Raw genomic sequence first — 288,358 nt, forward strand, 5'->3', positions numbered from 1 at the left:
ATAACTCCTAACATGGACAGATTTCTTTTTTTTTTTTTTTTTTTAATACATAACTTAAGAGACTGGAGAGTTTTAACTCAAGTCCAGTCTCTAAACAAGGAATACTCTTGTTTACTTTAAAAATGGAAACAACATATAGTTCCATTATAATTGTTAAAAAGTTAGCTTTACAAACATGGGAATTTTAATTTAAAAAAAATTCTTAACAAAACTATACAGTGTACAAATTACTGTCTACAAGGTAGGCGGTTAAGAAGACCTTTCGCTCTTCTTGCAAATTGCAGCTTCACAGATTCATTCACATATTTTTTTTAATGGAGCTGCCCACCCGAACATTACCCCATAACTATATTGCTATAATTAAGATTTTTGCCATGTCTTTATGTACAGTCTCCTTCACTGCCTTTTATTTATCTGTGTTCCTTAGACAAGCCTCCGCGCGTCACTCCCGAGGAAACACTCAGCGACACTGCGAGTGGTGGGCTGCAAAGCAACTCAGCAGGGAGCAGTGCCACAGCCGGGCTGCAGACACCCCGCGGACGCCCCTGGCGGCCCCCACCGTCCTGAAGCTCTGCAGTGTGGGTAAGAGCGGGGTGTGCAAGACCTGCAAAAGTGGGGCCGTTAGAATAGACTTCCTGGTAAAAGAGGAGGAGACCGAAAAGTGGATTTGAAAAATGGATTGGAGTAGTCTTTTTTTAATAGTTTTCTCTCAACAGGAAAGGAGAAAAAATGGATTAAAAAAATAGCAACACTTGAACTAGTCCTTTGTATTCAAGAGGCAGGCAGGAATACCCACAGTGTGTAACTGCTTTAGCTAGAACTGCTCATTCACTGGCAAAAGAGAGCGAGTCTGCTCTGAAAAAATACTGCATGTCCTGTGAGGAGGGTGTGTTCACCCAATAGGCCAAAGACACATGACGAGCTTGGCCGAGATGATACTGAGCAAGTATCACGGAAATGACTGGACTTACTTTAGGTGCTGGCTGCTTGGACCCTGCTATGCTAGTCAGCGTCTGGGCTGTCAAATACAAGTCTCGGGCCTGGAGCATTGTTCCAAAGTATTCATTATTACATGATATACTATGAGAACAATGGACAGTTTATGTTATTAGACCACGGCCTGGAGGAAGGGGGTCAGGGGCTCCTCAAGACAGCCCACCATGTGTCACTAATTCTGAAAGATTTTCTTTCTAATAATGAATTCCCTCAGTGGGACTGAGCAAGGGGGAAAATAAAAATAAAACCAGTCTCTATACACCTTCTGTGCTTCTGGGGAAACTAAATCAAATACATGTGTGAGGTACCATCCCTTAAAAAAAAAATCCATCAGCATCTAATGGGCTTAATGCATCCACAGGAATATTAATTTCTTGAAATTTTCTATTTCCCTTCTGCTCTGGTTCTCAATTTAAAAGGGCAGGTAAAATGAAAACTTAACAAGATTTATCTTTTTGTTCCTTAAAAAAATGAACTTTGATTTCAATCTGTAAGTCCAAATACATTTAATAATAGCAACCTTTGTTTACTCGTTTGGATGTACACAAAAGGAAACCCCAGTGCCCCGCCATCCATTTGAAGTGGTGAGTCACAGGTAACTCATATACTACTATTAGGGAAACAAAGAAGTGGGGAGACGTGGTGGGGAAAGTAGGGGAGCACTCTCTCCAGCTGGGATGACATGTTTTGTAGGATAATGTATACTCCTGTAGTAAACCCCCAAAGTGTGAAACCTCCACCATGTGGATATTTCAACAAATATCTATGCCATATATGAGACAGGCTCACTCTCCACTGTGGATCTGAAACTCTCAAGATAAACTACTACCACCGAAAAGAAAAAGGAAAAAGAAGAAGAAAAAAAGTAAGACAGTTTGTTTTAAGCCAAGTCTGCCTCCAGGAGAATTTTTTGTTTTCGCTTGCTCTTACTGTTTTTGTTGTTATGAAAACCAGAAATGAGTTTCAGCTTGCACCCCAGGTGGGAAGTTAGAGAGGGGGGACCTGTGTAAGTTGAAGTTTGTCACAGTAGGCAGAACAGTCGCTTTGCAGCCCAGGCCCAGTCAGGGTGCACTGCTTCACAGCTACACTGTAAAGTGTTAAAAATCCTCCCACCCACCCCAGAATATATATATATATGTATATTAAAAAAAATCCCCTGTCCATCTCTCAGTACACAAAAGGACCTCATCACACTGCAAAAATAGCAGTACCCACTTTGGTCAATTAAAACAAACAAACAAAAAAAAGCATACATTATTTTTTTTTAAATCTGTGTACTTACCTATAATAAACCAATACAGCTAAAAGCACTACCTACATAGGCAAAACTTGGTATTGCATAATTCGTATAAATTTGAAACCCCTCCCCCCAAATATTAATTGGAAGATGAAAAACATGAAAGGTTAATAGAAAAAACACCAAAATACTGAAAATATTGCTGGTCGATTACAATTTTTAAGCGGCAACTATACACAGCCATGATATGCTTTATAAATGTGAGATAAAGGTATAACTGTCTAAAAAATCCATGATGTCACACATTTTTCTTCGTCTGGAGTACAAAATATTTTGTCATAAAAATGGTAGAGATTTAAAATGATAATAAATGCAGCAAAACAAGTGTAGTGATGTCACTTTTTTGTGGTTTTTTTTTTGTGGTTTTTCTTCTTTTTTGTATTTTAGATTTCAAGGCAAGGCACGTAATGTGGACATTATATCTTCGTGCAAATTAGGATTACTGGAAAGAGTATTTTTAATTAAAATTTTAAGAGACATAGAGGCAAAATGTGTCTGCCCATGCACACTACAGATCTGTCGATACAAGAAATGTGTTGAACAAGGCTAATGTCTGAAAGCACCATGCAAGTTTTCAGCACCCTGATTACATTTGTTTTCTCAAGAGTGCATTTCGATATCCTACACCCTGGCGTTCCCAGTTTGTAAACTGTAAGCTTTACCCTCGTGACATGGATCTGCCTGCCTCTGTCTCTAGAATGCAGATTTTATAGAACCTTTTGTACACCCTATGGGTTCTTGATGCAACCAGTAATTTTAAATAAATAAATTCTACCTCCAAGGAGGCTGCAGCTAAACCAACATAAGTGCTGTGTTTCCATTAAATTTTTTTCCCTCAAGCACATGATTTGTCTTGATTTAATGCTTTTTTTTCATGCCCTCAAAAACTGAGGGGAAAATAAATTTGTTCAAAATTATTTTAAATTCTTTTTAATCCCCTCAATTTAGAGTCCAAGGGCTGAAGGACTTATAATCATGATTCCCCTTTAGATATAAATTTATAAATTGCACTTGCCTCTGTTAAGTATTTCTTTTGTGGGGAAAATATTATATTAATTTTTACTGTTGCATGCAGAGATAACACTTCACCTACATAGAGGCATTTCTTCCATAGAGCCTTTGTGTTCAAACTTGTTTTTTTTTTTTTTTCCCTTTTGTCTTTTTTTCCTTTTTTTTAAAAATTTTTTTATTTTTTATTTTTTAAGATTTCAAACTGGGTTAAACACTGGAAAAGGCTGGGTTAAGGGCCAAAATTTAATAAATCTGTACTGATAACTAAAGGCTACAGAGATTTTATATATTTGTTTTAACTTTTAGAAATCAGAGTGCTTATAAAATGGCTGGCTCCTGGCTGTCACCAGCACCTCTGATGCCGTATCCTAGCCTTCGTTGGTGAAATAACCAGGAACAGTGATTCCATGCGTAAACAACAAGAATACTAAACCAATAAACCTAGCTTATCATGCAAATATTAAGGCATCTAGAAAGTCAGTTAAAATATATTGTCATAGAGACAGACATCTATTTCCCAGCGGACTTCATGTAACAAAGGCTACGTTGCAGGGGCTGCCCTCTACCATCAGTGAAATATCATCGACCCTTTTCATGTCGTTACAGTTCAACCTTAAGGGAATTAGTGATTGTAAGTGCTGCAATTGCTGGTCTAGGTTCTTCTTTCTTCAGTTTCTTTCCTTTCTCCCTTTTTGTTTGTTTTGTTTTATATTGTCCAGTCTTCCTCGTTTCCATTTCTAAAAAATTTCTTAATCTGTTGTTGTATTTCACTTTCTCTCAGTTGCTCGTTTCTGCTTGAAGAAAAGGTTCTCCGATTATGTTCAAACCGTAATTTTGGACATTTGCCGGTAGGATGGGTGTCCTGTTTGATACTTGGAAAGGAACCAAGCTAGCCCAGGTACCAGGACTGTGGACAGGAGAGGGGCGGGAGGGAGGGAAGAGAAAAAGAAAAAATACACTGTTAACATCTACAACAATATTAGAAATACAAATTCCACAGGCATCAAATTACTACAACTTTTTAAAAATTACAGTTTCATGTGAGATAAATGTGCTAAAATTATAAATGTTATACCTACATACACCCCATGGCCTACTGTTTTCACAGAAGGTAGACTAACTGTGAAGCAGAAAATCCTCAAGTCAGGCTCAGACATGATTGCTGAACTCTGATTGAGGATATTCTTCCTAAAATATCTGATCTAATTTGACGTAAATACAGTAAGATTTTCTTATCCAAAGGAGAGAGAGAGAGAGAGAGAGAGAGAGAGAGAGAGAGAGAGAGAGAGAGAGGAGAGAGAGAGAGAAGGAAATCTACAATGGTAGAATACAGTTTGTCAGGTATATTCTGATCTTGTTTTACTTTTAACTCACAAGCAATTCAGTGATAAGATGGGTTTCCATTTTTTATCTGCCTATTGGTGGAAAGAAAATGAAAGTTGTGAGGAAAGTTATTTCTTTTCTCTTCCTATAGGAAAATCTTTTCTCAGAAAGGCCAGTGCGTAACGTCACTGGGAACGCCGGCCCTAGGAGCAGGGGCATTCGCTGTCCCTCCCCATCAGCAATTTAACATCCGAGCTGCGCTGAGTTCGAAGAATTTGGAGGGGTGAGTGGGAAGAATGCTGGAGGGAGCAAGCAGATGAGATTCTAGACCCTCTCCAACCAACTTGAATTTCACCTATGTTGTGTTTGAGGCTGTTCCAAGAAAAAAGTTTGAAAAACAGTTCTCTAATCGCTGCTGGTATAATCTCTTATTAAACAAGTATCGCACAGAAGAAAATAATGCCAGGCATACATATCACAAAACCACCCCACACCATAAATTTGGGGGTATACCTAAGCAGATGTATTTGTTTGTTTCAATACTCAACTCAGAACGACTGTCAGCTAAGTAAAAGTTGCATAAATAATCGCGAACCAAGAAAACATTAAACTGACAATTCCATACCCAGTTTTGTCCGGGTCTGGCATGGAGACATATTTTCAATGTTTTAAATTTCATTTAGTATCCTCTTCTTTTCTTTTGCAATCCTGAGGTGAGATGGGTACTATTATCATAGCTATTGACCTAGACACCCTCATTTCTCTCTCTTTTTTTTTTTTTGTATCCTCACCTGAGGACATTTTTTGCATTTATCTTCAGATAGAGTGGGAAGGAGAGAGGGAGGAAGAGAGAGAGAGAAATATCGATGTGAGAGAGATACACAGAGTGGTTGCCACCTACACGACCCCACAGGGGCCGGGGACAAACTGCAACCGAAGTATGTGCCCTCAGCAGAAACCGAACCCGGGACTCGCTGGTCTGCAGGCCAGTGCTTTAACTGCTGAGCCAAACCGGCCAGAGTGACACTTTCATTTCTTTATATTTGAATTCCAAAGGTATAAAATCCTTTATGAAATATAAACTTCAAGAAACAATTTTGTAAGAAATAGGAAAAAAAAAAGCTTGGATTTAATAAAGGAACTTAATATATAACTTTTCTTACTCTGATGCTATTCTATACAAAATGTGGCTTATTACTACCTGTCTAGGTACATATTTCTGAGTTAATATTTCAACAGAAAAAAATTCACAACCACCTTTTATGCTCAATGGATTTTATGACTAGGCAATGAGCTCCAAGATAGCAAAGTCTCTCTTTTGCTCTTCATTAATATAGTACTTAGCACATGGTAAATGTTCAGTAAATTTTTGGGTAAACCAATAAATCAATTAAATGTTCCAAATCACACCTATATATTTTTGAAGAGTGATGCTCATAATCATGTCTTTTCAAGAATATGTTGTGATTTGGCCTCTAAAAAGAAATCAGGCATTTCTAAAATTAGAGATGTTTAGCATTAACAAAAATTAATTATGCAGAAAAAATTAAATAGTAATTCAAACAAGGAATTATTCAAACTAAAAAGATATGTCCCCCATTATCTGATAAAAAAATCACAATTCTAAAGAATAAGAATAATTGTTACTAAAATCTTTTCTAAGAGACTTAATTGCTTTCACATATTCCTTCTTCCCACACACATCTTCAACAATCATTTCTGTGTTCTGCACAATTGATTGGGAAGAATGTTGATGATGAACCATGAAACTTATTTACTCCTCGACTGTACTTCTGCCACACTGTGTTAATGCAGTATTATCACATCATATATTACTTCATATCGTAATAATCTGTGTTTGTGATCATCTTACTGATTGAAAGGTAAACTCTGTAAAGAAAATGACTTTGTCTTACCAATCCTAACAGAGTCTAGTCATAGCTGATGTTAATCATTCTTTACAAATAAATTACAAAAATGGATATCCATTATTTTAAACCTGAAATAGGCAGTATGTATGAAAAATAAAATAGACTAGCTCAAATTGATAATCCTTGACAGTAGAAGACAATGTTAACAACAGGCCCATCAATAAAAGTCTCAAATTAAATGGGCTCTATGTAGAGATTGCATACTTTAAAAAAATACAATATAATTTAATGATTGAAATAGATGTAACTCCTTAAATGGAGACATCTACCTACTAATGGCAGAAAAGACAAGAAATCAGAGTTTACTTTGCAAAAGTTTTCTTACTCAGTTCTCTAGAGGAGACATATTATTATTCTTTAAAAAATCTCAATAAAAATATACTGATGCTAGTGACTAACCTGTTGCAAAATATCTAACAAATTCAATTTAGATGTTTATTTAAACCTTTCAAACCTCCCATCCTACATGATGACCATGTCAAAATTAAAGTGTGCAATATATTTGTCAATACTGTTTATGAACCTTTGGGGGAAAATAAATTTCAAACATTAACACTATGCAGAACCCATATATGAGTTTTACAAGTCTCTTATTGCCAATTTGTAGGTTAAGTTCAGAACTATAAGGCACAGACATTTTTAGAGCTTTTTGGTAGTCCCATTGAAAAAAATCTGGTAAAATAAATTTAATTACAATAATAATGTAAAGAAAAATGTTCAAACAAAATAACCTAGATTATTTAATTTAAAAAAGACAGTGCCTCAAATTGCATAGTTTTTCAGGTAAAAAAAAAAGAGTGATTTTTACATATCAAACTCTCTCTATATATAAATTAATGCCAGTAAGCACCAGTATGGATAAAATAAACACACATAATATTCATATTTATCTATATATACAAGCTAGTAAATATGTAAAATTCCCAATAATTTTAATTCATAATGGAATGAGAATTCTATGGATAATCTTATATTCAATCCCATAACCTGTATCTCTGTCTACTAAGAGACATGAGAATATAATTGAAAGATTTCGAAATATTCAAGGTCACACTGAGCTTCTTCAGCAATATATCTTCAGGCATGCATTTACTGTGTTTTCATTACATTTTCCATTGCCAGATCACCCTATTTTTTTTGGCAAACAGAAGATGAGCATGACTGAAATCTGAAAGTACATCTTTGAAAAATAGATAAAAGCCATACCATTTTAAATTTAAAAAAAGAAGAAGAATATAAGGACTTTGAGAAAAATCAGTCACAAAAAAAAAATTTCACAGTACTTTAACACAAAGCAGAACTCACCCTAATGACTTCAAATCTATGTATGTAAAACAGCAATAATAATAATAATAAGTCTGATATGATGGATAATATTTTCCCATTATTCTGACCAAGTGTGTAACTAGGCTGTTCCAGAGGGTAGAAGCAAACAAACAAATGATTTTGACCTTAAGATGATCCTGTTTCATTTTATACTGAGCGGACTACCTCTGAAACACTGTGTTTCTTCTAAGCATCACTCTTCAAGAGAAACAAAGTCTGCGGAATCACTTCTGTGAAGAAACTCACCAAATAATGCCATTTGAGGAACAGCTAAAGGGAGACAGGGAAGACAGGACAGCTGAGTTGGAAAGAAATGCAGACTTCTGTCTGGTTCGGGTGGACAGAATTAATCACCACAAAGGGAGAAACTTCCAGAAAATAACCACGCTGAGGGCCTATTATGAGCAAGGTGCCATCTTCGGTATTTTGCATATGCTATGTTATTAACTCTCTCAATGAACTCTTGAATTTACCATCATCATTCCCATTTCACAGATGAGAAAACTGAGACTTAAAGAACTTAAATAACTTGCCCAAATGTACCCACCTAGACCTCAGATATGAATCAGTTCTGGCTGGTTCCCATGGCCATTTAACTACATTATACTGCTTCCTGGGGAAGTCAGAAATTGACCCAACATTAGAAAGAACATTTTTCTGAAGGCAAAGTGAATTTACTTCAGAAGAAAGTGCATTTCCCATGCTCCACACAGCTGGATCACAGCCCCGCGAACGCTGTAGCAGACTGGTGCACGGAGTGTATGGTCCGTCTGTGTGATCAAGCAGCACTGACATTTCAAACCTCTGTCTCCTCTGAAAACAAATCCAGTTCAAGTTCTATTAGAGTGACACTATGGTGAGGATTAACAGCGAAGAAGATACCCACTTCTTCCTTTTGAAAATGATACACTATTTATATATTTCTTATCCTGGATAAATTAGATACAATAATTGGTCTTCACATCTACAAGGAGTAAACCGACTCTATACCTTTCAATGAAAAAAAAGAGAGAAAATTGCTCTGAGCAAGTCAACATTTGATGGCTGTGTTTTTAAAAATTATGCATTGTGTGACTGTGCCTTTCGGCCAAAAATGATTGGGCCCTTAATGTTTAACTCAGTGACCACCCAAGAACCATGAGGTGCCAAATAAAATTACATGGAGTGGTAGGTTGATCAAGAAACCTGACAAAGTCAAAGGCTTCATTTCAACTATTAGCCTTAGATGATTAGAACAATAAGGTATTTCAGGAATGGCAAACTTTCATTTGCTAGTCTGTGTTTATCTGATAATGGGTGGACAAGCCATTTGTCAAACATTTTATAAAATGTCAAAGTATCTTATATACTAATACTTTTCAGTAATAACATTGCTCATTCAGGTTTTACACACTGATTTAATCATAAGATTACCATATTTACTGCAAAGATAGTATTTTTCAAGAAGCTTATAAAAATATTACAGGAACGAAGCACAAAGAATTGTATATATGCAACGTACTTCAACTGTATCAGTAGCCACATTACTTACAGATAGTAATAAAAATAAGCAATGGCTCAGAAAGCATGGACTATAAATAAAATAAATGCTGTAATTTAAAAGGAGTTGCCTTTAATTCCTTTGCACTTGTTTCAAATATTCCCAAGAAGGAAAATGTTTTACTTCCTTGGCTAAATACTACTAATTTTATTACTATAATATTAACACAGAGATATTAGTATCTCTTCCAAAATGCACAATAAACAATTTTCCCTATTAGTAGCTAATATCTGCCTGGAAAAAAAATTAAGGCAGATTAATTAAGTATTAATTAATTTAGACACCATGTTGTCCTGGGTTGTATATGTGAACCTTCGGACTGGCTGCTTATTTCAATATAACACAAAGGCTACAAACAGCATCTTGTGAAAAAATGCTCACTCAGACCAGTGGCAGAAATATATGGGCAGTATTTAAGTACCCATATATTTAAGAATTATGTCATATATACTTCTGTAGATTAAGAATGTATTTAGGAATTCATTAATGTATAAAGAACAAAGAAAATGGTACTTAATATACTATTTGCAAGAGCATTTATATAGTATGTGTTAAATAGCAGTACCAGGCACTGTTCTATATGCTTGACCTACTTTAAAACATTCAATCTTCAAAACAAACCTATGAGAAAAGTACTGTTATTTTTCTGATTTTACAGATGAAGACACTGAAGCTAGGAAGTTAAGTGTCTTGCCTAACTCATAGTGCTGTTAAGTAGCAAAAAACCAGGATTTGAACTCTAGCAGTCTGGTTCTGGGATCTATATGCTTACCCACTATGCTTTACCTCTTTTGTGAAGCACACTTTACTTTTACCACTGGTTAAGAATTTATATTATCCCTAAGTTATATGATATTCTATAAATTAAGGTGCATATCACTTTGATACACTGAAATTCCTGTGAAAGTATAACTCTTGAGTTCAAACTTCAACACAAATAACTGTATTTTATCCAATTCCAGATTCTTTTCAGCTGAGTGCAGCATTTGCCATTGTTTACGTGTACAGATGTGGATGCATGTCCCCAGTTTGCTTGCTGAGCTCCACCTAGATGAGACAAGTCTCCAAGTTAAGATACACAAAGCTTTTACACAGGTCTTGGATTTCTTCGATTTATTTCCCCTATTTTTAAAGCTCATTATTGCCATCTGAATGATCCTGTTTGCATGCAAGATGATTTCTAATGATTATTACTATTTGTAATAATCTGTATGGGAAAGCTCCCTGGCCAGCTCTTACCTGAACTGCAAAGTACTCTTGTGGGCTCTCTGGGAAACACCAAAGAGCATAAACTGCAGGTGGCTCATGGAATTATTCTAACTGCAAGCAATAGCACTTCATAGTAATGAAAGAGAAACGTATTTGTTTCTTAACTAAGTAGGTAAATGGCCTTCTTTATTGCTACTCCTTGGGGACCGATGCTTTTGAAATAACATATCAAAACTGTAGGTTGTCAAAGCTCATTAATTTATATTCAATTGTTTCAGATGTGCTTTGTTATTGGGGAACACTGGATCTGAATGTTAACTTTACCGTGTGTGAGTACTAGCATTTTCTAAGTAAAATAATGGCATGAGCCAGTGGAATATTTTATCTAATGAAGAGCATCGGGCAAGAAGTCTTACGTGTGGGACCACTATAACTAAGTATTACATGTGCTCATTACAATTACTGCCCTCTTTTAGTAAAAGGCTCTTACAAAATCCTGGAAGACCCTTCAAGAGGCAGTCTATATACTTAAAAGTAATAAAAACGTATTTCCTGAACATGTTTACTTTAGATACAAGAAAAATACCTTTCCCCTAACTAGGTCTAATTAAGTAGATTTGTAAAAAATTATGTTTGATATTTTTCATGTTTTAGAATTGAAAAATGGAAGAAAATCATTATGAAGATGACTAACTACAAATAAATTACAGTACACACACACACATACATGTGTAGCTGTAGGGAGGGGGAGGGTTAGATGACTAAAAATGTAGAATTATCAGGCTCACAGTAGTTATCTGACCTCCTCCCACAGACCTCAGTGGAGCACCCTGCATGTGGATTCCACCCTCCTCTCCTCCGGCCTCGTCTGTCGGTCCCTTTTCAGTGCATTGTCACTAGTGCTTCTGCCCCCTCATTAGCATATGTGAGTCTTCAACAGCAGACAAAATTCTCTACAAAAACAGAGCTTCCAAATAGTGACTTTCACTAGAGAAAATCACCCAAGGCATACTAAGTTTTATACAGAAGCAAAAAGCAATTCTTTCCCAAGTGATTTTCACTTAAAAGTTAAAATCATTGTTATTTGCACAAGTCTACCTCTTAATGAAAAAACATATTTGTATCAGAACTGTGATGCATAAAGTCACAAATGATTGAGGGACTGAACTTGCCTTTGTATTTCCCCTGCTACTGCTCGCATGTGCAAAAAAAAAAATCGGCTTTCACATAAAACAAAAATATACAAAGGAGAGAATAATAGTAATTTTCTACAATTTCTGAATATCCAAAATGTGTATTTTTCAATTTTTTAAACTTAAATAGGCTTTTGCCTTTACTTTTTTCTTTTGTGATTTATTATGTTTATATCCTACTCATATGCTTTGATACTGAAGTAAATATGGCTAAAAATTCACTCTATACCTACTAACAGTCTAGCAAACATGAGAATCAGAAAAGGTAAGTGTGCTGAGGAAGCTGATTTCTGAGAGACCGAATACATATGTAAATACGGCACTTTACATCAAACATCGTCAAATAAAGTAAGTGTTGAGTATACTTCTTTCACTGCAAAGGGTTAATCAGCAAGGTTTACATTGGGGAGTTTTCTGAATCTTGTTCCTCCCTATCCCGCAGCGCTGCCAAAAATCATCTGACAGGAAACGTAAGATTAAGTTTGTCCTACCTAAGCGAACAAAGAGTGCTCTGAACAGGCCACCGGTTTACTGCGGAGCGGGAACTTTTCTAATCCTGCTGCAATCTGCAGTGCTGCTCAGAAATATCATGGCAGAAGTTGTTTTCTCGCCTCTAACATCTTGTCTCTGGATCATCTCACTGGTCACACTGAAGATCCTGCTGCTTCTCCCATAAAGGTTAACTTAAAGCTCCAAACATAATCATGTGGAAAATGGACATTATTGATTCCTACGGTCCATTGTTCCCCTATCCTAAGTCCCTGAAGTTCAAGTTCAATCTGGAATTACATCATGTCTGGTTTCTCCTGGTTACCAGACGGCTTGAGACGTGACCACAGCTACAGAAAAAACAAACAGCCTTCTTCACGCTTCGGCTCCCCTATCGATTCAAACGTAAACTTTTTTTCTTTCTCTCAAGTATGCTTCAAGTATGGAGCATGGTTAATTTAGAGATTAGGTTCCAAATTAGATTATCTAATGGCATCTTAATGGATTGCTGACCCATTTCCTGTGGGATGGCAGCATGCAAGTCTGGCTGGAATACAATTAATTTCTTAGGAAGTGTTCTGAAGAGTTTCCTAGATAAAAAGGAAACGTTGTGTTGTGCAAATCTTTCTTTATAAATGGAGAAAGTTAGGCAAAACTGCAACAAATCCCAATGTGTTTTTGCACAGCCAGATCACAGATACTGCTTGGGGGTGAACACCACATAAGATCATTTTAAAGGACGCTAACATTTTTATTTTTGATTTCGTAACAGGTACAAATAATTTTGATGAGAATGGAGTCCTTCTTTTAAGTAGATTATTGTAATATAAAGAGTGACACTGGTTAGCAGAGCAGCCTGGTTACCACTCGATGGTCATGTGCAGTTTTGGCTTTTGCAGTTTTCTCCTTGAACCAAAGATGCTTCAGTTCATCTACCTTATCAGCATTTCTATCATAGTCCCAGAGTGGTGCTAGGGGCCCAGAATGGTGTGTAAGAAGCTGAACGTTTTGAATACACTTTAGGGCTGACAGCTGAAAAGGAAATTCAGCACTCTGAGAATGAAGCCCCCCCCCAGGAACTCCAGGAACAACCCAGCTGTTGTATTGTAGTTATGTGTCAAGATAACAAACTGAAAGCAGGAAATGCTAGCTAGTGAAATCCTAGGGATGGTCTAACTATAACGTTGAAACAAAAGTTAACTCTTGATACTACCTATGGATAGATCAAATACTGCCCTTACCAGCCAGGCACCATACATATATTATATGTGTATGCACACACACACACACACACACACACGCATATGGACATGTATACTGACACACATGTACACACATAACACACACATGCACATGTACACATATATTTATATACAAACATAGGGTTTGCAAACCTATAATGGAGATTATTTTGTTTAAATACTCATTAAGTCATTAAGAACATATATTTTACAAAGACAATTTCAGGGACAAAGCAAGGAAAATGGAAGGTTCAGGACAGTGTTGTGCAAAAAGGGTTATATGTATGAAATGAATGCTATTACTCCTTCCTTTCTGCCCTCCCTCTCCTGACCAGCCAGATCCAAATAATCTTTACTGGCTGCTAAATTTCTCTTGGGAAATCAAGCAACTCTCTAGAATTGCAGTAATAAACGACAATTTCTTACAAAAACATGTGTAAAGTAACTACAGAATGAAGTATTCAACTCATAGAAAGGAACTGCTAACACATGTAACATGTAAAATAGCTGATAAAAGTCTCTTTGGTGCCATTCAATTATGGCATCAGCAGAAACACAAAAACCCTTCCAATTATTTCAGTAAAATCTTCATTTATTCATTATTTCAGAGGCTGAGCAAATGGTTTGTGTAAACATATCCTTCAGTAACACGCGCATGTTTATTTTAGCCATCTGAAGGCCTCTTCTATGTTTATACAAGCAATCACACACATACAGCCACTCACTTGTGGCTTTGCCTTTTCCTGAAAGGGGTGAAGGGGGAGCAGAGGGAATGAAACAATAAATCCAGTTTCTCTTTTGCATAAAGCACTCCCTCCAATGTTTTAAAATAACTGATGTTTATATTATTCTTGGATTGTCCTTCAGCTCTCTTTTTCATTCAATTATATTGCTCTTTTACATTCGATAGTACAAGCTATGTTCTGGCTATAGTTTCAAGAAAGAAAGCCAGTGAGGGAGGCAACTGCTGTATTTGTTTATGCCCACATAACTCACATATGCAACAATATAATCTATCCACATCAGAGGACACAGCACAGACACAACAGTACCCTTATGAACGACACACGCAACCCATCACCTATTCCCCTCCTGAGAGCTGAGCCCCTCCTGACTCAAGCAGAAGTGAGCCCTTCCCCAACAGACTGCACTCTGGGTTAACTGTGATACCAGACCTTTGAGTTAGACAGAAAAATTCACACAGGTGCAAGCAATACACACACACACACACACACACACACACACACACACACGACTCACAAAATTCTAAGGTCAAAACAACAAAACACCTTCAGGTTTGCAACTTAATAAGTCTGTGAAACTTTCCAAAAAAGTATGCTTTGGTTCCTAAGGGAATGTTTATACATTGGGGTGGGGGTGGGGGTGGGGGCGGCAGTGGGAGAGCGCAGGGAGGAGGAGGGAGGAAATCTTCTAGCTTTGGGTAGAGTTGCATAGCTCCCTGGGCACTGCCATTTTCAGTCTGAATTTGACATGGAAACATCTCTGCAGGGGGACTGGTATAAAGCAGTACAGGGGCCACCATGGCTAGTGATTGCACAAGGAAATTAATGGCAACAAGCAATCAAAACAAAACAAAATGAAGCCAAAACACAAAAAAACACCAAAACACCTTTGGCTTTTCTACTACAAAGTCTATAGGGATTGCCTTTTGTTAAAAACTAAAAGCAACAACCACAACAAAAATAACCTGATACTTTCTTCATGACAAAGGCAAATTGTTTAATTCTCTGGTTGAATAGATCTATATTTCCCATATATTCTGAATTTATTCAGATAATTTTAGAGTTGTAGAAGTGCCCTGAAGGTTTTAGGTATCTGTCATCTGCACTAAAAGTTCATAGTGTTACAGACACTTATGATTTTCTTTTCCAGTATCCTTTCTAGAAAAAAATAAAACAAAAGAAAACCACCATTAAGTTTCATAAATAACCACAGAGCACTAACTATAAACCATAAACAAATTATGAGTGTGTTGGCCACAAACATGGCCGATTTGCATTATCAAATATGGGCTCTATTTGTGACTGTTTTGGAAAACTTGAACAAAGCAAAGCAAATTGCTGTCTCATATATTTTTATTCAGAACTGTGAGCATCTACATCATGCACAGTGTTTTGGGTGAGCCCACCACAGGGAGTCAATAAATACCTGTTAAATGTATGACAGTGATACCTGTCGTTACCAATTTTGTGCCTTCTGTGTCATGATGAAAAGGGAAGAAGCAAACCAAAAGCTACCTTTTTAAAGCCCTTTGAAGCATTAAGGCCATCTATACAGCATTATCTACTAATTAAAAATTTACTGTTTTGAGAGGGGGGTGGCAAAAGACATCTTAACTAAATGGATTCTGAATTTTTTTCTGATTTATTATCACCAGAAACTGATTACCACACCAATTTTTCACCAAGAAGGGGATTTGTAACATAAACAATGTTCTCCTAAGAACTGAGTCTAGTCGTTTTATTAATTTATTCCAATACATGTGTTCTGTGGTGATCCAATGTCCAGTCACCTTTTCCTTTTTTGGGATATCAATTTTTTTTCTTTGAAAAATTACTAGAAACTAAGTGCAGTTATATTTTAAATCACCAATAATTTATATCCTTATTTGGCTTTAACGTAATTTAAAGCTGCTATCCCATTTCAGACAAGTAAAGGTCAATTGGTAATCCACAGATTTGAAAGTTTACACAGCTATAGTCACATTTAAAAACACAAATATACTTCATCTCATTTGCCATTCTTTGTAAACTGTAAGATTTGTATGCAGACAAGGCATTTTGCATCCAGACAGAGCATGGGATATAAGGAAGTTATTTAATAAAAACTAAATCCAAATATAGTGTTATCATATCCAATTAAGTTAATCTTAAAATACTTACTAAGATGATTTAAATAAGACATTTTCATTGAATTTAATTGAGTATTAACTATTAAGACTTTAAATAAGATGCTTTTACTAAGCTTATCTTCTTCCTTATAAGTATATGTTGTACTTTTTCAAATGAAGGAATTATATGTTTCTTGGGGAAAAAACCAAAATATGTAAAAATGTGCATACTTTAAAGTGAATGTTATTCCAAACTTTTAAAAAGAGGAAAAGTCATACTCTATTCATTTTAGGTTAGTGTGTTCATAAAAACTTGAGTTTTTAAAGACACAATCCAACTAATTTTCTGTTTTCACTTGTGTAAAAGTGGACATTTTATTAATTCCATTCTTCTGAACTCTACTCTTCAGCAGTTTGTATCAAGCGATATGGAGACCGTGGTCAGTGCAGCTGCTGCGTCCGCACCTTCACCAGAGACGCCAGTGAACAGAGGGTTAGTCACTGCAGGGCTGAGAACTATGCCGGCTCTACTCTTGGTGAACTCCTTGTGGGATTACCTCACTATCTTCCGTACATTGTTATCTCTTGTTACATACGATTATGCCATGAATTTTGATTATTTAATTTGTCAAGTTGACAAAACTTGTTCTTTATTAAAATAATACGTAAGCAGCTGACATGACACTACTTATTTTCTAAAACCAATACATGAGACAGGATGAAAACTAGTTTCAAAAATGAAGTTTTAGAATTACTTATTCAGTCAATCAAAGAAAGTAAATTCCCAATGACTCACATCAGTGTACAAACAGAAGTTAAAACTTTATTTAAACTAAATTCCTTCTTTAGTATTAATTCCAACAATCTTCCCACTCCTAAATTTACGAGTGCTGCTAATAACAGTAAATCGACTAATTTAAAATTTTTCTTCCGGCTTTCTCCTCCAACAGGGGAGTAACTGAATAGTGAAGTGGCTTAAAGTTAGCAATCCAGGAGAGAGCTGAAACAGAAAGAATCTATAATGCGAAGACCCAGTAGCTAAAAAATCTTCCCTGAAATCGGTTTCATATTTCAGGTCCTAGAATCTAAGTGTGAAATGCCCCCTTCAAGAGAAATATTCATAAATTGTTTAAAACATTTCATAGTGCTTAGAAATTCCAATAATTAATTAGCATATGCTATAACCCCAAATTCACTTAAATTTGCATTTACATAAGAAATAAAGGGGAAGGGGAGGGAAACAGGGATAGCCAAAACAACTAAATTTTTAACATATATTTTCTAGAAAGCTAGTTAAAAACAAACACTATAGCTCATGTAATTTTTAAGTGTTAAGTGTAGGGTTGGAAATAATTAAAATGTTACCTTTGCCAAGTAATTCCCAATGTATCCTCACTGGTACTGGGGTATAAATGCCTGCCGTTTTGATTCATGGTCCAGTCACAAATCCTCAGCTGTCAATTGAAACCTAGCAGTCAGATATGGATCGAGCAGTACTACAGTTTTTAGTATTTAAATGAACACATGCAAACTAGTACTGTACATGGCATTAACCTTACTTTCCCAAGAGGCAACTTAAAGAAAAAAAAAAAGCAAAAGAGAAAACCTTACTCAGCAAAGCAAAATTCCTAGACTGTTTTTTTAAAAAAGCGATTGCGATATGCTTCTCTATTAATTAAAGCATACAAGAGAAACAAGTGCTTAGAACATAACAATTAGCCATTATTAGAGTACAAATTAAGCTGCAATAAAAGCAAACGTTAATGTTCAATAAAGAGATATATTTTAGAAAGAAAATGAAAAAGCTTTAAAAAAAAATGCAACATACCAAATAATCTGCACTGAGTCAAAGAAGAACTTGAAGCATGCAATTTGCAAAACATAGAAGACATGCAGTTCAGAGGAGAAAAGGCCCCACCTTTTAAACATTGTCCCTGATATTTAGAAGCATCAAGGTATTCAGTTTTAGATGTTTACTAATTTTGTTTTATTCAAAGTGGCATTGTTTAGAAAGAGTTGATAAGAATTTCTACTTTTATTTTAAACTCAGTAATGGCATTTAAACACTTTACCACATCTGAATGGAGTGAGGAATGCACTGAATACAAGCTAAAACAAATTCTTCCCAGATCTCCGAATCATCAGCTCTGCCCTTCAGAGATTGTTCAAGTAACCCTATCCAGTTCTGTTTGGTTAACAGCTGCCCTACAGTGCTAGCAGATTTATTGAAAAGATATATTGCTTATTTTTATGCTTAAGAAAGTAAACTTATCTGAGTTTGGATAAAAAAAAAAAAAAAAAAAAACACCACTAGAAAATCATGGTTTTTAATCTTTAGATAGCTATGCTGTAAATTAACTGCATCTTGCATTGGAAAGATGACTCATTCACATGTACCTGCTGAACCCTGCTTGCTGTTTCTCAGTGAGAATTCCAAAAAGATGATGATTGGAGCCAAAGTGACTTTGAACTTATGAGGAGTTATTTTAATCCTTTCTAATAGTGTTATGACTAAAATAATTTTTTCTTGTTATACTTTCGAGTTTCTACACACACTAAGTAAAAGTGATTTGGGATTTTTAGAATAATAATTAATAATTTTTACTCACTTTTCTACAGATCTGCGAGGCTCCAAAATACCACCTAAAATTTCTAAAATGTTTTAACTGTACCTTTTTCAGGTAAAAGTAGTCTGGAAATTTAAAGAACTGAAAAACATCCCTTAATGTAGATATAAACAGATAACTAGGTAGACAGATGAAGAGATTGATAGTTATGTAGATTCTGCTCGGGATGTATGTCATAAAGAAGCTGTAAGTCAGTAAAGAAGGAAAACCAAATAAAAATATTCTTTAAATTGATCATCATCCTTGCATGAAGGAGAGCATGCATACTTGATTAGTTTTAAATCAAACAGAAGGCAAACTCTAATATGGCAAGATTTTTAAAAAGTTCTCAAATTGGATCGTCATGTAATTATGAAGGAAATGGGATGGGGCAATTTAAAATTGCTTTTCTGCAGTAACAGTAAACAGTTGTCTATTTCAAAATACATATTTTTAAAAAGCAGTACTATGAAAATAATCTAAAAACTGTTCAAGAAACGTGACTTTGTAGAAAGATTACCAAAGGGACCATTTATTGATTCTGCTCTAGTCAATGAAAACCCTAATTTGGAGTCAATGAAACATTCTTAGTAAGGGAGAGGTGTATTTAGGTATAGCCCATGACAATTCTGCCAACTGTTAACTCCAGGTTAGTGTCTGTGGGCTCTGAGGTTAGACTTAAGTAGTTTTCAGAAGATACTTTTGAAAAGGAAGAGAACCTAAATACCACGCACTGATTGGCTTGTTGTCCCACCCATAGTAGGCATGATGTCTCCTTGGGAAGATGCATATGTAAACTGTTAGTATTTTGTTGCTCATGTTGCTAATTTTTTCTTTGTTTGTTTACCATCCCCCAAAATATCAAGTGAACTACATGTGAAATACTTAAAATCAAGGTATTTTTGGACTTTTCTTTCCAAAGAGTAGTTTCAAAAGGGTTAAACCCAACTAACACAATTTATCTCCACCCATTTTTCAGAAACAGGCAATAGGAGTATTTTCTCCCAAATAAAAAATATACTTATATATATAAAAAATGATCACAATATATTTAACAATAATTTAAATGCCCCCCAAGTTGGCAGGGTATTAATTAGTACTGAATTAATTTCCTTTCAGTTACTAAAAATATAAAATATAATTTAAATTTATTTAGCTATTTAGATTGTGGGCTAGCATTGTCAATATTTTCAAAATTTTCCGAGGAGGCATGTTTATACATGCTTATGTGTTAAAATCAGGTTGCTTCAGCAGAAGCTTATGTGTTTTGTTTTGTTTTTAATGTATTAATTATTAATTAATTTTGCATAAAGCACCTTTGAATTAGTAAACATTTAAAGGTGACTGTGTGGGTAGGGGAAACAGATGATTAAAATAGAAACCACCTCTTCACTGAAGATTTCCATGGTACTAATTCCAAAAAAAACAATTCCTAAGAATCTTGTTTGACCAAGGTAGTCCTGCGTCTGCAAATTTTGAACGAATTCTAGGTGATAAAAGGTTAATACTGTGTTAATAGGTATGTTAAAGTATCTTTTTGTGCCATGTTAAACAATCTTGGTAGTAGTATAATTCAGTATTCCTAACAAAAAAGAATTTTATGTTAGGTTTTAAATAAGTTTAAAATAATAGCTGATAATCTTATTTGAGATTGGTATGGTGATTCCTCAGTTTCTATCTTGTGAGAGTCAGTTATATAATTTAGCTATCAATTCATTTTATTTTATTTTATTTTATTTTTTTTTATCCTCACCTGAGGACATTTTTCCATTTTCTGTTCAGGTAGAGTGGGAGGGGGAGAGAGGAAGAGAGAGAGAGAAACATCGATGTGAAAGGGACACATCGAGTGGCTGCCACTCGCACGACCAACCAGGGCCGGGGACAAACTGCAACCGAGGTACATGCCCTTAGCGGGAACCGAACCCGGGTCTCTCGGGACCGCAGGCCGACGCTCTAACCGCTGAGCCAAACAGGCCAGGGCTATCAATTCATTTTAAATAAAATTTTTAAACTTTAATTTTGAGTGGTATATAAGGTTTAATAACACTCAATTTTTTCAAGTATTTTTCCCTCAAAAAACTAAGAAATTACTTTCCCCCCCAATAGTGATCAAACTTAAAATACCACGTGCAGATGAATTAAAACATTTACTCTGTTAAAGTTCTGTGTTTGCATGTGTAGGATGCACTAATTCTTATTTTTGTAACAATACAGACCCTTTGACAGACCTCATCGTATGTATATCCTTGCAGAAATGCACACTCTACATAAATATTTTAATTCTTTGATTCATACACACCTACTAATATGAAATTATATTGTCTAAAAAATTAAGGTAAATTTTCCTTTAAAATAATTTATACCCAGAATTCCAAAAGCAAACCAAAGGTGAAATAAGAAAGTAAGATTCTCCTCCAAAAGACCTATGAGTAAAGGGGTAAGGTTGAAATAGTCCAAATAACTGAGAGAAGTGAAGGTAAAGATATCACTGCATATGTTCTCAGGATGAAGCTCCATAGTCTCTGGAGTGAGAACCTTGGTCCTCTCCCAACTCCAATGGGATGGTGAGATGGTTTCAGAAAAACAAGGATGGGGACTATGTAGTTTCCCTTAAACAACTGTGTAAGTAGAAGAAACAAGATTTGGATCATTATCTTTTCCTACACTACAAAAAATATGCACATAGTTTATAGCCATAAAGAATCAATATTGCTTGTGATTTCAGAATAAGAATTGGTTTATTCAAATGAGGACCTCCATTATTATGAACTGGGGCTCTCCTTAAATGCTTAGCAATTAGCTTTGGGAACTAAAGAATGAAGGTAAGCAAAACCTCCTTTGCTAGACTCAGCAAACAGTTTGATGTACAAACAGTTCCTCTTGATGAAAACAGCTCTCAGTTGAACTAATAAACCATTAAACAGCATAATCAACACAGGCAAATTAACCCTTTCCCTTAAAAATGAAGTTTATAGTGACTTCAAGGGAATATCTTGAAGGGTGTGTTTTATTTTCCCTTAGGTTTCTTCATTTCTCCAGAGAGCCTCAAGGGAACAGATTTTTTCAGGATGAGGGGAGGTGCTTTGGAGGGATGCTTAAAAAGATTAATACTCCAATATTTATATTTTCCTCTCAACTCTTAGATTATAATTTTATTTTATTACTATTAATTTCCTGCCACAGAGCAAAAAAAAAAAAGGGCCTTTGAATGAATAGGATGTAGCATTACTAACCAAGCAAAACTGTCAGAATAAAATTGTTATATGTGGGACATATAACACATATTTAAAAAAAATAAGATATTCAAGGTCACTCTGGTGATTTAAAGTTACTTCTTTTTCATGGAATTTATTGGGTGACATTGATTAATAAAATTATTAAAGTTACTTCTATTGTCAATTTCTGAAATCCGTGTTTCTTGATGCTTAATTTAATTAGCATGGCAGAATTAAGTTAAATGGGTCTGTATAGTCCATGAACCAAATAAACATTACTGACCATAAATCTTAAGTATTAGAAAACGAAAGGTTACTTTAACTTGTAAAGTTTAAGATTTCAAGGTAACTTAAAGATTGGGTCGTTCCAGAGACGTGGAAGTAGGGTACAGACTGACAACCCTCAGAAGAGGGGGTGGTGGGGGGAGGGAAGAGATAAACCACAGAACTTATATGCATGTACGCATAACCAATGGACATGGACAACAAAGCTGGGGTCAGGGTGGGGCGTGGGGGATGGGGAGGAGGGTGTCAATGGGGTAAAAAAGGAGAAACATCTGTAACCAAAAAAAAGCACAAAAAAAAAAAGAAATAAAGAAAAAAAAAAGATCGGGTTGTTCAACTTCTCCACTTTCCTTTTCATAATAAGGATACAGGACAGCAAGGTTTAAGGACCTGTCTGAGGTTGGACATTCCTTATTTGTGTCAACACTAAAACCAACCTCCTGACTCCTAATTCCTGGTTCCCACCCAGGATTATTCTTTTCCTACCATATTCTTCATGTGCAGCCCAAGAATATTTAAAGCTACACTGTCTATAATTATAACCTTCAGAACTTCCTCTGCTTCCCTGATTCAACTTAGATCTTTTAAAGTTAATATTTTCAGCAAAGATCACTTTTCCCTTGTAATTTTGTTGACTGAAATTTAAGATTTCAGTAAATATAATTTTATTTTTACATTAGAATAGTTTACCTGGATATCAGCCTTCGATAACCAGTAAATTACTGAATAAATGAATAAATGATAAAAGACCAATAAAAGATTATTTTTTTAATTTAAGAACTAGCCAAAAAGCTAAGCATTTGCATAGCCATTATTTTGACTGAAACTTCCTTTAAATGTGTTTCCTTTCCAACCAGCATATGTGAAAATTGACCTCTTATCCATTTACATACCTACCCAGAAGTCATATGATAGGGTTTTGCGTCAAGCTGTCAATTATGATAACAGACACAATAAGAACAGCCCAAGTGTTGATAGCCTGCTTCCTGACTTTATTGAAAAGTTTGTTGATAGTCCACTTGTGTCCTCAATTGCTTGCCTCTAATAATAATAAATTTTTTTAAAAACCAACAACAACAATAAAACTACCTTTCAGTGGTTTTACTGTACCTAACTTTGGCTTTGTCATTTCATTTGCCAGGACAAATGTTACATAGAGGTTTCAATTAATATATTAATTTAAAAAAAATTCTACAGAGGCAATTTATTTAAAGGACCATTTGGTGTAACAGAAATTTTCAGTGTAATTAAAAGTACTTTCAAACTCTAGCTTCAAAATTATATCAAGAAAGGTGTTCAAAATATTTTAATATAGGGTAGCCCAGTAATTGAAATAGAAATAATGGCATTATATAGTCATGCAAGAAATGTGACATGCTGAAGCTCAAGCACCATTAAAATCCATGCAATTGTGATCAGGAATGCAAGGACCTGAGTCAATCAGGCCCTTCATTCATTTACTCTAATAATAAGTAGTGTCTATAGTCAGGAGCTTATAATTTTGAGATTATGACAATAATCCTTGTATTTAATAAACCAGAGTTTACTTGACTTTTGTTTCTCACTGAGGGAAGGCAAAAGTGACCTTCCATCAGTGCCATCTAAAAATCTCAACTCTGTATCAAAGGTTAATATGCACTTTCATAGTTGGTTCAAATAGTAATCTTTACTTCCAAACAAGAAGCTCCTTAGCCACAAACTTTTATATCCAACTTGCAATCAAGTTTTTTATGTGTCATTTTAATATATAATAACGAAGATATATGTATATATATGTATATATTTTAATATATATTTTCTTTATTGATTTTTAGAGAGAGAAAAGGAGGGAGAGAGATAGAAACATTGATGTCTCAGAGAGAACATGAGACATCGATTGGCCACCTCCCACAGGCCCCTCACTAGGGATCCGGCCCACAACCTGAGCATGTGCCCTGACCGGGTATCGATCAGGCAACTTCTTGGTGCATGGATCCATGCTCAACCACTGAGCCACACCAGCCGGGCAAAGATTTATATTTTTATTGTGGCCTTGCACTCAAATACAATGTTGATAATCAAGTTAACTAGACCCTTTTATATCACTAAAATTTCTATGATAGCCAAGATAGAAGGCCTGCAATTTAGCAAATTCATTATGAGGTTGACCCGATAAGGAACTGGTGCTGATTCAAGTAAGTTGCCTCATACTCATTCATGCTAAAATTGTTAGACTGGATTATAAAATATTTTCTGTATTTTTTAAGCAACACCCAACACTGTGCCATATAGATAGTTCCCCTTTCCTCAGAGACAAAACTTGGGAAATGGAGTTCCTTCATTGCCTATCACAATGAATGTGCACAGTGTGTGCATGAAATGTAGGAGGCAAGGAAATACTGCATTTTACTAAACTTCTATGAAGTTATGTCAGAGAGGAGGCCTTGGCACTCCTGAAAAAATTCCAAATCATAGAAAGACATTTCTTAGCAGAGACCAAAGAGTTCAGTTTGCCAAAGCAGGACCCATGAGTTCTTCAAGCCACCACACCATCATCCAACAGAAAAGTTAAAGAAGAATAAAGCTCCAACTGAAGTCCTGACTTTGATTTCCAGCATGCCAACAGTGAATGCAGGAACTACGCCCATCACTCCAAAGGCGGACTAATTCCAGGCCTTCAATAACACTGAAAATTGTGTTTAAAGAAAAATTTTAAAGTCCTGATCAACTGGCACGAACTGATTATTAGAATTATTAGAATGACTAATTGAAATTGTTTTTAATGTCAAATTATAACTTATTTCCATGAATCTTTTTTGAAATATTCTTTATGATTATGGGATTTTATTTTTTAGATTCAAATGAGATATCATATTTACTATGATAGGTGAAATTCCTGTCAGAAAACAACTAGTATTTCAAGGCAGTTAGCAACCAGTATTAAACAGTAATAACAATTACCAAAAGGAACCCAGAGATGCATAATTGCTAATATCAACAGTATGTATGCCAAGTTAATGGGTATAAAAGCATACATCTTTATTATTCAGATTTGCAAATATGAATGTATTACTCTTACAAGTGGAATACAGGGTTAATCTTATTAGTATTTCCCATCTTAATTGAAGAATACTAATGACTATATTGAAAGTTCTGCTCTAGTGTCATTTTGTGGAAAGATTTTTTTATGATAGTCAAAATGATTCAGCAATTTAATATTTATTGTTAGCTCTAATTTATGTAGGGCATATTAAAGTTCTTTTCTAAGGAAAAATAGCACTCAACAATGCACATCAATACTTTTCATAACCTAAAGGATAAATCTTTATAAAGTAGCCGCCAATGAACTGAAGAATGTACCTGGTGACAATATTTATTCTTAAGAGGTCATGTATATTAAAGGCTATGGGGAATGTTTAAAAGAGCCCTCTCAGACTAAAACCATTGCCTTTCTAATTCTGAATTTCTTCTAGCTAATATAAAATGATTGATTACCTTTATTTCATGTACCCCTTGATTTTCCTTTTCATTCATCATTGAGTACTTTAAACCAAATGCATTTAGAACCTGCTGCAAGAAGAGTGGTCTCTTTTAAATCTTTGCAAAGTAATGAAAGGACACAGTAAATCAATCTCGTTTCTGCTGTAGAAAAGAATAACCTTTACTCTACTGAAGTCATTGAGACTCTTTCTATCCCTCTTGTTCCTGGATGGTAAACATAAAACTTCATCTCTATGATTCTTTTAAAATTTTGAAAGGATAAAAGTCATAAGCTTTTTGACTTGAGCTTTAATTTAATAATATACATGTATAGTATGATATGCATATACATTCATTTTCTTCATGCCTCAAAATTATAGCTCATTATAAATTTGGCACATTGGGCTTCTTTAATTCAAAAGTAGCACTAATGTCTTCATAAATAGAGGACAAAATATCTGTCTGCATGGTATTTAAAACTGAGTACTTTTGAGCTATGAAGCTTATATACTTTTTCCTTCCAAGGATCAATATATTCTATACTCTATAAATATCAATAACATTTGATCAAACAAATCAGATTTATATTGTAAGGGGTCTTACTTGACACTGTCCACTTAAATAACAAGTTGGTGGTCTTTATGAAAAAGTTCTGGAACTCATATATATAAAATTACAATGTGCTCAGAACCCTATCTACATTAAGACTCCTGCTTTCATGATGCTTGCTAAGTATTCTTGATACTATGTGTCCTATGTGTGAAAGGAGATATAGCTTTTATATAATGAACTTTTGACTATAACTACATGAAGCCTTAATGTTAGTCATAAGTGGTAAAAGAATTAAAGCTTCCATAGGTTAGGGCAGGGGGAGGTGAAGATTGTTTCTAAATACATGGAATTGGTTACAATATTCTAAATGTGTTTGGGGCAAAAGGTTTAAATAATGGAGGCACATTTCTATTAATTAAAAATTAACTGGAAATTAGAGATGTGTCATAAAGAATAATGCAAATCCCATGACAAAAATATTTCTGAAAATATGTGGATGGATTTTTAAAAGAACAAGTTTCTAAACCTATAAATCCTGCATGTTTTTTAAAAAACACAATGAACATATACATTTGTCAAATAGACCCATATTATAGTAATTATAACACATTTCATATTACAGCAATTTCAGAGGTGGAAAAAGCAGCATTCCAGAGAATTATGTTGAAAAGCCAATGGCTGGCAAAACCACTAATTATTACTTGGTATTTTCATAACTGTGTACAGATGTTTTCAGTTAGTCCTCACTCTTTTGTTTTGTTTTGTTTTGTTTTGCTTTTTTTAAACCTGGCAAAACGTCAAGTATCTTAAATAAGCTATCATCTTTATGATTTTCTCTGAACTCTGCAGGGGGTGACCTTTAATATATGCAGTCTGGCACCTTAGTCTGCAACTGGGCAGGATTCGGGAATTCCACAGAAGCACAGTTAAGATAGGCCCAACAAGCATAAGCTAGGTGGACAGGTCTAAAACAAAAGAAGCCAGAATGAGTACCTGTGCACTCTTACTACATATGTAAAAACTCACACGTATGCACATACAACTTACGTTACACATGAAGAGCAGATTAGTTAATATCAGCTCTTTCTTATTCATTATAGCCTATTTTCCCCTATGTAATATTTTGCGCACTGTTAATTTCAAATTGCTCTGCTATCAAAACTTGAGCATAGCAAACATATGCATCATAAAATATATTTAAATTCTGAAGTGGTTAGAATTATTTCTGTTATCCTGTAACTGGAATCATGGGATTTCTTGTATGGGTCCATGCTTTTGACTGTGGCTAATTTGTTTATAAGCCGCCATTAATCCTGGCTGTATATTTTCAGTCTGGGTAAACACTTCATTTGCATTAAATTTACAGCATTAATGAGATGTGAAATTTAAAATGCTACTTGGAACATAAATGATGTAAGAAAGCAGAACCAAAAAAAAGTGTTTTTATCACATCTGAAATCAGTAAACCAATTTAAGCCTATTAAAATAGGAATGATGTGTTGCCTGAGATTTTAGCTTCATAACTCATCTTCTTGGACTCAAATACCAAAATGGGGAGTAAAACATCTGGAAAATATGAAAGAGCTCAAAAACACAAATTGTGTACTGCTTCTACTCTAATTGGCTTTTAAAATCAGTTTTCAAATTTTGTCTTTGGAAACTATAGGCTAGTACTGTCTCAAAAGCCAGTAAGACTGACAAAATTACTCTTTGGCTGAAATACTGTTATTCATGAATGCTGTCGATATATGCTACAAAGATGAAAAAGGTCTTGAGCCAATTTGAGAAACCCTGTTCAGAGAGGCAAGAAACAGAGGATAAATGAGAAAATAATTTGGAAAATAAAATGATCAGTTTCCTTCTCAGAAGCCCCGTGAGCCCGGTTCTGTCTGAGTCCAGATCTGAGAGAGCATGGAGGAAAGCACCAATGCGGAAGCGTGGCTACACCATCACACCTGGGTGAAACTTGCCCACCTGTTGCTGATGTAGGAAGGATGGGTCTCTTGGGCTTAGTCCCACATATCGATTGGCTTGAGATGTGCCTGAGGCTGTGTAGGCTGATTAAGGAAGAACAAAAACAAAGATAAAAATTGTGAACTATCAGAATGAACACCCTGTCCATGTAAAAGAAACCCAGAGAAGTGGGACTTGCAACCAAAAAAAGTGTCTCTATTTCTCTTCTCTTTTGTCTGAGTGATACAAAAGAAATGGTAGTTGACCTTAAAGAACCTACTTTATCCCCCTCCCCAAAAATCTATCCAGTAAATCCCATCCCATCATTTGATGAGGGCACCTCACACCTAGTGCTCCGGTTACTTTTGCAGGAATACCAAGGACTGGCTAAACAGAAGGGCTCTTTTCCTAGATGGACCTTTGCAACAGATATTAATTGTCGAATAATGGAATAATCAATGATGATCTCTGATTCTAAATGTAAGAGCAGACTGAAAGTCTGTCAGGAATTCATGAGAGCTTTTAATGACTGGATGTAGGCAGATGTGCTGGATGATACAAAATAAAAAAATGTCTTGCCTGGAAGTCTCACTAAAAAGAAAATCTAATATTTTAGGAGAAGCCTATTTTTATAATATCATATAGAATGAATTAGCTCAGTATATTATTTAATATGAAAATGACCTTAAGTTTGATAGAAATATTTCTTTAAAAATTCTTTCTTTTCCATAAGGACAAAGAGTCTATTTCTTGTGACTGGAGTTGATGGCATCTTAGAAATACATGGCCACCAGGAGTATTTAGGTACTCCTTAAATCATATGGCCTCACCTTGCAAGTACTCTTTGTACAGGTGCTTTTTGGTATAGAGTGAATTTTCAAAAAAAAAAAAATCTCACTATTCCTAAATATTTTTGTTTCTTTTTCACAAGAAAAAATCTAATGTATCTTCAGCAATCTCACTGCTCCATGTCAGAGTAAACAACAACTACATCCTCACCATCTATGTTACATGGATAGACCTGAAAAAACTAAACTTTTTGGTTTAAAGCCATCAGATTAATGAGGAATCCAGACATAATTTTAAAAAGGCTTTTTAAAAACCAAAATATTTTATTCTTCCATGTTCATTAGAAGGACTGCAGAATTTGATCTATTGAGGCATTTTTAGATCAACTTTTTAAAATAGTGAAGATGCTCATAATTCACCTTTTACTTATTTCTGGATGAAGGGCCCATGTGAGGGCAGCCACATGACGCCAGCGGCTCCTGGTCAGCACCCAGGCCTCTGGATCAATGTACCGCGTGGAGAGCTGTGCCTCCCATTTCACCGGCACCAGGTCTGTGCCGTGAGAAGAAAGTTCCCATGGCCTCTGTGTTACCTTCAGTTGCACTGACTTTTCAGTTCAGTGACCAATTTCTCATTATCAGTGGCTCCTGGGAAGCTGGAGCCACAAAGTTGTTTCCAGGAAAGAAAGATAACACACTACATTTCTTTAACACAAGAGTGGAAAATGGACTGATGCAGCCATCTTTGAGTATTCTGTAATTTTATTAGTCAAATCTGATCTCTTTTTGATCAATCTGTATGTGAGTATAAGAACAATGACTTAACAAAGAGGCTGACTGTACTCCCATATGTGAGCTGTAATCATTTGGGTTTGATCTTCCCTTGAATCTCATCTATTAATATCAATCATATCAATACTTACTTCTGGTAGAAATAGGTACCAGAAGTTCCTGAAACTTGGTTTTGATCATTTATTCTATGTCAGTCTATCGACTACTTTTACAAAAATATTTGTTTTCCATTTTTGTTTATTTAAATTGCTGACTTGTTTGTTCAAAGATGCCAAGACATCTGGATATCTTTTAAAATCTGGATGTATTTATTGTTTTAGTGATTGTAATGTACATAGCTAACCTTCAGAACAAAAGGATTTTTAGTCTTCCTTGACTAGGTCTCACCCATCTGTACATTCAGGAAAGTGTTCACTAGTGTAGGACTCTCTACCAACAAACCAGTTACTAAGTACTGAATGATTATTGATGGGAATCACAAAACTATATGAATTTATTAGTTTCTGGGGCCTCATGAATTTTGAGAAAGCAACGTTAAATTCACTGTATACTCAAAGTATTTTCCAATTTTCTTGGTTTCTTCCTAAGGTTCAAAAACCATCAAAAAAAAAAAAAAGGATAACTTTTTCCAGTAGCAGAGGAGGAAAGAGCCAGTGGTACCTCTAGTTGGCTCTGTAATTTCACATAGGAATTTCCAGAGCATGGGGATATTCTTGCTCTAGGTAAGATAACAGAAGTTCTGAATTTAAGATATAGCACGTATGATTGACAAGGAGCTTGCTAATTCCTCCCGACTGGAACTTTATCCATTCTACTCTACCAATCTGTGCACACCAACTCCAGTTCTAGGAAGCTGGTAGTTTGGATAAAGCCAATTGAAAAACTGTGCAATAATTCCTTGTGTACTTTGAGTATTCTATGTGAAGAAGCAAAGGAATCATATGAGATACTGGTATATGCTATGTAAGTTCACTGGCTAACTCTCTGATATTTAAAATGTTAAGGCCAGGCTAAAAAGCATAGTACCTGATGTACTGTGATACATAAAAAATTAAAAAATTTTTTTAAGTTGAAGACAAAGAAAGTGCATTTAGCTTACATGTACCTAATACTAAACTTTGAGATGCTTTCTGCACCCAACACTGTGTGAATGTTTTTCACAATGACATAACCTACAGTAATGTAAACATGCAATTATTGTATAGATGCATTGATTCAGTCTGCCTTGTGAAGGGGCTTGATTCCTACAGGAATGCCCCAATAAGTAACAGTTATCTAATCTCTCTTTGGGTGATAAAAAACTTTGTACACTGAGTTATGCTATCCAGTGCATTTTCGATGTAGACCTTGAACAAGCAGGCATGACTTATTATTTTTGTTATAGCTATTTACTCAAACAATTAAGCTTCTCCCTTTTCAAATCTGATGCTCTGACCTGAATTTGATAAGAGAGAGCATGTGATTACTAGGCCACGTACATGCCTGCTGGTTCCACGTAAATGAGAAATCTCCATCTGGTTGGGTAGCTGGAAAAGTTGCTGTTTTCCACCTTGGATCAGATATCCAATGGTGCCTTTGATGGACATTTCTCATTTTCTACAGAAATACTTACTGGTTGCTGTAGGTGAAGCTGCCTCACCTTCAGTGGATGTAGTGATGGGTTTAGTATCTGTCATGGTCAGGGTCACAGGTCGCACTGCACTGGGATGGGGAGAGGGTGCCAAGACAGGAGTGAAATGGCCAGGCACTTTCCCTACTACTTGACCACTGCTGTTAGGCTACAAAACAAAAACAGAATGCCAGGTGAAACAATCCAAAAAGCAGTCATGTTGCCCAACAGCTCCACTCAGCACACTCGGCTGAGCAGACCCTGCACACTGAGCAACCACCACGCTCGCCCTCTCAAGTCTGCATCCGAGAGGTGTGTCAACGGTGAGCAGTAACACGAAGCAGCGGCATTTAAAAGAAATCCTTCATCTTCAAAGTGCTTTGTATAGGTTAACCGTCTCGATCACACCCCCAAGAACCAAGTACAGTACGTAGAACTGATCCTTTCATTTAGTAGTCCAGAACGCTCAAGTAGAGACTTAAAGGCTTAGCCTGAGGCTAAAACAGAAGTCCTTACTGAGCTGGTGCGAATTAGAACCAGTGCTGCTTCTCTGCCCCTCAACCTCTACACTGGGTCAGTTTGGGCTTTCAGAACGCCATCCACCTAAATGATAATATCACTGATACAACGAAGACAAGAATATCTATGCTATCCAACTGAGTCATTCCATCATTCACAGTCAAGTCCCATTCCTGTGCAAACAAAACCTCTAGTTCTTGCTCACACACTCAGACAGACACCAGGCGATTTAGATTCTAGGATCTCCACTCAACTTCTGATGATTTACTAATACAAGCAGATTAAATGATATTTAGAGCATTTAAAATTTCAGATGGACAATAATATAAAATACTAAACTAGGTCTGACCTTACACCTACAAATAGAAGATTTCCATAGTAAATTAAAATGGGCTCAAGTCAAGCAGAGGGCAATCGGATATATTCTGATTTGAGTTACTCTTCCATTGCTGGGCATGGAGCTTACACAAAACATTTATTGTTGACATCTGTGGGCATTAACTGAGAAAATCCCCTGGGCAATGATAGAAAAGATATTATTATCTGAGCTTTAGCCCCAGGTACAAAAATAGTATCCTTGGTAGAAGACAAAATCCTAAAGGTACACTGTTTGAAGAAATACTTGAATGTAGTTTTCTAGACAGAGAATTCTATTTTTAGTTGACACTCATGTTGGAATTCTCCTCTGCATGCATGGTGTACATAACAACTTGCTATGAGGGCATTCTCTACAAATATTAGTCTTAATAATCTGTACTGCTAAAAGCAAAGAAAGCAATGAAGTAGAATATTTATCTAAATAACCTGCACATAAGTTACAAGTAGACGTTTTAGAGAAAAAGAGGAATAGCTAACAACATTTAAATACTGTACTCAGAGACATGAACTCGGGCTTCGATTGGGTTCCTCAGATACCGTGTTATTTATTCTATAAAGAACATAGACTTCTTGAATATCCTGATTATTCATCATGAGTAATTTTAAGTATTTAACTTTACGTCAGGAAAATCGACCAGAGTTTCTCCCTACAAAAGCCTATGAGTTATAGATTTAAACTAGTATTATTTAAAATAGTCCATTAAATAACATGACTGTCTTACTCTAACTGGTGCAGCAGCAATGTAATTAATCTCCAAATTGCTATGGGGAGCAAAAGGCATCTGAGTTGCTTGACTTAACAATCAAAATCAGTGCTGTGCTGGACGATACTGGGAAGGAAAACTTGATTGTGGGTAAACAAGTATTCATTTTTTTCTCCCACTTTTAGGGCTAAAAAAGTTCATATCAAGAGTCCATTTTGAAATGCAAATTAACTGGTTTTGAGGTGGACTTAAACATCAAAGCAGATATGGTGTTCCTTCAAAAAAAAATCTGCAGTTTACTACAAAGACCCATTTTTCCTTTCAAGGGGAAAAAGTTCGTTTATAAAGCAAGACCATCAACTTCTGGTAATCTGAACATTGCGAAAGACTGCTTTATACATCTCACTCAAGAAAGCCGAGTCTCAGTTGATCACTGCTGGTACAGTCAGGTGAAAAAGCATGTCTGTACACTGTGTTCGCGAGAACAGTCTGGCGGCACCTACCTGAGAGCAAGGAGCAGAAGAATGACAAGACTGCCAAGACAGTGCTGTGAAAGAACGTATCAACTTGCCCATTCTGCAAGTGCTGTCTCCTGAGGTTAAACCACCATGAACCAACCGATGTTTCATTTAAAAATAATAATAAAAGTGACAGACAAAGAATTCCCAAGCCAACACAGTCAACTTTTCGGAAACTTTTCAGAAGAATGAGAGGGTTATTTCTTCTCAGTTTTTTTACTAGTTCAAACAGATGAAGCTAGATTATAAAGCTTCTCTTTCAATGCCACCAGTAGATGAACTTTCATACTGTAGATATGACAAGAAATCTCATCTGAAGATGAACTTGAACAGCATTAAGAGCGAATTATCCTACTTAGTACATTGCTCCTATTATACAAAATCCTGAGAGGGGATTTTTTTGTTAATTGAGATGAGAGTAAGATGCTTCTCTTAGAAGCTGGATCTTTACCTTAAAAATAAGAAGAAAAACAGAATAATATAGGCAGATTATCACTTAATATGCCCTCTTAACTTATAAAAAAAATTGAAATACACGTAAAACAAGCACTGAATAATTAAAGAAATGCGGAACACTGAGGGCCTGATTTTAATTTGCATAATTTTTCCCCTAACAGAGCCTAATTAAGACATCAGTTAAAAAAAAAAAAAATCCAATGGAACTCTAAGATTTTCCACACTGAATTAACATTAAGGACTTTTAATGGATATCTTAATTAGACTTTGTTATTCATGGAAATTCTACACAAATTAAAATCAGACCTTGTGTGCACTGTTCCCAGCTGAGTCTAGCAGAATGTGCCATGGCACGGAGACTTCTGAATCCATGCTCTAACAGAACATTTTATTTCTAAACTGATATACTAAGATCCCACTTACTTAGTAAGTAAGTAAGTAGTATTATAGTCATTAAAAGTGCCACACCAGCCTTGGCTGGTTTGGCTCAGGGGTTAGAATGTTGGCCCTCAGACCAATGAGTCACAGGTTCGATTCCGGTCAAGGGCACGTACTTCAGTTACAGTTCGTCCCGGGCCCTGGTCAGGGTTATGTGGGAGGCAACCAGTCAATGTGTCTCTATCACATCGATGTTTCTTTCTGTCTCTCTCCTTCCCTCCCACTCTATCTAATGATAAATAGAAAAATATCCTTGGATGAGAAATAAAATAAATAAGTAAGTAAGTAAATAAATAAACAAATAAAAGTGCCACACCAGCCCTGGCCAGTTTGGCTCTGTGGTTAGAGCATCGGCCTGTGGACCGAAGAGTTGTAGTTCGATTCCAGTCAAGGGCACGTACCTTGGTTGCGATTCGGTCCCTGGCCCTGATCAGGGTCATGCGGGAGGTAACCAGTTGATGTGTCTCTCTCACATCAGTGTCTGTCTGTCTCCCCCCCCCCCTCTATCTGAAAATAAATGGAAAAATAGCCTCAGGTGAGGATTAAAAAAAAAGTGCCACACGATAGTTTCTTCTAAAATACAAATTGTCTAACTTCAAATTCAAAATTTGAGAATGGTATACTTGGCTTAGTATTATTAGTTAATGGAGATAAAAGAAGAGGTACATTTTTAAGTAACCCAAATAGTGCTGGACAAGTTGCTATTCAAAATAAAACATTCAGAAAGGACCATTTTGCTTCATTTTAACCATTAAATGAAGTCTAAAGGTGTTTTTTTTCTTCTTTTTTTAGATCTTTCTTTGTTAGATCTAAATTAATATGCACATGTTACTTACTGGCATTTTAAGAACTGAACAGCATTAATAACAGGATGTTTACAAAAATCCCTCAGAGCATTAAAAGGTATAATAAGGAGTATTCAGGATAAAGCAACAAAGCCAAATACCCTACCGTACAATCAGAATCACATTACAGATTTGGGATATCACGATTACTGATAGACCCAGCTTTGGCACAAAGACTGTCTTCTTGACTGTGGAAAATCTTCTTATACCAAATCTCTATGAAGCAAGCTCTCCATGGCAGAAACCACATGTTTAGGGAGTGAGGAAGGCATGAGTCACTACCCTCAAACAATGAATCCCTAAAACCACTGCACAATGTTTACAAAAAAAAAAAAAAAGACACTTCTGGTAATGTCACTCATTATTAAATGTAGTCATGTCTGTGCAAAGAATATTCAAGTAGTCATCAAACACTGAGAATGTTTACATTACCAAAGCTTATTTTAATACCTAATAGTTAGTCTATAAATACAACTGTAAGTTCTTTTGTGTGTGTTTATTTTAGCGCATACCTTGCTCCTGCCTGAAATAAGCACTTTGTCTCTATGTCAAGCCAGGTATTTCAGAGGTGTGAACTCCAGCTCAGAGATTTTTTTTGTCAATGTACTTTCTGCATAAACTTTCTCTTCAGTCAATAAAAATCCCAAAACATCAAACCAAAAACATCTTTACAAATGTGCCCCTCTGGGGCAACACACTTCCTACCTGTCATTCAGCCACCTTTAAATAAAAACTTATTGAGTCACCAAGACACTTCCTGGAGAAGGATTTCAAAACCGTGTTGTTCTGCCAGACCTACTGTCTCAGTCCCATGCCTCAGAGTTAGACCTGTTCCATCTCCCTTAGGCTCTAATCTTATTTCCTCTCTCATTTTTACCTGGCTGGTTTGCGGACTGGATGGGTCATAAGAAGGTACGTAGTTCTTCAGAGTATCCTGAGGGTTCAGGTGGGGAGGATATCTGATTGTTGGATGAGAAAAGTAGCTCGATGGGGCTGGAGGAAGAATAGCTTGTGTCGGAAATGGCAATGGTGAGGGTGGAGGTGGAGTTCGAGTTGAGATGACTGCAGAAGACAGAAAAGGAAAGACAGACTCGTTAGCTGTTTTCATTAATGCTCCACGCTGATCCTAAAGAATGCTGTGAAACTATAACAACAATAGCTATTCATTTTCCCCATGATTTAACCAAACTCTCCTAAAATAGCAGTTAGTCTTTTATTCTCAATGCCAGTACTGCTAAGCACACACACACACTATCCTCACTGCAGGGAATTAACAATCTTGCTTTCTGGATCTATGAATGACTAAAAAAGAAGTTTCTCTTTTATAGTTAAGCCAATGCTTCATGGAACATTTTTTTAAGCAAAGTTATTCCCCATCAGAACACATTCTTTGATTAGGAAGAGGGCTCGTATAAGTCCAGACCAAGTCACGGCATTAATTAGAAGGCAGGGGATCCACAATTTCCTACCAAAATTCAAAACAAAAGTATAAACCAATTGTAAATAAAAATCTCCTCTATATATCCTAGCTGCTAGTTGGCTAAAACAGAAGCCAATAACTAATAAATGATAACGTCCTGAATAATGACCTGATCATTGTAAAAATGCTTATAAATATTTGAACACAGAGCCTGGGAACTCTTTCTCCTAATAAAAATGTTTCTTTCAAAACCAATAAAAAGCTCTATTCTTTAAATATTTTTCTTCCCACTCTAACTTTTACTACATGTAGCTTAAAAGATATTAAGATAAGACCAAGAATAAAACCCACAGAAATGTGAATTTATACTTTCATATAGGCATTAACTTACCCATAAATCACATGTTTTATAAAGGGGAATAATATATAAAACATATGCAATGTGGGCGATGTTTAATTGTACTGTAACTTTACAACATTTGCATGACCACAATGTATTGCTTAGTTTCTGAAATATTAGTCCTAAGTTTGAAAAATGGGGACAGAATATAATGGCATGATCATTATCTTTGTAATGTTGAGGGAAACAATCATGTTAAACACAAATTAAGAGTCCAACCAGTGAACTGTATGTAGAAGTGACGATTAGATATCTGTTTCTATTTAATATTTCAATCCAAACCATAGGAAATCACATACGAAAAATGTTTAGTGTTTTACAAGACAATGTAGCAAACAATATGAAAAAATAAATTCTTTCCATGACCTGTAAATGAAAATCATCTGGAATCCTTTACCTCTGACTTTGCAATTATGTGCAAAAAATAAAACACTTTTTAAGGGACATTGCTCATCTTCCGAACTATTGTTACAGTGGAGACTTCTGGGCCTACCCCAGGACCCTGCAGATGAGGACTTTAGGGGCGAGGCACCTGAAAGAGCATCTGAAACAAGTGTCTCGTGTGATCTCACCACACACCAAAGTCTGAGCGTCCTCCATCAAAGGGATGCATGGCAGAGAACAACTATATAGTTCTTAAAACTCCTTACTGACATGCCACTTTTTTTAAGAAGTATGCACTTCTGAAAGTATAATTTAAAGAAATACGAACATCTACATTAGACTGCGCATCTTTTCCCTTCCTGTCGAAGTGCTCTTAATCTCAGCTCAGCTTAACCATAGTCTGCGCTCATATTTATACACAAACTCTAGGAGGTTATTGCTTATTTTTATATTGACTATTATTTATGCCTCGTGTAATTTTGGAAAGAGGATTTAATATAAATTGTTCCTTAAAACACAGATATGAAATATCAGATTCTTTGTCCTATTTAAATTAAGATATTAGATATAACATCAAGTGCATTAGCCCACAGAAAGAATTTGTGCATATAAAACTGTCAAAGAAAAGTATTTTATTTTTCTGACTAATTTCATTCCCAAATAGTTAAATATTGTTTTTCATATAGAAAATAATACATACAAAAATAGCGTTTGTATATCTAATGCCTCTGGAAATACTCTACACTCAGCAACATACTTAAATTATATATTCTTCTTGGTAAAATACATGGAATTAAGACCAACCCTGAAACTATAGTTTAGATAACCATGTACCCCATATTTTCTGATTTCTTGTGATTATAATCTTTCCCATAAAGGCAATTTAAAGATACACAGATCAATGTTATTTAATTGTATGGCTTTGAAAATCTTCCTCACATATTGATAAGAAAAAGATATTTGATCAGGTTGTGACCCTCCCTCTTTTGGTTGAGAAAACGTGGCCATCACAGCTGTAAGAAAAACTCCCGCTCCATCCCTGAGGGTTTGGGCTCTGCAAAAAAGAAGGAGGATTCTCCTCTATGCTTCAAACTCCTCACCACTGTGTGCAACTCCAGGTATTCCGGGATGGTGGTGCTGGGGGAAAGTGCTCAACCTTGGGGAAGAGTCCTGTGGAGATGTAGAGCTGAACAATGGCTTTTCAGGCTTCTTCATAGCAGTCGGAGAAGACATGTCTGTAAAGGAAGAGGGAAAACCCAAGCTTTACGACTTTCTTAAGCTGTACGGTTCATGTTAACATAATAAGAGATCTAATTTCCAACATCTTATCATTTTTGTAATTTTGGCTCTTTTACAAAATAGATTTTGCGGGTCAAAGATCCAGTTACGTTGGAGCTTTGAAATCTGTGTCAGAAACAATTTCCATTGCCTTGTTAGAATTACCATCGGAATGACTCCTACTTATAAGTAAATCTTAGACTTCTGGAAAACCAAGCATCATGTTTCCATTGGCTTCTTTGTTTACCTCAAGGTCCCTTTTACCTCAGCATTTTATTCTTAGAATTATACGATTCAGGGGTTTGTCTTTGACTTGCTGACTACACTGTGGAAAAAATAGAGGGAAATCCTGGTGCAAATGTGAGAAACAACCTTTGGGTACACTGGTAAATATATCATCGCTTTAACATCTTTAGTGGAAAACTCATTACTTGATTTGCAAAAAAAACCCAAACCCCACATTCCTTAATTTGCTCATTCTGCAAATATTTACTAGGTTCCTCTCTTTGCCAAGTAAAGTAAGGATATCAATAGAAAACAAAACAAGAAATTGCTGCTGTAGGGATGGTGTCAGTGAAGAGAAAATAATAAGAAACTGGTGCTAACAGTCACGAGGGAGGAAGTGTGTCGAGAGCAGGTGGTGCTTGGTCTGCTTCTCCAGCCTCTCTGCACAGGGGCACTGGTCACCTCAGCCTCCCCAGGTAGAAAAGGTGCTCCGGTGGCACCATGTTTAAAGTGTAGATGGGGATGACATACTCAGAGAGAGGAAATGCTCTAAGGAAGGGGGCTGTAAAACATGCAAGAAGTACAAAGAGTCTGTGGAATGAAATACAGAGGTAAAGGAAGGAGGCAAGAAGGTGGCAAGACCCACATGACAAGGGGCCATGGGTTTTGTGTATAAATGTCTGAACGCTGACCATGATGGGGGAAGGCTACTGGTGGGTGAATGGTGATCACATTTACAGTTCGGAGCCATCCCTCCAGAACTACATGTAGGATAAATTCGCCAAAATGGAAACAGCAGTCATGGAGACCATGTAAGAAGATAGATTAATTAACATTTATTGAAGGCCTAATTCATCCCAGACACTGTGCTAGTTGTTGGAACATAAGAGTACACTAGATTCAGTTTCAGCCTCTATAAAGCTTAAAACCTAGTGAGGGGATAGGCACAAGTGAAAAGACATTACTAAGACGTGGAAACAGTGCCCTGGTAGGAGAAGTATTTAAGAATGCATTCATTCCATCATTCACTCATTCCACAAACATTTAATACTGCCCGAAGATAAGCCATGAAAACTTGAAATCAGAGTGGAGACAGAGCTAACGCCACAGATTAGCAATTTTCAACTCGTGTGCCATAAGAAGTTTTAAAACACGCAATACCTGACTATTTAGTCTAGAGCACTGAGCTCTTTTCTCTTAGACTGTCAAACAAAAAATGACAACAGTTTACACAATAGCCATCTAATGTGAATGAACTAAAACTATACCTATTCTTTGTTGTCAGATTGACAAAAAATATGTTATATGCAGAATTTTAGTAATTATTTTGTGTGTGCCATGAGATGAAAAAGGTTGAAAATGGCTGTCATAAACAGAATTAAGCCGATTCAATTAACAACTGATGTAGAAGGTCATCATCTTAAATGAATAAGATTGTACCATGCAGTGAGTTGAAATAGGGAACTCAGGAGAAAACTCCTATTGGTAAGAGAGATGGGCCCTGTTTTCAAAACCTTGAATAGTGTTGATTTTTATCAACATTATAAATTTATAGTAAAATATTCTAGGAATCATGTTATATTTTTATTACCAAAATTTTAAATACATACACAAGTAGACCAGTAATGGACACTCATCACCCAGCTTCAATGATCAACTCACAGCCAATCTTATTTTGCCTTTACCCCGTTATACTTCCTTCCCCATTGTCACTTTAAAACAATTCCTAGGGATCACACAATTTCACCTATAAATATTTCAGTTTGTATTTCTTAAAAAAAATTTTTTTTTATTAAAGGAAAAACTCCAAAATTTCATCACACATTTCATATATATATAAAATGTGCATTTTTCATAAATAAATTTTTGACATGAAAAAAAAGACTGTATGGTGCTATTAGTATAAGAAACTAATTATCATTATGTTTTATCATTTGAAAAACTACCTAAACCCTGGTAAAGACATCTAATAAAGTTAAATATGTGTTTTCAGCACCCTTTAAAGCATGCATATGCCGTGTCACAGTAGATGACACAGTCTACAAAAAATGATGTGTTTGTGTGTGCAGCCAAGGCTACAATTTGTGACTGACTGGCTGCCACTAACCTATCAGAACGTTGATGAGTCAGTGAACCATTTTCTTATATCTTTCTCAAAAAGAAAAAAACAACAAAAAGAGAGACATTATTAATGAAACTGTGGCAATTAAATACTGTTACAAAAAAAGAGAAAAAAATTAAAAACCATTTAAAAATAAACAAAGGAATTTCATTTCAGCTAATTTATCTTCAGAATGCCAAAAACAGCTGTATGATTTTAAAAGGTAATACTACAAAAAAATAGGCTTTGACCTGATAGAAGTTAATTATCAACAAATCCATTGTTAGAAGTTGAAAAAAACCTCTATTTCATCCCTCACTTTATAGATGATATAATGTTTCCCTCCCAAACTTTTAATTTAAAATTAACCCTTGGGAAAAGAAACTGGTAACTTTCCATTGACACTCTTATGCTTTACCTGTGCTTAAATAAAATTTTCAAACAAAATAAATCTGTGTAACTCAGTTTCTAAACACTTCCTAGTATAAATAATAAAGCATTTACTATACATTTAAAAACAATTAAATATGACCAGAGCTTGGGAAGTAGAATAAGTTCCACTGTAGTTGTATCATTTCTGGAGAGGATCAATCAAAGCTAATGAAACTACTGCAACTGTTTCAGAATTTTCACAAAACCCAGCCAAATTCGCTTAAGTATCTTTCTGTAAAAGGCACATATACAAGGGTGTTTGTACAGAAATTTAAGAATATAGGCAATTATGTAACTTTTGAGAAATAAAACCTTCCCATTTTCTTAGTCAAAATGATCACTGAATTTTATTAAGTAATTATTGTAGGCCCATTTATTTTTCTGGTTCTTTTTTAGGTAGGCACTTTCATGTTCAGAACACACAGAGAAGTACAGAAGCCAGTGTAGCAGCAACAGAATAAAATTCACTTTTCGTTGTAAAGGGACCAAGAATTGTGATCTTCTTCCCCCCCAAATTAACTTACAATAGTAAAAATAAGAAAAGGAAGGGCCACCGGCCATACTAAAATGATTTTCTTTAAGAATAAAGAATGGTAGTATTAGAAAGTAAGCTTGACTGCCTTTGTTTTCCCATTAAAATGAAATTAATCTGGAGTCCATTAGTCAATAAAGATGCTGGTACACAGAATGTGCAAGGCACTATGCTAAGTACTTAGGAGGACACAAAGTAAACCCTCCTGTCAAAAAGAAAAAAAAAAAACTTTCTGGGCGGAAGACAGAATAAAAATAAAAGGTCAATTATCTGAGAGAAGTAAGGGTAGAGTTTCTAGCTATTACATTTTAATCATAAATCAAACTGGTATTGTTTTGATTTTAATTTTATTTTGAATGTCTGCAGTCTCATAGACCTCACGCCAAACTGAAAATTGATATTGTTTCTATTTTTAATGCACTCATATGCTACAGAAAAAAGAAAAAAAAAAAGTTTGAGGAATGAATATATAAGAGAGATGGTTTTAAGTGACCTTTCTGTGAAGAAAAACAAATGGCATGCTTTTCACTGTTTTCTGCCTCCCCGAGCAGGAAGAATAATACATAAAATGATTAAGTTGAAAATAAGTTGAAAAAATAACAAATACATAGTAAGTTAAATAACAACAAATTAATTGTAATGCATAAGTTGAATAATACATAAAATAAGGAAGCTGAAGGGAGAAGCAAGATGATAAGAGAAAGACTGGCTGGTGTGTCTGTTGGTGGGAAGGAGGCATGAGTTACTGTTGCTGATGAGAGAGAAGCAAAGGCCAGTGAGGGTTGGAAGTTAAACAGAGAAATTTAATATGATATATAAAGTAACAGTTTATAAAGAAATTCATTTTAGAAGAAAAACTCATTCCAAAAGCTCTATTTGTTTCTGTTCTTGTAGCTTCCACTAGGCCATGTGTATCTGGTTGAGTCAAACATTTTCTGTCAAGTCTCCTTCCCAGGCCTTCCTCAGCGTGATTCCTTGTAAAATCAGTCACTGAAACCATCTCCTTCAAATGATCTTCCTCACTTTAAGATCTACCATGGCACCACATTTTCATATAAAATTTTCCTTATCATTCCATCTTATTTAAACTTTAGCTAAGTGAATTTGTTTACAGCCTCCTGGGGGAGGAAGGGACCAGGAGGAAAGATACTTCTAACTCTGTCCCTTTCCTTGCATGTGACATTCCCTTTGGCTAAACAATTATACATCTCTTTACCCTTTTATTCCATCTATAGAACGATATTTTATCCACTGAAACAACCTGGTTTATTTTCTCCATAAGTAATCCTTCCTAGGAACTTTGGAGGTCTAGATCTCCTGGGTGATCTTGTATTTGTGTCTTACATTACTTGATGGCTTTTTCATTATTATTTTATACTTGTTTAATCCATAGCATACATACACACACACATACATGTATGTATATGTATATATATTTTTAAGTGGACTAATGGCTTATCCTGCAGAAGATCATTTTATCAAAGACACAAACAGATGTGGAGGCTGAAAGAACATGCTAAAAACATAAAAATTTTTTTTAGAAATCTAGGATTGAAAAAAGGTAGAATAGGTAGCAAACACTGTGTCTAGGCAGTTTATTTTAGAATCTCTTGCAGGTTAAAGAGGCTGCATGGTGAAATGATAACTAGCAGTGTAGGATGAGCAAAATAACCATACTCAATAAATGTTAAAATGCATATTCATGAGTAGATACCACCAGAAAACAAAGTAATTGAATGGAAAGCAAAGAGACAAAACAAAATCAGTCACTAAGTTTCTAATAAGTGTGAGAAACTATGGTGAGGCATAAAGTTTAAGATGTCAAATAAGACCACCCGTTCCCTGTCTGGTGATGCTTAGAGTTCAGCAGAGAGGACAGGTGTTAAAAATATAAAAATTCAATCAAAAATTGCAATTGTGATAATATTAGACTACAGAAAGGATTCTTCTTAATGCCAGATTAGGAAGCCTAATCTGAAAAAAGAAATATTTACACTGATAGTGTTAGTCTTCAGTGTCTACACCTATATTTAGATTTATAATTAGAAAATTAGTTAAGGCTTTAGAAACCAACTTTATAATTAAATGCATAATAAAAAGAGTGAGAAAAAGTTCAAGTAGGCTACTCATATAAGCTGAGTTGGTTCATTTAAACAAGAATACCCTTAAATAAGTATTTCACAAAATCAAATAATCTCATAATTTTTACTAGCTATACTCTAATTTTTTTTGGCACTGTGAGTTATACATCCTAAGCCCTGATGGGTCATTCATTTCACAGCATCACTTCAAGAGGTAAAGGCTTAAGCAAATAAAGAGTTAGATCAACTCATCTCCCAACAAGGTAATTTCATCTACAGAGGAAGAGTGTTGCTGTGAAACAGCGTATGTATTCGACTCATCGGCAGCTTGCACAAATGGTGCTCCAGATGTATATCTGTTCAAGTCAGCCCAAGGCAACAATTTTGATCAATTCTAATGTGATAAAATGCTGCAGGGAAAGTGTGCAGAAACGTGTTTACGTCAGCCCTTAATTAAACTGTTGTTCACTTCCAAAGAACCTTAGGAAACACTAATGAGACATGAGTTTTGGCAATTCCTTCATCAAAGCAAAGACCCCTTCCTCAGTCTGTAGCAGCCTGTCATCCAAGTCGCTCCCGGGATAAATGTCACATGGCACTCTAATCAGTTAGACACCTGTTAGTAGAACTTCACTGAAGTCAACGAGTGATCTAGGGCAAGCTCAAACAGCCACCTTAACACCTGCCTGTCTGGGACACCTGCTCCTTTCTAACATATAGTAAAGCAATATGTTAGCTTTTCCAACATGCTTGAATAAATTAAGGTTACAAATCGCACTTCTATAGCCTATATAGAAAACACATCATTTTCTTTAAAAAAAAATTATAGTCTTCTTCCCTATAATGATACTTACGGACACAACTGTTTCAAATCGATTACGTAGGAGCACACAAGAATTCTTAAATTTTTGGCAGCCACTGTTTTCAGCATAGCCTAACACTAAATTAAAATATATAAACTATGCCACTCCTATGACTTAGAAAAACGTATTTTTATCTGTTTAACAAAGAAGCAAATTGCCTCAAAATATTATAAAGTCCAGTCCTTTTACATATTCCTTACTTGTCTTATTTATTTATAGGCCATACATATAAGCAAGTCTAAATGAACCCTTATAAGTACATGGCACCATTTGCTGGCTTCTCTTATTTTTTCTAGTATTTAAAGTTAAGGTATCTTTTATTAAGAGCTTAAGAAGCTATAATCACAATTAAAAATATCTTCTTCATTTTTTTATATTATCAAACTGCTGTATAGATGTTATTGGATTTGTTTGGCAGAAGAAAACTCAAGGTGCAATGAGAACATTGGGGACTTGTCAACCCTGCCATCTTGCTACAAGCATGATACAGACCAGGAGTGCGTGTGTGGGAACATTTAGCTTGGCGACAGTCAGTCCAATGACTGGGATTAGACAAGAATATATTATATTGATTAGTCTTACTAAGTAAATACCCCTCCTAGTTTTCTTTATTTTTCAGAGGTTTTAGACTACTATAGCTTTAGAAACTTTTATAGATTTACAAAAACTCTGGACACAGAAAAGTTCTTGAGACAGAGACCAAACTCATTGTTGGATGATGGCAAATGGGGTCGACATCTCTGTGACTTCACTGAGATTCTGTCAAGCAAAACAAAACACTGAGAGTGAAAACCAAACTTCAGCTAAACTGGGGAATTTCTGCTGTCCATTAAAATGTTGGGGTGGAAGCTTGTAGATAACATAAAAATTGACTGAATATCTGCATAAATTAATAGTACTATTTATAACAAATGAGAAACCACCAAATCTAATGTGTAGGATGAGTTCAAGAGCCAGAAATCTGAAACTTTTACTTCAGGTCATAAATCCTCAGTCGGTCCCGAGACAAGGGAACAGCTTGGCCCTGTGCCCAGAGGACAGGAGAAGGCAGGGACGATGCTCCGCCAGCGGAATGCTCAGAGACCATGGCGTCTCTTGCTCTGTTGTCGCCTTGTGGTAAATCATATTGCGGAGAGGAAAGTTTGAAGGTTATTAGTAACTGTATAAACATTATGTAAAATACTACAATTATCGAGCCTAGAAGAAGATCCCAGTCCAAGCCTTGAGGTATTTATTTCTATCAGGTCCCTGGGGAGAACCTATAGATAAGGACTGGCGGTAGGGAAGTCTCTGAGGGAGTGTGTCCCGGAGGAGGAGGAAAGCTGGCTATACCTTTACTAGAAAGCTCTGCACCATCCCTGAGGTGGTACCATCTCCATTTCCCCATTTCCTTCACAATAAAATGGAGCTGCCCTGTTCATGGGGAGAAAAAAATGTGTTGTGATGCCCAGTGGTTTAAATGAAATATAAATGATAAAAAAAAAAAAAAGAGGTGCATGAGCAGAATCACAAGGCCACAGAGACACTGTTATTTAAATCTATTTCAGAGGACATGTTTCAAAATTGCTTGTAGAGCCATGTGCTACATTTAAATAGTGTAGGTTTTACAGTTGTGTTAAATAAACTACTCAGGCATTGCTAGTGGGAATGTAAACTGGTGAGACCTTTGTGGGTTTTGTGCCAATATGTAGCAAAAGACTTAGAAATGGACATAACTTTTAACTCAGGAATTCTACAGTAGGAATGTATTTATCCCTTTAACAAAATGTCATTGAGCATCTATTTGATGACTTCATGCCAGGCAGGAATAGAACTAGATAGTAATAAAATAATCAGATTTATGCACAAAGATTTGCATGCAATGATGTTCACTGTATCTTTATTTATCATTTAAAAAACTTGGAAACTACTTAAACATCCATGAACAAGCAGACTTTTAAAAATCTATAGTATAGCCAAACAATGGCACAGTATGCAGTCATTATAAAGTGGAAAGTGAATGACATGGCAAAATGCCATTATATTATAAATGAAAGACAAAAAAAAAAAAAAAAGATTTAAAAAAGAGTATATTTAATATAAACCTAATTTAGTGCAAAACTATGCTTAAAAAATTTCATAAAAAACACACAGAAAATAGACTGGCATATAATACAGTCAAATATTAACAGAAGTTATCTCTGTGATAGGAGTATGGGTAATTTTTACTTTCTTATTTACATTTGACAGTTTGCTTTGCCAACCCCCCCAATAAGTTTCACTTTACAATAAAAAATGGTAAAATACATATTTTGAAGGAAGAAAATACTACGTGTAGCTCTATAGAATTTTATAAATAGTTCCCAATAATGGACAGACAATATTAGATCTCATTACTGTGCCCAACGTTACACTTTAAGAAAAAAATACCTCTCATTTGTCTTAGGCATTGGATGATGCAAAAATATAAAATGAAATACTTAAATGTAATATCTGCAATTTAGTTGCCCAATAGCACGAACAAAATGTATTTTTGAGAATACAAGTGAAGAAAAGAAAGTATCTGAATATCTGTTTCTAAGGACTCTTCTAGATGTAACATTTTATGATTGTGTGGCAAATGTGACCAAGTCCTTCCCACACATTCCCAGATACCAAAAAGCTCTGAATGCTATGACAGGAAATATGGACTTAATTGCACTACAATAGTTTGATGAGAATGCCAGATGATTCAAAGAACAATTAGCTGCCATGTTAAGAAAGTATCTTTCAGTCTCTCTCTCTCTGTGTACATATATATATCTTTATATACATATATGCATATATATTTACATTTGTCATACTCTAAAATAATTGGGAAAATCTCCTCCTACGTTAGGAGGAGATAAAATATCTTCAATTAGCTTTCTCAACTTTTTTTTTTTTTTTTTTTAATGATATCACTTCTTTTTTAAAGGAGAAAATGTGGTAGTCTTCATGTTAAAAGTAAAAATTCTTACTTTATCATTGAATTATTTAATCTCAACTATACTTAAGCATATTAATGTATTCTTCAACAACTTAAAGCAGTTTGTCATAGTTTTAAGTGTCTCTTCATAGTGTATTTCAACCCAGGCACAGTAAGTAGCATGTTACTACAAGTCTCTATTTATCACATCTCTATAAAAAAAAAAGTCTCCAGGCTACACCTACACCCAATACAAAGTTAAAGCTCAAACTCCTTTGAAGCTCACAAACATCTTCCTTGAGACATTAAAAAATTTAAAAAAACAAAAACAAAAAACCTTGAATAACTAAGAAGTGTTAAAAAAAAAAAGTGAATAATGAATAAATGAAAACTGCTTTTTTAAAACACTTCAAAATGCTTTTGCCCGTTAAGCAATTTAATTTTAACAAATGATGATAAAGTATCGAGTAAATTCAGAAAACCCAATTTGAAAGGGGGAAAACACTAAATAATTATGCAGGATTTGGAGTGTATTTTAGTCACTTATTAAATATTGGCATAGGTAAATAGCTGCTATTCACTATGCCTCTGGGGAAAACCTCTTGGCTATAGAGGCTTATTAGTGTTAAGCATCTGAGAGCCATGGACTATAAAATAAAATCAATACTGTAACCTTAACTGTAAAAGTCAGAAAGATACTGGAAGAGTTCTAATTTAACAAGATTACAGATGAGTTTTTAGAGGAGAACATTTGGGGAAAAGCCATGCATTTAGAAACATTTATGCTTAAGACATCTCAAGGTTTCTGTTGTTACTAATGCTGTTTTTATCTACGCTGGTAACGGCTAGGGTTGATTTAACTGATGTGTTACTTTAGTGGATTTACAGTAAAGTCCTAGAAATGATCTGGAACTTATTTCAAATAAAATTATTAAACTGAGGTGGTAAACTAATTGCTTAGGAGCAATTATGATTTGATGTGGTTTAGTGTGGTAGAGGGGAAAAAATCATGAAAATTTTAAGGTCATCATGTTCAGCAGCTCAATGCAAATATGATTACTCTGTACAATATTCCATTTCTCTTAATGGAAAAGTAGTCAAAACCAGTATAAATTGTAGTGTTTAAGTTCAACCTAAATCTATATTTTTCCTCTAACAAATGTAAATGAAGAAAAAAGAACATTCTGTCAATGAAATTACTATGATGGCATATTTATTATCCTAATGGTTTTGAAAATCATGAAATTGATCAGTAACAAAACCTCTACTTAGTAATGGACCAATTACATTTGTGAGATAATGTCAATGAAACAGAATATTGTCACAGGATAATGGTCTCCTATTGCTACATCCCTAGTCATTTAGAGAAAATAAATTTTGCCGTCTGGCTGAGTCATTTATTTTCAAAGTAGGAGACACTGATCCCATAACAAGGTTCTGTTATAATAACTCAATTTCTATCAATCATTTGTTGTACCAGAGTGGCGCAAGACAGGACATGTATTTGTAAGAACTGTGCATTCCTCAGGTATAAGGCAAAACATACGCTACCTCAAAGCACATAAACAGCCCAATTATTGTGTTATTCAAAGATGGTATTTAGAAAAAAAACTTACAAATAATTTAGAATATAAAAACTTTCTAAATTTAAAAAAAAAAAAAAAAAAAATCCCTGTTAATGAAAGCTTAAGGACTCAAGTCCTAATGCCCTACAAAGCTTTCGTCATTTTAAATCTTGAATGTTGGAACATGAAGAAAGCTTAGTAGCTAACTTTGGTATTTTAGAGATGAGAAAACTCAGAGGTTCTGAAATTAAGTGATCTGTCTAAGGCCACACCAGTATTTACAGTTTCCTGCTCACTGTTATAGTACTTTAGGTATAAGGCAAAAAATCAGAACAGAACTATATGAAAAAATATATATTACAATAAATATAAAATTAACATTTATATTTTGACATACACAAAGCTCATTTTAAACTGGATGTATGTCACACACCTCTAGTAAAGACATTCTAGACTTTATGGTTATTGATTAACATCTTATCATTAAATGGAAAAGAAATTTTTAAGCTGAATCCCTGAAGTCCATGAACTCCTCAGATATTATGTGCATTTATCTGTACTGAAGTATCATGTACTGGAAGAAACTGTAGTAGAGATTCTGTAAGTAGTTTGCAAAACCATAAACATAACATCACAAGGACCTGCTTGGTAGGCAGTGCAGGTAGTGATAACGAACATGGGTTTTGCAGCTGAGCACACAAGGGCTCCCTGTCTACCTCTCCTACTTCTTGTCTGTGATCTATGTCAAATTCTTAATCACTGCAGCCATCAGTTTAATGAGCTGCAACATGGTTTGTTTTTTTAATAGAGTTGAAAAGCAAAAATATATGTAAAGTCTTAACTGAGTCCTGAGAGGTAGTAAGTGCTCAATAAATGGGAGCCACAAATGGCAGAAGGGTCTAGTTTTCCTCATTTATCTATATCTGTTGAAAATTTTAATTTCTGTGGTTTCTTCAATAATAGCTCAGCTGGTGTGGCTCAGTGGTTGAGCATTGACCCACGCACCAAGAGACTGACAGTTTGATTCCCAGTCAGGGCACATGCCCAGGTTGTGGGCCCGATCCCCAGTGGGGGGCATGCAGGAGGCGGCCAATTGATGTTCTCTCTCATGGATGTTTCTATCTCTCTCCCCTCTCCCTTCCTCTCTCCCTAAAAATCAATTAAGAAAAAAATTTAAAAATTAAAATTAAAAAATGATTAATGGAGAAAAAAAGTTAATATATCTCTTATAGGTTAAAAAGAAACAAATACGATGTATGAATCATTTTGCATCCTCATTTTAACAAAACAACCTATAAGATATTCTGGGGAATCTGAAAATGAATTATATAGAAGACAGTATTAAGGAATTGTTTTTATATTTGTTAAATTGATTATGGTATTGGGGTTGTTTATTTTATTTATTTATTTTTTAACCCTCACTCTAGGACATTTTTCCATTTTTTTGTTCAGATAGAACGGGAGGGAGGGAGAGGGAGGGAGAGGTAGGGAGGGAGGGAGGGAGGGAGAGAGAAACATCGATGTGAAAGGGACACGTCGAGTGGCTGCCTCCCGCACGACCTAACAAGGACTGGGGACAAACCGCAACCGAGGTACGCGCCCTTAGTGGGCTGCCTCCCGCACGACCTAAGAAGGACTGGGGACAAACCGCAACCGAGGTACGCGCCCTTAGTGGGCTGCCTCCCGCACGACCTAAGAAGGACTGGGGACAAACCGCAACCGAGGTACGCACCCTTAGTGGGAACCGAACCCAGGTCTCTCCAGACCTCAGGCCGATGCTCTAACTGCTGAGCCAAACCGGCCAGGCGGGTTGTGTTTTTTTAAAGTCACTGCCTGTTAGAAACACTTAGAAGTATTTACAAGTAAAATGACACGATCTCTGGGATTTACTTTAAAATTCTTTTAAAAACTGAAAGATACTAAAGCAATAAGATTGGCAAAATATTGATTAACAGGTCAAGCTGGGTAATGGGATACGGAGGTTCACTTTATGCTTCTCCCTACTTCTGACATTTTCCACAACAAAAAGTTTTTTAAAACTTTTACAAACCATGCATAAACATTCAATTCAAAACAGCCTTTCTCCACATTTATCCATTAAAGTCACTCATATCGCCAACTATTTTTTAGATGAAAAACTCTTAATCATGGCACTAATATTAAGAGCTTTTGTTTGTTTTTTTTTTTTTTTTAAAGAAGATACAGATTTTACCATCTCAAAATTTTGACAGTTCTTCCATAGCTCTGAAAACTCATGAATTCGCTCCTATTCTCCCATTCTAGTTCTACAAGGTATAAAACAAAATTTATGAAGCTCCTTAGGAAAACTGTCCATCTGCCAAGACTTATTCAGCAGTGTTCAAATTCTCCTGATCCATTTATCCCTACATAGGTAAGTTTACAGGTTGATTCTCTAGGCAGACTGTAGGATAATAGAGAGAAACATCAGCTTTTAAAAGAGAAGATCTAGGCTTTGCTATTAATTACCTGAACACTTTGGTTGAGACAGCCTCTCTGAACCTTCCACAACTTAGCTACAAAACAAATAGTTTAAGCTATACCTCACCAAAGAGTCTAATAATCTGTGTTCTATCCCCCAAAACTCAATTACTTATTGTATATGATATTGGTAGTATGAAAGTAGCTTTCCAAACTACCTCAAAGTAAACTTAAACATGAACTCAATGTGTAAAAGGATGCAAAATAAAACCCTTCACCACTCCCAGAAACCCTCACGGCACCCTAGGACTGTGCACTGCTCCCCCACTTTCCTATTTTAGGCTGTGCTCCATCAATCTAGAGACCTAGTATTAAATAGCAAGTTGTTATTTTTTTTCAAACTAATTATCCCCTGTAGTTTTTCTGCAAATGTCATATCTTCAAGTCACTGAGGTTCCAGAGTGCAAATGTATAACTTTCCCCTATTAAGTAGTACTGGCCCTTCTAAAATGTAAACAGGTTTGCCCCGCCCAAAAGGCTCTTCTTGATTAGAATAATTGAAAGGAGCACGAACAACTGTGAATTAGTAGGCAAACTGAGGAATTCTGATGGCAGCCCTCCCCAAGAGTTTATCATTTCCTTTCTGTTTGACAGATGCTCATGTTGGGATTTTTCACCTATCGGGTGCAGATGAAGAGAATGAGATGCCCTAGGGCAAAGGTCCCTGGAGTTTGTCCTCTGATGGCATCACGGAGCACGGAGGTTCACTGCAAGTTCTGTCAGAAGTCTGAGTTCTTGACTTTCAATAGTAAAAAGCTAAACAAACCCCAAATCTTGAAGATTGTGCTTAAGCATTAAATTCCAACCATCTCCGTACATGTATCCATCAAAAAACCCTTGTATGTCTCATATTGCCTGGTTCAAAATTTGGTATTAAATCCTTGTGATGCAAACTCCAGGAATGTGAAGAATTGTTGGTGTTCTAGCTGGTCCCCAAGGGAGCTTAAAAACTCTTCCAGGAAGATTACTAAGCTGTTTGCCTTGTCATTTTCTAGAAATTCATTTAATATTAATGATTCCCAGATAGTAGTTATTCAACTATTTGTGAAAGCTGCCCATTCACTGAGCGCCCACAACTCTAACTCTTGGTATCATTTTTCAAACTGCGGTGTGGGCTAGAGCACTGTTTTCCAAAGTTTGAACCTATAGAGTATTGGATGGAAAAAAAAAAAAGTTCTGAAGTCACAAACTTAATAAATACACTCAGTCAATGTACACTCATGGACATTCACATCCACAGCACACAGTAGTCTATTAAAGACTCTACAAATTCATTCATTTTAGAAAGAAGTTTAAATTATTGTTAAAGTAGAATTCTCCAAACTGAGTTGAATGCTAATGAAACCTAGCATATCTATTAATACTCCTTAAACTGCTGGTCTCTGATTCTGAGTCTATTAACATGCTACCACACTTCTGCTTACTATTATTTGTTTCCTATACCTGACGGATATCATGATACAAGATGGCATTAATACTCTCTAGCCCCACAGTGTTCCCTTGAGGTCTTGGACTTAATTCATTGGATATTTAATACCATATTCTTACAAAACTCTTATAAAGTGCAAACTGAAATTTAGCACAAGATTTCAGACTATATTACAAATGAGAACATTCACAAAATGTTCAAAATAAATTTCAAGGGCTCGAAAATGTATTAAAACTTCACAAAAACGAGCTGATGAGACTATATGACAGAACTGTAATTTAAAAAAATACATAGTTTCTTCTAGTATCTACAGCAAACAAAATTTTCTTGTTCAACAGGTCAAAAGCTGGAAATTTAATTTATTCATATGTTTGTGCCCAATGCCTAGAAAAATTCCTGGCAAATAATTGGCATTTGATAAATGTTAATTGAGTCCGATTATCTCAAATCCTGTGTGTAGGAATTAATAAAATACTACTGCAAAAAAAATCATTCTGAATTTAGATTTTATCTAAGATTACAAGTTGCTTAAATACTGATCAGACGAAGAACCTGATAAAATTTCCATTTAAAAACCCCAGCTTTATATTACAAATATGTCTATTGAACAGTGTTTTAGGAGTTTTATATTCAGACACAAATGAATCAGTGACCATTAGAATGGCAGTGGCAAAGTGACAGTGATAAAGAATTGCTTTAAATTTTCAAGCACAATTATTGACATCATCAGTCTGTTAAATTCCTGAGCATTTAGTCCCTTGAAAGTAACTTGAATTAGCGGGAAAACCAAGAGTTGTCTCTTATTATTCCTCTTTTATCAGAAATTGCAAAAGATGACTAATGATTTCAACACAAGTATATCAAATAGGAATCCAGTCTCTGAACTTGTTCTGGTAGGAAAAATTAAGGTAGACAAAACCTCAGGTAAACTTTTTCTGGTGTAAGAATTGATATAAAAAATTTTCAACATGCATATTAAAAAGTTAACTTGGTTCTATCAATTTAACCATTGAACTACAGTATCCAAAAAAGAAAGTTTTCAATAGAGGCAAAAGCAGCCAGAATTTTAAGATTGGGAAATTCAAAAAGGACTAAGCAAAACCAAAAACAACCCTCCTCTTCCCCTCCCCAATATATATATTCTAGAATCTGGGAAAGGAATATAATTGTCTATATAACCCTTATTAGTGGCCCAGTTTTCATTTTTCTCTTTTATCCCCTTCTTTATGTATAATAGAACGTAAAATAAAAATATAAATATTACATAATGTAGATGCTGACACATTTAATTTCCATCTCTATTCATCAGAAATAAATTTTGAAAATTATATAGATTCCTACCAAACATTTAACACTATTAAATAGTGGTTAGTTTTAAAATGTTTGTGTCTTGCCCAGCCAGTGTGGCTCAGTGGCTGAGCATCTACCCATGCACCAAGAGGTAGCTGGTTCCACTCCCGGTCAGGGCACATGCCCAGATTGTGGGCCAAATCTCCAGCAGGAGGTGGCCAATCCATGTTTCTATCTCTCTCACCCTCTCTCTCCCTTCCGCTCTTTCTAAAATCATTAAAGAAAAAAAAATTAAAACAACAAATGTTTGTGCCTATATTTTGAAAAATTAAAAACTGTAGTTCTTTTATAATCAGAAATCTTAACTTTTCTGTGTTTTAAAAATAAAAACAAAGATTTAATTATGTTTGTAATATGCAAAAATAAAAATACATTTTTCATTAAATTATTTTAAAACATAAACACTTGCCATTTCATAAATCTAGATTTCATATTAAAATTTTACCTAAATTCTTTTACAGATGGCCATATCATATCCTTTATTTCTGCCTACTTGGAATAAATCTCAATGATTTAGGATGGGATTTCAGATTATAAGTAGAATGCCACAAATTGTCAATAATTTTATTTTTAATTCTCGTATTTCAAAAATCAGTTTTGCTAAGGGCTATGGCAAGAGTAGATTTTAATGCAAAGTTAACACAGCAGAATAAGGCATACCCAGGAAATAATTAATAGCAAAATTTAAATATTTCTGCCAATTACAAACACAACCACATTCTACTCAACTAATAACTAGTTACTGAGTGCCAATTAGTGCAGGGCTTTGTGGGAGAAACAAGTATAAGACATGCAGTAAATCCATTACAAATATTGAGTGGTACTCAATATGCCCCTTAGAAAATTCCCTTCATGGCAGATAAGTGTTTCTAAAGAACATTTGAAGACGGACAAGAACAACCATGGGGCATTTTACTTTGAAAATTTTAAAAAGCAATTTTCTAAGAACAAAAGAACTGCATTTGGCTTAGCAAATTTATAAAGATAGTACTGTGCTGCCCTCATCTTTTCATTGTAGTTGAAGTCTTCTTCCCACAATGGCTTATTGTGCATATTACAAAATCTTCAGGGTCTTCAGAATTAAAGTGACAGAGTTTTTTTTTAAGCCCACTTGAGAACGGATCATTCTTCCTTACCCTTAATATAATATGCCTTTACAGACTTCTCCAATAATTCTAGTCATCTTGACAAAAGAAAATCACCAAGACAATACAGTGACTTTACAAAGAGAAAGAATGACAGTTTCCCTTCTACTTTTCAAAAATGTTTTATAATATAATTTGAGATTGGCTTTATTCAAAAGGCAGAAAGGGGAATCAATTCTTACTAAGTGACACTGTCTGTAATAAAGAACACCACACTTCTGAACAACACATCCACTCCCACACATCCACAATGTTATTACCATTAGAATCATTTCCAGAATAATTTTCTGATGGGGAAAATATGGCTTTGTTTAGAATAAAGTGACAATGTTAGTAAAACAGGCAATAAAATATAAAGGGGCGAGGATTTTGTTTACACCGTTCATTTCTGCAAGTCTGATGCAAGTCCCAGCTTTTTTTCTTGCCTTCACTAATCAGACTGGTGCTCTGCCCATCAATGGTTCATTTGTCCATCAGTTACTGTGCCCCTACTCGGCACCGAGTGCTGTCCATGGTCACTAGGTGCTGCTACAACAGTAGCCAAAGTCAAGTCCCCAACCTCATCGCGTAGGCAGAAACAATTAATTTCATAAATAAATATGTAATAACATATTATGAGTACAAGGAACCGTATTGAATGTCAAGAGAGAAAACCAGTAAGACCTGATTGAAATCCCTCTGTGTAGGCTGGACCCAAATGGTGACAAAAATAAAAATTTTCCATGAAGGGTTAGAAGAGGAGCTTCCAGAGGACATGGCTTCTAGGAGGGTCTGGGGCTTTGTATTCCCAAATCTAAACAAAGCAGTGGGCTCAAGTGTAAGAAGCTGATGGCACCTGCTGAGGCTGGAGTGTTGGTCAGAGTACAGACAGACAACAAAAAGGGCCTTTTGGTCATATGAGGGAATTCTGATTTTCTTCTAAGAGGAATGGAAAGTTACTAAAGGAGCTGAAACAGACGTGATATGATGTCATTATGGTTTTCTTAAATTTATTGATTGATTTTGAGAAAGGGAGGGAGGGAGGGAAGGAGGGAGGGGGGAGAGAGAGAGAGAGAGAGAGATTGATTTGTTGTTCCACTGATGTATACACTCATTGGTTGATTCTTGTATGTGCCCTGACTGGGGATTGACACTCTAACCAACTGAACTACCCAGCCAGGGCTCACATCATTATGTTTTATACAGATGATTTTGTCCACAGCCTAAAGAACAGATTGGGAAAAGTGTCCTTAGAGCCAAAGTGTCCAGCTGGTTTTCAAGAATGTCCTTAGAATGACCTCTGTTATCTGCCCAGCCACACGTTGCCATTCTGAAGCTGCCTTCCGCACAGCACTCGCCTAGCCACACCAGCCCTGTCTTCACGAGTTATAAACTTTGGCCTTTTAAAGAACCACCAGACTCAAAGTCCAATTCCTCCATGAAAAATGTTCACAGTGCTTTAAACGGTAAGGCACTAGGTATAAAACAGTCCTGGCTCTGGCCAGTGTGGCTCCATGGGCCACACACACCGAAGGGTTGCGGATTTGATTCCCTGTCAAGGGCAGTACCTGAGCTACAGGTTCAATCCCTGGCCCCTGTAGGGGCAAGTGCAGGAGGCAACCAATAGACGTTTCTCTCTCCCTCCCTCCCTCCCTTCTTTCCACTGTCTCTGAAAAGTAATGGAAAAAATATCCTCAGGTGAGAATTAAAAAAAAAAAATGTAGCCCTGAATCAGGAACTGACTTTGGCTTTTACTGTTATGTTGTTGTCTCCTGAGATTGCGGGACATACTACTTCCCAACCCTCAGACACACACACCCAACTCTGGACTAGAAACTACTGATAACAAGCACTTTAACACGTTTAATAAAACGTAGAACTTGATTTGAAAGACAGTTCCCAAATACATTTTTTTTTATGCTGATATAAGTCATACTTGTATCCATGCAAACATACCAACAAAAATTGCAGTTAGCTATTCTTTCTATTTCCAGGCTTAATTATCTCCCTCTAATTACAGCAAAAAGGCATGGGTATGTCTGATGAAATACATTTAATTCAAGAGACCAGTGATTTTCAACCTTTTCATCTCATGGAACATATAACCTACTGAAATTCTGTGACACACACACACAATATACATACTTTGCCAATCTGACAAAAATATGTGTAATTTGATTCATTCACACAAGACTACTATTGTTTGACAATCTAAAAGAAAAGCGGTCAGTGTCCCTGATCAAATAGTCAGGTATTGCATGCTTTAAAAATTCTTGTGGCACACTGGTTGAAAATCGCTGCAATAGACTTTAAGAATAAAATGGAGCAAAGTCTGAATTCAGAGAGCCAAATCATACCTATTTCTTAAAGTTATTTTTCCCCAAAGCTGCCTTAGAATTGAGTCATAGTTTTGTCTACAAAGTATAGCTATATAACTAGGTTTCCTCAGATACTCGTTTACTTATTGTTAATGCTGTAACTACTTCCAAAGGAATTATGGCCTCCTTTCAATGGGAACTTTCAGTAACTGGCGTCTGCAAATGGCTTAAAGGTTGGCTCCTCCCTGAAGTACCCCTTAAAGAGAAGCAAACTGATCAAAACTGATCAAACTGAATCAAAACTTGTGTTTCTGCTGCAACTCAACCATCTAAGGTAGACAGACCATAGTCAATTCCATACATATTTGGGGGCTCTAGAAGATCACTCTCTATGCCAAAATTAAACCTAATAAACACATAAAGTGGGATTTTTCACAAAGTTAATTTTGACAACATTTGAATTCAAAAATAATTTTACTGCAGTCATTTCATGAAAAGAAATCCATATTGGTTCAATTATGATACTCTGACTAAATGAAACATGAAATGAACTGCCATATTACTCTAATGTCCCTAGAGGCATCTCCTTATTACTCACCTTGATCTCTTTCATGCCATGTTCGACTTCCAGCAGCTGGTGAATTTGGAGAGGGATAAAAGTCTCCTGTAGGACTTGGTTCCATATTTTCATCTATAGATATGGTTTTGGGTCTTTTGCTGTTAAAATATGACAGTAGTTATGTTAAGGGGCTTTCTAGGAAGATGTGTAGCATTTAATTTGAGACGATTCTTACTGTGGAAATTTCCATAAACACAATAGTATCTCAGAATTATTTTGAAACAATGGTGAGTATTCAAGATATAAACAGGGGTAACGCCATTTCCAATTGTATATATAATTTATCATACTATGTTATACCTGTACCTGCTTAACAAATATGATGTTTATTACAACTTACCTTTGAAATGTATTTCCAAAAAAATTTTAGTAGTAAAAAGTGAATTCTTAATGAAATAGGTATGTGTACTAGTTTTTAAATTGTTATTAAGATTGTACCTGACTCTTAAAATTATTATCAATAGTAATAATGTTCACTTGCATAGCACTTGATATTAACAATGTAACCCTTTCATATTTATTCAAAAATAAGGTAATGGAGTAGAGCAGAAGATGAGTTTTGGAGTGGGACTGGCCTCGTATCGAATCTAGGCCACTTACTACTTCTTAATAGTAAGCTTGTTAACCTTTCTAGACTTAGTTTAATCATCTATAAAATGGAAATAATAAAACCTAGTTCAAAGGGGAGTGGTTGAGAGGATTAAATGAGTTATTGAATGTAAAGCTCTTAGTTGAGTGGATGGCATTTAGAAGATATTTATTAAATAGTAATTATTATTAGTAACCCTATAATTAATAACATTTAAAAATTTTATTGTACTTTACCAATTATAAACTATTTCATATATTCTTCTTTATCTTTTCTAAACAAAATTAGGTTATTGATCCTTTATTCATAAGATCAACCATGAAAAGCAGGCCATTGCCAAATTGAAACCACATGGTATACTTTAAAAATGATATATTTTAATAAAGAAAACATGGCTCATCTAAATTATTAAGAAAATTTAGAGTATTTAGAGCAGAGGTTATAAAGCTATTTTATGGCACATGCCATATAGCTTGATATATTGCTTTCATATATTCCACCAATACCCTATTAAACAGTTAATTGACTATAAAAATGGATATTTTCCTCTAAATTAAAAAGTCCCTATTCATATCTATGCATGCAAAAACTAAAAAAGATATCTTCTGAATTAACTTAATGAAGTGACAAACATAATGTCATAGGATTTCAGAGCTGGACTTGGCCTGGGAGTCGTACACATAAACCAACCTCCCTTTTCCTGCACGCAGGGAGACAAATTTGGAGAAATGTGTGAGTTGCACAGGGCATGTTAATGGAAGCAGTCCAACACAAAGTAAGCTGTGCTCTTTCTACTGTACTGTTTCCCAAACCGGGAAGCATGTGTATGTCTGGGCATATTCACAGATATGCCTGTGATGAATATTTGACTCACAACTCACAGTATTAACATGACATAGAAGGTGGCAATTTCTATCCAAATTAAACCACAGTGAGAGTGAGTAATAATTCTTTACTTTCTTTTTATGTTATCCAAATTTAGAAGACATATATTTTTAAAACCCTCCTTTAATGTAATTCTTCCATCTCTGAATTAGCAGTAAAAATGGAAAACTTGAAATGAGGGAGAAAAGATTTTCACAAGGAAATAATAGGAAATTTTTAACCATTTTTATTCAGAATAACATTATGTCTGATACTGAAGGACTGCTCTATGTTGACAACATACTGATCCATCAAAGTAGGAAACTACTATTCACATTTTAAATTTAGAAAAACTAAAGCATTTTTAAGATCTCACCATGTTACAGACTATTTTAATGATAATAAACCCACTTACCTTGCTATGTAATCTAACCATATAAAAATAGTTTGACCAACCATAAATGATATAAAATTAAGACAATAAACATACAAGTGTACATAGCCCCCAAATTAATTGAAATGCAATTAACTTTCATTATAAAAATAGCATAGGAAAATAATTAGCCAGACTTCTTTTATTTTTAAAAAGTTAATATTATAAAATATATGTTTTTGTTCTGGAATCCATGTTATACCATTATATTTGATCATAGGTATATTTAATTCTCTGGAAATGAAATAGGTCTTCATATATTGAAGATTTAATTAAAAACAAAACAAAACAATGAAGCTCTACTATTTATTCACCTTTCCTCTCATTCATTCAATCTTCTCCTATCATTTTATAAGAGTGGAACATATTTTCATAAAATCTTATGTACAGTCCAATGATTTTCCAAGCTATTTATTCCTCACCTCAATAGAAAACCTCTTTTTAAACTCCTGTAGACTGAAAGTTACAATAAGAAGGTCAAGAGAGAAAAATGAGAGTGTCATCCGAGAACTAAAAAGCAAAGGAATCTCTCACTATGGCGCCTCTACAAAGAAGGTTGGTTAAACCAATCTCAGAGCAGGTAATATCTTCACTGGTAACTGAAAGTTCACTAACTTATTCAAAGACTATTGAGTAATTAAAGAATTTGGCAAACTTTGGCCTAGAATAAGGCCTTTTACTTTTAAGTTTAAGTAAAATGACACATTTCATTTTTCATGTTTCATTGTATCCGGCTTGGATGTGGTATTAGTGTAAAAGTTACCAGGATGAATCAATCATAAACCAGGGTTCTTTGCCAAGGCAATATCATTTTTAAAGTTCCCAAAAGAATTAGTTAACTTATAGAATTATAGTATTTCACAGAACAGGATAAAAATCACAATATTAATACATTTTCATAATTCCCTGGTCACCAACACCCCCCTCCAAAATTTTACATTTAATTTTTAGATGTCAAAACAAATTTCACCAGGAAAGATGAAAAATCTGTGTGAAATCAGTGAAAACGCTCTAACTCTTTGCTTTGTTTCCCCTATTCTGTACCTACCTAGGTACCTATATACCTCCCTCCCTCCCTCCTTCCCTCTCTCCCTCCCTCCCTCCCTCCCTCCCTCCCTCCCTCCCTCCCTCCCTCCTTGCATCCAGACTGAGAACAAGAACAGCTTCCCCTTCAGTTACCTGCTTGGTGGAGAAGACAGCGACCTCTGAAGATTGACCCCCGAGTTCATGTCATGATAGTATGGTTGGCTTGGGATTTCTCCAATTGGAAAGTTGACTCCAGTTCCCTGGGTAATGGGTGCTGAGGAATAAAACAAATGAAATGTTGGAAATGACATTTACATTTGTCATCTTTATTCAAATGTAATAATCTAATATTTTCCATGCCTCTGGGCAAGAATGAGGAGAACTCTCTGCTTTTTAAGACTCTAATATCAACCATATGCTGGGGCAGGCCTTGAAAACTTCCTCCTGATACCCAAGTTCAAGTCTGCAAACTCAGAAACTCGGACTGTAACTACTGATCACCACTGCCCCCACTCCCACTCTCCAACCTTCCTCCCTCACTCATTTGTGTCAGCTGCAACCCTACTGTCACCCCACTGGTCTACATAAGCCTCGGGGAAGACTAAATATGCTCTGCACCAAGCAAGATGCTTTGTATCAAGTTGACTCTCAAAAACCAAATCATCCTTAAATAAATATAGAACAGTTTCATAAGTAAATACCAAATATTATTCTATAATAAATATTAACATTAATATAAGAATGGATTAGAAATCATGATATTTATGATTATTTGATATAAATAATTCTTACATTATGGCAGGCATATAAGTAAAATTAAAAAATATGAAAGAAAGCCAAGATTTTTTTCCCCCCAAAATTCAGGTTTCATATAAATGGTAAGTGTAGCTTTTTTCAATAATTATGAGTTGTTTTAAAAAAGCTTTTATGCTACAACTTTATAAATTATTTAAAATATACATATGTAGTTTCATGCTTTAAGGTTTGTAAGTCAAGAAATCTTCTTGAATTTGCTGATATATTATGAACTGAGATTTTTGTATATTTGTATTGGTTTTTGTACATCTGTTTACTTTTTTAAGATGTGTTTCTAAGTCTGTGAGGTTGTTGTGTTAGAATGAGTATAGTCTTGGGAGATGGAGAGCCTTTTAATTTGAACTTATCTACCACTTATAAGTTATGTGCCTCAGTTTCCTAAACTGTACAATAAGAATAACAATAACCTACCACCTATGATTATTTTGAGGATGAAATGAAGTCAACAGTGATAAAAGCCCAGCATTGTGCCTGGTGCATAACAGATGTTCAACAAAGATGAGTTTCCTTCCTTCTTTGCTTTGTCCCCCAAGTTTCTTCCCTTGCAGGCTGAAGTGGTCAGCAAAGATAAAACAGTTCAAAAACATGCTAAAAGCAGATGAAAAGGTATAAATGAACCTACTTGCTGAAAATTTGTTCATTCAACAAGTTATTGATTGTGTCCATTACTGGCAGGTGCTGCAAGGGATACAAAATAGTCTAAGATAGCCCTGGTCCTTAAAACATATTGGACAACAGGTGGGCAGACAGAACACTCATGAAAACATACATACCAGCAAAATGTAGATTATAATGAAGCTGCCCCAATAAATGACATGATCAGGAAATCCTGTAGGATTTCAAGGAAAGAAGAATCTAATACAAGCTTGAATGGCCCAAGAAATCAGTGGAAAAGCCCTATCTGGCACTGAACTTTGGAGAATGTATAAGGTATTGAAAGGAGGTCGTTTGTAAAGTGGAGAACAGACAGGTTAGTGTCAAAGGACCGTATTTAAGAATAGCTTCTATTTCTTCACCTGCTTTTACTAGGTCTTCAAAGGCCCTAATGAGAAAAAGTGTGCCCTGTGCTATTGCAACAAAATTCTAGAGCCCCTGAGACTCACTCTAAGGACACATGGTCTCCTTCACCCTCCTGCTCTCCTAAATGTCTCAAGTTGAATATAAAATTCCAAAGGGCCCACAGATTTTTCAAGAAATTTTTCTTACCCAGAATGTCTTGTAAACAATTGATATATGTTCACCATCAGTTGAACTATATTTCAGTATTGGGTACGCCAAGACTAACTTAAAAATGTTTTTAAGAAAGTGTGATCAGGGGGCACATGCTTTGGTGCAGAGATGTATCAAGGAATATACAATGAACATCTTTCTTTTCCTACTAAAAATTAAATAAATCACTATATACAAGATTAGTCTCAGCTCCAAAATTCTCAAGTTTCTGCTTTCTGTTAGATTATTCCTGTTATATATAATTCACACTAGCCTCATTTGACACAGAACACTTTTGTATTCAATGTGTAGCTGCGCCTAAATGGTTTAAATCCTTTGGAAAGCTAAAATGCAGCTGCTTGTTGTGGCTTGAGGTGCACCGGAGGTTTAAAAAAATGCAAGGTAAGAAATCCCACAGTAACCACATGCTCTGAAGTTTATTATTAGAACCTGTTCTATGTGACATTGGAAAGCAGGCCATGTGATAGAGGGAGGCACTGGTGGAGCCCAGTGAAAGCAAGCAATCTGTCTGGTTCCTATAACAGTAATGGATACAATTCAAATAACTGAGCTGCTAGAGGAAACTTACTGGTTATATCTTACACAAACTATGTGCAATTTATTAAGCTCATGCAAGATTTAGTTAAAGATCTGTATGTTCTGTGTAATACATATGGCTTGACGGTCAGCACAGACTGCCTGACCATAAACATACGAGGTGTCGTTTATAATGAAATGATAATTTAAAAATTTTCAGAATTTTTTTTCTAAATTTTGTCAGAAGGATAATTCCAAAGTATCAAATCAGCAATACAAATAGTCTGTCTACAAATTTATACATGAGCACTGTAAAAATTTAGTGTGCATTCTACCACTAAATGGGAGACAACAGAAAGAAAAGTAGATGAATAATAAACACGGCCAAATTTTAAAACAGCACACCCACAAAATTTACTTAATGACAAAGTGAATGAGAACATGGAGTCCCAGAAAGATATTCCTGCCTAAAAGCTTCTGAGAGAACTCCCATCAGACGCACGATCAGGCTAGCACGCCTCCCAGGGAGGGGCTAGAAGCCTGAAAGCTGCAAATCAGTCCAAGGGGCTGCCAACATCCTCTCAGAAACCAAGCTCCAAAGAATCCTAGATTCTGAGGGTTAGAGGTCAACCCTTAATCTCTCTTATTGTTCTCTTCACTCCAAAAGGCGTGCTAGCGCTGAACCTAAATCAACTTTTAAGATGGAGATAATATCATTCAACAGAAAGATCACTATCCTAAAACTGAATGGCTTCATTAGCTAAAGTCAACATACACATTAGTGGGTCATAGTATAGTAAAACCCTGGAGGACAGAAACCATTAACATACTGTAAACCCTCAGAAAGTCAGAATTTGTGATATATGGTGTAAGGGTTGTGCTGGACTTTGTTTACTTAGTAAACCGTTATTTCATAAACAATAAAATTCAAATGTGTAAATAAGATTATAATGCGGATATTAAAACACTTAGGAAAATAATTTCTCAAGCATTTCAGAGACACCTATTTACATACAGAGAAGAAAACAAATGTTTGCTGAATAAATTACTTAATGAATGAATATAGGTAAGTAATGTACTAATTACAAATCAGTAATGTTTGTTGTAACAGATAACATAAAAACCTCTAAAGGATGACAGTATGAATTAAGAAAGAATGAATGAAGTATGTTAAATTTACCTCGTTTCTGAACTGTTATAGAAAAGTAATTTTAATCTACTTTTTATGTTTCAAATTCAAATTTCTCAAAGCATCACTCTGGGCTTTGGACAGATCTCATATGGCTTTCCTTCTATGCTATCTAGCATAGTGGTACCTATGATGAGGAACTAGTAATATTTCCCTACAGATATTTCTACTGCATGTCTCATAGGAAAGATGAAAATATATCCTGGAACTTAAAAAGGACAAATTTAAACAAATAATGTCATAATGCCTTGCAACTGTATCAGCATAGCCTTCCTGCTAAAGAACAGCATGGAGAAAACACACCCACATAAACACACACATCTAAATACTCCCTTCCTTATATGATGCGCAAAAGTGAAATAAGTATGGAATGTTCCTTTCCAAATTAAAACATCATCACAAAAACTTTCAAATGGCGAAAGCCTTCACACCACATACTGATCAGAAAAAACACACAAGGCTCATCGCCTTGGTCAGTGGAGTAAATCAGAATCCTCCTCCCCAGCAAGTAAGAACTCTGGAGCTACAGGATATTAGGTTTTGGTCTACACTGCCCCGAAGTACACAGACCTATGACAAAAGTCTTTGGGGCATACATTTATCCACTGGAGAATCATGTCAGAAAGGATAAGTTAAAGGCCTAAAGGTTCATGTATATAACTCTCTGAGATACATGCCATTTGCACTGGCCACTTTAGACATTGGAGCTCTTTGAGAAACTATGTCTCAAAAGGCATAGTAATCTACTAGCTTGGAGATTCCCTCACTGGACACAACTCTAAAGCATTACCTATTCTTAACCTCAGTAACTCACTCCTGGTTTGTTCTTTCAGGTCATCATAAATCTTATTCATGACCCCTGAATTTGACCCAAATGAAAAACACAATTTCAACAAGAACCAGGGTGCTACTACATTATCTGAATAACATCATTCCAAACTGCAAGGCTCTCTAGCAAAACATCAAGTGAAAACACACCCTTTGAAGTTACATAAATAAGCTAAATCAGAGAAGAGAGTAAGAAGAAATGAGTCACCTTTAATGTAATCGGTACATTAACAGCTGCATCTTAGATATACATATTTGCAACACTAGTAATAAGTAAAAGAGTTGATCAAGGAAACTTTCTTCTTGCTTTGTTAGCTGGCAGGTGAAGCTACCTAAGAAACTTCTTAGCCTACCAAGACGATGTCTCAGGTGAGGTGGTCAGTTAAAACAATTGAATATTGTGTTGGATAACAATGCTTTCTATCTATAACCAACTGCAATCTGCAAAGCTAATTTCTGCATTGCTCTACACTCTGCATGTTCGTGTGTATATCCTGTACATCTCCAAGCTCCCACTAAAATGTCAGTAAAATAAAAAAGCACTTATCTACAGGAAACTTATGTGGGTTATTATAACAACACGTAGTACATTTAATTAATCGCACTTCCTTTGATATAAATGACCATCTACGGTCACAGAGAGAACAGTGAATTAAATGAATACAAAATAACATGGCAATCAGAACAACTGTACAATTATTTTTGTATAACAAAACATTTTAATGATATAAGTGTAAAAATTTTAGAAAATCAGACAAAATATGATTTCATTGAAGTCAGAGAATTTAAAGCTCTATTTATACTAATAGATGGTTATTCTTCATACTGTACTTAAGGTTCAAATGTAAAATGTTTTAAATGTTACCTTAAAATTAAATAATAAGAAAACAATTTACTTACTTCTGGATACCCTCACGAGCTCTGATACATTGAAGACTCCAGATTTTACAAAACTATCTTCAAGGTATCCTAAAAGTAAACATCAAGGGGGAAAAGATCAACATATGCAGGAAGCAAATAAATGATTAAACACTAGAATTTGTTCAAGTGTTTTTAAACCAAAGGTTAGAACCAAAAAAAAAAAACAAAGTGAGCTTACACCAAAAACAAGTAAAAGTAAAACTCCTGTGAATGCAAACTGGGTCCGTTTAAACAAAAGCAAAAATTTAGATGCTAAATAATCGCCTGAGACATTTTTTTTAAAACTGTTTACGTATACAGGGCAATTGGTGTGGTTATTTTTGCCATGGCCCACCCATAGAGAAGGAAGGTTCAGGGGTTCTAGCTAATAAATGCATTCAGCTTGGTAGCATCTGGTAGACTAAAGTCCATCCATTAACAGAGAGAAAGAGAGAGAGAGAGAGAGAGAGAGAGAGAGAGAGAGAGAGAGAGAGAGAGAGAGAGAGATAGAGAGGAAAACCACAACCACAATTAGCACCTTGTTGGAATTACTTCAGAGATCTCTTGAAACCACCCTTTTTTCAGAAATTTTCCCTGATTAAAGAAAAGTGAGCTGCCGTCACCAGCACCCCTACCCTTGCTCCCTCCCGGGTCATGAACCACACAAAAGCATAACTTGTACATACAGCAAACACTTTGCATCAACCTATTTCTGTGCACCTTTAATAATCTCGCATGATTTCCTTGCTTTCGAACCCTTGCTCCTGCTCCCCTGGACTCCCCTCGTTTAGAGAACTGGACACTTTTCCTAGCAAATGGGTGATTCAGGACTCTGATGCTTGCCACATGACCCTTCCATGACTTCCAGGTGCAGGGTGCACTGTGGCTGTGGCCAACAGTTTTGGTGCCTGAGTAAATCAGACCTGCATGGTAGCTAGTCTAGCTCTACCCAGGACTGAAACTGAGGGCTCCCACAAACACGTCGAGTCCCCAGTTTCTCCTCTATGTGAAGGAGGCATAATGAGGGTGAGAAGGAAGAGAACACCGTAGGAAGAAGGAATATGGTTACTCTCTGCTGTCCCACACAGAGATTAAAACGAGTCTGAAAAGCCCTGGTCAGTTTGGCTCAACGGTTAGAGCATGGGCTGCAGTTCAGAGAGTACCGGGTTTGGTTCCCGCTAGGGGCACATACTTCGGTTGCAGTTTGTCCCTGGGGGTCGTGTGGGTGGCAGCTGGTCGATGTGTCTCTCTCTCATTGATGTCTCTCTTTCTCTCTCTCTCTTCCTCCCTCTCTCCTTCTCACTCTACCTGAACATGAATGCAAAAGGTGTCCTCAGGTGAGGATAAAAAAAAAAAAGAGTCTGAAAAGTCTCAGAATTAAAATACTTCCAGGAAAGAACTCGAGATTCATAAAATTGGCAATTTTGCCCTGGCCGGTTTGGCTCAGCGGTTGGAGCGTCAGCCTGTGGTCCAGAGAGACCCGGGTTCAGTTCCCGCTAAGGGCACGTACCTCGGGTGCAGTTTGTCCCCGGCCCTGGTTGAGTCGTGTGGGTGGCAACCACTTGATGTGTCCCTTTCACGTCGATGTTTCTCTCTCTCTCTCTCTCTCCCCGTCCCACTCTATCTGAACAAAACATCGAAAAATGTCCTCGGTGAGGATAAAAAAATAAATAAAAACTGGCAATTTTATTGGATTTTACTTAACGTTTAGGGCTGAGCAAGGGATGAGAGTCAGCGCAGGGAGGCGAAGCACTGGTGGTTAACATGGAGCACTCACAGCAAAGCTGTGCTCTGACTCCAGCCACCGGGCACCGCCGTGGAATCCTGAACGTGGGCTGAGCCCCGTAGGGCCTCACATCCCTCATTTATACAGTAGAGGCAATAAAATTACCTACAGCATAGAATTATTAAGAGTAATACGTGAGATAAAAATAGAAAACCCATAGTAGGAACTGATGACATGTGACCAATGAGTTCCGACTGGCCACTGGGGCCAATGATCACCCATATACCCTGAACTGCACGCAGTGGATTCTAGACAGTCTCAAATTATTTGTAAATTTGCATTTAAAAATTTTACCAGAACAAAAGTTACCACACTCCTTTTAACCATACAGAGCATGAAAAGACAGAAAAATCATTTAATTATAATCTATGCTTTACTGTTGTGAACTGAGAAGTCATGTACATCTGAACACTATTTTATACCCACCCATCTACCTTCTTTAGAAAAAGAATGAGAGAACAAGGGAGAAGAAATTATGAGATCTCAGCTAGTGATAAAACTTAGGTTTCATATTAAGTCATTACTGTGAAAAATATATATAATTTTAAGAGGATAATTACAAAATGTCCCCATTTGATATACTTCTATTTTAAGAAACTCCTACATGTTGAGCAATTAGTTGCTCACCAGAATGAATTCGTTTCAGTGATTATTGAGCAAATTCTAGGTTAGCCAACACCATACAAGGTATTAAAAGACGGGCAGGCAAAAAAGATACCGACTCCCTTTGTGTGGTTGGGGATAAAGATATTTCTAATTTTCACTGTATACAAACATTTCCACTGCTTTTGTTGTTATTTTAAAGTATAATAAGTTATACTGTTATATATGATAAACAAAATTTTATATATGGTAGATCTATCAATGTGGACTTATGTATATATTATATTAGACCTCATTTATCATGACTACAGCTCATGTAGTGAACCAATCAGACAAGAGTACCTGTCCTCACCTAGCTGTACTTACTCTAAATGCCGGACCTCAAATCTGTCTCAGGCAGCCCCCTTCTGACCAGAGGCCCTCTTTCAGCACACTCTCCTCTCCATCTTCAGTGTCCAGCTCCACCACCATCTACTCTACAACCTGTTCCTCTACCCTCTGCTCCCAACCTCGGGGCCAGCTACAACCAATGCTGCTTCTGCGTTCACAAAGCACCTAGTTTGTACTTATTCTATATCACTTTGGATATTCAAGTTTTCCAATATAATGTTTTGAAGCCTTGTGTTTCTTCCTGGATCGTCAGCTCCTTTATTTGAAGAAATGGCTGGGTTTTTGTTCATCTTTGTTCTCTCCCGAACAACTGGCTCAGCACCTCTCTATACAGTAATACTAAATAAATACTTACAGAACAAAATTTTAAAATTCAATTTACTGAAACAGGATCACAAAAGAACATAGTAGTGACTTTACAGTGCAGATGTAAGGTGGCTCAAGACTGAAGGGTCACTCTATCGAGCCTGTAGTTCCCCACCACTCATGTGCTGAAGGGTTCATTTTGGCTTTTGGGTAGAATGGGAAAGAGTAATGAATAAAGCCAGGTTGTATCTTTGACTTTGTTGTGTGCTGATGTGTAACTTAAGGCATTTAGTACAAAATAAATACCAAGGAAACAGAAGTGTTCCAACAGTAAGAGTTCAAAAATAGTTGTCAAAAATGTTGATGAATGAGTGACTAAATGGTGAATTTAAATATATTTGTATAAATTACATCATGTTACTACATAATAACATTTCTCTATGTAGATATCATCTGAAGTTCATCTCCTTATTACTCCATTGAGTAGTCAGGGTTCCATCTGCTTCTTGGTCATGCCCATGAAGATGGAGTGGGGTATGGGCCTGTTAGGAGCCTCATCAGGGAGGGCGGTGCTACTCAGGCTAATCCGACCAGTGGGAAGAGTAAGGCCATCACACACACACAAATACAATGACTTTTACAGAAAAGGGAAGGCAATTCACAATGTAGCAGAGTATTTCTCCACTCCCCACCCCCAACTCCCCATGTTCTAAGGACTTTGAATCTACAAAACAACTAAAAATGTTATTTTACTAAAACTGTAAAAGGCATTGAAAATAGGTCACAGCTGCTTTGGCACCTACGAGATAGAAATGCAACACCATAGGCCCCCACTGGGCTCTACTCCTGCATGGAGAATAATGTGACTCCCGAGGATGGGCAGCAATGTCTACTGACGATGGCCTTACTAGGGTGGGTGGGAAGGAATAAGGCAGGTGGGTAGCCTGGGAGAGCACCTGAAGCCGAGGGCTTCTCTGCATGTTTGTACGTGGCACCGCCTTCACAATGGACAGGCATTACCCAAGATGAGGCAGAGAAAATAAAACGAAACAGTGGATGACACAATACTTGGATAGCTAAATAGAAGAAATAATACTTAAGGACTCTGGTAAAATAAGTGGGGAGGATTGTGCAGGGGGTCAGGAACCCTGCAATCATATAGAGGGTGAGACTCGGCAAGGTGCAGGTTACTGCTGGAACCTGAACTGTGGGGGCTGTCCAGAAACCTGGTTTTCACGTGTTACATAGACCACTATGAATCTAAATAGTTGATTCGAGGGCCAAAGAACTTAAAGCAATTTGGAGACATTCAAAAGAAATCTGAGCATCTCTGAGGCAGAGCAGCTGTTTAATGGCTACAGAGCAATATTACACAACAGCTTAAGCCAGGAAGCAAAGAGCAGCTCAGCATTTATGTGATGCTGTATTTACACTACGTGTATGCTTTTTAAAAAATAAAATTGAGTAGGAAATGAAGACCTCTGCAAACTGAAAACTCTCAAAGGCAATATCAAATTATATTATGTTACTTCTTTTTCATTTTTGCTAACAAAAGCAACAATAAATCAGTACTCAGAAGTTAATATAGTGTTTAACCTCCCTTTCAAACAATAACAGAGGGACACAATGGCATATCTAACTGTTAATATCTCAAATTATAATCAGCACCATTTGAATGTTAAACAACATTTACATAGAAAATCCAAAGGAAGACTGATAACACTCATTTTTATAGTCTACTGTGTTCTATTCTTGAAATTAAAAATAAATAAGCCACAGAAAGCAGTTATTAAATTCATGAAAGCTGTCTTCAAGTATTTGAAGGACTGGGAGTGTAGATGGTGGATTAGACTTATTCTGCATAGTTCCAGGAACTGTTTTTTGGCCCAAATAAAGCAGATTTGTCATCCAATAGGAAATGTTCCAGAAAGGAATGTGAAACCTTGAAAAGGTGATAATAACCAACACATGCCACACAACCATGTTAAGATCTTTTAAAGCATTAATTCATGTAATGCTCACAATTATCTTACAAGTTGTCATGTTGTTACCATTTTATAGATGAGAAAACTTGTGTCTACAGCGGTAGGAGTCTTCTGGCTATAAAGACACCCGTTAGGATGAAAAATTGTAACTGGGTAGGAAATTGGATAAAAGCACTTCCAAAGTCCACTGCCACACCCTCAGATTCCACCTTTTTATGTGCTATTTCCTGTTAGTTCTCTTACAGTGCTTTGGAACAGGACACTAGGTATCTCACATGTTCTAGTCCTATGATTACAACTGTTCACTTCCTTCAAGAGAGTATAAAATATGCCTATGCCTCTGCTTTATGGATGCAAAGGGGGAGAAGATAAGAGCATTTCACACTGGCTCTTTATTTCACACTAGCCAATCTTTATATAATTTCAGCTACCACAACACCTAACCTTTGGTGATTTTCTGATAGTTGTGTTATAAGGCATAGCTCTATCTTTAGTTTTTTAACTTATCTGAACTGTTCATGATTATGGATGAGATTGTGACTGTGCAACAGACATGCTAATGATTGCAAAGATAATGGTTATCGGCAGAGACATCAGCCTATAGCCAAGGTTAACATTCTAGTATTGATTTAGAATCAGGTATCTTTCAATATGAAATGTAAATCCCTGGTGGTGATGTAAATGATCTGGTAGAGTCAGAAACTGTCTGACTTTAACACACACTGACAGTACTATATTAATGTTATTTGTGTGTTTTAGTATTTTCTACCAATCCGTTTATTCATATATATTTATATGTGTTTTTATAAAGTGGAGATCAAATTTAAATAAATCTGTATCCTGCTTTTTACTAATTAACATTCTCTTTCCCTTTAGATTAAATAGTTTATCAAAAGCATGATTTTGCCCTGGCTGGGTGGCTCAGTTGGTTGGAGCATTGTCTGGTACACCAAAGGGTTGTAGGTTCAATTCCCAGTCAGGGCATATACCCAGGTTTCAGGTTCAATTCCCCAGTTGGGAAGTGTACAGGAGGCAACTGATTGAGGTTTCCCTCTCTCTCCCTTTCTCTCTCTCTCAAATCAATTGTTTTTAAAAACATGATTAAAAAAAAAGTTTTTCCTTTATTGATTTTTTTAGAGAGAGGAAATGAGAGGGAGAGATAGAAACATCGATGAGAGAGAACATCGACTGGCTGCCTCCTGCATGCCCCCCACTGGGGATTGGGCCCACAACCTGGGCATGTGTCCAGACCGACGCAGAATTGAACCGGCAACTTCTTGGTGCAGGGTCAATGCTCAACCGCTGAGCCACACCAGCCGGACTAAAATGCATGATTTTAATGCCTACATAATATTACATTGCATGGATGTATCATATTTTATTTGAGCATTCTCCTATTGTTTGGCATTTTAGGTTATTTCCCATTTTTTAAAATATTATAAACAGCACTGCCATTAACATCCTCGTACATAAATTATTGTCAGCAATTCTCATGATTTCCTTAGGCTGGAGTTCCCAGAAGTAGAATTATGAGGTCAAAGGACATATACTCTTTTAAAGCTCTTGTTAAAAAACTGTGAAGCTGCTTTCCATAAAGCTTTTTGCCAATTCATACTCCCTCTGAGCCTGTCCATGTCATCCCCCCTCTGAGCCTGTCCATGTCATCCCCCTATTGCCAGAATTACATATCATTTACATTGATAGTGATTTGTTTGTAATTGTGGCAAGTTGATAGAGAAAAAATATCATTAATGTTATAATTTTCATTTAACTATAACAAAGTTGAATATTTCTCAAACACATGTATATTATTTATTTGAACATAACATTCAACAATAGGTAAAACAGCTCTGGCCGGTTTGGCTCAGTGGTTAGAGCGTCAGCCCTGGGACCAAAGAGTCAAAGGTTCGATTCCAGTCAAGGGCGTGTGCCTCAGTTGTGGTTCTTCCCCAGTCCTGGTTGGGGTCATGTGAAAGGCAACCAGTCAATGTGTCTCTCCTCACATCGATGTTTCTCTCTCTCTCTCCCCCTCCTTCCAACTCTATCTGAAGGTAAATAGAAAAATATCCCCGGGTGAGGATTTAAAAAAACAGGTAAAATAGAAACTGTGCTAGCAGGAATATTTTATTCCTAATATTGATGAGAGAATTCCTAGAGTTTCACAGTCAATGATAACATTGACTATTAATGATTGCTTTTTTTCCTCATCATTTGATATATTCCCTTAGTCCTACTTTTCTCAAGTTTTAAAAATGTTTTCTTATCAGAATGATTATATGAATATTATTAAATGCTTTTCTGACATTAGTAGAGATTATCTTTTTTTTTTTCCTTACAGTATTTATTGTTGTTATATATCACTGAATTCTTGGGTTAAATTATCTTTGCTTGTCCATGGAAGAGAACTCTTTTAATTTACTGTTGAATTGGTTTGCTAACAGTTTCTTCCAACTTCTCTATATGTAGTGAAGATACCTTTATAGAAATTTTTGTATTTTATTTGTCAAGTTTTTATACCAGGATTATATGTATGTTTCATAAATCTTGTAAGTCTATATTAAAACTGTGTATTATTTTCAAATAATAATAAAGAGAGACATTTCAAGAGAGGGAAAAGGAAGGTAGAACTCCAAATTAACAGAGATAACAAAACACAATAAATAGGAACTTAAGACAGCAAAGATAAGAGCATAAGATGTAAAAATAAATAATATAAAGGAAAACGAAAGAGTAAAATCACATACATCAAGCATTACAATAAATGTAAGTGAACTGAGTCATCCCTTAAAGACAACATTAGATCAACTCAAGGAAACAAAATCTAGCTCTTGTCAAGGAACATAAGACAAAAAGATAATAAGACTAAAATGTTGAACACAAACTGGTGGCAAAGAGAAATCAGGCAAATTCAAACAAACAAACAAACAAAAAAACAGTGTCAATCAGAAAAGGTGAAGATGGAATTTAAGATGAATAACAAAACACAGGAGAAAATCCATTGTGAGTGGATAAAAGGCACAATTAATGTAGACAAGAAATCACCAACCATATGTGCACCAAACCATATTGTGGAAAAATGCATAAAATAAAACCTATTAAATACAAGAAAGTTTAAAAAATACAAATACACAGAGAGGATTTTGAGTATATCTCTTTGGCAATTTAACATGGCAATTGGACAAAGACCAACTTGATATCATTCAAATACAAACTATATTTTATTGTTATGTCAATGAAAACTTTACAAAAACTGACCATGTCCTTGATCAAAGAACAAACTTAAACAAATACATCAAAGTTTAGACTTTTTCAGGTTATACAGTTTCATCTTGGAAAAGTTAAACTAAAGGAAAATAATAAAGTGACCAAATCTTCTGAACTACTTGAAAATTAAGAAAATAAGCCATGAATCCAAAAAAAAAAAAGTAAAATTTTAAGCTATCTAGAGAGCAATAAAAAGAAAAGGGCTAAAGAAAAAATAATATGACAAAAGAACAGCAAACCAACTGCAAAAAAGCTCAAAAGGGAATTAAATATAAGAGCTAAAATTTGTAAAATCAAAAGCAGTATTTAAAATAACAAATAACAGTGTTGTCAAAGTTGATAAGCACAGCTTCTAACCAATTCCCAGTGCCAGCTGGTCCTTCATTTAGTGAGCCTCGATAAAAGGGTGGGCTCCTTTGGCCCCAGCACCTGGCTATGTAAGATCCTACCAGGCAGTACGTGAAAACCCTCGCTTCCTAGATGTGAGGCTCTGGAAGGGCAGGTGAAACCAGCTTCTCAAAGGGCCTTGTCTATGTGCTAAGGAGTCAGGCACTAGCCCAGAGGGGAGAATTTTGGATTTATGTTAGAAAATGGAATCAGATTGTGAGACATCTTCCCATACTCTTCCTCTTCACGCCCTCTCTCCCCTCCATGTCCTAACCCTGGGTTTACAGCCTTTTAAATTGATATTTAATAAATCTCTGAACCTAGAGGATATTAGTGGGGTAGAATAAAATTTAAATGTCTACAATTTCCCAGGAAACCAGCACTGCTATTTTTTTCATGAGATAAAAGATAGGAAAACCACCACTTTTAAAATTCAATCTCGACTGGTCATATAGTTATGGGATAAACCTACAAGATTCTACCAAGTGTTTATTCTTCAGTTTGAAGTTTCTAAGCTTCAGTGTGCTTAGAAAAGGTATGTCAAGTGTTACATATCCTCGTGGAAATTTTAGTTAAGGGCTGGGAGAATGTAAATCAGAAGGTAAGCCAGAAATGTGGACTTCATGTTAGACAGCTAATGAAAATTATTTTACTATATGCCAAAAAGACCTACCTTTAAACCTAACTACTCTCAATCAAAATGTTACCATTTATTTTTTGTGATAGAATTTGATAACCAGTTCCTATTTCTATGAAAATACAAAGAATCTAAAAATAATTTTTAAAATTTTATTATAAAATTACAGAAATAAAAAAGACAGATATATAGATCAATTGGACGGACCACAAAAAGACATATAAATATATGGTTATTGATATTTGGTAAGAGTAAGTAGGCAACTCAATGAAAAAAAAAGTATTTTATACAAATCATGCTAAATTAACTGGATATTCATAATAAAAATAAAATAGGACATCTAGCCCTACCTCACACCATGTATGGTATGGTCATATCTTGGAATACTACTGTGTAATAAAAAACAAAAACAAAAACAAAAACTATTGATACATGCAACCACATGGACAATCTAAAAGTCACAATGCTGAATTAAAGAAGCCAGAACAACAACAACAACAAAATGCATGCTGTATGATACCATTTATATAGAATTCTAGAAATGTAAACTAAATCTATACTGACAGAAAGCAGATCAGAGGTCCTCGGGATGGAGGCAGAGAAAGGGGCGGATTCATTCCAAAGCAGTCAGAGGAAACTTTTGAGATTTATGGAAATGCTTACCATCAAATACCCTTTTTTAAAGTGTACAGTTCAGAAGTTTTGAGTATATTCAGAATGCTGTACAACCATCACCAATATCTAATTCCCAAACATTTTCATCACCTTCAAAAGAAACCTGTAAACCTGTGCCCACTTCTCCCGCCTCCCAGCCCCTGCTAACCACTAATCTACTTTCTGTGTTTATGGTTTTGCCTGTTCCAGACATTGCATATAAATGGAACCATATAATACATGAAAACAATACATCACGTCACTGTGTGTTTCATGTCATTAACAGGTGCACTAGATGATTTTAATGATGATAAACTCAAATCTGAAAGTCAAGTGGTTTTCCTATTTTCTTCTCCCAGAATGCCATGGGGACATGGATACGTTCAATGTATGGGAAGGGGGTGAGGGTGGGGGATCTTTATTGGGATCAAGAATTAGAAATATTTCACTGAAAACAGGAGTCTGCCCCTAGTTGTATTATATAAAATGAAATGAATGAGCACAAGGTCCCTGAAGAGCAGAATACAAGTCAAAAGACCCAAAAGGATGTGCAACAACTTTAAAAACCAAAATCTGATTTTTTTCTTAAATTCTTCTTCCATCAATGACATTATTATACAAAAGCCAACAAGAGTCAAATTACCCCACAGAGGTACTTGCTTTAAATTACTTGATATCTTGATACTCTTATGATTACAGAAAAAGAAAAAAAAGGGGGGATTTTAGATTTGCCTAATACCTTTACATCACATTCAATAATCCTATGAGACAGAAACATTTAAACTGAGGTAGTTAGATATCTAGATAGATAGATATTTTTAGTATTTTATTCCACTTGCAAAAATATTACTATCAAATTGACCCTTCTTTCCTAGCATGATGCTCTAACATGCAACTGAGGGTCCTGAGGGTACCCTTTTACAGGACAACACAGCCACAAGCTTAGCTTCTGCAAAGTTCAGTGGTTTCAACTAGCTTGGAGCAAGTCCACTCTTATCGGCAATACAGAACAATCCCAGCTTTCCAGCTGTGAGGAGGAAAATGCTTTGCATTATTAAATTGTAGCCATATGCTGCAAAAGCAGACCTTGTAAATATGGAGGGAAAAGAATTTAAATTGAGAGGAAACTTCAGATGCAGGCGGTCAGTGTAAAAAGAACCCAAGATGCTTGAGAGAACGAGCAATGACAGGAATTCTGCGGAGCAGTGGACAGTGTAACTGAGGGGGCTTATGCCTGAGACCTCTTTTCACCCAGGGCCTCTAACCTTCCGTGTGAGGAATGTGGACATTCCACAAAGAAAGGAAAATACGTTAGAGAAGCGTCTTTGAAAATGTAACAAATTGCAACCTATTTAAGTGCAGGGCCTCTTGAAAGTTTTCTGGAACTAGGTGCAGTATAAATTAAGTGCCTACATCTATGTATTAACATTTCACCTGAACTCTGTGTTACCTTATGACATCATTTCAGATACCACAAGATCCTGCAACACAGTTATAAAAGTAGGAAAAACAAAAGCTTGAATAACTAACTGTAGCCCAAGAACTAATCCTTTCTTTCACAGCTTTGTGAAAAGAGAGTGCTTACTGTGTTTAAATTACACTTATGACTAAGGGACGAGTGGGTTCCTGACCTACATAAATGCGAGGCACAGGCACCTGGAGAAAGGTTGGAGTAGAAAACAAGACAGGAACACTGAGCTCTACCAAGTGCAATAACGTGGTGTAGAGGAAGCCCACTCCTCCATCAGGGACCTGATTCCACAGCCTCGAAACCTCTCAGCTGACATCCCTCCCCAAGCTCATCCCCCCTGAGGCAAGGGTTCCTCAAGATTCGTCTCCCTCATCTCCTCACCTTCTACCCACTGCCCCTTGTCCCAAAAGCTACAGCTGTCACAAATGCTCCCAGCAACTCACTGTGGCACCCTCTGTGAGTGATAGTAGACCCAGGCTCGGTTGTGCTAAAAATCTCAGCAGAAAGATTTCTCTCATTTCTTTCTCTTTCACGGCAGTGCATACTCATAAACAGGCTGTGCACAGACAAGGCCAAACTTCTCATGTCACCACAAGGCAATGCACCACAAGAAACTATTCTTTACGGGGGGGGGGGGGGGGTGTAATAATAATGTAGCGAGATTAACACTGACTTAAGGTTTGACGCATGCAAAAAATGAGTTTTAACCTGCATTCGCCAATAACTAATTGAGATCTTGGGCAAATCACTTAGCCTCTTTGCCCTGTTTTCATAAGTAAAGTGAAGAAGGTGGGCTAGCAATATCAAAGTACTGACATCCTGTTTTCTTGAGTAATGTTTCTGAAAGAGTGTCAAGCAAAAAAAAAAAAAGATATTGGATTATAGTAGTAAATTTACTCATTTTTTAAAACTTAACTGTCTACCTAGGGGGAGAGATGTGTAAACAAAGGTTTAAAATACACAACACCAATCATAACAGAGACAAAGTTGTCCAACCCTGCCCAGGGTAATATGATGAGATGCATGGAAAAGTTTTGACAGAAAGGATGGACAAAGTTTGCAGGGTGAATTTGGCAGTCCTAGCCAAGGAGAGAGCTTATCACTCAGAAGAAAGGAAAAGGAAGGAAACTTAGTATACTTCATATCTGAATAGCATTTCAAGCCATGGCATAAAACATGAGTATATAAGGAGGGAGCACCTAGAGCCTTTAAGAAAGCCAGATTTGTGTTTTATGAAGTGTAATCATTTATAGTATCTGAAAGAGTGTGGAAAGAAGAGAGGCAATTTTAAGGTATTTGCATAGTTTTAGGCAAGAAATACAGTGTCTAGAACCCAAATAAGGGTAATTAGAACTGAGAAGTGGGAGTGGATTTAAGAGACCTTTAAAGGAGAAGATGAAATAATATGTGGAGGATAAGAAAGGGGGTTCTTTAGAAAGAAACTCATGAGCTACTCTAGCCAGGTATATCTGGATAGATTCTGGTAGCCCCAAGATATCTTACACAAATTTGGGAGAAAAGAAAATAAACTGAATTTTAGAAATTTTAATGAACAACCACGTGAGTTTTCATGGACATACAGGGAAACATGCCCCCAAAGTCGTTGAGCACATGGGTCTAGAACACTAGAAGAGAGATCTGTTCCAAAGGCACACATCTAACAATAACAAAAGTGATTGTAATTTATTGTTTCAGATCTTATATTTAGGTCTTGGACCCATTTTTTTTTTTTATTCTCACCTGAGGACATTTTTCCATTTTTTGTTCAGATAGAGTGGGAGGGAGAGAAAGGAAGACAGAGAGAAAGAGAAACATCGACGAGAAAGGGACACATCGAGTAGCTGCCACCTGCACAACCCAACCAGGGCCGGGGACAAACTACAACTCAGGTACAGGCCCTTAGTGGGAACCAAACCCAGGTCCGCTGGACTCTAACCGCTGAGCCAAACAGGACAGGGCTTGGATCCATTTTTAATTAATTTTTGTACATAGGAACAAACTGTAATCTCATTTCATTCTTTGGCATGTGGCTTTCCAATTCTTCCAGCACCATTTATTGAAGAGGCTTTCTTTTCTCCATTGTGTGTTTTTGACTCTTTTGTCAAAAATCATTTGCCCATATACATGTAGTTTTATTTCTGGTTCTAAATTCTGTTCCATTGGTCTATGTGGTTCCATTGGTCTTGTCTGCCAAAGCCATGCTGTTTTGATTACCATAGCTCTGTAGCATAATTTGTAGTCAGGTAGTGTGATACCTTCAGCTTCATTCTTTTTTCTCAGGATTGCTTTCGCTATTCAGAATCTAAACTTACAGACCTTGGTCACACAGAACATTTTATGAATTTGGCCCCAAGGGCAAGGGAAGTAAAGGCAGAAACGAATGTGACTATATCAAACTAAGAAGCTTCTGCACAGTGAAAGAAACCAACAATAAAACAAAAAGGCAACCAACCAAATGGGAGATGATATTTGGAAACAGCTCTGACAAGAGGTTTGTAACCAAAATATATAAAGAACTCATACAACTCAACACCAAACAAACAAAGAATCCAATTAAAAAATGGATAGAGGTCCTCGCTGGTTTGGTTCTGCAGTAGAGCACTGGCCGGAGTACCAAAGGGTCAAGGGTTCAATTCCCGGTCAAGGTCCCATGCCTGGGTTGCAGGTTCAATCCCTGGCCCCAATCGGGGTCATGCAATAAGCAACCAATTGATGTGTCTCTCTCACATCACTGTTTCGGTCTCTCTCTCCCTCTGTCCCTTCCACTCTTTCTATAAATCAATGAAAAAAGTATCCTCAGGCGAGGATTAACAAAACAACAACAACAAAAAAGGCAGAGGATCTGAACCAACACTTCTTCCAAGAAGACATATAATGACCAACAGAGCCCAGACAGTGTGACTCAGTGGTTGAGTATAAAGACCCATGGACCAAGAGGTGGCCAGTTTGATTCTCAGTCAGGGCACATGCCTGGGTTGCAGGCTCCATCCCCGGGGGGGGGAACTGAACTCAGGATCTCGAAGAGATATCTGCATTCCTATGTTCACTGCAGCACTATTCACAATAGTCAAGATGTAGAAACAAACTAAATGCCCACCAACAGATGAATGGATGAAAAAAAGTAGTATATACATTTCACCTTTACACACACAAAAAATAAAATTTTGTAATATGAAACAATATGGATGAACCTTAAGGATATTATACTAAGTGAAATAAACCAGTCATAGAAAGACAATAATTACATGATTCCACTTAAATAGGTATCTAAAATAGTCAATATCACAGAATCAAAGAATGTAATGTTGGTTGCCAGGGTTTCCGGCAAAGGAGAAATGGGAGTTACTAAACAACAGGCGTAATGCATCAGTTGTACAAGATGAATAAGCTTTTGAGATCTGCTGTACAACATTGTAACTATAGTCAACAACAATATTATTATATACTTCAAAAATTGTTAACGGGGTAGATCTCATGTTAAGTGTTCTTACCATGAAAAAAAAAAAATTTAAGTGAGGAAAAAATTTAAAGTAAAGCATGGTCAACTAAATCAAATTAATGCTCAAGAATATGGAAGCAGGAACAGAATAGAAAGGAACCACTGGACTCTGATGGCGAAAAGTCATGAATTTAATGAGAATAATTTCAGTGAAGACAGAATCCTAGTTGGAGGAGAAGTCAAGAAAAAACTTTAGAATCTTTCATGTTATGTCAGAAAAAAAAGAAATAAAGATGAGACACTTGGATAAAGAGAGTTGTCTCAATAAGGGAAAAATACACATTTTAAAAAGTATGAAGATGCTAGGATGAAGTAAATAGATGAAGATACATGGAGAGGGCCAGGAAGACTATGGGACAGAGAAAACTTGCAATGAAGACAGAAAAGTTGGTGGCTTCAGAAAATAGTAACACCATAGGAAAGCAAGTAGGAGAAAAAGTTATAAAATGGTAATACAAGGGACAAGGAGATAAAGTCTTGCCAGGGGAAAAGCAATCTATAATGATACATTTGTATTATTCTCATATCACTATTAAAAACTGTAACAATATTTCATTTCACATTTCTTTAGATGTCAAAAGACTTAGAACAAAACTGACGATCTAAAAACTATAATTCTATTTCACCATGAGATTTGAGAACATCTGTTCCTTTCGTCTCTTCTATATAATCTCCAACCTAATCTGTCTTTTATCTTGATTTGTAACATTGTCTCTGCCGTTTTAAGTCTTTAGAGGAGTGCAGGGTAAAAACCTAACCTATTTCTATTTAATTGCACATCAAATGATAATGCCTGCAAGAAGTGTTCTTGACCAACCCAGCTGGAAGAGGTGTAAAAGACGTCCTTACTTTCATCAAGCCCCTGTTACTTGCCAGGTATGCTCACCCATCTGCTGCTTACAATGGGCCTGGATACAGATGTAACTGACTGTGCTAAATTCCAAGGAAGCTGATTTACTCATGTACTTCATGACCCTCATGATCACTGTAAAACATGGTACCTTGATTGAGGGGGAGAATCTAATTCTAAAGTTCATATACTTTCTATTCCACCATGCTTCCTACAATGGCTGGAAATTGTATTTCACAACTTTGAACTCCCATGACCCTTGAGTTATAGCACTAAATAATAGTTAGATGTGTGTGTGTGTGTATGTGTGTGTGTACAGGGTGTGGCAAAAGTAGGTTTGCAGTTGTATGTGAAACAGTTTATTCTTGTATTATTATAGATTTATTGCATTGTTTTCCATACAAACACCTGTAAACCTACTTTTGCCAGACCTGTGAATGTACAGAAAAGTTTGGGGAGATCAAGGCTCATATGTAATTCATGTTTTTATCGTTTGCAACAACTAGAATAATGCCATGCATACAAATAGATGCTCATTAAATATCTGTTAGCTGATATTTGCACAGCTCTTTCTAAAATGTTTATTGTTCTTGGTGTGGAATGGTGTCTATTTCCATCTCCTCAAGAGCAAAGGACTGTCTCTACTTCTTTTTGGTTGTTGTTAATCCTCACCCTAGAATATTTTTTCCATTGATTTTTAGAGAAAGAGGAAGGGAGAGAGGGAGAGAAGAACATCGATGTGAAAGAGACACATAGATTGTTGCCTCCCGCTGGACCTCGACCAGGGCCGGGGGTGGAAGCTAGAACACTTCAGTCCGAGGGACAATACTCTAATCACTGAGCATACTGGTCGGGGCTCTACTCCTTATTTTGGGCTCACTTAACAGAAGTTAAGTGATTAAATTCCAAACACAGCAACCAGTGGTCACTCAGTTAATATAATTTGTTGACTGGGGAGATATGCAAAAATCTCCTGCTTTCACAACCTTATAGGCTATTACTAAATTATCTTTTTTTTCCAAAATTAAATATTACAAGTAATTAGGCTGGAGCCATTGTAGAGGCTGGGCGTGATGCCAATTACTGTGTAGATTAACCTTTGGGGGTGGGGGGTGTACATAAGTACCCATAGTGTAGCCTGTAAAAATAAGCAGCTGAGGGGTACGTACCCTTCTAGCCTTTTAAAAGTAATTAGTGAAGAAAACACTTTCCTCATACTCTCCTCATTCACTCTGAATTTTGTCGTGAATTTGAACATTGAAGAACTTTACTGAATGTGATGTATTAAAAAACTCAGAGAATAAAAAGGGAAAATGTTCCTGAAACAAAATCTGTTAGGGAAAAAAAACCCTTTGGTTTTCGCGCTGACTTGCACAGACCCCACTCTCACATTACCTGAAAGCTTACCCACAACGCCAGGTCTTACCACAGTTAACCAATCCTTTTAGTGTCTTTCCATTTACACTGTAATGAATAGAAAGCCTGTTTATACTCTGTTGCATATTGTTTAGTGCCAAAGTTTAAAATTACTTCTAAGTATCATGAAATGGTGAATTTTCCCCCATGAAAAAAATCTTGATTCTGGTAAATGCAATACATGAGGATATGAGAAGTGGGTAGACACTTATTAACTGAGGAGTAAATGGGCTATGATTTTTTAAAATAAAGTAAATTTTCTCTTATCTTTGACTCTGAATACCATCTCCTAAGATAAAAGTGCTCTATGAGCCCTGGCCGGGCAGCTCAGTTGGTTAGAGTGTTGTCCTGATACACCAAGGTTACGGGTTTGGATCCTCTGTCAGGGCCCATGAAAAAATCAACCAAGAGATGCATAAATAAGTGGAACAACAAATCAATATTTCTCTCTCTCTCCCCTTTTACCCTCTCGCTCTAAAATCAATAAAAAACAAAAAACATGTTCTATGAGATCCTTCAGGGCCAATGCAAATATATTTGCCTTCATATACAAATAAGAAAAAAGTTTTATCATTTTTTTTTATTTTTTATTTTTTTATCCTCACCCGAGGATATTTTTCCATTTTTTGTACAGATACAGTGGGAGGGAGAGAGAGGAAGGGAGAGAGAGAGAGAAACATCGATGTGAAAGGGACACATCGAGTGGCTGCCACCCGCACGACCAACCAGGGCCGGGGACAAACTGCAACCGAAGTACGTGCCCTTAGCGGGAACCGAACCCGGGTCTCTCCGGACCGCAGGCTGACGCTCTAACCGCTGAGCCAAACTGGCCAGGGCAAAAAAGTTTTATTATTTTTGTAGTCAGTAGAAAGTAGTACTGTTTGTCCCAAATTATAATTTTTGAAAAAAAAGTGTAGATTTAAGCAAATATGGGCCCTAGTGATCCCAACAGATGACAATTAATATTGCAGATGCTGCCCTGGCCGGCCGGTTTGGCTCAGCGGTTACAGCATCGGCCAGCAGACCGAAGAGTCCCGGGTTCGATTCCCAATAAGGACATGCACCTCAGCTGCAGTTTGTCCCCAGCCCTGGTTGGGGTCGTGTGAGTGGCAACCACTCAATGTGTCTCTCTCACTTCAATGTTTCTCTCTCTTTCTCCCTCTCTCCCTCCTGCTTTATTGGAACATGAATGAGAAAGTGTCCTCAGGTGAGGATTAAAAAAAATTGCAGATGCTGAACTACTTGTCCTAATAATTATTTGGTTGTTTTCATTAGTTTCATGACAACTCTCAGCAGGTTTCATTCTCATCTATAAAATAAGGTTGGGGAGAGATCAACTGCAATGTTTTTAACATATATTTGTATTGATTTTTTTAGAGAGAGAGGAAGGGAGAGATGAAATCATCTATGTGAAAGAGAAACATCATTGGCTGCCTTCTGCATTCCCCCTAATGGGGATCAAACCCACAAACTGGGTGGGTGCCCTGACTGGGAATTGAACCAGGACCTCTCAGTCCATTGGACGATGCTCAATCCACTGAGCCACAGTGGCTGGGCCAACCTCAAAATTTTTATAACAAAGATTTCTTAAGTACAAGGTGAGCATATAGCTGTAGTAAATAGATACTCCTGGTTTAGTTTATTCAGTTATTTATATTTGGTTCCATCTCTGTTCCTGAGAGGAGATAAGGTGGCTTATTTGATGTACACCCAATACGTGATCCTAATGGTTCCCAGAGGTTTTGCTAGATGACATGCAAAAGTCAACCTACGAAACAACATAAGCACCCTTTAAAATTTGCAAAAAAAGAAAAGTAGAGTAAGTCCATGTCATTTCAAGTAAGAAAGCTCTGGCTAATGATACTTGGAATACTTGGTAAGCTTAAATGATAAAATTTGCAGAAAATTCCCTAAGATTCAATGTTCTTTGGTATATTTTCTGCCATGTGACAGCACATCACAAAAGTAGAGCCCTCCCAAACTCCAACATGAGATTTCAGCTTCAAATCGACTCAGAGGCAAAATCTAACTTGTAGATGGCCATGTTCTCCTTGGATAGTAACCATTCCAGCATTAGGACAATGACTGAGATTGAGAAATCTAAAAGATCATAGCCCAAGGAATATAGAGACATAAAATAATAGAATAAATCAAGGCTAATTTAAAAAGATTATAGTCCAATCACACATTTCCTAAAAGTGGCAGGGGAGTTTTATTAGAAATAAAACTAGATCTGAGTCTAACCGAATGGTTTACCCTCTTTGGTCCACAACAGTTATTTCCTAATGTTGAGAGAGGACTCTTACAGTTCTGTCGCTTACAAGGGATTGGTTTGATATTCAAAAACAAGTACACATAAACAAATAACTTCTGAGTCTTTCATAAACAAAGGAAATATGCATCATAAAAAATAAAGAGGTCCATGCTCTCTGACGAAAAGAACAATGTCATGTCCTTGAGCATCATCAAACTTTCAGAGCACCTTAGCCCCGAAAAGACTGTGGGGCCCATTTTCACCATGTAACAACGAATAAACACAAAACATTAAGTCACAAATAGTATAAGGAAATACCATGAAGACTATCTAAATGTGTTTTAAAATAACAAAAGAAAAAAAAACCTTCTTAAGTGCTTTAATTTTTTTTTATCCTCCCCCCAGGACACTTTTGTATCTATCTTCAGATAGAGCGGGGGGGGGGGGGGTGGGGGGGTGGGGGGGGGGGGTGGGGGGGGGATGTCAACGTGAGAGAGACACATCGACTGGTTGCCACCCACACAACCCCAAACAGGGCTGGGGACAAACCGCAACCTAGGTACATGCCCTTAGCGGAAACCGAACCCGGGTCTCTCCGAGTCTGCAGGCTGACACTCCAACTGCTGAGCCAAACTGGCCAGGGCCCTACTTAAGTGCTTTTAAAAACAACAAACATCAAATGTCCCTCGTCCCTAAAATGTGTTGCTTTTGTTCACCTGTGCTTAGTTCACTCACTGAGTAATAACTCCAGTCAAGAAAGACGAGTTAAAAACTAAAGGCCTATCTGCAGACGTCTCTACTACAATGGAGAGCTTTAAGGTCACCCTCCAGAAGTGCAGAAGCTCAGAGATTCAGAGGAGTCATCAAGAAAGTGGTCTGTCTCCCTGTCAGACAGTCAAGTCTGATGCTGGAGAGAAGCCACACCGGAGGGGGGGGGGGGGCATGTTCAGCTTGCGGGGACACACATTTGTCTGCAACAATAGGGTTACTGGATGGGATTCCACCCTCATGTCAACAGTGGGGAAGGGATGGCAAAGAGCCTTTATCTCTAAAAGGTCTGAAATTTTTGCTGTCTCTTCCCAACCTGTTAGGAAATAAACACAGCAGTAGCAATTGCCATGGGTTGCACATCTTCCGATGGAAAACCACCAGTGATAAGAAAGTGCTGAAACTCAAGGTGGTCTTTTCCAAAAGTTTAACTCCTCTGTTATAACAATACAAGCAGCAAAGGGATTTGATTGTTTCGTTGTTTATGGTAGAAGATTTTGCCTTCTCCCATAAATGGACTGTGCCTTCTCCAGATACTGAAACTCAACTTTGGAGATTTAACATTTCAGCCAAGGACAGAGGCCAGAGATGAAAAGGGCCTCCCACAGATGAGTTACACTCTAAAATGCCAAACATGCTCATACTTGTAAAACGAGCTTTAAATAGTAAGTATAATCTATCTCAACAGACTGTAACACAAAAACCTTAGTAAAGCTCTGATTTTTCACATTTCAAATTAGAAACTAGTCTATGTTCCGCATAGCTTGATTTATCTACAGGTATTACAGAACAAATTCTTAGTATCAGCAAATAGAATTCCTTAATAATCTCTATGGTTAATTCCATAATATAATGATAGACACAAAGCATGTTAAAATGATGGAATACTTCTGAATCATCAAAGAAAATTCTAATATTCCAATTAATTTTGGTATTATATGTTTTACTATATTTTAACTTTGAAAAACTGTTAATCAGTGTATAATTTATGTATATACAATATTCCAAAGCCCAGTTTTAGGACATAGTTCTCAAAAAGGCTCAATTTCCAAGAAAAATTTAAAAGAAAAAAAAATTAGGTTTGATTTGTTTCTGTTTGCCATATTATATGCAAACAGATAAATAAAGAGATGCAACACTGAATGCAGAAAAATAATTGACCAAGCTTCTTGACAAATACTGAAAAATAGAATTCTGACATTACATAACTATTCAAAGATTCGTTCAGCTCAAGTAAAGAACATTTTTAAGTGACCATAATTCCTTCTGTACATGCTCAGAAATGCATTTCAAACAATACCAGCTTTATTAATTTCAAATCAGGCTGTCATTCTAATGCAAAGAACATATCCTTTCTTTAGTCTGACTTAAAATCCTTATCAACTCTTTTTCTATTAAAGGATTCTTTTCCCTTTCCCATTCTTTGTAAAATGAGTGAGGGAGCTTTTAAAAAATGTTTGGATACAATTCACTTTTGGCTGTCACGCTACACAGAGAAAATATCAGTCAACTAAAAAGAAGTAATTTAAAAAATATTACAAACTAATGAAATTTTCTCAACTTCAGAAAATTTCTGACCAAATATATTCTAAATATTTTTCTTTTTGATTCTAATTATCCATATATACAAAAATAAAATAATAAATTAACTGAAATTTACATTTTAAATTATTCATTTTTAAAAATGTTATCAATTTGTAATTAAAACATTTTGATGAAAGTAAATGAAAAATCAACTTAGTATACATTTTTAAATCTACATTTAATCAGAACTTTTTATCTTTGAAGTATATACTATTTTTGTCAATATGATTTTATACAATACAGACTGTCAACATGTAGATATAAAAAATAATTTTTCTAAGATAAAAATACAGTCAAGACTCAGAAGAATAATTCTGTTTTGACTTTGCATTTTATTTTGAGTGTTTATTTGCTGGGTCTTCCTAATGTCATTTAAAACAAGACTGGTCTCCGCCCTGGACGGTTTGGCTCAATGGCTGGAGCATCGGCCTGTGGACCAGAGAGTCCTGGGTTCGGTTCCTGTAAGGGGCACGTACCCCCCGAAAAAAATTAGTTTATCAAAAAAAAAAAAAAAAAAGACTGGTCTGGCATTTTTCTGTAGTTCTGGGTTTCTTCAGGTATCTAAACCTCACAGTAGCAAGGCATTAAGACAAGGAAGATCAAACAATTAGGTACCTCAGGAAACTTATATTATTACTTTTTATTTTATTTTACTTTTTTGCTTTATTTTCCATGAAAATACAGATGCAATTATTTGGGGAGGTACAGGGCAATTATGCTTAGTTTGGATTTTGTTTGTTTGGGTGGGTGTTTATTTTTATTAGTTTTATTCTTAGAGCACTCTTTTACCAAAGTTACAGATATAATTAAAATGTTTACGATACTGAAATATTAGAAACTCTTCTTTGCACTAGATTTATCTCATGTGAAAAGACACTCCTCCTAAATCAGTATCAAAATTCTGTATGTTCAGATTTAGGAGCAACAAAACCATGAAGACAGCCAACTTATAAAAGCCCATTTTCAGATCTGGAACAACTTCTGAAAATAAAGAAGGTACTTGGCATATATTATATATACTAAAGGAAAAGTCCAACTTTCGTTATTTCCTGATTCTGGGAATCCAATAAAAACCTTATGGAATAAAAACTTGTTTGCAAAAGTCTGTCACTGAAAACATAACCAAACACCACCACAACCACCTATAATAAGAGTATGGAAATTTTCACTTTTTCTTGCGTGTTTTTTAAGAAAGATTAAAAGGGTTTTTGCCTTTTCAAATAGCAATGGACTTTTAGCACCGGAAAACTACACAACTAAAATACATGCATCTTCATTTTCAAAGAAACACCAACAAAAATTAAAACGGTGGTGATTACGTAAATACTGATGACGCCAACATAGAAGCGTTTGCCACTGTGAAGGGCCTACACAGAATCACATCTTGTCCTGATCATACCTGCCTGCCAGGACAAAACAGGCAGCTGACCAGTTATGGGGTGTTTATCTATACAGTGGTACCTTTGTTCTCCTACAATGTCAGATTGCAAATGTCCTGGAACACATATTTACCTGGAGGATTCTTGGCAGGATCATTGTGGCTTGGACTTCCTGATTGTCCAGAATCTGTAAAGAAATCACAGAAAATGTTTTATTTTTAATTTGTTTTCAAAGAATTTCACAATCTTCAGAAGGACTTTAAAATGTTTTTTAAGGTAGAACAATGAAGTTGAGTGTTTAAAGTATACTTTCCCAAGCCTTTCAGTAGCAACATTTTATTTATCAAACTAGATGAATGTCTATACATATTTCTAAGTCAAAAGAGAAAAAAAATAGTATAGGTCTATAAGATTCTTGGGGTATAGCAAGGCTTTTTTGAAACAAAAGGTTTGGTGATAAAGGTGGTTGAAGGTCGGGCCTGTCAGTAGCAATATGAAATACAGCAGATAAATCCCCTAAAAATGCGATCTGAGTGTAATTAAACATGCTTTTAAAAAAACCTGAAAATGTTTTTATTCACTAATTAAAATATACAGAAATGAGAGTCCGTTTTTCCAGGATTTCATGTGCATACACACATATCCGCTCCAATAATCCCCCAACATCCTGGATCCAGGCCCAGATTTGTCTGCATCCCATAATAGCAATCGATTTGCAAACACCAAGAAAAGCACAAATTACTAGGTAGAAACCAACATGGCTTTGTGGAGAGCAAATTGTTGGATCAATTTAATTTCCATCTGTGATAGACGGAGAGACTCTGCAGATAAGGAGGAGGAGATCAATGTCCTCTATCTGAATTTCCTATCCCACACTATTCCTCACGGATGCTACAGAAAGGAAGGTGAAGGCACACGGCTGTCAGGAAGCGTCCTCCCCAACCAATCCGGCCTGTTGTGTTTTGCTCCTTCCCCTTTTTCTCCATGTCCCCTCTGCATTTACCTGCATCTTCTGCCCCATATGATGATACACTACTTGACTGACTCTTAGTAATATTCTTTGACCGGTTCTAGTACTGAAGTTTTGTCTCTCCAACTAAAGGGCATGCCCCTGAGCGGGGCCAGAGATTCTGTCTACTCCTTTTGTATCTTCCTCGGTGTGCGTTCATGGCTGTGAATGCCCTGGGCTTTCACTAAATGCCAGAGAAATTGACAGCTCAAGATTCAGCAGCCTCCTTTACTTGCCTAGAAAACGCTATTTTGAACTTGATAGTAAATTTCAACAAAATGTGATAGATAGGCACAGATACATCTGTCTCTTCCCTGAAACCCTGCCACTATACCAAAGCCAAGACAGAGATCCAGTGTTAATTTAAGCAGGAACATCTTCTGCTGGTGTTTTCAGCAGGGTTATTCTTCTCTTCCACTTAAAAGATTAACATACTGTAACTGCGGTTTCTACTGTTCAATGCAAGGACATCCTGTTAGTTTCTTTCTGTATAAAAGTTGGTTATTTATTCTGCCCTTTGCCTCATGGCTGCTAACTAGATTTAATGCTGAGATCAGGCTTTTGCCCCTTCATTCCATTTCCTTAATTGTCATTTTCTTTTTGCTCTAGAATAGTTTTCATGTAATCTTAGAAAAAGTGATTCCCATAGTATCCTCTCATTTATTCTGATTTCCCAAAATGGAAGTAAAAAACGGACAAGGACTACTCCTGCAAGTCAAATCTGGCCCTGGCTGGTATGGCTCGGTTGGAGCATCATCCCATACACCAAAGGGTGGCGGGTTCGATTCCGTACCCAGGGAACATATCCAGGTTGCGGGTTTGGGGCACGTGCAGGAGGCAACCAATCGACGTTTCTCGCTCACACTGATGTTTCTCTCTCTCTCTCTCTCAAATTAAAAAAAAAAAATTATTTTTTTAAAAAATTCTGGCTAGGTCACCTACAGATACTTCAGACATTTGGGTACCCTCTAAAAAGCTTGTCTCTCATCTCCCAATTATTCTATTACTTCTGAAATTGAGACATAATTTGTGATTTATAACGTAGGAGATGAGTCTTTCTTTTTCTACGTTCCTGTAAAAGGTGGTACAATGTTGGCCACTTTCCAGGCATGGATCATGATAGTTACATAAAAATAATAAATCATACTATTTTGCTACAACCTCAGCTATTTTTGCTTTGGGCTCCTCTGACAAATGACCCTCAGTATTGATACTACATTACAGTTTAATTTCTGACGTGACTCTAACATTTTGAGGAGTTTCTATTTGTGCATTTAAACATACCCACTGAGTGGAGTCTCTCCTTGTTTTCTTTCCCCTCCTCAAGCTGTTTCACGTTTATGGAGGTCTAGGGAGCAACCCTCTGGGTGCCCACTGCCACCTTCATGATGACACACCACGAGGCAGGTTAAGGTTGTCATCAGAGGACAAGAGTTATAGACTCTACACAAGCCTTAGCATGTCTAGTTAAATCAAGCTCAAAATGGTATCACAAATCTCTTTCCTAAATCTGGTTGCTAAAATTTGATCCAGTAAAAATGAAGGTCTCTTCCACTCCTAAGAAAGTATTCTGTCAGAACAATGGCACCCCCTGTGACCACAATATCCGACTTGGGAAACCCTATTCTGTTCTACTACAAATTATCCTTTTCCTCCATTTCCAACGATTACAGACCAACCTCTTCAATTGAAAAATATAATTACTAAAAAAACCACAAGCATTTGAGGGAAATCTGAAGTCGACCCTAAATCTGAGTCACAGACTGACTTTTAATAAGAATCCCACTTCCTACAAGGATCTGGCATTCACTGGTACACAATGGCAGCTCCCCCTCATACTCCAGAGCCTGTGCCTCCTCGGGATATAAAATGTACATGCTGGTTCCCAAAACACAGAGGGCCCCTCTGGGAGGCAGCTAGAAAACATTCACTTTTCAGACCGTAAATTCTAACACTATTATCTACTCTTAACTCTTATGTCACCTTATATCAGTCCCTTAATTCCAGCTGCTGGAAAAGGAAGTAACCAGGCAGTCGCACTTGGCAGAAAAACCAAAAATGAACTGTTATTGTGGTTATCTTCAGAGAAGGAATTATTCAGACCACATATAAAATCCTTCCAATTCACCACCCAGGTCAAATTACTCTATACTCAAAGGTTTTATTTAACCACTTCCATCATTTGCTCAAGTCTTGTGTGTGTGTGTGTGTGTGTGTGTGTGGTGTGTAGTTAATGTGTTACAGTGAATTCTAGCTCTATCCATCACTAGTGTGATCTTGTGCAAAATTACCTAACTCTTAGAGCCTTGGGGTCTTGATCTTTAAAACTGTAATACTATCTATGTCATAAAGTATCAAGCACTGGTTAGATACATTCTATGCAATCAATCAATGAAAGATAATATTAAACATAGAGGCCACATTTAAAAAATAATTAATAGTTTGAATGGACTCACTTTCAGGAAGAAAGGGAGAAAGGGGACATGACCAAATTCTGTCCATCCCAGGACAAGCATCTAAAATTGTCTGTGGTGAACCAACTGAACAGAGAGCGAGCATGTGCCCTCCTGAGAATGCCTATGGCAATGCTTTAGGCCCCTGTCCCCAAAACAGAGAAGCCCTACTGCTGTTGACAGGATCTCAGGAGCTATCATGCTCAAAGGCAGTAGAATCGGCCATCTGATAAAATCACTTTCTGTAAGACTGAAATCGTTGAGAAAGGCTGGTAAGAACAAGTGGTCCAGCACACCAGGTCTTTGGTCTAGAGAAAAGACTTTGATTCAGGAGAAAAATAAGAGAGGAGAATAGGCCTTGAAGACAGCAGACGCAAACCAGTCCTCCGCCATTCCCTCCACATTTTGTTTTGTCTTCCCTGATCTCAGTCTCTATTTTTTTCCATTTCCTTGTTTGTCTCTTTCTGACTTACTGAACATAATGTAGAATTGAAATACATGTTGTACGCCACACTTACAAAATATAAAATTCCCCACCCTTTATTTTTCAGTGTGAATCAAGCATATTATATTTCTTCTTCTAGGAAAACACAGTTAATGAAACTATTTCTAAATTACTACTCAATTAATTCCTCCTCCCTTAGGTTACAGAGTCGCCAGAAATTTATTAGAAAAGATTCACACCCCACATGACCCTTACCAACTTTTCTTCAATCTTTTTCTCCCCTTCTTATTAAAAAACAGTCGATCGTTTATGGCTTTTCTAACATCTAAACTTTACCTGAGGAGTGATCGGGTTTCCCTAATGAGCAAATCTTATGGAAGATCCTGAAACACTTCAGTTCTCTACAGGAGCCACCCATTCAGGTACACTGCCCCTTGAGTGGTTATGATGTAATCTTAAAATCATGCAGAGCTAAGTAAACGTTTAAGTATGTTTTATTGATTTTTTTAGAGAGAGGAAGAAAGAACTAGATCGGCACATCAATGTGAAAAAGAAACATCATTCAGCCGCCCCCTGCATGCCCCGCCCTGGCAATCGAACCCGAAACCAGGAAGGTACCCTGATTGGGAATCAAACTGGGACCTCTCAATCCACAGCCACACTGGCCAGGCTCAATGATCTTTTAGCATATTAAACGTTTCTGGGAACCTGACTGTCCCCTAGCTTTCCACCATTTACCAATACATTCAAAACTTTTTTCACAAATTGAGAAAAAGAAAAACAACACCTTTTGCTACTATTTTTACCCACGTTGGAAATAAGAGTTATTATCACTGAAGTCTATACACTAGTTGATGCTTTTAAAACAAATTCCATTTGGATTTTCTCCACTAAACAAAGAACATTCTAATGTTTTACTCATAATCTGGTAGAAGTCCAATAAAATGTTTGTCAAATATATAAGATAATAAATAATGACTTATTAAATGTTTGTTACTGAGTACTAACTTTCTAGGCGGGATGAACTCAATTACATGATGTGGGGGGATCATCAAAACTATGAAAGATTTTTTGAAGGTCATTAATGTAAGCATCAATTAAATGCAAATCAATAGATTTATGGAGCACCTTCTACATTCCAGTTGCTGATATTTGGAACATAAAAAGAAGAATATAAATTTTATGCCTTCTAGAAGCTCAGAGGCTACTCAAAGAGACGAAAATGTACGAATAAAAAATATACTATGATAGGTACTATAAATGAGTATGTATCAGAGGGAACAACTGGTTTTTCCTAAGATGCATGGGCAAGAGCATGACATAAAGGATATCAGCAGGAGGCAACCTTAGGAACCTCACTGTGCAAAAACACACACTTAAAAAATGACCAGATCTCGTCAGGCCAGTGTGGCTCAGTGGTTGAGCGTCGACCCATGCACTAAGAGGTTGCTGGTTCGATTCCCAGTCAGGACACATGCCCAGGTTGTGGGCCCGATCCCCAGTGGGGGCATGCAGGAAGCGGCCAATCAATGTTCTCTCTCATCAATGTTTCTATCTCTCCCTCTCCCTTCCTCTCACTAAAATCAATAAAGAAAAAATTTATTAAAAAACAAAAACAGATCTCATGTCTTTCTAGTACATATCCCACTCTGCTACCAGGGTGTTCATTTTAAAACCCAAAACTGATTAAGCTACTTTCCTGCTAAAAGTCATACATATATTACAAATATCAACAGAAAAAATTCAAAAATTTTAGTAAGCCATTCAAGGTACCATGACCCGGCCCCTACCAACACCTGGGTCATACCTTAGCCTTTCGGTTCCCCACTGTCTCCTGAGTCTTTGCACATGCTGTCCTTCTTTTCTTCCTGAAGTCCTCCCTTTTAGAGGTCACCCCTTTTAGATTCAGAACTACATGAAGGCAGGGTTGCTGCCCTGGTTAGTCCTATGGCCCTAACCTTTGGTACGGTGCCTGGCACACTGGGTTGAGGAAGTCAAATGAGTAGAAAACAACTGGTCTGTGAACCGCAGAAGTGCAATGAAGAACGACTGGGCGTGCTCTCACTGCGCAGAAACGCACACAAGTCCAACAGACACACCTTTGGTGACGAGGGAAGAGGAGAGATGAAGAGTTCCCAGGTCTGGGTCCATGGCCTCAAGCAAGGCTCAGTTCTCCTCCAATACATTCTGAAGGAGGATTTAGAAATGGGAGGGGTAGATAAGAGGACCTATGGGTCAGAAATTAGTTCTCCCTTCTCTCCCAGGAGGGGAGAGCTGTTTGGTGGGGATCTAGAAAGCGGGAGCCTAAGTGTGCAGGCAGGAGGACGAGAAGCTTTGATGAACTTTATGTACCAGTGGCCTTTCCACTCCAAGGTGAAGCTTATTCCAGGAATTCATTTTACTCTCTGACGCTATGACTCGAGTACCAACAGGAAAACTACAATTAAGAAGCATGATTTTAATTTTGGTTGCAAAGAAGGAACTGAACAAACTCACTTGTCAGTTCCCTTCTGGCTCTAAAATTCTATGATTCTATAACAATATAGCTTTTATATCCAGGGATATCAAAGAGTAAATGAAACCCACACTGTAACCTGTTAACCTACAGATAGCCTCTTGCTAGAACTAAAATTAGTCATCATGTGATAAAAGGCTCCTTTGTCATATTCCTGTGCTTTAAGCAGGTAAAGAAACAGCCCATTGTCAACCAAAGAATATGGGATTTTTTTTAAGGCTTAGATTAGTCCCTTTCTTTCTCTCTAAAACATTATTAATTATCAACATACTAAAACTGTGCATTTTAAAAAAATTAAATAAATATATAGCATGCCAGAAAGAATCACTTAAAAAAGAGACAAGTCAAGATGTAAGAAACAAAAACTTGAGGCAAGGCACAAAGGCAGGCACTTCATAATAGGAACACAAAAAGGAAAACGAAAACATCCACCTTTTCATAGGAAGGGGGCTGAAAACTTCTTCCCCTTGGGCCGAGCTCCCTCCCTCCACCTCCCTCTGCCGGCCTCACTCTGGGCAGTTCACTTTCTGCAGTGACTGATTTTCCTGAGATTTATAGCGAGTTGGCTTAATGTAATCACAATTGCGATGACATAATTTGCCATATTTTTCTCTAGCACAGTTAAAACACTGTACAGCTTCGGTTTTAATGGAGGGCTGCTTCATCTGTCGGGGTGACACAGAACTATAGTTTTACAATATTTTCTTTTTCCTCTATTAAAGGTTTATTAGAATAACACAAAGAAAGAACATGGGAAGACTAAGTGCTTTCCTTGACTCACATTAGCATATAAATGTGTAAGGAAATGCTTCTTCCTTCTCTCTCTCTCTCTCTCTCTCTGTCTCTCTCGCTCTCTCTCTTCTCTCTGCTTCTACTATTTCTGTTTCTGTCTTCTCAAAAGGACATTACATTATATGGCATCCACTTCATTGCAAAGCTTGGATAACCAGCTATCCATTGGAAGCACAGGCTCTGTCACTTTCTTAATCGAGTCCTTTACATATTTTTGCTGTAACCCTATTCCTAAATCCAGATCTGAGCAGGAAGAGAACTCAAACCTCTCTGAATACTTTTGGCGCAACCATAATAATATTCTGGAGACGTGGCTCCCTACATATTTTTAATCATGCCTTTTCATCTACATTATTTCCCATTGGAAGGTACAGACCTTCAGATCTCCCTATTGGTTAACACTGAGTTTTAAATACTCATGTTGATAAAGCTAAATTCATAATTTTAACCTGTTAACTGGGGAATTCCCTTTTTACTGTATGCAACGTTTGACGTATTTATATGTCCGGATTGGTTAACAGGTTAAAGGATGTTGCAATGTTGAGACTCCTTACAGATAAGTAACTTAATTAACCAAAGAAAAACCCAGAAGTAGAGAGTAGATATGTCATACATCCTCTATTTTTTATCCTTACACATTCCATTTAGATCTGTTATTAAATTTTCTTTTAAAACAGACACTTCTCTTTTTGCTTAACAGGGAGATTAGGTTCAAAACAGGATATGTCAAGGATTAAAATAAGAATTTGGGATCAAGACCACAATTTGTCCACAAGGCATTAGCTGAAAAGCATAGGCCACTAAAATTTAAGAAAAAAACAAATCACACACCTATACGAGAGAAAATTATAGCCATCCGTGCCAGGGACTATCGACCAGTGCAGATAAGAATACCCTGCACAAAAAGTGTTTGACCTTCCTACATCTCTGACCAGAGGTTTGCACAGCTTCATTAACTAGCACCAAAACCCCCACAAACGAAAGCAGGGAGAATCCTATCTGACCTTTCTGGCCTAAGATTAAGTTCAATGACTCCCTACTGACCCAGGGATTGAGTGAACTAAAGGTCAGGACCAGTATCATCTACACTTCTTGCTTCTGAAGCCGTCAGCCCATAGAATGCAAGGACACCATACTGGTCATTGTCCAGACTGCTAACTTTCTACAGTGTGTTTTCAATTAAGTAAATAAAATGTAGTAATTAAATCAAGATTGCGTAATATGTTTTTGATTTGTAATCTCATTTAAATTAATTAACTGACTCAATCCTTGTTTAGTTTTTTAAACTGGCCTAGTTAGGAAAGAGTCCCTGGGAGCAAATCCAGTTTTCTATCTTTAAAAACAAGGCAAAGCAATCTGGCATACTTAATTTTTTTTTTTTAATGCACCAGCAAAATATAAATACAGAGGCAAGAGTGTTAGTGCAGCCCTAGAGAAAGGAGGAGTTTTATGGCATGATTTTGACTAAAAGAAATAGTTCTTGCACTAGAGAGAAATAAACCAAAACATTATTTATTCAAAACATTTCTTTTCCAATTTTATGAAGATTGCATGTTTGTTGGAAGCAAAATATTTCCAGCTGTATTTTAAGTTTCTGAAGAGAGTTGTAAGATTTATAATCTTTCATAAATGCTGCCCATATCTCATAATATTAAATGAACACGCCACTGCGTACTTTAAGGAACAATTTGCCAATGTGCTTTGCCACATGAAAACAATGAAATCCTGTCCAAAACCCAGCCAGATCCAGTAGGAAAAGATGAGATGAATGTTCTGTCTTTCCCATCTGGGAGACATTGTGGATTTCAGCTATAGTATGTAATATAAATTTTTTTTTCTTGGAAACCAAGAAACCTGCATTTTATAGCAAGGTATGTAGTGCAAAGAGAATGTTGGTGAAATATGAATCTGGAAATGAAAACCAGAATGTCATCAAGACTCAAGAACATCATTATGGAGGCAAACTGAAAAATCAATGCAAAATTTCAACATAAACCAAATGCAATGTTTAGAATCCTGTTAGTCTTAAATTTTCTCTTAAAAAGCATGGAAAAAGAAATGTCCTCTTGCCTCCAAAGTCCCGAACAGTACTCTTTGCACACTGAATGGCACAGCCACTAATTTATCTGCTTTGTTTTGTCCTGGGGTCATTATACATTATTCTAAATCCTACACATAACACATTCCTATGTACACATAGCCGTTTTGTGATACGTCATTTCTTGTATCTCCCCAAAACTCAATATAATATTGGATATCTAGATTAAAACCAGACACAAGACTTTCTAATATTTCACTGGCCACCTTCCTTCCAGGGAACAGGACATGCTTTCTCAAAACTGTCTGAAGAGTCAGAACTCCTGGGTTTCCCTCAGTAACTGCCAACCACGTGGACTCTGACCTTAGGAAACCGCTTCTGTTTGGATCAGTTTTCATTGTGCCCAGTGACTTAAAACTGGATAAGAAAAAGGTTAAGAGTTTTTGAGCCTTAGTCCTTTCCAACAGGATTACGAAGGGAAAAAAATAACATCATAACATAGTGAAAATAGGCATAAGTATTTTTGAGGAAAGGTTAAGATATTTTTTCAAAATATACCTTATGGTTTAAATCCCCCCGCCCCTGCCCACCCACCACCAAGAAACCCCACCTAGTCGATTCACGGGGTCAAGATCCATGTCAGTCTTCCCCACTGTCTGGCTGACTCCTGGCACGTGTGAGGAGCACTGTCTAACCTTGATGGCTGATATCACTTAAAACACTGTCCATCTTCCTCAAATTATAAATAAATTGTCCGTAATGCCAATCATTAACTTTTAGTTGTGTGGTTACTATCTACATATATTCTGTGTGTTAAGTGTCTGCAACCTCTCTACAAATATAAATTCAGTAATTGAGTCAGTCAATGACCAAAAGGTCATATTCTTATTTTTTCAGGGCTCATTTTATCACAGGCATGTATGCCTTAAAAAGTTTTTTTTTTAATAAATAGATTTCTCCATTATAGTGGGTAAACCCATATTTTGCTATATCATTAAAATATTTGTTAAAATCATAACAAGTTTAGAAAAAAGAAATTGGATGTGTTTTTAAAAAATACCCTATTAGTTATACATATATAATTAATAACTAGTCCTTGCTTTATTATTAAATCATGGCTCTTAAGTCAATGATGGTATATTTATATAAAAATAAATGCATACATTTAATCAAAGGTACATAATAATTAGCAGAGTAATAGAGTAAGACAAAGATAATACACTTTCTACCACGGTAAAGTAGATTTGTGGATCAGACATTAATTGCTGCTTTTGTTTTGTCATAATACTGGAGGAAAAAAAGCAGAGAGGTCAGTGATGAAACAGGAAGCTTGCTGATGCAGCAGATAATGGCATTAAATGTCCTAAGAGTTCCTTGATAAGTGGTTCAAAGAACTTCTGTTCCCATATTTTCAGAGCAAAAGCTAATTTACCAGGAATAAATCTACTTGAATAATACACCATGTGAACGGACATTTTTGAAAAAGGATAAAATGAGGAAACAAATGAGGAGATAGCAACTTCCTCCTGCAAATTAAAACTACGCATGAAAGGAAAGTAACTCAATTTTCCTGATAAAAAACAAAAACAAAAATGGCTAACTAACCTTTCTTTCCTTCTTTTTAAAAGAGAAAGTCAAGATTATTCTACTGTGAAATAATGTGTTTGAAAGAACTCTAAAAAGTTTACAACCCAACAGAAATATGAACGTTTGTTTTAATTTAATGGGGCAATATTCTTTCAAATGGTTATTTTAAGAGGAAAGTTAAAAATACAGATAATTTTAACTACATATAATAAAGAGCCCACTATAAAAGCTTACCATGAAATGCACTGTTTATTACTATGGTTATTTGGGAAAGGAGAAGAGATGACAAAAGCCATGTCCACTTGCTATGTCCATTTTAAAGGGAGTCAGGAGCATGAGGGCACAGAGCTGTGTAACATGTGCTCAAAATTCCCTCTATTTTGTCATTTTACTCAGTTTATCTTTAATAGAGATTCAATAGACTCCTTATGATTTAAAAAATCTCTAAGCTAAATCTTGAGTATGAACAAGAACAAGTTTCTGCATAATGTCCCATCCATATGTCTTAACCCTCCATGATATCAAACGTATGTAATTTTATACATCAAATGCCTTCCAGATGTGACAAAATTTTAACACAAACCAACTTCAAGTTTTTTTTTAATGAAGACTCATCTCCCATGCTCATAACAATTATTTTCACCACACGTAACATTACACATGGCTATTGTTCAATTTTCCAAATTGATTATTATACTGCCATTTCAAAACTGACATTGCCTTCCAGGCAAAAAACACACTACGCTGCACACCCAACCTCTAGAAAAATCTTAAAAGCATCAGAAACCACATTGATATTTCCAAGTTATAGACAGTGCTTGATTGCAAAGACAGTTGAACTCTTCCTTGTCCATTCTTAGTACCTCTGAAAGATGGAATGGAGGAGGGAGGGGTCCTCTGTAATTCTTTATCAGAGCTAACTGCCCTCGGACTGAGCCTGTCACCTGTTGTTTCTGGTTTTAAAGATCGATTCTCATTAGAGAAGATAAAATCATCTTTAACATTTAAAGTACATTAAAATATGAAAATTAACCAACAAGATCATTCATGGATTATTTTCAAAAGCATCTCACAAGAATGTTATGATAAAAAGATAAACTAAACTTTCTGGTAGGATAAAAAAAAAAAAAAAACGGAGTCATTTGAAGCCAGTAAGAAAAACTGGTATGATCATGCAAACTTAATCCCTCCCAAAAAAGTAATGCTTTGCACTTTACCTCAATTTCATTCCCCTCACCCTTCCCCCCAAATCAGGTTTGCCACTTAGTGTTCATTTGTCCTCAGAGCCATCCCTCACTCTATTTCTGCAAACTACACTTCCCAGCTCTGGTGTCAACTGGCTTCAAGCAAGGTCCAACCAATGGGAGGCACAGGAGGGAGTTTGGGAATTTGGAGGGTGGGAAGAAAAGAGTATGGGAGATTTCTCTTCCCATCTCTCAACTTTGACAGCTATCTCCAAGTGACTGGGTCTCCTTTGTGGTTCTAGCTTCCAGTGGATGGGTCCCTCTCTCCGTGGTCTGCCCTCCTCTCAGGCAGCTCCAGCTCAAGGACCCTGGTAACACCACCTTCTCCCTTTACCCCCCCAGCCCTAGTTGCGGTAGTGGGTTCCTACTGATAATGTGTGGGTTGCCTATGTGGTTTTTTGATCTGTTCTAACATCACTGTAAAGGAACCCCTGCCCCCATGAATTTCTGTTGAACTCTAATAAGAGTTCTTTTTTACGGGACGCTGAGAAATATATATATATGTTTTTTGAAGTTTGACATATTCATCACTCTAAAATAAATGTCAGGTAGTAAAGTAAACAATATTAGACTAATACTATTTAGAATATTAATAAATTCCAAGTATTTGATTCTCATTTTAAAAGGTGATAGTGAGAAAGCACTGTCCCAACTCAGTACTAAGTATGAAATACTATATCCCCAAGACTTTTGTTATGCATGATAGCGCCGCACACAATAAAGCTCAAAAAAGATGAACTACTTAGATTTTCAATGCCATGCTCTAAATACATCTTTTCCAGGGGATCTTCTCATAATCACACCTACCCATCCAGGTTTACCATGTCTTCTTTTTACTATCTCATAGTTAGTCTTGCAATCTAACTTTTAACAAGTTACATGATATATGGGGTTTTCTTTGTTTGTATGTGATTTCCCCACACTTGACTGGATTAATTATGAGCCTGATTATTTTTATAGAACACTATATATTTATTTGTATTTCATGGCACAAACAACTTTGAGCTGCTTATAGGTTGGCTGAATAGCTAACAGTATCATGTGGAGATAATCAAAAGGTTGTCTTAAATATATATCAATAAACGGCAACAAAACAACAATACATACTGGAAAAGAGAAATAATTTCAACAGTACTCTGTTTTCCCTAGGAAACAGTTCATAGGACCTCATTTGACATTGAGCATTTTCACATAGGAAAAGTCATAAAATATGAATAGGCAAAAGTATTTTCTCCTATTGAAACTGCACAACCTGTGATGCTTTGTTAGAATATTCCACAAATAGGAGATAAAATTACTTTTGTTTGTATGTATTGGGAAGTATATGACTTCGCAATATCAAAATTTTCCCATCACCAATGCCACCGGTATGGGTATACTTGATGGTTTATAGTGTGCTACATACAGCCTCACTAGAAAACAGAGCATTGACTCCCATGTTGCCAACTTTTCCTGATGAAACTTGAACAGGATGACACAGGTGCCCGGTGGGGGTGCTCAGCTGACAGCTGCCCTTGTAATTCTGTTGCCACTTCTCCTCAAAATCACTGCAGGCTCTCCTGCCCACCAAAGTTTTATTTTCATGTTTTTTTAAACATTATTGTCCTATTTTGTGATAGTTACTATCAAATATATGGACGTTGTATCAACTGAAAACCATTGTTTATTAAATTTTTTTAAGCTGAGTCTCAAATCTATTTTAGTCCATCTATATCACTTAAGACAAAATTTCTAAATTTAATTCAATACATATTTATTGAAAAAAATAAGTTAAAGTCTATTTAGACATGAAATGGTCATGAAGTCTAGCGATAATTTCCACTTTTTGCATCCCCCCCTTTTATTTCCAGTGAGAAGATTGTAGCGCGATAAGCCGAGATGAACCTCATACTAGGGCAGCATGTGGACATACTGCACAGATATTAAAACAGTAGGAAGGACGCTGAGAAACAGTCCTTGAGATTCTGTAGTAATAGAGTGAGAGGCAGGAAGCCTAATGTCAGATACTGAGTGAGCCCACGTTTTAACCAGGATTTTTACTACACACATATTAATCCAAACAAACTTTCACTGTAAGTTGCAGCCCAGTAAGAAGACAATAAGAAAGTACCTCCAGTTCTCACAATGTACTCTATCTATCTATCTATCTATCTATGTGGATTCTGTGATTTAAGAACCATCACACAGGAATACATAACTCAGTTAGAGCCAATAAAAAAACTAATGAAATTAAATTATGTACAATATACTAAGGAGATAACTGAAATTATGACAGTTATAATTGGCCCAGAAATAGCTTAAAGAGGCACCCTCCTAGAAATGGGCTCATTGAACAAAGAAGAATTAATCTCCACCCTCAAACAATGTATTTGAAGTTTTGCTTGGAGGTCAATCAGCACAAAATACGCATCCACTTACAAATGTCACAACACATATATTGGAACAAAATAACATTGACATAGTTCATCAGCAAATGACTTTTTAATACTGAAGGTGAGTGTTCACACCTCTGCCCAGCTCTCTCTTGGAAAGATTAAATTTCTTAGTGTGATATCCCCTAGGTTTCACCACAATGTGCTATACTTGGGACCCTCTGCCCAAGAATCACACTGAAACCATTAGGTTACTTCCCAAGGCCATTCGACCCCTGGAAGAGGTGCAGGGGTCCGGGTTAAGTGACCTAAGCAGAACCAAAACCAGCCAACAACAAACACAGCAAGACTGGATGTTACAGTTTCAACACCAACCTGCCAAGCTGTCACCTGCCTCCAGGAAGCACAACCCTAATCCCCTCTGTGTAAGAAATGAAGAGCAACAGTGACTTCAACGAAAATGACCGTCATTTTACTTCTTGTTGACAAAATATCCACGTTTTTAGCAACCTCTATGTCTAAGGAATACTTTCAAGTGTTTTGCTTGAAAACATAAACTGTAAATGAGAAGATTTATTGCGCTGCTCTGCCTCGTTTATTTAGGTTTGTTTACCCAATGGCAATATTACTAACTGCAAGGAAGTCAGGGTTCCAGACCCAACTGGGATATAAAAGTTAGGTTTTCCCAAGCTCACTTCAGGCTCCCATTTAACATGACCTGCACCTCTCCAAAGTGACATATTGCTCGGCTTTCTTTTTTCACTGAGTAGGAATCTTTTGTAGAGCCACAGGCGTGTATGTCATACCATGAGAACCAAAACAATAGAAAACACAAAGCGGCGGGAAGGGCCCGGGATTCCAGTGAGGGCACTTGAAAGAAAAAGAAGGAGGGGGAGAGTGTAAGAAAATTTTTCTTTTGAAAAAAATCAACTAACAACAATAAAATAATAAACTGGTCATTCTATATTAATATCACCTAGTAATTACCCAAACTTAAACAAATTGCCTGATATAATCCAACCAACTGGTAGAGAATAGCATTTATATCCTCACTCCATTTGTCTCACTAAACATGCTCCTAAAAGGTGGATGCTTCTTCCTCCGTTGTTTTACTTTATTTTCTGTTCACCTGTTTACCTGGATTTGTTTTCAGCTTAACATCCATTAAGCATTAAGACACAACAAGAGGTGCAGTGATGACGAGATAAAGTCTCAAGGTCATTACTCTTCCCAGGAGACTGACAGGAAGGATCTATGATCAGTGGCAGACAGCCTCGTTCACTTGGATTCAAGGGAAGAAATATGAACTCACTCTAGAACTTTTAAAATCAAGGAGAGAGCTTTAAAATTCCATGTATTTATAGTTTGCCTAACTTCTCATATTTCCCATGAGAAGACAAGTCTGATCAACTTTGGGGCACCCCTCAAGGGAGGGAATGCTGTTATTTCCCACCCTCAAAACCAGCACACTGGGTAGTCCATAGCCCTACACTAAGATCACCACCTTTAACCGCAAAGCAATTAAGAACATCAAGTTAATGATGTCTCCTCCCTGGAGAACATGTCCTCTAAGGCTCCTTGAAATGGGTTGGAAGATTTAATAGCAATTTTACTACCAATTCTCGTATTCCCACTTAAAAAAAGAAAAAAAAGTAGTGCCTAAATTTATCGCACTCACCTTCAGAAGTAAAACCTTAAAAAAAAAATTGAATGATCTGGATAAGTTTATTATTATTATTATTATTATTATTATTATTTTAATTCTCACCCGAGGATACTTTTCCATTTATCTTCAGATAAAGCAGGAGGGAGGAAGAGAGGAAGAGAGAGAGAAACATCAATGTGACAGAGACACATCACACCCCCACAGGGGAAACGCAACCAAGGTACCTGCCCTTGGCCGGAATTGAAACCGGGACTCTTTGGTCCGTGGGCCAACACTCTAACCACTGATCCAGTGGTTGGATACAAACTGGCCAGGGCTGGATACATTATTTCTTAGGTAGTTTAATTAACGAGAGAAACTTTGATCTTTGGCATCTTAAACTGTTCAAAGTTTGTTGTCAATCTCATGGAATTTTTGAAGTTTAAGAACTGTAAAGAGCAATAAGATGCTTAAATGTATTATTTAGTTCAGAATTATACAGAAATATTTCATTAATAATCAAGATGACTGATGCCCTGGCTGGTTTTGCTCAGCGGTTAAGAGCATCAACCTGTGGTCCCGAGAGACCCAGGTTCAGTTCCTGCTAAGGGCATGAACCTCGGTTGCAGTTTGTCCCCAGCCCTGGTTGGGTCATGCAGGTGGCAGCCACTCAATGTGTCCCTTTCACATCGATGTTTCTCTCTCTCTCTCTCTGTTCCTCTCTCTCCCTCCCACTCTATCTGAACAAAAAAATAGAAAAATGTCCTTAGGTGAGGATAAAAAAAAAAGATGACTGATAGTTTGAGCCCAATCAATCAATAACTTTCAAAATCCACATCTTATATGTTGGAACAACTAGATTCTGACAGTCAGCCTCTCTGTTACCTTCCATTTTTACTAAGTGATAAAGACAGTAATAATACCTTTACAATTTTCAGAACAGTTTCACCTACATCATTTTGCAATTCCAACGGAGCGTGAGCTTTATTCTCATCCTTTGAGATGGCCAGGAAAGGATGTAGCTTGATAAAATGCAGAGAGTAACAGGAAACCTTAATTTTTTTCTTACAGTTCCCCTCCTGACTTTCTTTGTGACCTCTGGGATGTCACTTAACCTCTCTCTCACTCAATCGCCTATCTCAAACAAGCTATAATAAAACTTTTTTATTTCCAGTCCACTGGGGTATTAGAACAATGAATCTGATAGGGTGTCTCTAACGCACTTTGATCTCTATAGGGAAAGTTGCCATAAAAATAAAGACATTGTTGTTATTATTCTAATTGAGTTATTTGCAAATGGAGTTTATTGATGGAGCCCAGCCCTCAGATACAGAAAACAAAATTTTGCCAGTCCTCCAGGGTACAATTGCCTCATGGCAATTATACCCATAACCACATTTCCTTATTACCGTTATAAAAGACTATGGTTCAAGGGGAGGTAAAGGGGGAGTTTAGGGACAAAAATATGCTGTTTCTTTTCCAGAGAAGATGCTGAAGTTGCAAGTTTGGAACCCAAGGCTGTAGGTAAACGTTGACAAAACATGTGTTCCTAATTAGTGTAGTGTTTGTTACTCGTGTCAGAAAGACAGAGGTGTCCCGAGGCTGCAGCTTTTCAGCAAATTTTGGAAATGATTTAAGAAAAACAAAAAAGGCAAAATTACAAAGGTAACCTGGCCGGGCCAAACTCTAGGAATGCTACAAAACAATGACCAAAAAATTTCAAGGTTGTATCATCCTTAATAACAAACACAGCATATCACAAAATGTAAAAGGCACAAAGAAAAATTAAATTGAACGTAGGAAGAAAATGCTATGGACTATTTTACATTAAAAGCCAAAAGGGAATATGGGGGTTATGTAGACCTTGCCTTGAGTCTACAGGCAGAACATGCCATGTCCCCTCTGTTCAATGTCAGCAGCCAGGAGAATTAGTAGGTGGTTCCGCTTCAGCGACTCTGAGCACCCCATATTCCTCCAATGGAATTTTCTCAAGGTAAAGAAGACAACTGTTTTGCATTATGAAACGTGGACACAGTGACTCTCCTTTTATGAACAACATCCCCAGGCCCACACCCTGCACACATCCCAGGAGGGCTATCCAGAGTGTGGGCTATGGGGAGAGAGCCCTCTAGAGTGGTTTTTGTTTTTTGGGTTTTTTTTATCCTCACCTGAGGACATTTTTCTATTTTTTGTTCAGATAGAGTAGGAGGGAGAGAAAGGGAGAGAAAGGGAGAGAGAGAGAGAGAGAGAGAGAGAGAGAGAGAGAAACATCGACGTGAAAGGAACACATCAAGTGGCTGCCACCCACACAACCCAACCAGGGCCGGGGACAAACTACAACCAAGGTAGGTGCCCTTATGGAAATCGAACCCGGGTCTCTCTGGACCGTAGGTCGATGCTCTAACCGCTGAGCCAAACCGGCCAGGGCCCCACTAGAGTGTTTAGAACACAACCTGTGGCGGGCCTCTGTATCATGAAGAAGCCCTTTTTAAAAATCTTAAAATAATTTCGAGTTCAAGTACGAGACAATTATTTGGACACAGTTTCACATATTATTTGTTTTTTTAATTTTTAACCTTTTGAGAAGTGTTTGTTGTTATTATTTTTGGATTACATACCGTTTAAAGATACGAATCAAGCTCTAGGTCTCCAAACAGATCAACTGAAGGAGATGTGCGACAATTTGCCGTATGCTGAGACCATCAATGCCACTTGCCTTGTTTTGGTTTTACCATCAGTGCACAGTCAGGCCACAAAGTGCAGTGAGTATCAGAATCACTTCAGAATCTTGTTAAAAATTCAGATTCCCTGACCTCAATCCCTGTGGCTAAGAACCCCACAGCAGTGCTGGGGCAAGGAAGTGGCACTTCCGACAGGCACCCCAGACGACTCCCTTGCGAACTGTTGGACCGTTTACAAGGATGCTTGCTCACAGACACAGACCCAGAAGCAGAAAGCAGCGTGCGGCTATAGAGCCTAAAAAAACAAACAAAATGCAGCCTTTAAGCCAAGACCAATGTCCACTTTTCTCACTCCCCTGCCACGCACCCGGAGTCAGCGTCAGCCAAAAATCACATGTGTACAGTGAATCCTAAAAAGCAAACTAAATCCAAATCCACATGGAACCATCCTGAACTCTATCATACTTCACAGCACTTTAAATAGAATTCTACGAGAATCATCACCCCCTGACGAGCCAAGGGATTCTTTGGGTTCTGTTGCTTTACCCAAGTGATCCAAAGTGACCCCAGATTCCACTTTCTGCATGTTCAGTTGCACACTTCTCTCCAAGTCGAACACAGAAGGATTAAAAAGAAAACACAAATATTGGCATAGGTGACTTGAGGTTGCTTGACCTTTCCGAAGGAAGGTTTTTGGCAATAGCGTCTTGGCAGCTCCCTGGAAGGCAAGGCCAGGACACAAAGAGGAAGACAGGAAGCCGGGAGCTGGCCATGTGTCCTTGGCAGGCAGCAGTGCGGCAGGGTGAACCACCTCGTCCCTGCCAAACCAGAAACAGCGGGGAAAGCCCAGCTAATTGGCAAGTCGCAGCCGGCTGCAGTGTGCATCCTCTGCTTGAAGTGCCTGATAAAGCTCAGCGGTGTGCCAGACCCTAATCTACTTCAACAGGATCCAACTTTACTTTCGGAAACTGAAGCTGGTCCCGTTCACGCTTCCTTGAGGAAGTTGTGAAGCAGCACCTTAGGGTGGGAAGGCCTGGCGAGGTCATACAAAGGTGCACTCGTGTCCTCCTGCTGTGGGGAAGGACCATATACGCTGGTGCTTTTGCTTTTGACTACCAAACGTTCCACCTGCTCGCTAATTCTCCTTCAGAGGACACTGAGGTCGACATTCCGTGCTGAGCATGATCTTCAGTGCATTTGGAGGCTCCAGGCATTTAAAAAAGAAAGAGCAAAACCCGTTAAGTTGCCCTGGGAGATGACTGAGCTGCACCCGGCCTGTCAGCTATAGTTGGTACTTACAAGTTAGTTGGCTCAACCGTATTTTTTAATATAATCTGTGTGTGCTAGCACAATGTCACCACTCTCTGAGTGTTACTGCTAAACTGGGGAGTCACACAGGGAGACGAGGAGCAGAGAGGCTTGTGCCAATAAACTGTTCCTCACTGCTGCTAACGGTGAATCCAGTGACCGGCAGGAGCATAATTTTCCCCTGGGGGAATGGCTGAGGCTTGGTAAGAGCAATTAAAGGGGTGTGTGTAGTGGTTGGGCACATTTCCTTTTATTTTCGGTGAAATCGTTCATGCCTTCTCCAAAACTCACACTAAAGGTTCAAAGCGGCCTCTGCTTCTTTAAATATAGTAGCCAATGGTGACATTCGATGGGGAAAAAAATGCAAATTTCCTCCTCAGAATTAGGAGAAAGAGCAAATAAACATTGTTTTCTGCCTGGAGTTTCTTACAATCTAGGGAACAGTCATCCTTTCCGCAGCCCAGGACCCCTGTCCAGTTGAATCTGTTTTGGTGAAGTTATGCTGGGGAGTCATAGGCAAAACTCAATACTCTCTGATCACTATTTAAAACGAGTAAATAAGAATCCTCATGCCAACACCAGCTCTCAGAGTCAGTAAGTTTAGAAGTGTCCTAACTCCAAACTTACTACTTTGACCTAGATGTTACCTTTCTTTTTGTTTTTTAAATCCTCACCCTAAAATTGTTTTCCACTGTTTTTGATAGAATGGGAGGGAGTGGAGGAGAGGGAGAGAGAGAAAGAGAGAAACATCGATGTGAAAGAGACACATCAATTGGTTGCCTCCCGCACGACCGCAACCAGGGCCGGGGATCGCATCACGGCTGAGGTGTGTGCCCTTCACCAGAATCGAACCTGAGACTCTGGTCCGCGGGCTGCCGCTATAACCACTGAGCCAAACCGGCCAGGGCGACACTACCTTTCTTCTCCATTCCCTCATCTGTATTTGAACTGCTGCTAAATCCCTTATGGGGCCTTCATGTCTCATCTGACAACAGCCTCAGCCTCCTCAGCCCAACAGGAGTCATTCTTCACAATGAAGCCAGACTCCATGGTCTGCACACACCAGGCAACACTCCTCAGAACACTCGGATGGCTCCCTGTCTCTGAGCAATCTAAACGTCCTTAGGGCAGCAGGCACTGCCCCTCCTCACCTGGCCCCAGCCTAGCCTCCAATCTCACTACAGCCCCTGGAAAACAGTTTTTTACTCCTTCTCATATCCACCCCCCAACTTCCCAACACCTAAGCTCTAGCACGCCTCCTGAAATTCCTAAAATATGTCGTACAATTGCAGGTCTCTATGCCTTTGCCCACATGGTTTCTATTCCTGGAGCACCACTTCTTCAATGCTATGCAAACTCCTACTTCATCTTTTAAAGCCTCTGAATTTTGTCCTTCTCTGAACATTACTCACTCCCACCTAAGGAGGCCATGCCTCAGGCCCACAGTAGGGGACCTTACATTACATTATGGTTGGCTGCTCATATATTGCTTCCCTCCATAAGCCTGTGACCTCCTTGTAGCACAATTTATCCTGAACAATTTTGGGAATGCACTTAAAGCTGCAGAAAGGATGTCATCTTGGATATACTACCCATGAAGAAACTGAGGGGGGAAAAAAGCATGAATTCCCCAAGGAAACACAAAACAATCTAAAAGAAAGATTCATAATGAGCTATGAGTTTATATAGTTAATCAATACTCAATATTCTGATTCTGACTTGTACTTACTAGATTTATCCATATATTTATTTAAAAGAACAAACAAATAAAGAACAGGACTGAGCATCTACAAGGTACCTTTTATCATCCCTGGAACTCAGTCTACAATAGTGGAAAAACACACGATTTGTTCCTGTCTTCATGAGGCTTACAATTTAATGGCACTACTCTTTCATTCCCTTGCTAACAAGTAAAGTGGGCTCTGTTTAAATGTATAAATAATCAGTATTCACAATGACTACATTTTCAAAATAAGACTGACATGTTACATACACAGAAACTTAATAGTGCAACTAACTTTTTTGTTTTTAATGAATAAAACACCTGAGAGAGTAAAAGCCACAGCAAAGGCTCTGTTTAGCTGTGATATGCAGAATATATAACAGTGATATGATGGCAAAATAGCTACTGTACCAGAAAACAGAGAGACTATAAATTAATGAGGCCACAGTTTTAAAATCCTCTGACCTCTACCATCTCTCCAGCTAGCTGAAAGGGAACTATTGACCAGCTTTGGGAGCTGAACAGTCTAATACAGTTTTAAAATTGAAAATTACTTTGTGGTCACACCCCATAGACTGAATGGTGAGGAAGCCAGACTAAATGGGGGACTTGAAAGGAGTCCTCAGGGAAACCACCACAAGAATAGTTTTCTATTATGAAAATCCATCATCAAGAGGGAAAAAAGCTAATTTTTAAAACCATCACTAAGGCAAAGTTTCTAAATGGACAGAGAAAAATATAACTTGAAAACCTTTATTGTCTTAAAAACAAAACGCTATCCAAATGTATGGCATTCATATGGTTTTCTCCAATTTATCTGAGAAATGTGTAAGCAAATATATGTAAAGAAATATCATGAAATGTGATGTCATATTCCTTACCAAAAAAAAAATTCCTTTTCACAATGTCAATTACAACCAATTTAGCTTTAAAACTCTCTGACCTCTGCCATTTTTGAGGTTAGCTGAAAAGGGTCTACTGACTAGCTTTGTGAGTGGAACAGCTGAATGCTACTTTAGATAGAAAATTATTTCTTTCACTCTATAAGAATAATTATCACGGCGATCGCACAATTATTATAATTATATCTGTAAGAACTGTTATTGGGAATGTATCTCCGAAACAGTCTCATGCATTGCAGGGGACATTTATCTTTTTTAATGATCACCAACACAAGTGTCTTTTTGTAGCTACACAACTGATTTTACCTCTTTCTATTAATATCCCCTGCCTGCTTTAAAGGCCAGAGGAGAGGCCTGCTCCCCAGAAGGGCTGTTCAGGGAAGCTCGCCTCCCCTGCGCCAGGACACAACATTCACAACATGCCTTCCTACATGGACGGAACCGCCTCCGAAGCCCCTCGAATCTGTGTTTCATAAACTGTACTCTAGGAGAAGTAGCAATAAAGTTTATTACAGACCTAAAGTATCTGCATAAACCCGGTTAATTGAAAAGTGGGTGGAGAAGGCTGCCAAATTAAATGTTTACATTAGCACAGCTGTATTGTAAAAACATTCTGCCCCCTGTGCTTTGTAATTATAAGATATTTCTGGACTGTGCATCTCTGCAGAGCGAGCTCCCCTGCCAAGCCAGCCTTGGCACGCGCCCGGCCTGGCAGGCGCGGGCAGGGCCTAAGATGGCTGCCAGGCCTCGAGATGTCGCCGCGCGCCAGGCCGGGCCCACGGCTCCCACGGGGGCCGGGTGGGCAGCACGGCTCCTCTGAAAACGAACTGCAGACAAGGTTCTAACACCGCAAGTCAGAAAGTGGGCACGAGGGGCTTTCTCTGAAACCCCGCTCGCCTGGACATTCCAGTTGCGCACATGCCCACAATGCTTTTTACTCATGAAAGAAAACTCAATTTTTGCAGAAAAAGTAAAATTAATAATAATAATAATAATCATAAAACATCCCAACCACATGGAAACGTACTGCAAAAAAGCATGAGCAAAGCCCGCATTTTCCCATTTGCAATGGCATAGTTTTGACATGGGCTTCATGGGCTTAGTCTCTATCAAAGCAAACGTGTATGCAAAATGAAAATCAAAGAAATAATTTTCTTCCTTCTCTTTCCTTAATAATCTATACTTCTGTTACATCACTAAAATATAGGTAATATATAATATATTTTTAAAAACCTTTATACCCTTCTATGGTAACAACCCATAACACAAACCCTACCTAAATAGGAAAACTAAGATCAAATCATAGTCTCTGACAGTTTCAAGGACTGAACAAAGGGTGCATGTGTGTGTGTGTGGGGGGGGGGGATTCATGAACTATAGATGTACCAGTTTGCTCATAGTAAAATAAAAACTCAAAAAATCAAGGTAAAATGCTTCAGAAGTATACCTAAATCTCCCATAATTTTTATTGTCTCTGTCCCCTTTTTTCCTTTATTAAACTTGTCCTGACTAAAATGCTGTGTCCACAGCTGCCAAATATTACATAATGAGGTTACTGGATTCTTTTCTCTTCTCGGCTGTTCCACAAGTTTAAGCTCAGGTCGAGAGACATGTCAGGCCTGGTGTACCATCCGGTAATCATTATTGGCAGTGATTACTGTTCCGTAATTCTAAGCCTCAGTTGAATCCAACATTGCCTCTGTCGAGAGATAATTCAGAGGTAAAAGATGAATTCCATAATGCTGACACAGACCGGTGGTATTCATTAGACTCACAGTGCTTATTCACTGAATGCCCAGTCTTTCTATCTCAGCATAGCCACACCAATAATTTTTACTTAATTTTTAAAAATCTCCATCATAATGAAGTCTAATGTCTCTTTAAAGGTATAATTTGAATATTGTTTCTTGTCTGCTATTCACCTAAAATATGTGTGTGTGTGTGTGTGTGTATGTGTATACATGAAGGTCCAAGAAGTATGTATATGTATGTGAATAAATACATATACTCTTCTTGGACTTTTTTTAAAGCAGAAAAATGTCTCACCATTATAATTCTACACAAAAGACATTTAAGGACTTTTAGCCTTTGTTTAATTAGTTATCAGGAGGGTCAAAGTCACATAGCTGTATAACTACAAGCCAGTCTTAACAGACTGGTGAACCAAAGTTGGTATGTTCAGAAAGTATCTCCAGTTCACTCTTAACTTACTAATACTTTTAAACCTGCGCTACTTTTTTTTACTTTTATGAGATTTTGTGATTTGATACTGCTGAGTAGTTAACTCTTCTTCTTTGAGAATTTCTAAATTCTAAAAGGACAATCAGTTCCACTAGCAGGGGAATTCAGTACATGTTGATGGTCACCAACCACATACAGAGACTCAGTGCTATTTCATATGTAGAACTATGGGATTAAGACAACACGCTTTTCAAAAAAACAACAATTAAAATATAGTTTCTGATTTAATTTGTTTCTTGTTTTTTATGTTGGCTATTTTTGGTGCATATTGCCAAGTGGGTGTATTTTATATCCTCAACTAGAATACAAGTTTCTGGGGGGTCAAGCACTTTATGTCTTGCTGAGTGCACAAGGAAGTGCACTACATATAAAAGGGATGCCTACACCTGAAAGGATCCTAGTGAGAATAAATGCAATTAGTTAAACAGAGCACTAGTACCTCCTACACTATGCTTAAAATGTGACCATATCCTTCTCTTCATCAGCAAATATTTTGTAGATGAACAGTAATAAAATAACAGTAAGGCTAACATAATTTGACATGTTTACATGTTCAACTGTGTTCTCAATACTATACACAGATTTCATCCTCACAATAAAACAATGGGGTAGGTATTATTATCATCTCCATTTTCAAACGAGAAAACTTGCTCAAGGCTATTCTGCTAATAAACTGAGACAGCCAGGAATTAAACTCAAGAAAATCTGACTCTAGAGTCCTATCTAAATGTGTTGTTTTCTCAGATTACAGGTATCCATTAGACACACAAATACACGCATACACATACACACACATGGAGATATGGGTTAGAGAGAGACCAGGTAGAGGCTATTCATCGACCATCGGAGGGTTCTTTGGTCAACTTTCCTAATTTTGACACATAACTTCCCAGTTCTCCCGGAGGAAGCCTCCCTTGAGTAGAGGCTGCTAATTGTGGTGAGTTTATATTGTGGTTTGGTAATGCGCACAAACTGGGAGGAGGATGAGACCAGAAAACCCTTTCTGCCCATGGCAGGCCACAAATTGAGGACTAAGTCAGTGCACTCAGTTAGAGGCAAAGGGCCAGCTGAGCATGTGCTGTGATAACATGTGAACACCAGACACCCTTTTCAAAGCCACTACCCTCTCCATTCCCCACAAACCTCCTAATCTCTCACCAAAGTCCCGAGACTTCACCACAGGATCAAGTAATTCCCTCTCTAAGCCACATTTCACAAATGACAGTCTGATTTCTTCCTATGTGCCATTTTCCCCATGAGTGTTATTCCATACAGTCTTAGCGGTACTTAGCCGGGTTTAGAGTCTGGTTGCTTTTCGACCGAATCAACATGGCTGCACAGAGGAACCAGTTTCCACCGCCATCTGAGACAGCCACCAACACCCCTTTCACCACTCCTTCTATCCAGGTGAATGAGGCTCAAAGAAAGAGTACAAGGTCAAAATATTTCCGTGCTTCGATGTAGGTGGTTAGTTACAACACGGAGCACAGCATTATCAAATTCACAAGGCCAAGTGCCTCAGCATGATGACTCAACTCGAAAAGATGGCCAGTTGCACACAAAGGTCAAAATCTAAGTTGAAAGATTATTTCCCATTCCCCAAATAGCTTTATCCATACTCCACCCCTGGAAGTCACTGTGAATCATCTTTCAAATTTTATTCTCATCTTGGTAATCTGATTTTAATGACCTTGAGGTAGGCCATTTTTAAAACTCAAGCAAGTTCTGGCTCATCTGTAAGAGAATAAACTGATAGGTATTACATTCAGTGCCTGTTCAGATGTTCATTTCAGTGAACATTCATTCCAACATCAAGGTTAAAGTGCCAAAGAAAGAAACAAATTATACTTATTTCTAAATTTGCTAATTAAAAAAAAAAAAAAATTGAATTATCTTCAATTTTACCAAAGGCAAAACCATGGTTGACTTTATTGTCTTGGAAACATTAGTATGAATTAAAATGTCCTCTTAGTCAAATTCATATAAACAGACATGGCTTAGACTTCGATTTTACTGCTATGGAAGTGCAATGAACTCAATCTCTTGGGTTCCAGAGGGTTTTTTAATGCCTTTTCACATGCATTTTTGAAAAGTGGCATATAATTTCCCTACTCCAATGTCCACAACATGAAAATTTATATTTCTATTCATTTTGCAAAAAAAAATGCCCTGGAAGATTTCCTCATCTTTCACAAACTGAAGAAGACCATTCAACATCCTTTTGAGGTGAACAATATTCTATCTGGGGAAAGAGGTACATATTTCAAACACTGCAAAAAAAAAAAAAGTAATCTTTTCTCAAATAGCTACAGCATTAAATTTATATAGACACACTGATTCATTCAGTGTATTTTTAAATTTAGTTTTAATATAATACAACTTCTGCCCTCATTCCCTCCTTGCAACATGACACCCCTAGGAAGGTAGGGAGAAAAAGTCAAAGGTAACAGGACATAAGACTGTATGAAAATAAATAAAAATGAAATGTCTGGTAACTGGCATGTCAGAACAGAGTAGACAAGAAAAAATGTTAATACTGCCTATCCAACATCATATTCCCACATGAGCTATAACAAAATTATGTTGCCTCTGTCTTATGAAGAATCAATATATCACAGACTAATTTTCTTAATCAATAATGAGAAAATGACATAGATTATAACTAGGTTTTTCACATAAAGATTTAGAAAAACATAGTTCCTTTGACTACTTGCTGAAGAATATTATTTTCATCATTAAATAATTATCCTTTTGAAATACTAAGCTGGTATTTCTTTAAACAAAGTCCATGCAATTGCACTGCTGATAACTTTAGGTTTTGGATAGAAAAAGGTCAAATGAGCAAATGCAATGATGAGCACTGACAAAGTCTCAACATTTATTAGAAGGAAATTGCTAGAGAACATGGCTTTAATTGTGCATACATATTTTTATTCATTAAGATGAATAACCAATAAAATCCCACACTATGGTGTCCCAGCCTCATAACACATTAATAAAGTTTCTTAAAGGTTTTGGCAGGGGGCCAGCACAGTCCATTAACTCTTTGCAAGTTGTAAAAAGAAGTAAAGTCATTTTGGTCTGTTTTGTGGTTATGAATGAAACAGCAGGCAGCCTGTATGGAAACGTCACTTTGGATATGGTATTGGTAATGGATGCTTTGCTGCTCAATCAGAACAGTGTGGGGAGAAGTTAATGCACCTACCACAACCCAGGCCATGATGTACTGCAAAGCTAATCTGGTTAAAAGTGAGGGGAAAGAGCAGAGGACTCCAGCTTGGGAAGATCTGTTTATTTTGCTAATAGGCTGTCACACTGCATCTGGTGAAACTTGCCCATTGTGAAACCCAAAATTGTAGAATACATTTTAAGTGACTAGGACAGCTTTTCTCTGTGTATTCTTTTTCTTAATAAAACCTGGCTACACGGGGCATCCACTGAGTGAAGTCTGGATTGTAAATTGGTAAAATGTCTTTTATTTCATATAAGAGGCAACATTCTACCTTGTAACTCTTTAAATTAAGTCATATAAATGACTGCAACAATTGGTGGCTTTGTGTTTGTCTCCGACTTGGCCTAACAATTTGCATTGGAGTGTCATACTTCTCCCCAAAGCTTTGCAGTGCCATCTGTTCTCGTTTTTCATGACACTACAAACATTTTCCTTTGGAAAAGAATTCAGTATTTTGCTTCCTTTTCAGAATGAAAAACGGAAAACCTGAATGAAACTAAATATACAGAGAGGCATCCAAGTTGTACAACTAACGTAGTAAATGTAGAGGGCATTTAAAACATTTTTTTCTTATGGTTAAGATCTCCACCCTTTCATTTGCTCCAATAGGAGGACAAAAGTTTTTATTTTTCCAAGTGTTTTTTGTTTGTTTTTTTCAAAAAGTAACTTGACATTTTAAAATATTTAAAAAAACAACAACAACAACTTAAAAACAGATTAAAACACTTGAGTTTGAGAAAACCAACAATTCAGAATAGATTTACAAATCATTTTTGGCATTTTAGTTATGAAGAAAAGACACTAAAATGTAAGTGTACACAGACACACACAGGGTCTCCTTTAATCCCCAACAGAATATGAATAGCATCATTAGTCAGTTACTTCTGACTGTTAAAACCATAAATTGCTGTAATGATCTGTCACTTCATATAAGGCCAAAAAATAAAATTTCAAGCAGAAGAGGTAATTACAATAAGTATAGTAGAAAACATCATTCATTATTTTAATTTTGTTTTGTTTAATTTTTTACTAGGAAAAAAAAGCAAGAAAGAATATTTTTAACTTTCAAATGTAAGTGTTCTTGATTGAGTCTCTAAAAAACTTCCATTTCAAATTCATTTATTCAGAAGCAGCCTTAACATGTATCAAAATAGCTGCATCTCTTAAACACTGTGGATTTTCCTAAAAGTTACTATGTACTTCACCTCTAAGTGAAACTAAAAACAAGCCTAGTTAACAGGTTGAAATTGTACATCATGATTATTTTCTTTCTTTAGACTGAAATCTATAAAGAACTATTCCTTAAAAGTTTAGAGTATTAATTATATACATACATTTCTTCTGTGTTAGGGAGCACTGTAACCTAGAACAGACTCAAATAGCAAAACTGCCACATTTAATTTTAAAACAAGACTGCCCTTAGTTTGATACCCCATGATATTATATTTAAAAATATGCATTGTGAGTGTTTAATAGTAATATTACTTGCACTATTTTTTTTAACCTGGAATTAGAATTAAATTACAAAAACCACATTCTAAGTAACTTGGATTCAGATACTAATGAATCTGGGAAGTTTCTTAAGAGCAACGCACTTTATTTCCTGGAGCAGTAGTATGAAACAACATAGAAATGTACAGAAAGAGAGAGGACATAGGGAATATAGACTGGGTCTATAGTGGTTAAGACAAAGAAAACAATCACAATGGTTTTTAAATGACAATACTATAAAAAGTAGTACAAACAGAGAAAAGCTTTGACCACCCACTGTCTATCTTTAAAAAGGTTCTAGTATACTAGTTACTAAAGGCAAGAACTGACCGACTGCAACTGGAGTTTAGAAGACAAGAGTCCAGAAGCAGAGTAAGGCAAGGCGAAGGCAGCAGGTGACAAGAGTGAGGGCCAGAGGTTTGCTCACTTAACAGAGCTAGCAAACCACCATGCAGTCGTCCCACTGGATTTCCTACCCCCACCCCCACCCCCGTTTCTCCTCAGCTGGGGCACCCTCCAGATCAGCCCCCTCCTGAATCCTACAATGAATTCCAAGTTGAACCACAGGATAACCATGTTATTAAAAATGGTTAAGTTGTGACAACAATACTATATACTTAAAGGAAGTGTACACTGTAGAAAGATCTTCAGCATCAATAATTGACATTTAAAGGATTAAACCATTTAAAGAATTATTTCTCAATTAACCAAAATATCCACATCAAATGAATGCGCCACTGGGCTTTATTGGTAACTGCAATTTACCTGGTATTAAATTACCTGGAATATTGCCTTAGTGTTACTAAGCTACCATTTATTAAAGAATAAGTGCTACTTCTAGAGGTGGGTGGGCATTCCTTTAAAAGGACCCTTTCTCACACCAGAGACACGTTAATAAAACTGCTGAGAGAACCTAGCCTAGGCTATGAGAAACTTCTATGACCTGCTTAAACAAGCAAACCAAAAGACTCATATTAATAACCAGTGTACTTATTTTTCATTGATAAAAGCAGGACTACACCAATTCATTCTGAGGTTTGATGAGTCATGTAAGTCACTCATTGACTTAATTTTACTTAGAAATTACTCATACACGTTTGTTGCTGTTCTGGAAGGTTATATAAATAATTATATACTCAGTCAATTCTTAAATTGAATTCTCCCTTAAAGCACAAAATTTAAACAACTAAAGTAGTAGAAAGCACCTCACAATGAGTTACTTGCATATCTCTACTAAAATAAGAAGAAAAATTTAGAAGAGAACCAATTATCTAAGGTAAAATTTGATGCAAAATATTGGATTGGAATTTTCAAATCAAAATGTTCCATATTGAATGGGTTTCCTACTGAGTAATAATGTAGATAATTTGGGGAACCATGTCAAAAGTTTTATAATTCTTCTGAACAAAAACACATTTCTAAACACTCTACTCGCTTACAATATATGTTTGATAAATGTGTGCTAGATGAACGGATTTATGTTTAAATTATATAATAAAAATAATATCACTCACTTTATAATGCTTTACAACTTACAAAACACTTTCACTTAAGCTACCTTTTCCTAACAACCATGTTAGGCAGGTATTATTATCCCCATTTCATAGATAAGGAAATTGAGTTTCAAAGAGATTAAATGTTTTACCCAAGGTCATAGATGTAGTAAACTCACTGCTTAGAGAATAATTAGCTTCAGTTTAGATAAGTCACTTCCTTCTTCCCTATTCTCGTCCCAGAGACACATAAACATGGTGTGCATCACACATGAAGCATGCATGATGCAACCAAAAATTTTTTGTCATTTCATCCATTCCATTATTTGCCTATTTCCATTGGTCCTTTTGTAGGCACTATTTTTGAAAGGTGATATAACATAATTACATCTCCCTTTTTAAAATGCTGTGATAATCCTCTCTCTGCCTAGGAAGTGTGCATGATAGGAAAACGGGCACAGTCAGGAGACTTATGTCTTCATTATCACCCACCACTAAGTTAATCTTTGATAAGTTACTTATTCACCAGGATCCTCAGGTCAGGCAGTAGACAAACAAGGGATTTAGAATACACATTTCGAAGTCCTTTCTATCATCCACTCTCACGGCAGTGGTTCTCAAGCTTTAGTGTGCATAGAAATCACCAGGGGAGCTTGTTCTAACCCAGTTTCTGGCCCATCCTCAGAGGTCTGATTTAATAGGTCAGAATAGGGTCCATGAATCTGCATCACTAAGAAGCCCATGGGCGATGCTGCTGCTGCTGGTTCAGGGACCACACTTTGAGAACCATTGTTTCACACTAACGACTAACATAAAAAAAGTTCAGAAAATGTAAACCTGACCATGCTACCCTCCTGAAGCCTTTAGTCACTCCCCCGAAGCTCCGAGCATAGGTCCAAAGTATGTCCTGGTAAACAGTGTCTGGTCATCCAGGTCTGCACCCAGACTGGCCTCTCAGGATCCCTCCAGGACTGTGCTGTCCAGGAGCCCTTTCCTGAGTTCCCAGGCCACTAAGCCGAGTTCCCTGCCCCTCTGCTACTTCTGTCCTAACACTCTAAGGAACTGGAACTGTGTGCTCACTGGTCTCTGTTCTCAGCACACTGGAAGTGCTTTGTAAACGCACCCACTCCCACCCCGCGGCACTCAGGGAGAAGCGTTTCCCTGGTCTCACACCCTTTCCTTCAACAGCCGATGCCCGTCTGCATGGGCTCCAGCCACCTGAGAGTCGTTTCCAGCAGGGCCAACCTCCACGCTTCCACAGGACTTCCCACGTCACCTCCCCACAGGCCACATCCAGCCCGGCATCCATTCCCCTTCCTTAAGAAGTGGTGAGGTCAGGACAACCCGAGGAGGGAACGTGCCCTCAGCTGAACACACCCCCGCACAAGGCTCCACCTTCCCCCGCTCCTCAAACTGCGCACCGGGCTGGCTTCACCGCGCAGCCCTGTGCAGCCATTTGGTTTAATGCTCTGCTGCCTTGTCCTGAAATCCTTGATAAAGCTGGTACATACTCAACTCTGCTGAATACAGTAAAATTCAAGTTCAGTAAGAAATCACATTCTGTATTAAGAAATAACATAGACTTTGCCTTCTTCAGAAAAGATAGGGTGGTAATGGCTTCCTGAGGAACTAATATTGCCACTGGTCAAGATTTGTTCTTTTTGCATTTTCCTGAAATAAATTTAAATAAAAAAAAAAAAAACACTTAGAATCATTTAAAATTAATAATCATTTGCAAAAAAAAAAAAAAACCATAAAAATTGACAGGCAAGCTGGGCTTATTCCATGGGGAAGGTCTGTACCAACATGGTAGCATATATTAGTTTCTCAAGTCACTTTGCTGACCCCATTAAGACCCTGTGAAATGGGGCAGAAACGAAACAAGTTCAGGTATGAGAAAGGCCAGAGGCAGGATTCAAGTGAGTCCTACCAAGGTTCATCTGTATCCACTGGTGAGGATGGAGGTGTGTGTGCGTACACACACACACACACACACACACACACAAGTGGACCTTAGAGAGAGATGCTGTATCCTCCAAAGGGCCCAGCTCACCCTGGTCATAATGCCCAGGTCAGGGCTATGTAACAGCCACTTTGATTCATTTCATCTTCACGTGACACTAAGAACCATGCTGTATTTGCCAAAATTGCTTTCAGAGTCACGCTAATGAAAGAAAAATAAGATTATACTTTTCCAGTAAAATCTGCATCAGACAGACCCACAACTAAAAGTCACTTATTTCACAAAGAAGGCCCTGGCCTCTATAGAGGACACAGTGCTGTACAGTGAAAACCAGAACGGCTACCAACACCCATCCTCTCAAATACCGTCAAAATAGCATAAGCAAATTAATAATAATGCTTGGAAAGTGCTATTGAGCAGAACTTAATAAAATGGAAGATATGTGAAATGATTTAATACTTGAATTCATAAGCATGTTATGCCCAAAAGTCATATTCCTTGTATTAATTTATCATTTCAATCAATCACCTTACTATGCTAAAAGGGAGAATAGCATTAATTTCCAAACCTTGTGGGCAGTAACTTTGTCCCAGGTTACATCGTTTACATATGTTATATTCAACCCCCACTAATTCTTATTTAAAGTAGATAGCATCTAAATTAGATTGTTGTACAAATTATTTCTGGAGTGGGCATGAGGAGCCAAAAGATAAGATATAAATTATCTAATTATTTAATAATGCTGAGAGATGAAAAAAGATACAAACTAAGCAAATGCTAAATGTATATTATTGTGGAAGACTCATCAAACCCTGCCCTGAATGGTCTTACTGCTAATTATCTCATTTAAGATAGGACTTCACTGTATCAATATTTATTTTTCTATTTGTTTATACTCTGCTTTATTTCCCAAATGATTTGAGAACACTTACAAAAACACACATACCACCGAGATAAAACAAGTAGGAGAGTCGATCTGAGTGGAGAGAAAATTAGGGTAAGAAAATAAAATATCTATGGCAGGGACAGGGCACAAAAACATTAAGTCTTTGGGTCCTGACACTCGGCCAGTAAACGAGACTTTCTGAAGCAGGCTTTGTTTCTTCTGTGTTTGCTGAGATTTTCTATATTACTCTGTGGATCAAATGGCACTTTTAAGAAGAAGGCAAGGAGTGCTGAGCCTAACCTGGGACTCAGAATAATGAGGTGTGAGCTACAAGGCAACATTTGGAAGGCACACATTTTCCCAAAGGGAAAATACTGAAGGAACAGGCCAGTTGTCCAGGAAATAGGCACAAACACTGTCACTATATCGACACCAAATAGAAAATAAAACTGATCAATTTTTTTTTATCCTCACCCAAGGACATTTTTTTTTTTTGCATTTATCTTCAGATAGAGCGGGAGGGAGAGAGAGAGAAAAACATCAACATGAGAGAGACACATCGAGTGGCTGCCACCCACACGACCCCAACCAGCGTGGGGACAAACCTCAACCGAGGTACGTGCCCTTTGCGGGAACCGAATCTGGGACTCTGGTCCCCAGGCCAACGCTCTAACGGCTGAGCCAAACTGGCCAGGGCAAAACTGATCAATTTTTTAAAGTTTAAAATTGTTTTGTTTCTATGAAACTTTCAAGAGTTTGACTGCAAGTAACAACCCCCAAACCCTGCTTCTGTTTTCCATGCTTTCTGGAACTAGCCTAAGTGCTTTTCCTAAAGCAGTGCCGGATAAAACCCAGACTCCACCCACTGACATTCTGTCCAAGCCAACGTAGCTTTCATAAAGCACCTGAAAAAAAACTTTTCATACATTAATGTGGGACTTGGAAGGTGCTGGGCAAGCAGGAATGTGCTATTATAGAACTCTAGTTGGGCTTTGGCCTCCGAGAGGCCAGTGACTACAGGTCTCACTCAACCAATCTACAGACTTCCCTTCATTTTTTGTATTGGATTTGGGTACTTAGTTTATAGGGATTTTACCAAGGGCCAAAAGAGGCTATTATTACTGCCCAGAGTTGGTCTGGGGTTTGGCATCTGACATGCACTGTCCCTTTTCCCATGAGCTCAAAGTGGGAATATATTTATTTAAGTGTGTTGATCATAGTGGATGCCTATTGGCCTTCAGTCTTGCCAATCCAGGTAATTTCAGTTATTGATCTATCTTCCTTCTGACCATCACCATCATCAAAAGACATTTATTAAGAACATGTTTGTTTATGTTGCTCTTGGAGGCATCAAATAGCGATTTTTATTTTATTATTTTTTTAAATGTTTTTATTGATTTTTTTTAGAGAGAGATGGAAACATCAATGTGAGAGAAACATCCATCGGCTGCTTCCTGCACGCCCCCTACTGGGGATTGAGCCCCCAACCTGGGCATGTGCCCGGACCAGGAATGTAACCAGGACCTCCAGTCCATGGGACGATGGACGATGCTCATTCACTGAGCCACACAGCGATTTTCAAAGAAGCACTTCCCGCCCTCTAGGGAACCTAAAACCACTCCTCCCTGTTCATCCCACCAGCCTTAACTGAATACCGTCAGATGGGTGCTCCTCCTCCAAGTACAGAAACAGTTTTTAAGTGCTAGTTCTTCGTGAATGAGTGGCCAATGAAACTCATGTAGACAACCCAATTTGGTAAAAATTGTGATTGCTTTGGCCCTTCGTCTCCCCTAAAATGTTGTGTTCCATGGAGTTTCGTACGTCCCCTGGCGATTCCCTCCCTGCCGTGTTTAAAGGTATGTTTTGTTTTTTTTAATTTGGTGTGTTTATTAGGACAACCAACATTTTCAATAATAATTGCAAATCTAAGATGCAAATAAATATTATTTATTATCTTGATAATAAATATTACCATGTATTATCTATATATTAATTTAGATTAATAGACAAACAAATAAAGCTATATTATCTTCAGAGAAATTTTAACATAGAGTCATTTTGTGGTACTAGGTTAAAAAAAAATCTAAATTGAAGAGATTTTTTTCCAAATAGGATGTAATTTAGGGTTACAATGTCAAAACTGTAAACCTAAAATTACACCTACTAACTATTTTGGTTTGCAGACTCATTTACTCAAAATTACAAACAATTCTACATTTGTTGCAAGAGAACTGAATCAAGCCAGATTTTGTTCATTCACATGTTATTCCCATTTTCTATGTGTTTTGTGGAGGAGGTATTTTTGCTGGGGTTTGTTTTCTTTTAACCAAATGGTGAGTAATGTTACAGAGATAAATGTAACTGCCTACGAACACTCCAGGGCGGAATTCAGAAAGGAAGCCTGAGTAAATAACACTACATTCTATGAGACTTAAGAAATATTTTCAGAGTTCCTCAGATGACAAGAAGATGGCCTATTCTTCTTTATACCATGGAATTAAAGTGATGGTGAACAAAGCCGTATATCAAGCGTTCTCTTGAGAGCCAACATCTTGATTCACTACATCGGAACGTACCCTGTGACTCTGAAGGAAAGAGTCCATGCCTGGGAACTAGAACAACTTCCCTGTGACAGGCTGGCTCTTCACCAAAGCCACTTCTCCCTCCATCCCCAGGCTTGGGAGAGCATCAAAGCAGCCGGCCCCTGTCCCTGTAAACAGTAATCTCAGCATACCATGCCTTCTTCACAGTAAGCCAAGGAATTTCTCCCAAAAGCCTGCGGTCTGAGGGGCTCATCTGCCTCCTTTACAGGTGGAAAGAAGGCAAAGTCGGGGAACACGATCCCCTGAACTCTCTCCACCAAGGATTACCAAACACCTGTTCTAAATTTATTACTGATAACAATGACAGTGTGGTTCCCCTGCAAAGTCTTAGGCCACAAAGAGAACACAGCCCTTTTTAATTAGTATGTGCATCCTAAACAAGGTAAACGCACCTCTCCAAAGCTGACTTAAAGCCCTGTTGTGGTTCACAGGCTCAGAGAGAAAGGCTCTGATTCTGCTTCCAAGTATCATATAAAGGGAAGATGTGGTATTCTCCAACTATCATAAGGTGATCATTAAGAAGGGGCACTGTTCTGCACAAGGGCCTTCCTTTCTATCAGACTGGAACTCTGGGGAAATGAGGAGCCCTGCCTCAGAGCCCACATACTCTCCCCCGTCTCTCTGGATACAGGATCTGACCCAGTGTCCTGGCAATGGGCCGCAGCCAACAGCGCTCACATCTGTGTACCCATCACCCCCATGACCTCAACACTAACAAACTGCACCCTCCGCACACTTCCTCCTCTTCCTCCTGCCCACTTCCAGCTCTTTCCTCTTCCCAAAGGAACCCTCATTTCCCCTCCGGGAAACCCCATTATTAAAGCATAACTTCCTCACTTCTTGCCCTTCTCATCACTAGTGAGTTTCCACCACCCCCCCCTGCCCCCCGAGCTTCTGCCTTTCATCCAGTGAGATCTGACACTCTCTTCCCCTACTCGAATTCACATCTCATCCTTGTCTTCCTTCCTGGCCCTCTCTCCCCTTCCCAAGGAGACTTTTCTGCTCTGAACTAGGTTTTATCCTGCCTTCCAGCCCCCTACTCCCCTCTCAAGTCTGCAAGCTTCTCAAGGAATGCAATCTGAAGCAAGTGATTAAACTTTGTATCCCGAGGTCAAGCCAAATGTTGTTACATCAGGAGTCTTGCTGCCCTCCGACCCCAGCTCTGGTTGATAGTCTCACATTTCACTTGTAAACTGTAATCCTCTCCCTTGTAACTTGGCTACTGTCCTGTATCTCAACATGAAAGACTTCTCTTGGCTTGCAAGGTTAACCCCTATACCTAAAATGCACAGTCTGGCCCAGCTGGTGTGGCTCAGTGGTTGAGCGTCAACCCATGCACCAGGAGGTTGCCGGTTTGCTTCCTGGTCAGGGCACATGCCCAGGTTGTGGGCCTAATCCCTAGTGGGGGACATGCAAGAGGGGGCCAATCGATGTTCTCTCTCATCCATGTTTCTATCTCTCTCTCTCCCTCTCCCTTCCTCTCTCTAAAATCAATATCCTCTCTCTAAATTCAATACAGAAAAAAAAATTTTTTTTAATGCACAGTCTGAAGTCTCCTACTTCTTGAATAATACTAGAAATAGTTGATAAACATTCAGTACTGATTATGGGCTAAGTTCTGTGCTAAACATGCACTATCTCACCCAGTCTCACAACAGCCTTATAAGATATGAATAGATTAGGATGAAATATAAGAGATTTCAGATATTCAACTGATTTTGACCTATTAAACTGTTATTATGTATTTATATGTGCATACTTATTACCCCATTTTATAGTAGGGAAAACTGAGGTTCAATGAGACAAAATAACTTCCCCAATATCACACAGCTCAAATTCATAAGACCTCAAAGCTCACAGCCACTATACCACGCCACCCCTCAAGATTCTCTTACCCGCTCCCAGCTTTGCACAGAGCTGGCCCTGTCTGCAGACGTTTACTTAGGCAATTCTCATTTTCTCTCCACTACTTCCTTTAATAGCCAGGCTGAGACCCTCTTTCTCCAATGAGGTTTTCCGGACAAATCCCAAGCTAAGTTGATCCCAGCCTCCCAGGGAATCCATGATATTTCGTGGGCTGCCCTTTCTTATGCCCTCTACTCATTCTTTACCAGTGAGTTGGTCTCAAGCTGAGCTGCATGCTTGGCAAAGCTGAGAAATTCTAGCAGGTTATGTCATTTCCCCTCTCTGAGCCACCGTTTTCTCATTTATAAAATGAAGGTGTCAGAAAGGTCCAGCAGTCCTCAAATTTACTTTTAGATTAAATAATAAAAATGAAATAATGAATTTAATTTAAAAATAAAATGCCAGCATCTAAAACAGATCAAGGCCACCCTGAATGAGGAGGGAAGACATGAAGAGACTGCCCACTTAGCACTGCCCTCTATAAAACTCAAATAAATAAAATCTTGGCTTGAGTCAGGAGGCAGCAGGTTGTCAAGTCCTCCTTTTTATCCTTGGATCCCTATTTCCAAGGTGCTGAAGCCCTTCTGAAACTGAACTGCACTAAACTGGTACTGACCCGTACTAAACAGTACATAACCAGTACTCAGACTTTTGATATTGCAAAGACCACTTCCCTTGCCAACTGCTTCCAATCTCTCATTTTTCCAGAACACTTTATACATTCCACTAATGTTAACTTTCTAGAACACTGCTTGAAACACTTCATTCTCTTGCTCAGACACCTACTGTGGGAAGCAGAATTCTCAGACGGTCCCTAAGATGTCCTGCCTCCCAGTCTGTGTGTGCGGCCTAGTCCCCAGGACTGTGACCGGGATGGATTTACTCCCACAATTACATTGTTATCTGGCACAGTTGACCTTCAAATGGGGAAGTAATTCAGGTGAGCCTGACCTAATCATACGAGCTCTTTAAAAGCAGAGTTGTCACCCTGGCCGATTTTGCCCAGTGGTTAGAGCTTCGGCCCGCGAACCAGAGAGTCCTGGGTTCAGTTCCACTAAGGCACGTACCTCGGTTGCAGTTTGTCCCCAGCCCTCGTTGGGGTCGTGTGGGTGGCAACCACTCAATGTGTCTCTTTCATGTCGATGTTTCTCTTTCTCTCTCTTCCTCCCTTTCTCCCTCCCACTCTATCTGAAGATAAATAATAAAAAAAAAGTCCTCGAGTGAGGATAAAAATGAATAATAATAAATAAAAGCAGAGTTTTCTCTCTCCGGACTCAGGGAATAAGTCAAAAAGATTCAAAGCAGGAGAAGGAACTGTTGTGCTGTTGCTGGCTCAAACCTGGAAGGGGACACAGGGAAAGGCATGGGGCAGTCCCTTAACAGCCAGCCAAGAAACGGGGACCTCAATCCTCCACCCACAGGGAGCTAAACTCTACTAACCAAGAATGACTCTGCAAACAGAATTTTTTTCCCCAGAGCCTCAGAAGAGAGCTCACTCCAGCGACCACATTAATTTCAATCTTGTAAAAAATAGCACAGACACTGCTTCCAGGCTGTGCTGGACTTCTGACCAACAGAACTACACGCTAATGACGGTGTTACTTTAAGTCGCTTTAATGGTGGTAATCTGTTACTCAGCCTAAGAAACATATACACCTACTGAATAAAGTTACTCCATGTGGCATTTGGGGTCCTTATGGGTCATTTCCCAGTTCCAGGCTCAGCACACTAAGCATGCACCTCAAGCCCCAGGGAGCTGGGCCATTGTGCCTTTGCCTCTGCTACTCTCCAAGAGAAGTCTGTCCTTATCCACTCAGCTTAGAAACCTCATTCCACGTGGACCAGATCAAGTGCCACTTCTTTCCTAGAACTTTTCCTACTCTTTGGATCCGCATTAATCCACTCCTCCTTCGGAATGTTACCCACAGCTCTATCTAGTGAGTTACACAGTTGAACAGAAACGCAGAGAGGTTAGATAATATGCCCAGTTCACAGAGCAGGAACTTGATGACAAAGTTCTTCTCCTGACAGAAGCCAGGCTGATTTTCTCTAACCATAAGTAACTGCAGCAGATTCCAGTTCAGACCTGTGATACTAATTAACTTCTATGTTTCATTGTTTTTCTGAATCGTGATCTGTTTGCAACAATTTTAGCATGTCCAGTTCTTACCCACATCTCCCCTCTGAAACATGTTTAGATATGAACACTTAAAATTTAACTTTCTAGAATTTTTTATTTTATTTTAGGGCATTTATCTTTGAAGATGTGGTAGCCTTTAATTATTTAAAATTACACTAGCTTCTTGTATACTTCAAGTTCTTTCCTTGTTGTATAATTCGATAGGAAAGGGAAATCCCAAAGTAAAAATTTAAAAATCTTGTTTTCCCTCAACGTTTCAAAGAAAGGAAGAAAACCAGGGAAGACGTGTTAAAAGAATGGCTCGGAGGACAATCTAACTTCAAGAAAATGCAAAACAGAAAGATCTTCCTCTCAGCTCGAGTTCAGTTCCTCCATGGCTCATGAGGAAATGGATGTGCCTGTGACTAACAGAGACAAACAGCAGGACTGGGCATCGGCCTGGTCTCACAGGCTCTGGCTGGGCTCCCTTCCCCCACCCTGCGTCCATCCTGCCAGCCCAGCCACACTCCAGTTGGCCAAGAAGCCCCTAAGGAGTGATCTCTGTGTGTACTGTCCAGGATTTTGCCCCTTGAGCACATAGGCTTCTACCTGGACCACCCCCCAAAATCGAAAACCATATTCAAATAAATAAACTCACAATACAATAAAACAAAATGAAAGAAAAAAGTCCCTCCTCAATGACTCCTTCCAGTCTCATCCCTGACTATATTTCTCTGAACACTTCACAGCTTTCAAGATATTTCTGGGCTACCCGAGAGCCATGTTCAAACAAGCATACAGCGGAAAACTAGTCATGGGCTAAAAAACCAAAAAGGAACAAAACGATGCCAGCATTTGTCAAGACCTCCGGTCACCGCTATCACAGTCAAATACTCCAGTTACTTTTTAGTCTCCACATCACAGCTCTTTGTGGAGACTCTTTCCCTTATCACGGAAAACTATGATCTAACCACTAAAAATAAACAGCTGAGAACCGAAGAGGCTAGCTGAAATTGAAAGTGTCTTAAACAAAAACCAAGATATGTATGCTCCCAGTTTAATGAGCTGCCCCGTCTTGTTCCCTTCTAGAAATATGTAGTTTCTATTATCATATTTCCTTCACCACTAATGTAGGTATGTAGTTTCTTCCATTCAAGGATGTTAAGTGGGTTTTCTATTTTATAAATGTTTCCTCTGAAAGCATTTTTATTTATTTATTTTTTTAATCCTCACCTGAGGGTATTTTTCTATTTATCTTCAGATAGAGTGGGAGGGAAGGAGAGAGGGAGAGCACGAGAGATAGAAACATTGACATGAGAAAGATATATCAACTGGTTGCCTTCCGCAAACCGCAACCAAGGTACCTGCCTTTGACTGGAATCAAACCCTCTACTCTTTGGTCCATGGGCCGATGCTCTAACCACTGAGCAAAACTGGCCAGGATCCTCTGAAAGCATTTTTAAAAGTATGCTTTGTTTTTGGACAGGCATCTGATTTTGGATATTCTTAAGATGTCAGAGATTATTTGGTACTTGGTTCATCCTTACACTGTTTTCTTCCTCAAGAACAGAGCATTTTATATGACGTACTTGAAAACAGTTGAACTCTAGGATGGAACAAAGTGATGAATTATATCTGGGGTTTTTGTGATTTAACAGCTTTAGGTTTATAAGAGAATTTTATTTTATGAAAACTACATGAAGAGACCATCATTGCTTATGATACTGAAGTCTGAAATAAAAAATGATAATAAGTTTTCCAACTTAATAAGCAGGCATTGTGCTTATAAGCAGATATGACCACATCAAAGTATCAGGATTCACTCTCAAATTTGCTGGAATTCTCCATGAAAAAAGCCAGAAAGTATTCAGAAATGCAAAACAAAACATTTAAAGGTCCAGGCCAATATATTTGTTTCTAACAATTTTCTTTTATGCTGGTCGTACATAATATTTGGTTCTTCTGATTAAATAAATATGTGTTATTTTATTTCGAATGATCCAATTTCAATAAAACTGATTAAAATATGACTTAAAACACTCACTGGGTAAATTTTTTAACACTAGTTCAAAGGATTCAATTATAATCTGAATTGCCTCTCATTGTTCAATATAGAATTTAAAAATTATCCATTGAAGAGGTATGTACTATACATTTTGGAGGACCTAATTTTTCTAAAATCATTCAATGATACCAATTTGGCTTTGTAAAATAAGCTGAAAATATTAATTCATTGAGAGATGAATCATCTCCTTTCCAATAAGCTAATAAACTATATGAAGAACATTTTTGGTCAAATCTATTCAGTAAAATCACCATCAAGAAAAGCAACGAAGTTCTGGCCAGTTTGGCTCAGTGGTCAGAGCGTCAGCCTGCGGGCCAGAGAGACCCGGATTTGGTTCCCGCTAAGGGCGTGTACCTCTGTTGCAGTTTGTCCCCGGCCCTGGTTGGTCATGCGGGTGGCAGCCACTCGATGTGTCCCTTTCACGTTGATGTTTTTCTCTCTCTCCCTCTCCCTCTCACTGTATCTGAACAAAAAATAAAAAAATGTCCTTGGGTGAGGATAAAAAAAATAAATTAAATTTTAAAAAAGCAATGAATATATAAGCCTATGAGTCTTAAGAAAAAAAGAAAACTTTACATGATCTTATTAATATAAGAATATATTTTTGAATTATTTCAGGTAATGGCTAACCACATTTTTAAAACACACATTAAACTAATACAGTCAAAGACACTTGAGAAATGAGCAACTGAAGTTATTCAGATAACTGTCTTTGCCATGGACTAGAAAGTAAAAATGACTTTTTTGTTCAGATTTCAAATGGTTTCCCAATTTATCACAAACTCAAGATGGGTGTATGTGTGTGTGTGTGAGGGGCGGGGGGAGAGAAGAGAGAGATAGAGAAAAATTTTCCCTAAACACGCCCAGAAAATGGCTATAATTTTAAAAGCTTATTTATAAGTTCAAAGGTTTCAGTCACTAAACCACTGTCTAAATGGATTACCAGCTCACTAGATCATTTATTTATGCAGACTAATATCCTTGCAGATAAAGCAGGTGCTTTTTATTCCTAGAAGTTAGTATATGGCATGAAATATAAGTGGATCCTCAGAAAATACTGTCTGTTGAATGAATGAAGAACTGATGAAATTTTTAAAACTCAATGAAGAATTAGAAAACACTGTTCTTGAATCTCTCTCTTTAGACTTGAAATGTATTTAATGTGTGGGTGAAAAAGCAGGGCTGCTGTGGATTTTCATGAATTGGTTATGTTCCCTGAACTTAGGTAATACGAATACTGTCATGAAAACTAACAATAGTATATTGTGACTTACTTGTAATCATTTTAAAACATATATATTTCCTCCAATGCTATGTAAGTGTTGATGAAAACAGCCACCATTTGTAGATGTCAATGATAAGCATGCATTTTATAAAAAGCTTCATAAAAGGTGGCTTTAATTCTCGATACGACCCATCAACGTGGATACTATTATTATCACCCCATCTTACAGATGAGGAAAGAGAGGCCTCAAGAAGTTAAACTTGACCTAGTTAATGCTGCTACTGAGCTGCAGAGAAGAGCCTCCCTGGTCTCCAGAACCTGCACTCTGTCCACTGACCCACAGTGCCTATCAAAATGTTTATGTAATCTATATTCATTAATTTAATTTTAAATCATTCTTTACAAATATATTTTAACATACTCTTTAAAGGTTTAAAGTTTAATTTTAACTGATTTTGAGTAATTCATTTACTCTTCCTTTAATCAGATTTCTCATCCAAGTTTCAATTTTCTATATATCTTTTAAAATATGTATAGTGCCCTGGCCAGTTTGGCTCAGCAGTCAGAGCATCGGCCTGCGAACCAAAGAGTCCTGGGGAGTTTGATTCCGGTCAAGGACACATACCTCGGTTGCAGTTCGGTCCCCAGCCCTGGTTGGGGTAGTGAGAGAGGCAACCAATCAATGTGTCTCTCTGACATCAATGTTTCTCTCTCTCTCTGTCTCTCCCCCTCACACTCTGTCTGAAAATAAATGGAAAAAAATATATCCTCCAGTGAGGATTTAAACAAAATTTTTTAAATAAAATAAAATATGTACAGTAACAAAAGTCACTCGAAAGTTACTGTATTCAAACAGACTATAAAAATAATTATATAAGAAGAGAAACATACACATCAAAGACATTAGACTCCTGAATGAACCTTATGTTAATAGTACTTCTCACATCTTAACCAAATAATGTTCTACTTGAACCCATGTACAAAAGCCCACTTCTTGCCACTACATCAATGTTAGTGATCACAATACTACACATTTCATTTTTCACCGAATGTATTTGATATAGTAATTACAAATATATTCAAATTACTTGTAAATTAATGTATGCTTAGTTTTGCAAATATTCTAGTGAAAATTTCTGGCCAGGCTTAACCCTTTACATGAGGAAGGATGTTATAGTTTGGCTCTCTCAGTCCATCTAGAGTCTCTCTTTGTGCTTGTATTTTTATCTTACTGGAGTTCATCACTGTTGTGGTTTCTCATTGACTTGAACTAAGCCACAACCAGTTTAATATCATGTTACTGGTAACTCAATATGAAACAGAAACATATCAAAAGATGTTCTGTTTTTGGAATCTTAGAAATTATTAGATCTCTTTACTTAATCTTTTTAGGTAGTAACTTTTACTACTATTATTTATTAGGTGTACTACCTACTTACAAAAAAGTTTTGGGGTGGTTGATGAAAAAAAAGAGAAGGAGAAAGAGAACCACTTAAGTTCAGTATTAGCAAAGAAGTGCCCTAAATATCACAGTAAAATAGAATACATAAGATTTACCCTCATATAATTTTTGCATTCACATACAGGTAATCCCCAATACGCCAAGGAATGGAACTCCCAAAGCTCACAGGAGAGTCAATGGCCTGGAACTCACACTGAATTCTTCTATTGAAAGAGTATCACACAGGGTGATTAGGTTTTCATACCAGCTCACAAAGGACAATTCAACCCCAAATGCAAGTCAACTATTATACCCATAGTACCAATGTGAATTCTGAGGCTAGGGAAGCTGGCTTGAAGAATTATGCCAAAATGAAGATCAAGTAATTATACAGTAAATTCATTCATTCAACAGGCATTAACTGAGCATCCAGAGGCCAAAGAATATCAGCTTCTCCTGTTCTAATCCTGGAATTAAACAGACCTGATTGTGAAATATAAACTAGAAATGAAATAATGTATGACAAGTCCCTGGCACATAAAAAAATTCATTAATTTTAGTTCCCTTCTTCTCTCACAAGGGACGAGAAAGAAAAGGGGTTCTTAGCTTTCTCAATATAAATTCCTGAAATAACCCAGACATAACTTTGAAATTCTCTTCTCTCCCTGTTGCTCTCCTCTCCCATCTCCCTAGACCCATTTTCCCAGCTCCAGCACCCTGTGCAAGACTTTCACCGGGCCAATTACCACAAACTTCCTCCTGATCCAACCCTAGAAATATCACCTCTCAACCCAACCTCTATCCCCGTTCCTGCAGCCACTCGTATCTGTGAGGATAAAAGAAAAACATGATATGAATTTAAAAGTATCACTTTCAGTAACTGACATTTTTTTAAAGGAAAAGCCTGTTGCCCAAAGAGTTTCTAACTAGAGTAACATTTAAGACAGCATAACGGAGTGCTGTAAAAGAATTCAGGCAGAGTATAATTGAAAGACGTTTGGGGACAGGGACAAAGCCATCCCTTTCTCCATTCATTCAGCATCTACTGAGTGCCTCTGGGATGGACACACAACAGAGAGAGGAAGTCTGATCATGTCTTACAGAGCTTAGACTTCATCAGGGAAAAAGGAACTTGTCCAAGCTTAATGAATGCTCCCTAACCAGCATTAATAAATATTTGTTGAATGGACTTCAGAAATGCTATGAAAAACCAGAGAGTGACATGGAAATGCAGCAAAAAGGGGGCCACCATGGAAGCGAATGTCAAGACAGACATCTCTGTTGAAGGCTCCCCTAGAATATAAGCCCTGTGAGAGCAGGGATGTCATCTTTGCAAATCAACTCTGAATCCCAAGGACCCAGAATCATTTCCGGCACACTGCAGGCTGTTAGGTAGAAGTATGTGGAGGAAGTAAGGAAGGTAGGCTTAGACCTGCAGGATGAGTAAAAATCAGTTGGGAGGAATGGAATTAGTAAAAGTGATGGCCTTTGGGTTGGTAAAAGGAAGGAAGGTGCTTGTGCAAACTTAAAAAAGAAGGAGATTGGAAAGATGATGAATCAGAAGCTCAAGGGAAAGTAGTGAGAAATGAGTTTGGAGAGGTGGGCAAAGGCCAGGACAGGCTGGGCTTCTCAGGATCTGTAAGAACTTGAAACATTTTCCTGAGACTGCCTAACCCCCTCACCTAGAAGCCCTCACTTAGACTGAATTCCCACAACAGCTCTGAGGCAGTGGCAGGTGGATTCTTGGTCGGGGTGGTGGTGGTGGGGTTTCAAAGAGGAAGAGTAAAAGTGGCCTCTGTATGTCAGAAAGGTGAGAAACTCGGGCTATCCCTGCAGGCTGCCTATACCTCCTACACTAGAACAAATGATTAATGAGTAAATAGACCCTGGCTATTTGAGTCCTCTGACTATAGCTCTTCCATAAAAGAAAAATCATTCTTTGAGGAATTGTTTATAAGTTTAGATGGCTAGCTAGCTAAGCATGCTGAGATAGTTCACTGAAAGACCTAAAAATAAAAGCATTTTGCTCCTGAATCTGTGTGTGTGTGTGTGTGTGTGTGTGTGTGTGTGTGTGTGTGAGAGAGAGAGAGAGAGAGAGAGAGAGAGAAAGAGAGAGAGAGAGAGCGCGCACACATGTGTCTATGGGGAGCGGGGCAGAGAGAGGGAGACAGAGGAAATTTCGTCAGGGGGCTAACTTTAAAAGAATGGAGGATTACACACTTCACAGTTCATGGATGACAGAGAGAAAACAAGGCTGGCACCAAGCAGGAAGTCCAATCTTGTCTGAATAAAACACTGCGCATTTATGCAATCCCCGATACCTGATCTTTTATCACAAACTATTTTGATTGCATGGAGAGGAAAGTGCTAAGTAAAAATTATTTACTCTGGGTCTATTATGAAAAGAACAGATTAACTCCCTAACACTTCGTTCTTCTTGAAGGTGTATTCTCTACCTTCCCGGTACGATTTATATTAATGAGAGGTTTAAAACAGGTTTCGACTTAAGAATGATTGCTGATGGTGAAGTGCAGTAATTATACACCTTACGACAGGACACGTGAATGGCTCATACAGGGGAACTGCATAACATGCCAAGCTAATCCTCCTTGCATAAAAAGGGAGAATACTTTGCAAGCTGGCCGATTTTAAGCTCCAGTTAACAAAAACCCTTTTTGTTGGAGTCTAAAGCAAGAATGGGTTAACAAAAGCAAGGAGGAAAAAGAAATCTCATTTTTTCCCTTCTTCACAAAATATAGTATTACAGGACTTAAAGGTTTTGAAAGGCCACGATGTGGCTGAAAGACTTGAGAAAGAAACAAGGCCTATGCCAATAACAACAAACTCAAAAGATCCCAAGGTAAATCAGAACCTCTTATCAGTAAAGAACTTTATCATTTGATTTTAGTTTATTGTTGTTGTTTTATTTTTAATGAGTTAAAGGTATCGAGAGGGAGAGTGTAACACGCTAGAGCTAGAGAAAAATGAAATGGGTTCGTGGATGTTAAAGAGGAAACAGCATAAGACATGGTGGGCAAGTCAACAGGGTTTGTGCCGTTTCTGCATGGCTGCATTTTCTCATACCAGAGCCACTCTGGACAATAACAAGACCCTGTAAAGCATCTGCTTAGGGATTATGACCCTGCCACACTGGGAACATTCGGTTAACACAGAACAGCCATGGACTTGACAATGTGCGTGCCTGGTCTTCCCCCTGCGAAACACACGAAATGCACAGCGGTGCTAGATGCTTTGTGAATCATTTGCCACCAGGGAAGATGACAGGCGGCTACTGGAACACCACTTCCTTACTCAAGGAAAGAAACATGAACACAAGAAAGTCACCAGATTTACTCTACATCACAGAAATCACTGAAAAAGGAAGACTGAAAGACAAGTGCTGGCAGGCGCGGGGAGGAAGTCTGGGGGCCCGTGGAAAACCTTACGTGGCTAGCGATCAAGCCTCAGGATTCAGTCACACGCTTTTCTAAAGATGGGTATCACCTTAGACATTTTTTAATTAGAAATTTAAGAAACAGAATCTTTACATTCTTCTATGTCTGTTAAATGACTCACAGAATCCTTAATTTTAACAAACTCCTATTATGAGTTGAAGTATTCGCCTTATTTTATTAAAATATGCGTATCAATCCACTGGCTATGTACTACGTTCTGTCATCACAGAAATCCAGAGGGCTCTACCACCTCGTTGCAGGGGTCCCTAAAGCAGAGCTCAGGGCTGCCAGTTCTCATCTAGCAAACTGGCACCTCAGCATGACAGGCCAGGAGCACAGGCCTGCTTCTAGTTCCTTCCTTCTGCTAACACCTGCTGCATTGCTCTTCACGGGATAGAGCAGAAAGTCTTTATTTTCTAAGAAAATCAAGGCAAAGAACGGGAAGCTTTAGTTGTGACATTTCCTAAGCTAACTGCATTACTACTGCTCTTCAAAAGATTGTTTACAGACATGTGGTTTAGCCCTAAAGATAGTAGATCATGTTGAAAACATGAAATCCACACAAATAGAGCTTAAAATATTCTCTTTCCAAATGCAAGTAACAATTAAACCATTTATATTCCTTCATGGGTAACTGGAATTTCCAGATGTGAAGGAATTTCTCAGAAAGGGATCCCAAAAATTTTCATGGAAAACATCGAACAACTTACCATAAAGAGCTTTGGTAAAGGACGAGGCTCGGCATTCAGCTGGTTCTGCTGTTATTCTTTAAGATCTGTTTGCAAACTGCATGCATTGCAAAGAGGGCATGTGTACAAGACATAATAAATGAACTAGTAGTGTGAGATGAACTATTTCAGCTTCTTTCCAGTCTGTCATTTCTGATATGAAATAATGACCCAGAGGACACTTCTGTCATTGTTAGCACTCATTCCAATACTCAAAAGAAAAATTTCTCTGTAATTTATGTATCATCTTACATATATAAAGCATCTATTGATTATAATTACCAAAACAAGAGTTGAGGGCAATGCTTTATTATTATGTTACATATCAAGGAAAGGATGCTTAGAGAACTTCTGTGACTTGGAAAACCCAAGATTGGAGCCTCCAATCCTTTGACTCATTAAACTGTCAACCTAGGAGAAATTACCCTGCACTAAAGTGTCAGAGAGTTACTCTCTAGACTAGATGGCCGAGAGACTTGCGTGATCAGCCTCAAAAACATCACAAAACTCACATGCAAAAAAAAAGTACATGTAAGAAATGTACTGGGAACAATAACCCCAAAATTTAAGAGAGAAACTACCTCTTGATGCAGAAGATAAGAAGAAATGGGAATGCGAAGAGGCATATAGGTATTTTGCTAACATTTTTTTATGTATTAACTTGTATTTATTATTTTTAATTTTATTCAAATAAGTCTAAAAGTTTTTTATTTCTTAAACTGTGTGATGCATGCATTTGTGGAAACATTATACTTTTAGATGTCAAGTATTTCATTTTTTTTTTTTTTTTAATCCTCATCCGAGGACATTTTTCCATTTTTTGTACAGACAGAGTGGGAGTGAGAGAGAGGAAGAGAGAGAGAGGGAAACATCGACGTGAAAGGGAAACATCGAGTGGCTGCCACCCGCACGACCAACCAGGGCCGGGGACAAACTGCAACCGAGGTACATGCCCTTAGCGGGAACCGAACCCGGGTCTCTCCGGACCGCAGGCGGACGCTCTAACCGCTGAGCCAAACCGGCCAGGGCTAGATGTCAAGTATTTCAAATACATTTTTAAAAAACAGATCAAGAGAATTAGGGAAGGAATAATAAGGTAAAGTCACTGGATCAAAGAATTGTAGAAAACAAACAAAAAAAGGCTCAAGGATGCACACTCGGTCTCCTTAAACACACCTAGAACAACTTAATCTTTTAGATGTGAAACCTTTTACTGTAATCAGGATTCAGATGTGGTAGTCTTGGTATGCAGGGCTTCACTACTAGTAGATACTTGATAAATGTGTCTGTTGATGATAATGGTAATTTTACTCAAACAGAACATTACAAATAATGCTCTATGATTGAAAAACAATATAAAGAGCAAACAGGTCAGAAAAAACCTTCACACAGAGTTTAGGAATTTATAGCTGGAACTCAGAAAGGTGACTACCATCAGACACTGAACCTTTTGAAGAAGAGAAACAATAGGCAGATGTACCTATCGAAGTTTCACCTTTACTGACCGTCTTCCCATTCCAGAGCGCTCTCTCTGAGCCTTCAAACATGTGGTGTCCTCTTCCTGGAACATTAACACCCTTCCCCTGATTAACTTTCATTCTGGGAGCCTTCACTGACCTGGTGTCTAGGTTTCTCTTCCTTTTGTCCCCATGAGAGCCTATATTTCAAGATGGTAACTTTTCCCATACTTTTATCACACTTGGTGACTATCTCCTGATCCACACTCCACGACTACTTTGAGTGTACACATTTCTATCACATCAAGGACCAGCATCAGTCTTTTTTCATCTCCACGTTCTCACTGTCCAAACATCTACTGAGAAACTGGCTGACTGGACTTCACCACTATCCTAAAATCTTTCCGCTCTCTTCTTCAATGTAAAGGACACAGAGCACCCTCTCCATTCATTCTCTCTCACCAGGAAGTCTGTGGGTATGTAAATATAGGTATGTATCTCTATATGTGCATCCATTCATATGGCTGTCAGATGACAAAGTTACACAGAGCTAATGACTTTTACTGCTGGACTAATAAGTTAAGGTAGGAGCTGACTGCTAAGAGCAGTTGCTGACACTAGTTTTTCAGGAAAGTATCACTAACTCACTACATTTTATTCCTTTAAATTCAGGCTTGGGAAATTTTTTTTAAAAGACCTGACATTCAAGGGACATCATTTAAAACGTGGTAGGCAGCCCTGTAGAGTAGAATGAGTCCTCAGGTTCCTTATCTGTGAAGGATTACATTAGATAACAAGGGCAAGAATCAATGTTTATAAAGCTTTTGGTTGACAGCTTTGACAAAAAGATCCATTTGGGTATTCACGTGCTATAAATATTGGTTTTATTTAAAATTATTATTTGGTTATATGTCATTTACCTAACTAAACTGAAGAAGTAAATCTGTTCTGATAATTTATTTTAAAAAAGCACTACTCTCCTGCTGTAGAAAGAAGGACTCTAATCTTAATGGAATGCTGAATTATAATCAGGTGCTAAATGGCCTTCCAAGAACCAATTACCTGTTGTTTTGCTGCTCACCCAGAAGCATCACTAGGACCTGCCTGATGTGAAAGGTCAAGGGGCTGGTCATATTTGGACAAGGAGAGAGAGTCGCCTCGAGGTAAGAGTTCTGTCTGAAAGAATGCCTACTTCCCTCAGGCTGCACCGTTTATCCCCCAGGCTTGAACCTGACTCCACTCTACAATACTCGTAGGTTGTTTAATGTAATTACTGCTGAAAGCTCAATGCATTTATTTAAACTCACATTAAATAGTAAATAACTAATATTATATTTTTCCTAAAACCACTATCCTCTCTTGATAGACGAGAGAAGTCAGCTTTGAAGGAGTCAGCTCCAGTAGAAGGAGAATACTGGATGTTTTTTAAAGAAGGAGAATACTAACAATAATAACAATAATCACTATACCCCACCCTCTTACATTCCGGTAACAACGTTTCTCAACGAAGACATGCATATGCATTACAGATCCCCATGCGACAGGCACCAACACCTAACGTAAACTGTCATCCTGATGAATTTCAGGTTCTCTATAATACTGGTTTTAGAATCAACTGCTTTTGTACTTATTTTCCAAAACTGACTGACCACAAAATAAAAGCCTCTCTTTATAATGTCTCTTTGCCTGTATGTTTTCAAACTCCAAAGAAAGCACTCCTTAATTTTAGCATGAGAACTTCCTTGTAGGTAATTTTTACTAATTGAGACAAAAAATAAAATTGATAATTTGAATTCTACAAGCTGCTTACGCATATAATTATCATAGAACTATGCTATCCCCAAAATGCACTGGTCCACTGGGAATGTGGGTGAGGACCTGACAGGAAGTAACCCATTTTCCTCCCTCTAGGTTCAATGCACCAGAGCTGTGTGGCCACTTACGAACGCGTTCTTCCACGCTGAACAAACCGAGGGAGGAAGTCACTGTCCTCCCTTAACAGACCAAACAGTCCTCACTTCATTGCTAGAATTAAATTCCAGGGAATTTTTTGGATTCTATTTAATGAATGAGGATATATTTTTCATGTGGTGTCATTGTTTTACTACTTCCCATGTTTATTTGGACAGATTCAGAGCACTGGGTAGGAAATGTATTGGTTGGCAACTTCAGTTTTGGAAGAGAAAGTAAACACATGCTGATTAGCAAACAGTAAACTCTACTGTGTTTAATTTTGGCTTCTCTTAAAAAAAAAAAATAACACAAAAAACCCACTATTTGGTGTTATGTTCCAAGTAGGAGCATTTGTCCCTAAGTTCTTTCCTAACCCCTTACTGGAGAGCTTCCAGAATTACTCTCATTTTTTTTTTCCTTCTTCCCCTAACACCAGTGGCAAACGCCAACATTATTTAAGAAAATACTTGTGCATATGGTATCCTCCTAACACAGATTTGCCATCCAGTTGAACAGTAGGGCCACTAACCCACACACACAAAACTGCAAAATTATGAAGTGCATAAACATAAACAATTGTTTCCAGCCCTGATGCATTCCAGGTAATGTCACCCATCTGATATCCTGGAAAGGCTGCTTCACTGAAAACAATCAGGTCCAAGAACTGAAGGTGAAAAATATGAAAATAAACTAGAGTTTCAAGTGCTCTCTTTAGAGCCAATTTCTATCATCTGTCTCACTCTCTTGCTTTACTATGACCCCCAGATGATCCTTCGGGCTTCAGCCATTGTCAGCTCTGTCCTCGTCCGTCTTCAAAGGCTCATCGCCAGCATTATCGCCCAGAAGTGTTGAGGGGCAGCACACAAAGGAAAAACCCTGAACACCTGAGCTACACCACTATCCATCAAGAACATCCCCTTCTCATGATTTCTGACTTCCTTTTCATGAAAGAAAACTAGTGTTTGATCTTTTACTCCTCATGATTAAAGCTCACTTTGCATTATGAGGCTTCCTGTGATGCCTCTGAGGTGTGCACAGTTTTGTCTCCACCCATCAAATGGGAAAGCCAAGGCATCCCAGTTGATGACCTTGCCAAATGGCCCAACATGAGAGGGTAGCACCACCTGTGGAAGGTCTACATGGTTGATTCGAAAGACATTTATTGCGGCTCTAACAGGTTCTGCATAGTGCTAGGCACCACACACACACACACACACACACACACACTTTCTATTATGTTCTAGAATCAGGCAAAGGGTGCAAGATCATCAGAGTCCCAACCCACAGACGCGTGCAGTCTGGTGGGGGTGAAAACCAGTAAGCTGAGAGACAAACGGATATGAAATGTGTCAGGTGGCCACAGCAGGGAGTGGCAGGCAGGAGGACTCACTGAGCACATGACCTCGGAGTGAGGGAGGGAGCAGGCCCTGCGATGGTCTAAAGCAGAATGCTTCCCACCAAAAAGAACAGGTAGAGCCCAGTTCCTGAGCTTGTGCTGGAGCCCCTGAGGAGGCAGTGCTGCCAGACTAAGAAAGCAGGGCGGGTGTGACCTGGGTAAGAAAGGGAGGCAGGGGCCAGATGTTACAGCACTTGGAAATCACCACTGGATGGCCAGGCTGCAAACAAAAACAAGGGACAGAGAACCTGTGTGATGAATGCAGTACATAAATTCACAATTCAAATGTGGCATTAAAAGGAGTGGGAGCAACTCTCAGCCCTCCGGTAGAGCCTATATGGGCACAAACAGACAGAAGGGCCTAGGGGCTCAATTTTCGCCACTTTAGGAAACATTTTCACATTGGTTGGTCCAGTCAAATACAAAGAAGTTGCTAAGCAGCATCCAGTACCTACGAGAGAGCGAAAGCATTTCCTTCTGTAAAGCTCTGCAGCTGAGGGCTTACATCCGCCTGGTCCAAGCAGTTCATTTCCAAACAAAGGTAGGAAATGGCTGCATCCTCGTATTTCATTGTGGACTCATGACTCAGTGCTTTGGAACTTGGTGTCTCTGGGAGTGAGTGTCTATTCTTCACGTCTCTGGCCACGGGAGGAAAAAGGTACAGATAAACAGTAACACAATTTCACCCTACTCAGATACAAAGCTGTATCTCCTCAAAAATAATGAATGAACGACAGAATTCAGTTCCTGCGGGTTTTTTCCTCTCCCTCTCTCTTTTGTTTCCCAGGTCCCAGCTCTCCCTCGTGTCTCCCACACAGCATAATGTTAACTGAAGGTGAAAGGACACTGTATGATAATTATTAAAAAGCTGTTCTGTTAAACAGTGTTTATAAGCTTGTATTCTATAGTAGCATCTAATACTGTACCATATTACAGAGGGATCTAAAAAAGTAAAATTAAAAAATGTGTTCTAAATTTAGTTTAACCCAAAAGGTATGTAGCATTTTGTATTCAGGATGTTCGACAGAAAAACAACTTAACTTCGAGAACTTTTTTTTTTAATCCTCACCAAGGATATTTTTCCATTGATTTTCAGATAGAGTGAGAGGGAGGGGGGAAAGGGGGGGAGAGAGAGAGAAAGAGAGAAACATCAATGTGAGAGAGACACATCAATTGGTTGCCTCCTACAGGACCCCAATCAGGGCTGGGGATCGAACCAAAACCAAGGTACGTGCCCTTGACCAGAACTGAACCGTTGACTCTGGTCTGTGGGCTGACGCTCTAACCACTGAGCAAAACTGGCCAGGGCTCGAGAACTATTTTTACAGAATGATCTCAAAGAAAATAATTTGTAAATTCCATCAAGTCTTTTGGTCATAAGTTCCCACCACTTCAGTATTGAGAAAAAGGAGAACATGGCAGGTGTATATGTTCTAAGAATAGGTTTCTAAACAGAAAAACGTCAGAAGTATGTATACTTAACCTACAAGTACCTCCTTCAGGAAAAAGTACCACAACACTTGGACTAGCACAGTACCCCCACTCTGCCAAAGTTACAGAAGGAACTACTTACTGTATTGGTCTCCTATGAGAAGTCATTTATTATCTACGATGGAAAAGGGAAGATATCAAGATAAGGAAGGAAGCTTAATTGAGAATGAGAAAGCTATCCCTGTTCTAACTTAAACATAGGGTATACCAAAAAAACATATATACAACTTTGAATAATTATGAAGCCAGTGTTTATTAAAATGCATTTCATTTTCAAAATGTAATAGAATCTACAGACACCCTGTATGTTTATATAAACGTATCAATCCAAACATCAGCCAAATTAATTCATAATGATATCCACGTGATCAATGTGGTATAACCACAAGAAGCCCACATGATTATAATGAGGAAAGTTCAGAAACAGGATATTTCTATCTAAGCAAAGTATAAATTATTTTCAGAATATTGGAGAAATCTGGTGTTTTCTACCCAGACAGAATGAATTACGAAAACAGTAAAAATATCCCCAGAGAGACGGAGTGAAAGAGTTTATTTGCTAAGAAGAATATTACACTTCACTCTTCCAATGTAGAAATAAACTGAGAAAAATTGAGAGGCAAAGGCGAGAATGGAGAATAAAATCACACACACAAAAATGAATGAGTAAAAATATAATAATAAAACAGGAATATAGTTTTTGTCCTTCCATTAAAAGTTATACCTTCAAGTTCATTCCTCTTGACCATATTGCCAATTTCTCAAATAATACACTGGTAAAGTTCCAAAATCTCATTAGACATATAAATTGCATGTATAAAGGTTCTTGTACAGCCAGTGGAAACATTTTAAACTTCTTCTGTAATATTATTTTCTTCAGCAAAATTGGGTCTAAAATTTGGAAATATTCCTAGAGAGTGAAGTCTCACTCCTCTCTCTCTGGGAATAATATTACCGTACTGTATACCTAGCCATATATCTTTATGCTCCAATTTCCTACCTATTCCTCTATCCATACATGTATAATGCCTCCATTTTGAAGCATATGGCTGGGGAGCCAAAAGAATTTAAATTGCCTTCAAAATGTGCATCGCATTATAAATGGTGTGAAAAAAGATCTCACTGTTCAGCTCTCAACTTGGAGCATAAAGCAAAGAGGAAGCAACACAAGACTGCTTCAAACTTTATCCAAAAAATCAACAGCTTCACTTGTTTATAGAGGTACAAAAAGTATGCGACACAGTTTATAAAACAAGAACGACGTACTGTACGCAAAAGTAAAGTTAAAAGCAAAGTATAGTAACAGCCCTATCTTGTTACAAACACTTGGCAGAGTGTCTAAGGAACCATGGTCAAAAACACGATCCTGTCTGAGTTGTACTTCTGCCAGAAAGCACTCCCTAAGTCCAAGTCGCTTTAGCCATCATCACCACCTCATTTGGCAATCTCTCCCACGCCTCAGTTCATCAACTCAAAATCACTCCACAGAAAAAGAGAGAGAAGACAATCCCTCCAACTTCCTAGGCTGCACACACCCCCACGCAGTAGCACTGGAGAGTGACAGGATAAGTTGCAGTTCTAAGGGTAGAGAGCCGGGGCCAAACACACCTCATCCTCAAAACTAGTGTGTGTATCAGACTGAGGGGGGCTGTCTTCATTTCGGTAACCTAGGGTGTCTCTTCTACTCTCACAGTAATTCCAAAGGGTCTTTCTGAATCATCAGCGGCCAAGAAAGAAGGCACATGGTGAGAATACACTTTGGGTACAAATACATTTTAGGCAAATGAGAGGTAAAGGTACTCAACAATAATCTGCCATTTAACTATTCTAGGCTGGGCTTTGAATAATTCCAGAATATCAAAGATTGCAACCCTAGCAACACATGCATAGGGTACCAGGCATTACCAAGACTGGGGAATGTCAAGACTTAGATAATGAGCAAATAAGTAGAAGATGTAAATATGGACATTTATATCTGCATTTGGCATTTATAACCAAAAAATGGCAACGTATAAGCCAAAAGTATAAAGGTGGCAATAAAAAGGTCAGTGACAGGAAATACCTAGCAGCAAGAATTATTAATTTGGGGGAAGGCATGTAATAATTGGCTTCCAAATTTTTTCTTTAATTCACTTTTCTCTTAAGTAGCATTTTAGTCTTATAGCTTGCCATATTTCCTAGAAAAAAAAAACACAATAATTAACAACAAATCTCATCATTGATTCCCACCCTTCTCTTCAAGAAACTTGATGCTTTGAAATGTAGATGCATAAGCTACCTTTGGGTCAGGGCTCACAAACATGTTTCCAAAGGAATAACATGTACAGTTTGGTCTGGTGTGCACCAGATGTAAGAAAAAAGCATATTCAAAAACAGAAATATCAGTATTGAGCAGAGAAATAGATTTTTTTTTTTAATCCTCACCCGAGGATATTTTTCCATTTTTTGTACAGATAGAGTGGGAGGGAGAGAGAGGAAGGGAGAGAGAGAGAGAAACATCGACGTGAAGGGACACATCGAGTGGCTGCCACCCGCACGACCAACCAGGGCCGGGGACAAACTGCAACCGAGGTACGTGCCCTTAGCGGGAACCGAACCCGGGTCTCTCCGGACCGCAGGTCGACGCTCTAACCACTGAGCCAAACTGGCCAGGGCAGAAATAGATTTTTAATTAAATCTCATTCTTCCTCTCCTTATCGATATAGAACCTAGAAAAACCAATCACAGGTATACTTTTTAAACCTTTAACATGAAAAGGAAAATCTGAATTTGACTCACAAATCTAGGTTCCTTATATACATAAAGTTACAAAGATAATAAGATGGTCATTTATAAACTGGGCTGAGTGGGTCTCCTACCACATTCAACAAAACAAATTTGTAATAAAAAGCCAGAAAATTCCAAATGTAGAACTTCTCGGGTAAACTAGTTAGAAAAAGGCTGCAAAGCCCAGGTCTCCATCAGATATTTAATATGTTAAGCCTTGATTACCAAAATTTTAAGACTCTCAGTAATCATAACCAGTGAGTCTTCATTCGTCAGATCATCCTAAACGCAAAACGAGTACATTACCTGCACATTGAAATAATTTATGTATTCCTTCCTCAGATATGGGAACATGCACGAGAATATTAAAAGCATACAGCTCTGGCCGGTTTGGCTCATAAGTTAGTGCGTCGATCTGCAGAGCAATGAGTGTCAGGTTTGATTCTGGTTAAGGGCATGTACCTCAGTTATGGTTCGATCCCTGGCCTTGGTTGGGATCATGCGGGAGGCAGCCAATTGGTGTGTCTCTCTCACGTGGATGTTCCTCTCTCTCTCCCACCTCCCTCCCACTCTATCTGAAAATCAATGGAAACATATCCTCGGGTGAAGGTTAAAAAAAAACCCAAAACTATATACCCACTTTCTAGAAGTCTGCAGAGTCTAAACTTTGGGTTGCATTTCTCTTTCTCTATGCAAGCCTACAAGGATTTGGCCAGACTTACAGAAGTTATCAAGAGAAGTCCTGTAGGAAGAAACAGACTGGGGATTCAGATCACCTAACCTTTCCAGGGCATCGTGATGTCCCCTTGTTCTATACATCAGAGACGTCACTGTAGTGAAAGCCAAGTTTTAATTTAGAATTTAATAAAAATTGATTAAGCATCACGGAGCACAAACAAAGCTGCTCCATAAATCTTTCAGCCCTTTTTGTGCTGGGAAGAAAGCAAGTGCTGTCTGCTGAGGCAGATGACAGATGCTGGCTTAAAGATAAGTATTATTTATACTTCTGTACCAGATTTCTTCTTATGCATATCTTATCATGCATGGCTATATGATCAGCAAAGCAATTTTATATCAGTCAAAGATGTTAAATGTACCCTGGCTCCATGGGCTTGCTTTCAAGAGCTCAGGCCTAGGGTTCAATTAAACCAAGATGGAGAGAGAAGAAAAGTTGTGGAAGAAAAACAAACACTGAAGTGGTTGTTATTTGAAATGTACTTTCACACACAGGCTAATGAATATATATATATATGCACTGAAAATAACTTTGTTCGGAACATATGCCTATGCATTTTAAATAAACGATGCGTGTTTGAAAGATAAGAGGGTTTACCAAATCTAACCACATCAAGCTATATCTATACTACACTGCACTTATTTGCACAGTATGACCATAAGGAGGTAGCACCTTGAAAGAAATTCAATAGCCATGTGATGAGATCTGTAATTTAACCAAGTTTGTGGATATTTTCCTCATGAAAACTAGTTTTAAAATGGAAATCTCTTTCTCTCTCTCTTTACATAGAAACTAGGAAAACCAATAACTTGATGAAAATTCCAAGAGTTTTTTTTTTTACTTCTGACATACAGAGTGGAGACAACCCATGACTGAAAGAGAAGGTACAGCAATTTGTATTACCTTTGCAAAAAAGAAACATATTTGGAAGGAAGGAAGGAAGGAAGGAAGGAAGGAAGGAAGGAAGGGAGGGAGGGAGGGAGGGAGGGAGGGAGGGAGGGAGGGAGGGAGGAAGGAAGGAACATTCTGCATTATAAGGTTTTTGAAAGCGGAGAATCTGGCACATGATTCCAAAAGAAATGTAACTCTGTAAGGGAAACCACCAGGTGGGAAGAAAGCAGCTATCACAGCAGTCTTGACCCTCCTCTCACCCCAATTCCTAAGCCCATCCAGAGTCTAGAATAGAGGCAGGTTTGGTCTTTTTTTTTTATTATTGTCTTTCATTTCCCTTAGCACTTTATTTGTAATAGTTTTTCTGAGAAACCTCAACCTCATCTCAGATGGCCTAACAGCTAGAGATATTCACCCACGCCAAGGTCAGCCAAGTGGCGAGGCTGGGTGGGGGTAAAATACCTGAGTCCAGGCCTGAATCCATGCTGCTCGAATGTTTCCTGCACAAAGACTAGATGAAGCCACAGCCACAGCTGCAAACATGTGCCAGGGCTTTAAATGACCCGAGTAGCAGAGTTAAACCGTCTGGTTTCCTAGAAATTACTGGAGTTATCTCTTGAGTATTAGCAAGGCACTAAAATAGGCTACACAAATCAGTACTTTTATGTGTTAATACTAATCTATCACACGCAATAATTTTTCTTTCCTGAATTATACATGAAAACACATCCATAACAGTGAAGCAATTATGAGCAAATATTTTCAGGAATTGCTATTGTGTATGTCTCTTAATCCTATAACTCCACATGAAAGCACTGCACAGAATAAATGCTAAAAGTATTCATGCTTTTCTTCCCAATTTAAAGAATTCCCTTTGCGCCCAGCCGGTGTGGCTCACTGGTTGAGAATTGACCCATGCACCAAGAGGCCACTGGTTGGATAACGCTGGTCAGGGCACATGCCTGGGTTTCCGGCTTGATCCCCAATAGGGGGTGTGCAGTAGGCAGCCAATTAATGTTTCTCTCTCACATCAATGTTTCTATCTCTCTTCCTCTCTCTCTCTAAAAAAATCAATTAAAACATATTTTTAAAAAATAAAGAAAAATAATTCCCTTTATTATATAAAAAGTCAGGTTGTAACCCTGGCCAGTATATTCAGTGGTTAGAGCATCACCCTATCCACTGAAGGGCTGCAGGTTTGATCCCAGCCCTTGTTGGGGCGTGTGCAGGAGGCAACCAATCAATGTCTCTCTCTCGCATTGATGTTTCACATAGATATTTCTCCCTCTCCCTCCTTCCCTCCCTTCTACTCTATATAAAACAGACAAACAAAAGAAAGCAATGGAAAAAAATATCCATCCCATGAGGATTAACAAAACAAAAAAAAGTCAACTTGTAGAGGAAATGGTAGATAAGGATGGTTTTTAAATGACCTTACAACACAATACAAAATTAATACATACCACATACTAATGCAGTCAGATACAGTGCAGTCACGAATATATTTTGAATCAGCTAATTTAAATGAGAAAAGTTCAAAATAAATGTAACTCATCCATACATTCTCTCATCCCTGTAAGGGAAAAAGAATTATATTTCTTCCAAGTTAACAAGGATGACTACAGTAAATTTTGCAGATAACTTTAATCTCTACCGACTTCCCCCACCAGAAAAAACAAAAAACAAAAACAACAACCAGTAATAAAACAAATGCTCAGTATTCTGTGCAGCATTCAAAAGTTCACAAAGCATTCCCAGTTTCAACACTTATTAGCTATTTGGCCTTGGACAAATTACCTGACTTCTGAGTTTGAATTTGCAGGTCTGTTTAGGAATAACAGGGTTAAGGCTTGAATTAAATGACATTTGTAGGAAAAGTATTTGACAAAATGCCTGGAACATTGCAAGTACTGAGAAATCAGTAAATACTATTATTTTTATTCTTGATGTTATTGTTCTTATTATTAAAGTACTTTTATGGTAAAACTCCCTGGCCACAGGGACTGGCATGTGTCTGCTTTCTCATCTCCTTGATTCTATGGTGCTGAGCTGCCCTGGTTGCTGTCCTGATCCTCTTACTTCTCTGACTTCTCATCACTTCCATTGTCCTTCATTAATTCCAATTCTCCTATCATTTCCTTACAGGTCAGTATTCCCCAACCTGCACCCTTGGCCCACATCCTCACCCTCTTGAACTGCAATCAAACCTTCCGCTTCAAAGGTTTGGGATAAGAACAAAGCTAAATTCAGACCTGGATTTTCACTTGCCTGCTAGACACCACCACTGGGAGTGTCCCCTAAACAACCAAAAAGAAAAACCAAACTCGTCCTCCCACCTCCACACTCAGTGGTTCTTTCACACTCCTTGTCTCTGTTGAGGGAACTGACCTTTACCCAGATGACGGAGTTAGAAACCTCAGAATCATCCCCAGCCCTTCTCCCCATGCCCATACTATGCTCTCCTCTTTCTATTCCTCCCAGTGCAACCTTTTCAAGTCCCTTTTGCTTCTCTCCTGACTTTCACAGGGGCCTTAGTTTAGCTGTGTTCATCAAATAAACACAGAGCACCTATGATGTGCCAAGCACTGTCCACTGGGAATGCAAAACAGAATGGAACAACAAAGTATACATAACCTTGTCTCAGGTCCTTCATGTCAAGTAGTGGGAGAAGTATGTAAACACATAATGATATTCTGATGCGATATAAGCAGTAACAGGCACACACAGATTATAGAAGGAGGACAAGGGGGGAAGGATTATTCAACCTGGATAGGTCAGGAACAGCTTTACTGTGGACACTCCTCCAGAACAGTGTTTTGATGACAAAGAGGAGTTTGATGGATGCACGTAGGGAGGGAACAGCAGGAACAGCGCGTGCTAGGCCCCCAACTCTAGGCTCTGTATCTTCTAAATAAAACTGTGCATTTTAAAAGTATGTCTGTCCAAAACCCAGACCTAACTATGGTACTTCCCCTTTTCCGTAAGACCTTCGAGGGCTTTCCACTGGATGGGCAACACACTCGGGGGTCTCCACATTCTATCTCAATTAGCTGGGAGGCAGCTTCCGCCGCTCTCCACACCCCCTCGCCTCAGTCACTGCTTCACACAGGGCTGTGTCCCGGCCACCAGACGCCTCTCTGCCCACACCCTGTGAAATCCCATTTATCCTGCAACATCAACACGTAACTGCACTTTTCGGAAGTCTTCCCCTGGCCCTGGATTATTTCTTCATCTGAGCTTTCGTACCTTTTGTTAACACCTGTTTCCACATATGTCACATACAGATTTATAGAGTAAATGCCCATATGTCTGTCATAACATCTTCTAAAATCTTGTGCTCTAACCGGGAACTTGAATGAGTAATTTAAAGTTACTCAACCCCAAATTAGTAAGTATTAGGCAATACCCTATACCAGGCCCTCTCTCTTGGTGCCACGACAGACCAATGGGGGAGAGGGAAACCGCAATTTCAATGTGCGATTCTTATAAACCACTCACATCCCGCTGTGAGCTGACTGTGTCTCCCCCAAATCCATACACTGAAGCCCTAACCCACAGTGTGACTCCATTCAGGGACAGAGGCAGTATGGAGGTAATCAAGGTTAAATGAGATCATAAAGGTAGGGCCATGATATATGGTAGGATTACTGTTCTTGGGAGAGCTAGCTCTCGCTCTGCGGGAGGGTGCGGACAGGAGGATCCACCTGCGGGAGGCACGGAGCTCTCACAGAGCCCGCCCACGCTGGCACCCTGGTCTCTGACTTCAGCCTCCAGATCTGTGAGAAAGTGAGTGTGTGTTGTTGAAGACTCTCAGTCTGCGGTGTTTTGTCATGGCAGGGGGTGCAGGGGGCGCAGGGGGCGCAGGGGGCGGCCGGTGCACATCTAAGACAGTCCCTCGTAAGAACTTGAGTAGTCCACAAGTGTGGGTGAGACCGATTTTTTAAATCTCCGTTGCAATGCTCAGTACATACAACTTTTCAAACAGACCAATTAATCTCCCAATAGTGTAACAACACTGTCACCAGTTCAAGGAGAGATAAAACTAAGGGTGCCAGGCCTTCCATGAGTCACCCATTAACACAGAGGAGTCGCTGACCATACCTGGAACAGGATTCTGAGGTCTTGGCTTCCAGAGCCCTGCCCTGGACAAGAACCCTAGTCCAGTTCCCACAGGGAAACGTGCCAGTCATCTAGGCCTGGAGAGCCGTCTCCAGTGCTCGGCACCGCTGCAGGGCACGGCAGCCAAGCTTAGGCTTTGCAGTAGGAAAGCGGGGGGCCAAAGGCTGCCTCCACCACCGACTGGCTGGGAAGCTTCAAACAAGTGATACAATTGCACTAGAAATCCGTTTCCTAGTCTGTGCAAGGATTGTAATACTTACCTTGTGGGGTTATTGTGAATGTCAGATAGAAGATGCATAAGTACACAGCCCACTGCCTGGCAAACAGCTAAGACTAAATTACTAGCAGCTACGACGATTGAATGTCACCTCATCAACAATTTCTCTCCCACCTAAACTATAAGCAAGAACAGGGGTTTTAATTATTTATCTATAGGAGATTTTTGCCTAATTGTTTGCTTGGTTTGCAAGTTGTTTGCACCTTACATACTACTTCCTTGTAGCCATAACACATTGATTTTCCTTTGGAAAATGCCCACTTTCCACAATCAGGTGGTTTGGGTGGCTTCCCCTCGTGCCCTGGCTCCCAGAGCAGACAGGAAACGCAGGCCTCACCAGTGAGAAGACTACATCGATTGAGCGAGTGGCTCTGGGAGAGCCAGCCGGCACTTCTGCTGAACCACTGAGAAAGGAACAGTTTTCTCCCCACGGGGGTTGCTCAGCTGGTGGAATGTAAACCTGGAACTCACCACCCGTGAAGGGAGAGCCTGCCTGAGAAGGAAGGTAGCAAAGGAAGGTAGCAAAGAAGAAAGCCCAGAAAGGGACTCAGAGAGCCATTCCTAATTCCACTGTCAGAACGCCTGAATGCACTGGACTCTTCGATCACATCAAACACTTCCCTTCCTCCCTTCAGTCTGCATGACTTCAGTTTCTGACACCTGCAATTAATATACAACTCAAGTGCCAGCAAGAATTTGACACCTTTCAGTGATCAAAAGGACCCCTGAAAGTAAACAGAAACAAAAGCTAGGAAAGAGAGAAAGCTATAGGCATCACTTATCAGGGAACGCCAATGAGTTATTATATACCAAAAATGTTAGTGAAATTAGTGGATAAAACCATGGGGGCAACCATGTTAGCATCAAGACTGCTGGAGACATCGTTTAACTTCGTAAAGCACTTCTGTAGACTGGTTTTGGAAACGATGGGTATGCATAAAACTAGGTTGCCAGTGGCATTTTAATACAGCAAGGAAAAAATCCATTGGAGAGCTCTAATTTAGCTCATTGAATTACAGCATTAATAATAATGAGATAACTTTGTTAAATTCTGTCAACTAAATGTTTCAAATTTAGTGTTTCCAATCATATATAAACCCTGGGGAATAGATATTATTATCTTCATTTCACCGATAAGGAAATTAAGGCTCAAAGGGCTTACGTCCATTGCTCAAGTTTGAATAGTAAGTGGTGGAGCGGAGATTCAACCTCAGATCTAACTTCTTAATTTTCTTAAGTATGACCAAAAAATGGTATTACCTAGACATTTCACAGGTATATAATAAAATCCCCTTTTTTATGTCCATAGAGCATCATTTGCCTCTTCACCAAACTATTTACCATAATTGTTCATTCTGTGTTTACTCCTGTGATCTCTGAACTTGCGACATCTTGGTCCCACTAGACTAGACACCCCGAGTGCAGGACTAGCTTTTGCATATCATTGCGCACTGCCTGGTGAGAGAATATGCTCAGTAAGAACTGTTTTTCTTTAAAAAACATAAACAGACAAACAAAAACCGGGAGGGAGGAGAAAAAGAGAGGGAAGAAAGGGAGGGAGGAAAGAGAGTGGAGAGAAAAGGAAGGAGGAAGAAAGGTGGAGGCAGGAGGGGAAGGGAGAAGGGAAAAGGGAGACAGAGTAACTAATTCCACGACCTCTGCACCACTCTCTCAGCACCCCAAGCCTGTTCTTGAGATCAGCGAGGGCCTAGAGAGTTGAGATACTGTCCTCACACAGAGGGAGACATAGGTGATTCTTGAACCATGCAGGAATATCAGGAATGCCACAATCTGGAGGATATTTTCACCAGCTTTTTCCTCCACACTATACCCAGTGGGAACAAACATGGTCAAAAGTTTCCTTGATTTATAAAACCTTTGAGTTGCTTTTATCATGTCTTGGTAAGTCTTAGGGTGACAAGCCAAATTAAAAACTCACGAAGAATGTCCTTTAATTGTGCACCTGGAAGGTGGTCACTATGGATGTGAGCCCTGCCATGGAGGAGGCTCCCTTAGAGGTAGGACTGCCAAGCATTGTTGTGCTGAGTGGAAGGAGACAAGAGGTGTGCAGAACTAGGAAAGTCCATTAAAAATGTCTGCACATGAGTTATCTTTCTGCTTCCTTTATATAAATTCTCTGATGGACAATAATGCCCCCAACCTCTTGCTAATGTCACACACTTCTTGAACACGAGGGAGATATTTTATCATTCCTTAAATACGGCTTTCTGGAAGAAAAGATCAAAGAAGAGTCAGAATCAAAGACTTGACTCAATAGGAAGAAAAGTCCAGAACCTGAGCTTTTGCCTTTAGAACTCCCAAATGTGGGCCGAGACACACCGTAAATCCCTGGGACCACACACTCGTGGTGGGAGCATCAGCACTGCAATAAGGGGCGCTGGAGCCCTATCCCAGGACGGTGGTGTCCAATCCACTGTCATAGCTATCTATAGAGAATGAGAATTGCCTTAGGAAACATTCCAGTATAAAGCAAGATTAAACATGCTAAACTCATCACCTGGAGTACAGCATAACAATTTTTTTGATCAACCTGTTTAACTCCATCAATTGTATTTTATTTTAACTATGTGAGAGAAGGAATAAAAGTTACTAAGACATCACCTTAATGGAAACTGAGAAGTCACGTTTATTCAAACAACTGGTTTCTCTGGACACTGAGTGCAAATGCCTCCTTTCTTCTAGAGTACTCTGAATTATCAAACGTTACTGGAAAGATACATCTGTCCTAATATTTAAGTATGAAATGCTCATCAGTTTTCAAAGGCTTCTCTTAGGTGATAACTATTCCCAAGGGATGGTTGGGATGCAACATCTGAAATTTTACAGAATTAAAAATGACTTGAATTGAATTGAAAACAAACAAACAAACTAGAACTTCAAGAAAAACCCATTCACTGGCATTCCTTTGAAACATACATGTAAAGGTCTTTGCAGTGTTCCTCCTTGCGTCTGGGAGTTCATTGTGCACGAGAGGGATTCCACGGGCAACAATCAAATGAGGAATTGGAACCTTCCCGCCAAAGTTTTATCTAATTGCATACCAACACATTACATAAGACATGATATATGTACAGTAGCTAAAGAGTTAATCTTTAGCAACTCTGCTAAAAAATCCTAATGGCAGACTGCCCATCATTCTTTTAGACAGAGCTTGTCAGAAAAACTAGGGCAGCTTGTCCAGCTCAGCAGTCAACTGATTACCAGTGAACTCAATGGGGCTCCCAGCCAACCCCCGAGATTGCTGCCAGCCCCTTGGGTATTCAAAGGCCAAGTTCCAATGTGGTTTACTTTGCCAGAATCACATGATGTCAGTGCTATTTTCTCCTGACCAGAATAACCAGTCATTCAGGTTACTGCGAATGGTATCAGTAAGCGAGGGGGGCTGGCACATCCCTGTTAGAGGTCACACACACACTGAGGTGCCTGCCTTCTCACCCAGGTCTGGGGCCTCCAGGGTCTCCTAGGGGAGGGCAACCAATCCCAGCTTGTCAGTCCCAGCAACCCACATCCTGCAGAGCGTCCTGCATACCACAGAACACTCCATGACCAGGAATTACTCAGGCTCACCAGAAAGGGTACGCTTAGAGCACAAAACAAACAGGTCTGACTTTTATAAATAACCACCTGCGTAGGAAAACAACAGAAAATGGGCCTTGGCTTTCACTTATATTACATGATTTGAGGTTTAATAGGCAAGCTATACAAATTCTGAAAGGTTTAGTCAGCTTTAGCCACATGTGCCCACACTCTTTGCAGGGTAGTAAGGCATTAAGTAAATTTTACATCTATCTGGATTTTTTTTAAGTTGGTCGAGGATTTGCAAGGATACATGCATTCAATGGGTAGCCAGTTTTTAAAACTGTGGTTGCCCTTATTTCTCAATGAGAGAATCCATTTCACTCTCCAACACACAAGGCAGAGAATTAAAAATAAGATCCACTTTTTAACTGTTCTTCCTCTAGGAGGAAATGTAAAAAGTCAGAAATAGCAAAAGGGTTGGTGTAGCCAGTGAACTCCACTTTCAAAGTCGTGAAAATCTTTCCCAATACTTAGACTATCTTGAAATATTTCTACTTCTTCTCTTTACTGTTACTTTCTTAGGGTACTATTTAGACCTATTTAAAGAAGAATTCATTTTAATTTTGTTATTCTTATTGATTTGGGGGGGGGGTAGAGAAAAGAGAGAGGGAGAAAGAGAAACATCGATGAGAGAGAACCGTTGATCAGCTGCCTACTGGGGATCTAGCCTGCGACCTGGGCATGTGCCCCAGCCAGGAATCAAACCAGCAATCTCTAGGTGCATGGGATGATGTTCAACCAACTGAGACACACCATCCAGGGCTCTGATGAATTAATTTTAAAAACTCAGTTTTAGCCCTGGACAGTTTGCTCAGCAGTTAGAGCCTCAGCCCGTGGACCAAGGAGGAGTCATAGGTTCAATTCCGGTCAAGGGCACTAACCTGGGTTGCAGTTCAGTCCTGGCCCTGGTTAGGGTCGTGCAGGAGGGAGCAAGTCGATCTCTCTCTCTCTCTTGCTATCTCTCCCTCCCATTCTGTCTGAAAATAAATGGAAAAATATCCTCAAGTAGGGATTAAAAAATAAAATAAAGTCCTTTTTTAAAAAATTAAATCTTGAAATTATTTTAAACTTTGAAAATACATATGTATAGATTTTCTTTTGTATCATTTGATTTATAATTTTTCATCTTTTCTTTTCTATCAGTAAATAAAATAGGAAAGTTTTAACTCCTGAGACAGAACATGCAGCAATATAAGAATTATCGTGATTTTTTTTTTTTTATCCTCACCTGAGGACATTTTTCCCTTTTTTTTTTCCAGAGAGAAAGAGAAACATCAACGTGAAAGGTACACATCGAGTGGCTGCCACCCGCACAACCCAACCAGGGCCGGGGACAAAGTGCAACCGAGGTACGTGCCCTTAGCAGGAACCGAATCCGGTCTCTCTGGACTGCAGGCCGACGCTCTAACTGCTAAGCCAAACCGGCCAGGGCAAAATTATTGTGATTTTTTTAAACATTTACATTTCTAAACTGCTTCTGTATTAATATGCAAAAGAAAAACTGAGAAATGTAGTAATTCCATCAACTATGCTATTAGCTTAAAAGACAGTACATGTGTGATGAACAGTACATGTGTGATGAATGAGTAAGTGAATGAATTTTCTATCAGTCACTACTGGTTACAGTCTTACTAAATATTACCTCTGGGAAGTCTCTGAGCAAAGTGAAAACAAGATTATGAGAACAAGATGTCTCAAGGTTTATTGATGTAGCTTTATATGACCCTCTCTGCCACAGCTTTGTTGATGGGGAAATGATGGCCCTTCCATCTTTTTGCAGCTAAAGAGTATACCTAGGACAATCACCTGTATTAAATGCAGGTAAAGTTTTTCACGTAGAAGTCCATCCGTCAAGGAACTTGTGCAGTAAGAAAAGACTTGAGAGGGATAGATGGTTGGATGGGAGGAAAACAGGAAGAAAAGGGAAATGAAGACTCATAGGAAGGAAGAAAAACATCCATTAAAAAGTTTAAGCAAATTGGCAACAACTTCAAAGCCAATGTTATCATAATCAGGTGTGATGGTTAGTTTTCTCTGATGGTTATAGCTCATCTTTGACTATTCAGCTTTTTTTTTTTTTTCCTGGTCTTTTATTTTCTTCTCAAATGCATTATCATATCATACCTCTAACATAACATCTGTAATGAACTAACAAATGTTTGAAAGAAAGAAGCTTGCTAGAAACAAGTTCTTTGGTGCAAAGGGACTAAGTAGTCACCACCAATTAGATTAAAGCTGGATAATTTGACAGTTTTCATGATGATTGTTTCAAGGAAGGCTGGCAATGTGCAGAGAGAGAATAGCTATAGATGTTGTAGGTATGTGGTTTTCTCTAACTAGAACAATGCAACTTCCCTTAGAAAAAAAAAATGCAAGGGAGATTCTGACAGCAAAGAAATAATGTACAAATAAAATATTTTAAGTCCAGTTGTCTAAAATTCTCTTTTGAGAATAAGTAATAACCTGGGAGCTGCCTCTAGATATATTTGAGGTATTAATACAAATCTCTCAAGCCAACATTCAAGGCTCTCCAGGAAGTCACCTCAATCTATTTTTCCCTGTGCCCACTCCTAGCCATGGACTCTGTATTCCAGCCACATTGCAGAATTTCTGCATTTTCCTGCCCTTTGTTTTTTTTTCAATCCTCACCCAAGGATATGTTTTTATTGATTTTGAGAGAGAGAGAGAAAGATTGATCAGTTGCCTCCTGTATGCGCCTTGACCAGGGACCAAACCTGCAACCTTTTGATGTACAGGACAATGCTCCAAACAACTGAGCTACCCGGCCAGGGCTCCTGCCCTTTGATTTGTGCTCATGCTGTCCTTCTAGTCTAAATGCCTGCCCTCATACACCTGACAAAACCAATTTCTTAAGGTCAATCAAAAAGACCACTTCCCCACAACCAGCTGTGAGCCTGCCACTGCATCTCAGTAGCTCATACCTGTACTCTTCTTGAAGACCAACCAGACACAGCCTTGCATTACTTACTGATTTTATCTCCTCCGCCAGACATAAGCACATAAGCATGGAGACTTGCATCTTTGGGGACCTGCACTCAGTAACTGCTGATTTTAAGTGAAATGAGGAGGTTAATGTATTTGACAGTACTCCAGCGCACTGGCTCTCCACTGGCCGCTCAAAGGTCTTCGCTGCCCCATAGTTCATCTGCTATAATGCCAGTGTTTCTAATAACACACAGGTATCTGAGACCAACACTTTAATTATCACATGATTATTAATGTCTCACCAAAAGCAGAATCATTTATCCCTTCACTGCAATAAGGATTGTTTTGCATTTATTAATGTTGCTTGGTTGGAATTCTCTATATGCATCTATATAGATATAGTGTGTACCTGTGTGTATGTGTTGGTTAACAGGCAAGGGCTAGAAAACAAGTGATAATAATGATCTTTTACCCCTTTACAGACAAAAACACTTAAGTTATGAGCCTCAAATTATCAGTATTTGAAAGTACCAACCCTATTTCCATATTTTAAAATAAAATAAACTTGGCTGAACCATGTGGAGTTCATTCTTAGGTACTTTCTTGCTGAATTTGTTGAATAATCTGCCACTAACACATTAATGGCATCTCTTTAGTGCAAAATCACATAGGGATGAAATCTCAATCATAATACATATCAATGACGGAGCAACTAACTCTGCCTTGTTTTACTATTCTCATTAGTGGTCAGTGACTTAGGGTGGAGGTGGAGATGATAACCTTAATATTAACCCAGACTCATAAAAAGTACAGGGCCTGCTGATGACCAGCTATCAAAGGTGAGAATCAGGCTTAATATAATTAATGAGGGCACTATATGTGCTTCAATTTATAAAACATTCTTTAAAGGTGGTAATGAATTACCCTCCTAACATCCTTTAAAAGATAACAAAAATTATTATTCACTTTTATTGATGAGACAGAGTATGAAGAAGGTTCACAAAGTTATTTTAAATTACATTTAAACAACCCAACTCATAGATGAGTTTTGGTATGTTTCGTAGAGTACTTAACTGATAAATGAGGATGTCATTTATGACAGATGATCAAATAACAGTCTGACTGCCTTTCCAAAACCTCGAGTTCAACTCTGTCCTGTTCCACTTAGCTCCAGATTCCAGGGCCCTCTACCCCTCCTCCCATCCGTGCTTATACAGAGGTAATGAGCTACACAGACTATGAAATCAAAGCACCTGGTCTAAATCCACCGCTTTTTAGCTGTATGATCTCAAAAGTCCTTCACTTTTCTCCTTACTCTTGGAAAGTCCCTTTACTTCAAGTAAAGTGAAGTTAATAAATGGTACCTGCCACCACATGGCTATTGTCAGAATAAAATGAAACATTCTATTCTGTTTTACCAAAAACATTCTTTTGACTCACTTCTTCCGGAGGCCCCAAACCAATGAAAATATCCATCAAACTTCAGAAAGGCTGAATTTGAGGATGATAGAATTTGTACTGAATTTATTTTAATAATCTCAATTTTCACCCCGCTGGTGTGACCCAGTGGTTAAGCATTGACCCATGCCACCAAGAGGTCGCCGGTTCAATTCCCATTAGGGCACATGCCCAGGTTGTGGGCCCCATCGCCAGTGGGGGGCGGGCAGAAGATAGCCAATCAATGTTCTCTCTCATCGATATTTCTCTCTCTCCCTCTCCCTTCCTTTCTCTCTAAAATCAATCAAGAAAAAATATTTTTTTTAAATAATAATAATCTCAATTTTCATCTTTCATCTCATACCAAAATGCAGTTGCAGAGGGAAAAAAATGTGACCAAACATAAAAAATTATTAAGTATATACCCATTTTGCATATTGGAAATAAATACATTTTCCTCAACATTTAACTAGACAAGTTCCCTCCTTAAGAAAATTTTCTCTTAACCCTAACATTACCAATTTAATTGCTATAAATTAAGAAGAAAATATATAAAGGAAATGAAAATCAGTAACATCTGTAATAGCATCAACAATAAATATTTTTGGCCCTGGCCAGTTTGGCTCAGTGGTTAGAGTGTCAGCCCATGGACCAAAGAGCCACTGGTTCGATTTTGGTCAAGGGCACATACCCTCAGTTGAGGTTCAGTCTCCAACCCAATCTATGTGTCTCTCTCATGTCAATGTTTCTCTCTCTTTCTCTCCCCCTCCCTCCTTCCCTTCATCCCTTCCTCCTACTCTATCTGAAGAGAAATGGAAAAGTATCCTTGGGTGATTTTTAAAAACAACAACAACATTTTTAATCAGGCTGTTAATTTCCAAACTCCTGCCTTCTAAATACAACCCAGAAGTAAGGCACCCTGGCTTGGTCTGACCTGGCTTTGCACTACCCCAGTTCAGGGGAGATTCTGCTCTGCAACATCAGAACTGCCTTTATGTGGCCCAGAAGATGAGCACCTGGTGGAAGGGCCCAAGTAATAACAAAGGCTCAGTCACTTTAGTACATCAGGCAGTATTAGCGCATGGCTGAGCACCCAGGGCTCTAGAGCCGGACTGTCCTGGTTCGAAACCTGACTTGATCACCTGTTAGTTGTTTGGCCTTGGGCAGGCAAGTCAGTGAAGCAGAGTCTCAAGTTCCTCAACTTTAAAATGGGAATAAAAACAAGGTTACTGTGAATATTAAATGCGATTATACGAATACATAACTGAGTAACAGTCCCAGACCATCATGAACACGAGGTAACTGCTGTGCCTCATTCCAGTCACTGCCCAGATGCAAACACCTTTGAGAGACTGGCGGTGGCTCTCCAACAGGCTGCGTGTTAGACTGTGAATTCCCCAAGTGCCTCCCTTGGTCCTGAATCAACAAGGAAGAAAACCTCAAAAATCTTTCCGTGACAAAGAGATTAATTCCAGGAATGACGTCTACAGTGTACCTTCCACGGTGTCTTTGTCTTTCGATTTATGAATACATATAGGCAGAATTACTTGTTGCAGTGCTAAAGAAAGATAAGTTTTTTTTAAAGGACACATTTTTTAAGAAGCATTATGTCCGTATCTCCTATAATTAGATTTTGTTAAAATAATGCAATTTACTAAACTGTCTGAACAGCACAGGCTTTTTTTCCTCTCTCCATTTATGTTTTTAGTGGCGGCGGCTGTTGTTGTCAAGCATCTTGAGTGTTCTTTTATGGACAGAGTAAGCTGTAAAATAACCTCTTTGATGACTCATTTTAGAATACAAATGCAATGGAAGCAAAGGTACTGCTTATCATTACTGAGACCTTTCGTTCAGATCTACCACTTTTATAACTGCTCTGATCTAACAGGGCAATTGATTCCAACATGCAATTTAACCAACAGTAACCTTGGATGCTTATTAGTAAGGCAACAATGCTTTCAGGATTATGCTGAGTAATTCAGCCCTTCCAGTCAAAAAGCCATGGTGGTGGGTGAGAACAGGATGTTGTTCAAGTGTCTGAGAACGTTCTACGCATTTGGGGTACACGGCCCTGAGCCTCCTTTCCAGATGTGCTCTCCTAGCAGGGAGCTCTTCTACCATGGAGCAAAGCGGTGGCACAGAACCAGCCCACATTTCTTGGATAAAGACAGGTGAGGTTTCACTACTACATCCCCTGTTAATTCTCTTTTTGCTGCTACTACCAGCAACATATTCTTGAGTTTGTCCTGGACAGAGAAACCATTTCAAAAGACATTTTGTGAAACATTCAATAAGAACTAGGAAACGACTTTGAGAAACAGTCCCACTATTTCAGCTGTTGAGATCCTCAGTTCCTAAATATTTTTGAAAACGTTTTACACCATGGTTTTGTAAATCAGGGTAGTAAGGATGCCATTCCCTTTTAAAGCATATCTCACGGAAACATTATAAAAGTTATAGACATAAACACATTTATACATTCACATTCACACAAACTCACACACTTGCTCAACTTGAAACTGAACCCCAGGATTTATAAACAAACCATCTTTTTTTCTAGGATCTGCCTTCGCTCAGGGGCTCATACAGAACACTAGTGTTTCCCCAAACCAGGTTCTAAGATCCATGAAATATTAATAGAAGTCCTATAAGGAGGGAGAGATCTATAATCAAATTGTAGTTTTGCCAAGGGCAAATTTGAATCACAGGCATGCCAGGCTGCAGGGAATCAGAGGTATTGTGTGAACCCCGCCAACTATTCAAAAGCCCCATCTCAAGACTAACTTTGTTGTTCTCTTTCTGTTCAGTTACATATAAAGCTCAGGAAGTGATAATACTGTTCTTTGGTTAAAAAATAAAAAGCCATTGAAAGAAAAGCCAATTACTTGTGATGGTGATGGAAGGGGAAAGAAAGTGAAGAGGCCTGCAGAAGAGGCGGTTCTCAGCCAAATACTGACGCCTAAGGAGGAAATCCTACTTCAAAGAGCTACCTGTAGGTGTAGCAACTCAAGAGCATCCTCGGGCAAATCTGCTATATATCAACATGGTCTAAGTTCTCGGCACTGTGGAAAGAAACTGGATATGAGAGTGGGTGACACCTGAGCAAGATCCTATGTATCACAGAGGAGAATGTTCTCCCACAAATGGGGGCCCACTGGCTTAGGCTCTGGAAAGAGGGGCCCAGGGGCACTGTGATATATTAAGGTTGGAAGGGTGTTCGGTCTGAATGGTACTGATGAAAACCAGAAATTTTGGTCAACTGGGGTTGAATTTGAGAGCTAGGTATCCAATACAGCCTTCAGATCCAGATAGGTTCGCATTCCTTCGAGGTTAGTTTCATGTAACGGCCTCCGAAAGCAGGTTAAAGTGGGAGCCTCTGACGGAAGCTCTTTATTAACAGGTGCAGGAGAGAACTGCTGGATTCTGGACAATCTACAAGACACTGTGGGGAGGAGAATAGGTAGGGAGGAACCAAAGTACATTGAGATAAGTGATGCCCCATGGACTTCAGAGATATGGATCCAGTTACTTTCCAGACAGAGAAAACTAAAGGCAATGGGGCCTCCAGAGAGCCAGCCCTCCGGTCTCCTCATGCCCAGACCCCCTGGGTGATTCGGCATCTGTGGGAACGTACCCATTAGACTGCTGAGCACAGATCACCCTGGACATTTAGAAATGTATCCACAGTTCTCCAAACAAAACTGCTTCTTTTAAAAATCACATAATGTCCTTTTAATGCATGTTCTTACTCAGTTTACGTAGTTTTCAGAATATTCCTCTTTGTTACTTTCTAAAGACTTTTATTGGGCTCCTGGAAGTATCATCTAACTTTTCTCCAAATCTCCCTCAATCTCAAAGTACTTGAAGTACTAGGAACTTTCCCTCCTATCCAGAGTTTTGATTTCCCGTGGAAGACAGCCATTTAGAGAGTCACGAGCATGCAGATACATGCCCCAAACTTTTCTGGCTGTGCCACCAAGGCAACATGTAGGTGCGTTAGTTGAGTAAATCTAATACTGAGACTAGAACTGATTTCTGCCCAGAGTGACCAGCAAGATGCAGAAACTTGCAGATTAGGTTAGCTCAGATCTTGCCATCTGGAAGACCAATCACAGATCTGTCTTCTGCACCAGACTGACACAGAGGCAGCACGCTTATTTGTGGGCGCTCAGCATGGCCCCAGTGGGCCTGCTCCTTCTATACTTGGGGACAATCCATTCAGAGAGCCACACAGATAGTGACAAAATGTAGCCTACATCATTGATTCCTGCCTTTCCATCATCGTACATCTTGGCTTTTTAAAAGAATACGTGGGTATACTAGATTGGTTGGATCAAGAAAAGAAAAGAAAGGGGGAGACAAACCAAAACAGAAAATTTTAAGTCTGAAAAGAAAAACTTGATGAGGGGGGAGAAAGAAGGAACTCAAAAGCAGTTACATCTCAAACTTTTGTTGTAACTAGAGAACATTCATATCACATGTCGGCCCTCAGTGAGGCAGTTTAGTTGACTCTATAATGTTTGTCATTTTCCATGAATCTACACAGTTCACAGAGGTGAACTGTACCTGCCTTCTCGGGGATGCTCCCTCTTGCCTCCCTCCCCACCCCAGCTTCTTAAGCACCAGCCACCAAGTTGATGGGATATTTCAATCCTGATTTTGATGAGGAGGGTCAGTTTGGCACACAGGTGATTTCCTTGTAGATTAAGAACATTTACTTTCTTCCTGCTGGATCCCTCCCAGAGATACCATCAAACCTCTACCTACGCAATTAGTTTTCACAGGTGGCTGTTTTGCCTCCAGTGAAACTACTTTCTTTCTCCTTCTGCAAGTCAAAGCAGAGCAAATGCACATGAAAACATTTCAGATATGAAATAAACACTTCCATACTGGCAGCTATGATGCAACGCGCCATTTCTGACTGACCCCAATTATGGAGTGAACTCCACACACCAGGATCAAACTCGGGCAGAATCATTTCTGAGAGAAGGAGGAAAATGTGATTTGGAGGGGAGGGAGGGAAGAGGAGGGGAAAGAATGTTACATGAGGAAAGGAAGAGAAGCCACAATTTACACTGGTTCATAATCTACAGGGGTCTTCTGTTGTCTTTTCTCCTTAATTTTAATTTTCACCCAAGGATATGTTTATTGATTTTAGAGAGAGAAGGAGAGAGAGAGAAAAAGAGAGAAACTTCGATGTGAGAGAGAAACAGGATCAGCTGCCTTCCGCATGTTCCCCGACCGGGGATTGAACCCACAACCTAGGCATGTTCCCTGACCTGGAATCAAACCTGCAACATTTTGGTGTACGGGACAATGCTCCCCAACCAACTGAGCCCCCCGGCCAGGGCTGCGTTAGTAAACTCTAACTGAGGAAAGTCTACATGACCATGCACAGAACCGAGAGTGGGGAAAACAAGATATTCATACACATGAACAGAAATGTCAAATGAGGTGGTTGTTTGTTTGTTTGTTTGCTTCCTGTTGCACCAGAACAGTTTCAACATAAAACTAGAATGTTCTGAGTTGTTTCCTGGTCCTTTTCCCAGTAAAAGTCTCCAATTTTAGAGGCAGCCATTTCCAAAGGGAAAAAATTCAACATCAACATAAATCCCTAGAACTAAACATCTGTTTAAAGTGTTTCTAGGTCAGGGGTCTAAAACTGTGAAACACTAGGGGTGCAGACAGGATTTCTTTCCCAAGGTCTCCCAGTGCTGCAGTGTGCCCTGAGCCCACGGTATTGTTTAAACATCTGGCCCACTTCCCCCCGAAGAAAAGTGCTGATAGGGCGTGTTGTTGTGGCTTTTTGTTTTAACCTATAACATGATTTTGCTAGTTGTATAGTCTCTAAAATAAACTAATGTTAAACAAGGTGTTTTTCTCTCTGATGTAGTATTTAAAGGTGATGTTGTAATGGTATTTTGAATGGCGCGAGGCGGTTTGTTTCACTCAAGCGGCAAACTCAAGGACGTCCGTGAAGAAATGACTGCCATCAGTTCTTCTCTGTGAAAAAGAAAAAACTGTCCCAGAATTTCCCCTTTCAGCATTCTCCATTGTTCTGATCAAATAAAGCATGCACCTCAACTTTAAGACATTTCTACACCTGTATTTGTCTGGGAAAAAGACCGTGTTTAAAATATAAACATAAACCTATTTCAAAAAGATGGGAGAAATTGGGATGCAGCTTTTCTAATGGCCTGGCTCAAACCCTGTCACATGTGGACTTCAGCACTGGGGCACTCAGAAGGATCTGAGTGACCACGCACAGGTTCGCCACCCAGATCTCTCACATCTACAGCTCAAATCACTCAAAGAATGTGTGTTATGTATTTATTGTAAAGAACAATTATGGGCCTACACTATCAAGTTCATGACTAAAGAGCTTAGGGACAGCCAGAGGAAAATGGAGCCCCACACAAATGGAGCAGCTTCTTCAGTAAAAGGGAAAAATTCAGTAAATGGTGCACTCCATGAACCCAAACAGCAGAGTCTGAGCTTAGGGTTTAGAAATTACTCGTTTCCCCTATTACTATCCCTGTGTCACGTCTATGTGTTCTCTAAAAAAGGCAACCCTAAAAAAACTCCTGATTCAAGTGAGAAAGAGTGGTTTTGCTGACAAAGGGTGGAGCAATACTCCATGGCTGTCAAATATAATAAAGGGATTACAGTTTTGTTTTGATTTATTTTAATGTACAAAGGAAGAAAAGAGACAAACTTCAAAGGTTTTGCCTCTGGCCGACTTCCGGCCTTAGGGGAACAAATTTCCCAGGGAACATTATAGAAATATAGAGGCGCTCATTTAAAATTGACCAAAAAAAAAAAAAGCAAATAAATATTCCTACCATGACTAGATATATGTTATTATATTTTTAAAAATCAAATGCTCTTTTTCCTCCTTCTCTGCTACTAGGCAAGGTAGTCCATTACACACCACTGCCTTGTCCACCAGTCCAGTCAACAACCATTCTTAAACCTTGGAAGGTTATTTTTATACTTAGATCATTTTTCAATTCAAAAGTATATGCCCAATAAATAATGTTCTAGGTATAGAGGTGATTAAAAGAGGTTAATATTATCAAAATAGAGAGACCAGGGGAACCCTGATCATATGCATACCTAAGAGTATTTAGGTGAGAAAAAAACTATTACAGTGGTTTCTTCAGGAAGGTAAAAATAATAAATAATGAGTTTTTATGTATCTAAGGATTATTCGTTATATAAGACAAATATTTTCATTTATTATCCAAAGTCCCTATTCTGTTACGTCTTCCCCTACAACATTACATTATTTCCTGAATCTGTCTTATTTTCAACAAACTGTATTTCTAGGAGATAGAAGAGCAAAAATTTTCAAACAGTCCTGAAAATGTGAATTTTAAAATTCCAATGAAAGAATGTTGGGGCCAATAAGAAACTTGAAAGGAAATCTGGGCTGTCCCCCCACCTAAGGCAAAGCCACACCTATAGCAACCTAGGCAGATAATCATCTAATCTCATTTAAAAGTAAATCAGTTTCCATAGTTCCCTGCCTAATACATTCCTGTGCCTGACAACCTTCTACTCATGAAATTCCCTAAGCACATTCAGTCATTATTAATAGTGTTAAGTGAGTTTAAAAAACAACACTTAGTGAACAACAGGAGAAGCTCTTTAGGATCAGTTGCAAGAATTATTGGAAGAAAAGTGACTGATTGCAGCCAGGTAATTCTGGGTTCCCGAAATGTTCTGTGGAACAGGATCCTGAGCAAAAGTAGCCACTTATCACTGTGGATTGGACATTATATCATATTTGCAACTAGGATCATCTGTCTACCTACCTACCTACCTACCTACATACAAACCATGCACTGTATCCAGCTATGAAAAAGATGTCACGGACTTAATGTTTGTATCCCACCGTGCCCCTCAAAAAATGCATATGTTAAAGGCCCAACCCCCAGTGTGATTATATTTGGAGATAGGGCCTCTATGGAGGCAATTAAAATTAAATGAGGTAATTAAAATTAAATAGGGTAATAAGGGCGGGGCCCTGATCAGATAGGATTAGTGTTCTTTTCAGAAGATACAGTCAAAATCTTACTTGCTTTCTCTGCCATGTGAGGATGCAGTGAGAGAAGACAGCCATCTAAAAGTCAAAAGAGGAGGCCTCAGAAGGAAACCTACCTTGCTGACACCTTGATCTTGGACTTTGTAACTTCCTGAACTGTGATAAATAAATTTCTGTTGTTTAAGTATTTTGTTACGGCAGCCCTAGCAGACTAACATGGTTACTATGAACTCCACTGTGTTGACTATGTGTCCCTCTCTTTAAATAGTCATCTGTTCTTTCCCTGACATCTCTGAAACAGCATTTCTCTCACTTTTAGGATGACTCCTTCTAGTTCATTATGTATTGAGCACCAGCAATGTAGCTGGCACTGAGCTAGATGCTACAGGTATGTTTGTTACTGAGTTTACAATGAAGTGGGGGTAAGAACTGAATGAGCGATTCTAACACTACATGGTAAGTCCTATGATAGGGCAGTACCAAGTGTTGCAAGTGCCCATAGGAGAAGCAACCATCTCAGACAAGAGGGGATCAACTTACTGCAATACATAATGTCTCAGAAGGGCCCGGAAGAAAAGCAAAACCAGTCAGCTAAAGGAGGGAGAAGGGGGATCCTGGTGTGATGACAGTGCACAAAAGCCTGAGGCTGGAAGATGTGGTTCCTCTCCCTTTGTCACTCACTGTACCCCTCTCTCCAGAATCCATATGAAGCCCTCAGATCTTCTCTGAAAACGAGTCCTCCCGACAGGTCCTTATACTTCCAAGCCTTCAATGGCACCCAAATCTGTGTTTCTAATCATAACTACTAACTTGTCTAAAATCCAAGTTTGTTCTTTCCTCAGATCTGCTCTTCCTCTTGCATTGCCCATTTTCCTGAGCAGCCTCAGCATTTTCTCAGTAGTCATCTTCTCCTCCCTCTCCCTTGCCTTTCATGCCCACCCATCACCACGTCCTCTTTTCTAGATATCTCCAGAATCTGTCGATGCCTATCATCTCTGTTCTCAGTTGAATCCTAAGCATTGAATTTGAAGACTGACTTTTTATTGATTCAATGACTTGACAATTCACTTAATCAAAAGCTGCAATAATCCACGAATGAAAACACAAAATCCAGAAAGGAAACCAAATATGCTATCATAGAATCCAAACAGAGAGAAACAGACAAATGAACACACATTTTTATCTCTGAGCTTCCTAGCATACAGAGAAAAGAAGAAAACTAGATTCATTATAAATTCAAAAGAGGCAGGCCAACAAATCTGGAAGAGATATCTCAGAGAAAGAGATTACTGGAGAATTGAATGAGAGACACTAAGTGACATAATGGGAAAAGGTAGTTTTTATGAACTAAGCAAAGGTCTTCTGTATATGGATCTCTTACATATAAAATGTTTCTTAAATATTCATTTACAGTGAAGCTCTCTGAAAGTTATTAAAAACCTTTTAAGAGGCTCTGTCCATAGACTGACCTTTTACTTTTTTAATCTGACATCACACAGAACACCACATTTCATTATGTGCAGATTAAAAATGATTCAGAGACTTTTTCATCAACACTGGTGGATAAAAAGATATTCATTTTTCAAATTTTGCATCAACTGTGAAAGTAGTTTCTTCCTCTTTTCTAATACAGATCACTGAAACCTCTTTGAAGAAGTCTTGTAACTCTAAATACAAGGTTCAGAACTATAATTGCATCATTTCTTCATTACTTTTGCCAAATTAAAACAGCATTTCCAAAAGTACTATAGAGAGGGCAATCAATGAATTCGTGTATGTGCACCTGTCAGGCTTTTGAGCAATAAAGCATACAGGCTAAGAAAATGGTATTGAGACATATGTGTTCCTACCATCTGCACACACTGCAGCAACGCATTTCACACATATGATATGTCTGAAGCCTAATTTTACACATGAAGGAGAAAAGCATTCATGCCAACCTTCGGCACAATTCACGTCACATAGGCTTCACAATTGGTGCTTTGTGTTACATACGCCTATCAGTCGAAATGTTTTTCCTTGTGAAAAATAATTAAGACAGAATCGGATATCTTCTTTAGTCTGAGGATATTGGCTTTAATCCTATGCTAACAAAATCTCGGTCACACTAAAACAGACTATCGGAGAACAAAATTTGTTTGCCTTCTGAGAACTCGTCATTTTTACTTCAATCACACCTCAGAAAACTAAAGAAAGGAGAGGAAGTTGAACTGAATATAAAAGCAAAATGGCAAGCTATGTATATTAATTTTACATTACATATTTGGGAAGGGCCAATTCATTATTTATACAGGTGCTACCTGACCTCTGTCCAGCGAGATATTCACTTTAACCTATTAATAAGCATACTATAAACAACAATGAAAGTTACGTGACCTTACGCAGCTGTCTTGAGCCACTGTACTTCCATCGTTAAGGAAACTGTTAAATGACCCTGTTGTCAGAACACACTAAATCTGTCTGCATAAGGAAAAACAAGACTTTTTCTCCAAAGGATAAAACAAAACTCCTGGGCAGAATTGCTATTCCTGCTAACAGTTACCGTTGTTATTTATCATTTATTATTTACCTGTTTTTTGTATAAGCATTACAGGAAGCTTTTATGCTGCTTGTGACACATAATCAGTTGCTTATTGCCAAGGGAAAGACGTTTCCCCCAGAAAGACAATCTGTGCACACACTAATGTGAAAGACAGAATAGGAGCTGCGAGTGTTTTAATAGCCCATTATCAAAAATTATCCCTTGGCTATAAAATCCCCAGACCATTGGCTTGAGATCAGCTCAAAGAAAAATGAGATTACAGAATTTAATCTAGTGAAGGGGAGTGAGAGATGAGTTTTAAAAAGCCTTAGATCACCAAAAAAAAAAAAAATGCAGAGGACAGAAACGAGATCAGCTTAGATTAAACCTTCCACATGTTTACCTCATTCAAATCTGACATGTTCCAAGATTGATTTTAATTTTTAAAAGTATGCTGCTACTTTGCAACATTTTAATAAGAGTGGGGAATGCTCGGGAAAAATTATATAGTGAGGTGACAGGAAACAAAACAGCATTTTGTCTTAAATTTGCACAGCCTAATTTACAGCAGTAAAGCAGAACCTCTGAGTTCTGGTGAATGTCAGGGCCGTCATGTCCATTACATATGTGAGTAGGTATGAAGCAGAGTCTCCGTAGGCCCTTCAAAAATTGCACACAGCCGCCCTAATGCAAACCAGAAGTCTCAGACTGCGGGATGAACACTCTGATTCGTTCCCATGTGGGTATTTAGAGAGGGTCCCCTCCACCCCCACCCCATTCTCATTTATGTACATTTCAAGGGACCAACCAGAGGCCATAGCCATGGAGATGGTTCACAAGAAGACAACTCCCAGCCCAACAAATTCTGGCCCAACCCCTCCAAAGAAAAGCATCAGAGTCCTGGAGGACCTCCCTCTCTTCCCCCCAACCTCTGCTCTCTTACATCTCCTCCCCCTTCTCCTCCCCGCTCTCCTCCCTGCGAGCATCTGCCTTGCCCAATCTCGCCTGGGCCAGCTCCAATAACAACATCTGCTTGGCAGCTTTTCAAGCCCACGGATAGTTATCTAACTGAGGCTTTTGTGCTATACTGTTTATTCTATGTGAAGAAATGCCTCCTTAGTTGAAAGAGTACTTTAGAAAAACTGTGCAGCTATTAGCAAGTGAAGCACAAGGCTAATAACCCCCACCTGCTCATCAAATTAATTATGACATCTGAGTCATTATAACTCAGAAAGAAAACACGACTGCAGATTTGTCACATGTAGGAATAAACATGTATTAGGATCAGAAAAAAAAATCAGACCAAGAGACTCAGCTGGACAAAACACATGCTTCCACCTCTCAGAGACTGAAATATGGATCCTATACTATCTTCCCAAGCAAATTGAGAAGAATGAGTGGTTGACCAGAAAGCCACACTATTGTTAACCGGAGCAAAATGAGGTAAAGTCAGAGAATATGGAACTTCAAGTGTTAGTAATTATTTCTTTAAACAAACCAAAACGCTACACAAAGCCATCCTGCAGAGGAAAATTTGCTGCTCATAATGAGTGTGACCCATGTCATTTGGTCCATCTTAAATATACTCACAAAGACTGAGGACAGAGGATTTTTCCCCTAGCTATAAAAGAATATTTTAGCAATGACAATAATTCTAGAAATAAAACACATTAATGACAATAAAAACTTATCATGAAGTTATTTAGCATTTCCTAGCTTTATGCGTGCAGAAGACTAGCATTGTTAAAAGGCAAATTTCATTAAGTAGCCATAAAAGAATTACATTTAAAAGTCAGACATTCGACATTATATCACATAATCATTACTGTTTTGCTACTATTTCATAGTACTTCACAGTATTGAAAGCAGCAAGTTTTCATTAAACTTGAAATAGCTAACAATCTCTTTCCATATATTTATGGCATTTGCAACTGCAACATATATTTTAAAATATCTTATTCCAAAACTTTAGATGATTTTAATTGAGATAGAAATAAGTACAAGTAAATTTTAATAACAGTAAAATTATCTTAAACAGACCATGAATTAATAGATGATGAACCATCCAATATTTAGCCATGACATTTTTTTTGCCATTGTATTAAAAAGAATAAATTCTGAAGAAATGTGTATGAATCACAATAAATCACTATTATTTAAAAACAAACAAACAAACAAAAAAAACCCACACTCCTACTTCAATATTGACAACTATAAGTGTAAATCCTCTTCATGTTTCTGCAATACCTTTATTATTAAAGGGACTTTTTTTTCTTCTGGAATCCTTGTGCTGCCAGTCAGAAAACAGGAATCTTTCTTTAAAAGCATATTGATGTTTTGTTAAATAACAGCAGCCTGCTACATCTTTATATTCTATCTCCAGGAAAGTCATCCCATTGTAGCAACAGCTACAACTAGTTCTTGCAAATAAACTTTTTTTCGTTCTGTTTTATAGAAGCTCAACCCACAGAAGAGTTAATTTTAACACAGAACATGTTAAATTTATAAATCCTTTGAGGTTTAACATAATATGAAAGCAAATCTCAGGAAGCAATACAATTAGTTTTTTTTCCTCTCTGTAAAACAATTTTGTATCTGAGTCTAGTGCTGAGTTGATTTATGTAAATGTGTTACTTAACCTCAACTGAAGATATAAATCCAGAGCAAACATAACAATGGCAATCCTGACACTCTACTTTGCCAGATCAGAAGATTTAGTCAGCCTGGACTAAAAATGAATTAAGATTACATTGAGAGTGTCAGTCCGAAGTCAAGAAAACATGCACAGCCAGAGCAGGCCAGGAGATCACTCATTAACCAGCCAACAACGCTGCAGAGCTTTTGCATGTCTGGGAAAACATGTTCCCAGTTCCAAACTCCACAGCAAGTCAAGGCACTCTTTTTAAATGGGTGAACTTTCTCTTTTTTTTCCCCACAACATCAATCCTGAAAAGAAACTCAGCTTCTCTGTTTATTATCTGCATAACTCTCCACATGTCAGACTGGACAGGCCTTGCGTCCTCTACTCTAAGGTAACATGGGCCAGTGCCTGAGGTGATTGGCTTAGGGTTATGAGGAGTTAATGCCTCCCTTCTGAAAACAACCTTCAAGTTGCTTTTTAACAACAGGTTCCCACAATTATTAAATTCCTTCACCATGCTAGCTAACAGTTATGTATCCGAAGAAGCAGGACTGTGGACTATTCGACAGCAGACCTTTGTCTGTATCTCCTGAGACACATGCATACACAAGATACAGCCACACTTCTCTGGAAGGCTGTGCAGAAGTCTATCTGCCCAAACCTGAGAAGTCAATACATTATTTTGTGAAAAGTATCTTTAGCAAGTATCAAAATTATCGTCAGTCTGATTTTGAAAATTCTAGCATGCCAGAAAGAGGGTTACATATAGTTTGGCAGTTCCCAGATCGTACCCAGTACAGAGATTCTCATACCCACTTAATCTCAGCACGCATCTCCACCCCTACTTCCTTCCCAATGGTATGTGGTCTTGAAAACACAAATGTTCACGTTTCCTGAAGCTGAGCTGCAAAGGAAAAGTCCCCTCCCAAGAGGCAGAGCTGCATGCTTTTGGTGCCCCTGAAATTGTTCACCACAGTACAACATAATGTGGCACTCACCACAATTAGCCACAGGGAAATAGCCTTTTTTTCACCTCTGATGTCATGTAACAGGTAAGACCATAATTTGAGATCGTAACAGTGAGCCATGAAATCTGCAAATAAAGTATCCTGGGAAGAGTTTGTTAAGAGGACCACGGTATTGCAAGACTAATGGAAAGTATCTAAATGGCATGTGTCTCTCATTTTAACAAATATTCTATTAGTTGAAGATTAGGAAATGACAGAGGGAAATTACTTTTCAGAAATTCAGCATTTTCCCTCGTAGTTCTTCATCTTACCTAATCCTTTCTTCTCTCATTCTCCCCCCATCTCTCTCCGGCATCCTTCTTACACACAGCACCAGGGCACGCGCGTGCGCACACACACACACACACACACACACACACACACAGGAAGACATCCATTAATATTAGGAACAGTTTTCTGTAATGTTTCTCAGAATTTCTCAGGGGCTTAGGAGGGCTGCAGCCATGCCAAAATTACAAGCTTTCCTCTAGTCAGAAGGGATGTCTTTTCAAAGCTCAGCCCTCATTTTTCAGTCTGATGTAAGTAAATTCACCTCTGTGTGCTGAGCTGAGCAGCTTTTCTTTGTCATTTTTTTGTTTTGTTTTGTTTTTCTAATAGCTGCTTCTCTGGCAGAGCTATTCATTCCAAAGGAAAGTTAGAAGCATTCTCCACTCTTCCCCTTTTAGATTATTTGCAGTTACTGACTCTTCTGAAATCTTAGATTTGAACAGAAACCTGAAGCATAGCACCATTTTAAAACAGCAAATCGCCAGCATTCCTGGGATCACATTTCTCAAGAGCCATGTATTGAATATGAGGCACAAGAATTAAGTCTAAATAGGCTAAAATTCACAAAATAAAGAGAGATCTTTTTGTTTTGTTTTTTTTTAAAAATGGAGCCTATTCTGATAGCATGCTGAAGGATAATCATATTTTGGAAATAATGTTTCAGCACCAGATAAGAGATGGTGAAGTTGTATTTGCTTTTTAGCTAAATTAACTTATTTCTTGAGAAAGTCAAATCAACTGTACCAAGGCAGTTAACTTTTGGAAACATTGTTACATAACAAATGATAGTAGAGTTCTGTTTGTTAGTTGATTTATTTCCTGAGAAAGTCAAATCCACTGTCTCAGACCATTAATCTGATAAGATCTATGATCAAATCCAGTGGTTGAACCATCACTAAAATTTATCTTAATTATCATAATTTGTCCATGCCTCAATCTACCCATGGGCCTCGGTGCCCAGTGGTGGACCTTGCTGTTGATCCTTCTGATAAGAGTGTTACATGGACTAGGCCCAGATCACCTCTCTGCCAGCACCGAACTCTGTGGATTCTCCATTTGTGTCACATGTTTAAGTGAGTGATCCAGAGCTCACTACCTTTCTGGTTATAAACCAACGTTTACCTGAATACACCTGAGTTCATAATGGTTTGGAGGATTTGGCTACTGTCAATCTCAAAGTTACAGTCAGAGAAATAATGAAGGGATATCAATGCAGCTGGAGTAAACAGCGAGAAAAAAAGTACATGAGCCATGGTAAAAAAAAAAGAATAATAATAAGAAGATAAAAATATCTGCCAAGCCAAGAAGACTCTCGTGATTACCTCCTGAGTCATCCATTCACACATATATCAGTGTATATGTAAGTGAAAGCCTTATTACATACTATGGCTTACGTCTTCGGCCTCTTATTTCCTTGTGCATATTTACCGAAGGGCCATGACTATGATGCCAACCTACACTGCATACTGAGGAACTGATGCAAAACTAAGCCTGCAGTAGGAGGGGAAAGGCTACATTACTGGTGCCATTTTCAAATCACTACATATAGATAAATAAAGCAGTGAGAACCAACTCCTTCTTCCTTTCCTTTCCCTATCCCTTTTTTGTTTTTCACATTTGAGTGAATTCACCTTAATCTACCTAATCCTATTATGCCTAATGAAACCAAAAGACTAACAGTTGTTCATGTTCATATCCCACCAGTAATACCGCAAAACCTCCTTGAAACTAGGAAGAAGAAATAAAAGAACTTCTCACTCTTAGCCCAAAAGGAAGAAGCTCTCAAATGCAAACTAGTTAACCAATTATCAATTTGCACCGGTGATGTAAGAAGATGTTCACAAAGAATTACAAGGTGAGGTATTACAGATACATTTTTTAATAAGGTCTAAAAGTTCTAGGTTTATCATATTCAATTTTTTAGTATGAAGTGGAGAGCCAAGTATAGATTTTCTGTAGATCTGAGGCATTTATATTGCAATTAAAAAATAAAATAAAACAGTTGGGGAAGTCCCAGATCTCAACTACCTATTGGGTGAATTACTTAATGGTTCTCAGCTGTAAAATGGGAACACTACCTATCTTATCTAATTGAGATAAATATTAAATAAGATACTATAAACAAAAGACAAATGTGCTAAGTAATTTATAAATATAAAGTATAATTTAAACCTGTAAATAAGGACATATATTAACATAATCAACATGCAATTACCTTTAGAGCAGTATAGCTTGCAATCAAAGAATGGAGGAAAGATGAGTGACTGAAAAGGGAGGATTTATAATATTTACCTTCTTCAGAAAAGGCTGAAAAGTACAGTAGTGTCCATGGCTTTATCTGTGGAGTCAGATAGGCTTGGGATTAATCCTGCCTTTGCCACTTTGAAGCTATGTGACTTTGGGCAGCTTATTTAAACTCTTGATTTTGTCATCTTTAAATAAGGAATAATAACTACCTTATAGAGGAAGCTGGAAATATTTAAATAAAATACTACATATATAAGCACCTGACTTTTAAAATAATCTCTATTCAAAGGAAAGTGGACCACACCACAGATTTCTTATGGCCTGTCTATCTTGCACATTCTTAATACAATTCCATGTAATTACTTTAGAAATACCTTCAAGTATTTTGGATTGAATTCAGATTATGTGCTGTTTTTAAAAAGTACATATTTCTATATCAAGCAGTAAACTCACAAAGGAAAAATACTTTTGTAAAAAGCTTAAGAAAGAGTAATTTATCAACTTAGGAAATTTCTTTATAGTGCCATGAAGAATGTTTTCTTGTAATGAGTTACTATTTGTAATCCACCTGAAAAAACAAAAAACACCTCAAAACACATTTTAAAAACAAATAGGATATTTTAACCTTCCTAAAGGATAAATTTCTTTACATGTTATATTTTGGGGAGTTTTTTTTAAAGTAACAAGTTTGTGTTTATCTTGAAAATAAAAGCGAAAGTAACTGCCCAATGAACAGTTTTATTTTTTGCTTTCTACAATTAAGAAATTTGAAGGAAAGTCCTCAAACCCCCAAACAAATGCAACACACATGGACTGCTGGCAGAATTTAGTTTAACCATCTCCAGGCAATATGAATGTATTCACGTGCATGTGTGCGCGGGCTCGCACGCGCGCACACACACAAATTTCTAAATCAATAAGTCATTTGGAAGAATCTCCAGAAGTGTGCCGAGGCATGTTTTTGGTATTTTGCCAAATTATGTGCTTCTGTTTGTGGCTTTCAAATATGGATTAGACAGATGCACAAGCATGTACTGCTTGGCAAGTAGCGACAATGGTCTAGTCTGAATTTAGTAATTCAAGCTTTTCATTAGTCCTCTTAGGTGAAAGAAAGAATTAACAAGTTGTTTGAGCTCTATCTTTATATCCCTTTGTCATCCATTCTTGTTCACTTGCCATAGACTAGAAGCCAAAGGAATTTCAGATGTCCTCTGCAGACAGACCTAAAGCAAAGGCTTCAAACAAGGGGTTCAAATGTCAAGTACATTTAAACTGGAACCTGAACTTTTGTTCATTGTTATTCTAAGGCTATAACTCTGCTTTCCTAACTTCCTCAATGTACTTAAACATCCAGTGCGCCCTCTTTTTTTCCTGACAAAGAAGCACAGACAGAAATTACTTAAAGAGGTAAAAAGTCACTTGAGATTTCTGCATGTCTCATGTCTTGAAATTATCATACACAGAAGCAGACTTCTACACGACACATGCTCACAAAGACATGTCTGTCTCCTGTGACTGTTTCCGGAAGAAGCTGTGTTCTTGCTGCCCTGCCTCACCCCATTATCATCCTAGACTTCAGAGGTCAGCTTCCTAAGACCAGGAACTCTGGTGCTAAGTTCAGAAACAGTTCCAAAGCAAATTTAATCCCAAATTCCGTCACAGCCATCCTGGTGACCTGCGTGTCTTTCTAATCTGGACCAATAAAGCAATCATTATCATCGCCAGCCCTTCTCCAGATCCTTTAGAGAACACCAAGGGAAGTTCAACTGACATGTAGTATTTGACATTTTCTTCTGTTTGTAGGTAAGAATAATCTTGATGTCCATCCAATAGAAAAGTTCACAGGAACCAAGAGGTAAAAAAAAAAAAGTAAATGCTGACAGTGGTCCATTGTTAATTGAGTCCCCTGTGTGAAGCTACAGAAACATTAGTTTATACAGCTGCCACTATTTGTCATAACATTGCTAACAAGATACATATGTTCCGTCAAAGTCTCATTTTGGACCTTCAGAACTAGACAGTCCGATGGTCTGAAACATGTGCAGAAGTCAACCAACGCTACAGAGAAGGAAGACCTGCGTATCCCCTCCGGCGGTCTCAGTGGCTGAGGCAAGAAAAGGTGTGAGCCCCTGCGTGCGCACAGCCTGGACAGTTTAGATTTGGGTTAGTGAGCAAAACGTGAGAAACCAAAGTGAGCTGGGAACTGGGTAGGACCCTGTAAGAAGCATTACACTGAGATGTAATGTTGGAACTGTTTAGTGGACAACGCAGACCTTTAACCCCAGCATGATTTATAAGTGGTGACTTTCTCTAAAAAAAGTGAAAAAACTAGGACTGAGAGAAAATACTGCCAGTCAGGGCACAAAACTAATTATGTCATCTGTTCCTTGTACTTTCCGGCATAAGTCTGCTCTGCTTATAAACACTGAGGGGAAAAAACAAAAACAAACAAACAAAAAAACATGGTGACTAACTTTAGGAGATTGTCAACAAAACGTTAAGATAAGCTAAAAATCCAAATAAGCTTAATAGGATGGGGAGGAGGGTGTTAATGGGGGGAAAAGGAGAAACATCTGTAACAAAAACAAATTAATTAAAATAATTAAAAAACAAACAAAAAAAATAAGCTTAATACAAAATCATTATAAATACTACATATTAAGCAAGGTGTTAATAACTCATATTTCATATTCTCAGAAACTTTTCATTTTAGTGGAAAAGGTAGAGAAAAACAAATATATACATCTATATATATTTACATATACATCTATACACATGTGTGTATATGTATGTGTGTGTGTATATATAGAGGGAAGGAGACACGGAGAGGGAGAGAGAAGGAGAACTTACAGTTCCCAAAGCCCTTTCATAAATGTTATCGAAATTTCTCCTCTGGAATAACTGTTAATATTAGTACCAATGTACAGGTGATGAAACTGAAGCTAAGTCTCAGTAACTGATAATAGAACCAAGAATGGAATCCAGGTCTTCCTATCACAGCCCCTACTTCATCTAGGATAACAGCAAAATATTATGTCTATTAATTTCCATGATAAAAAAAAAGTATATCAGGCCTGAGAACTGTGAATCCTCTTTTCTTTTTTAAATTTTTTTTTTCATTGATTTTTTAGAGAGAGAGGGAGAAAGAAACATTGATGTGAGCTGCCTCCTGCACGCCCCCTACTGGGGATGGAGCCTGCAACCTGGGCATGTGCCCTGACTGGGAATCTAACCAGGACCTCTCAGTCCCTGGAAGGATACTCAATCCACTGAGCCACACTGGCTGGACTGTGAATGCTATTTTCAATGTTAATAAATATATCCTCGATGTTGCATTACCTTCCCATTATCTCTCACAAAAACAATTTACCCAAGACTCCAGTGCTAAGATGAAAGCTTATTGAAAACCCAAATAAAGGAAAGCTGAGGCTAACAGTGATCAGACTGCCCCCCTTGAGATGGCAGGTCCAAGGGCACTTCAAGGAGATAGTTTTGAGGCAGCGCAGATTGAAATAACTTACTTCAGTAAACAAAACATAAACTTAGTTTGATATAAGTTGCTCACCTACAACTTTATGCATGCACCTAAGAAACTTTCCTGGATGAATATTTATGGGCTACAACATGTATAGCTTCTAGTCTGAATTTGCTCCTTCCACACACTCCTTTCATACTGTTTCTCTCCAGTTCATTATCCTGTTAGGAGCTAGCTGAAGTGGCCATCTTGAACCTCATTGGAAGGTACAATTACCACAAAGCTCCCAAATGTAAACAATGGACTTAGAAAAATAATGCAAATTCAAGAGGTAAGAAGGGTGTTTAGATTCCTTTTTGCATATTCCTCATCTAAAACAATCCTCCTTCCCCCACATCTTTCGTGCATTTGATTAAAGTGCCAAAATACACTTTCAACATAAGTAGCAGGATTGTTTTGCTAGAAGCTGAAGTGCCCATTCCAACCCTATTGACTTGATCCAAGATGGTACTTCAAGATGACACACTCTGAAAATGACAGGTTGAATCCAGCATTTTATTTTCCAGGAAGATAAATTAATCTGAGTCCTGTATACCTAGTGTAGTACAAAGTCCGCTAGATGTTAGTTCTAGCCTGGGTTAGCTTCACTCAATCAGTTTAAGAGCTGGTCTAAAATAATGGTTTAACAAAATCACCTATGTCCAAATCCAGATTCTACCCACTTACTAGGTTTTGTGATGCTAGACAGATTATTTAACCTTTCTTTTTCTCAGTTTCCTCACATGTAAAAAGGAGAAAATAAAAGAGTTTGCCTCATAGGGTTAATGTAAGAAATAGTTGAAAACGTGAATAGTTGAATTAACCTGCGCATACATACACATGTGCGCACACACACAGGTATTTAAAATAGTTCCAATGTTCACGTACTTCCTTCCATCCTTCAAGTTTTTTTGTTTTTGCTTTTTTTTTTTACATTTTAGAGAGACTATGAGAGAGAGGGAAATATCAACGTGAGAGAGAAACATCAATCCGCTTTCTCCTACACGCCCCCTACTGGGGATCGAACCAACTACGCATGTGACCTGTCTGGGAATCAAACTGGCAACCTTTCCGTGCATAGGATGCCCAACCAACTGAGCCACACCGGCCAGAGCCCTCCTTCAAGTCTTTACTCAGATGTCATCTCCTATGTGGGACCTACTCTAACCAATTTTAATACTTCAATCTTCCCTACCCTTGTACCCCCATTTTTATTTATCTTAAAACTAGATGTGAAATAGTATTTCCCACAAGGTCAATGCTCCTGTGTTCAGTATTCACTTAATAATCTGCCTTAAATGACTGAGGCAATTCATTGGCTAGTCTCCTCCTGTAGCAATTAGTTCACAAATAATTCCATTCCTACACTGGTGTTGGGAAAGTTGGGACCAAGAAGACAGCTTGAGGTGAGCGCACACGAGGTGTCTGTGGTCCCTTGGAGGATGTATCTCTTTTCTGAACAATGGAACACTCTTAATAAACAGCAAAGGAGAAAAAACACTTCCTGAGGTATAGGAGAAGGCCTGGGAAGGGTTGCAGACACAACTGATAGCAGTGGTTTCCTCAGAGGAGGAGCAGAAATAGACCAGGAGGAATTTTAGCTTTATTTATTTTAGCTTTTATACTGAGAGACTATTTAAGTGTCACTTGTGTAACTAAATAATATTTAAAAGCTCAACTCTCAAGGATATAGAGCTATCCCTAGTCCTACTCTGAAATGTGTGACATAGAAAGAAGTCAGATACTTCTCAGTAAAATTTTAATAAAAGGCATTTGCAGCATTAAAAAAGTAGAAAGATCAGCCCTGGCCAGTTTGGCTCAGCAGTTAGAGCGTCGGCCTGCGGTTCAGAGAGACCTGGGTTTGGTTCCCACAAAGGGCACATACCTCAGTTGCAGTTCGTCCCCAGTCTTGGTTGGGTCCTAAGGGTGGCAACCACTCGATGTGTCCCTTTCACGTCGATGTTTCTCTCTCTCTCTCTCCCTCCCTCCCACTCTATCTGAACAAAATATGAAAAAATGTCCTCGGATGAGGATAAAAAATAAATAGTAGAAAGATCAGTCAAATATAGAATCTAGTCCCTGTAAGTCTCTATGACATTCATGTAAACCTTTAAGATTTGTTTGTAATATTCACTTATTTATTCTAACTTTTGCAGTATGCACCAGACCTGTTTTCTCCATCCAATACCAAAATATAAGCACACAAAAACCAAATGCATACCTTGTTAGTCCAAACAGCATAAACATCGACAGATTACTAAAGGGAAAGCAAATATTGTATTGTTCCACAAGCATACTTACATGCACTTAAAATAAAATATACAAAAAATTGTAAGGGTGCCTGAGAGTTATGTATGTTTGAATAGAATTTCTGCTATACTAATTCCCATGTTCATTTCATATGAAGTGAACACACATGGGTGAAAGAATGATTTTTCTACATAATTCATCTCTAGTTCCATGATTCAATACCAAATATCCTTCAATTACCTCTTCCACACTATGGGTTCAAACCAATACTATTTCAAAAGTAAAGATTCTCATTTCTATTTTATATCAAGATTACTAAAAATATAAAAAAGCTTTCTCATCATTTTTCTGGCAATTATTATTAAACTGCAGTATTTCTTTTTTCTTTTATCCTCACCCGAGGACATTTTTGCATTTATCCTCAGACAGAACAGGAAGAAGAGGGGGGGAAGAGAGAGAGAGAGAAACATTGACGTGATAGAGACACATCAAGTGGTCGCCAGCCACATGACCCCAACTGGGGTCGGGGACAAACTGCAACCTAGGTACACACCCTTAGTGGGAACCAAACCTGGGACTCACTCTGGGCCTCGGGCTGACGCTCTAATCGCTGAGCCAAACTGGCCAGGGCTAAACTGCAGTATTTCACATGCAAAACAATTTATGGTGATTCAAAGGTTGCATTGCTTCTTCTTGCCACAATATATAAGGTGAGCCAAAATGGGATATTATATATATTTTCTAGAAAAATCATTTTTACCCTCTCAAATAATCACAAGAACAGCAATCAAAATAAAACCAAAAAAATCTGTATTGTGGTTGCTAACTTGAACCACGCCAATGAACATTCAAAAGATTAATCAAAGGCTTGACAGTTGTTAACAGTTCAACATGGTTCCCATAATTATCCAATTAAACATATAATGCAAATAGTAGAAGTCTTATGGGTTCCATAGAGCATGAACATCAGGCTGCTTCAGAAAACTATTAACTGTAATGTACTGTCTGCTGAGTCAGAAGAAAGTGAAAGGAGAATGAGTACATTTACAGAGGAAGGCAGGCAGAAGAAAAATAGAGTAGGGAGACACGTAACTCAACCACTCTTTATGTGGTCATATAAACACAACAGACAGTGGTAAAATCCAGAAAACAAAATTTAAGTAACAATTATTGTAAAACCAAAAGAATGCAAAGCAATGACTTTACCCTATAATTCCTACTGGCTGCACTCTACCCACAGCATACTTCAACCACACTTTTCTAGCTCGCTGCTAAGTTAGAAACATGGATGTAATTATAGTTGTTGGCTTTTGACTCTGTCTATAAACCATGCAGAGATAAACTGCTATTAGTGAACATACCAACTCCATATAATTGTGTTTTGACATTATAGGTAAAAACAGTGAAAAGGAAAACTAACCACAGCAATTATAAACAGCATGCTCAAGGGCACATCAGGTCACTTATGACCTTGACTAAACTGTTGTAATCCCTAAACTGCATTTTCACACGTTCAGATGCACACACAAGCATGCACACAACTAAGTGCCCACACCTGTCTTTTTTGGAAATGAATTAAATGAACATAAAAACTACTTAATTATATATTCACAAATACCCCCAGGGGATATAAAATATGTACTGTATGGTCAAATATCTGTACTTAAAAAAAAATCTTATTATTTTTAAAAAGCCAGATGTAGGTTTTAGAAAAAACATTTTGTGCTAAGTGTTCATTCTAAAATATTCTATTTTGCAGCTGTATCTACTCAGGGGGAAAGAACTGAGAAAATCTGATTCAGTATCAAAACTTCTGCTACTGTGTAAATTTGGTTTAGGCTGCATTATTTGGAGAGTAATTTTTAAATGCTTAAGCCTTCTTACCGTGATAATATTTCTCAATAATTATTCAACTACATACCTCATTTTATTGGCTACAGACAGAACTATTATATACATTTTAAAAAAATAATTACTAGTCTTCCCCTTCCCCACCAAACTTGTACCAAAGGGCATGAAGAGGGCAATAAATATTTAATAAATTACTTAAGCATAATACTCTGGAATAAAATATGGTACTGTTATCAAAGACTTTTCCTCTAAAGTACAGATAATTTATACAATCAGCAACAATTTACATGTGAAAATTACAATACTGTTATACTATATTGTGGTGGCCTACTTTGCAAGGTCCAACTTATATGTGGTAAGAATTATTTTGAGATTATTCATAAAAATGGCAATATATAAACATGATCTGCAGAATGTATTAATGCCATTAAAATAATATCATATATTTGCATACCTAGTTTCTTTTCTTTTCTTTTTTTATTTATTTATTTTTTTTATCCTGACCCGAGGACATTTTTCCATTTTTTGTACAGACAGAGTGGGAGGGAGAGAGAGGAAGAGAGAGAGGGAAACATCGATGTGAAAGGGACACATCGAGTGGCTGCCACCCGCACGACCAACCAGGGCCGGAGACAAACTGCAACCAAGGTACATACCCTTAGCGGAAACCGAACCCGGGTCTCTCCGGACCACAGGCGGACGCTCTAACCGCTGAGCCAAACCGGCCAGGGCTAGTTTATTTTCAATGTGCTTCTTATTTGGTCTTCTTTAATAAGCTAATCAGAAATATAAAAGTATTTGTTTTTTTGTTTTTTACAGGTCAGGACACAGGTTCCTGAAGGTGGGGTGACTTGCCCCAAGCAGTCAGGTGAGCTCCTTGTGCAGGTCTCCAGAGCCTGAATACTCAGGTTCAAATCCCTGCCCTACTCTTACCCACTGCTACGTAAACCTGGAAACTATAGTGGTGGCTTTCATATCAGGTAGTTGTGAGGATTAAGTGAGATATGCTATGTAGAGCAGTTAACACCACAGTACCTGGTGTATAATAAGTGCTTAATAAGTATCAGATGTTGTGACTGGTATTGTTGCTGCTATTTTAGAGCTAGCTAAAACAATTCTGACATGGTTAAAAGATTAAATAAATGACCACATAAATATCAAGTGAGATATCTTAAGATAGCAGTATCCAGAGATTAAAGTTTGGCACACATTCTAAAAGCAAACTAACTGACATAACTATCACTGTAATTCTTGACTAGGAGGTCTTAGGGAATAAGCTGCATTGGCTGTTAAAGGTGTTTTTCTCTTCGTTTTTCACAAAATACTCACTGATTTATGTCTTCTCACCAGTCACTGGACATAGGTTTAAGGAATTTAGATTAAACTGGGGGGAGGCACCTACAAACTAAAACTGGTAAAATGGCAAACGTGCACACGTGTCTGAACCCACTTTATCTTGGGGATCAAAGTTCCCCTGTTTTAACTGCCACATTCCAGCCTGGACAGAACAGTTTCTGTGTAACTAACTGGCGAATCTAGCATCTTGACGGAAAGTTCACAGTGAAGGGCTTTGACATAACAATGTCTTTGAGGACAATGGACTCCTCATTCAGGCAGGAGCAGTCCTGACAGTGTGCAGGGCTGCACAGACTCAAGCTGGTTTGGCCTGGGTCTTTACTGTTCATTTTACAAAACCTCTCTAAAAGGGAATGGAAGGAATAGGAAGACAACAGCATCTATATTCATGTTTGGGGGCAAATATATAAAGTCAATCTGTGTCACTGTTTTGTGCTGGCAACCAAGAATACCAGAGAAAGTTCTCTCCCTTGTTGCTCACTAAAGGTCCGGGCAGCGGCGTCTATGGGACAAACGGAGGCAGTCCAGGCAGGTGGAAGGAAGAAATATTTACACTGGACAGAAAAAAGAAATCATATAATTATTTCTTCCTCTATGTAAAACCATGCTGAGATTTGGCAACAGCTTTTTAACTCTGCCTCACAGGCACATATTATTATAAAAATGTAACTTATATCCCTTTAAGAAAATTGTTTTACTTAAAAAAGATTGAGGAACAAGTTTTCAAATGGAGATATAGTAGTGAAATTGGGAATATGAGTGAGAAGGGGGCAGTTATGGGTTCAAGTTTTAGCTCTATCATTTCCTAGCTAGCTGACTAGAGATTTATTCAACATATTTAAGCTCAATTTCTTTAACTATTAAATGATGATAATACCTACTTCTTTGGATAACTATATAATTACATTAGTCACATAAGGCATTCTCAACATGCTACAGTTATTTTTATGATTATTACTATCAATTATTATTACTATACAAATAAATCAGTAATAATATATCTGTGTTTCTGAAGAGAAAGGGGAGTCATTTCTGGATCTTTCTATCACATTATCTTTCTCACTAACATTCATTGTCTTATATAAGAATAAAATCTATCCAATGAACCAAAAAGTGAATAGAACATCGAGGAATAGGGAACAGGGGAGTTTCTACCCTGCAAACCCTAGAATGATCTATAAATGTCATAACCTGTCATCTCAATAATCCACAAAGTGAGAAACCAAAATTCAAAAATAGTTTTGACTCTGTTTAGAAAAAAATTAGCCAAGAATTATTACAAAAATCAAAATATATATCCTTTTTTTTCATGTATCTATTTTCTTCAAAAAACTGCCATCACGGAAAGAACCAAGTACATGTACTCAGGTGTATACAGATGTCAATACACCCGAGAAAATGTCGCAACTTTCCCAACAAATCAAAAGAAAAGAGAAAGAAATAATAATCTATGACTTATAAGGAAAACCATTAATTTAGCACAGTGTGAGTCGAATTGAGGAGGAATTTATTGAAAAATCAATCATAAAGACCATGATGCTTATTGTTGAGAAGTCGGATTACTATGTATGGCTCTTGACTTGCTTAATCCTCTCTTTAAGGCTGTTTTATTTTCCCTATGTATCCTTTGTACTCTATACAATAAACACATCCACTTTCAGGGTCTCATACAAAAGCACAATAGAATAGGAGGAAACAACAAATGAGAAAAGACTGATTAGTTTAGGAAAAAAGATTAACTTGGAAATCACTGTAACTTTACTTTGTATATCAGAATTAATAAATCAAAATGGAAATAAACTATTTACAAATCAAAGATAAAAAAAGATCATTTTAAACCTTTTTAAAATGTGTAACTAAGTTAAAATGAGCTTATCTTTTAAAAATATTTTCCTTCTACCCTAATGTGGAGAGAGTAACCTTACCATCTAGACTCAGGGTTAAGAAAGAGCTCCAGAGACAAATTTGGACTCTGTCACTTAATAGCTCAACCACAGAGTCCTCATTTATGAAGAGACAGGAAAGTATCTATCTCATATGGTTACTGAGGATTAAATAGGTCACAGATAAAACTCTCAAAGTGCTCACTAAATGTTAGCTGGACAACGATATACTCAAAAGCATTGTGGGCCTGGCTGGTTTGGCTCAGTGGTTGGAGCATAGGCCCGAGAACCAGAGTTGCGGGTTCGATTCCGGTCAAGGGCACGTACCTCAGTTGCGGTTTGGTCCCTGGCCCTGGTCAGGGTCGTGCGGGAGGCAGCCAGTTGATGTGTCTCGATGTGTCTCTCTCATCGATGTACCTTTCTCTCACGTAGATGTTTTTCTCTCTCTCCCCCTCCCACTCTGAAGATAAAAGAAAAAAATATCCTCAGGTGAGGATTTTTAAAAAAAGCATTGTAGAAATCACAATGGCCCAGAAAATTCTACCCACCTTTACTCAAATGAGCTATCGAACATCAGCACTATGCAAGGCCTTTTCTGAGTTATTAACTCATTTAGTCCTACAAAAAGCTTTTAAGACTGGTATTATTTCCATTTACACAGAAAAAAAGGAGCCTAAGGAATTTTAAAACACTTGCTGAAAGTCATACATCTAAAATGATTTAAAAAGAAAAGATTTCAGACTCAGTACTCCTGTATGACACAGGTTCATGGCTCCTTCCAGCTAGATACTACTCCTAGCACCTAGTCACTTCCTCCAGTGAGTCACCCATAAGATTGACATGTTAATTTCAAAACTTGCAAAAGATCTGCAGATGTCTGAGGAGTTGGAGAAATTACTAAGTGTACCCCCAATGCCACATTCTATTCTTCTGTTTGTCCCAGTAATTGCAATCATCATCACAAAGCCCAACAGATACTCACTATTCCTCCAAGCTGCACTACAGTTGATTTTCTCACTTCTGAATGGTATGGCGCTACTGCCGCTCAGAGCCCAGCACAATGGCTCCAGTTAGGAGCAAGGCCAGAGTTCACAAAGGATCCTGACATGTTTCCAAGTTCCTGCAAGAAAAGCTACATGCTCCAAGATGCCACAGGGCATGCCTGTTATTACCATATATACCCTACAAAAATATTTTTGTCATACAGATGAAAAAAATTATATTTGTTCATTAGAATAATCCATTAATGTCTCATTATTTCCTGAGAAACTGTCACAAGTTTTCATAAGTCATTTCCTTCAGATGATGTTTGCCTAATCACTACCATTACTCTTTTCACAAAGTACGTATTAAGCATTTAATGCCGATGCTTTTCAGTTAAGAAAAAAGAACAATAAACATCAGATGATTCTTTTTAAATTGTCTTTCCCATGTTAGTAAAATGTCTGTCTTCTCTATATTGTAATTCCAGTACCTAGCATAGTGCCCAATACATAGTAAGTACTCAGTAAATACTTATTTACAGATAGAAGAATGGCTTTAAAATGCTATCATAAAATGGCAAACTGAGGCAGATTTCTTTTCAAATTTCAGTGATTATAATCTTGCTATATCTGTACATCATAATTAACAGTCAACTATACAATCAACATTGTATATCCTCTTATGGGAAAAGAAGTATGAAAAAAGAGAAAAGTTGATCACTGCCCTCTAAAAACATATATTCACTTTTTATTTGAGTAGTACGGAAAGCATAGAGGAACTGAGAATTTCACATAGTAGATTCCATTGTTATCTTCAGGAGTTAAGCCTGGTAACCTTTCAAGTTGAAAGCTATTTTAAAAGAGCTATAATATATAGCTATAGTCAAAGGATTACCACAGTTTTCATTTTATACTTTTTCCTCTAATTATCTATGGGAAATAGGTATCATTTACAAAGAGCAAAATATAATAGGAAAATTGAATATATAAACCTGGGAGTTATTTTACTGTTGGGTATGTCAGTGTATCAGTCCATTGCTGTTAGTAACAAAAGTATAAATCTGCATTAGATCAGATACTTCAGCCCAACAATAAAACACACCTCATCACTCTTCAATTCCTTTTCTACTGAGGTTGGAAGCCACACTTGATTTTAAAAATACTAATAGTGATGTAAACTGGACCCAATATTGAAATCAGAATACTTTTAAATAAAATATTTTTTTGCAGAATATTCTGCTTTCCAAATTTTTTAAACTGCCTATTGCATTATCTTCTCAATTCTAAAATATCTAAATTATTAGATGTATCACACATGACAAATGTATATTCACATTTCCCATTCAAGATTATAATTATAAACAATAAATATACTAGAATAAAAAGATACTATTTAAAACAATGTATATAGCCGGGGCAGTGTGGTTCAGTGGACTGAGCATCTTCCCGTGGACTGAGAGGTCCTGCTTTGATTCCTGGTCAGGGCACATGCCGGGGTTGCAAGCTCGATCCCCAGTAGGGGGCGTGCAGGAGGCAGCTGACGGATGTTTCTCTCACATCCATGTTTCTCTCTCTCTCCTTTCCTCTCTCTGTAAAAAAATCAATAAAAAACATTAAAAAAAATAAAACAATGTATATAGCATTACAGTGAAATCTAACAGCTAAGCTATATATAATAATAATTTAGATATTAGAATGCAATGTTACTGTTACTATCCACATTTTAAAAGAGAGAGATTAATCAATCAAAGCCATTTAGTACTGAGAATTTTAGCATCTGGATTAAAACTTCCCATTAGATTTTTCTTTCATTAACAAATTTTTAAAACAAAACACCAGATCAAATTAAAAGTACAGTGCATCTTATACCAAATAGAGTTCATTTATATAAGAGGCAGACTCCTGGCTATCTATTTCATTTTGCTTTTTGTTCCTTAACCCCTGAGATAAACCTGCTTAAGACTCACCTCCTCTCTGTGACCTTTCCATTACAGTCCCTCAGGGTCTCCTCCCAGAGAGCTAAGCAAATGTAACTATATATAGTAGTTGGTGAGACAGTTAGTTGTATACTTGTTGCACTATCTTTCAAATTTTTCTTTCTCACAAACTCTGCAAATAAGCACTGTCCTCTGTTTTCTAATTGTAAATTACTTGGAAGAGGCCATCTATATTTCACTATACTTTCACTACTTAATAAATGCATTTCTCAACCATTTTCTAACTGTATCCCAAGTGTTATATATTTTCCTTGAAAGAGACATTTTAATAAATCCATGTCTACTTCCTTGACTTCTTGTGGACTCATAGTAATCACATACAAATATAAAAAATTAATATGCTATATATATGTGTATACACACACACACTTCGGAAAACACTAATGACTGACAAAATGAATAATAATGAGATAAAGGTTGTTATTATTTAGTGACTACTGAGGAAAAGTTGCCAACACCAAAAATGATATACTTAAAAGTATATCACCAATAAAATTAATTTTTAAATTTTATAGTATTTTTTAGAATTTTTTTCTTTATTGATTTTTAGAGAGAGAGATAGAAACATCGATGAGAGAGAACATCAACTGGCCACCTCCTGCATGCCCCCAACTGGGAATTTGGGCCCACAACCTGGGCATGTGCCCTGACTGGAAATCGAACTGGTGACCTGTTGGTGCATGGGCCAACACTCAACCACTGAGCCACACCAGCCAGGCAAATTTTGTAACATTTTTAATAAATGAAACTAAACAGTCAGAATTGTTTTTCAGAGAATAATCTTACAGAAAATACTGAGATATCACTTCCCAACTTTTTGTGGGACTATAATTAAGTGCTACTGGAGACATAAAGGAGAAAAAATATATATCACTATTCAAACTCATGAAAAGGTTTGGAATTTTAAAGCCCTGGTTTCCTGCATAAATACCACTGCCTCAAGTATTCCCTGCTAGGAAACAGTTATGGGTATGTTCTTCTTTGTTTCTGATTATGTTTATGTCTGGAATTTCTTTATAACACAAATGAAAGACCTTATAAAAAATGGACAGTAGTCAAGTATCCTGCACTCTAAGAAGAAATTTATACAGGAATCCAGCACATCTTTATGCTCTTAGAAAAGGCTATTTCTTTAAGTTAGCTAGAAATACTGAAATGAACATTATGATTTGCTGTGGTTCTGTACCATTCACTTCTTTAAGGATCAATTTGAGACATTACAGTAATAATAATACTGTGTTTTAATTTTTGCTATGTATTTTTTTCTCCCCACTTTTGGCAGAGTATTGTCCCTAATTTAATGTTCTGCCCCACAAAAGAGAGATCAAGTCTTTCAGAATCCTCAGCATAGGTGGTGAGCATTCATTCAATGAAATAAGTCCTCGTTACCTACAATGTGTGGTCACTGTACTGATTGCTGATTAAAACTTCTATCAATATCAATAATTGCAAACACCTTAGAGAGTACCCACGCCTCAAAAAAACTTCCTCATTTTACTCTCACTACTTCCAAGTACAGTCAGTGCCCACTCCAGAGCTCAGAAAACGGAATCTTAGAAGATATAATGAAATTACCCACTCACACAGTGAATGGTAGGCGAACAAACATTCAAACCTGCAGCTTGATTCCAGAATAAGCTCTATTGCTAAAATGGATATCACACTTCACGTGGTCTTGTTTTACTCATTCTTAAATTTAAAGTGTATATGAAGTGGGAATGACATTTTCTCTATCAGTGAAGATACAAAAGAAAAAACAAATCTCGTAAAAAGGAGATTTTCCCAGTTTGAGGAACTCCTTTATCTGATTTGCCCCTAACATTCTCTACTCAGTTTAAATAATTTGTACTCATTCATTCAATAAATACATAATATCCATTTTATACAGTGCTCCCATAATATTTCCACTGATGATGGGGTCATGCACTTGCACAATACCCATCTTTTATTCATCTATTTTTCCATCTACAATTGTGACTTTTCACATGCTTTCAAACTTTCTCAAACATAAGCTATCTAACTAGAAATTAGCTACTAAAAATAGCTGATATTAAACTTTTTCTAATACTGCTAATACCTCTGCTTTTACTTAATTTCTGCTGTATTCACGTTTGCCTTGATATACATGAGCACACTGCAGGACACTGATAAAACATGATTTACAGATAATCTTTAATGTTATAAAAGAATTCTTACCTTAGCAAAAGGGTTCACTTAAAGTTTCCTTTTGGAATTGAATTCCCCTTGTGAATTTTGGTTTCTAAAAATTAACCTAAGAAAAAAATTCTTAAAATTTGTAAAACATCTCTTAAATAAAATAAGGTATATGGATGTTTGTTTTAAACTTCAAAACTAAGGTGAAAGAAATATACCACACAAATGAAAATAGAGATATAATAATTATTAAACTAATCTGCAGATTGTAAAAATCCAGGAAGCAGAACTTAAACCAGCTCCTCATAATCAGCTCCATCTTTTCTTCCAATAACTAACGTTCGAAAAATAGTTTTTCTTACAACCAATTTCAAACATGACCTGCAATGTTACTGGAAGTCTGGCAGGGCATTTTTAATGGATCCTTTCTGTTTCCAACCACCATCGATTCCATATTAGTTGACCATACTTAAATAGTATTTTCCATCCACTGAAGAAAAGAAAGGAGTCATTTTTATGAGGACCTTGGCTGTAGAATGACTTCAACAGAATATATCCTATGAAAAGGTACAAAAGAAAAAACTAGACTCCGGAATCAACTGATCTTGATAAATTACAAATGATAATATGAGACTTTTAATCATGATTTTCTCCTATATTCCTTTAAAAAAAATTGCTTGCTAGTATGTAAAATAACTCTTCTCATTATTTATGCTTATTTATGCCCATGTAGCAATAAAACTAACACAAACAACCAAAGTGTCTTTGGGCCTCTCTTAGACTCAGTACCCACAGCTGCAAAGTGAGGTCTCTAGGGATTCTTCCAGCTCTAAAATTATATGAGTTAAAGACCTCTTTCTTAAAAAGGAAAGCTTTTTATCTAGATTGAACCAAACAATCTGACTATTGGACTTTGAATTGAGCAATGTGAGAATGTTACTCAAGAGTCAAGTTACACATTTTCTATTTCTCTTTAATAAACAAATGCATTAAAATCCCATATTTAATAAGAGAATGCTAAGTTTCATTAAATATTGCTTAATATGAAGGGCACTGCCCCTCAGGCAAGGTAACCAGAGGCCAAATTCCTAGGATGCCAGAGCTAAGAGGGATAGTAGAAGTCCTCAAGCCAATTCCCTCACTTGACAGATAAACTGAGTCACTGAGTGACCCAAAGGCTCCCAGGTACTTGCAAACAATAAGGCTACCAATTTTCTTCTCTTCTTTAGCATGCTGCTTCAATTACTATGTGGCAGAGAGGGAAAAAGTCTACATCAGTAAACAAAAGAACAGAAGATAATTCCATCACCGGGTCACTAAATAATTTAGAGTCTAATTATTCTTTCTTTCTTTCTTTCTTTCTTTCTTTCTTTCTTTCTTTCTTTCTTTCTTTCTTTCTTTCTCTTCTTTTTAATGCAAAGATCTTATGTTCAGAAACTTACAGTTCAAAGTACATTAAGTAAAACCATGTCCATATGCAGATATATCTTCTCTCACATGCATCTTAAGAAAATAGCAAACAAAAAAATAATTTATCATCCGCCCCTAGAAAACAAAAACTGGTATTAAAAGAAAGAATGGAGTAAATCTAAATTGTGTATTTTCATTCCTTCTAAAAGGATTAAATAACAGAATTCTAAATGATTTGTTTGTACTTTCCATGCAATATGTAGATTAAGCATGAAATTCTGTTTGGGACACTTTGACATCTGTTTTCAGTGCATTACAATGAAATCTGGGGACTTGATACATACATTTGCTGTAATAAAACTGTCACTAATCAGTGTTTTCCAAAATATTGCCCATAACTATTACTATTCAGTAGTCTCATTTGCATGATCTAATATTGTTGCTACATCATGTTTTTCCCTGACAATGTGTTAGCTGGTCCCAGGCACATGGTCTAAAATGGATGCAAACCACTCAATAATCTCAGCATTCCCCTAGTACTCTGTACTTACTCATGCAATCTGTCCTAAAACTGAACTAATACTTCATCCTTCACAAAATAGTTTTCTCGTAACTGGAACACCTAAGACTGAATTCACATCAACCACAATAAAGAGCCCACATCGAGGAGGAAATTATGCCTCATGGGGTTTCTACAACAGAAAATGTAAACATAATCCTAACTCAAAAGTCCCTTCAACAAATCAGTTATATGCTGTTTAGTTAGTGAATGCATAGTCTGTCGTTAACTTAAATTATTTCTACAAAATGCAGAACAAAACTAACCCAGACTTTAATATCGCGTCTACTTCATTTTCTCTAGGATTAATAAATAACTGTATCAATGGCAGGTACCTAGAAATACCAACTCACAAAGAATTAACACAATCTCCTGGATATCGGACTGAAAAAAATGCTTCCACTTCATATGCATATATCTGGTGGGTCATGAACAAAACCTGCATCTCAGGGGAAAAGTAATTCTTAGAGCCCAAACATGGTATTCACCAAAAAAACAAAAACTTACTGAAAACAATGTATGTACCTATGTTGACTCAAAATGAATTCCATATTTTATCAGTACTTGGAATCATATTCATATTGCTTAATAGTCCAATACAATTTCATTTTGTCCTCCTATGAACTCATCTTAAACCTGAAATATGTTTCTCCGTACACATGTTTTATATTATACAAATGTTGGATACAAAAAGCAGATTAATCGTAGGCCCTAATGCTCTGTTTGTTAGTACTAAGAAGTCATTCCAAATGTTCCAAAAGAGATTAATGTAGTATAACAAGTCTATTTAATTATTGTAAGACCAGTGATCCTCATATTACTATAAGCAGCTTTTCCCTTATTTGGAGACTGAACAGATACTGTTACATGATAACTGTAAGTCTTATCCAAAAATATTAATGCTTCACCATCAGGAAATTTGAAGAAATATGTTAGCATCTCCAGGAAGCTATGAAAGGCAACCAATACTTAAGAACCATGCGCACATTCTCATTTTAAGTCAACATCAACTTTAAATCATAGATGTAAACAAAGCTTTTTCAATGTACTAGAAAAAATACCAAATCCTTCTGCTATCAACAACAATAAATTTTATATACCTTTAACATTTTCAGATGCACTTTGTTTCATGTACTAAAACACATGCTTTTTTACTTTTGTGGATCGCATAAACAGAACAGCAACTAAATGCCAGGTATGTTCTCAAAAAGAAAAGGCATGACACAGATTATTAAAAATTATGTGCCAGAATCTAAGCAAGCTAATCAATGTTCTGATTCTGCTTTCTGTATACCCTGGTTACCCTTTAACTGATGAACAAACAGTGAGGTAACTTTTCCTATTAACTCCTGACTAGAACCCCTTGGTATGATTATAAAATGCTTCATATAAGAATATGATTATTATTATTATTATTTTTTTGCACTGCATCAATGTGACATGCGATTTAAAGTATTTCCCTAGTAGGGTTGGGGATATGGGCTAATCTGTCCACTTCCCAAGTCTGCTCTACAAAGTGAGGGAGGGGAGCAACCCACTGGCTCTGAACAGCAAGCTCCGTGACTAGTTCCCCAAGGATATGGCCCAGAAAGTGGCTTCATAATCACATGGATCCAACCAACCAGAGCCACTAAAGTCAAACACTAACCCCAAATCTAGTTTGGAAAGAAAAGTAAATTTTTTTTTTTTTTTTAATTCTCACCTGAGGACACTTTTTGTATTCACAGAGCAAGAGGGAGAGAGGGAAGAAGAGAGAGAAACATCGATGTGAAAGACACAAAGACTGGCTGCCACCCACACGACCCCACCCGGGGCTGGGGACAAACTGCAACCAAGGTACATGCCCTTAGTGGGAACTGAACCCGGGACTCTCTGGTGCGTGGGCCGACGCTCCAACTGCTGAGCCAAACCAGCCAGGGTGAAAAGTAAATGTTTTAACCACTTCTCATTTTGCTTTCAGTTGTTCTTAGTAAATGTGCAATGACTTTAAGTAAGAAATATTAACTTTTTTCCTCTAGAGATCATTTAATTAATTTTCTTAGCACCATAAAAAAGGATGAATGGGGAAGAATGGCTTAAAAAAGAAGAGTTACATGGCAATTAAATCAAAACAATTCATGTAACTAATTAAACATCTTGAGTTTCAACCCAACTAGAGGTCATTTTTAAATAAGATACTTTCAGGCTTAGATCTGAAAACCAGCAGCTTGCTCTCGTCAAGAACAATCCAGTCTAGCCACATCATCATCACTTCTGTCCAACTAAATCTAAAACATAAGTGTAGCTCCCCCAAATGTTGGCAATTTAATTTTTTTGGTAAATAAAAGTCTTATGCTTTTACTGGAGTACAATGAATTATAGATTATTGTAATGAATTACTTGCTAGAACACACTTCATTCGACACAAAAGTTGTGTTAATTATTCAGAGTACCACTAACAAAATATTTTATTCTTTCCTTTCAAATACTCCTAGATTGATCAAGAAATTAATTCCCTGGTAGTTCTGATATAAAGGATTGCTAAAATTTGTACAGTAATTTCAATGTAACTAGATTTTAAAACTAAATACAAGTAGCTAAGTTCATGTGCCTACATTGAGAGGATTTACTAACAAATATCTGTGCATGTTACTATGATCAGGATTTTCATGTTCTCTTCAGAATGTCCTGTCACCTGAAATACATAACTACTAATTGATGACCTCTTTGCTTCAACATCCATTCACTCTTTCTTTTCACTACTGGGTAGTTTCTCTGGAAGTCTACATTACATTATGTTTCTTTATAGTAATAATGGCTACTATTAAAATTGTGCTTTTACTTACCTTAATTATCTCATGTAATCCTAAAACAGCCCTGTGAAATAGGCATTTTAATCACCATTTTAGAAAACAAAAAATCAAAGCACTTGGAGCTTAAGTGACTTGTCCAAGAACCAGAACTCAAAATATCAGATTCGTGCACTTAACTCCTATGCTCTAAAAAAACTAAAAAGGCAGGAAGAAGGAAGATCTGCTCAAGTCCAAAAGCAATCCAAAATTCAGAGGACAGAATATATTTAATTGCATGTTAGTTACTCCTCAATCTATGAATGAACCATCCTTCTTAAGTAATTCCTGCAAGATCTATGCCCTACCTCTCTGTTTCTCTAACTTCACTTCTCTTCTTCAATTCTCTGCTACACATGCACCCATGCACGCACGCAACAACACACACACACCAACACACACATACACACACCAACACACGCGTGCACACACCAACATACCCACCAATTACCCACAGCCCAGGAACTTAACCTCTTTAACTCAGCAGCTGAGATCCATTTCAAATCTTTTAGTGGAAGAACTCAGGCAGACTTCTGGAAGAAGTCACAGACATTTTTTAAATCCTCAGGGGCTGGTCGCATATGATCCATTCACCCACTAACCAAATCCAAACCCGACTCTGTGTCAGCTCTACCACTGAGGACACCACTGAATAAGAAAAAGGCAAAAGCCCTGGCCAGTTTGCCTCAGCAGTTGGAGCGGCAGCCTGCGGAACAGAGAATCCCAGGTTCGGATCCTGGTAAGGGCACGTACCTCGGTTGCACTTTGCCCCAGCCCCAGTTGGGGTCAAGTGGGTGGCAACCACTCAATGTGTCTCTCTCACATCAATGTTTCTCTCTCCCTCTCTTTCTCCGTCTCTCTGTCCTGCTCTATCTGAAGATAAATGCAAAAATGTCCTGGGGGGTGAGGGAGGAAGGGAGGAAGGGAGGGAGAGGCAAGAAAGATATTTTCTAGTCTAGTTTTAATAGGAGAGGAAAGAGAGACTGAGGCTGCTAACTAAAATCAGACTCAATGCATTTCATTCACCTTTTCTCCTGAGACTGTAGGATGCTGGATTATCAATATAATTAATGCTGAAAAGTATTTAAATTTCTTGATCTTGTGAACATTCCTGGGGAAAAACATAGTTTAAAACAACAATAAAAGAAAAAAGAAAAGAGAAAGAAGAAAAACCCTCTCACCTGCCATTGCAGATATTGTTTAAATGGGAAGAGAAAAGTCTAGTGCTTTTCCCCAGGGTCTAGTGCCTGCACCACATTGTGGCTCGTCTGTCAGTGTATCCACACACATGTATCAACAGTATGCCACATACCGGGAAGGAAATGCACATTCTAACTTAAACTTCCTTTTTTCCTCTAATAATTCAAAAATAAAATGTAACAGCTTGGATTTTAAATATCTGGCAAATATAGGAGAAATCATGAACTACAATGTCATATTTGGCAAAGAAAAATTTGGTAGGATAAAAATATCTGTTTTAACATTTTAGAAGGCATTTCCAATATTTTAAAAATAAAATTATTTCACTGCTTCAAAAGAGAACAGATATAAAATTCTCCTTTTTTGCATATGAGGTCTTCATAGAGAATAGAAAAAAATTTAATATTCATTAAAATAAATATTTAATTTCTCATACTGGCAAAAATCCCCACAGAAATAAAACTTCAGATTTACTAAAAGTTCACTGTCATAAAATTTAGCCATTTAAGTCACAAAGAACAGGCTTCCCCTAAAATTATAAGATGCAATACATAAAGTTACAACATTACTCTCACTTTTTTTAAAAGCATTGTTTTTGCCCTACATGTTGAGTATACAGCTTTTTCCAATACTGGACAAAGATTTATAGGGTAAAGTTTAAATCATTTTAGGACTTACACATTGGTAACCAAAAGCATAACTAATTTTACCACTTTTACCCTATATAATAACAATAAAATATTTTTATTGTAACAGCTGAAAATGTTGAAAAGTAATTATTAAGGAAGCCATAAATATAAAAAGCTGAAAAGTTGACCTCAGAAGAGTGGGGAAAAGGAAATTTTGATATGCATCATCATAAAACACGGAAGCTGAAAATCTAAGCAGAAGAAATCCAAATGCCTCCCAAAGCCAGAACACCATTCCTCACCTCCTGTAGCAAGGAGGGCTGCAAAGTTGTCCCCATCACTGTCAGCAAACAAAAGAAAGTCACTTCTCCAGCCAGACCATGTCAGACAGAAGACGTGGCTACTGCAGAAGGACGCCTTGAATCCACTGGGGTGTAAAGTCGGGGCTGGGCTTTTTGTCAGCTATTACCATAAAAGAATAAGAGGAAACAGTGACATTGCTGCACAATAGAAAGGTCAAACAGCTTGCAGCCATTTCATGACCCAGACAAGTCAAGGTCAAAGGATTCAGGTAGCAACTTAGCCAGGGCATAAGTTACAGCACAAATGAATTGTTTTAACACATCAGCTTTGGTCAATTAAACCTAACAAGGCAAGTTGCATCACGTAGCAGGGTTCCTGACACCAAGGCCAGAAGCTGAGACCGACCTCATAAAACAAGGCTTTTAACATAGCATAGCAAATTTAAGGTAATCCATCCAGAAACTGCAGATGTCAGAATAATAAAATACAAGTTGTCCTAAGCAGGAACATTTTTCACACGTTAGAATTCACTAATAGAGGGGTACAGACTTCATACTGACATACTCGTGTTATTAACAGATATAAACATAATCCCCTACTCACATGAATTACAGAATACACCCTATTTCAAATAACTTTCTTAACATCTGTGCTCATGATGAGATTTGTGTCCTAAACTCTACTATTCCCCGTTAACAGCAATACATTTCTCCACGTATTTTTTTTTCAATGTGAGTTTTGAAATAACAAGTTTTGAAAAAAAAACTCTTCAGCTTCATTCTACATCAGAATATATATTTGTGTCACAATATTAACCGATGCTTTTTAAATGCTTTTGTGTAGTTTTGTGTAGGTATATGTATTTTTAAAGTCAACTGAATATTATTTATTGAATGTTCTATTTTGAAGCTAACCAGGATTTTAAAACTGCATATATTTGATTAAATCTTCTTTTCAAAGGCCATTCTGATTTTTTTTGCACTTGCTTAAACAAATCCCATTTTCAACTGATTTGTACTTCATCCATAACTTACTATATGCTCTGAACTACCTTAACATTCTGAAAATATACAACTTCCAGACAACTTTCAGCTAGTAAAATTACTTCATCCATCACCCCATATTTTCAATTATATAGTCCTTATTCAGAGTTCTTTAATTTGTCTGTGATTCATCAATGCTGTCCTGTTTAAACTATCATTATAAACAGAGAGAATACGTGTATCTCAGTGTTTTATTACAAACAATGTATTTATGCACAAGAATAGTTTGCATTCCCATATTAGAATATTGCTTAATTTAAACTTTTAGGATTTTTTTTTTTTTTTTTGGTATGTGTGGCCTTCAATTCAGCCTCAAGGTCTTTCCACCTCATTGGTTAATTGGTAGCCATTTCTTCCAATTTTCTGAATAATATAACAACCAAAAAGCCCAACCATTCAAGTCCCATTAGCCTCACATCCTGTAATGTTCAGTCTAATACAAGCTAATCCCACACTCACTCCTCACTACATGTACTCAGTCTTCACAAGTTCTCTGCAGTTTGATGATTTGTTCTCTCTGCCAAATCCTAACAACTGACTTCAGTTAAATTAACCACATCACATAATTAGAGTTCAAGGACCCAAGAATGTACTTTAAAAATGAGACGACATACCACGCTGCCACAGAAAAGTGAGTGTGATTAGGAGGAAGCTCCCCTCTTGCTATGCTTGGCACTGAGGCATGCTGCTGTAATAACTCCAGTTTCCGATCGCATAACCACCAGGCCTTGAGATTTCTCAAAGTATTCCTCCTCCACAAGGATGGAGGAAAAAAGGTAACGTTGCTTTGAACATTACGTTGGCTAATCATTTGCTCTGCCACAGCACATACCCTAAAAAACTCCTCAACTGTCCCGAGTTCGACTTTCATCAACTTCAAACTATCAAATGCTATATTATTCTTTGTTACACACTGAAGAGCAACTTCCACCCAAATGCTAGTTTCAGAGCCAGGGATCACCCTTGCCTTCACCCCTAATTTTCAGACATTTAAGAATTTCCTATTATAATGGGAATTTAATGCTATTTCCATTCTCTGCACATCTTAAGCTTCACACAAAGCACTAATTATTCCTTTTCTTATAAAGTGAGTTATCATGTAAGCCAATGGGATGACAGAAATGAAAACTTCCTTATCTCAACTTTAAGAATTCCAGAGAATTGACACAGCTGCCCATTGGGTGTGTCCTTCTTCAGGTGCTTGAATTCCACAGGTGGCGGAGGTGGGAAGAGTAAGAGTACTGTAAAAGAAGTGCTTTAATAAGCCCACTGCTCTAGGTTTTCCATCCCATCGAGCATGGTGAGTTTATAAAGAGAAAGACTTTACTAAGTCAGCTGTCGTGGATTATTGTTTCAAATCACAGTGCCAAATTAAAGTTAATGAAGAATTAAAATTTTAATTTCCTTCTGGAAGTTTCCTCCTAAATTCCAAACTTAGGGAAAAACAATAAAAAAAAAAATCCTACCAAACCTGTATTACTTCCTGTAGATATACTTTCAATGTACCACTTGAGGAGACAGAAACTTGAAGGATGTAAAGCAGGGGAGATAGGTGGGCAGCCTGAATGGCTGCTGCCAGGTCCAAGTCTCCAGGCACACACTGCACTGTCAGGGAGACCCTATCATCACCTCCTGTCACTGCAATTCAGTTCCCCCAAATTACCATCATTGCTGAATAACGGACATTATTTCGGTTCCTTTACACGTGAGTTTCCTTTACCACACAAGAGGCATAGTGTGCTAAATTTGAAATCCAAACATATTATCTAGATGAAAAAATGTTATTACAAAATGTAGAGGGCTGTATATATGGGGGGAGAGCAGAAGTATGGAGAGGCGCCGAACCATCGTCACTGGGATGTTTTACCAGCCTTTGCTGCCCCTCCAGAAAGTGGGTCACAATAGTTTTTAAATATCTGAAAGTCACAATTAATATAACAAATGGGCCTCTCTCTCTCTCTCCTCTCTCTTTTCCCTTTGAAAAGTGAGATCATATTAACAGCAATGCAAGAGCTGAGTTTGCCATATCAGAACACAGATGCCAAGCTTTCCCAGCTGGCAAGTGGGGCCTCAGAGTTTAACTCTTGCGTTGTCTGGCCATGCTATCTTATGGCAGGGACATTATGGCAGAGAGAGTGAACTTCTGGCCCCTAAGACTGTGTTTTCTTTTTATCAGTGAGAAAACTGCTAAGTATCTTATCTTTCAATATATGTTCCCACAAAGGTCTCATTAAGCCTAAGCATAAGACAGGCCAATAAGAGCCCTCCTTTATCTGGTGAACTGTGTGTGAGCCAGAATGCAAACAAGTGAGCACGAGAGTTCATGGGTTCAGTCAAGGACAGGATGTGAGATGGGAAAACTTAACAGTGTTCCCCTAAACCAAACATGCTTACAGACTTGATGCCATGAGCATTTCACAAGGCCAGCCTACACCAAGTTGTCCTAGAGAGTTGCCTCATTTTAACAAATTATGAAAGCTTCATGTTCCCTGTAATGGGAAATACCTGTAAATGAAGTGAAATTTATTAAAATGTTAAAAACACTGTCAATTTGCAAACAATTCTCTATCTAAGCTTTTTATAAAGAAACAACTGTTACCCAAAAGGATTCTAAAAATCAGTGACTGAAGGAGGAAAATAATTCCTAGCGTTTACTTCCTCACTAATGGTATGTGACAACCAGGAAGGGTTCTATTTCAAAACCAATAATGATTACAACTTCCCCTGTAAACAAGTCATATTTTTCAAAACTTCAAAATATTCTTTAATTATCATAACATTTAACAATAAAACAATAAAAGTCGCTATCTAACAGTAGATCACAGCTTTTAGGGTGCCACAAGGCTAAAGGAAACTCCTCTTTCGTGAGAGCCATGAGTTCCTGGACTCTTTAGCACTCCAAAACATGTTTAATAAGAGTGCAAAGTACAGTCCAAAAATCGGTTGGGCTGACTTAGCTTAAACTCTAATCTGTTAAATTCATGACAACAGTTACTATCTCTTGAGATCTTTAAACTTAGTGTGACCTCTCTCTTTCTTCAGACCCCTTCCCTGCCTCAGAGAAAGCCCAGTCCCCACTACCTCACCCCACCCTGCTTTTTCCCCCTTCAGGCAGGACACAGCCTGGCAATTCAAGGCCTCCCGTAGGCCAGACTTCCTTCTGTGCAGTGCTTTGGGTAGAACTGCTAATCCTTCTTATTAATTAACCAGATAATGGTGGTTGACTGGAAAGCAATATTAATGCTAAATATCTAGAAAATTTCAACCAAAATTATTTTAGCATTTTGGTTGGTTTTCCTAGTGTGCAGAATTGTGCACTGAGAATTTGGCAACATTTTGATGCAGAACTGAAACAGTCAGGAATGACTGGTTTCTATTGGAACTTAAAACATAGGTTTCCTCATTAAGGTTTTCATATGTGTGTGTGTGTGTGTGTGTATACACGCACACACACACATATATATGTTTGGACATTTACACTGTTACACATTACTAACTAGAAAGAAAGGTAAGGTCCTCTCAACATTTTGGAAGTGTGGAAATTGAGGGTAAGTCAGTCATAACGAACGCATTGCATATCACTTCATTTGGCTAGTACTCCACACCCTTCTCCTAGCACAACCCATATCCTACAGGACACTTATGTCCCAGTAAGGTGTGCTGTGCAAGGCTTGCCTGCTTTTTGTTTTGTTTTGCTTTGCTTTGCTTTCATGAGCGCAATAACAAAGACAATATGGGGAAGAGGTACCACCTGTCCAGGAATCATTGGACATCTTTAATATCTCTGGGAAAATGGAGGCCACTTTAGAGCTATTTTTTTCCTTTAATCTGTCACAGTCTTAAAAATAAAAATGCTAAAAAAAAAAGGAAGGGTTTTATATTAGCTAAGGTTTGCTGCAGCAAACAAGCAAGCAGCTTTCATTCAGGGATTGTCAAAAACTTTCCAGTGTGCCCACTGCAATGCGGATGCCAACCAACGAATCAAAGGCATTCAGCAACTAGACAAAGAGGGTCTGATGCCAACCTCGGTGCCACTGGCAACCATTATTGGCATCAAGCACACTGTCTGCCTTTTTTTTCCCCTCGCCTGGCACTTCACAAACAAAATGGCGGTTCTGGTAGCAACGAAACAGCCGAAGCGCAGCCCTCTGAATCAATAACATCAAATGATTTTATGGATTTAAATGCAGTTACTCCCAAATGATGTGTATATTTTAGGTAAAGTCGGGGGGCTATACAAATTTATAAATGACTATATTGAACATGACCCTCTACTAATGTAGAGAAATAGAAAAATGGACTGAATTGCGGCCAACCAGCCTATATGCACAGAAGCAGCTGAATAACAAAGAGATTTAGCTTTAAGGAAAATACTGCCTTGCGGGCATATGATGCAAAAGTCTAATGAACTATATATCAAAAATGATTTCAAAATGCATAAATTTTTCCCAAAACCATATCAGATGCAGATGTAGCACTGTAGCTTGTGTCAAAGCTATAGTAACTCTTTCCACATTTCAGAAAAGATGAGGCTTCTGGGCATGAAAAAAAAAAAAAAAAAAGAAGTGTGTGGGTTGAACCAAAAGAGAAAGAGGGAAAAAGAAAAGCATAGGAAGTTGGTCAACAATGGAACTTTATTATATGTTGGTCTTTATTTCATCCTCGAGGAGAGATGCAGTTTATGATCTTGTATAAATAACCAAGAGGACTATTGACATTTCTAGATCTGGAAATTGTCAATATATTGTAACATCTCTCCACACTGCAATGCGGATGCCAACTAACAAATCACAGGCATCCTGAGCTAAACAAAGAGGGTCTGATGCCAATCCTGGTGCCAGTGGCGACCATCTTTGGCATTCTCTCTGTTCTTTCTCATGTTTTCCTCCTAGTTGTTTAGAAGTGGGGCGAGGAAAAAAAGGGGGGGAAAGGTAATTTTGTTGCTCATTCTGTTGCAAACATAACATTTTTCTTTTCTGATTTTTCTTTCATGTTTTTCTTTGTACTTCTTTCCCTGATTTATAAAACTTCCCTAATTTATAAAACAGACGTAAGTGGGTTTTCATGTACTTAGAGGAGAAATAAAAAGTCATTGTGAGAGAGAGGCAGCACTCTGACTGGCTACACACTTATCTTTTAAGATGCCTTCATTAATCAACTGTACTGCAAAAAGACATAATTAACCTATATTTGGCCCCAAAAAAAGTTGGAAAAAGGGAAAACACAAAAACATCCTGATGTAATTTTTTTTTTTTTTTCCAAAAAAGAGCCAACAGATGTTATGAAGAGATGATGTACTGGCAGGTAGGAAAGGATACAAATGAAGTGAAATAATGAAAAGTTTTTATGAAAGAGCGTCAAACAACAGCAAAATCAATGTTTTACCTGAAAATGTGGTCCCTAAAAGTTGCTTAAAACTTTATGATTATCATGACTGATGGTGCAATGTAGAAAGCATTTTATGCATTTTTCTTTCTTCAATCTATCTTCACAAATCTGAAGGATATGTTCTTTATTGTCAGTGCATCAACCAAGAGAGTTGGCTGCCTGCCCCGGGAGTGGATGTACATACGTGCACACCTCACGGACTTGCCTTCAAGCAAGTTAAAATGTGAGCAGCAGTCGTATGCTTGCAAATCTTCCCTACACTGCACTAAAAAGTTACATGACCCATTTTTTAAAACTTTACTTCTAGCCTTGACTTCCCCAACACAGTTACAACACATTTACAGTCAATCCAACCTATATATACAGCCCACCTTAAAATGTCACCTCCTAGACAGCTGTCAATCAAATTAAGTGTCATGTGTTAATGAGCTTTTATTTTAGGACACACAGGATGAAAATATACCCCCCCCCAACCATCCTTACTGTGACTTTAATTCTTAAATGCATAGAAATAATAAATGAAATGTTTCATTTTTTTAAAAAACAATTATTTCTAAAAGTATGATGTCCAGCACCATTATTTAAAAATTAAACTAAGAAGATGTTAAGTAACATTTAAGAATATCTATAAAATTGTATCAAGAAAAGATTAAGACAAAAAGCACACAGTAAGTTACCTAGACTTCTGAGTTAAAGAATAATTTTGGTGTTCTATCTTCTGGATGATAATAAAGTTCATACCAATTTATTAAACCCCACATTTATTTAACAAACATCATATAACCGTCTACCACCTGGCTATCTATAGGCCATTTTCCTACCGCCAGGCCAAGTTAGAAAATAGCCCACCATGTGTAGCAGATCAAACTTCAGTCCACTTTTGGTATGCTGTTTTTTAAAATAATGTTTTACTATGGACTGTTGCTAATACCAGGACATCTATATCCTGACACATTGATTTGAAAAAAAGGAATTCTCACCTACTTAAGAAAAATATGTGAAGAAAAATAAAAATAGTAAAGAAACATATTTCATCAACTCAAACATTCAGCAAAAACATCACCTTTTTTGAATTATTGAGGCAACATTTATATCACTCTCTTTATCAAGTATTAAAAAAAAAAACAGGTATGGTATGTGGTTTCTGCATTCTTTTTGAGATTTTAAACCAGTGTAACTAGTCCACTTTCTGTTTTTGTTCTATAAGGAAAGCTGTAACTTTTCTGCTCGGTAAGTTTTATGAATTTACATTTAAGTAAACTAACAATATTAAGTGTTCCCAAGGTACTCTGGAAAAATATTGTAACAGATTATTTAAATAACAATAATCCATTTAATCTGCAGAGAATATTACACAATCAAAAGTAGGTATTGATAGAAATATTTAAATTAAGTAAATCTAAGTCTACATAAAATATCCTCTCCGATATTGGCTATCTTGAGCATTTTGTATTAGGAAATGCTAATTCTATTTTCAGTGCAAGTAGCACTAGATTCCTGAACAAAGTTCATCTCCCTTATTAGTTACAAGGCTAATACAAAGACTATTAAAGTGTGGTTTGACTGTTCATAAATAAAGTTACATTTTCCAATTGAGGAAAGATGACTAGGAATGCAGCCTAAGACAAAATGGTAAAGGGTAATAAACCATATTTTTCAGACTATTCTGTGAAAAAGTAGATTATTTCAAAGACATTTGAAAACATTCTCTCTTTGTGGTCTTTCTTTAGATACCGAGGCCTATTCAGGTATGAAAGCTCCACCTCTACTTCCAGAGCTTGCACGTGGCAGTGGACATCTGCGTGGAAGAGGGCATGCCACTCTACCCAGAGTGGGCGAGGAGGGAGATCTAGGGGCCCCCGAGGACCATTTAACCCAAGCCAGATATTCCCTACATGGGATTTATAGGCAGTGTTCGCAGTGCGAGAAGAAAGAACAATCTGCTCCTACCTTGCTCCTGCACGTAGTATGCCAAAAACAAATCAAGCTCCTTAACTGACACTGTGATATGATGTGGCTGGACACAAAGTGCTGGGTTTGTGCAATGTGGGGATTTCATGAGCCGCTCTCCATCGGTACTTTCCAAGGGGATGCCTTTGAACAGGATCACCATGACTAGATCCAGACGCCAGACTTTGTCTGCCTGTCGCAGGCAGTCGATTCTCCTAATCTTACCCTTCTGGTCAGGATTGGATAAGACACAGCACGGGTGCTTCTTGCCAGTCACCGTGAGCACAAAGTCCTCTCGGTACTCCTGGCGGATATCTTTGCGCAGTTTGGCCAGCAGCCTGGACGCCCACTTCTGTTTGATTTCAGGCTTTTCGCTGAGAAGCTCGTCTTTGACTGCTCTTTCTTCATCCTTTGACATTCGCTTCTCATGCTTTTTAAAGTACTTGCGTTTCCGAGCCTGCAGGTTGAACCAAGTATAGGCGATTGCACGGACATGTGGAAGAAGAGCCTCGATGAACGGGTGAAATTCATCCTGCGGGAGATGACAGGAAAAAGAAAACATGCATGGTCAGTTTAGCTTTAAAGTCTCAAAAATAAAATGAAATAAAAAGACCACAATCCATTCCCAATTCAGTACATAAAGTTATATATAAAGATAACATTCTTCTATTTAAAATGATCAAAATAGTAGAAGAAAATCAAGTATGCTAAGCTGCCCCTTTTCCACCAAAACTCATAAGTTGATTCTCCTTCCTAAAAAGAAAATAAGGTTTATATTTGTATTTCCACTCTGGCCCCATCCCCCTCATTCCCACCATGCACCCTACATTCTTTAAAATGTAAGCAACCAATGTGCTTGGCACATAATTTAATATTTAAATATTGGATTGACCAACTAACACTACACAGTACCATTTTACAAAGAGCACAGTGAGATTTTTTTTTTTTTTTTTTTAATCGGAGCAGAGCTGTTCAGAGGCAGGAGCCATGCCACAGTTCATTTCTCTTCTCTGTGGCACAGAAACACAAAGCATATAGATGCTCAGTGCAATGCCACACAGTTCCCGCTTTTGGAGCATGCTCTCAGCAAGAGGCTGCTGGTGGCACAAAGAGCATGCGCCATTAAACTTGATCCATTTTCTTATCAAACGTCCAACATTCCAACACTGAAACAGCACCATTCCAAGAGTGGTAACTAGAGAAACCGGTATACAGTAAGGGAAAGTGGGCAAAGGACGCAGCTTGTCTATCAGTGTCCTGAACAGAGGTTTCCATACTTTGAGCAGTACATCCACTCCCTCCACCACTAGCCCCCAACACACACACACATGCTCTCTCATACTCAACACTCTCCTGTTCTCTCGCAAACACACAGACACACTCTTGCGTTTTTAAATAAAAGTTTCTAAAGCTGAATACAAAAATTACATGCATGTTCTTCCGGCAGCATTTTCTATAGACTCTGAATCCCCACAGACTCAGTTAATTTGTTAACAGATCACAGGAGTATGGAATTATTCTAAACCCCTTAAAAATCAATCTGAGGTGAACAATGAAAAATGGCAACTTGGCACCAACTTTGCATTCTTTGTGTCTCTGCACGCGGTGGCAGGAGAGCACCACTGGTCACTTACTGCTTTTGTGGGATCAGTACAATTCATTTGCTACGAACATGAATTCTCAGGCAGGACCGTGGGTGCACCTATGTATGTGCTTGTGAATCTGCACATGTACAGATAGTTTAGTACGCTATCCTCTGAATTAAGTGGTTTTACCTTAGGCTCCTGCATTTTTCCCTGCCTATTTCATCTAAGCCTTTTTCAAGGAAGGGAGGCACAAGGAGTGGCAGGTAATCTTTACCTACAAATATTTCAAGTTACTTTCCAAAGCAGTGTTTCACTACTTCCTGCCGTAGGTAAAACCTGTCTCATAAGCTAAGGAAAAGCTCTTAACATCTTGTGCATGCGTACTGCACGCATGCAATAAGCCAAGATCTGAGGCAAATACGAACTTCCACCACAGCCACTTTTCTGGTCACATTGACTATATTGTCACCCCGGCCAGGCACAAAATAACTTTCTCTAACTGCTCATATCCCAAGTTAGAATTTACATACTAGTGACAGTCACCCTGAACTATTGGAATAAATTCTATTTAACCAGCAGACTGATGAACTTCCATTAGGCAAAGATGATAGAAGTACAACTAATGGCATTCTAATAAAGAAGGTGTCCCAAAAATCTCATATAGTTAGGAATCTATTTTTATGATGAAACTCAAAGTTTTAATGCTAAAACTGTGGCATGTTAGCCGTTTGCAACTCAGAAAAGGAAGAGGTGCATGTCTCATCCAATCAATAATGCACTTATCAAGTGTTTTACCATATTGCCGTAAAACGTTCCTACAGCAGAATATGTACAAATCAAAATTTCATAACAATACAGAATACAGATGATTATATCACAGCATGAGGCATAACCAAATGCCATGGAGGAAATCATTAAACCGATCAGTAGTTTCCAGCAGAGATTTGAACAATTCAGTTACTATGCAAGCACATTAAACTAGGCCATGGAAAGAGTTAAACCACAATCTGTTCTTTGTGTGGGAAGGCAGCCCTGTTCACAGCAACCATAGCCCATGATAAGACCTCCCTATCTCCATACACTTTCTGATGCCATGCTTTCAGCTTTCACTGCAACTACAAAAACTTTGTTTATCCCCCTTAGAAATATATGCAAAAGGAAACCCTGCTCAAGGAAATGTGGACTTAAACATGCTTTGGGAATTCACTTCCTATATATAATCTGACTTTTACTATGATTTATGGATATGACTGAAAAACACACATATATACACTCATAAACTAAAAACTTGAGAATGTAAAAAGTACATGGAGGGCAGCTTTGTCTCCCTGATTTTACCCTTGCCATGCTTTTAAAAATGCAGAATTATTTTAACAGATATTAAGCAATGAGGGAACTCTTAAGTACTTACATCCTTAAATACTATGTTCAGTGACATTTTGTTTTCTTATAAAGACATCAAACAGACTTTCGATTAAAACTGTTTGCGTTTCAAATAATCTATCATGTAACAAATCTCAAAAATTTTTCAGTTATTTTAAACAATCATACAGTAAGGTGAGGGTTGAATTTGGAATGTCTCAGTAAATGTACACCACACATTGTTTTTTAAAAGTTGCCTTGAGTTTGTACTAATGCTGCTAAGTGATGTTTTAAAACATACTTTTTTTTATCATTGTTAAATACAAGTAGCAAACTTTCGCAGTCCACAAAGTTGCCCTAATATCTTTCAGGGTTTTACTATTATGTGGATTCCATTCAAGTGAAACACTTACTGATAAGGAACCATATACTCAAAAACTGATGATAAGTAGCAGTTTGCTATGTCACATATATTTCTGTATTAACATGCCTAAAATGTCATCTCCTAAGCGCAATTGTTTTCTAATGCTGTTGCAATATACTTTTTAATTTTGGGTAGCATAATAACTTCATCCAAAAAAAGTGATTAAGTTATTCAAAGGTCCTAATTAATAGGTTACCACAATAAAACTTTAAACAATTATGAAAATTATTTTTTTTAACCAAGGCATAGAAGTGATCTAAGATCTAATGGCGCTATACTGTCACCTTGCTCTTTCAGAATTTTTACTAAAATACGCTGATTCAGTAATGCTCTTTAAAACTTCCTTTAGTTTAACTAAATTGTTAAAATAAATAACAAGTTACAAGTTTCATATATAAAAGCAAACGGTCCTAATTCCACTAAAAATATTGATTTTGCTTCACAGCAACAATGGTTTCCATGTAAGAAATGGAAAATCAGACCAATATAGATGTTAATGAATAAATACTAGATGTTCTTGGCGTATTCTATTTAACAACAAACCATTTAAAAATGTAACTAAAGAACTTAAAAGACAATGAAAAAAAATTAATGCACCATGCCAAGTGAAAGTTATATTAAGGGTTTATATTATTTTTAGAAAAAGCAAATATAAAATCATATATGATAGATCTTAATTTTCCTTCTATATCTGATTCACACTGATGTACAAATACTGATTTACATCGATTCATGGATTCTTTTGCATAACATTTTGCTACATATCAACTTAACGGTGGCTCTTTTTGAATTAAAATTCTTTCTAAAACCTCCCAGACCTTATTTCAACAACTGAAACTTTATAAAGTTTTCAACCAATTAAGAATGCTTCTCTATTTTGTGTGTGTTTTTTTAATTTGCTACAGTTATAAGACTATTCCAATACAAAACCAAATTACTGATATGATGTAAAAGCAACACAATTAATGTGCCCTTACTTTTGCAACACCTTATATTACCTATAAAGTCACATAGAAAGTAAGGGTTACGTGAGACTTTTAAAGCTAAAAATTCCTTTTCTAGCAAAGGCCTTAAATCCAAAAACAGTTACAATACATAAACTTAGATTTACATTATTAAAACAGTAGATAATATCAGTCATCATGAATTACTGTTGGTAAGTATGTATTCTTGAATACTAATGTGATAGCTGAATGTGATGCACTATATGCTCCTAATATTCATATGTCAAGAAGCTGCAAATTTATTTTTAACTTACATAAATTAAGGTAAAGTTAGTAAGTTTTCAATACATGTTTAGAGGAAACCAAAAATGCAATGTATGTAAATCGCTAGCAATGTTTCTAAAAAGCCAATGCTGGAAACATAAGTTAATATAGAAAAGCAATCCTGTACAGGTGAGAATAAGTGAATCAGTACTTTGTAAGTGTAAAGCTTTTCTCAATTTATTTTATTTGAACAATGCTTCAATAATATAAAAATAGTATCAAATGGACATAGTTAACCAGAAAGAGAAAAAAATTCTTAAAGATGGGTAATATGAAAGGTAACTGTTACAACTAAAGGAAATTCGTTATACCTGAAACAGTTCGATCATCGTATTTATTTGTCATTATTCATAGTTTTTAAAGGACAAATAGCTCAGCAACTCATTTTTCCAGTTTTGTTAAATTAAAGTGCACGTTTACTTGCTGAAAATAGCCATATCTAAGTTAATCATACTCAGATGCCAAACAAAATATAAACAATAAAAAATGTGTCAGCCAAAAAGCTACAGGACTGTATCCAATCACTGAATAAGCCTTATCATTGTTTTCATCTTCATTCACAATTTATGAATGCCTCAGTCCTTTTGAGTCACAATGGCTTCTAATTGTCATACAATTGAAATCTTAATCATTTGTTCATTATAAACATGTATCATCGTGATATTGGAATTATTAAAAATTGTAACACACCTAAGAGGAGGAGACAGTTCAAGTGTTTAGTTTTCATGACAATGTCAAAGAAAATGGTTATCAATTACCAATTATGATACATTCTCCCAAAAGCCAAAGTAAACTGTCCCACACCTTCAAAGGTTTAAAATACTGCTTCAAATAACAACTCTGGGTTGATATTCAGTTAGTTCTTCAGTTGGTTAGCTAGCTGGGCAGCGATAAAAACTACCCCCAGGTAAGTCTGTTCGGTCTCGCCACTTTTCCATTCGACCGTCTGTTTAAATGTGTACAAATCCTGTTCGTTAAAAAAGTATAAAGCCAGGATTTTATTTCATAACATGGTTCCTAAAGTCTTGGGACAATTTTCAAAGTTAATTTTTTAAAAAATTACTTTACTTTTCTAGCATTACATTCTGCCTTAGGAGCTCCGCCTAAATATTGTCAAATGAATAGGTCTCCACAAAATGAACATGTTCTAAAAGTCTTTAACTTTCACCACGACCAACTCACTGGTGTTAAGGTAAAGACCACCTTTGTGGTGTGGTCACTGTAAACCGCAAAATGAGGATCACGAAGGACCAGAGTTTTAGTTCCCCAAATTAAGCAAAGGAATGGGTCCCCGGACCACAACCTCCGTCTGGCTTCGTCGACCGGCCACTGCCTGCAACGAAGTCCAGAGGCGCCCACAAGGACTCAAGCTGGAGTCCCCTCGTCCAAGTTCCCTGGTTGTTTATAAGGGCTTACTCCCCACTGAAGCTCCTCTAAAGCCGAGTCCGCCTCGGCGCGCGCGAGCGATAGCGAGAGGGGTGGCGGGCACCCCGGGCAGAGGCGCCGCACCGCAGCAGGCACTCAGGGGGCCGCGCAGGGGCTAGCTCTCGCGGGCCCGGGCCCTGCCCACCCTAGGCAGCCTCGCCCTGGCAGCACGCGGGCCCCTGCTCTCCGTGCCCACAACTCGGGGCTGAGCGCGCTCGGTGGCCCTGGGCTAAAGGCCGCGCGCTGGCTCCCACGCCGCCCGGTAAATCCCGTCGCAACTCTCGGCCACTTTTTCGAGGGACGAGGGTTGCGGAGGTTAACTAAAAAGCCTTTAATTGTCCGCAGACGAGAGCAACAAAACAAAGGCATTTCGGGCTAGAAAGAAAGCTCGAGAGAGCGACCAAGACATGTACCTGAGTGAGACAGATGGGAGAATACATCATGACTTCGCCTTAAAACGCACTTTCCCGGAGATGCCCAAGAAAATCTTCAAGAAGCAAGAATTTCATCTATTCATTTTACAGTCATCTGAGCCCCGCGATGCGATCAATCAGGACGGGGTCTGCGCTGGATCACCGCAACTTCACAACAAACCCAGTCCTCCTTAAATAGCCAAAGATTCAAGTTCACTCGGCGTGCTAGATTTCCCGGAGTGAAATCCAATCTACACTTTTTAGACCTCTTGCAGTCCGAGCGCGTCGGCCGTGCTCTCCGAGGCCGCCGCCGCCGCAGCCGCCGCCGCTGGTGTTGGGGATTTTTTTTTCTGTTTTGCAGTTGTTGTTGTTGTTGGGAGCTAGGAGATGCGCGAAGGATCGGTGCGGGTTGGATTGGGGTGGTGGTTGGTGGTGAAATGCTTTTTTAAAAAAGGCGGGGTGGGGGGCGCGGGGAAGAGGGCGGGAGGAAGAGCGAAGAGAATGTGTCACCGCACTGGGAAAGTTCAAGGTTACAGCCTCGAGCACTGCCGCAGGATCCTGGAGTGGCGATCGCTGGCGAAACTTTGCCGCGAGCCGACCATGTGTGTGCGCGAGAGGGAGCGTGAGCGAGTGCGCGCGGGTGGCGGGGCGCGCGCGGGAGAGTGCCGGGGTGGGGGCGGGGTAGGTGGGGGAGAAGGGAGAGGCCGGGGTGAGGGAGGGGACGCGAGCTCAGGTCTCCTGGGTGGAAAAGGCTCCCGGCGCGCGGTCTCTGGCTGCAGCCGCCGCGGCTCGCGCCGGCTCCTCCACGCCCGCCCGGCCGCCCGCCTCGCCCCGCGTCTGACCCGGCCGAGGGAGGAGGCTGCTGCTGCCGTTGCTGCCCAGAGCCCAGGGGGATCGGAACGAGCTCCTGAAAAATCCCAAACGATAAATCCCGCTCTCCCGCTCGATTCCAAACTCCTCTTTTCTGCTCTGGGCTCTTTTTCCCCCTCCCTCTCTCGCTTTCTTTCCTTGCAAAACTTGGAAGTTGAAAATTTCACCGGTTCCACCCTCTGGACCCCGCTCGAGCTCTCTCCAAATCAGACTTAAGGATTGTTTTATTATTTAATTACACAATCATCGCTTTACTCCTCCTCCTGCAAACGCGCATTCCTTTTGCACCAGCCTCTCCACACCCCCGCCCCCCACCTTCCTCCTCCTCCTCTAGCTTCTCTCTCCCTCCCTCCCTCTCTTCTCTCCCTCTCTCTCTCGCTCTCTCATTTGTTAAAGGTTTCATACCAGTGCAACAGAACCCTAGGTTGTTTTGTTTTTTTTCAAGATAGATCTTTCCGCCCTTTGGGTAAATCCCGCACCCTCCCCACACCACCACACACACATACACACCCCCGAAAACCCGCCCTGGAAGAGGTATGTCGGTGCTCGCTGCGGACTCTTTAAGCTGCGGGGACATCCGAGTGAGAGAAACACTGAGCCGGTCTGGGCCCGAGAAAGGAACGAATGGAAAATTCCCTCACACCCTGGCCGCCCTGGGGCCCAGGCTGGGGCGCCGACTCTCACACCCCGGGCGGGCGCGGTCCGCCAAACCCGCCGGCTGAAGGGAGGAGGGGGAGGCTGTGGAGGCGGGGGCCTGAGCGAACTTGGGCTCAAGTAGTTGGGGCGCGCCCGCGCGTTTGGAGGCGGGGTCCGCCGGGATCTCCCCCTAGGGGGCCCGCGCCCAGGACTGCTCCGCAGGAGCGGTGCGCAGCGCTTCTCCGCGGCTTGCCGCTCTCCCTGGGGTGCCCCGTGCACGTGGCCCAGCTCGGAGCGGGAGGATCCGGCCGAGAAGCCGCCGCCGCCTCTTCCCTCCTCCTCCTTCTCATCCCACGGCCCGCTCAGCTCTTTTCCTCCTGCAGCCCCACTGGCTCACTCCCAATCCCCACCCCCACCACCCGGGGCCTGGGGCGCCAGCGGAAAGCGGCTCCCTCCCCGCTGGGGTGCAGGCTGGGCGGGGCCGCGGCGCGCCCGGAGCTGCGGGGCGGGCGGGCGCGCGCGCGGTGTGCGTGTGCCGCTACTGCCCTGCAGAGGCGGCCGCGCCCGCTTCGCTCCCGCGCCGAGGGCCCCGCCCCCACCCAGACCGCCAGCCGTCAGCCGCAGACCCCGAGTGAATGAACTTGATTTCGGGTGTTTCGAGGGCGGAGGTTAGCCTTGCACCCTTTCTACCCGCGCACACGCTCGCTGGCGCGCTCGCAGACTTGCACACACACAACGCCCCCCAAATTCCGGTTTTCGGCAAAGGGTGGGTGGGAAAGAGGTAGAAGCAAAGGCTGTCCAGACAATGGAGAGGGAAAAGTGATTGCCAGGGACTCCGCGTCTACCTAGCTGGGGGCTGCCGGGACGGCTGGGGCCGAGAACCAGACTCGACTGCCCCAGCCTCAGGGCGGCCCGCCCCGCGTCCAACTCTGCTGTTGGGGTGTTTCGAGCCTCTCCCCTGATTCCCCATTCCTCTTAAACTCTCTCCCTCCCACTGAATTTTTTCCCTCAACTTTCTCCTCTCCCAGTCTCACCCGCTTCTGCCCACTGCGCACCCCCCCCCCCACCTTCACTCCCCTCCGCGGACCTGAAGGAACCAGTGACTTTTCCTTTACCAAGTGGGAGTTATCCACATCAAGCGTTTCACAACGACACATCAAGAAAAGTAGGCAGGTTCAAGTCAACCATGAAATGGTCACTTTTTAACCCCGTCCTGTCCTCATTAGGGAAATGCTCAAACACAGTCCGTTTTCAAAGAGCGCTCTTAATGAGGCGAGCTTGCCAAGTCTACCAGCTGCAGCCCCCGTAAACCCCGAGCCCGAAGAAGAAAGGCGCGGGGGGGCGGGGGCGGAGTTGAGGCCGGCGAGAGGGGGCGGTAGATCTGGGAAGACAGGTAAAGTCGGGGAAATTTCGAGAACTGCCCCCCCCCCCGAGTTAACCCTTTACGGCACACACCACTGGGAGCCGCAGCCTCCTGCTTCGTCAGAGGCAGATCCTCCAGTCAGGGTTCTAACCACGTTAATTTCCTTTGTGTGGGCCATTTCTTCTTTTTGAAAAGTCAGGATAAAGTTGACAGTCTTTACAGATGAAAGGAATGAGGTGGTCGTGGGGGTTAATCCAAATAAATACTCATTTTTCTTTTGGAAATTTTCAGGCAATCTCATTAAAATAATTTTTTTTTTAATCCTCAAGCATCACTTTGTATTGTACATTACTATATTACACTGCATTCCTTTTCTCACCGATGTACCCGGGTCTTGGGGGTGGGGGGAGACAGGGAAGCTCTACTGATAATACCAGCTTTAACTACTAGAGTTTCCCTTTGAACAAATATTCAATTTAACCGGAGTTAATTTACCATAAAAGACATTCCCCATGGCACAAATGCACTCATGTCCTTGAACACACCTCTTTGAATGCCTGGACTCTTACAAAAGCCATTATTTTTCGGGGTCTCTTTAAAAATCGAGTGCCCATCTCTCTCTCTCTCTCCCTCCCTTCTCCCCTCCCTCCTCATCACACCACCCCCAGTGAAATCCTGGCACCCAGAGAGCCCTCCTTTCAGCCAGAGATCCCAGAACCAGCCGCTGTCCCCTGGCAAAAGAGGCCCAGTGCTGAGCCCTGGGCAAGTGTCTGCAGACATCGCTGCCCCTCCTCCCTGATTAGTTTCCCTTACCAACAGAAACCATTTCCTTTTGTCACCAAAACTAGGTTGCATCCAAAAGTTTCTCACGAGCTTAAAAAAGGAAAAACTGACAACTGTTACACAGAAGAGCCCACAAAAGCTGCAGCAGCTCTCCGAGGGGCAGGAGCAAAGGAGCAGCGACAGACACAGGTAAGACCTCAGAGAAGTGAAGACAGTCTGGGGCCTCCCAGGCCTGTCACTTAGGGGTTCAGTCTCGTTCAGATGCTCTGTTTGTAGGGCACTTATGGTTTGACACAGTTTCATGGGTATGGGGGATGCTTGTAGTTGGGTTTTGATTTGTTTCCAAGAAAGGAGTAATTTTGATGTGGGGAAAACCAGTAGGGAGGAAGAATGAGCAACAGAGACATCCTAAAAGGGCTTATGGAGTTCAGTGCTCAATTTATGTGGCTTTGACTGTCCTCTCAGGCCTTGGAGCCATAGGCAGGATGGCTGACATCCCCCAAAACACTGATTCTTGTCCAGCCAATGCCAAGGTCACTGCAGGCCTTCCCAGGATGAACTGTAAGAGAGTCTTTTGTAAAGAGGGACTGGTGTATTTGTGTGTGTGGGACATCTGGCTTCTCTCAGCACAACACTTGTCCTCCACTATCTTGGTTTGAGAAATACCAATCTTTTAAAACCCCAGTAGAACAGCACAGAAGAGGAATTGAGAAAGTATATATATTTTATCCACTTTCCTTTTTTCCCCAGTATGTCTGTGCCATGGTATTAAGAGTGGTTTTAAAGCATCTCTGAAAAGCTTCTGCTACTATAAATATGGGCCAGACACTACTTAGACTTCGGTACTTACCTCTCCTAAATAATTTCTTTTCTCTCTCCCACACTGAAAGGGTTAGACCGCTGGTATGACAGGCTAGTTTCATTCACCCCATAAGCTGGCTTGAGGAGCTAGAAAGAAGAGAAGGTTCCTGCAGCAACAGGAAAATCTGATATTTCAAAATTCCTGAAGATTTTTTTCCCTACATCATCTATTACCTGCAACCTTATAGGGAAAAAAGTTTCTTTTCTGACAGATAGTTTGATTTCAAGAAGGAATGCCAGTGCTTCAGGTGACTGGAATTTTTAAAACTCTCTTGTATAATTACAAAAAATTAAGCAATATTTACCCCGTTGCAGCCTTTCCCTGACCTCCAGAGAGGAGCTTGACATCTCAAGTATCTCCTAATACTGATTTTCTTTTAACCATCTCCCTTCTAAAGAAACTCAGTGACAGGTTGCAAATCCTAGGCAGTTTAGGGAAAAGTTTCTTGGAGCTTAACAAAGCTGTCATTTTCAATACACCGGATGACTTTTTTTTTTTTTTTTTTTAGCTCTTCTATGTGATTTGAGGGGAGGCTCAACAATTCCACACACCCTGGCTTCATTGCCAATATCAATATTTTAAAACTAAATACAAAAGAGACAAATGACCTCCTGACCCCAGGAAATAGGCCTGCAAAACTGCAAGTATCCACTACACCATGCCCAGGGACCTTTCCTTCTTCCAAATGAACCACAAAAAAGCATGTGTAGCCTGGAAAACACAATTTTATATCCACAAGCAGGAACACCAAAAATCCTTTAAAAAACACATATATAAACAACCAACAAGTACTGAAATTGCCTGCACTTGATGGGAATTGCAAAATCATGCCCAGCTCTCTCAGCTTTTAAACTACTGTCAAAGTAGGGTAGCAATTTTTCCCTACTAGAAAATTCACAACCAGTTAGCCTCCCCACCTCCCCCACCCCCCAACCTCCAGGGCTTTGCCTTTCACTGAAATGAATAAATAGCCATGGACTTTTTTCCCCTCCTCTGGGAGCTGTTTGGTGTCCCCTGAGGACAAAACTAAATGAGAAAAATGACGCTGTTAATAATGTCATTACTGAAATGCCTGTACTCAACTGTTAAAAAAAATATATAGTGTCCCACTCAGTGTGCCTACATTTCAGGCACACTTATAAGCTATGACTGAATCTGAACACCGACTGAGCCAGATTCCTCCATTAAGGTTAGCTGGTTTCCACTTCTCTACAGAGATGTGGCTAGTTCATCAACAGAGATTCCCAACTTCTGAAGACATCTGCTTCCCAGGTTACAAAGTCATCAGTTAGCTGCCCTGTAACTTCTGCATGATTTATTTTAAACTTTGAAAATCATGATAATAATTGCCTTGCTTCACTTACAATACTTCAAAAGTTACATACACTCTCATACACAGTCTCTTCTCTGCTAATACTGAGTCATAGTAGTTATTGTTCTTTTTCAAAATAGCTGTACTTTAAAACTTTTCTGTCATTTTATTTCTACATATAAATTGGCTTTTGCTACCTATAAACATAAGCCTTTGTGACATGAAAACAGATGTTTTAAAGAGATGTTTAGAAAGTTTTAGCCAAGATGGCCAAGTAGTCATTACATTCTATATGAGATGTAGAAAGTTCATTGCAAATCAACTCAAACTTTCTGTATCCCTTTCTCTAATTCTTCCCTTGAAAACAGCCATTCTATTTGAAAATCAAAACAGTGCACAACATAATTTTGCATTTTAACTTTTGAATTAAAATTTATCAAACACTTGCATAATTACAAAGAGAAAAGACAAAAAATTGAGCCTATGCAAAGTTTTTGTACAGTGAACTTTACCTCTGAAATGTGTCTGAAATATTTTAACCCAGTAAGTTAATAAATATCAAAGCAAATTGTGTGATATCACAAACTCCAAAAGCAAAGTTACAGATGTCTGTGACATCACATTCACTCATAATTATGCTGCTACTCAGTCTGATCATATAAAAATGAAACGAATGCCTATGTTTGCTAAAGAATAAAAGTAATTTATTTTGGACATCAAACAATGAAACTGTCACAATTTATTGTATGAAACACTCAGCTAATCAATTTCCTATTAAAACAGCTTTCAACAATACTCAGCTTTTAAAAAATTCATCGGGGCCAGTAAAAACCTTTTCCCATTGCACAAGAATGCAATCCCAACCACGAAGGATAATTACCCTTCTAATACTTTTATTGCCCAAGCACTTTTTCCTGTGCTCCCCATCAGTTAGACAGGAATCTGCAGTATATTGTATCAGTGAGTTGGAGTGCTTGACCTTTGCCCACATATGATTTAATAGGGACTTTTCAGCACTGGAGCTTTCTCCATCTCTCATACCATTAAATGAAAACATCAAACCTCAAATGTAAAACTGGAAACCACAACGTTTTGTGTTTCACAACTCTTTGCAGTTTTTACTTAGGCTGCTTAAAGGTCAGCTTCTTCCTCTCTCCATGCTCTCTCCCCTGTACAGTAAGTGTACTAAAAAGTCACACTTACTCTGATTTTGATTAAATCTTGAACTCTCCAGTCAGATACACATATGCACCCTGCTTATTTACACGTGCATTCTTTTCTAACCACATAAGCATGCATGTATGACTTTCTGGATATATTCCATTGTGGGGCTGATTTAAATGTCTGTTCAAGCATGGGTTCAAAAGTTAACTTTTTCCCGCCTGTTGGAAAGTTAAAATTACAAAGTATGGTGCTACAAGATCTGTTCAAAGAAAGTTAGAGTTAATCTTGTGTATTTTGGCGCCCTATCCCTGCCAGCTACTGTACTTAGTGGGGAGGAGGAGGGAACTTGGAGATCTAGTCTGTCCCGTCTCAAGTTCAATGGCAGTTCTTCTAACCCAGGAGAAGATAGCCATGTTCACAGCCCTAATAATAATTCCAATCACGCCACTTCAGCATCTTGTGTCAAAGTCGAAACTGGCTTCCCCGCCCCCCTTCAACCTGAAAGCTGCCAAGTCCTCACACACTCTGCATTCAACCACAACTTAATGGATGGGATATTGTGCATTAAAATGTGTCCCAGACGTATAGGCGAAGAGAGGACAAGGGAAAAGGGACACGGACACACACACACACACATACACACACTCTTAGAAGGGGGGTAAAAAATCCTGCAGCAAAAACAGCAGGGCAGGAGGGGAAAAAAAGTTTTACCAGGAGCGGGAAGAAATCCATCATAATCTGTTTTTCAAAGAGGGGGGTGGAGGAGGAGGGCTAACAATTCAATCCTGCTTTGCAATGAATATTGATTTTTAAAACTCCACCACACCAATGAAAGCTAAAGAGTACTTCCCTCACTTAAAAATGCACTTTTAAATGAGAACATATAACAAAGCTGCGCATATTCACCTTAAAATAAAGAAAAGAAGGCTGCAAAATGAGAGAATGGGCTACAACCTACAAATGAAGTATCATCTGTACAGTAACTTTTTCCAAATTGGGGAAGGGAAAGTAGGAAACTGAAGCAGGAAAAATACTACATCACAGTTTGGACTCACAACATTATCCATTGATGCCCGCCATAAAATTATACACGTACTAAAATTGCCAACGCTAAGAAAAAATTTACATATTTGCATTAGGCTTGGAAATCCGGTACTATAGCTCAACCTGTAAAGCAGAAATAACATTTAGCGAAACAGTCAATTTACAAGGCACAAACAGGAAAAAAAATTTTGTGTTTGAGGTGGAAAAGGATGCAAGGTGCAAGGGACGGACAAGACAAGCAAATAAAACCCATCATTTCAAAGCCACATACCATCGCACTGTATTGCATTAAATAAGAGATCTTGAATCTGTAAGAGCCCTGGGCCGCTGACTTCACGTGTCTCTCAGGTACAGTTTTGTGGATTTTCTCAAGGGTTGTTTTGGTGTCGCTTTTTGTGTTTAGTTTAAAAAAAAAAAAAAAAATCCGGGAGTAGTCTTTATTTGTTTAAATGACTGTTTCTGTCAAGCCACAATTCTTGACCCCAGAAGAAAAGGCGGTAAAAGTCAAATCTTAAAAGCAGGCAGTCCCTCAGTCTGTCTGGATATCCAGTTTTCCTTCCTCTCGCTTGCGGAAGATTGTTTCTCCTGGTTGACTTGAAAGCCGTCCAGAGTGTGTGTGTGTGTGCGTGCGTGTGTGTGTTTGCTGGGTTTTATTGTTGTGTTAGCAAGACTGTTCTAGGGGTGGGGGCGGCCTTTCCAGCCCGGCTCCGGGCGTTTGGCAGATGCAACCCGCGCGCCCTCGGGGCTGCGCGCTCGCCCTCTCCCCGCCCTCGGATTGGCCTGGTCTGCCGCGGGGCAGCCCCGGAACCGCCACCCACCCCCGCACCCTTTCCGCGCTCTGTCCGCCGCTGCCTCCCTAGCTTTTTTTCTTTCTCCCGCTCGCCGCCCGCCCTGCCCTGCCCCGCCCCGCCCCGGCCGGCCTGGGCGCGCGGGAAGCGCGGCTCTTCGCTTCCGCCTGGCGGCGGGAAGGAAACCGAAAGGAGGAGCCGGGGGCGGGCGCGCGGCGATGCATATTCATCAGGGCGCCCGCGGCGGCGGAGGCGGGAGCCGGCCCGAGTGGGTGTGGCGGCCTGCGCGGCGCGGGCGCCCCTCGCGAGTGGCGGTTCTGGTCTTTGTGCAGCCCGGGCGGGGCAGGAGCGCGCGAGGGCGCGAGGGCGCGTGAGCAGGGAAGCGCCGCCCGTCTGCGGGGTCGCGGGCCCCGCGCGCCTTTGTGCTCCGGCGGCCGAGGGGCGAGGGCAGGGGTCCCACCGCCGCGCGCCACCCTTCGCGAAGCGGAGCGTGACCACAGCGTTGGTCCGACGCCTCTGCTTCCCGCCACGTTGCTCGGCCAACTTCGCAAGGCCCGTTCGCTCCGTGTGAAAGGAGTTCGCGGCGTGGCGTTACGGTGAACGCAGAGCTACCAGAAGGAGAGCACTTTTGATCTCTGTTTATGTACTTTGATACGAATGTCACTAATTTAAGGGTACGGGAAGAAATAACCAGCACCAAAGAGATATACAACCCTTGGATCCCCAGAAATAAACACTCTAGGTGAGATTTGGTAGTAAGTTAATATTCATAAATAAAGCAGGTTTGATTAATATGTTTAAAGTTAAATATACCTAGTTTTCTGCTTAGTTTTAAAATAAACTTATTTTTATTTTAAGCATCTGTAGTGTGGCAAAATAATGCTTAAAGTACGTTGTAATATAATTCTGATTTTAAATTGAAATATTAAAAATATAACATGAACCTTAAACTTACTGAGTACTAACCCACATGTGTTTGGAAAAGATTTTATTACAGAGATCCTGACTGTTATGTAATTGCACAACAGACAACAATAGCTTCAAATATCCTCTAAAACCCTGTTCAATTATGTGATTACCAGAGGGACTGGAATAACTCCCTATGAATTGTTCTGATCGCTCTACTAAATGTGAACATGTCAGTATTTTAATCCCAATCGTGTTTACCCTCAAAGACCTGAACAACACTGTGCAGGCTCTTAGTTCTTACAAATGCATATTATAAAACAAAAAAGACATTTTTGGCCTCATAACAAAAAAAAAAAAGATTTTTCTTCTTCTGTACACATATATACACATTATATAGATGTTTTGCTCTCTATGAATAATATATCTTTTTAATGATAATAAGTACAAAACTAAAAATTGGATTGATCCGATAGGACTTTAGAAAATGCAAAACTTAAAGTGGGTTATTAAACTGAAGGTTTAACAGTTCCCGATTTCCCCTCCAAAAAAACATAAAATTATATATTTATAAATATAGCTTTGGGAAAGGAGATGAAGGATGGGGATACACACATGTTCACATATATGTATGTATGTATATATGTATGTATCTCCACACTCAGCTACAACTTCCAAAGGAAAATTAATTTGACGTTTATCTTGTTCCAAGTTAGGTATTTTTAACCACTCAGCTAGTGTAACTATAATTCAGTCTACACAGGAAATCAATTCAAGTGGGTAACAAACAGATCTGTTTCCACTATAGGATTTCCTGATAGTACTTTCATGGTTAAGTAATCATATTTTAGCACTAAGGAAATAAAAATAATGTTAAAATTTAATGCAGCTAAATTTAAACTATATTATGTAGGGTCAGGGAGAGAGTGTTTAAGTGGACAGTATTGCCAATTTCTAAAACTTTAGTAAGTATGCCTCAGAAAGTTTTCTCTCTTGTAATTATTTGAAGTCTGTAGCAGAATCACCAATTCTTCCCAACATCTATTTCATGAAAAGGAGAAATGATATTACAGGGAGAATCCAGGTTTATTTAGGAAATACTTCGAAATACAAAATCGGAAAAGGAACAGGAAAGGGGAAAGGAAAGGATTTTCTGTGCCTCTAGTGATGACTTGGATGAATCTAGATTTAGTGTCACCTGTCAGAGGATTTCTTCCTGAGCATATTATTTGGTAATAGAATGTACCATTGCATGTAATGCTCAGCCTTTCATAGATTATCTTTTTTTTAATTTGCATGTCATTTCTTTCTTTTGACGTGAAGTTTACAAGAATATTAATTCCTGTATAATCACTCTTCTGTCTGTCAAATATGTACATATATAATTAAATGATATCCAAGGTTTATGAAATAAGGAGACTAATTTTCAATCATGACTAGTAGAAATCGGTCTCACTAATTAGTGGTCACCTCAAAGGGTTGTTGCTCCTAAATCTTTTAATTGGCTAATGATCATGGTTTTCTAATCTACAACATCACTTGATTTTCTGGTTTTCATATTTTGTCCTGTAATAAAAATGTAGAAATTAGGGAGTGTCTTAAAATAGATGCTTTTTTAAAATTAAAATTATGTTGGTTAAAAGCCTTTCCTAGAATGTATTAAGGTCCAATATCTTCATATGGTAATCTTTTTAGAAATTATAACTAATTATTCATGTTTTCAAAGTAAGGGCTGTCCAACTTTAGGCATTTTGGCCCTCTGACACATCTAACTAAAGTGATTCCAGTAGAAAAGCTAATTTTTTTTCTGCCTTCAGTTGCAGGCACGATTCATTCCTTAGAACTTACTAGAAGATTCTCGAGTACACTGACAATTTAGATTTTCTGGTTCTTCCTTATTAACTGGCAGTGCAGTTTCTGTATGTTTTCTTCAAAGTAAGAATTTTTAAAAATGTACTAGCAACATCTGCATGTGTTTATCTTTGAGAATAATCACTATATAATTATTTCTAAAAGGCATGCATTATTACAATGCTTTATGTCATAATTGAAGTAATTCCTCTACCCCATCTAAACCAGTAATTTCAGTTATTACCCCAAAGGTGTTTATTTTATCTTAACTTCTCTGTTTCTCAAAAATATAGGAAGTATGTTTTATTTCTATTATTTTTATTATTAATTAAAGAGCATACACTGATTTATTAGATTATTATATTAATCCATTACTAAATGTGCCTTTGTGCACATTTAATGTATACAATAAAGATAGAATATTTAAGACTCAATACTAAATAAAACACATACCATCGTTTAAAACAATTGAAAAATTATTTTTTAGAATTTGAAAAAATACATAATGTATAAACCTGTGTAAGCATTTCTATTTCATATTGCTTCTGGGAAATAGTTTTAATTATTTCTTAATAATTTAAAAATATTTAGAGAGGCCTAAGTTAGGACATTTATCAAGTGCCAATTTTTGGCATTTTGTTGGACTTCAAGAGATGAGAGCTGTCCCCCTACAACTTTTATTGAGGAGAGGAGAAGACACATTTAGTCTATTGTTGTGCAAGAGGAATACCCAAGTATAAATAACCTCTGGTAGAACTATATTTGTTTCTCATTGGTTATAGCAGTCTTTAGCTATAATCCATTATGCCTCTTCTCTAGACATTGATTGTAAAAATAAACACAGTGTCTTTCCCACAAGACATAGTTGCTCATCATGCAGAATTTTATCTGTAGAAAAGACTTCAAGAAATTATCAGATAGGCCTTTGCAATGGAATCAAAACTCCACACTACCCAGGACAGACACACCAGGTCATTTTCTAACCATTGAGAGTATGGGTACAAAAATAAATAGACACACACAGTGTTCCTTCTTTCACTAACTGCATGCTGCACCTGTGCACACATATATCTGGTGACATCTGCTAACATAATAAATCTCAAGTGGTTTGTGGTGTCATCAAAAACCTGAGATGGTGGTATGGCTCACAGCCTCACCAACCCCAGGCTTTGGTCTTGTTAAATTTCACAGGCTAAATAGAGACAGACTCAGACTCATTCTGTACATGAACCAGAGGTTTCAAGGGCAGGTTAAAGTGGTTTACCAAAAAATAAAAAAGCCTCTAGTGATGACTCAATGTGTGAAAAATCTTAGTCTCTGACGAACGCTGATAAAGATATCTATCAGCTTCAAAAAACTCATTTTAATCTTGATATGAATTCTCAATTTGAAATCTTGAAGAACTGACCTTCTTAGCCTACTTATGTTTTTAAGACTCACTTTAAAAAAATCTATGAGCAATTCAGCCTTCACATTTTGCTTACTCACACTTTAGAATTTCAACTATCAAAATGCCCATAAAAAGAAAACAATAGAGTTGAATGAATGAATTTCAGCTATAATGATGATTAAGATGAGCAAAGAGAAAGCAAGTGTATTCTCAAAAAACTTTCAGGATATTTGGTCCAATATGTAAGGTTTCTGAGACAACAGAATCACCAAGGTATTTTTTAAACCATTTTCAAAAAACAGAAGCATCTGGCAATCCTGAAATCAGTAAGGCAACAGGATGCAAGAAAGCGCTAGACAGTCTACTGATCCTTCAATATAATCCTGGCAAAGGACCATCCTGCCTTTTTCTCAGTGGGCCATTTTCAACAAGAAAGTGAACAGCAAGCCCACTTGCATCCACATCCTGTGGTTTCTTTAGTGTCAGATTCTTCTAGCCAGGCCAGTGTGGCTCACTTGGCTGAGCACCTTCCCATGCTCTAGGACTCAGGTTCCATTCTCCAACAGGGCACATGTCTGTCCAGTAGGGGGCGTGCAGGAAGCAGCTGATGGATGTTTCTCTCTCATAGATGTTTCTCTCTCTCTCCCTCCCCCTTCATCTCTCTGAAATCAATAAAAAACATACTAAAAAAAAAAAAAAGATTCTTCTGGGTCTATCTAGAACATAATGATATCATTTCAAGTTGCCTACTACTAAAGAAGATCAATAACCACCTCTTTTTTTGTCTTTATTCCATAACTAAGAAAGCCTACATACATCTCAGGGAGTAGAGGAAGCAGGCAATCCTTGTACAAACATCATCACATGCTTAGCATGGGCCCTGTAGGTGCTACCATGCAAGGATGGATACATTTTTGAGGATTTCTGTTTAGGAAACAAAGGCCTTCAATTCCTTTGTGTTCATATTCTCTTCTAAATGTTTTTTAGACAAGAGTAACTGCCCTGGCCAGTTTGGCTCAGCAGTTAGAGGGTCGGCCACGGACTGGAGAGTCCCAGGTTTGGTTCCCGCTAAGGGCATGTACCTCGGTTGCAGTTTGTCCCCGGCCACGGTTGGGGTCGTGTGGGTGGCAACCACTGGATGTGTCTCTCTCGTTACCACGTTTCTCTCTCTCTCTTCCTCTCTCCCTCCTGCTCTATCTGAAGATAAGTGCAAAAAAAAAAAAATGTAACCTTTCCATGTGGTATCTCCAAAATCTTCAAGTAAACACACTTTAAATAATCACCTCTGGCTTTCTGCTCACTTTACAGGTAGCTTATGTGGGTTTGTGGAATAAAAACAGTATTGATAGAAACCAAAGAAAAATGTAAATAGGAATGATAAATAAGGTGCCCTGCCCTCCTCACCCCACCCAACCCTGACCGCTCAGAACAAAATAAAACCCCATAATATATTCAGAAGCCAAACTAACAAAGTTGGGAAACTTTTGAGAGCACTATTCTTCATGACATGGGAAGTATTTTTATAAACAACTGAAAGAAAAGGGAGGAGCAGTGTTAGGTGGGAAATTTCAGGCACGTAGGGTTTACCCAGCCTGCAACTAGTACTGCCTTCTTTTAGTAACATACTGTTTAAGAATGGTTGGCAAACAAATACAGAAGTCAGGGTAGAAATATAAGTTTCAAGAACATACCTAATATCATTTCCCATTTCTCTTCATATCTGGCACCATCCTGAACTCCCTCAATATTTCTTTTACCATTATCTTCTAAAAACTTTTTATATGAACAAAAGTAGAGACCTTTTAAATGAACAATTAAAATATAAACAACATCCACCCACAGTCCCATTACCTAAAATGTGTATTTTATTTGCATATATGCAAATCCAGCTTTGCTTCTGTGGAATATTACTATTTGCATAGTTATATCTTGAGGTGGTTAGAATTTCCTTTTGAAACTTTCCCACTTAACCTTCTATTTATATCGTTGAGATTAAGGAAAAGGTACAAAATTGTAAAATGTTAAAACTAGAAGAGAAATGAAATTGGCAACATTTCTGTTTTGCCCTCTCATATTTTTAATGTTGGATTCACTGTTAACATTTAAAAATTAGGATATTTTATGAGAAATCGAGATATCCTGCTTCTCTTGAAGAGTGGAAGGTGAGACATTTTTTTGGACTAGTGTTGTGCACAGGACAATAGGTTGGACCAGAGTGGCTACTGCCCCCCTTGGTCCTATTCTCATGAGTTTATAACCCTTGATCTATTTCAAATGCTCTTCTAATAGATGAAAAATAAGAAGTTCAGAGAGGCAAAGTGACTTGCTTAAGGCTACTGAGTTAGTTAGCAGCACTACCAGCATCATAAAAGAGGCCTCCTGACTTGAAACAAGTGCTCTTTATATTAACGATGATTTCATAGCATATGAGACGCTGGGTTCTGTGTGCCACTGTGGAAGCTTCACCAGAGCCACTTTGACCACAAGCTCCTTTACAGACTGAAATGTCCCAGGTTAGCCATCCACCATCTTTTATTCTCCAGGTCAACACTAACATTGGATGTCCCATAAACCAGACACCTGAATCCCCATAAATCCTGGCCCTACTCTCAGTGACTCTTTCTCTCACTTAAAAACAAAATACCAGAATGCAAGTGAGGGAAATTGATCACTTTATGGAGATGACATCAAATCTTCTCTAGTTGATGCAGGAACGTACCTAATTAAAAAGTTAACTACTTTACAATATTCCCATCAGACATATCTCATAGAGGTGTGATGATATGCCAAATACCCTAGCAGACAAGCACTGTCCTAGAGAATATAAAACTCCCCTGTCTGTTCAGAGACAATATTTCCTGGACATATCAGGACGCATGGTACAACCAGTAACTTTTATGAATTCAAATTCTGGGAAGTTTTACAAAAGTTTTAAAAAAATAAACAAATGGGCTTTATATATTTTAAAAAGGATTAAAATGTATACCATCTAAGAATGCCTGGTCTCTATATCCATGTGGGCAGTTCTTAGAATTTGCTGAGAAAGTGGGACTTGACAGTAACGGTCACATTGTCACTGCCATTAGGTGTCCTGTGCAGTTTGCACTTGCTGGAAGTTTTCTTCTTCAGACAGAACACCCACTGTCTAGGTTTTAGTCCCAAATGGAGAAGGACCTGAGAACACACATACCACATCACAGAGTCAACACAGTAAATTATTGAGAAGCTCATACATTATGTACACGCTGAGTCTACAGTTACTCTCTCAGTGTGCACAGAAGTGGTCCGTATCAATCAGGCTCTAGGCTCATTCACAGAAGGTCTCGGTGGCCCTCATTCCGGCCAGAGCACCATCCTATTGAGCAGTGTGGGCGCTCTATTCCACATTTAGGAGGCCAGACCCTCTGTGCTGGGTTTCCCTGTGGTGCAGATCCACAGGCTTCTTCCAAAGCATTTTAAATGACTACTCACAAGCTGGGTCTTTACTGTGAGCCTTGCCTGCATCTTAGTTAAGCAAGGCCTCCCTGGGGCAGTAGTTTCTCCAACCTTAGGTTAAGATGAGTGTCATAACAAGTGATAATAATTACCAGGTATTGAGGTCTAACTATGGCTCTGCTATGTGCTTGGTATGTCACATATATTATCTCAGCCCTTTTAAAGATGAGGAGCCTGAGGCTCAGAGAGATTAGGTTACCAGCAGAAGGCCATGGAGCTCCTAATCTAGACCTTTCTAATTCCAAAACGCAGAGCTATAGCAGACCCATACCTGCAGCAAGGAGTTAGTAATGCTGCAACCATCTAGATTCTGGATGGATGTGCCCCTTCACAGGAGATGCCTAGGGAGGTTTTTCAAATACTCCTTAAAGCATTTTTATCACTGTTCTTTTGAAATTTCCTTTAGAACCCCAGGCACATTCTTTTAAACATTATCAATGGAATAGATCTTTCTCCTTTGAATGTGGATTTGAGTTTTGGATATAGCCATGATTCATTTAATACCCTGTAGTGATTAAAGAACTTATCAAGCTGGGTAAACCAGTTTGGGTCAAAAACAAGGCACGACAAAATACAAGATTATTTTCATTCTCTAGTGTGTTCTAAAGGTAATAGAATAGAGACTTAAATTTTTTTATGTATTGATTTTAGAGAGAGAGAAACGTTGATCTTTCATTCCACTTATTTATGCATTCAGTAGTTGATTCTTGTATGTGCCCTGAATGGGGATCAAACCTGCAATCTTGGTGTATCAGGACGACACTCTAACCAACTGAGCTGCCTGGCCAGGGCCTGGAATAGAGACTTTAGACTTGGACTTAGAGGCACCAGGTTTGGGGGTTCAATTCTTGACTTAGCCGCCCAAAAGCTATTTTGGTATGGCATGTAATAATTCTGAGCCAAGGTTTCTTGCCTTCAATAAGAGCATAAGAAGAAAAAAAATACCTACATCAGTGTTGTTCCTTGGGGATAAAAAATATCATATGTGAAAATATGTAGGAATATGTCTCAAATGTAGACTTTTCTCAATAAATAGTTCCTGAATCTGACTATCAGATTATTATGTGTCTCTGCCTCATCCTTCAAATATGGTGAGAGATGATAAACAAGACTTAATGTGGTCTGTACCAATGGCTAAACCATGAGGTCTCTCTGAGTGCCACTAGGCCTGGCATATGGCATTTATTTGCAATTCTAGTTTAAAAACCCCAATGATTGTTTCTAGTCCCCTGCTGCTAACTAAGAAGAATTTAAAAGAGGCTTTGGTGCAGTTTGAAATTTGGGGCAGGTAGTTTAGATCTCAAGTTTATTTCTATGCTCTCTTTAGAAAGGTAAGTAGTGTAATAGCATCTTAAGCAAGTGCCTCTTCCCAAACATTTAAGGAGCACCTGCCTGTGGCAGGTCCTGGCTCAGGGTAAGACATGGGACACTGCTCCTTTCCTCAGTAGAAGTTTCCAGAGGGCTGGCTTATTGACAGGCATAGAATGATGCTACCCAAATGATAAGAATTGAGAACACCTCAGAACCCCCTGACACAAAGAGTGCCATTCATGTACTAAATAAGATGTTGTAACTCTTCAGGCAACTAATGAGCACCTGCTATGTCCAGGAGATACAGTGTGAATGAAACAACAATATTCTAGCATAGAGGAAAGAGACTTGGAATGGGGGGGGGGGGGCAGAGAATATGGGGAGAGCTAACAGAGAAATACAGAGTGTGCGTGGTGGTGTTCTGAATTCGTATACCTGCTAGGCTTCTCTGTGGAGTCAAAAGGGTGATCTGAGAATTCCAGAAACCTTGCAGGAAGATGTTTATCAAAAGAAGGAAAAGAGTATACAAAACTTTTTGCAACATACAGTGAATCAGGGTTATCCATCAAGGACATGGGATGGGAGCAGCCTCCGAGGGCAGTTTTAGAGCTTTGCCAACTGATCTGAAGCCACTCTGCTCCCTCCTTTGCAGCAACCTGCAAGCCTGAATGCTGGGAGTGCTGTTTTCCCTTTCACACTGACTCTGTTCATTTCCATGTTATAACACTTACTAAGCATCTTAACTCCTTTGTCTTCTTAACCATCCTATAATATGGGTACAACATTGTTACAGATGAGAAAACTAGGGTTCAGAGAGAGTAAATGATTTACCCAAGGTCAATAGCTCCCACGTGTCAGAGGCAGGATTTGAACGTACACAATGTGGTTCTAGAGCCTTGGCTCTTAACCATCAATTTTATGCAAAAATGTTCTTTTCCTCTACCTCTCCGTGCCCCATGGAGTAGCCTTGCCCAACCTTGAAATCTCTGCTTCTTTCTGTAGGGCTCATTCTAATCCCCCAAACTTCCTAACAGGAAGCCATAAGTGTGGGCAACCTTATCACCACTATAGAAAGATACTAACGGCCAGTCAGGATGTGGTCACTAAGCAGAAAAGAGGCAGTTTAGCAGCCTTGGCTTAATTCTTGGGATCCCTAGAGAATGAAACCTAAGTGACTTCCCCTGTCTCTTCCTGTGCTTTTTAAAAAATAAATTGTTGTCCATTCATACAATGGAATGTTATATAACAATAAAAAGAACAAACCTCTATATCATTCATGTAGAAAAGTACACATCACTAGTGTATAACTAGATGGATTATCTATGTCACCACCATACATATTAAGAAATGGAAAATTACTGGCAATCCAGAAACTTCTGCCAGTTACTACCTCCATAGTCCTTCCTAAAGATAACCACTATCCTGATTTCTAACAATATAAATGTATAATGTCTGTTTTTGAACTTTATATAAAGTTTTCTGGTACATGTATATGCTTCTCTTGGGCATAGAGCTAGGACTAGAATTTCTGGGTTTTGAAGTAGCCTATAATAAATTTTAGTAGATAATGCCATATAGATTTCCAATCTGACTGTACTGATTTTTACTTCCACCAGTAGCATATGAGACATCTAGTAGATTCACATCTTCAATATTTACTTTTATGTCTGAACTGTTCAACATTTCATGTGAGTTCCTGCTGTTGCAGATAACAAAGTTTTAGGGTTTTTTTTCTTTCACTTTGCAGTATGGAATTCTACTGTACCTGTACAAAAATCTGCAGTTGCAGCCCTGGCCGGTTTGGCTCAGCAGTTAGAACGTAGGCCCTCCGGTCAAAGGGTCTCGGGCTCAATTCCTGATCAAGGGCACTTACCTGGGTTGTAGATTCAATCCTTGGCCAGGGTTGTTTGGGAGGCAACCGATCAATGTGTCTCTCTCACATTGATATTTCTCTTTCTCTCTCTCTCTCTCTCCCTCTCTCTCTCTCTCTCTCTCTCTCTCTCTCTCTCGCCGCCCCCCTTCCCTCACTCCTTCCCTTCCTCCTTCCCTCCCTTCCATTCTATCTAAAAATCAATGGAAAAATATCCTCAGGTGAGGATTAACAACAACAAAATTCCATTTTATTCCTGACATGTTTTATAGCACATATGTATGCTTCTCTTGGGCATAAAGCTAGGAGAATTTCTAGGTTTTGAAGTAGCCTATAATAAATTTTAGTTGATAATGCCATATAGATTTTCAATCTGATTGTACTGATTTTTACTTCCACCAGTAGTGTATGAGACTTCTAGTAGATTCACATCTTCAATAGCACTTTGTATAATTGGTCTTTTTTTTTTTCCTTTTCTCAGTAACTGGAGTATAGTAATATCTCAATGGTGGTTTTCATTTGCATTTTCCAGATGACTAATGAGATTAAGATACTTTTCATCTGTATGCTAGCTGTTTGAATATCCTCTTTTGTGAAGTGTCTGTTTAAATATTTTGCCCATTTATTTAGTTGGGCTCCCCTGGGCTTTTTTTCTTATTGATTTGTAGGAGTTATTTATACATTGTGATCATGACACCTTTGTCAGATCTATCTCTTGCAGATTTCTCCTCCCACTTTGTGGTTTGCTATGTCACTTGTTTAATGTGGTATAGTATTTTTGTGAGTTTTTTTTTTTAAACACACTTATTAAGGAATAATTGCCAAACAATAAACTGAATGTATTTATTTTTCTTTATTGAGTAAGGGAGAGGGAGAGAGAGATAGAAACATTGATGAGAGAGAACATCGATTGGCCACCTCTTGCATGGTCCCCACTGGGGATTTGGCCCACAACCTATGTGCCCTGACTGGGAATCGAACCAGCGACCTCTTGGTGCATGGGGTTGACACTCAACCACTGAGCCATACCGGCCAGGCTAAACTGAATGTATTTAAAGTGTGCAAGTTGATAAATTTTAACATATGTGTACACTCATGAAACTATCACCGCAATCAAGATAAGAAACATTTCAATCACCTCCAAAAGGTTTTCGGTGCCTCTTGGCCATCCCTTCCTCCTGCTTCCCTTCCCCGGCAACTACTGCTCTTCTTTCTGTCATCATAACTTGGTTTGCATAGTCTAGAATTTTATGTAAGTGGAATCGCATAGCATGTACTCTTCTTTGTTGGGCTTCTTGCACTCAGCCTATCTTGACATTTATTCATGTTTTTGTGTATATATATATCAATAGTACATGTCTTTTTATTACTGAGTAGTATCCCATCATATAGTAACTTATCCATCACTTGTTGATGGGGAATTAGATTGTTTCTAGTTTTTGGCTATTATGAATAAAGCTACTATGAACGTTTGTGTGCAAGCCCTTGTACAGAAATAAGCTTTCAATTCTCTCTGTTAAACACCTAGGAATGGAATTCTTGGGCCTGTGGTAGGTATTTCTTGAAAGATTTAACTTTTTAAGGAACTGTCAAATTGTTATCCAAAGTGACCGTCCTATTTTACAATCCCATCAGCAATGTATGGGAGTTCCAATTCCTCCACATCTGCCTAACTTAGTATGAGCAAGTCTTTTATTTTTACCCTTTCTACAGGTATATGGTGCATTCCATCATCATTTTAATGTTTGTCTGCCTAATGACTCATGGTGTCCAGCATCATTTTATGTGCATATTTGCTATTCTGATATCTTCTTTAGTAAAGTGTCTATTCAAATCTTTGCCCATTTTAAAGTTTGATCTGTTTTCTTTTTTAAAACATTGATTTTACAGAGGAAAGGAGAGAAAGAAAAACATTGATTTGTTGTTCTACTTAATTATGCATTCATTGATTGATTTTTGCATATTTCTGACCAGGGGTTGAACCTGAAATCTTGATGTATTGGGACAATGCTCTAACCAAATGAACTGTTTGTTTTTTTATTGTTGAATTATTAGAGCTTTTTTAAATATATTATAGATACAAGTCCTTTATCAAATATTTGATTTGCAATATTCTCTCCCAGAATGTGGCTTTTCTTTTTCAGTCTCTTACTAATATATTTTGCAGAGTAGAATTTTAAAATTTTGATGAAGTCAAAGTTATAGAACATGCTTTGGTTGGATAGCTAAGAAATTTTGCCTAATCCAGCATCACAAAATTTTTTCTATTTCATTTGGAGTTTTTATAGTTACATGGTTTACATTGAGGTCTATAATCTATTTTGATGTAAATTTTGTATGTAATGCCAAGTATGAATTGAAAGCTGTTTATTTTTCATATGGATATCCAATTGTTGCAGTACCATTTGTAGAAAAGACTGTCTTTTCTCTACTGAATTGCCTTTATGATGTCATCCATATATGTGTGGGTCTACTTCTGCATTCTCTATTCTATTTCAGTGATCACTTTGCCTATCTTGATGCCAATAGCACACTGTTTTAGTTACTATAGCATTCTAATAACACTTGAAATCAAGTAGTGCTAGTTCTCTAAATTTGTTCCTTTTAAATTTAGTTTTTATCATCACCCGATTTTTTATTCAGACAGAGCGGGAGGGAGAAAGAGGAAGAGAGAAAGAGAAACATCGACGTGAAAGGGACACATCAAGTGGCTGCCACCCGTACGACCCAACCAGGGCCGGGGACAAACTGCAACTGAAGTACATGCCCTTAGCGGGAACCGAACCCGGGTCTCTCTCGATCGCAGGCCCACGCTCTAACCGCTGAGCCAAACCGGCCAGGGCTAAATTTGTTCTTTTAAATATTGTCTTGTTGAACTCTAATGCTATACTATACTTTTGATGAATTTTTGTGGTGTTTTGTTTGCTTTTAAACAAATGTTCTCTAAGAGACCTTGACTCTGATCAGACAGACACTCTTCCAACTTGAAGCTGGAAATAAAATCTGTGGGTTTTAATACCTTCATTTCTTTGGGCTTAAAAGTCTTTTTTTTTTTTTATCCTCACCCGAGGATATTTTTCCATTTTTTGTACAGATAGAGTGGGAGGGAGAGAGAGGAAGGGAGAGAGAGAGAGAAACATCGACGTGAAGGGACACATCAAGTGGGTGCCACCCGCACGACCAACCAGGGCCGGGGACAAACTGCAACGGAAGTACGTGCCCTTAGTGGGAACCGAAACCGGGTCTCTCCGGACCGCAGGCCGACACTCTAACCGCTGAGCCAAACTGGCCAGGGCTTAAAAGTCATTTTAACTCAAATATTTTTTTAATTTTTTTTTTCTTTATTGATTTTAGACAGAGAGGAAGAGAGAGGGAGTGAGAGATAGAAACATCGATGAGAGAGAACATCGATTGGCCGCCTCCTGTGTGCCCCTCACTGGGGATTGGGCCCACAACCTGGGCATGTGCCCTGACCAAGAATCGAACCAGGACTTCTTGGTGCATGAGTCAATGCTCAGCCACTGAGCCACACTGGCCGGGCAACTTAAAGATTTTTTTATAAATTGCATGAACCCCAAAGGGAATGAGGTTGTGGTGGTATTAAGCCAAATAATCATTAGTTATTATGGTAATAATAGCCAACCGGGAACCTGACCTTTTTGGAAAGATACCTACAGACTGACCTCTTGGGGGTGCGAAAGCCCAGGTGGAAGTTGGAAGGGAAGGGAGCTTCTAAGTCAGTGGTTCCCAGCCTGTGGGTCGCAACCCCTTTGGGGGTCGAATGACCCTTTCACAGGGGTCGCCTAAGACATAACAGTAGCAAAATTACAGTTATGAAGTAGAAACGAAAATAATTTTATAGTTGGGGGTCAACACAACAATGAGGAACTGTATTAAAGGGTCGCAGCATTAGGAAGGTTGAGAACCACTGCTGTAAGTTATAGTAATTCTTGCAAGTTACCATATATGGGGCTGGCTGTTTTGTATATAGCATCTTATTTTATCTAGGATCATTGTAATTTCCATTCTAGGAATATGCTCTAGAGCAGAATCAGCAAACCTTTTCTGTAAAGGACTAGAAAATCTGAGGCAGGGCTGACTTCATGGTCAAGGACCTGTGCATTAGCACAGCACCAGGTGCTTAGAAAGGTTCTGTGTTTGGTTTAATGCTCTGCTGCCCCATGCTGAACTCGTGTGTGGTTTTTTGTTTGTTTGTATTTATTCCTTGAACTATACCTTTTATGTATCTACTCTGAAATGTATGTCCCATTTAAAATGTATGTCATTTTAAAATTTTAGTTACTAATTCTAACCCTGAGCTGGAATTTGGAGCCCCATTTCAGAGTGAGGTTGGGGGACCGGGAACTGCGTGCCCAGGGCAGGCCACATGTTTCTCACTTCCTCAAGCTCCTCTGACACAATTTTGAAGACCTTTGGCATCCATCTGGCTCTGGGCTTCACATTTGCCAAGAAGAGTCTTGGCTTTTATAGCATTCAAATGTTTTTCCTTTCAGTTTACTTTTGTCTCAGACACTAATACTCTGCCAAATTCCCTCAAGGTCAAATCCTCGTTATTATGGGTTCCATTGTTGTGAAGCCTTTCTTATTTGCAAATTCCATTTTTTCCTAATTTCAAAATACAATTATAAATAATTCAATCACATTGAGTTGGGCAGTGGATGTGTGTACTGGCTACTTTCCCTTTATCCCCCTGCTCCTCAGTGTTTATTCTCTTCTTAGTATTTCTACTTCCTGATTCTCTCTGTGTGGCTGTATGTTGTCATTAACTGGGCAGGGCTAAATTGAAAGGAAGAAAATAGGTATTCATGGACATGATTTTAGGACTTGAGTTTAGGAGGAAACCAACTGGACTTTGCACGTCACTCAACCTATCAGCTATGTGTTTGTGGCCAGTGTCCCAAACTCTCTGAGTCTTTTTCTCTTTCATTAATAGAAGGGAAAGCTAATACCTGTGAGCATCATTGTGAGAATTAGATATGTAAAAAGTTAAACAATAACACCTGTGAAATGTACCTTGTTCAACACCTTGTGCTACTGCATGACTTGTGGTACATGTGCCATAAATTTTAGTTTTCTTTCTCTCTCCCTTCTTCCTTTCTCCTTACTTCCTTCTTTTCTTTCTTTATTAGCTTTTTCCCAATTTTTCTGCCTACCCACACCAACCATGTTAATCCAACAATTGCATAATGAGAGGAAAGGGTGGTAGGCAGGTTGGGTACAGGAAAAAATTAAAGGTAGAAGGAAAAAATTCTGCTCATGCTCCTGGGAGAAGAACACACTTTACTTGCCCATTCCTCCTTTTACTTATTATCCCTGGAACTCATAGTCCTGTTTCACACCTAGAAATCCAAGAACCATAGCAAGGCTGCTGTCAGAATCTTTAGAGAGCCTAAGAGAATTGCATCATGATTTTAGGGATAAAAATTGCTTCTATGTAAATCACTTAGAACGCTGTCTGGCATGTTGTCAGTGCTCAATAAATGTTGGATATTATTAGTGTTATTGTTGTCATGATTATTATTATTGCTCAGGACAACATCCCAGTCCATGCAACAGAAGTTGTCAGGCCATTAGCTGTCTTGGTTGCCAAATGCATACCCAAGTTACAAACCATAGCTATGGTGGTTGTTTTTTTTAGCTTTCTCCATCACCCCTGTCATTTTTACCCCTGAACGTTCATTCTGCCTTTTCCAGAACAAACATCATTATAATCACTTCTTGTTCACATCTCTGATATCCCCGTGGCTCTTGCTGCTCTCACTGGTGGTAGCAACACCTCTGAATTTACCGCCATCTGTAAATATCATTAGCTATTGTTTATTCCCTCTCCCACACTATTAATGAAGATGTTAATTAAGACCAGAACTAACACTGACCCCAGCAGCAATCCACTAGACATTTATCCAACTGGATAAACTTCTGTTAGTCATTACCCACTGCTCATAGACATTACCACTACTCTATTCCCTTCATCTGCTAATTTGTGAGAGACTGAGGGAATTAGGGGAGCCAGTGTTATTTAAAATTAACACTCTGCTACTTGGGGTTTTGGAAAGGGATTTGGTGGAATATCAGAAGGACGGTTGTCAGTAATGTGCATGAGGGAAGTAAGCCAGCCTCCAAAAGAATTTGGTAGTTGCCTGGTGAAGCTTATTGGCTTCTGGGAATTTAGCAATACACTATAAGACTGGAGTACACCAACACAAATTACAGTTCTGTTTTCAGCCACTTCCTTTTATAGATGAGCAGACTGAGGTCCAAAAAGGGTAGAGAGACTTGCCTAAGGTCACTCCCCTAGTTAGTGATGGAACCTGAATTGGAACTTGGGGCTTCAACTTGCCGTCTCATGCTCTTTGCAGAAGCAGAGTGGAGCATGCTGCCCAGAGGTTCTGTTCAGACACCTGCACATCAGCATTTGCCCACTAAATCCTAACCACACAGAGGAACACAGTGCCCATCAAGTTCATCTGTTGGTCTCTAGTAAACCATCTCCTGTAGTTAGAGTTCTTTACATACTTATTAAAGGAATGAGCATTATTCACCACAATGCGCTGTTCTCTCAACCTATAAATTAGTGGTTCTCAACCCTGGCTAAACACGAGAACCACCCAAGGGAGCTTTTAAAAAATACCGATGCCCACACCACACCCCTAGAGATTTGAATTTAATTGGATTGAGGAGAGGCTCAGTCCCCGGTAATTTTTTAAAGCTCCCCAGGTGATTCTAATGTGCAGCCAGGGTTGAGAGCCACCACAGAAGAGAGTGTTTTTCCAAAGACTTCTAAATCAGGAGGTTTCTTCTTCTATAGAAATGGGGTCAGTACAGAATCGCTATGACTTAGCAATTAGATGCCACCCTTCCCTGAAACAGAAAACGGACTGCTCTTCAAACATTTTCCTTGTGAAGAATGCAGATTACAATGCCAAGTAGAAATGATGTAATTTGGAATCTGTTAATCTGGTGGTACTATTTACACCTGGCAGTTTTTCCAGACTTAAACTGTGTAGGTGGCAGTGCCAACTTCAGGCTCTCAGGTGGTCCTGAAATGAGTTCCTGGTTTAGTATAAAAGCTCACCCACTGGAGCAAAGTCAAGTGACTTAACCGTGTTTGAAGGGTTGGCTTATTTAGGCATTAATACCTACTGTACCCATTGCAGTAACAAATGTCTGCCTGCTACTGCTGTGGCAGTGCAGCCTTGGTAGGTGAAAAATGTAGGTCAAAGACAAAATAAGGAAACGTAATCTCAGGCTTCTTCCTGGACAAGTGCCTGTGAAGAATGAAAGACAAGGCTTTGGAAGGCTTCAGAGGCTGCTAGTCTTCTGACATCACACTTTGTGGTCTCTTCCACTTCAGGGCAATGTCACTGAATGACTAAGAGCCCGGCCACACTCACACCTGTCAGAATCAGGAGCTTAAGAATGCTCATTTTGGTTGTTCACTGCCTGGTGCATGGAGTCTGAAATCCACAGTTTAAAAAAAAAAAAAAAAGGTGCTTCTAGGAAGGACAGATGGCTCTATGTGTAGTTCCCAGAAAGGTACCACATGGAAATTGGGGTGTCTGAAGAGAGAGAAAGACAACAGGTTTCCACATCCTTGTCGTAAGTAGCAGAGGCCTCGTGATGAAAACAGGGAAGATGAGAGAAAAGCAGAGAGATGATCAGTAATGTTGAGGAGGGGCCCTCAAATGCTCCAGTGTTAGTAGTGATTCTCGATGGTTGTTAGGCTGGGGTAACACAGGAAAGTAGACAGGAAGCCAGTGAACTGTGGAAATGCAGTATTTGTAGAACAGACAATAAGGCCCATGGAAAAAGGAAGTCTAAGGTGGGAACATTTTTTACATGTTCATTCTCCCACCTACTGAAGTTGGGGCCTCGCCATGGCTCACAGGCTTGCACGCTGCTGTCACAACCTGATTCTGGGAAAGAGAAAGTGGGAGAAGGAGTCCCAGCCACAGTCCCTGCTGGAAGGTTAGGACAGGGACTTCCCCCAAAGAATTCTTCCAGATGTACTGAAGTGCCGTCCCAAACCCAACTCCAGAAATACAGCTCAGCTAGAGAGCGACCGCCCTGGAGGGGGGAAAAACAGTTATTTTGAAAAGGTCAAAATACCAAGAAAACAGCATTCCCAATTGGGAAGTTAGGGGTCAGGACCACAGTTCATTAGAACATACTCTTTTATGTTTCTCCTTTCTTACGCTTTTTGGCCATGGCATGATTTTTTTTTTATCCTCACCCGAGGACATTTTTCCTTTTTTTTTTTTTTTTTTTTTTCAGGTAGAGTGGGAGGGAGAGAGAGGAACAGAGAGAGAGAGAAACACCAATGTGAAAGAAACACATCGAGTGGCTGCCACCCGCACGACCGACCAGGGCGGGGGACAAACTGCAACCGAGGTACGCGCCCCTAGCGGGAACCGAACTCGGGTCTCTCAGGGCCGCAGGCTGAGATGGCATGATTTTTAATATGTCCCCCAGAACAGAGGCTCTCTGGGCACATCATCTCAAGTAAAATTATGTAAATAGTTGGATCTTGGATAAGGCTTCTTTCCCTGTAACTGCTGAAGAAAGAGAATCTAGACGAGGCAGTGAAATAATGGAGCCAAACAACCCCATCCAAGAGCAGATTATCACGGGTGGTATTTGGGCACAGAACTGTGTGCTATGGTGTGTTCTGTACCGCTCTTATGTGGGGACTCAGAAAGCAGTACAGTTTCCCTTAGGATCTGAAATTGAGGCAGTTTGACTGATTTCCCCTTTGCTTCTACCTTGGAAAGCTCTGGGAGGAGGCCAGTGGATTGAGAAGGAAGGAAGGTAGGAAAGAATTAGAAGAAGGTGATGAGGAGGGAGGGACAAGATTAGGAAAGACGCATTTATTGAGCATAGGCTGCTTGTCAGACATTGCTCTTAGCTTTTTCATATATACAATGCCTCTTAATCTTTAGAACACCACTGTGAGGTAGGTATGGTGGCCAGGATTATAATCAAATCAGGTTTATCTAACTGTAAAACTCTTCCCTTTTCCTCTTAACAAGTTGCCTCCACTAACTAAATAAACATACATACACCTGTGTATATATGCACATGATACGTATGTTTTATAACATGAATGTTTCTTAATATTGCTCTTATCACCAAGCAACAAAACAATGAGGGTAAATTTCCTATTTCTGCTTTTTCTACTCTTCTCAGGCTAAATGGTTTCCTTCTCTGCAAAGTTGCCTCTAATGTTTTCATCTGTCTTCGCCCGTATATTATTGAAGAAAGAAGGAAATAGGAAACTGTGAGTCTGAGAGATCATTTGTCCTGGATCTTTAGCTTACTGGGCATGGTTTAATTGTTTTTTTTTGGGGGGGGGCACCTTTTGCCAACCCCCATATCACCCAACTTTGGGGATTCTCAGATCTGCCTTAGATAAACAAGTCATCCCTGTTTGACTGACATTTTTCTGATAGCTAAAATTTCTCCCCTTTACGACCATCCTTGGAGATGCTTCTTTTCAAGCAGTCATTTCAACATCTCTTAAAGAGGAATTGAAGACCTCACCCCATTGCCAGGGGCCCCTTCCTGTTTGTTTTCTCCCTGAGAGGAGGTAGGAAGGGATAGGGAGTGGGAATACATGTGCTAAAGCTGCAGCCTCCCTACCCATTTCCACCTGCTGTCCAGTGGAGGGGAGTCGTGGCCAGGTTTTCCCTGTGTCTCCCTGGTGCAGACATAGATGTGTCGGGAGGAGATGCTTTCACAAAAGGGTTTATTAGGGGGAAGTGTGAAAGGGATGGGGCTGTTGGCAGGGACACATGCTTCAGCCTCTGCTGTCTGCTGTCTCCATTTATTCTTTCCTCTCTCCACTCTCTGCTTTTCATGGGTTTATGTCCACTTTATAAAGACAAGCAATCCCCATGTTTATAGTATTTTATTAAAGTTTGGTGGAGAGGAGAAAAAGAAGAGGAAGGAGAACGCTGGATTTGGGGCCATGGGCTGGAGGGTGATACTGGCTGCTGGAGAGAGAGGAAGAGAGGAGTGAGAGAGACAGCGAAGGCAGACATGCGTGAGAGTCCCAAGCAGCAGCCAAGAAGCAGTAAAAAGGGGACAAGGCAGGGAGAGAGGGGGAGTGTGCCAGAAGCCTTACAGAAAAAGAGCAAAGACCTGAACTTGAGCAGTGGTTAAAAACTGAAGTGCAAGGGGACTTTGGGATGCTCCTGGCAAAGAGTGCTGCAAACAAAATATAAAACAGGCCACCGTGATAACTCAGAGAAACAGAAGTTGTGAGGAAACAGTTAGGAGATGCCACAGAAGTGGCCCAGCAAATAAATAAATGCCCAAGTATGCTAATATACTGGGTGAGGGGAGAAAGAGAGAGAGAGAGGGAGAGAGGGAGAGAAATTGGGAGAGAGAGCGAGAGACTGAGAGGGAGAGAATAATGAAGGTCTGAGACAGAGAGCAACATCAAGTGAAAGCAAAAGCAGAACAGAGACAGACAGGGACAAAACACACACACATAGCCAGACCCCAAGAGAGGGACACACAGAGAAAAGGACAGAAAGGACTGCGAGAGGGGGGTGATGGGGGTGGAGTAGGGGGAGAGAGAAAGTCTCCAGCCAAATGTGGAGACTTGGCAGGTGGACAGCAGCAGCCGGCCAGGCAGTAACTGCACTTGCTGTGTCTAGTCTATTGTTGTCTGGGAGGGGGGTAGGGGGAGTTGTTTGTTTGTTTTGTTGTTTGGCCTCTTTGTCTCTTTTGTTGCAAGCAGTTAGTTTGCTTTTTTCCCAGACACTGGGCTGATGGAAGGGCTTTATGGATTTTTCTTAAAGGGACAGGATTAGCTAGTTTACCAGTATTTGTGAATTTTCAGTCATAACCAGTACCCACCTAAATTACTTTTATTTTTTTAAAGGATCATATTAAGAATGGAGAGAGTCAGTATTTATGCTGTTTTTGTGCCTGATTAACAAGAACAAACTGGTCAATTTCACCCTCCCCACTAAATCTCCTACAGGGTTGCCAACTCCACAGGGGAAAGAAGACAAAAAGGAGAAAACCCTACAAACAAAAGTAAATGGAAACCATACATAAGTAACCCCAAACACACCGAGTAAATACTCTACTTTAAAAAAATTTTTTAAATGTATTTCTGTTTTTTACCTAGGCATCAAGATTAGAAATACAAACTTGGAGCTTTAAATAACCCGCAGAAGAGAGGCTCTGAAGAGGGGGGGCGGGTCATCCCTCCACGGACACTGCCAAGGCCTTACACCCCCAGCCTAAAACCCAGCTTGGGTTTCCTCCTATGTCCTTTCCAGGCTCCATCCCCGGAGCCAGACAGCACAGCACTCAGTCTGAGAGCCTGTCTGGGGTCACTCCAGAGCTGGCCTTCCTGAAGGAACTTGCCTTTAATGTACTCAGGCAGCCCAAGTACCAGTGTTGGAGGGTACTAAGTTACTACACCAAACAGAGAGCTGTTTTTATCTATTGGAGGAGAGGTGGGGGAAATAGGAGTATCCTGCAAGTCTTTGATTTTTTTTTTTTTTTTTTTTCAGAGCCTCCAGGCTTCCTGTCCTCATAGTAATTTAAATAGGTTTTGGTCTAAAGCTGGACAGCTTTGGAAATAAATGCAATTTAAAAGCACTCCCAAATTCATCCACCTCTGATTTTCAATTCTCTCTAGTTCTCTCCCCAAAAGAACATCCAGCCCTTTTCCTAATCCTGTCTTTCCCCTCTCCTTTCTTGCGTTAACATCTCCCAGTGAAATCTAGGGTGCTGGAGATGAAAGATAAATACAGTCAAAGGCTGTGGGCTACACAGGAGTGGATGGGTGGGGATGGCAAAGGGACGTGGTGGCTCCTTTGTGAACGGGGTCCTTTACGTTCTAAGCAAACAAGATCAGAGTGGACCTTTCTGCCCCTTGAAGTGCGGCTGCCACAGTTAGAGGGTACCAGCTGGCTCTGCAGAGTTAGGGTGCTTTTCCTCCCCCCAACCTCAAGGAGTTTGGGGGTTAAAGAGAAGGCAGACAGTTCCATCAACTGCTTAGGCCTGGTGGTGGTAGGATAAGGAGTTAAGAAACAAGCTGCTTATGACCACACCCACAACTTTATCCACTGCCCACCTTAACCTTAAATTTGTTCTCTCACCTACCCCTGCTCACACACCATTGTCAAAGCCACCATAGGGGTCCCGCTGACCTGGCTGCATTATTTAGTTTCTGCTGGGGTGCCACTGGAAGGGGCCGGGAACCCCCTGTCTTTTCAGGTCACCCTCTACTGAGCTGTCTCCATCACGGTCTTGGTGGCAATGTGGGTTAGGACGTGCAGGGACCAGTTGCGGGTGGGAAAACTGGTGGACAAGGAGTTGCGACCTTGGTTCTGGGGCAGGCCCAGTCGGAGCGAGGCCTGTGCGCAGGATTAGCCAGAAGGAGCTGGGCAGGAGCGAGCGCGGAGCGCGCGGGTTGTGTGGGGCGGCACGTGTTTGCTCAGAGCTCTGGAAAGACGAAAATTGGTGGGGACAGGTCCCCCGCTGCGCTTGTGGGGAGGCATTTGTAGCCACCTTTAGTTCGGAAAGACATTTCGCGTCTGCAGTCAAACACAACGTAACTGATCTCCTCCTAATCTTGAGCGAAGAAAAAAAACTAGATTCCGATTCCAGGACAGTGGCGCAACACCTTAGCCCCTACGGCATCGCTCAGGGGCAGGCGCGACCTGCAACCGCGATAGGAACACATCCGGCATATCAAGGATCAAGGCACAGTGTTAGGTATGACCCTGACGGGGTCAAGTACGATTCCAGTCCGATTTCAAACCCAATCCAGTGAGGTCCAGAAACGCCCGGGGGCACCAGGCCCAGGAGTACCTGCCATGTTGCGTCATCCGTGGTGAATTCGGTTTATCTTCTCCGCACGCGTCCCAGCGGCGCACTAGGAGATTCAGTTTCGCAGGAACGTTCCCGTTGACTTTTTGATTTGAGAGTTGAAGCCCCAGGGTAGTATGGCTGGCCACAAACATCTCAAACCCCTCTAATCCTAGACAAAATAAAAACATAATAGGCCAAAGACTAACGAATTTAGAGCACTTTCGTGGTAGTCTCCTGGCCTGGCGCAGGGAGCTGCGCAATCCGGAGGAAGGGAATCTTGCTTCCTCCGATTCCCTGGGTCTTAAAACAAGATCTCTCTACTGACTACTCCTGTCTCCGACAGTATATAAAAACAACCCCAAACCCGCAGCGTCCACAGTTGAGAAGGGGCCAAGAGGCGCAGGAAGCTTGCCTTAAGGCCGCGGAGCTCATAACACCGGGACGCAGGATCTCCCTGGGAGACGAAACCCAGCTGGAGAACTCACAGACTGGAAGCCCTTGGCCCCCACTCGGGAGACAACCCGCGAGGCACGAAGGGTGCGTCTCCCAAGCCGCAAGCAGGAGCACAGGAACTCAGGCAGACGCTCAAGGCTCCGGCAGAGTGGAATCTTAAAGAAAAAAATAAATTTGAACCAAACTAAACTCCAAGCCTGCAGGTCCCCACCGAAAGTGAGGTGGGGGCGGAGGGGGCTGAACAGAAGAGGCGCCGTAAGTGGGAGATGAGAAACTAACTCCCTCCCTGCCGAGTCAGTGCCTTCGGGGTTTCCGCCACTGCAAGCTCCCACCCGAAAGGTTTGGACGCACAGGGGAGAGGGGAGGAGGAGGGAGGGGAGAGAAGGATAGGTGGAGGGAAAAGGGGGGCTTCTTTTTTTCCTCCTGCCAGTGCCTGTTGAGGCAACTTGAGATGGCAAAGGTCGAGAAAATTTTGGAAAGTTTGTAGCGCGGTTAATCGGTTAATGGTGAAGGCTCAAGGCAAGCAAGCAGTTCTAGGATGGTCGTGGAGGAGCGGGTTGGGTGCTCTTGGGAGGCCAGGGCCAGAGGTCTTTAAAGATCCAAGTATCCTGGGTCAGGTTCGCCAAGACCCCAGCGGCTTCCTTGGGCCAGTGGCTGTGGGGAGTCTGAGGGCGTTTCCTTAGGAGCCAGACGAGGCAGAGCCACAGTTGGGGGGTTAGTGCAGATGTAGATGTAGAAAGCAATGCCCAGCGACAGCTCAGAGCAGCAGTGGGAAAGGCTCTTCCGCTAAGGCACGGTAAAAACCTCCTGCTCAGGGACCAGGTCCCCACGAAGAGAGGGCCGCCTGCGCCTGGGATCTTTGGGGCAAGGTACTCAGTTTCGCATAGCGCAATGGGTCTCCTAGCACGCACCACGTGCACCCACCGCCTCAGGCCGGGACATTTGGGTGAGCGCCCCAGAAGGGGAGGGGGGTCGCAAAGGCAGGACCTGCCTTCGGTATTGTCCCAGCCTGTACATCCTTGCCTGGGTCAGGATAAAGTGGCCCAACCCAACTTCTCCCTGCCCCCTGGGATGGAAACCTGGCTCATCCGCTGGAGCGCGAGGCGGCTGCAGCCTGTTCCACACACAGCTTGGCATTCTGCTTTTCCTCACTGCGCACCAGGGAAAGGCGTAATTCAATTATGCCATCCAAGTGCAACGCAGCCTTTTTCCTCTTTTGCTCTAGAGCCTAGGGCATTTCGAAGGGGGAATTTCCCAAATCTCAAATAAATACCTATCGCTCTAAACTGTGCAAGGTTCTGTAGTAGTAAGTACTACGCGAGGAAGGTGGGAGGCGGGAAGAACCCAAATCGGATGTGAGTTTACAGCCTGAAGCGGCTTATTTAGGCTCATTCAGCACCATTCCAAAAAGCTCGTCTGGCGCTATTTCGGGAGAAGTTGGAGAGCGGAGAGAAAACGAGGTTATTTAAAGTGACTCCCAGAACGCAACATTCCTTCCACGGCTCTCTAGGTGTCTGTCTGTGGGCTCCAATTTAGCAGCCCAGGCAGCCCAGACTTGGATGGTTAAACCGGGCCAGCTCCCGGGTAAAACTACCTGTTGGGAGATTCCGAAGCCTAGACATTCGGCCTTCCTTTCCCCTACCCCGTGCAAGCCTGGCAGCAATGGGATGGTTCTGGGGTGGCACCAGGAGAATGAGGACATTAAAGCCCGGAGCCTAGGGCAAAGTCATCCCCGCCTGGCACTGCGCAGTGAGCTGCGTCCGCGCCCCTGCATGCTCTTTGGGAACGTGAAACAGTCCCCAGTACGCTGTGCAGGGGGCCTGGAGGCAGGGATGGGCTCTAAATCCGAAAACCACAAAGTGGTGCTGTTTATGCTGGCATCTCGTTGCAAGTCTGACTATAAAAAACAAAAAGCCTCCTGGCGGCTTCTTGGGTGCCCACTTCCACCCTGCACTCCAACACCCTACACTTTTTTCCTGCCCCGAAATTCACTGTACTACTTCTTGAAATTCGGCAAAGTCTCCCGAAGCTTGGACGTGCTGCAACCCGGAGGCTGCTCAGAGAAGCTCCCATATGAGTTGCTGGAGGGAAATCACTCTGCTCTTACGAGGAAAGAGAATCTATTTTTAAACAACCTAACTGGATGAGGGAGCGCAGCTAGCAAGGACAATTTGTACAGTTTTTGTAGACTGTTGGGGAAAATTTCGGAGGCTGAGGGACAGGGAGCTCGTCTCTCACACAAACCTGTGGGAAGGGCGTTTCGCTCAGGTCCTGGAAGTCTCATTTGGGAAGCGCTTGGCCAGGATCTGGTGCGGGAGGTTAATAACATTCTGGCAACCTCTCCAACAGAGCCCGCCCCGACATTAAATTGTGGGGGGACGAGGGGGGCGTGGAGGGAGTTTGGAGACGCAGGCTGCGCTAAACCAGGAAATTTTCCCTCGGATGCGGAAGGGAGTCCGCGATGTGTCTCCAATGCGGGTTTCTGCATTTTGATAGAGAACCCAAGTTGGATTTGGGGAACAGTGGAACTTGGGAGAAGCCCCACTAATGGGCCCACTGAGGTCGGAGGGGGACGGGAAGACTTTCTCTGTGTCTGGGGTTACGGCGACGCTTTATTTCTCAGGGCATGTGCTCACATCCTGCACAGTCGCAAAGCACCCGGCTGAAAACGAAATGGGGACAAATATTAGGCAACTGCAGGAAAGGAGCGGGGTAAACCTCTTCTTGTTCGGGATACTCATTTTTACAGCGAAAACTGTGGGGCTACCTCGAAGAAGGAGAAATGATCCATGAGAATTGACTGCACGGGGATGAGAATTGAGATTTCCGACTGAGAGATGGCTCAGAGTGCGTCCCGCGCTGCAGTTCTGTTTTATGATCTTGGCAATACAGCCTGTTCAGTTCCTAAGTCACACCCCTGGTCCCAGTCCTTAGTGACATTTCTCCTCCCTGTGTGCCTCCTTCCTGCCCGCTCATCTCAGCGTCAGCTTCGGGGTGCTCAGGACCTCGCCACGGCTGGAGTAACTTGCAAACTTGCCCTTCCCCAGATTCACACCCACTGGTGGGCTCCCACCCGCGGGCTGCCTGGGGACCTTGGGGTGGGCAGGGGGAGGGGGGAGCTGGGAAAGCCGCGTGTTTTCCAGGGCTCAGCCTGGGCGCTGGCGCTCTGTTTTCAGTTCCGTCCCAGAGGCACAGACCCAAGGATAATAAACAATGCCGCTTGTTAGAGAAACAAACAGGCACGGAGAAGAGCCACGAGGAAAAGCAAGCGCCACGAAGAGGCATTTTTAACAAGTGGCTAGACATTTAGAACGGCCATTGAACGTGATTCCTAATGTACGACGGAAGGCATTGCTCTAAAATCACAGAAGCTCCCACACTATAGGTGAGTCAAAGTATGATGTTGGAGATATTTTTATTTATTTGTTGTTGCCTCTGGAAATCCTGTGAAGCCTCTCTACAAGCTACCTCCACCCACCCCTCCCCACCCCCACTCCCTTACATCTCAGGCCACCTTAACAAGAGAGGGGTCTTCCAGGTGTCCAGGACATTTTGATACTGTTATTACAGTTCCCTCAAGAACTGGAAACACTGTTAGGCAGTGACAACAGTAGCTCTGAGGGGAGATATCATTGTAACAGGCATGGCCAGATAATTTAGAGATACGAAAAAAGTCCACTTCTTTTAAAAAATTTTAAAAAGCTCAGATACCGTCTGAGTGCTAGCCAGGAGAGGGAGCTGGGAATTCCTCCCAAGGTGCAGGTGAAACGGATTTCTGTCCTGTCTGATGGCCTTGGGAAAGGGTCCCCCATCTGCTCTGAACATCCCCCTTACAATGTCAGAAAATCTTCCTGCCTGCAAATATTGACAGGAGGCTGCTATGACAGGAGGTGCTGCTTTAAATAGGAAGACCACAGGGTGAAAAGGAAGTCCCAACCTGCCTACTCACCAGACCACCTACTTTCCGTCCCCAAAGGCCAGCGCTGACATGGGAGACTACAAGGAAAATCCAGACTCCAGGTGAGCAGAGTGAAAAATGAGTCAACTGTGTTGTAGGAATAAATCTCTATCGATTCTCAGGAGCTGGAATGCCCCAGAATAGGTCTCCCCAATTCAGCCACTAAAGTTTTAGTGTCTGAGCATCTGCACCTGCTATGGTACAGTGTCTTCGCTTTTGTCGATGTTGTTCAGTTAATGCTGAGGTGTGTTAGTTCATTTCTACTGAGTAGCTCTGATTCTGATCACGCTATGGGGGGGAGGAGGTGATCTCACCAAAGCTAGTCCTGTGCCCTACACAGAACTCTCAGCTGAGGGAACTGGACTGCGGCCGGCTCTGGCTGGGCCAGGGGGCCCCAGCTTTGAATTATACCTCCTCTGCCAACCAAGCCATCTCTTCTGTCAGGAAATGACAATGATGCCAACTGCACCCAAGGAACAGCCTAAATCTTCTTTTTCTTCCTCCCACCCTAAGCTGATGGCCTTACACAGTGTTCACCCATTGTTGTTTTCTAATTTAATTTCTGTATTATCTTCATAACTTGTTCAGCTGACTTCAGTCCTTCCTGCCTACCCTAGATGACAATTTCTCCTAGGAATGGTTTCTGCCTCTTGAAGACAAGCTTGAGGGGTCTCCTCTGCAAAGACTGAGGCTGAATTTTAGAAGGTGCCTCAGGCATTGTTCGTGGTGAGCATTGCTCTGTCCTTCCCACCATTTTCCAAATCAGTTGGCATGTATCATTCCATTTTACAGATGAGGAAACTGAGGCACAGAAAAGGGACTTGACTTACCCAAGGGCATACAGTGAACTGAGAGCAGAGTCTGCACCAGATACCAAATTTCTTTTTTTAATGTTTTTTTTGTTGTTGTTTGTTTGTTTGTTTGTTTTTATCGATTTGAGGGAGAGAGAAGGGGAGAAGGAGAGACATATGGATGAGAGAAAGAAAGGTCAATCAGCTGCTTCCTGCTTGCACCCTACTGGGGATCTAGCTACATCCCCTCCCCCAGCCCATCAAGAGCAAGCAACCCCAGGGTATGTCCTCCAGACTGGAATTGGATTCCTCCTGAGACCTCTCAGTGCGTGGAACAACACTCAACCAACTGAGCCACACCGGCCATGCCAGACCCCACATTTCTTGATGTGAAGTCCCTTTGCTCAGTATTGAGGGTGGTATGCTAGCTAATAATGAACTACTGTTCATTCATCAACTATGCACAAGACCACATGTCAGACACTTTACACAAGTCATCATCACAGCAACTCCAAGGAGCATCATTAGTCCCAATAAAAATAAAAAGTAAAATTATAAAAGTAATATATGCATAAATCGGAATACTTCAAAAAATACTAAAGGGCACAGAATGAAAGTAAAAATCTTCAACTCTGCCCCCCTCTTCCAGAATCACGCTGTTACTTTTTGTTCCTTTTGTAGCTCTCTCCATAACTGATACATAGATGCTTATGAATGAGGAGAGGGAGACTCCCACCCAAGATAACCAGCTGACTCCAGGTTCAGCACTTTCATTATTCCACATTAGCTAAGGTGAGTGGGGAGCAAAGGGAGTGAGTGAGGCTACAGATAAAAAGAAGGGTCAGGTTAGAGTTTACATTTCCCCTTCTAGGCTCCCACTATTGCTATATTTTTTCAGGACCTGAGACCATAGCTCTTTCTATGCAGATGACCTGGTGACCATTTGTGATGGCTGCATTCCTGTCAGGCCTCGGTGCAAAATGGACAAGCAGCTCCCCTCAGGCTACTGTCACCAGAGTAATGTCACCACAGTACTGTCACCCCCATCCTTCACCCTGGACTAGCTCTGGGCATTGTTGGGGAGCTCAAATGAGAGACAGGGAAAAAACTGTGTATACCTGAGATCTCTGTGTAAATAGAACAGCTGCTTTAGGGCCCTATGGCCCTTTAATTCAAACCAGTGGATTTTTTTTAGGGTTCTTTGCAAAAGAGTGTTTCGGGGATTTAAGGGTTTGCATTTTGTGTGCGGTGCGTCAATAGGAGCAGGGCTAGAAGTGGGTCTTACAGTGGATGTTCATTTATCTGTGAAAGATGGGAACGCCGAATCTTTGGGATCAGATACATTGGGAATACAAAGTGGATTTCTTTGGGCTGGAGAACACAACAGGCTAAGCTGGTGAAGGCAGAGGGAGGCAGTTATTTTGCTTGGGGTGTACAATAGATTAGTAAGAAGTGTGGCAGAAGGGATGCTGAAGCCTGGGTAAGGGTCCAGCACCAAAGGCTGATTGTAGACTGTTCAGGGCAGACAGCGAGAGTGAGGATAAATGCTGGGCAGCATGGGTTTCCCAGTACCAGCAATTTCATTTGTTTGCTATGTGTTTGAATGGAAAGGGGAGTGGTTTTAAAAGATGGATATGATAATTCTTCTAAGAAGCTAGTCCTGTCCTCGAAGCTGCTTCTCTGGAACCTTTAGAAACATCCTGAATTGAGGGGACTGCAAGTGAGAGCAAATAATAGGCTGGGGCCATGGTCTGCTTGGCTCTGCAGAGGAGAAGCAGCTGGGGAGGGCTGTCTCTCCGAAAACACTTCTAGAAACGTGTGCGACACTTTGTAAAATGCACAAATCTGAGATGGTATGGAGAAAGAATCTGAGCATCCGGGAGGAAGAAGAAAACGGTTTTAAGATGAGTGAAGGGGTCTGGAGAGTGTTCCAGAGAGAGCCGGTGAAAAGAAGGGAAGGTCAGACTTTCTTGGGGACCCAGCCAGGCTTGAGAGCCTGCCTTCAGTGCCTGTGTCAGGACAAAGCACTCTGCGCCCCCTGGTGTTAGACTTGCAGTCGGCGCTGGCCAGCTGTGGCTGAGACCCACAGGCAGCGAGAGGGAGGGACCAGCTGGAAAAGTCCACGGGTCAGATGCCTTTTCTTGTTTGCTAAGGGAGTTGAAGTTGAAATAGCCTTTGCTTTCTCAACTCTGGAATCTAAATAGAGACTCTGATGTAGAGAGAGCAGGATTTAGTTTTTCTTGCATGCAATTCAGGCAGACAGGACAATGCATGTTTAGCCTGAAAGCAAAATCCTGCATTTTAGGTAGAGTTCTGGTCTGGAGCAAGTCATTGAACATTTTAGAACCTCCCTTTCCACATATTAAAACCAAAGTGATTAGAGTAAGATTTTTTTTAGTTCTTTTTCAAGTTCTAATATTGAGATTTATTGGATAATCATTACACGATTTTCCCAGAGCTTTTCAAATTTGACATTTTTTTTCTATTTATATGAAGGTGCAAATGTTGTATGTTTCAACCTCATGAGTTCCTGATTCTGGGCGAAGATTTGTGTGTGTGTGTGTTTGTCCCTCTTCCTTTTAAAAATGCAAACTATGCCTCTTTTTAATGCAGAAGCCACCCCCTCCACCTTTTGTGGGGCCTCCTTCAAAAAGCAACAGAGTGAGCAGGTCTTCAGTCTCTGCTCTATTTCTTTTAAAAATAAAGCCCCAAAGTGTTGTGCTGGAAATTATGCTACTAAAATGTTACATGTGGTAGGTGTGAATATGTGCTTCAATAGTTCCGGGCACAAGACCAAAAACTTCCCCAGAATTAGCAGAGTTTTCATCTATAATCTAGCTTACATTTCTACAAATAGGTACAAAGGCCAGTTCAGTAGTATGCTCTCTCTAAGGGGCTGTGTGGTTGGGTTCCCCTGACATTTCAGGCTGTTCCTGGTATGGTCAGGTGGTTTTCAGTAGAGACAGCCCCAGGAAAAATTAGGTAGTCATCGAGAGCTCCCTCTCCTTAACCCTGCAGGTCTAGACTCTGAGATGAATCGTCAGTCATACCTCGTGGCAATACTTCCTTCTGCACTTTACCTGAACTCTTATCTCGATGTAATGGGTACATTTTGTTTTTTGTTTTTAAGAAACTGATTCTAGTCCTACAAAGGATCACTTGAGTAGCAACCTTAGTTTTGTGGATGTGGAGGGAGCATGCAGCCATTGTCCAGTAGTAGACAATGTCGACATTTGATACGCTCCATGGGAGGAGCAGGTCCCTCTGAGACATGAACTGGGAGGAAAAACAGCAGAGCAAACAGGATGACCGATGAGGATGGGGTTAGAGCAGTGACACGGAGCTCTGTGCCTCCCCTGCAAGGGAACAGCTGTGGTGTGGCTTGAATCATGTTGTATCCCTCTAAAATTTCTCTGTTGAAGCCCTAACCCCCAGTACCTCAGAATGTGACTGTATTTAGAGACAGAGACTTTGAAGATGTTACCAAGTTAAAAGGAGGTCTTTAGGGTGAGCTCTAATTCAGTGTGACCGGTGAAGTCCTCATAAGAAGTAGTTGGACACAGGCACAGAGGGAAATCCTCTGAAGACACAGTGAGGAAGAGAGCCAAGGAGTGAGGCCCTAGGAAAGAGCCAGTTTGCTGACACCTTGATCTCAGACATCCAGCCACCAGAATAGTGAGAAAATTCATTTTTGTCCTTTAAGCTACTCAGTCAGTGGTTCTTTGCTATGGTGGCAAGCAAATACAAGTCGCAACTTACACCAACGTTGTGCTGCAGTTGGGGATGCAGACCTAGAGTCACCAGTTTTTTAGTTTTGTTTTGTTTTCTTTATTGATTTTAGAGAGCAAGGGAGGGAAAAGGAGAGAGAGAGAGAAACATCAGTGAGAGAGAACATCAATTGGCTGCCTCCTGCATGCCCCCCCCCCCCCCCCCCAGGGACTGGGCCCGCAACCCAGGCACATGCCCTGACCAGGAATCAAACTGGCAACCTCTTGGTGCATGAGTTGATGCACAACCATCGAGCCACACCAGCCAGAAATTTTTTTTTTAGTTTTTAAGAGAGGCTAAGAATCTGCTGCTTCTTAAATATTGGTAGCAGGGCTAGCTTCATGACCATCAACCTGGGAAGTCACATAGGACTCCTATGGATTCAACTAACTACGAATTGAAATCATTCTAAATAAATCTTACATTGTTGCTGACATGTACTATGTAGTTAGACTTAGGATGGTTGCATCTATACTGAACATATACAGACTTTTCTTTCTTGTCATTATTCCCTAAACAATATAACAACTAGTTACATAACATTTATATTTTATTAGGTATTATAAGTAATCCAGAGATGATTTAAAGTATGTGGGAGGATGTGCCATATACTCGGCCATTTTATAACAGGGATGGAGCATTGTGGAGTTGGGTATCGGTAGGGAGAGGGTTCTGGAATCACTCCCCTGGGGATACTGAGGGACGGCTGGACTAAGAAATTGCCTCCACATTTGGTTTCTTGCTCTGCTGTGGCCATCTTGAAATTCTTAAATTCTGAACAAGGGGCCTGCATTTTCATGTTGCACCGGGCCTCACAAACTATGTAGCCAGTCCTTGTTGACAATTAATATACATTTTAAATAATGTTCAGGTTAAGAGTTTGATGGCTGAAACAAAATACACCGGAGGCAGGGTGCAGCATGGGACACTGGTATAAACACTTAGTCACTAACTGGAGGAAGACTTCCCACTCCCCGAGAATCCCTGCGAAGGAATCTGTGGAGCCCAGAGGTGTTCTGGGGATAGAGAAAAGATACTCCTCAGGAGTGACCCTGAGATTCTGCACGAGCTAGTGTGGCCCTGACCAGTTCTCTCCTTGGGGTGGGCAGTGAGAAGCTCACAATATGAATATGTTTGAGGGAAGGCCCAACAAGAGGAAGTGTTTGGTTTGGGGTTCAGGGCTTGCTTCGGGTCCCACATGTGGCTGATGCTGGAAGCTCCCCAGACCCATCCATCCAGACACAGAGTTGAGCTTTGGGGAGCTGGATCTGAAAATGTTCCCCAGTAATACCAGCAAGACCCTGTAGGGTGGTGCCGCCCCATGAAAAGCAACCCGGAGACACAGCATGTTAGCACAGTGAGAGGAGACCATGAGCAGGACTCTCTCTCCTTACGCTCCGCCAGTGCCAGGATTCTTGAGGGGTTCTCAGTTGCTCTGGGCTAGGAAGGCTGAGCTGCAAGAGTGAACCCTGGCCTGCCTGTTTGAAGGCAGACCTGACAATTCGAAGTAAATGATACACATTTTCATGGTACATGTTGTGCCAGTTGGTTCTGAAACTTCGGAAGGGAAAGCATGGCCCCCGCTGAAGGAGCTCCATGCTGGGTGGAGTCGTCCTGGGGATATCAGGAAGAGATCTTGTTTTTAAGGGTATGCATTGATTTATAGAACCTCACTGAAAATATTATAGCAGAATGTTTTGTCAGGAGGTCTGCTTTTTGAGTTGTGTTTCTGCCCAGTACTGGCTAACTGGGGAGTGTAAATTTTAAAAGAAATAATTTCTTATGCACATTTATGCAAACTCCCTCAGGGGAATGAGTGAAAGACTGTTTGAGACACTCTGAATTTCTTGGAAGAAACTTGCTATATAAATTAATACAGAGCTTTTTTTTTTTTTTTTCTTTAATCATCGCAGGTGTGCAGGACACATGGACGAACTCTCCCATATCATGCGAGGGAGAAAATGAAACTCTCTACTGGCCTCTATCAGGGAAGCTAAACATTTTCCCCTTTCCTGCAAGTTTTTCAAACCACATGACTCTGGTCTCCAGGTCAGAGAGGAAGGCTTTATTTTTATTATTTTTATACTTTGCCTGTGAAGAGTCCCTGAAGGAACATGTGATGGACTGATTATTATGAGCCTATTTTGGGCGAGTCCAGGATGCAGGCGCAGCGTAGGGTGTTCAATCACACCTGCACCGTGAACTGTGGGCCTCCAGTCAGTTCCTACTTTCTCCTGACAAACAGCGCCTCCCCTTCCCTTCCCTGGAGCTGGTGAGCCGGACTTCTCTGGGCTGAGCCAGTCTCAGGATTCTTAAGGGGTGGGGTTAGTGACCCAATATTTAAGAGGATTCAAATCTATATGTGGCATTTCTGATTTAATTCCTAAATGATGGTTGCTTTAAGCATGTGGAAAATAAGAAAGCTTGCTAAACATTTAAACTTAAAGACGACTGGTTTAAGAAAAATGAAAACCATGTCCACATAAAACCTTGCCGGTGAATGTTCACGATAGCATTATGTTCATAAGAGCCCCAAAGGGGAAACAGTGCAAATGTCCATCATAGATGGATAAACAAAAGGTGGCATACCCATACAATGAAATACTATTTGGCAGTAAAAAGGAATGAAATACTCATACATGCTACAACATCAATAGACCTTAAAACACAACGCTAAGTGAAAGAAGCTAGTCACAAAATAATACATACTGCATGATTCCATTTATAGGAAATTTCTAGAATAGGAAAATCTGTACAGAAAAAATTAGAATAGTGTCTGCAGAGGGGTGGGAGTCAGAATGCAGACATTGGAAGATGAGGGTACAGTGCTACAGAGCATCCTTCTGGGGTGATGAAATGTTCTGAAGTTAATTGTGGTGAAGGCTCAACAACTCTGTGAATGTACCAGAAACCACTGAATTCTGTGCTTTAAATGGGTGAATTGCATGGTATGCAAATATTTCAATACAGCTGTTAAAATTTTTTTTAAATGATACTTTTAAAAAGACCATTGATTTATGTCTCTTTTTCGGAAACTCACCACCTTGGGATCCAACCTTCCCTCTAGGTGCAGAGAATGATTTGCAGATCAGTGCACAGCCACCATACTTGTACCTGTAACTGTTTTGAACTTTGCTGAAATATTTTTCGGTTGGCTAAAATCATTAAAATGTGTTTAAACAATGATATATAAGTGGCTTTGTTGTTTCTGTCTTCCCCATATTCCTTTCCCCTTCCTTAAGTAATAGCACCCCAATTTTCTTATAAGGAACCACCCACCTTCTTTTCAGTTCATGTGGTTTGAATGTTGCTGACCCCTTCTCTGCCGTAGGCTCTGTGACTCAGACCTGGTCAGTCAGTGAGTTCTATTAACTGGCGTGTTGGAGCTGCCTCGTACCAGCTCATCTGAACCGAATCGTAAATTTTTAGGAATTTTGTTAAACATAATCATTATGAAAATTCAAATGATATGAATTTGTCATTAAATAAGTTATATTTAAAACAAAGTTAATGGGCACTCAGAATTCATCACTTTCTGTTTCTTTGAATACCTTTTACTATCATCTATGCACTGGCGGCCCCTTACACGGATTAGATCTGTATGTTGGAAGTACTGTGTAAGGATGTGCTACTGGGGAGCTCCTCCACCTTCATGTTCAGTGACTTCTCAGTGGCAGCTTGACAGTGGCCATGGGGGCAGTATTTATACTAAAGAATTAGGCAAATACTATGTATCAGGGCTTCCCTTTTTCTGTCAGGAGACTGTTAACCATGTACCAGCTCGAGTGGGTTAAATGGTGGTCCCCAGAAGCTATGTTTGTGTCCTGACCCCTGGAGTTTGTGAATATACCTTATTTGGAAAAAGTGTCTTTGCAGCTGTAATTAAGTTAAAGATCTTGAGATGAGATCATCCTGGATTATCGTCATGACATAATACGAAGCAGAGAGAGATCTGACACAGACTGAGAGGAGACACACAGATAAGAAAGAGGAGGAGGCAGCGTGATCACGTAGGCAGAGGTCGGATTGATGTGGCCAAGAGTCAAGGAATGCCTGGGGTTACCAGGAGTTGGAACAGAATCTCCCCTAGGGCCTCTGGAGGGAACACAGCCCTGGTGACACCTTGATTTTGGATAACTGGCCTCCAGAAATGGTGAAAGAATAGATGTCTCTTCCTTTAAGCCACCCAGCCCGTGGTGACTTGTTATGGCAGCCACGGGAAACCAGTACACCAGCATACCACCACAGCATTATTATGTGGATCAGGGATGGCCTCACGACCCAAGAGGGCAATGATACATAAGGGTCTACTGTCAAAGAAACACTGTCCGACCGGGAGGTTGCTGAGTGCTTCCTTGTTGGCTACTCTACTTGCCCACAAATGCAAACAGTGCAGAAAGTAGTCAAGTTGGGATTAGAGAAAAGGGAAAGAGACCTTCTGCACCATGCTGTTTGAGAAGCTGGACCCCTTCTACCACTATAATCATTACACAAACAAATTTGTGTTCATTTTAAACCAAGTTTCTAACCAATATAGACATGTTAATTTTCAGAGAACATTCGAAAGTGCTTATTTGCACAGACAGGGTTGTAAATACATACAAGTGCTATCATTTGATCAGTTACTATTTCAATCAGGCAAAACTGACAATCAGGAAAATATAAATCAAACAGGAAACCATCTGGGATCTACCCGGATTCAATCATGTTCATTTGTTCCAAACACTTATTGAGCCTGACCATGTCTAAACCATTCCGTTCAGGATAGATATCCATCCATTTAAGAACTTAACAATTAGCTCTGGCCAGTTTGGCTCAGTGGTTGGAGCGTTGGCTTGTGGACCAAAGAGTTGTGGGTTCAGTTCTGGTCAAGGGCATATACCTTGGTTGTAGTTCAGTCCCTGGCCTTGGTTGGGTCGTGGGGGAGGTAACCAGTCAATGTCTCTCTCACATCCATGTCTCTCTCTCTCTCCTCCTCCCTCCCTCTCACTCTATCTGAAGATTAATGGAAAAATATCCTCGGGTAAGGATTTAAAAAAAAAACAACTTACAATTAATTTGCCAGTAAGGAGTTTAGAATAGCCCACATTATTAAGATCAACACCAGTATTAAGTTTTTACTATTTAGTTCATATTCTTCTGGACAGCACTAAATTCATTTAATTTCATTATTTTCCTAGAGTGAATTTGTTTAAAATAAAAAATATTTTAAATTTTTTATGAGATTACATATAAGTACATTCACAAATCATAAAAAATTTTTTGTCAAATTGAGTATTTTGGATTGGGAAAATATTCTCAAAATGATTTTCAGTGACATTGCACCTTTGGTAATTCTGTACCTTTCAAGAATTTTATTTTCCATCATCCTTAGTAATTTATTAGTGGAGACTAACACATTTCTGAAAGGAACATATCACAGAAAATCCCCATGAGAGATATATTGTATTGAATTCGTTTTCAAATAAAAGGACAATCTTTTTACTTTTAGCATTTCTATCTTTAATCATTTTTCTACTCCAAGAGGTTTAAATTAATTTTGTCCCCCATAATGCTATTTCGTTCCTCTACTTTCGAATACCTTTGTTTTATGATGAGCACATTTTGGATGAATTCCCAGTAAACTTTTAAAATCTAATTCAACTCAGCTAAGTTGAACTCAGATAGCAGTTAGAGTCAATTTCTTGATAGTTGAATAACGAGAGGCCTATCTTGGGGATTCTTTAAAAAAAAAATGGTTCCTGAGGGTTGCTTGTTGCTAAAAGTCCCTTTAATAGTACTGATGTCAGTAGCATCAATAAACTAATGCCTGCTTGTCTTGACTTTAAATAGAAATAAACTTTCAAATGCAAATATCCAAATATTACATTATTTGCTTGCACTTTTATATTTTCTAGTAGCATTAATTATCAAAAAGATAATTGCTTTGAGTATTTTCAAGGCCAACCCCTCCATAAATTATCAAACACATAAAGAACAAGCAAGCAACCCCCCCCCCACACACACACACATATACACATACACATGGCATAAGAAATAAGATATTTTGCCCAGCTGGTGTGGCTCAGTGGTTGAGTGTTGACCCAGGCACCAAGAGGTCTCCGGTTCCATTCCCAGTCAGGGCACATGCCCAGGATGTGGGCCAAATCCCCGGTGGGGGCATGCAGGAGGCAGCCAGTGAATGTTCTCTCTCATTGATGTTTCTATCTCTTTCTCCCTCTCCCTTCCTCTCTCTCAAAACTCAATAAAGAAAATAAAGGTTTTTTTTTTTTTAGAAAAAGAGAAAGAAGATATTTCATTAAGGACATATAGCATACATTAATCAATCAATAATAATTCAAGTCTACTCTCCTTGTAGTCTAGGAAAATCCCCTCTTTACTACAAAAGGTAGCCACCAAGCCTGGCTGGTGTGACTCGGTGGATTGAGTACTGTCCCATGGACTGAGAGGTCCCGGTTTGATTTCAGGTCAGGGCACATGCCTGGGTTGTGGACTTGATCCCCAGTGCGGGGTGTGCAGGAGGCAGCCAATCGATGTTTCTCTCTCACATTGATGTTTCTATCTCTATCTCCTTTCCTCTCTCTCTAAAAAAATCAATAAAAACATATTTTTTAAAAGTAGCCACCAAAATCTTTTGGGAAATTAGGATTATTATCAATAAAGGACTTAAAGGAAAGCATGAGAAAATAAAAACTATTTTTATAGCCCATATCGAAGCCTAAAATAGAAATTGGGAACATATCAAGTTTACCAAAGACAGAAGAAAACAGATCAAAATAAGTGTTTAGGAAACCACTTTCTTTTCATTAACAAAAGCAGCTTTTAAATGTTACTCATTCTTGATAATGCTGGCTGAAGAGAACCCAAGTACGTTTGCTTTTTCCCTAAAGCTAAAAAGAAACTCACCATCAAAGTTAAAATACAAGGAACCAGAAAAAAATCAGTGATTTGTTCCTTGATGGAAAATGTATGCCAGCGATACAAGAGGTTTCTTTTTTACACTAAATTGTTGCCTGCATGTGGAAAACACTGATAGAAATCTAGGTGAATGGATATAATTAGTTTTGTGGCTCCAACCCTAAAAACATTTTTTTTTCCATCAAACATCTTAACATTTTGCCCAGGAACCAGAGGAGAGGAACAGCTTTTTTTGAGTGAGGCCCTCAAAACATTTCCAGGCTGCCTGGATAAAGGTTTGGAGTGACTACAATAGTGAACCATCCTGCCTTGGACCCAAATCTAGATTGATGACCTAATACATCCCTGACCGCCATAGTTTTATGAGCATCAAGAACTGGGCGCCTGCCACTATCAACAAACAGAGCTTCTCCAGAGCTTAGGCAGCCACAGAAACTCAAGTATCCCCCAAAGTACAGTCTCCCAGGGCTCATGGTGCTTCCTCTAGCTTTCACCACATGTGAGATGGAAACTCCTCTTTGGCAGGATAATTCTTAAAGAACAGGAAGTGTGCCCGTTACTCCCCCATGTTATCTTGGTTTTGGAACAGAGTGATCACTGAGAAGCTAAGGAAGCTTAGCCTAAGCGTGCTCCTTCTCCAGGGCCCCTTCCAAAGCCCTGGACCTAATTTTGTATTTGTAATTTTGCATTCTTTTTGTTAAAAGAATCCCCTCAGTTCTATAAGCTATAGACACCCCCTGACATGGGGATCTGCTCCTCAACCAAAGAGAACTGGCATCAAATTTTAGCTTGATAGCCCTGGCTGGTTTGGCTCAGCGGTTAGAGCGTCGGCCCGTGGACCAGAGAGTCCCGGGTTTGGTTCCTGCTAAGGGCACGTACCTCAGTTGCAGTTTGTCCCCGGCTCCTGTTGGGGTTGTGTGGGTGGCAACCAGTCGATGTATCTCTCTCACATCAATGTTTCTCTCCCTCTCTCCCTCCCACTCTATCTGAAGATAAATGCAAAATTGTCCTTGGGTGAGGATAAAAAAAAGATGTAGCTTGATAAAAGTGTAAAAATTTAACACCGGCTCCTCTTCCTCTTTTATGGATACCACCTAGCCCTGGCCAGTCACCATGAGGGACAAGATCTCTCAGATTGAGTCTCTCGTCTTCAGAAGTCTTCTCAACTACAGCAGTGGTTCAAAAACCAGCTGCATCTTAAGTTATTCTCCTTAACTCCTCCCCGAAAGAACACTCCACTGTGGGCTAATTACTGCAATGGCTCATACACTCTAAAGGCCAGAAGTGTTTCCATGCACGGTCCTCCTTTTGGTTCGGCGGCATCACTGCTCCAGTGTCAGCTGAGCTCTGTTTCCCAGTAAAGTTACTGGATGTGGACTCGGGCTTCTATACTTTCCTAACAGGGCTCTCGAGGGGCCAAGACAGAGGAGCATTATGTATATGCACACACACATACACACATATATGTGTATATATAACATAGCTTGAAACATTATAATAATATGAAGCATAGAATGTGAAAATCTTCTGTAATCTCACACAGCTGAGAAAACTAGTTAACTTTTTTGTCCAAAGCATATGTTGAAATCTCATTTATTACTTTACAAAAATAAGATTATACTCTCCACCTTAAAGAGTGCTGTATTCCACCTCACAGTATGTCTTAGACATCTTTCCGTGCCAGTCTGTAAAAAATAATCGTTTAAGTCTTTTTTAAAAGGGTTCCATGGTATTGTACTGTGTGCCCGACACACTTTCCTTAACTGATCGCTGTCGATGTGCATTTGGGTTCTTTCCAGTTTTCCCCGTAACAAACATTCTTGCAAACATCATTTTACACTTACATCTTTGAGCAGTTGTAGGAGTATTTCTCTATGATGAATTCCCAGAGGTGAATTATTATTGGGTCAGAGGGTATGAGCATTTCATTTTTAATAGCTATTGCCAAATTGCTCTCCAATAATTTTATACCGATTTACACCCCCAACCACACTGTAAAAAGGAGTGTGTTTCCCCACCCCCCTTAGCAACACTAAAATTATGCAATTTGGGGATGTCTGATGTGAGTTAAGAGTTAAGAGGTTCAGCCTGTGGAGATTTTTCCTTTTGTGAACAGCTAACAAAGAGATCAAAAGTCTCCCCCTTTCCTTGATGAACCCCCTGCTCTGAGTGAGCCAGTACCCAGACAGACAGCAAGCTAATGTGAGAGGCGGAAAATTCCAACACCTACTGCTTGTGTCTGGCTGAATTTATTAGAGACAATTTGTCCGTGAATGTGTAAGCAAATGTGTTAGTTGTAGTATACTTAATAACAAATACTAAAGAAATATAAATTGGTCCTGACTTTAGCACTGCTGTTTCAATGTAAACAACACATTTAATATTATAGCATGATAATGTTTACATCTGCACACTTATTTGATTTTGTCCTTATGTTTATTGGAGCAAAGTAATTTGAAAAATCTATTCTTTAAAGAAATGTGAAAAGTGACTTTGAATCAGCCCACGAAAGAAGAGCACGGTTTGCCAACAACCAGTTTTCAGGAGCTTATTTTGAAGATTACTGTGGTTTACATGTCCAGAATTGGATCACTGGGCATTAAACTGGGAAAACATTTCAGGGGCTATCCAGTCAAAAGATTTGGAAACTGCTCCACGAAGCCTTAGAGTTGCTCCAGAGAAACAGAAGAGGTTGATACAGGAGTCAAGTAGCCAGGGGTTAAAATGTTCTTGGTATTCCAATCCTAATTCCCACCACAAGAGACCCACTTTGAACTATTTTATATGGTAGGTTACATATTGTGTTATCTGGGGCAAGTTGATCTCTTATTTTCCTCATCTCCCAAATACACGCGATGATACCGCCTATTTAAGAGCAATGAAGGTGTAATTAAATAATACCACACATGTCAAGTACTCAGCCCAGTGCCCTGCACATGCCAAAGACCCAATCAATGTTTGTTGTTTTGTTATTTAAGATTTTCCTTTGAAACGAGATTCTCCTCCTAAAAAAAAAAAAAAAAATGCATGTTAAGATCACCCAATTAATTTGGTCATCTGTAAAATACACTGACCATTTCAAATGGAGTCATTTTATATGTATTTCTTGATTCCCAATCAAATGGTCGTTCTCATTCTTGGACCCCAGACCAAAACAGCTGGGATCTCTGAGGATAATGTAGCCTACACACCAGGAGGTGCCACCTGCCAGCAACCTGGCCAAGACCACAGCTGCTCTATCTGTGTTCCAGTTGATTTGTGGAGGAAATACGACCATACGAAGAAAAGTTTTCCCTGCCCTGTGGGAGAAGGTCCCTGTAGGTTCATCCCAAGAATTAACTGGGAAGTTATAAATGTTAAAAATATTACCTAGTTGCCATCCTCCCTGTGATTAGAAGGACAATTGAAAGGAATTTAGAAATAGACACTGAAACTTTCTAAGACTGGCGGAATTTTCTGTTCTTGGCCAGACGTTTTTAAGAGGAAGAACTCATCCAACAAACATACTCTCTTATCAATCCTTTTCTCAGAAAAGCTTGTTTCTGTGTAGGGGCAGTTTGCAAGTTTTCCTAATGAATCACAGACATGAGGCAGGAGCGGGAGAGCTTCAAGCATTTCCCTTTTTGAACGCTCTAACATGAGACGGAAAACCAGGGAGTAGAAGCAAAACCTTCCAAACCGTGTATATTTTCTCCCCAAGAGCTTCCATGCCAGTCACTTCTGCCGCCTGAGAGCCAGACATGGGTTTGGGGAGGGGCTTCCCTGTGTCAGGCCATTTGGGGTCTGTAGTAGACTTAGGAACAAGTAGACATAAAAGCCGTAGAATTAAGGGTTGAAAACAGCATTTAATGAAACCCCTCCCTCCAGACGCTCTTGATCAAAGTCTACGCTTGCACTAAGACAATCGATCTACAGTTGCATACATAAAATTTTGGCAACACTCTGTCCTCATTGCTTTCAACAGAGGTTTTAGACCTCTGAAACTGGGCATGGTCCCAGAATCGAGACCCAGTTCATGACGCATACCAGAAGACACACCACCACAGCCGAGGCCCGTGCAACCACTTTCTTTTAACCTCGCGTCTGTGAAAAATTACTTTCCAAAAAAATAAGTGAAACCCGATGTCTTCTCCGGGTGGTTATTTTTGCGCCTATGAAGTCAATAAAACTCTCCAGATTTATTAGACAGCCCTGCTGCGGAAGACAAGACCACTTCCCATTCCCCCAGAAATGTGTGCCTTTCCTTTCTGTAACCTTCTGACCACAGATTTTAATTTTACTCATTTCTTTTATTTTTCCCAGAAAATTTGTCAGAACCCTGAAGATAAGTGAGTTGGCCTGCCTTAAAATCCCAGATCTCTGGCATTCAAGAGGACAAAATGAACACATTTCAGGCTCCCTGAGCTGTTCTTCTTTGTTTCCCACTTTGGAGGGGCTCTCTTTTCTCCACATCAGAATCAACACGGAGTTTAGCTGTTTCTCCTTTCACCACACAAGCACGACATGTAACACCTACCAACAGTTTCTCCTCCCGTGAGAGCCTCCTAGCCATGGGTTGATGACCATGATAATAACAATCGGATTCAATTTCATTTATTACGACAGCATTTATTGAGCCCGACTATATATGCCAGGGCTCTCTGGGGTAGAGAGATGCAAAGATGTAAAGGATAATGTGCATCCTTTCAAGGAGCTTCGAGTTTTCGAAGGGAAATAAACATGTTAACAAGCAAAAGTCATTGAGTGTGACAGATTATTAATAAACGGAATCTTGTGGGATACAAAGACGCGAACGTGGAAAGGTACTGAAAGGCATCTCAGAGGAGATGGCTCCTGGGCTGTGTGTTTAAAGACGAGCAGGACTTCATCAGCTGAGAAAGGACAAGCCCAGCAGAGGGACCGTGCAGGTCAGAGGTGTGAGACAGCGCGGCACATCTGGGACCCCTGGGAAAGGAGGTCAAATGCTGTGAGCAACCTGTGTTCACACATGGATGTGGTCGTGTTTTCTAGGGGATGGGGAGCTGCTGACTAGGTTAACGGCTCGGAGGACGTGTCGCGTGGTCAGGAGAGGGGCGACAAGGGGCCGAGTGCCCTCCAGGGGACCAGGCCAGGGTGGGAGAAGTGGAGAGGGAGACTCTGAGTGAAAGCGAAGGAGAAGACACGGTAGCAGATGTGCACAGTAGCACTAGCAGCAAAGGAGAAGGTAGCCAAGATCCCCATCCAGAGCCGTCCCTAGGCAGTTGTGTTCCATTCTTTCAGAGTAAAAACTACCTACCTCCAAATAGCTTTTAATTCTAAGTTGTTGGCTCACTAGAATGTTTTTCTCCACCTACTTGCAAAAGTGGCTTGAGGTAGGAAAGAAATCCTGCAGCCAGAGCCAGGCCCCCCGTCCGACGGCGGGCTCGCCCATCCACGAACTGGCGAAGAGCGTCTGCAGGGCAGCGGCCTCGCTCTGCCGGTGGAGTATTACTGAAAGGAATTCATGCCGCTGCTGCCTCCATGAGCTTGAGTTTTGATTATCCTCAGGCTAAAATGCCCTACAGGTCAACTTCACTGGCACTTCTTCGGATGATAACTTCTAGTTCGTTTACTCATATTTTAGGGAGGGAGAAGGTGCGCTTGTCTATATACGACCTACTGGGTCTTGGCAAAGAAAAGGAGCTGAAGGCCCTGGCCGGTTTGGTTCAGCGGTTAGAGCGTCAGCCTACAGTCTAGAGAGACCCGGGTTCGGTTCCCGCTAAGGGCATGTACCTCGGTTGCAGTTTGTCCCCAGCCCTGGTTGGTCATGTGGGTGGCAGCCACTCCATGTGTCCCTTTCATGTCGATCTTTCTCTCTCTCTCTTCCTCTCTCTCCCTCCCACTCTATCTGAACAAAAAATGGAAAAATGCCCTCGGGTGAGGATAAAAGCAGAAGAGGAACTGCAGTACAGTATTTGGCAGTCAGAGACTGTTGGTTTGTTCCCCATGAATTTAGGCACCTAAGCTCAGTTTCCCCAACTGTGCAACAGGACAGCATTAAGATCTGCCTCATGGGTGTAACAATTCAGTGAGCCAGTGAAAAGCACAAGTTGGCACATATAGTAAGTGACAGGTCTTTAGTACCTTGCGTCATGCCCTGTGCTGGGTGCTTGAGACGTAGTATCTTGTTGCAATCTTCTAGTTTTACAGAAAAGGACATTTAAGCTGTATGAGGAGGGTGCTTTTCCCCAGTCCCCAGAATAGTCTGCCTCAGAGCACACAAGTGTCTGGCTAGGAGGGATTAAATAATGACTTGCCCAAAGTCAAACACCTAGTAAATAGCATGACGGGGATTCAGAACTGCATCAGCACGACACTAAGACCACTGCTCTTTTAATGAGTTCCCAGTTCTACGGTGTTCATGAACATGACCGGGAAGCTGATAGAAGGGCTGCTTTGTACCTTCTTTTACTACCATCCCTCAAAGTACTTAATTATCATCAAGTTAGGGTTCTCAGGATAAGTAGTTTCTATCTATACCACTTAAAAGTCACTTTTCGAGTATTTCTATGTGGGTCAAGCTCATGGCTCATAATTCTTCCTGCTGGAGCCCTATTTCCATTTTGTCACGCTTTCTTGGTGAGGGCTGCCTGGGGTGGTCCGGTGGTACGTCAGATTCAGCATCTCCAAGCTGGGACTCACCCCGCGCGCCCCCCCCTTCTCCCATGCGCCCCTCCAGGAGCCCTGCTGGCCCTGATGTCTTGATCCACGGGTCTCCCCACCCAGCCACTCAGGCGAGCGCTCCAGAGTCCATCTTGACTCCTTCCATTTCCTTCATCTATCAGGTCACCAAGTGTTATAGTTTCCACCTCAAAAAAGTTGTTCAAATCTGACTTTTCCTTTTCATCTCAACTGCTACTCTCTAATTCAGTATGTCACCTGATGGGTTGTTTCCAGTTTTTTTTTATCCTCACCTGAGGACATTTTTCCATTTTTTGTTCAGATACAGTGGGAGGGAGAGAGAGAGAGAGAAACATTGGCATGAAAGGGACACATCGAGTGGCTGCCTCCCACATGACCAACCAGGGCCGGGGACAAACTGCAACCGAGGTACATGCTCTTAGCGGGAACCGAACCCGGGTCTCTCTGGACCACAGGCCGACGCTCTAACCGCTGAGCAGAACCGGCCAGGGCCACCTGATGGGTTTTGACAGCTCCCTAATTGACCTTCTGGCTTCCAGTCCCTCCCCTGAGCAGCCTTCCTGGGACATACTGCAGATCAAACACCATCCAGCTCCCAAATGTTTGGTGGTGCTCCTTGGTCGTCAGGGTCAGAGGCCATGCCCCCCCCCCCCCGTGTAATTTAAAGTGTATTTAAAGACAAGCCCCCCCAGACTTTCCGGCCACTCCCCTCATGTGACCTTGGCTTTCACCACACGAAACCACTCTCGGTATCCCGACACCCAACACACTTCGGACTTTGTGCCTTTCTTCAAGGTTTTCCTCTGTCTACAATGAACCACCCGTCCTTTTTGGCCCCCAAAACTCCTGTTCCTTTCCTGAAGCTCAACCCAGTGTGACATCTGAGCTGGGGCCTTTTCGCTCCTCCATGTGACTCAAGGAAAATTAATGGCTCCCCTTTGCATCCATCATAGCGCTTCCAGCACTTTTATTACAATTAGTTGTTTATATATTAATGGTCCTTGGATCCTGAAGGTCAAGGACCACTTAATTCATCATTGTAACCCCAATCCCAACACAAGGAAAGTTAAGTTTGTTCTGTTTGAGAAAAAAAGAGCACATCGGCTTTTTAAAAATGAAGTAACAGTGTAAGAGGTAAAAGGGAGATGAATCATGTAGAAGGTGGGGAAGTAATAGATGTTTGGAATTCTGGTCTAGCCCATAGCAGGTACTCAATGAGCATGGGTTAACCCATGAATAAATCTACCTTATAAACACTTGACTCCGGGCACAACCTTCCCTAATAAAAAAGGTAAAGAATAGCCATGAAAGGACTGACTGGGGTCAGGATCATAGGAAACTAGAAATCCGTTAAAATCAGATCACTCCGAACAGTGAGATTGCATCAGACTCGGATGGTTTCTTATCCTTACCTTGGGGTGTTTTAAAATCCTTCCTAGAATTCTATCGATTTCTTTGTTTAAAACGTCATTTCCAAGCAGCCCGAGGACCAACCTGTTCTCACAGTTGTGCAAGTCCTCAGCTACCTCTGGGGCTTTTGTCACCGTGTCCATCTTCATGTGTCAGCTTTGGAAATGAGTTCGTGCCTTTCTGTCACAGGAGAAGACACTAGTGTAAAGAGCTGCGACATGAAACTATCTGAGACCCTGCTTGGGGCATGTCGTCTGCCGTCCGTCCTGCGGTGCTCTCGCTGCCGCACAGGACCCGTTCGGCCGGGCTGACGTCCGGCTGGTGTACAGATGCTGTTCTCAGCCCACGGAGCGACGGTCACCCCTACCTTCCTTTCCTCCGGGTGTCCTTGGACCTCACCATGATCCAGCAACTGGGGGGAGCAGGGCACGTCCAGGATGTTGCTCTAGCACAAAGGTGTCCATTCCGATAAGTCAGTCCCCATGCCTTCGTAGGCGAATATTTTTAATATCGCCCTTGATTACTAGTACATTGACAAGTAGCACCTGGCATTTTGCTTCTGTGTAGGGCAGACAAAAGGGCAATAGAAAATGATGAGGTCACCGGGAGCCTGGGGAGCCCATGCCCTGTTAAAGGGGCAGCTACTACAAATTGAGTAGGGATATGGGACCCATGAGGCCAGGTCTGATTTCTCAAGGGAAAATAAAAACCCGCGTTCTTATATAAAATCTCCCAATTAAATTGTCACCTCATTCAAACATGGTAAAGAGTAAACAGTGTGCTTCTGTGGTCCCAATCTCGCCCTGGTGCTCCAAAACAGCAACCTTTTCTACCTCTGAGACGTAAGAGAGGGCTGATGTTTAAGTGACTTGCCCAAAGATGACTCAAGTGACTAGTGGCTGGGTCAGAACTGGAACCTAGAACAGCCCCTGCCTCCCCATCCAGGTTCTTTTCTCAAAGTAGAGAGATATATTCCTAGACCTGTTTCTACTGAAAACAAGAAAATGAAAGAAAACTAGATAGAAAAGACAAAATTATTTTTCTTGCCCTTGGTTGCTTTGTTCATTTACCAACCGGCTGCTACAGCATCTGAGTTTGATTTCCTGGTACTAACCAATCTATAAACTCTTTTCCAACCTAAGCATAAGAAGCCTCTGATTTTCTCCATTTTTATAAATGAAGTGAAAATTTTGCAAATCATCATGAAGAGAGGGCATTGTATAGAATTTATATAAGGTCTAAAACACTGTTAGAAATAATAAATCACCAATAAATTATCTCCAGCTTCTTACTGGGCTTTTCAATTTTAAAAGCACTCTGATGCTCTTTTTTTTTTTTTCTTTTTTAATTTAGCCATGGCTATTTTTCAAATGGAATTAATGACCAAAAGCTAGTCTCATTCTCTAATTACAGTAAGAGACACTAGACAAGAGTTGTTCCAGACACTGACCCATCTTGGCTCAGGGAGAGGTTCTGGGCAGTTTTACTATGTGCTGGCTTAGTACCTGGGGCCAGGAAACATCTGTTATAACATGTAGTCCAGCGGGCGCTCCGCTTAATTATAAAATGGCATTGCAGTGTCCCTTCAAGTTGGCTGGCCTTAGCTTCTAAGGCTATATTACCAAGCAAAATGCAATTCTTGATGTTCCGATAACTGAGTATCTAACTTGAGTGTTGAAAGACTTTGAGAAGATGAAAAATTTAAACCTTTGCCCTTCAGAAGAAGGTATGGGGAAAGACAAAACAGAAATGCTTTCTAAAGGAGATGGAGAAGTTTAGATATGAGTGGGCGTTCCTTAGATAGGGAGTCGGGGAGCTGATTCCCGAATGACTCATGCTTCTTGAGTTAACTGTTTACATAGTGCTTCCTCCTCTTTGGTCCAGGGATCCTGTTTGCAAGGTTAGGGACAATGACAATTAAGGAGCAAAGGGAAAACTGGAGAAATGGGGAGAAATGCTTGAAACACCAAAAAACTTACTTACTTTCATAAAGAGGCTACATTTCTGTAACGAGTGCAGGCAATCAGTTATGGCCCAGGACTTGGAATGTATTCTTAAGCATGCACTCAACTCCAGAATGCCAGGACTCTCATTAGCTGCTATGAGAACTTACCTTCCCAAATCCTCTTATATGCTGATGGGAGAATAGAGCCCATTGTCTGCTTAGGAATATCTTTTGTCTCATAGCTCATTGTAATCACTTCCAGACCAGTGGTATATTTATGATTTACATAATGTTACAGAGGAAGAGGTCTTAAGGATTTTTGTCTCTAAATCTTTTTGAATTATTATTTTAGACTCATTGCCAGTTTTTTTTTAAAGGGGGAAGTTGATGAACTTTTAAACATGTTACTACATGCTCCAAAATAGCAACTCTTTGTTAGTTCAAAGTTTCTTGTGAAAATTTAAAGGGGGGGGGGGGGGGAATGTGTGTGTGTATGTGTGTGTGTTTAGAAACAGGTAAAAAGGAACACTTGAATGTCACTGATAAAGTTAAAGACATATGTTGAGTTTCTGTTAAAACAAAAGTTGGTTGATCTGGGGAGCCCTACCTGACATTTGGGGCGGGTGTATGAAGGGCAGCTCTACATTTATTCATTTTTAATCATATTCCAGTAATTATGGGTAGCAACTGAAGGGTTAAGCCCTAAAGCCAGGAAATATCTCTTAGTCAGAAAACAAAAGAAAACTTGCATATTTCTGAAGATGACATCGGACCAGCCTGTGGATTTCAAGCAATTATGAGATATAAAGATTTTCACTGAGTGTACATTTATTTCTCCACGTCCCGGGGTTGTGCACCGAAAGAGCCCTGTTCAACTTCGCATGTCAGAATTTTGAAGGAAAAATTATAGTAAAATATGTTTAAAACAGTGGAGCCTTATGTGAGTGAACACAACATTTTCCAAGGCTTTCAAAAATCCTTTTGTTAAAAATATGGTTTTTATTTTGTTTCCTTTTTTCTTTCGTTCTCTTAATTTTTTTTCTTCTTTTATTCAGCTCTTACCTCCCCTCCTTCCTGAAGAAAAGAAGAGAGGATTTTTCAAAGAATATCTATAACACAGCCTCCATTGAGGACCTAGGGATTTACAATGGATTTGTTTTAAATAAGACACCCCGCATGGAAAATAAATAAATGAGAAAAGTTCATCTGTGTATATAACCTCAGTCCCAACAACTATGGTGACAGTCACAGTGTCTGAGTAAATGTCCCCTAGAGTCATCTTTCGAGCAAAACAGTTATTAATTGCGGTTTCCATGAGTTGAAAGACGGGTTGTTCCTAAAGGGTGGGGGCTTTTCTGGACTATAAGGAACTGAAGACTCAGCCCCTGGCTTGTTCTCAAAGATGAATGTCTTTTTAAAATTGAATTAATTAAAAACAAAACAAAACAAAACAAAAAGCAGGCACAGTGAAGTGCACAGATTAAGAAGGAGGATGAATGACTGTCACATTCATTTTCCTCCATGATATTCTTTCTCACAAAGGACAGAAGTAACTTGTTTGATCAAGTTAAGAGTTGCATTTAGCTGTCAATAGCAGACTACTTCAATGGCTCAAACGTCCAAGGGTTATTTCTAACATAAAACAATTCCTATCTCTGGCTATCTGAGGTTCATATGGTGGCTTCTCAAAATCACCAGGGTTGCAGGCTCTTTCCAGCTCTCTACTCTCATCCTGAGGCCACAATGTGCCCTTAGTCATCATATGTGTCTCCAAGTATGAAAGGGGAAAGGAGAAGGCACAATGGACACCTGTCCTGGCGTGGTTAGCTCCCTTTAAGGGGCTTCCCCCACAGTGCCTCAGAACCTTTGCACTTACAATTTAGTAGCCAAACCTTTGTCACATGGGCACACCTAGCTGCAAGGGATCCTGGGAGATGTGGTCTTTTAGGAGGAGAAATCACAGCCCCAAATGAAATTAGGGTTCTGTAACTAGAAATTAGGAAAGAGCAAGTATTGAATGGGAATCTACATGTCTCTGTCATACTTCCTATAAAACATCCGTAATGCCATCATATTGTCCAAGGCTTATTGATCATTTCTGTTTGAATTATGCAGTTTTTAAGGCACTACCTTGAGAACCCATTTTGCATCGCACTGTCTCAAAGCACTCGGCCAAAATGAATATTTTTACATATCTCTGATCCTTTCCTCCACTCTTTGTGTAGTTTAATCTTGCAAATGTTTTTGTGTATAACTGTGGAGCAGAAAATTCCAAACACTCTCGAACCTTGAAATTAGGCAAATATAGTTTTTGTCTAGAAATTATATATAAAAATGTTTACATCTTCAGCAATCTTTTTCTTCTCTGCATTGTTGTTGGAGCTTAAACTTCCTCCATCATAAAAAACAAGTGCACAATTAAAAAATTTGTGGGTTTGCCCTGGCCAGTTTGGCTTGACGGTTAGAGCGTCGGCCTGCAGTCCAGAGAGACCCGGGTTCGGTTTCTGCTAAGGGCGTGTACCTCGGTTGCAGTTTGTCCCCAGCCCTGGTTGGGTCATGTGGGTGGCGACCACTTGATGTGTCCCTTTCACGTCGATGTTTCTCTCTCTCTCTCTCTCTCTCTCACTCTCGCTCTCGCTCTCACTCTCGCTCTCTCCCTCCCTCCCTCCCTCCCTCCTACTCTATCTGAACAAAAGAATGGAAAAATGTCCTTGGGTGAGGATAAAACAAAATTGTGGGTTCATAGTTAGAGAAGTGAGAGAAACTGTAAGGAGCAGCACCAACCTAGGAGATTCTATTTCCTGCAGGGGTGACCACACCACCCTCACTTGAGTTTCTTTGTTTTCCTCTTTTACACTGTTTAAGATTCCACCAACTAAAGATTTACTTGGTTCCCAGGCATCCTCTTCTAAAAGTCTGTTTTTAAAAAGAGGTATAGTTATTAGTCATCCAATTATCAGTGCCAATTACTTTAATCGGATTGCTTTCCTACTGGCAAGGGGACAACTGTACTAAATTGGAGGCATTTATTTATTTATCTAGTTTTTCCTTCTCATTTGAGAAATAAAACATACTCATGAAAAAATTCTGTCTGAACAAAAAGATATACTATGTAACTAAGTCTCCCTTTCACTCCAGTTTCAATATTTTTTCCTTCCTAATGTAACAATCAGTAAACATTTCTTGTGTGTATTACTCAGAGATGTACTTTGCATACAGCAACATACATAGGTATTAACACATATATACACACAGTGAAAATATATAAAAATTATTTTGTTTTAGCCAAATAATTATATGCTGTGTACACTACTTTGTGCTATTTTAAATATAATTGAAATTTTTTATCAGCACATATACCTGTTACACACACACACACAAAAAAAAAGATTTCCTATTAAATTAGAAGTTTTTAGTGAGGGAAAAAATTCCATATTTTTAGAACATGGAGCATTTTGCTGCAATTGTGTATGTGTGTGTGTGTGTGTGAGAGAGAGAGAGAGAGAGAGAGAGAGAGAGAGAGAAGCAATAGTGCCCTGAGCCTCTGGAGTAAAACCTTCAAAGGAAGGAGAAGGATAGACTATCCTGGGACCCTGCCTCCCACGTCTGACATTGTTCCTTCAGAAATAATGTTCCAAGTTCCTAACAGCTAAGTCAACTCACATCTACACTTCGCTAGGACAGCTTCCATTTATGCCTGCTGTCCTGGCATAGCTTTTGATCACTTTTCATTCTCAAATAAATGGTCACTGATTGAGGTCCCAGTTTGGATGACACTGTGTAATCACCACTGCAGTAACTAACAGACAAGTCAAGTCCTTATCAATGCAAAGATTCAAAAGGCAGTCTAAACCGCCTGACAGTGGGGGATTGTTTCGTTGGGACCCTGGTAGCTACTTCTGAGCAGTAGGACCTGGATGAGTTATTTAACTGTTGTTTGCCTCCACTTCCTCAGCCTTCTAATGAGAATAGTACCTGCCTCATAGTGGTATTGCAAACATTGGATTAATTAGTGCACGTGAGGGGTTTATCACAATGTCTGGTTCATATTTAGGGCTCAATAAATGTAGCTATTCATATTACTTCTTATTTTCAACATTTCCCCCTTCTCCTGCCAAACCCCTTTGTTCTTCCACTGTATAAATGGTCACTGATTGAGAGTCATCTAGGTGAACAATGGTCACCTTCTAACAATGGATCCCGGTGTAGCCATTTAGATCACTGGAGGGACCCATCTCCCTGTCCACTCCCAGCCGCATAGAAGAGGGAAATCAGGGTGTGGTTTGAAAATACAGCAGCCCTTCTCTCTTCGAACTTGATTCCATTTTGGCTTTGATATTAAATATTTTAATGTCAGTGGCATTAGAGAAGGATGTGTGCATTTCATGTCCAGCAAAGGGGAACTTGTTTGAAAGGGTGGAGGGACATGGTTGTGGTGGTTTGTCCTCCACAAGCAGAGCTGAACTAACCTGTGGGTGATGGAATTACTTCAAAGACAGGGCTCAGACAATTTAAGACCAATCACGTCTCCGCGCAGGGTACCCTGGTGCCTAACTTCCCACACATTGATCATCTCTCCCCACAGAGGCCCTCCGTGGACCTCCCTTGGCAGAGGCTGCATATCGAACAATGGGCGAGGATTGTTCAGGCCACATGGAAACTCCGGAGGCCGCTTAGGGAAGGATGAAAGGCACTCTGACTCAGAGTGGGAGTGGGCAAACAGCTATTGGAAGAACAGGAACAGGTATTTTCCCTTCACATTCATTTTCCTAAAATCGAATTAGGTTTCTGTGAAAAACTGTCTTGTAGAATAACAACCTCTTTATGGTTTCACCAGCTGAGACATAAAAGGCTATTTGTGGTGTGCTGTAAATTCTGACTGCAGGTGAAATTTCCCTACTTACTGGTTATTTTAATGATAATAAGCAGAATGTTTGGTAAATAACCTGACCCATTTGATGGGGGATCAGAAAGTCCTCAGGTTCCTGTGGTGGGTGAGAGGCCTGCCTGTGAGCCCGACTTGTTTTCACATTACAAAATTCCCTTCTTTTCTGTTTTAGGTAATTAGTTTTGCATCATTTGACTCTTTGAGGACAGGCTACAGAAAGACTTCTGGCTTCCGCCATTACTTCTTATCCAAATAATGTACAATTTTCTAAATACATTTGGAATAATGGACTCAGTCCAATAACTAGATCCACCTCTGCGCAAGAGCCTCATGGAAAATTTTAAATGGCGCAGCGCGCCACAGAAAGCTCCCTGTCACCCAGATCTAGAACGCTTTGGGTTTTCAGCGATGGGAAGCCCCAAAGAGCAAGGGAGAGCCAGTTTAACCACACTGGGTAAGGAGGCCCAGGAGGTCACACAAGGTGAACTGAGAGCTTGAGGGCTTAGAGGCAAGGTTCAAAAAACAAGCCAGAGACAGGTTTGTTGCCTAATACTTGCACCAGATTTTGACCCAATAAGCTAGTGACGTAAATAGAAAATGTTCCGGGGCAGGTCAGGACTAAGGGGAAATATCTTCATTCACTTGGAGCTGATGTGCATCTGTCTATGTGGGAAACAAGGAAGCAGAGTAACCCTCTCCAGCGAAGGCCACTGCGGCATAGGTGGGAGTCAGTGAGCCCTGCCTCAGAAATGCCATTGCACCTGGGTCAGCCCTGCCCCGAACCTCCTGAGGAGCAGGGGGTCATGGCAGAGAGTGGCAATGTAAATGGTGCTGTCTCGGGGGACACACTGTGTGCAGGGCTTGGTGCCTTCCACCTGCTCCCTCTAATCCACACAGCCACACCGCCAGGAAGGGGCAGAGCAGGGGCGCAAATCCAGGCGGGCGAAGCTGGGTGCTGTCCCTAGCCTGCCCCACCTGACCCCACAGCACCCAGATCTGCAGGCTGGGGCCCTGTTCCCTCACCCTGGATTTTCGTCACTGTGACTACCTGACTGCCTGTGCTGTAGATGATCAAAGAACCTGCAGAATGGGTTGCTTCTCCTCACTACGGGTACAAACCACAGTGGGGGTTCAACACCCCCTAACAGGGCAAGTCTCACTGCCATTGTGACCACTTCCAACTCACCCTCAAAATCCAGTTTATGGAGCTGTTCCCTTCTTCGGGTCACACCTCAGCCCTTTGTCCCCTCTCCCCTTTCATTCCCACAGATTCCCCTTGTTTCTCTCTCTTTTAAAAAATCCACGGGCCTCAACCCATATCCCCCAACCCCAGCAGTACTTCTGACCAAAGCCCACAGTGAGCAGGTGGCCGCCACACCGGTGCTGATGGGGTAGTGAAGAGCTGTGACTAACCCTGTCCAGTAGGACGCCCCACGGTGACGGAAATGTTCTGCAACTGCTCTGTCTCACACGGGAGTCACTTGAAATGTAACTAGTGTGACCGAGGAACTGAATTTTAAATTTGGTTGAATTTTAATTTTACTTGAAATAGCCACATGTACCTAGAGAACAGCACAGGATGGTCATCCAAGGAAGGTTGAAAGATGGCTATGTTTCTGATGTCTTGGGGTCTTAGGGAATGGTTAGGGCTCATATCTTACTCCTGGGAGGCCCAGGGAAGGGCTACTGCACTGGAAAGAGGTCCCCAAGGGTCCAGAGCCATGTTTAAGGGGAAAGATCTGGTAGGCTGGAGCTGGGCATGGCAATGGGAGTAGAGTAAGTTTGGTTGGAACTAGACTAGTCTGCGGGAGGAGAGATGAGGTCAAATTTAAAGGAAACCATGACAGACTAAACCTTGACTTGACCACTTACAAGCTGCTTGATCTTGAGCAAGTTACCTATGCTCTCTGTGCCTTGGATGCCTCATTATTTTGGGCCAGTGTCTGGGAGATCTAGGGAGGTCACAGTCATACATAGTGTGCATACGTCCAGGCAGCTGGTGTACGTTTTCACAAACAGCAAGTGAGTATTATTAGAAAATGGGGGTGGTGAACATTTTTACCCCGAGCTTAAGGCAGGTCAGTATTATATTGGGGATTCCAGGTGATTAAGGTGACATCAGGCAAGGAGGGCATCCAGAGAGACAGTGAGAGAGTCCAGTGGAAATGAGTCCAATAGACTGTAAGCTCCGACAGGTCAAAGGAACAGGAGAGCGCCTTGAACACAGTGGCCACTCGGTCAATATTTGTTGAATGAATAAACAAGTACAGAGCATCTAGAGCTCTTGCAATTTAACCCGCTTAGAGAGGGAAATGAAATTGTGGTGCCAAGATGTATTGCACAAAGTCCCAGCCTTTCATGTCTGCTTTTGCTGGAGAACAAATTAAATGGACCCGAGCATTTTCTTTATTTTTCTCAAGGAGAGTTCAAATAGGCCGTTGTAGTTAGTTTCCTGACTAGCTTGTCTCCTCCATTAAAAAGTCTATGGTCTCTGAGGTCAGGGACAAAAGCACTTGGCCCCTAATAGGTACCCAGTCACTAGTACTTGTCGAACAACTGAATTATCTTTGAAAAGAGTCATGATCTTGGAGCTACATCCCAGAAGACAATCCTTCCCAATGCAAAGAAGAGGCTTCTTGAGGAATGGATGAATAACCACACCACTTCAGAGAACACAAGGGGAACATGCAGGTTTTATTCAACTGTTGACTGCACCAGGGAGACAGAGTGGAGAGAGAGAGAGAGAGAAAGGGGAGGAGAGGAGGGGAGGAGAGGAGGAGGAAGAGGAGGAGGAGGAGGAGGAGGAGGAAGAAGAGAAGGAGAAGGAGGAGGAGGAGGAGGAAGAGAAGGAGAAGGAGAAGAAGAAGGAGGAGGAGGAGGAGAAGAGAGAAGAGGAGGAGTCCTTTCATTAGTACTTCCTATATTTTGGAAGGTAACTTAACTGATCCCCTCTTCCCACTAGAACTTAAAGTAAACACTGTGAGGGGAGGGGCATGACTGCATTTCTCTGGACTCAGGGCCTTCACAGAGCCTGGCACATAGGAGCCCCTCAATAAGGAGTTGTTTGTGACAACAATTTTAGAAAACAGTTTGCCATTATTTAGTAATACAGGCCAATTCCACAGCATAGCAATTGTACTCATAGGTGTAAATATTGAAGAAACTCTTGCCTAAGTGTATCAATTTTTACATGTGCAAGAAAGCCTATAGCAATACTGTAAGTATTGCAACCAACCAACCTAAGTGTCTCTCAGCAGGATAAAAAAATTGCGACCTATTCCCCCAGTGGAATATCGCACAGCAACACAAATGATTGGATTAAGCGAACCGCAGCTGCAGTGCTGGAGAAATGCATCCAACAGAGAATGCAAGTCCAGAAAAGAAAAAGCAAGCTCGGAAAAGAAGATAATAGAAAGTTTTGCAGACAGGGCAGCCCTGGGGATACTGGTTTTGCATACTGAGTGTCTTGGGCTGGGTATCTGGAAGCTTCCCAACAGCGTATGGCACAACTTAGAAAGAAGTAACCAAGAGATACCAGCTTAGCCTTAGGCTCAATAAAAACAATGTGGAACTCTTAAGAAGAGGATTCTTAGCGACAAAAAGTAGAAAACAAAAGGTAACAGGCTCACTTTGTCCTCGAAAATCATACCAGCAGCTTAATAAGGGGAGTTTGGAAGCAAATTCACTTAGAAATGTCTGCAAATTATCATATATGTGAAGTTTGACTGCTTAGTAAATCTGCTTACAGTTTTATTCATAGAATGAATATTGAGTTACTTCTCAAATAAAAGTCTCTTTATTGAGGGCCCAATACTGAAATACAAGTGGGCGCTAATATACTGTTGATTACTGTCCTGGTGCCCAGAAAGGGTGGATCCGTTTGCATTCTAGGTTGAGCGGAAGGAGGTGTTCCCGAATTAATAATTCAAATAGGGCTGTTGTACCAGGAGGGGAGAAAGGAGTGTCAAGGCAGTGTTAAAAATCTGGGACAGCTGCCAGCATGGTTTGCATGATAAGGGTGGATGAAAACATAAAGACAAATATGGTGCAGTAGTTGATCTGTTTTTCTTTTCAGTTTTAAGGGCTGTTTACTTTTAAACAAAATTGTGCAGTTTTCAAGTTACTATAAGAACATGGCTGATAACAGATTTTTTATTTAAAACCAGAGTTTCTGCACGCAGCATGCTGACAATAAGAGAATTTGATCTTTATGCTTTTTTTTTCGGTACCTTTCATGATGGCAGAAACTGTACCCTGAAGATTTGCATGGGACCGTCTCATCTCCGGCCACCTTGCAGAGTGCTACCTATATTTAAAGGGGAACCCATTAAAATGTACAAATTAAAAGCCAGTGGGAGAGAACATAATCTTGGCAACTGCCCCTTGGGAAATCTTACAACTGCAAGAGCGCCATGGAAGAGTGCTTTAAATACCATCGCGGTTCATCCAGTCTCCTTGCAATTGTGCAGGAGGACGTGTGGCCAAGGTCTTGCAGGGAAGAGGCCAGGGTGCCCAAGCTTGTGATTGGCTGGGGGGCGCGATGCTAGGGGAGCCACTTAGCCCACTCCGGCTTCAGGAGGAGCACGCCACACGCTTCTTTGCACATTCTTTCAAATCCTTGTGTGTTTGGCATTTGGAAAAATATCGACTGCAACCAGACGTTGCGATCCTGATGACAGCTCCTGAAATCCCAGCTTTCTCACAGCAACGTCTACTGTCAGCTCCCCACCCCTGTCGTCAGAGAGCCTTCCCCACCCAAGTCGTGCTCCAGATAGAAAGAATTTCAGATGTGCATGTTTGGCTGCCTCCTGGGAAGGCCTTGACAAATACTCAGGTAGTAAATAGCCAGAGAGAAACGCTGCTGATAAAATTAGTTCAAATATTTTGCAGAAAACAAACCTGACACCACCGCGATACTCGATAGCTCAGCTTCAGCACTGCCGAACCTTTCCAAACCCCCTTGCCCTCAGAGCCCCGGCGTCTTCTTTTAAATGGCCTTTATTTCTCCCCTTTCCAAAGCCAGCCCTTGCTCCCTCCTCCTCTCAAAAAGAAAAACCATGTGGTTAGAGGATAGATTGTCCAACCAGGAATTTTACATTACAAATGACTGTGTGGAAGGTTAATGTCCAAGGTCAGGTGTTATTAATATCTACTTGAATTTTGTTCTTCTGGTCTATGATATCATCTGAGTCACCTCATTGATTTACAACATGGTAATCCCAGGCCATCATTCATTTTCCTGAAATTCTATTCAGGGCTTGGTATCAAACCCTCTCCTTAACACCCTTTTTAGTTTTGTCTGATCAGTGGCTTTACAGTCCTTGCTTTTATCTCCCCCACATAGGTAACCCTATACCTGGTGTCTAAGATGGTTTAATCGATTTTTCACTGTCATCTTCTCCCTTTCCTGCACTTTCGTGCAGGGAAACATTTTTTGTAATCCTTCTCTTGAGAAGTAGTTCATGGTATTTCTCCCCCGGAAGCGGTTCTCCACCTTGATTTCCAGGTACATAGCGTCTGTAAGTACCAGCCCTGCTAATAGTCTGCATCGCATATGAGGAGTTTTCTCCACCTTAGCTGAAGTCCTGAGTTCGAGCTCCCAGCAGGAGCTAACAGCCCTCAGGATTACTGTGTGCTAACCTCACTGAGCGACTCTGATGGAGTCTCATCTAATCCTCTCAACAGTTCTACCTGGTTAAGGTGCCATTATTTTCCTCATCAGCAGACAAGGAAACTGAGGTTCAGAGAGGTTTAGGGAACTTACCTAAGGCCACCCAGTAATGAATGCTAAACTTGGGACCTAAGCCCTCGGTTTTTCTGCTTCTGTAACTTGTGTATATTATTATTTTCAAACAACCTTCCTCTAATTATTATGATAATACGTGGCCAGCAATTTTACATGATACAGTTGTTATATAAAACTAGAATAGGAGATTTTCACAAAACACATATTAATAGTAAAATTATATCAGCATCTGCTATACTTATATCAAAATATTATTTTCTTGTAGATCTGAAAATTAAGTTTAAAAAAATTTAACCATTTGAAAAGTAGCAGGTGAATGCAGGAAGTTTTTAGTTAGAAGTAAGACACCTCACCCCCAACATACCTAACAACTCAAAGACCATCACAATTAACATTATAGTACATATTTCTTGCCAGTTTTCTATGTATAATTTCTATATTTGTAATCTTCTCTCTATATACACATTTGAATCCTGTTTTTTTCTTCAATATTTTAACAACAACTTCCCCACAGGTATTTTCTACTTTTTGGTTGCCATAGTCCCTAAAGTGTGAACAGAGATACAGCATGATCTTGATAAACACATGCAGAATAATAAGATAAAATCTGCCCTGGCCTGTTTGGCTCAGCAATTAAAGCGTCAGCCCGAGGACCAATGAGTCGCGGGTTTGATTCTGTTCAAGGGCACGAACCTTGGTTCCAGTTTGTCCCTGGTCCTGGCAGGGGTCATGCGAGGCAATCAATTTTATGTGTCCCTCTCATGGTGATGTTTCTCTCTCTCTCCTCCCCCTCCCTCCCACTCTATCTGAAGATAAACAGAAAAATATCCTTGGGTGAGGATTAAAAAAAAAAAAAAGATAAAATCTGGTCATTTAATATTAATTTCATTAAGTTATTAGATAAATAATACACACATTTGTTCAAAATTTCAAATGTAGAGAAAGATCTATAGTAAAAATCTGCCTCCTATTCTTGAATCACAAGGATACCTTGCTGTCCAGAATCTGAAAGTTCAAGTTCCCAACTGTCCTTGTACCCACCTTTTGGGAGCATGTGCCTGGATAAGTCCATTTTTAAAATTGCGGTCTCAAGAGAATAGAGCTGAAAGAGACAATTTTCCCCTAGCAAAGGTCAAACTTCTACGTTTCTGCCATCTGCCCCAGAATTCTAGGTCTTTAGAAAAGTGACGGACCATTCCAAAGATAATTCCTTATATTTTTGGACCCAATAAATAATCATCATCCCATATACCACAATAATTCTCACATTTTAAAGAGATGCACATAGAAAGGACAGGGAAATCATTTTATTTTGTATCTTCATAGAATAAAACATAAGATTCTATTGGGGAACAAAGAGAGTCTTATTATTTCTCTTTACTACATACCAGAGTTGAAATTCAATAGAACGAATGTTTATGTGTTTGTTTTTATTTACTAGATTTTTGTTGTTGTTGTTAGTCCTCA

The 288,358-nt window shown here is 39.2% G+C and overlaps 1 protein-coding gene across 5 annotated transcripts; it reads right to left on the reverse strand.

Annotated features, from left to right (window-relative positions):
• Nucleotides 1-3,474: 3,474 nt before the first annotated feature.
• Nucleotides 3,475-218,485, reverse strand: NFIB (nuclear factor I B). Of its 5 annotated transcripts, none has more exons than XM_036260943.1 (12): nt 217,852-218,404; nt 211,374-211,905; nt 90,828-90,881; nt 67,462-67,530; nt 62,136-62,256; nt 59,050-59,168; nt 38,829-38,963; nt 36,402-36,586; nt 31,697-31,835; nt 28,499-28,581; nt 17,773-17,861; nt 3,475-4,211 (listed from the first exon to the last, which is right to left on the reverse strand). In XM_036260943.1, the coding sequence occupies exons 1-12, from the start codon at nt 217,879-217,881 to the stop codon at nt 4,082-4,084; spliced, it is 1,686 nt and encodes a 561-aa protein (XP_036116836.1). In that variant the 5' UTR covers nt 217,882-218,404; the 3' UTR covers nt 3,475-4,081. The 5 variants fall into 5 exon arrangements, with proteins under 5 accessions (XP_036116836.1, XP_036116835.1, XP_036116837.1 ...); XM_036260942.1 differs by having other exon boundaries at nt 3,483-4,211; nt 31,670-31,835; XM_036260944.1 differs by lacking the exons at nt 28,499-28,581; nt 31,697-31,835 and having other exon boundaries at nt 3,483-4,211.
• Between the last annotated feature and the right edge of the window lie 69,873 nt (nt 218,486-288,358).

Source organism: Molossus molossus, unplaced genomic scaffold, assembly GCF_014108415.1.
Source record: "Molossus molossus isolate mMolMol1 unplaced genomic scaffold, mMolMol1.p scaffold_m16_p_14, whole genome shotgun sequence".
Taxonomy (NCBI): Eukaryota; Metazoa; Chordata; class Mammalia; order Chiroptera; family Molossidae; genus Molossus; species Molossus molossus.

Bases quoted from the DNA above. Each gene is read 5' to 3' on its own strand.
- NFIB (XM_036260942.1), bottom strand. From the start codon at position 217,881: ATGATGTATTCTCCCATCTGTCTCACTCAG. The intron at 90,882-211,373 runs GTAGGAGCAGAT...ATTTCTTTACAG, and splicing joins ATACTACGTGCAGGAGCAAG to ATTCTGGACAATCAGGAAGT. The intron at 4,212-17,772 runs GTAACATTTTAA...TCCTGTCCACAG, and splicing joins TTGGGAATTACTTGGCAAAG to TCCTGGTACCTGGGCTAGCT.